At 38.5% G+C, this 206483-nt stretch overlaps 2 protein-coding genes and 1 non-coding gene across 8 annotated transcripts in view; all 3 read right to left on the bottom strand.

The window, feature by feature from the left end:
• The window catches only part of TSEN2 (tRNA splicing endonuclease subunit 2), a 44029-nt gene extending 31582 nt beyond the window's left edge, over positions 1–12447 (bottom strand). Inside the window, exons 1-4 of the mRNA XM_037051752.1 lie at positions 12351–12447; positions 7535–7777; positions 6937–7138; positions 5182–5263 (exon numbers count right to left, since the gene is read on the bottom strand). Of these exons, the coding sequence (XP_036907647.1) occupies positions 5182–5263; positions 6937–7125 (271 nt within the window). The 5' untranslated portion in view covers positions 7126–7138; positions 7535–7777; positions 12351–12447. The remainder of the gene's footprint in view (positions 1–5181; positions 5264–6936; positions 7139–7534; positions 7778–12350) is intronic.
• Positions 12448–59374: 46927 nt separating this feature from the next.
• PPARG (peroxisome proliferator activated receptor gamma) lies at positions 59375–205232 on the bottom strand. 6 transcript variants are annotated; one of them, XM_037050824.1, is made up of 8 exons: positions 205037–205232; positions 175411–175484; positions 111778–112005; positions 110233–110402; positions 99751–99889; positions 86423–86622; positions 76599–77049; positions 59386–59879 (listed from the first exon to the last, which is right to left on the bottom strand). In XM_037050824.1, exons 3-8 carry the CDS (start codon positions 111995–111997, stop codon positions 59632–59634), a joined length of 1428 nt encoding a protein of 475 aa, XP_036906719.1. In that variant the 5' UTR covers positions 111998–112005; positions 175411–175484; positions 205037–205232; the 3' UTR covers positions 59386–59631. The 6 variants fall into 6 exon arrangements, with proteins under 6 accessions (XP_036906745.1, XP_036906701.1, XP_036906736.1 ...); XM_037050816.1 differs by lacking the exon at positions 205037–205232 and adding an exon at positions 204055–204129; XM_037050830.1 differs by lacking the exon at positions 205037–205232 and adding an exon at positions 200335–200377.
• LOC118991011 (small nucleolar RNA SNORA71) lies at positions 61941–62063 on the bottom strand. Its single transcript, XR_005067332.1, has one exon. It is a non-coding gene; the product is annotated as a small nucleolar RNA SNORA71 (small nucleolar RNA).
• Positions 205233–206483: the final 1251 nt, after the last annotated feature.

Below are 206483 nucleotides of genomic sequence, written 5' to 3'. Positions count from 1 at the left end.
TCCCTTTAGCATTTCATATAATAAGGGCTTGGTGATGATGAACTCCTTGAACTTGACCTTGTCTGAGAAGCACTTTATCTGTCCTTCCATTCTAAATGAAAGTTTTGCTGGATAAAGCAATCTTGGCTGTAGGTCTTTGGATTTCATGACTTGGAATACTTCTTTCCAGCCCCTTCTTGCCTGTAAGGTCTCTTTTGAGAAATCTGCTGACAGTCTGATGGGAACTCCTTTGTAGGTGACTGTCCCCTGATCTCTTGGTGCTTCTAGGATTCTCTCCTTCATTTTACTCTTGGCTAATGTAATTATGATGTGCCTTGGTGTGTTCCTTCTTGGGTCCAACTTCTTTGGGATTCTCTGAGCTTCCTGGATTTCCTGGAAGTCTATTTCCTTTGCCAGACTGGGGAAGTTCTCCTTTATTATTTGTTGAAATATGTTTTCCACTTGTGGCTGTTTCTTTCCCCCTTCTGGTACCCCTATAATTCGGATGTTGGAACGTTTAAAGATGTCCTGGAGGTTCCTAAGCCTCTCCTCATTTTTTTGAATTCTTGTTTCTTTATCCTTTTCTGGTTGGATGTTTTGTTCTTCCTTCTGGTCCACTCCATTGATTTGAGTCCCAGTTTTCTTTCCATCACTATTGGTTTCCTGTGCATTTTCCTTCATTTCAATTAGTTTAGCCTTCATATGTTCCTCTAATTTGTGACTATAATCAACCAGTTCTGAGAGCACCATGATCACCAGCATTTTGAACTGTGCATCTGAGAGGGTCGCTATTTTTTGGTTGCTTAGAGTTGAAGCTAGTTTTTGAAGAATTTCCTAAAGCGGACATTTGGGATTTACTTCTTTAGGGCAGCCCATGACCTTAATTTGTTTCCTTGTCATAAATTCATTTCCTTCAAATTTCTATCACCATTTAAAACTTAGCTACTACATAGACAGAAAGAGATTAATAATTATTGAGATTATTACACTATTTGAAAACTTTTGACTTTTTTTTTGGTCAAATATTAGTAACTGCCAAAGCTGACGGGTAGAGGCATAGCCATTGTTATTCACTCTACTTTTTGCCCCCTCTCCTTTTAAAAGGATTATTATGAAAACATTTTAAAATAGAAAAAAGTAAAGAGAATAGCATAATAAATGCCTATGTTCCCATCATTCAACTTTAACAATGAACTCATGGCCAACCTTGTTTCATCTGTTTTTCTGCCTATTCTGATGACCTCTAGATTATTTTGAAAGAGATCTCTCATATCTTACCATTTCACCTTGAAATAGTTTAGTATGTATTTCTATAAAGACTCTTTTGTAAAAAAAATAACCAAAATACCATTATTACACTTTTAAAGATTAATATTAATTATTTGCAGCATCCAAAATCTATGCATTGTCTCACAGCTTTTTCCTGTTTTGGAAAGTCTGACTCAAAATCCACATACGGACCTACACTGCAATTGTTGATTCTAATATATAGGTTTCTTCCCTGCTATGATTTTTTGGGAAATTCTTTTGTTGCAGAAACGGATCCCCTGTCCTACAGTACTCCCCCCACCTGGATGACCGCACCCCACCTTGTGCTGTTAACACAGTGCTACTCCAAGGTGGTCATGGGCTTAATGGTTCAGGAAGAGAAAACTGTCTCAGCACACTGCTTAGTTCAGCTCCCTTGTTTTCACAGCCAGATTTTCATGGAGAAGGAAGCTGCAAGTGATTAGTAAAGAGCAGTAGCTAAATGGAATGGAATCTATTTCCATTCTGGTGCAAAGGTCTGATGTTCCTGCATTTCAGTACTTGGAGCAGCACAGGCTCAACACATTCCTCTCTTCCCTGCGTCTCCTGGGAACTGGTGGAACTAGAGGCTCGATCAGATCCGGTTCAATCTGGGGGGAAGCCTACTTCATAGGTAGTGCATGTGTTTTCATTAGAAGACACAGAATGACTTGTTGGGTCTATGTCATCAGCACCATTGCTGATCAATGCCTCAATTAAATGGCAATATTCTAATCCTGTTACTTCTTTGTTTATTAGTGGTATTCTTCAATAAAGAGAAATCCCTCCTTATTTGGTTACCCCAAGAACCAGTTCACATATGCCAGGTTTCAAAATGATGAATCCTCCACAGGTGAACAATAAATTCTTCTGGCACAAACTAAAAGATTCAAGCGCTTGGGGGGTATTATTAGGAATGAATTTTAAAATAAATTGTAATATTCTTACTGATGCTCAAGTGTTTCCACAGCCTGTTTTGAAACATGTCTAGTAGTTTTTGATAGTTTCCTTGCTTCCCGGTGTACAAGCTGTTTCATGTAAAAAATCCTAGCTGCTGTCAACCACACCATCATAATTCCTCATTTGCTTAATCATATAATATTCATATAAAAGTCTCAGAATAACAACTCTATCGCCCATAAAAAATCACTGAAAGCAATATAAAGATTATTTTGTAGCCCTTTCTTTAGAGTGTATGGCAGGTTGACTGCCCCGATTCTCCAGGTCTCCCATCTGCCAAACCCGCTGACTCTGAGCCAGTGAAACATGAGCAAACATGATGCAAGCAGAATCCTGGAAAGCACTGGCGCCCTGGGGCTTGCTCCTGACCCTCCACCATAACCATGAGAACATGCCTGGGCTAGCTGATGGTGGATGACACACAGGGTGCCCCCATCCTTCCTCCCAGTTGAGGCCATCCTAGACCAGCTGACAGCCAACTGACAGACCACCAGACACCAGTGAGTCTGGCTAAATCCATGATTGGACTGGGCCCATTAGACAGCTGACCCATGATTCGCCAGACAGATGAGCACATCCAGCCAAGATCAGCAGACCTACCCAGCAAACCTGTAGCCTTGAAGCAACCTGGTTGCTATCAAAAGCCACTGAAATTTGGGGTGGTTTGTTAAATACCACTGTGGTATGAGATAACTGACACAAAGTCTATTTCATTAGAATCAAACAATCAAATATCACATTTTGAAGTCATTCAAAAGTTTCCCCCTTGTGGCTCTACATTTTAAAACTGACTTTGTTTTGTAACCATGCAATATAATTCCAAAGTTCCAAAGTCAAATCTATGAAGTCTCACCTCTCTTTCCACCCTTCCCCCATAGACATTAAAAAATTATCCTTCCTTATATTTCAAAAATATATTTATATCCCCCCATTTAGATAAACCATAGCACACTATGCAGACTTTCTTTTACCTTGTTTTCTTCACTTAAAAATATATCCCAGTATCCCCCATGCCCAGCTGCATAGTACTGCATTATTTGAATGCACTATAGTTTATTCCACTGGTCCCCTCCTTGTAGTCTTTTAATATTAGAAATAGTGTTGTAATGAATAATAGCCTTATGCTAGTTATTTCCCCATTTTGCCACTATATCTTTAAGATAAATTTCTTTTGTTGTTGTTACTGTTTTTTTTTTAAATTTATTTATTTACTTTTAGAAAGAGAGGAAGGGAAGGAGAGAGGGAGAGAAACATTAATGTGTGGTTGCTTTTCATGCACCCCCAACTGGGAACCTGGCCCACAACCCAGGCATGTGCCCTGACTGGGAATCGAACCGGCGACCCTTTGGTTCACTGGCTGGCACTCAATTTTAAGATAAATTTCTAGAAGTGGAATTACTAGAGTAAGAGTAAATGCATATCCTGGGACAAGTGGATATCCACAGGCAAAACAATGAAGCTGGCCCCTTACTTTATATCATATACAAAAATTAACTCAAAATTGATCAAAGACCTAAATGTATCAGCGAAACTATAAAACTCTCAGAAGAAAACAGAGGGGGAAATCTGCCTGAACTTGGATTTGGCAATGGTTTCCTAAGTATGATACCAAAAGAACAAGCAACAACAAAAAAAAACAGATAATCTGGACTTCATTAAAATGAAAAATTTTCACTGTTTCACATTCATTGAATGGCTATCATCAAAAGCAAAAACAGATAATAACAAGTGCTGGTGAGGAAGTGGAGAAACTGGAAGTCCTGTGCACTGCTGATGGGAATGTAAAATGGTACGAGTACTGTGAAAAACAGTTTGGTAGTTCCTCAAAAAATTAAAAAAGAATTATCATATGACCCAGCAAGTCTACTCCTAGGGTATGTGTGTGTGTGTGTGTGTATGTATATATATACATACATACATATATATATGTGAGAAATGTCCATACGTCCACAAAAAACTTGTACACTAATGTTCATAGCAGCATTATTCATAACAGCCCCAAAGTGGAACCAACCCAAATGTCCATCTTTAGATGAACAGAAAAACAAAACATGGAATATCCATACAATGGATATTATTCGGGCTAAAGTTCTGATATGGACAAATGTTTAAAACACAGAAGTGAAAGACACAAAAGTCTTTACAATGGGTGTTTCCACTTACATGAAATACTTAGAATGGGCAAATTCACAGACATGAAGACATGTTAAGGTTACCGGGATTCAGGAGGAGAGAACGGGGAAGGGTGGGGGGAGTGAACACACGTACAATTTGCTAGATGCTAAACTCTTCTCTGGAGCGGTTGCACTGCCTGTGCTCCCATCAGAAACGCATGAAAGCGTCTCTGAGGGCCTCGCCAATGCGCAAACTTCTGGATTTTTGCCAATCTGATTGCTGAAATGATATCTCAGTACAGTTTTAATTTGTTTCTTTTACAATAAAATGTTTTTAAAATCCTTTCTAATTATGTTTTAACCTGCTGATACTGGTTATGTATTACCACAAAACTTCCCTAGAGAAATGTACTAGGTTAAAAGATTTATAAATTAAAGAAAAGCGGAGCAGCAAGTCAGAACTACATATATTACTATGTTTTAACAAGCACATCCATGTCAGTTATTGTTGCAAATTCTAATTCTAGACATAAAACTCATTTTGCATACAGATGAGTAGGTACCTAACTATCGGTGCCTTCCACATGAACAGTACTCTTCCAGGCAATGCTTAACAGAAAAGACTGAATAACAATTTTGATAATTTTAGAACTTAGATAAAACACATTTTTCACCCATTATAAGAACCCTTTCACCTTCAGTAGAATGATCCTATTTTTAGCAGTAAAACTATCAGTGTGCATCTCCTCCACTAGAATTTTACTACATAAGCTGAAGTGGAAGATCAAACATAAAAGAAAATAATTATCTGCCAAAAGAACTGAATGATGCATAAATTTACCTTTGTATTTAGCAACCAGCTTAGGATCTGAAATTGTGAAGTTTGGACGGCTTCTAGACAGGATTCCTTTTCCAAAATAACCCTTCCATGAAGAGAGAAAACAAAATTAGGGCACCTTTAGTTATCAATTTTTTAGCTGAAGGAGAATAGCTATTTGTCTTAACAAGAGATTCATTACATCTTCCCTCTGATTATCCAGCCATTACTAAAGAAGGTCTCAGCCAGCGAGTTGTTAGTACACCTCCTTTGTCTCGTACCTCATGAGTTCGGTCTAGGACTCACATACTGCAGGCAACAGGGCGGGCAGGGGCAGGGATTCTTCTTCAGGAGCCGTGTGTCTCAAAGCAGGAATCAAAGCTACCTGGTACAGAAAGCCTCTTGGCTTCTGTACGCAGAACTGAAGTACTCCTTTCCTTCCTGATGATTCCAAAAACAAAGTAGATTTCCCCCCTCCCATTTCTTAATTTAAGCCCATAGAAAATGGAGAGAATAATAAAATGAACACCTTTTATCCTTACCAAGATTTAACAATCAGAATAATGTGCATAGCACTTTTATACATTTTTTAATTTTTTAAAACTTATTTTTAGAGAAAGGGTAAGGGAGGAAGAGAGAGTGACATTGATGTGAGAAACATCGATCGGCTTCCCTTTGTACCCACCCCAACAGGGGATGAACCCACGACCCAGGCATGTGCCCTGACCAAGAACTGAACCAGTGATCTTTCACTTTGGGGGATGATGCTCCAACCAACTGAGCCACACTGATTACGGTACATACACTTTATAAAGCCTCTTGTTTAATGTTATATATTGCAAAGGTGGAGAGATTATCCTTGGCCTAGACCCCCATCTCACCAGGGTCAATGCCACCCACTGTATCCCACTTTGGGAAGGTGGTTATAACTTACATATTTTATAGAAATGTCTAGAGAAGACACATTTGTAGAGACAGAGAGTGGACCGGTGGTGCCTCAGGCTGAAGGCAGCAGCCGAGATGAAGTGTGATGGGCACAAGGGAACTCTCTGTGCTGATGGGAGGGCTCTGAAATGGGTGGTTGCACAGCTCTATGAATTTACTACAATCACTGAATTTACACATACAATGGGTAAATTTTATGGCTGCAAATTATACCTCAATAAAGCTGTTTATTAAAAAGTGCCCCAGTGATGAACTGGTTAAGGGATGGGGCCAGGGGTGGGAAAACAAGCTACCAATTTCAACTCAAACCTATTATCAATGTAAAAGAGCAAAAATGAGGATTTACACTTGTCTAAGAAGAGGTTCCCAAATAGGAAGAAAGCAGATAAAGAGCCAGAGTACCTGCTGAGGCCGAATCTGATTTGTCCACGAGTCAGAACAATATGCTACGCCGTGGTTATTTCTGGGGATGAAATGGGAGTGAAGTGGGGAATTTTAACTTTTTAACCCTTAATTTAATTTCTGTAAGTTGCTTGATTTTTTTTGTCTTACAATAAACATGCATCACTTTTATCACTGAAAGACAAGAAAGTTCAATGTTACTGACCCTACTTCATTGTTGAAATGTGGGTCCAGAATGAGGGACCCATGTATCATCATCCTCATGATACATGGTTTCAGGGCACCTGAGTCGAATGGTAGTGTTCCAACACTCGACCAAACAGCAAGAGAAGAGTATGAGTCACTTATAGTTTTGGGAGTGGATGGGGAGAAGAAAAGGTAGCTGGCTCCAGGCTACAGGGAAGTAGCCCTGCCAGGGCCTCCTGTACTTACTTTCCCATACAGCTCCTCAATGTCTTCTGCGTTCTTCACAATGACATTGTTGTTTATCATTTCGGCGCGGAACATTTTGAAGTCTTTCTTAGGTCCACAGTTCTGACCAAAAGGGATTGGAAGTGGAGACTCATAATTCTCATACACTCTTCTTTTCCTCTTTGGGGCATGGAAAACTGCTTCCGCCATTTTTCAACTGCAACTATTCTTTAAAGAGTATAATGAAGAGAAAGAAACAGTCAGTCAATGACTACACTGATCAAAAATGTGAGTACATTATACCTAGGCTCAGAATACTCTGTGGTCTGTGGGAAAAACAAAATATTTATAAAGCAGTGAACTAAAAGACACCGTCATGAGAATTTTTTAAAAGAAGTGCAAATCTCATTCACCTAGCATATCTCAATCAGTTCCCACAACAGTGCCCAAGAAGTGGCATTATTTCTCACTAGAGTTGACAAGACTGAGGCCTAGTGACATGCCCCAAAAGTCACAATGCTTTGCAAAAGTCTCCTGATAGCAAGCACAAGAGGATTTCTGCCTATTAGGATTACTCCCATTCTTTCACTCAGCCAATAGACTTTTATCGTGGACCTACCAGAGGCTCCTAGTGTCAGAGGTGCTGGGGATGGCAATCATCTTCCAATTTTTTAGGTAAGCTGATGAATAACAATGGCAATAGCAGTTCCCAGTTAAGGGTCTTTTATGTACTCTAAATGCAAGTGGCTAAGAGAAGGAACTCTGGAGCCAGAGTGCCAGGTCAGGGATCGGCTTCACTGCTTCCTAGCTGTGTGACTGCAGGTAAAGGTTATTTAATCTTCCTGTGCTGTGGTTTCCTCATCTGCAAAATATGGATAAAAATAAACTCTATCTTATAGTTAAGACCCATAAAATGCTCAGAAGAGTATGTGGTTCACACTGAGCACGATACATGTATTCACTCTGAGTATTGTTATGGGGTGAGCACTACTAACATCCTCGTACAGAAAGGAAACAGATTCAGGTTTGAAAGATTATGTAAAAGACTCCAGAAAGCAGGGCACTGGACCATCCCAGGTCTGCTGATTGCCAGAGCTCTTCCTGCTGGGCTGTGCAGCAAGCAGAGGTAGCACCCATCCCCTTTTGTTTGAAGGCTCACTCTTTCTCAAGGTTAGAAGCTAAAGGGTTACAGAGAATTGTGGAACTACTTACGGTGCACCCAACACTAGGAGGGAGTAAAGGAAGCTGAAGTCAGTACCTCTCCCTTCCAGGCCTTATTCTCAGCCCAAGGAGACAAAACAAGCACCTAATGCACAACAGGCTGCAATTCAATAATGGCTAAAGGAAGGAAGTAAAGTTGAGTGTATTGTGTGATAAAGACATAGAGCTGTGGTAGATGCATTTAACTTAGGAAAACTCAACCATACGCAAGGGGAAAAAAATGTAAACAGTGCAAGAAATTGGAACAGCCACTTTAACCGACAAGCAGACACCCTAAAAAAGGGAGGCTTGTATCTGCTGCTCTCTTAGTCCTGGGTCTGGATTCGATTTAAGCTGTGAACATATCTGGTGCTTAAAAATACAGGGGAGCTGTATCACACATATTTAAACTACATGGCTCCAAACTCTCACAAAGAAAGAAATAGGACTCATTATTGAGGTGCTTCCTGCATTCAGAACCAGCACCCCAATGGGCAATTGATGTAACCAAGCCTGTTACAACCAACGAAGGTGGCCAAAGCTAAGAAAGAAAGGTGAGTGGTTTTAAAGGCTCATGGCCGTAAAAAAACAACAACAATTAAACACTTTGTCCAATGTGTGATGTCTTTATCAACTCTCTCAAGGAGGCTGAGAAATTAAACGATGAAACAAACAAACAAACAAGAACAGACCAAGGAGAGTTAGAGAAATTGATAAATCAGTGACAAAGATAACTATGAAAAATAAGAATCAGCGCATTGGACCTTCGTAGAATTGCCAAAGTATTCCAAGCAGATTTTTGGAATCTAGACTTTCTAAGATCCCTCACTGCAACCACACACTGAGCACGACAGTACACACTACACACACTGAACAGCATTCATGAGAAAAGGGCGTATGCAGCGTGTTAATGGTCAGTTAAGAGGTTTTCTTCCAATAGCATTTTAACTGGGTTTTCACTTGCTGACCTATCCCTCAACCCAAGCCAACTACTGCATTTACTTTTTGGTTGTAAAAACAGCAATTTTTTCTAAAGCTTAAATAATACAGTGTTGACTTTTTTTGAGGCAGGACATTGATCTTCAGTGAAGACCTTTCTAGGGATTTCCAAGAACAGTTCAGATTTTTATGAAATTTTCACTTTTATAACTTAACTTCTGGTTAGTGTTTGATTTGTATATACTACATTGGAATTTTTTATTTTTTAAATTTTTAAAAAGATTTTGTTTATTTACTTTTTAGAGAGAGGAGAAGGGAGGGAGAACGAGAGGGAGAGAAACATCAATGTGTAGTTGCCTCCCACACACCCCCAACCCAGACCTGGCCGCAACCCAGGCCTGTGCCCTGACTGGGACTGAACCGACAACACTCTGGTTCCCAGGCCAGCACTCAACCCACTGAGCTGCACCAGTCAGGGCTGAAATTGTTTTTTAAAAGAAAATATTGAATGACTAACTTCAAGAACTTCCAATTCAATTCTCTCAAACAAGCAAAACTGAAAAGTTATGCTTCAATTTGCCTGGTTTGTTCAGGATTTTCCCTTTCAGATTGCTCGTGAACTCTGAAAAAAGCAATACTGAGCTACGACACTTGATAGGAAGAATGCTGTATGTGTGACAGGTTTCTTGCTACAAAAAAAAAATCCCCCAGTTTCTCACAAAGCCTCCAAATCCATGATCCAGATGTCATCTCTGCCCACGTGACAGCATGCACATCAAGAATCTGGCTCATAGTAGGCCTTCCATACATACAGAGATGCCATCATCATCGTGTGACTGTCACAACCCACTTAAGTGCTCTGAGCCCAGCTTCTTCATCTTCAACTTGATCAGGACTGGAAAGTAATCTGGAAGTTACTGTAGTGTTAACTACAGAATAACTATATGATCCAGCAATTCCACTTCCTGGTATAGAAACAAAAAGAGTAAAAACATGTTCACACCAAAGTCTGTATGTATGGGAATATTTACAGTAGTATTATTCATATAAGCCAAAAGATGAAAACCACCCAAAATGTCCATCAACAGATGAATGGGTCAACCAAATGTGGGATATGCACATAGTGGAATATTATTAGCAAATATAAAAGAAGGAAGTACAGATACATTCTACAACGTGCATGATGAACCATGACAGTACCATGTTAAAAGAAGCCAGTCACAAAAGACCACATGCTATATGTGTAAGACCATAATATGAAATATCCAGAATAAGTAAATCCACAAAGTTGATTAGCAATTGCAGGCACTGGGGGAGGGGAGAAATATTGGAGTGACTGCTACTAGGTATGGGGTTTATTTTGAGGATGATGAAAATGTTTAAAGTCAGACTGCAGTGATGGTGATGGTTGGGTAACTCTGAAAATACTAAAATCACTGACACATTTTACAAAGGTGAATTTTATAGTATGTGAATGATCTCTCAAGAAAGCTGTTATTTCTCAATAAAACTGTTATACTCAATAGGACAAACCAGATCACCTCTAGTTTTGTAGTTTTGTGGAAGAGCTGCCTTGTGCTGAACTTGGGAGGCAAAGAACAGGAGAAAGAATTGAATTTGCAACTCTCCAAATCTGCAATACACGTTTAGGAAATGCTTCTTTAGTGCCATGATAAAAGAAGGCATGATGGAAGATGTGGGATGTGAGTTAAATGAGAAGAATCAACCGTGATTGGTAGGCACATGCTGGCACTGACTGTGCTGCATTCTACACAGGTGGGTACTACTGTCCTGATTTCAAGGACCAAAAAACCCAGACTTGGAGCAAGTCATTTGCCCAAAGTCCCATTATTAGAGAAGACACGAGGTTAGTAATACAGGGAGACAGGCATGGTTAAGACTGGCCTAAAAGAGGACCCCCGTCTGAAGCATACACAGATGTACAGGAAGGACTGAGTCAGTCGTCAGGAAGTTTGAGATGTGAAGATTGGTTTACACTTGGAGCCCGTGCAGATTATGACAACTGAAAAGAGATTAAGAAAAGTAATTTGGGGTGGCATAGAACAGTGGCTCTCAAGCTTGGCTGCCCTTAGAATCATCAGGGAAAATTAAAACTCCTAATTCCCTGGCCTTACCTGCAATTCTATCATAAATTCTGGGGTGGGGCCAAGAATGTCAACATGTATCCAAAGTTGCCAACCACTGGTTATAGGATGGCACATTCAAACACACTTAATCCCAACAGCTCCCTGAGGTAAATTCTATTACTATTCCCATTGTACAGATGAGGAAAGGGACTCAGAGGAGCCGAGTCCCTGTAAGCGGTTGACACTCTTCTCTTCCCAAATCTGGGCATTCCTGATACCAGAGGCCCGCAGTGTTAAATATATTTAGGTTTCTATTAAAAGTAGGGCTTGTTCTTTATTTTTTCCCTTGAGCAGTTAAGCTAACGCCTTTTAGGTGCTCAAAATGTTTATTCCAAACAAAACAAAGCAAAACCAAAAGGGAGGCGGGAAGTAGCTACATTTAATTTTCCAATTCCCTGGGTCCACCTTGCCTTAACAATCCTGGTTAAAATTTCCCACACAGCCAAGGTCACCTCCCAATTGAAAAAAACGTTTGAAATTCCAATTGCTTACTCCTGGGCCAGTGCAGACAGGGATAAAAGGCAATCCTGCCCCCAGGGAGCTGTCAAGTTAGAACCTAGGACTATGAAGTATAAACAAACAATAAACCTTTGAAGGCTGTAGTGAGGGTTAAATGTGTAATTGTGCGAAGGCGCAAGGTACTGGGTCTACCACGGGGAAGTGCTAGCCAGACGGTAGTTGCAACTGCAATGAATGATGGTATACAACTCGAAAAGTGTTCCGGGCCCAACAAATTCCTAACTGTCTTAACTTATCCTTTTGCTGGTTCCCTTGAGTGCCCGCCAACCCCCAGCAACCCAACTAGCGGCTGAGGTTCCTCTCGGGCAGAGAGGGGTCGCAGGAAACCCGCCATCCAGCGGCTCTCGGACGCGGTGTCAATGAAAAAACTACGAAGGGCCACAGGTGCACCGAGAAAGAGGCGAGGAGTTAATTCCGGCAGAACCCGGAAGCCTAGCTCCTCCCCCCGGCTCCGTCCGGTCCCGCAGTGAAACCCGAGGGAAGTCTCTCCGCTCTTTTCACTCTCGCTCTGGAGGGCTTCCGGAGAGGGTCTGTCTCTTCCGGTGGTGAAACCTCGCCCTTGCCCAGCACTCTGGAGGGACCGCGCACAGCGCCCGGGCACGAGGCGCACCGCTAGCCTTGGTACCTTACCTTCATCGAGCCCACGCGCTCGCCGTTACCCCGACAACGCCTGCGGGGGCGGGGCAGGGGTTGGGGAGGAGACCCGCTGCCGTCAAGTACAGCCGTCGCAAAGCCGGACGAATGCGCAGCCGCAGATCCCAAGGGCACACCCACCGGGTGTTCTCGGAGAACGCCTGCGCACAGCCGGAAAAGGAGAGGGGTTTCTTTTGAGCGTGCAGCTCACCCCTAGTGAAGTGTGAGGCAGAGGCAGCACGTCCTCTTTGTTGAGCGCGGCACGTTTTGTGGAGAGGCAGCTGTACGGCTGCTTGTTTAATTCTCACGACAGTCGCGCATGACCCATTTTTTAGATGAGATCCTAAGTTACTTGTTCAATGACACATGGCAAGAAGGTAGTGGAGCTGCAACTTGAGTCCAGGTCTAAATAAAGGCCTGGAGTTCTCACCCCTAGAGAGATGGGATGCTTGAAGCTACCGGCCTTTGTTACACGATCCCGGCCCTGACGCTGAACTCCGCTTACTCAATGCATATGTGTAAACTGCAGCATTCGGGCTGTAAGGAAGCTCCCTCTCGCAGATGGCTGCCTAAAAGTCACTGAGCACTGGTTGCCATGTGCAGTGTAAAGGACGACAGATCGGGAGTCAGACCTGCATTTGAATCTTCACTTCCTCAGTGTGATGAGTGACCAAACCATTCTGAGCTTCAATTCCCTCATTTGAAAAATGGGTCGTCAGGACTATATGGGATAAGCGAAACTACATTGGGAAGTGTAAGTTTCTTCCCACCTGTTTTTTTTTTTTTAAAGGAGGACTGGTAGGGAGTCCAATACATCCTTCTCAAATATGAAGCCCAGGGTCCCCAGCGCACACACCACGCATGCTGGGCAGTTGGGGACAGTAGGTGACAGGGTGAGGCTAAGTGTGACTTTTTTAAAAAAGGTTTTATGTACTTACTTAACGAGGGGAAGGGAGGGAGAAAGAGAGGAGCGAAGCATCAATTGGTTGCCTCTCACAGGCCCCAACAGGGGCCTAGCAGGCATGTGCCCTGATCGGGAAATCAAACTGGGACTTTTTTGCTTTGCAGGATTACGCTCAACCAACTGAGCGGCGCCTTCGCAGCTCAGTGTGACTGTCTTTGAAATCTGGACCTTTCCTAAATTTATCATCTCCAGGCCATGGAACACCCTGTTGCCTTTGCCCAGAACATCCTTCCCGACTCTGCAGCAGTAATTCCTGGTCACCCTTTAGTTCTCATTTCAGATATCTCTTCCTCCGGGAGACTTTGTCTTGCCTCCCCAGGCTGGCTTGGTGACTTTCCTCTGTGTTTCCTGTTTCCTGGTCCTTCTTAATGACACTGTGAGCTCTTGGTAGAAAGAGCTCAAGACACCATGGACCTTAACTGCACAGCTAAGGAGTTCAGACTTTGAGAGACAAAAATCAGAATAGCTTCCTGTTGGAGTGTTGCAAAAAAGAACCTCAGCAAGATTCAGAGAAGAGTGGTATGAGATGGTTTGGGCAGGGAAGAAGGAGCTGTGGGAAGGCTGTAATATTGTACCAGAATATGCCATTTTAGGAAATACTGGTTTTAGAATTAGAGGGTTTTAAAATGAAAGGCAACTCATAGGTTGTCCACTTCAACTTCCTTATTTAACTGATAAGAAAAAAGGTTCAGAGGCACTGTGAGTTGCCAGAGGTAGCCAAGCAAGGCAGAGGGTTGCTGATACTAGAGACAATCCCCTGAAGCTCAGCACAGTGCTCCATCCTCGGGGGCTTGGGATTCCAGATTCCCCGTAATGGGAATCTCGGTAGTGTCATCTGGAGCCCTGCCTCCACAGAAGGTCCAGAATACGTTACTGAGTAAGATATTCTTCCCCCCAAATTTTCTCTCGATGTATATTTTAAACCCTTTGTTGTGGACTTTTTCAAACATGCATATAGTAGAGAGAATTATCTAATAAATCATCACTTCCACAATCTTCAGCCTTTGGTATCTTGCTTCTTTTACACTGTCCATACACACGCCTTTATCTCCCACTGCTGGAGTATTTTTAAGTGAACTCAGACATCATATAATTTCATTCAAAATATTTCAGTATGTATCTCTAATATTTACATTTTATTACACACATATATATGTATGTACTTTATTTTACCACGTTGAATGTACTTCCATGTATAATGCACACCCATGTTTTTGGCCCAAACTTTCAGGAAAAATATCTTTCATTTTAATTTTTTAATTCAATGGTTTTATTTATTTATATTTAGAAACAAAACCAATTATAGTATACCAGGGTACTATTTTGCATATGGATATTGCCACTGCCTTCTCGAGTTTTAACATATAAGCATACATGAATTAAAAATATTTATAGATATGGAATTAGTACTACCCATGTATAATGCGCATCCTTATTTTTCCCTCAAAAATTTGGGCAAAAAAGTGCACATTATACATGGCAAAATACTATACATATAAAAAGAGAATGTGTGTACATACACAATTTTTATTATCCCACAAGTTCTATAGAATCACTGTAACACTGAATCAGTGATTACTGAACTGTTGTCCCTAGGGGAATACAGGGTCAGTTTCCTGCTAGTCTCTGGACACAATATTTTCATCAACCAATGAATATATAACCTTATTTTGTGTGTGTTTCTGTTTAAAGATACTTTGTTTAGTATCTATTGTTGATTCAATGACACTGAACTCGTGACCAGCATTGCTGTCACACACGCCTAAAGGAAGCTGTTCTAATGCGGTGTATTGTCTCTAAGACACAGCACAGCTTCTGGCCCAGGAGCACTGGACAGCACTCAGCACTCTGCTTGGCATCCATTTGAAGCAACCAAATCACGAAAATCACCAGAAAGCACAAAAATGTGAAAAATGTGGCACTAAAGAGACTGATAAAAGGCACACTTGTTTATGGTACGAGAGCTGAAACAAGAATACAGAGTATCGCCTGTTTACTTCGGCTGAGAAGGTGCATATTGGGAGAAATGCATTTCACTCCAAACTGTGCCTGTGCATGTCTGTGAATGACCATGCACTTGGAGTATTGATTTTGGCTTAGCAAATAAAATTTAGCCAGTAGGTGAGTTTGCAAATGAAGATTCCGCCAATAATGAGGACTGACTCTGTGTGTGTGTGTATCCCCATATCTTTAGTATGTCTAACAAATGAACAAGAATATCATTTATATGTGAAATGTTACACAGAATCTCCATGACAACCATAAGGCATTAATGTGTGCTGGCCACATTTCATCCTATCTTATTAATTCTTTCCACAGCCCTGTGAGATAGATGTTCTCACCTCTATTTCCCAGTGGAGGTTCCCTCGTCACCGAAGTTCTCAGAGCTAGGAAGCAGTGGAGGCCAGATGAGGACCCAGAGCCAGGGACTATGGGGCTTGCATTTATTTTAATCCATCATTCAGGATATGGGAGGTAAATGCATTGACAAAACAGCTTTAAATATGGAAATACAAAATTGTGGCAGGTGTTGTGGGAGGTCAGGGGAGGCTGGGATGGGTTGAAGGACAGAGGAGGCTTCCTGGAAGAGGTGGCCTTCGAGCTGAGCCTGAAAGGAGGGTTTGTATCAGGAGAGTGGAGAGGCAGAAGAATGGTGGGGTCTGGGACACAGGGCCGGTCCATGTGCCAGGCAGGTTTGGACTTTGAGGTTCCGGGGCGGGGAGGGGCTGGGCCAAGTTGGGTCTGGCGGGGCAGGAGGTGGAAGCTGACGATAAGGTACGATAGGCAGGGCGGGTCCCGGCTGTGCGTTCCCTGAAATTCCAGGCTTGGCCTTTGGACTTCACCCTGTAGACAATGGGGAGCCACCCAGCGTTTCTGAGTAGATCAGGGAGGCCGCAGCTGCCACCCCATTGTTCCCCGCCCCCCCCCGCCCCCAGAGTGGGCCGAACCCTGCAATATTTCAGCAAGTCCACTAGATGGAGATATTCTAGCAAATTTAAACGACCAGGCCTCTTCCGAACAGCTTTCTGGCGAGGAAAACAGACCAGGGACCTCCCAAAGCCTCTGCGCATACTTACTCGTTTACTCAAAGCATCCACATCATAAAATGCAGGGGCTGTGAAACCAAAATCAAATTAGGGACGTAGTTCAGCTTTATTCTGCTGATGAACCTCAGATAATTTCACAGTTTCGAAGGAGAAAGGGTTCTGGGTGAGCAGGAAGGGCAGACAGTTTTAACAAGTGCCCCACACACATTATCTAGCATCTCAACCTCACTACAGCCCTTCAAAGTGGGTGCGGTTTTCCCACCTTACAGGCGAGGAAACTGAGATGCAGAGGGCTACTTTTGCTGAGCTGACGCCAGGTGAAAGAGTTGATACCATCCGGTAAGAGGTGGGCTGGGCAAGTCCCCAAGGCATTGTTTTGCTGGGCCCAGGGTCCCTTTTGCAAAGGGTTGGGCACTGACTTTAGGTCCTACTTGGGTTGCTAGGAAAACCTGTAGCGTGAATGATGAGAGCTACTGGACTCCTACCATTTTCACAATTTCAGGTGCTTTATAGAAATAGTCTCACTTAATTCTTTCATAACCCAGTGAGTAGGGGAATATCACACACCTATTTTACAAGTAAAAAAACCACACACAATATATTTAAAGAGGCGAAATGACTCGCCCATGGTCATACAGGAAATAAGCACCAGAGGGGTGTGGAACTCAGGTATACCTACTTCTGCTCAATGACTAACAATAAAACACATTTGACTTCTGGGTAAATTTCCTAGAGAAATTTGTGCATAGATGCCTGAAGAGACACATTTTTTAAAATGACATTTTTTTAAAATCAGAGAATGATGGTTTGTAATTAAAAAAGGAAAGAAAGGAAGGAAGGAAGGAAGGAAGGAAGAAAATGACCTAAATGACTGTTCCTAGAGGAATGAACATATAAAATGTGTTATAAAAGTTCATAGGGTGGAATACTATGCAACTTAAATTAAAAGGAATAAACTAGCTTTTATATAAATACCAACATGGATAGATTTAAAAAACAATGTTGCTGATAAAGGCAAGATGCAGAACAATATGAATACTTTGTACTCTTTATATAAATTTAAATACACTCAAGACAATATTAAACTATACAGTATGTATAGGTAAGTTAAACTAAAACTAACAGGAAGGCTAAGTACCAAATTCATTAGTTATCTGTGGGACTTTGATAGTAGATAAGGGGACTTTAGCTTTATGTCTCATTTCTTAAAAAAAAAAACAAACCAAAACACCTAGGAGCAAATACTAGAGTGGTGGTATAGATGATTGTTCAATTACTTATTGTATGTCTTTATCTGTTTTAATTTTCACACAAGATACTTTGGGCCAACAAGTAAGTGCAAAGATAGAAAACTACAAAAACCTAAATAATGTTCTGATTTGAAGTAGGGTTTTCCAGTGCTCTGGGATGGCCGGAAGGGAGCACAGAGCTTATTGCTGGGGGGGCACAGACCTAGACTGTCCTTGGTGGGAATGTGGCTGGTGGGATCCAACTCCTGGATCCCACAAAAGCAAAAGCTCCCACCACCTGTGACTGTCCTCCCCTCCAGGGAGAAGCAAGTGCCGGGGAGGTTGTGGGAACCCCATGAGGAGGACGGGACAGGCTCCGGAGGAGGTGCAGGGGCTCCTATGGCTGCATGTGGCCACGCCCTCTGTCTTCTCTTCCTCCCTCCCGTTCCCTCATCATTTTCTCTGAACTCGTGGTCACATAAGAACATTTAATGTGTTTCCTTGAGAGGCCACACCCGGTTCCAGCACAAGGTGCTCCCACTGGAAACTAAAGGCAATTCTCATTTTGCTCATCTCCCCCGGCAGAGGTGACAAGCGTGGAAAGTCACGGGTGCTGCCATTCTTTGCAAACTACCAATCATCACAAAGAAATAGAGAGAAATAAAGTCTTACTGCTTTTCCCCTTTCCCTTTATATTTGTCATATTAGACAAAAATATGATTGATATATATAGAGCCCAGCGCTTTCCTTTTATTGACTCATTTCCTCACTCATTTATTGCATATAACAGCTCTATTAGTAAATAGATTTATTCTCCCTAATTTAAAAATGAGGAAAGTGAGTCACAGAAGTTGCATAGTTGACCCAAGCTCACCCAGCTAAGAAGTGACGGAAGTGGAATTTAAACCGAGACCTGCCTGGCGGAAGGGCCTTATAGTGTAGTATGTTTTATAATCTCATATCTTATCCTAAAAAGTAGGTACAGAGAACCTTTTGTGTTTTGTTTCTCTCTCTCGTAAAAATCTTCTTTGTTCCAAGTTGTTTTTGTCTTTTGTGTGACCCCCACAGGTGCCCACCACTGAGCTTAGGACCATAATTTCCTGGGTGGTGGAGACACTCTTTGTTTTGCTTACTAAAGAGAGAGGAGAAGAGGCCAACACAGCCCAAACCTGGCTTTCCTGCTTGCCTGGGTACGTCCACCTCAGATGTCAAAAGGTCTGAATTCCAGGCAAACCAGGAATAATGCCCCAGTCATCAAATTTGAAACCAAAATTCAGCAAAGACGTGTATTTGCTGCCAGAAAGCAAATAGTTTTTTCTTTTCTTTCTCATTTTTTTTCGCCCAAACAAAACATCCTCTTATGAAACATGTCCAATTTGCAATATTTACTTTCCCTTTATTTAATAACAGGAAAGGGTTTGCTGGACTTTTGTTGATTTTTGCATTTCTTATTAAAATTCTTAAGGGGGTTTTGGGGGAACTTAATCAGCAAAAAAAGAGGAGAAAAAATCTCATCTGCATTCCACAGGCCTTATTAATGGAGGAAACTTGCTGTTTGCTTAAGAGCATTTTCTGATGGGAGAGGCAATCATCACGTGTTCCGGAGCCTTCCTCTGACTCTCTCTTTCTTTTTTTTTTTTGAGTGTGCTTCCTTCTCAGCTGTCTCCAGAGCTCCAGATTTCTTGTTCCAAACTTTCTACCCAAGAAGGTTGAGCTGGGGCTTATGCCACACTGCCAGGCTGGGAGGGATGCTAACATTTATGGAACGTCTCAGTGCGGGTTTCTGCACCCATGATCTCACTTCACCCCAAGTTAGTCCTCCTGGCAGCCTTCCTGTGGCCAATGAGGACAAAGAGGCTTAGAGGGATGAGGTCCCTTGTTCAAGCTCCCTTTCTTTGTAGCTTATGTTCCTTGGGGTTAAAAGGAAAGGATTTCTAGAATTCATGAAGTCCTCTATGACAGCAACTCTCTGAGACAATCTCCAATAGTTACCACTCAGGAAAGTAAAGCGACTTGCTGATTGTCACACAGCTGGAGGGTTGTTGAGCTGGGATCTAAGCTCCACCTCTCACATCCGGGTTCATTTCACATCACCACACCACCTCTTTGGGGCAAGAGTGGCATAAACGATTCTTGTAATGAAATACACCTCTTCCTCCAATTTCAAACCTCTCTCCCTAAGAGGTCTTGGGCTTCCCTTCCTTGGTTCCAGAAGTAGACTGCCAATAACTTCAAGGACTTTGTTTTGTACTTTCATGCTACCAGAAATGTTTATATACTTTATATAATAATTATTATAATGTTTACTTCTAGAATAGTGCCTTGCACAGCGTAAGTCTTAATAAATAGCATCACAGAGAGACATGTTCCAATGCTCTCTTTCTACAAAGAAGGGAACTGAGGTCTAGAAAGAATAAGAAATTTGCCCAAGGCCCCAGAGGGCCAGAGACAGAGTCCAGATCTCCAGTTCTCTCTGCCTGGTGCTTCCTCATGAGCAATGCTATGACAGTGACCTTGCTGTTCACCCAGCCCCTACTACATGTGACACTGTGCTGGATGGAAGTTAAGACACCCAGACAAGCCAAACATGATACTTGACGTCAAGGTTCTCAGGGGCCAGCAGAGGCGGAGGCTTGGGAAAGTTACGCTCTCACAAATGTGGTAAATGCTACAGTTAAGGGTTTCAAGGAGGGAGGGGCTCAGGAAAGACTTAAGCGAGGAGTGGACATTCGAGCTCCGTCTTAAAGAATAAGGAGGAATTGGCTAAGTCAGGGCGGGCATCCAGGCAGAAGGCTCTGCTTGAGCAAAGGCCCACAGGTGTGAACACGCATGACACACTCAGGAGCCATCCAGCAGTCTTCTGGGGAAGAGAAGCAAGCCCAGAAAGGAACATCGCTTACTGTGAAGGGTCTGGTTGTCTTTAGGAATTTTAATTTTATCCCATGGATGGTGGGGACACAGGAGGGCTGAAGGAGGGGAGTGACTTGGTCAGATATGGTTTAGGAAGGTCACTCTGGAGGCCTGGAGTCAAGCGGATCAAGGGCTGAGGGCCACCAAGAAGGAGGCCGAGGCTGCCTCGTGTTCAGGCCAGAGAGAAGCACCTAAAATCCTCTTTCTCATCTGGTCCTTCAATGAAATCTTTCCTGTCCTTGCTGGTCCTGGCACCCTCCCTGACCGCACACCTACTGGGATCCATTCTTCCTGATTCCTTTAGCGCTCATCCTTTGGCTATGCCATCCACACCTTCCTCTTCATTCTCTAAGTCCTCAAGGAGTTAAGAAGAAAGACAGCCTTGAGTGATCAAGCATACAAAGCAGGGGGAACCCTAAATTAATGTAGTAATGTTTCTGAAGAAAGGACGCATCCATCTAAAGAGGGGTCAAGTAGCCGGTGCAGCAGAGAAAAGAGGAAGGGGGAGGATGCGCTGGCCAAGGGTTCCGTGATCCCAGCGGTAGGTCTAGCTTATCCTGATGCCGTTAAACCCTGGAAGCCCCAAATCAACCCCTCCCTTCTCTCATTCTGTGCTCGTCAAGCACTGTTCTGATTAGAATTTGGCCTCCCCTGGGGCGTGCCTACAGGGAGCTGGTGTGTTGGCTGGAGGACACGTGTATCCGGTCCCTTTGGCAGTTATCTTTCTCGTTGTAAATTAGTAAATTGGGAACAGACAGTTCGCAGAAGCAATACAAATGACTAATAAGCACATGAAAAAATGTTCATCCTCACCAGTAGTCAAAGAAATGTAAATTCAAACCAAAACCGAGATTGTTTTCTACATATTAAACTAGAAAGAATTTCTCTTTTTAAAGTTAATACATATTGCTGAGAAAGGGGGGTGCAAGAGGCACCCTCAGGTCCTGCTGATGGAAACAATGCTACCTGCTGCAGCGGGCACCGCTCCGTCCCATCGTGCATGTTCTTTCAACTCCTGTGAACAGATCCACATGATCTCATCAGCCTGGAAGGAATGGCTGGAAGGGGCCTCTTCATGAGTTTGTTCACCAAATGTTTACTGGGCACCAATCCTATGCCAGGATTACTGGGTATCATGCAGGGTAGGAGTCACATAAAAATCTCATCCCTGATGTGCGGTAGTCTCAGACTGAGAGAGGCTGGCAGCTAGTTCTGGAGGGCTGGAAAAGGAGGAGATGGAAGGGAAGGGGAGGGGGAGAAGAATCTGCTAAACTTCACGTCTCCTTCACAACCCACTTCTCCCTTTAGTTCCAGGTTCCATCAAACCGAGGCTCTTGATGGAACACCAAAAATTTCCTAGGGCTGAGGTCTCCACTGTGTCCACTCTCAGAGAGAGTCCCATTGAAGCGGTCTGGGATGGGTCTAGCCAAAGTATTTTTTTTAAAGTATCCTAGGCATTTCAAATGTGCAGCCTGGGTTGAGAACCACTGAGAAAATGGGAAATAAATGTATACAGGTCATAGTTAAGAGCACAGGCTTTAGACTTCTGCCAAGATGGAGGCGTAGGTGGAAACACTGTGCCTTCTCCCACAACCAAGTTTGAATACAACAAAGGTTTAGTAAACAAAGACGCAGCCAAAGAACAGAAAATTGAACTATACGTAAGTCCAACAACAACAAACTGTTCAACCGGACCGGTAAGAGGGGTGGAGCCAGCAGCGGAGCGGGGTCGGGCAGGAAGGATCCCCCGATTCAGGCGTGCAGGCAGCTGGAGTAGCACTGCGGACCCAGTGAGGTTGCGGGACAGGCTGACCGCGGTCACACATTTGTGCGCAGATAAACCAGCAGAGGAGTAAGCAGTGAGACGGACCGCGCAGGCCCCTGTGGTGGGAGGCAGCAGAAGGCGGCAGAGGGGACCGGCGTTGCTTTCCTTTGACCCCGCCCCCACATACAGCGTCACAACCCAGCAACTGAGTTGCCCCGCCCTGGTGAACACCTAGGGCTCTGCTCCTCACACATAACAGGCACCAACAGTCCAAAATATGGCTCAAGAAGAACTCAAAGCCCCAGAGCTGATAACTCTAAGCAAAAAATAGCGAACCTCTCAGATGCACAGTTCAAAATACTGGTGATCATGATGCTCACAGAACTGGTTGATTATAGTCACAAATTAGAGGAACATATGAAGGCTAAACTAATTGAAATGAAGGGAAATGCACAGGAAACCAATAGTGATGGAAAGGAAACTGGGACTCAAATCAATGGAGTGGACCAGAATGAAGAACAAAACATCCAACCAGAAAAGAATGAAGAAACAAGAGTTCAAAAAAAATGAGGAGAGGCTTAGGAACATCCAGGACATCTTTAAACGTTCCAGCATCTGAATTATAGGGGTACCAGAAGGGGGAAAGAAACAACTACGAGTGGAAAACATATTTCAACAAATAATAAAGGAGAACTTCCCCAGTCTGGCAAAGGAGATAGACTTCCAGGAAATCCAGGAAGCTCAGAGAGTCCCAAAGAAGTTGGACCCAAGAAGGAACACACCAAGGCACATCATAATTACATTAGCCAAGATTAAAATGAAGGAGAGAATCCTAGTAGCAGCAAGAGATCAGGGGACAGTCACCTACAAAGGAGTACCCATCAGACTGTCAGCAGATTTCTCAAAAGAGCCCTTCCAGGCAAGAAGGGGCTGGAAAGAAGTATTCCAAGTCATGAAATCCAAAGACCTACAGCCAAGATTGCTTTATCCAGCAAAACTTTCATTTAGAATGGAAGGACAGATAAAGTGCTTCCCAGATAAGATCAATTCAAGGAGTTCATCATCACCAAGCCCTTATTATATGAAATGTTAAAGGGACTTATATAAGAAAAAGAAGATGAAAAACATGAACAGTGAAAGGACAGCAAACTCACAGTTATTAACAACCACACCTAAAACAAAAGCAAACCAAGAGGACAGCTAGATCAGGAGTAGAACCATAGAAATGAAGAACACATGGAGGGTTAGCAACAGGGGAGTGGGAAGAGGAGAAGGGGGGAGAAGGTACAGAAAATAGCATAGGCTGTAGGTAGAAAATAGATGAGGGGAGGGCAAGAATAGTAGGGGAAATATAGAATCTAAAGAACTTGAGACACATGGTCATAAACTAAAGGGGGGAATGGTGCGGGAGGGGGTGTGCAGGGGAGTGAGGGGGGAAATAGAACAACTGTAATGGTATAATCAATAAAATATATATAGATATATAAAAAATAAAAGAAAAATAAGAAAAAACAATCTAAAAAAAAGAGCACAGGCTTTAGCCCCAGTTCAAAGGCCAGTCACACTGTCTAGGGGTCACCTCTGGCAAGATACTTCCCCACACTGAGCCTTGGTTCTCATCTTTGTAAAACAGATCTCAAATATCTGCCCACGTGGCAGTGAGGATTAAATGAGGGAATGCATGCCCAGCACTTGCCAGTACTTGATGGTATTCACAGTTATGACTGTTATTGATCAGCCAGATACCACCCTATGTGACGTCTAGGAGGAACCAGGGACACTGGACCCCCACGGTTTCTAAAAACTGCACAGGAGAAAAACTCCCAAGTGAAACAGTTCTAACTGTTTACTTATTTTTTTCTATGAATTGGGAGATGATCCCCATGGCTTTATTTGAGCTCCAGGAATTCTCGTCCCACCTGGTGGTGCAGATGGGAAAAATAATGTGTGATTATAGCCCAAGAAGCAAATGTAGAAAGGGATAGAGCTGAAGAGCATCAGGACTGAGCTGATATTTCAATGTCCAGATTTACTGGCCTCACTTCTGTGAAGACAGCAACCTAGAATATGGGCCCTCAGACCTATTTCTGCCAGATGCCACCACTACTAGCTGTGTGACCATGGCGAGAGACTTCACCTCTCTGAACCCGAGTTTCCTAATCTCTGCCATGGGAATAATACTGGTTCCTGCCCAACTGGCTTTGGGGGAGGATGAAATGGGTTAATGCCAGTGAAGATCTGAGCCCCAGGATCTGGCCTACAATAAGGCCTCCATGAATGGCCACCATATGGCCGCCTCCCCAGGCAGGAACGGCCCTTCTCACAACAGTTTGATTGCCTCGTGGCATTTACCGCCACACATGGGGTTTGGGGGTGTAATTGCTTATGTGTGTGTCTCATTCAGGGACTGGCCTGAGTTACCCATTTCCTTCAGCTCCATGGCTCACTGCTGTACGCAGCCACTGCTCAGGGAATGAATGTGTGTGGAACTGAACTGACCCCTCTTCCTTCCCTGATAAGGAACCGAGGCTCACAGAGGGGCGATGACAGGGCAGCCGAGGTCATGCGCTGGGCGCACTGTACTGAGGACACTGACTGAGATAGGACTCTCCAAGGGGGCCCACACATGGGTAGAGGAGCTGGGGCCTTCCTGGGCAGTGAATTTTAATGGGGGAGATGGAGGAAAAGGCAAATGTAGACACCCAGGGGGGACTCCCACCAGAGGAGGGTGAGACACCACTTTGCAGGTGGCCGGAGGACCAGGGTGAGCAAGGGGAGGGGGAGGGGGTAAGAGAGTAAAATTCACCATATTACGGGTAGGATGACTCATCTGTGCCAACAAGCTGGTGAGACAAAGAGAAACTCTGGTACAGGAAGATCAGATGGGATAACACTTTTGAAAGTTCTTTGAAAACGGTAAATGAACCTTTGAGCAGGGGCTCTGGCTTCAAACAGACCTCGATTTAAAGTCCACTTCTGGAACTTGCCTGTGACCTTGGGCAAGTGGCTTAACCGCTTGGAGCTTTGGTTTGCTCATCTGAATGGAGCGGTCACTCTGACGATTAAATACCACAGTGTGGATAATGTGCGTGGCACAGAGCACGTGGCCGTCCACGAGAGCCTCAGTGATGGTGAGGAAGAAGTTCAGAGGGAGGAAGTCCCTCCTCACTGTTTTCCTGTTCAATTCCTACCCATCGTTCAGCCTGGCCTGATTTCCCACGCTTTCGACATCTTATCTAAGCCTTTCCCACAGCACTTATCAGACGAGGCCTGGCACCTATTGCTACTTAACAAGCATGCCTTATCACCCCCAGTGGCCTTGGTCTTACTCATCTGTGCCCACTGTACCCTTGACCCTCCCCAGAGAGGTGTCACTGAATATGTGTGGACTGGCCAGAAGGCAGAACAGCAGCTGGGTGGTAGCTGTCTTGTTCTTGATACCAGAAAAGAGTATGCCGAATGCACTAATGAAGTAGAGAGGAGAAAGGGAATTTGCAACTGCACTGAAAAAAATTTTACAGACTTCTTTTGATTGGTACAATTTAATTCATATATATATATATTTATTAGCACACTTCCCTGTTTGTTTTGTCTTCAGGTTGTGATACTAATTAAATAAATGAGAACTTCCCATATCACTCACAGGATGATAAGTCCACCTGGAATGTTTGTTAAAGAGCTGGGCAGGGAAAGTTGGCCCACCCGTAGAAAGACCTATAGCTAGCCATCATGAAGGACCAAAACAGATAAAAAGAAAAAGTGTCTACTCCCAGAGATTTGTGAATTTGAGAGCTTGCACTTATATGTCCTGTGTGACATGATGCCCCCAAGGCACAGGCTGGTCATCGCTAAAAGGAAAGAAGTGGAGCTAACTTTGCAAGGACATCAAGGGATCTGATGAAATGCGTGCAGAGCCTCACAGTGATGCCAGCTACTCTGCCTATTTACTACCTGGCAATGGCACACACTTATATTTGGACTTAGTATGTACAGCTTGAAATGAGTTGTACCTAACAAAAGGACCTGTAGCTATCTCTAAGGGCAAGCCCAATCAAGATTTTGATTCTGAGTCTACTAAATGGAAAGCAGAGTAGAAGTCACAGAGGGGTAATTGTCAAAGAAGAATGAGGCAGGGTGGGGTCTCAGGGAAGCTAAATGCTTGCCTGTCAGAGTTTTCTTTAATAAGAGAGTTCAAAAACTACTTCGAATAGGCAAGTAAACCTATACTTTGTCTGCTGTTAGTGACCCCCCAAAAATAACCGACCAAGAAATAAAATCACTCATTTTCTAAATATTCATTGGGCCGAGAAGACTTTCCTTTCTTCCTTCTCTTCCTCTTTCCCTCCCACCCTCTCTCTCCATGGGCAGTCCACTTTCTGCCTGGTAATTTTCCAATCCAACTCTTCAGGGAAAACACCCATGGTGTTTCTCTCTCCTCACCTGTCACAGGGTAAACACCCAGCTCCTGTGCTCCTGCTCTGCAGCCAATGTAGCTGGCCTCAGAGTCACAGGCTAAAGAGCCCAGTTCTGGCTCTCACCCTCAGGCAAGCCCCGTGTCCTCTCCCTGCTCTGCTTTCTCCAGGTGCAGGTTCGGTAGGAGCATGTGACACTCCAGGCCCCTCGGCTACGCCACTGTGAACCCACGAGGCCACCCGTGGCTCTGTAGCCTGACTGACTGGAGTTCCAATCCCTGCTCCACCACTTGGAGCTGGTGAGCCTTGAGCAAAGCACGTACCTACCACTGGGTATACTGGGGTAATACCGGAATGTTCCCTTTTGGGTCATGGTGGGGTTTAAACGAGATGCTACACCCTAAGGTTGATGTTTGGGCCAGCACAGAGGAAGCACTCCACAAATGTCCTCTGCTGCTGCTCTTACACAAAAGAGGGTACCATGGCACGTCAGACCAGTCTCACGCTAATGCGGGGTCCCATCCCAGACTCCACTCTCTGTCAGTTCGGAAATGTGGCAGCCCTACTCACCAGTCCTGTGGCATCTTACGTATACCACTCATGAAAGCAGGAAGTACAGTGGCTTCTAAAGGAGCTCATTCCAGGTCAGGCCCATGTTCCACCCTCTGGGCTTTCAGGGGTCCTCCACCTTGCTGCAAGGGTGGACCTGCGAAGCCATGTGGGTTGTGTAAATGGGTAAACCCTGAGTGCCTAGCAGGACTGGAGAGCACATGCCCAGCCTACAGGCAGAGACCAAACAATGTTTTCAAACAGGCCAAGCCAAACAAGACTGCACAGCCCACCTCAATCTGCAGGTCTAATCAAGAGATTCCTGTGTGCCGTGCTGCGTGCAGAGGGCTTGGGCCTTCGTCCTCACCACCATTATGTGTGTATGTGTGTGTAACAGCTTCATTAGATTACAGTTCACATACCACACAAGCCACCCTTTTAAAGTGTACAACTGAGTGTGCAGCCATCACTACAAGCAATTTTAGAATATTTTTGGCACCCCCAAAAGAAACTCCCTACCCTTTAGTACTTACTCCTCACTCTCCTCTCGCTCCAGCTCCTGGCATTTACCTTCTGTCTTTATGATTTGCCTATTCTGGACATTTCACATATATGAAATCTTACAATATGTGGTCTTTTGTTACTCCCTTCTTTCATTTTCCATAATGTTTTTAAGATTCATCCCTGTTATGACATTCATCAGTACTTCCTTCCTTTTTTATCGCCAACTAACAATTTGTTGCACAGATAGATGGCATTTTGTTGACTCATTCATCTGTTGATGGGCATTTTGGTTGTTTCCAGTTTTTGGCTTACATGAGTAATGCTGCTCTGAACATTCGCGTACAAATCTTTGTGTAGATATATGTTTTCATTTCATTTTTGAAAGTACCTGGGGAGGGGTGGCTGGGTCGTATGGTAAAGCACATATTTAACTTTCTAATAAGCCACCAAAGTGTTTTCTCAGGTGTGTATGGTATTGCTTGGCATTCCCATCAGAAGTGTATGAGTGGTCTAGTCGCTCTACACCCTCACCGACATCTGCTATGGTCAGTGTTTTTTGTTGTAGTTGTTCTGATAGAGGAATAAAACTGTCTAGTAGTTTTAATTTGTATTTCCCTGTCCTCATTCTGAACCACCACAGTCAGCTGCCTGGCCCTGCACAAGACACAGGATGAGGAAGGGACGGTGCCGGCCTTTGAGGGGTCCCCAGTTGGCATCAAGGGCCCCAGTGACTGCATTAACCTCTGCTTCAAAGGTTGTCTCTATTGATTCCTCCAAATGAGCAGAAAAGAGTAGATGTCTGTAGTAGAAAGTCTGCAAAATCAGAACAAGAAAGAGTGTTTGGGTGGGTAGGACAGGGAGCTGGGCAGCAGCAGAGCGGAGAGCTGACTTAGCCGCTTGCAGGTCGGCTGCCGTTGTTTTTTCAGCACAGTGGACTCTCCTGGCTACTGGTCTTTTATTTCCTTTAATTAGCCTTCCCCACTAACGGCGACAGGTCTTGACTTCTGGGAAGGGTTCCAGACGACTCTGCCTGACAGACACACATCCCAAGGAGTTCTTCATTCCCTAGGGTTGAAACGCATCCTATTTCTCATCCTTGGGGCTGACTTAGAGGCTGGCAAGACAGAGGTACTTCTTCTGGGGCTTTGACTTTTCATTCCCTGCTTCACCTTCAAGAAGTTTATTATTATTATATTTTAAAGATTTCATTAATTTACTTTTAGAGAAAGGAGAAGGGAGGGAGTAAGAGAGAGAAAGAAACATTGATCAGTTGCCTCTTGCATGTGCCCCAACAGGGTATCAGGCCTGCAACCCAGGCATGTGTCCTGACCAGGAATTCAATCTGCGACCCTTTGCTTTGCAGAATGACATCCAACCAACTGAGCCACACCAGTCAGGGCAAGAATCTCTATCATCCCAAAAATGCCTCCCTGGGAAGAATTAAACAGTTACACATTAACACCTTTTAAAAATGCAGGCACGCATCAGCTGCCATTAGTGCACTGGCCACTGCAGACCTGTTTGGAGTCTACTTGGTAGAAAAATATGCTACTAAAGCTTCAGGGCAAAGCTGGCTCCATTGCAGGACACTTCTTTGTAAAGCTGGGCACCATCTGCGATTCCTTAAACAGCAACAACCCACACCATCACAATTTGGGAGAGGGCAAATTCCTCAGTGTAGCATGGAAATTTTAAGGGTTCAGAGCAAAATACTCAGAAATCAATTTCTAACCTATTAAGCTCATGGTCTCAAGTGGGAGACAGATCTAGACAAAAGTACACGACAAGATGGCATGAAAGCTCTTTGACAGAGGGGTGGAAAGGGGACCCGGGAAGCACAGAAGAGACAACTGTTTGGAGAATGGTTTGGGGTTGTCTTGACAGAAAAGAGGACATCGAAGTTGGTTAGAAGATGACACAAGGAACAACCCACCAGTCAGAAGAACATGCACACAGCTCCAAGGCAGGTTCAGGAGACTGTGGATCCTTGAGTGAATCTGGAGCACAGGGTGGGTGACAGAAATGGTGACAGGGAAGCTAGTGAGCACAGCAGATGCCAGACCCCAAAGGACCTTGACAACTAAGATAAAGAGGGTGACCTGATCTGGTCTATTGAGAGAACACCCTAATCACTAGTAGGGGAATGGATGGACAGAGCTAGATGGCCCGTGGATGTGTCATGTGCCAACTCTGTGCCAGGGACCTGTGACTGGAAGTCAGCTGACATCACTGTCGGGAAGCTAGGGTTTGCTGTGCCTTGAAGGAGGGGTGTCTTTTGCACCACCGATGACACCTTCCCAGTGGTCAACCAGCTCAATCTTCACAACTAGAAAGGGGGCCCTGTTTCTTTCTCAGCACAGTCCTGGGACACCATGCATCACCTTCATTCCAAGACGGGAAAATGGCCAGGTTGCAACAACTCGAACATTGCAGGCACCATCTCCTGGGTGCCTACCCCTCACAACCCCGTGTCCCAAGCCTGGTTGACAACCCAGCTCCCCTAACAGTTACACCACACCTGCGAAGGCAAGCAGCCAGTGCTAGTTATAGCTCTCGCTTTTCCAGAGGAGGAAATCCAAGCGCAGAGGGGGCGGGGCTTGCCAAAGCTCCCAGGATTAGGAACGGGTAGAGTCAATTCTGTGTGCAGCTTCTCACAAAAGGTCAGGGAGATGAACATTGTGCCTTGTGCTGTTCATGCATTTGCTTACTCTAATTCCTGTTGCTCCCATTTTACAGATGAGGAAACAGAGGCTCCAAACAAGGAGACTATGTGGAGTAAGAGGCCTATCTTATGCCTGGCAGATGCCCCAGCTGCCTTCCCAACTCTGAAAATAGACTTGGATCAAAAATCTTTTTCTACAGGCTTGCTTTGCTAAGCAAGGACTGATGGAGACACAGGCCTCTGGAGACGGTAATACTTTCCTCATTGACATGGCAAATCACTTGCAAAATACCACGGCATTAAGAAGGGTTTTTGCAACAGAGCTCTTGTGACAAGACAAAGAGGCCAGAGTGCTTTGGGACTTGTGCTTTTTAAAAAAAATAATTTTTTCTCTTTTTGACAAATAATTCAGATCCTGGGCAAGCATCAGGCAGCCAGGGCTCATTGCCCTCCCCCACCCTGGGGCAGCACCCACTTCCTCCCGGACCCAGGAGCAAGCTGCCTGCCTGCTATCTCCTGGGCCTCGGCTCTCTGAGCCGCCCCAGGTACCCGGAGTTTGTTTTATGGATGGGTCTGTCGTGAGTCAATATGATAATGTTTCCTGTGAGAACTTTATTTCCCTGCATTGTTTGCAAAGTCTGTGTGTGTGTGTGTCTGAGCACGTACTCCTAATCTCTGTGCCTCGGGTACAGGACCCCCCTGGGGGTGGGGGTAGGGGCCCAAGGGGACCAGACAGGGGTTTTTACCGTTCCCTCTGGTGGCAGAGGGAGGTGGGGTGACTCACATGCTTAGGTCTCTCCTCTAGTCTGTGGTGGGCTGGCTCTCTTGTTCAGGAAAGTCACTTAAACCAGTCATCTCCATCTCAGACAGACTCACTGTGGGCCCAGGTCACATCAGCTGCACCCACCCCAATGGCTACATGCACTCATGGCCCTCCGGGGCCATCTGGAACACTTCCAAATTGTCTCTGTAGGGCAGGAGGAGGCCCTGGCTTTTAGGTCCTGGATTTGCAGATCAGGAAACCCAGAGGTTACATGACTTGTCAAAGCTGGAATGACCAGAGAGGAGACACCTGGTACAACAAGAAAGCAGGGTCTTTGGAGCTAGCCAGTCCTGAGTTCAAACCCCGGGTTTGCCACTTGTCACTGGGCAAGTTGCTTTGTCTGTCTCAGTTGCCTCAACTGCCAAATAGGGTTAATAATACCTCACCGACAAGCTGACAACATTGAACAGAACAAGAATGTGGACCTACAACATGGACCACACAAGAGTTCGTACAGTATTCTTTCTTTCCCTCTTTTCCCTGAAGTACAAGTTGAAGGGGTACTTGGAGCAAGGGGTCTGGGACCAAATGCCCTGGGAGAGGGCCTGGTAGGACCTCAGACCAGCAACATACCTTGTTCAGATGGTTCTCCTCAGACCATTCAGTCAAAGCCTCCTGAGGTTTCCAAAACAGAAAGGAAATGGCCCTGGTGCTGAGAGATGGCTATCAGTATAAGTCAATAGCTTAGCCAAGAGTTTTAAAAGAAGAAGAAAGAAAAAAGAAGAAACTATAAGTTGCCTCAGTTTTCCTTAGCTTCTTAGCCCATTGCTCAATTCTTTTTCTGCCCCCCCTGCCCCCTGTGGCACTCAGGGGTAGTCCCCAATTCGTAGTTCTGAGCTTACCTGCCTTGGTGACACCTCCCTTAATTCTTTCAACTCTCATTTCCACCTTTTGCCGTTATGGAACTTTCCGGTGAACACTGGTTGTTTTAATCTGCCTAGCATTGATCTCCTCTTTCAGAATCAGAACCCACTTTTGGTTTTGAGGCCCCCTTCACTAAAGGCAGTCTTCAGCGACTGTCAATAGAAGTGCCTGACTGTTTTTAGCCAAGCGAGGGCACAGGACCCCACCTATGACACCCAGAGGCCCTTCTCCTAGATCTGAATCTTGAGGGGAATAACACAAGGACAGAAAATACTTAGAGGTGATTCATCCAATAGAGATTTTCTAAACGGAGGAGCCAGGTCTGCTGCCTAGACCCTGGGAGACGTTTTGATCCATGCTTCTCACGGCATGATCTGTGAGCCCTCTGCCCCATATCTTCCCAGTACATTTTGTTTGCCCTAAAGTTACAGTTGCTTTTTTGTTGCTTGCACCTGAAGCATCCTAAGTAATAGCACTGATACCTTGCTTTCTCAACCAGCTTCTCTCACAAGCAGGTGCTAAGCCACTTGTTCATTTACCCATTTATTTATTCATCAAACCCTTACTAAGTACCCACTCTGCCCCAGGTCTGTGCTGGGAGTAGGGAGTTCAGAAATGGGTACACGGTAGCTGCCTGCGAGCAGCCCAAAGTCTGGCATACTGGTATACCCTTGTAAAAAATGTGCAAACCATTCCTTCACTCATTCAGCAAATGTTCAGGCACCCTCTAAGGGCCAGCTGCTGTGCTGGACCTGGGCTGACAGTATAGAGGATGGAATCCCTGTCCATCTATAATCCATAGCAACTGCACAAACCAAGGATAAGAAATGAACTCAGAATTCTGGGAGGTCCGAGTCTGAAGGTCATCTAGCCCATTGGTTTTCAAACAACCTGCTCAGGTCCTGGGGGTGCATATCTATGTTTCATAAAGTGTTCTATAAGTTACAGGTTTATTGAGGTATAATTTATACACCATAAAACACACTCATTCAAAAATGTATAGAAAATATATGCTGTTGGGTAAGCATCACCACAATCCAGTTTTAAAATGTTTCATCACCCTACAAAGTTCTCTTGTGTCCATTTGCAGTCAATCCCTGCTTGAAACATTCTATTAAAAAAGAAAAAAAAAGCAAGTGCAAAATTTAAGAACCAGTGATCTAGTCTAACACTCTTGTTTTACAGATGGGGAGATGAAGGTCTGGAGAGCAAAAAGGGCCACCTGAAGGCATGTCCTGAGCCAGGAGCATTGCTAAGATTTAACTCCAGAGCGGCCCGATTTCAAGGCCCATCTTCTTTCCATTCATGGGAGGCAGGGTAAGTAATGAAGAGCCTAGGAATCATACAGTGTGAGCTCAAATCCTGGCTCCACCATTAATAAGCTGTGTAGCCATGGGCAAGTTGTTTACCCTTTCTGGGCCTCTGTTTCTTTACTAGCAAATGTGGAGAGGAATAATGCCTATCTCAGAGGGTTGGCGTGTGGATTCCATGAGATCATGTCTATAAAGCACTCAGCACACGCAGGACAGGGTGCAGAGTAAGTATTCAGGGAAAGTTGGCTAATTATGGTCATTTCACCACATTGTTGTCTCCCAGTTTGCCCTCAGAAATTTGGAAGTGAAAAAGGCAGTGATTAAACAAAATCAGTCCAGGCCCCCAATGGAAATGCATGTACAGAGGCAGCTTTCTAAGAATGTGGTGCAACATCCCACCCTGGGGCATCATCACCCTGGTTGGCAGATGGAGCAACTGCCGGGAGCTTGCTCAAGCTGCCTCGCCTTGGACGCAGCCGGGAGACACAACGGCTGCTGTTCCTTCCTCCCCAGTTTCAGCATTTCCCAACAAGCCCACAACAGACACATTGCATCAGCATCCAGAGAGCCTGGCTCCCTTCCCCTCCCACCCAGAGGAGCCAGATGTGTGATTCTGGAGGACAGTCGGCCCCGAACCCTGCCCTGCCCCAGCCAGCATTTCTTAGCCACCTATGAAGCATCTGAGCTGCATGGAGATGGGGCAGCACACCCAGGAAGGAAGATGACTTATCACAAGGCCGCTTTATGCTGTTATCTCTGTCAGCCTAAGAAGGAAACTATTAATATCATACTCCTTGACAGTTAAGGAAATCGAAATTCAGAGAAAGGGGGTGTGTACCATGGTAGGGAGTTCCAAAAAACATGCAGGCCCAAGAAAGAGAGGTAGGATTAAGTCCAGGTAATGCTGCTTCTGTGAAGCAGTGTTTCGTGTGTGTGTGTTTTAACACACACACATCAGACATATTTAGACACACATTGGAAAGAGTTCTGGCTTTGAAGCTGAGTAAATACGCTTTGAGCAAGTTACTGAACCTGAGACAGCGTCTGGGGGAAAGCCCTGTCTGATTGGCTGTCACAGAGGTCACAGGTCACGTGTGGAGAACGTGCCCAGCATGGCGTCTAGGGTCTGCGCAGCTCCGGATCGTACGCTTCAAGGATGTATTGGCAGAACAACACCTCAGTCCCACCAAGTTCCAGTCCATATGAGGAAGAGACAAAACCCTGCAGTAATGTAAATTCGATTTCTATGAGGATTAGAATAAATGGGAGAATGAAGGACGGAGGGAGGGAGGGTTCCAGCCTTGAAGGATGAATGGTTTTGACAGCTGGAGAAGGCTGCGTGGTCTTGTGTAGCTGTAAGTCAGGGTGGAGAAAGGGGAGGTGGGAGGTGAGAGAGGAGGTTGGAAAAGCCAGCTGAAGTCAGAATTTAGACTCTTTTTTTAAAAAATAAAGATTTTATTTATTTATCTTTAAAGAAGAAGGGAAGGAGAGAGGGAGAGAAATATCAAAGTATGGTTGCCTCTCATGCATCCCCTGCTGGGAACTGGCCTGCAACCCAGGCATGTGCCCTGACTGGGAATCGAACTGGTTGTTTGGTCCACAGACCTGTGCTCAATTCACTGAGCTACACCAGCCAGGGTAGAATGTGAGACTCTTGACTGGAGATTTCTAACTTTGTCATGTAGGTCAGAAGGAGCCACTGGAGGTATTTGAAGAGGGGACAGTCCCAAACACAGGGGCCTTCATCTGACGGCAGCTACACTGGAGTTAATAGGGGAGGTGGGTCTCCTTTAGGCCCCTTCCGTAGGCTCCCTGACCAAATGGAAGAGCAAACACCAATTGAGTGCCTGCTATGTGTTAGACACCTTTGAATTTAGAAATGACTTAAATGCATTATACTGCTAAGGAGATTTAATAAGGAGATTACTCAGGAGATTTAATAAGGAGAGCAGGTGATAATTTGGGGAGTAAGGAGCACTGCCACACCCTACCACTAAGGAGAGGTCCCAGCCCCAGCCCAGGAAGAAACAGAAGTGCCCCAGGACAGTCAGAGAAACAGTCAAGTTCAACAGGTGGGGGCTGTTTTGTCTAGGAGCAGAAGCCACTCTGTTAGAGTCCCTAATGATGATACTGGCAGTGAGAAAAAGTCACCAAAGGTCTGGACACCCTGTTTGCCAAGGCAGGAAATTGCTCATTGTTATCACTAGAGTGAATGAATATGCAGTGAGCACATATAAAAAAAGTGATAGACAGAGTTCCTTCCTCTGGGTCCCCCTTGGGCTATCTGGGACAGCCTGTATTATGCTCCAGCTAAACCAGATCAATTGGGTAAAGGCACAGGTGGGACTGGGCACTGAAAAGGCCACTCCTCAGCTCTTGAGGCCAGTGGGTTAGCTGTCATGCACTCGTCGTCCCCCTTGCTCACTCACATACTCTGAGGCCCCCACCCCCACCTCTTTACCACCTGGTATCATGTCATGGTTGCACGAGGCTGTTGCCACTAACCAGGAAAGTGGCCACCAGCCTTGGGCTTCACCAGAATCTGGCTGTGGAAGATAATGCTGAAATTCTCCCTGGTTTTCCCCATTGTTCCATAAACACCAGGTTTACCCTTAAGCTCGGGCTAACACTTGTTGCTCTGGCCCTACAGATACATCCTGGGAGGAGCCTCTGTGTTACATTGGTGGCAAAAAGGTCTGGAGATGGATGTGCACTGTCCAACTTCATAACTCTCAGTCAAGAGTCACTCCTGCATAGCCCCAGCTGTTTCTTTCTGGGTACTTCCAAGGTCAGGTGCAGACCTGTCCTCACGGCATTCAAACACCAGCCAAACCCAGCTCATGCAGCAATGGCCCCTGTCACCCCCATCTGGAGACCCCAAGGTCCAGTCCATGATCTTGCAGCCTTAGAAGTTCAAAAGAGGATGAGGCCACCGAAGGCTGGGGCAATCAGGAAAATGAACCCAGACGAGAAGAATAGTTTGAGTAGGAGAGAAAACATTATGAAGAGAAGGAAGGAAAAAGGTTACAGAACAGTGTGTTTGCACTTCTGTTTAGTGCTGGAGTATGCCATTGGCAGGATAATTTGTTGGCATTTTAATTCCTGACTTGTTCTTGCCAATGTAAGAGACTCAAGGAAGAAAGAGAGGTGTCATTGCTTTCCCTCCACATCAGCTTTCTCCCAGAAAGAAGTTACCAGTCTTCCCCCCTAAAGCCTGTGCTCCCAGAGGCGAGGGCACTGGACAGTTCTAGATGAAGAAGGGTTCAAGGGTCAGAGGGAACAAAAGTAGGAAAGAAAGGGTTGTGTCCACTGATTCAGGTTGAGGGGGCTGGGATGTGGCCTGGAGGTGGCTGAGCCACTGGCGGGTGTATTGGCACAAAGGCTCATGGACATAGACAGTGGAGCCATGACCTGCGATCTTGGTTGGCTTGTGGGGGTGCAGTCCCCTGCCCCTGAGTGGCCAGTGAATAGTGCAGAGGCAGCCACGAGAGACTGACAATTAGAGGCCCTTCTTTAGCTTTTCAGATGCCCCCCACCCTGAGGCCATACTCATCTGATTCAGAAAAACAATTTACTTTTAAATTCAAGTGCGGTGGCAATGCCATATTTCATTCTATAGGCATAGAAAAATTGATTAAGAAGAAATGACTTTGGAGCATTTGAAGTGGGCAAAATAACCTCTGGACTGGGCCAAACCAACAAAAAAGGCATCCCGACCACAAGACTGTTGATTATGGACAGTCTTTGTGCAAACAGAGTCTTGCTAAGGAAGAACACCACTTGTCAGCACCAATAGAAATGTCTTTCCTCTATTCATGTAATCATTTCCCTTCCTTTTCTCATAAAAGCCTGTTGCTTTCACCCTGTAATTGGAGCACAATCTCAGCTTCTGTCTGAATGTTCTGCGCCCCTGAACTGCAGTTCTGTGATATCAAATACATGCTTGTGGCCTCTTGAGGTAGAGGAGGAGGAGGGGAAGGAGGAGGTGGGAGAGGAGGAAGAAACCACCACCCAGTGTCCGCAGTGGTGGTGATGAGGGTTTTGTCCTGTGTCATCCAGTTTGTGCTAGGTCCGTAATGAACAGGAATTGTTTTTGTCACAACATTTTTTAAAGGTGATGAAACAGGTTTCCGAACAGCCTTTTGGTTAAAAAATGTATGTAAATGTATGTACGTATCCACTTAGATCAAAAGTTTGGGAGAGATTAATGGCACTTGTCTCTTGGTGGTCAGGTTGCAGGTGATTCTTAATTTCTCATTATAAAATGAAGAATTTCATTCTCTATTGACTATATATTTTTCTATGTTAAAATGAACTGCATAGTCAAGAAAAAGATACATGAAATGTTTTCAAAAGGGGAGGTGGAGAGACACTCTCTTCACCCTCACACCAGTGCTTCCCGGATAAATGAGCAGAGGGAAGGCATTCAGGTGAGGGGTGGCCTAAGCAAAGGCCTGCGGGGATGTGGAGTCCAGCTGGGCCTGAGCTGAGGACAGGCCCCCCGGGAGTCTGTGTTGAGCAATGAGGTTGGGCTGGGCTTGGAGAGAGGGACCGGATTCCAAAGACTGTCCATCAAACCCTCATCTGTCCCCACATTAGCATTACATCATTGGTGAAAGCATCCTTATCTACCCTTGCAAAGTATACAGCCCCAAGGCCTGATAAGTGCAGGGTGGGCCTCTCTTGCACCATTCAATGTGAGTCTGGACTGTGATTCATTCAACGGCCATTTATAGGCCTTGGGATACAAAGATGAATGTGATAGGTTTGATGGAAGGAGCATGTTCTTCTTGAGACAGACCTGGGGTAGAACACCAGTGTCACGTCTTTGTGGCTGTGCAGCTTTAAGTAAACTACTCAACCTCTCTGGCCTTTAGCTCACTTCTCTGTTAGAATATGTGAATGCCACCTACCTTGAAGGGGGTTGTCACCAAGGTTAAATGGGGGTGACATCGTATACAAAATCCCTAGCATGAGGATCAGTACATAATAGATGCTCAGCAGAGGTACTGATCCACTGGCTTTCTCTTGAGTCTCTTGCAATTACCTAATCAGAGCCAGAGGGGAGAGGCAGCTGGACAGAAGAATATTTACTCAACAGCAGACATAATGATGGCAACAATAATGATGATGATCCTACACTTACTAAACATTTATTTTCTGTCTTTCCCTGTGCTCAGGTCATGAACAGCATTTCATTCTCATAATTACCCCAAAGGGATGGTGGTACCATTCCTATTTTTTAAATTTATTTTTCATTGTTTTTTTCCATTACCATTTAGACCCCTTACACCCCCTCCTCCTACCTCACAATCTCCTCACTATTGTCCATGTCCATGAGTCTTTTTTCCTCTTTGATTACCATTCCTATTGTACAGAAAAGAATCTGGAAGATCAAAGAGGCCGAGTAATTTGTACAATGCCACACAGGTAGAAAGTGGCAGAGGTAAACTTGACTCTATTGACCACGAGACTGTATTCTTCTCCAGTCTGATAAATGCCAACATAGAAGTCTGTCGAGTGTTAAAGGAACACAGAAGTGAGAACATGGTGAAGAGGGCCAGAGGAGTCAAGGGCAGATTATCAGAGGTGGTGAAATTTGTGTGGGGCCTTGAGCCACCTGTTGGAGTTTGTCATTCCCTGGGTTGAGGAGAAGCAAAGTAAGACGGTTATTGTACTATCTTAAGGGTTTCCAGGCTCATGTGGACCTCAAGGTTCCTGCTAGTAACCCCCTAGTTCCCCATTCACCTTTCAGAATAGCAGCTTAAATTGTTAGAAAAACAGCCCCTGGAAGGACAAGTGTTTACTAGGTGCTTCCAACATCAGGACCCCAGAGACATGAGCTCCTCAAATTCTCAGTGACCAGCAGCTTGGAGATTCTCAGCCTGTGCTAGGTATGAGGAAATTGAAACTCATACAGGCCAAGGGACTTGCCCGAAGCCACGGAAGTGGCAGATCAGGACTTGAATGCAGGTCTGTCAGGCACCTGGCCCCATGTTTACCCCTGGGCTATACTGCAAATCTGGACGGTTGCTGCAAGAGGTATCCTGCTGTGAACACAAAGAAAAGGCTTCCCACCCAACCAGCATCCTCAGTGCAGACAGCCCGTCTTTAGAATGGAGGTGGCAGTCTTGGGTGGAGGGGTCTGAAAGTCGTATGGGCCTGAGTTCCAATTTCACTTTGGGCACTTAGTAACTCTGCGAACTTTGGGGTCATTTCTCCTCGCTGGGCCTCCATTTCCTCATCTACGAGGGGGAGTGATGATACCTCCCCAGCCTAGAAATACTATGAAAATATGAAATAATGTGTTTTCAGTGCCTGTTCTGTGGCTGTCAATCAATGGCTACCCAAGAAAAGCTTGTTGTGTTTGTATCTAAGGAGCCCAGCATTGTTTATCAGGGCTGCTGACTGGCAAACCCTTGACCCAAACCATTGCATAACACTGGTCTTGATCATATGAGTCTTTGCCCCAGAGCTCAGGTCCCCTGAGTCCCCATGGCCTCATCCTAAGATGTTGAGCCCCATGAGTGTGGCAATAATCATCTCACGTGGCGGCTACCCTACTTGCAGTGGGGAGTGTGGAGACAGCCAAGACCTCAACAGTGTCACCACCATGTGCTCTGTCCCAGAGCGGGCCCACTCTACTTAGGGATTGCTAAACGTGGCCATGTGTCCCTGGCACCATTCAGAAAGCTCATGCCCAGGCTGGAGATAGAAACGGTCTCCAGAGTCTATGCAGGGGCACAGATGTCAGGCCCCACCTTCTCCTCCATTTGTATAGCTTCTACCCTGGAAGACCATGGCCTTAATGGACAATGGTTTTCTCTAACTATCAATTTGGCCTTAAGTGTCAGAGTGGCTGGGGTTCAAATCTAGGTTCCACCAATATTTAACTTTGTGACTATGAGCAGCTTACTTCCCTTCTCTGACACCCAGTTTCCTCATCTGTAAAATGGGGTTTATCATTCCTACGGTTCAGGATTGCTCAGATGAAATGGCATGATAGATGTGAAGGTTCCAGCACAAGGCCTGGCTTAAAGTGGGTGCTGAATACGTGTTAGTTTCCCAGTGACTTTAGGTAACCCCTTGTCTCTCTGGACTTTAGTGTTTCACATCCAAAAGAGAACTGACAGCCTCTCGGGACCCTTCCAGCTCTCACAGCCTCCAGGCTTGACCCAAAATGCAATAACAGTCTTGGGTGATATTAGCCATTGGGCAGGAAATAGGGGAGAATCAGCTCCATGTCACTTGGCCACTCGGCCAGAGGCTCAGAACAAGCCATAGAGAGGCCTAGGGCTTCTTGCCTCTAGCTTCCAAGCAGTAAGGAATGTCCCCTTACAGGATCAGAATAGAGGCTTCGCTGGCTATCTGACTGCTTGAAGGTGACCGGATACTCTCCTGAGCCACTTTTAGCTACTATGCCTACTCAATTTCGGGTTCTCTTGAGCACCAATTTGTACAAGCCTCCCCTATTCAATCTCTATGCTAACTTTCTAAAAATAAGGTAAGTTGTTGGGTGAAGGTGTTGTGGGTCAGGCCTTGCTAGGGCACAGTCAACACTGACCAAACACTAATTGAGTTATCTGGACATGCCAGGCTCTGTATTAACACTTGGCCCCCAGTAATACTAGCCTCCTGGTATTTATGCCCTGGAGTAGTCTCTCCCACAGTACATAGGGCCGACTTGTGGAAACAACAGGGTCTTGTGAAAGTGATGAAATGTGATTTCCCAGACTAGGCCATAAAAAGCACTGTGGATTCTGCCTTGCTCTTTTGAGTCACTCAGTCTGGGGAAGGCCTGCTGCCATGTCATGATGGCACTCAAGCCGGGAGGTCTGTGTAGCAAGGAGCAGGGCCTCCTGTCAATGACCATGTGAGCGGGCCGCCTTGAAAGCACATTCCATGGCTCCAACCAAGTCTTGAGATGCTGCAGCCACAGCTGACATCTTATTTATTTATTTTTAAATCATTTCTTATTTCCAGTTGACATACAATATAATATTCGTTTCGGGTGTACACCCCAAAGATTAGACATTATATAACCTACTAAGTGATCATCCTGACACATCTCGTAACTGTCTCACACCACACTTAGTAATTAGAATATTAGTGACTATATTCCTTATGCTGTACTTTACATCCCTATGACTTTTCTGTAACTATCGATTTGTACTTTTTAATGCCTTTGCTTATTCACCCTCTCCCATCTCTCTCCCATCTGACAACCTCACAATGTTCTCTGTGTCTATGAGCCTGTTTCTGTTCTGCTTGCTTATTTTGTTTTTTAGATTTAATTATTGATAGATATATTACCATTTTATTGTTCACATATTTGAACAATAAAATGGTATTTATTACCATTTTATTGTTCACATATTTGATCTCTTCTTCTTCCTCTTCTTCTTAAAGAAGACTCTTTAACATTTCATATAATACTGGTTTGGTGAAGATGAACTGCTTTAGCTTGTCTGGGAAGCTCTTTATCTGCCCTTTGATTCTAAATGATAGCTTTGCTGGGTAGAGCAATCTTGGTTGTAGGTCCTTGCTTTTACCACTTTGAAGATTTCTTGCCAATCTCTTCTAGCCTGCAGAGTTTCTTTTGAGAAATCAGCTGACAGTCTTATGGGGGCTCCCATGTAGGTAACTGCTTTTCTCTTGATACTTTTAAGATTCTTTGTCTTTAACCTTTTGCATTTTAATTATGATTATGTCTTGGTGTGGGCCTCTTTGGGTTTGTCTAGTTTGGGCTTCTCCGCACATTCTGGACTTGTATGTCTATTTTCTTCACCAGGTTATAGAAGGTTTCTGTCATCACTTATTTAAATAAGTTTTCAATTTCTTGCTCTCTCTCTTCTCCTATTGGCACCCCCTTGATGCAAACAAATGTTGGTACACTTGAGGATCCTTACAATATCCTTATTTTTTTGGATTCTTTCTTCTTTTTGATACTCTCATTGGGTGTCTTTTGCTTCCTTATACACCAAATTGCTGATTTGATTCTTGGCTTCCTCTACCCTACTGTTGATTTCCCTTTAAGTTATTCTTTATTTTAGTTAGTGTATCCTTGATTTCTGACTGGTCCTTTTTATAGTTTCCATGTCCTTTTTTATGCTGTTGAAGTTCTCACTAAGTTCATTCAGCATCCTTATAACTAGTGTTTTGAACTCTGTATCTAGTAGATTGCTTGTTTCCATTTTGTTCAGTTCTTTTTCTGGAGTTTTCTTTTGTTCTTTTAGCTGGGGCATGTTTCTTTGTCTCTTCATTTTGGCAGCCTCCCTATGTTTGTGTTTATGTATTGGGTAAAGCTAATGGTAGAGCAGCCTAATGTAGTGGGTGACCTGTAGGGTCCATTGGCATAGACTTCCTGTTCACCTGAGCTTGGCATTCCAGGTGTGCCCCTGCATGCCCCTATGTGGGCTGTGTATACCCTTCTGCTGTAGTTGAGGCTTGATTGCTGTTGGCATGTCAATGGGAGGGATTTATTCCCAGGCCGATAAGCTACAAGGACTGACTGCAACCACTGACTCTGACCACTGTGGGGGATCAGCTGTGCAGGAGTAGGACTCACTTCAGCGGAGCTCTTGTGCTCACTGGGTCTGCCTCTTGAGTGTGTCACTTGTGGAGGTGTTTGGGTGGTACTTCAATGTGGTCTGAAGCTGTCTACCAGATGTGATGTCTCTGGGGCATCTGGGAGGTACAGGCCAAAGTCAGCCACCGCTTGTGTTCTGCCTGGCATGAGCTACCAAGAGGTCTGCAGATGGCTGCTATATGCACTAGGCTTGGAGGTACCCAGGTGAGGCCAAGGTGTGAACCAAGGCTAACTACCACTAACTCCAGGCCTGGGGCCACTTAGTGAGGGAAAGTGGGGCACTCTGAGGCTAGGTGCTGCTTTTTTCAGAGATTTTAGGAAAATCTGAAGCATAACCCAAGACAGGTATAGAAAAGCCATTGGAAACAGCTTAGGTAAACCTGCAAGTTAGTGAGGTGGAGTCTCAGGGAATCACCAGGGCAGGGCAAACAGTGATAGCCAGGTTGATGGAGACTCAGATATGGTACTGCCTGACAGCTCTGTTTAGAGAGGGCTCAGCAAAGGAACAACAGCCTCTGCTAGCACTTCTGTCTTGGAGAAAGCTGCCCCTCTAGCCCTCTCCCTGATGCAGACAATTCAGTTCTTCCCTGGTGCCCTTTGATCTGCTGCCCTAGCATTGCAGCTCAGGGGGAGTGTCTGAGTAAGTTCGTGCTTGGCCCCTCTAAGAGGAACACTTGGGACTCCAGCATCCCTTTGTCTCACTCAGCCACAATCACTGCTGGTTTTCATAGCTAGGAGTTGTGGGGACTTCTTTTCTTGACACTGGGCTGTGGGTCCTGGTGTGGGACTGGGACCCCTCAATCCTCAGGGGGGATCTCTTCAGTCAAGCTATCCCTACCGATATTTACTACCACATGTGGGTATGAGACCAGCCCATTCTTCATCACCACCTCCCCTACCAGTCTCCATATAGCTTCTTCTACATGTCCTTAGATGTAAGACTTCTGTTCAACTAGATTTAAGGCAGTTCTGAATTCTGATTCTTCTGTAGTTTAGTTGTAATTTTGATGTGGTTGTGAGAGGATATGAGTACCATATTTAGCTATACTGCTATTTTGACCAGAAGCCTCATCTGACATCTTGATGCCAGTTCATGAGATACTCATAAGCCAAAACCTTCCAGCTAAGCCATCTCAAAACTTCTGACCAGAAAACACTGCATGAGATAACAAATCATTATCATTGTTTTGGGCCACCAGATTTTGGGATAATTTGTTATGCAGCAGGAGATAACTGATACACTCAGAGTACAAAATGATGTATCAACATAATTAACCACTCATTCCCTCTTCTGAAGGACTCTGGCTTGCTCATGACCCCCAGTGCCTAAAACACATTTCATTCTGCATGGAAGTTTCCCAAATTGTGATTCACTACCTATGTCTTTACTGCCCAGAAGCACCTGGGATGTTTGCATACAGTACCAATTGCTGGGGCCCACAATGACAACGCTGAGATGTTCTCAACAACATTGAGAACACTGCTTGAAATAATTCCCTAGCCCTGGCTGGGTAGCTCAGTTGGCTAGAAAGTTGTCCTGATACATCAAGGTTGCAGGTTTGATTCCCAGTCAGTGCACATAAAAGAATCAACCAATGACTGCAGAAATAAATGAAACAATAAAACGATGCTTGTTTCCCTTTCTCTTCTTTCTCTCTAAAATCAATAAATAAAATTTTTTTTTAAAGAAATAGTGCCCTGACAGAAGTGGCTTAGTGGGTTGGGCATTGTCCTGCAAACTGAAAAGTTGCTGGTTTGATTTCCAGTCAGGGCACATGACTGGAGTTGTGGGCCTGAGTTGTGGGCCAGATCCCTGGTTGGGGGTGTGCAAGAAGCAAGCAATTGATATTTCTCTCATGCACATGGATGTTTCTCTCCCCCTCTTTCTCCCTCCCTTCCCCTCTCTCTAAAGATAAATAAATAAAATCTTAAAAGGAACTAGTTTCTCAGCATGATGATGAAGGGTTCCAACATACTTTCAAGAGTTGCTAAGTTACCAGATGTACCGGCCACCTTCCATTTGCCTCTCTAGGTATACACTCCACCTTTCTCCTCAATGATTTATACCCTGGAGGCTGAACTGAATGGTTTGCTTCAACAAACCATTGGTTTGTTGCTTCAGTCAGCAGGACATATGCAGGAGACCAGAAAGAGAAGGAGAGAAGAATCTGGGGTTCATTCCCCTGCTTCCCTCCCTCTGGGGTCCCCATGAGTTGGCTTTCTCCCTGGATCAAGGCCATCGTTCTTGTCAGGCCGTGTACTTCCCACTGCTCTCTCTCCAGGTATTGGTGACTGCTATTTCTCTTTGTTGCTGTGACTAGCCTTGGGTTCTACCCTATCCCTGTGGTTTCTCTATATCTGGCCCACACTTTTGTAAAATAATCTCTTTATTAAACTCTCTTCAAATTACCCAATCTGAGTGTGCCTGCTGTTTCCTGGTGGGAACCTGACACAATTCTCTATGGCACAGGTGGCAAACACAAGGCCCGTGGGTCGAATCCGGCCCTCCAACTTGTTTTATCTGCCTGGCACCTAGTTTCTATCCAGCAGCAGCGCTGAGCTCCTCGCTTCTAGTTAAGGAGTAGTTACATTTTATCGATCCTAAAATTACATGCAGCCCTTTTTTAAAAAGATTTTATTTATTTATCTTTAGAGGGGAAAGGAAGGAGAGAGGGAGAGAAATATCAATGTATGCTTGCCTCTCGTGAGGCCCTCGCTGGGAACTGGCCTGCAACTCAGGCATGTGCCCTGACTGGGAATCGAACTGCGATCATGTGGTTCACAGGCCTGCAATCAATTCACTGAGCTATGCCAGCCAGGGCCCATTCAGGCTTATGTGGCCCCCATGAAAATGAGTTTGGCAGCCCTGCTCTGTGTGCTCAGTGCCTTATTGCCGATGGAATAAATTATATTCCCCTCATGTGACCGTAGTGGTCACAAAGTATCTGCTCCTCCAGAATCCATTTCCTTTTTCCCTGATTTTTGTTTGGAGATGTTCTCACCTTTCCAACGTGGTGGAGGTAGAGCCCCATCCCCTGCTTCAGGGATGGATGTGTGATGTAGGGAGAAGCCCATTGGCTTTTTGCATTTCTCTAGAAACAGTGATTGGTTAGGTGGTATATAATGTGACTTCGACTGGACCAATCAAGTATGAGGAGGCCCTAGTTTGGGGCTACCTAGACTTCTATTGGGGTCAGAGCTTCATCAGTAGAAGTACAGTGTGGGAAATTGCTCCCTCCCATCTCTGCTGAGTTAAAGATGGTATGCCTTTGGGCAAATGAAAGCAACTTTGAGCTTCACTTTTCTTAAAAAGGGGCATGAGAATTTTATAAGAGCCTCATTGGATTCTTGGAAGACGAAAGAGGAGAACTCATAAGAATTTGGAAGCGATTTTATTAAAACAGCTCTTTCACATTTTACCCAGAGGTCTCTTCTTTCCTAGGATAATTCAGAGGAGCTGGAAATGGAAGAGATTTAAGTGATAGCCTCCTGCTGTGTTTGGAATTGCCCCTCTCTCCACTGAAGGCTTTGTTACCCAAATGGACTGTTTGATCCCAGTTCACAGGCTTCTCAGTTTCCCTGGGGGACTGGCTTTGGGTGCCTCCACTCCACTGGCTCATCTGAGGTGCCCAGGCATGTCTGAATCACACTTCCCCCCGAATCCACATATTTATTACCAAAACTAGATTTTCCCATATTTTCAATAGGCAGGATCTCTGAGAAGAGTGGGAACTGGACCTACAAGGTGTTCTGCTAGGGATGGGCTTTAAGGGCTGGGTTTGGCTGGCTGGAGATTTGGAGCTGGGTGTGGCCCGATTGGTGTCCTTCTGGTCTAATCTGTGAGTCCTTGCTGCAGAGATGCCCGCAGCAACCTCTGCAAACAGCCGTCTGGTTACAGCCAGGCCTGGAGCACCAATGAAGCAGGACAAGGAGACATGAAGGACTTTGCTCCTCAGGTGTCTGAAATACACCCCCATTAGTTTCATTTGTTGGGGTTAAACATTGCTGTATTCAGATTTCCCTTTAAAAAATGCAAATGTTGGAAAAATAAGAGGTCTTTTAGGATCTGAATTGTGTCTCATTTCTCATTATTCTTTCCCATGAGCTCTGTGTTCATTCCCAGTGAATACTTAGTGTTTCCAGAACAAGTCCAAGCTTGGCCATGCCTTTGTGCCCTCACCTCCACCCCTCCTCTTCCTGGAATACCTTTCATCGCTTTCTCCACTGATGGACTCCTATTGGACTTTTAAGATTCATCTTAGTGGTTGTCTCCTCCATCTCTGAGGCTGAGTTAGGGGCTCTCCTTTTTCTATCCATGGCATCCTGGACCAAGTTGCATCATTGCCTATACCACTCTGATAACTGTTGGTTTACTTGTTTGCCTCCCTCAACAGACAGTGCATTTCTTACTTTTTCCTTTTTTATTGATTTGAGAGAGAGAGAAACATTGATTGGTTGTTCCACTTGTTTATGCATTCATTGGTTGATTCTTGTATGTGCCCTGACTAGGGATTGAGCCTGTAACTTTGGCTTATCAGGACAATTCCACAACCAACTGAGCTCCTTGGTTAGGGCGGATAGTGCCTTTCCTTTGGCAGGCTCCGTGACGGGGTCACCCCCAGTGTCCCTAGCACAATTGGTCATTTGTGCTCAGGGCATCCTCACTGACTCTAGGGTGTCCAACTTGTGGGACATAGGCCACGTGCAGCCCGGGATGGCTATGGATGCAGCCTAACACAAAATCGTAAATTTACTTAAAACACTGTACGCTTTTTTTTGTGATTATGTGTTGCAGTGTTATTAATGTGTGGCCCAAGACAACTTTTCTTCTTCCAGTGTGGCCCAGAGATGCCAAAAGGTTGGACCCCCCTGTATGTGTGAATGGCATTGTCCTAACTCTGGCTGCTGTGATTGCTACTCTGGTGTCTGAGTTTGGGCTCCCCGAAGCGGACCCCGAGCAAGGATCTGAGTGTAAGCACTTTATTGGGTGAAGAGGACACCAGCAGGGGAGTGAGAAAGTGAGATCTAGAAGAGAATTCAGCCCCCAAAAGTATGTTCTCAAACTGGTTACCACTGTGGGACACTGGACCTTAATCCCGCCAGAAACTATGGGAATCATAGATGGTACCATAGATGGTACCCTAGCTGAGGACTGAGGGAGCTGTGGAGTTTACCCCATTCCCATCCATCCTTAACTGAGGGCTGTTCCTGGGGGAACATTAAGAGGCTAGCAACTGCCCTGGCTGGTGTAGCTCAGTGGATTGAGCATGGGCCTGCAAACCAGGCGATCGCGGTTCGATTCCCAGTCAGGGCACATGCCTGGGTTGCAGGCCAGTTCCCGGTAGGGGCAAGTTCCCAGCAGGGGATGCATGAGAAGCAACCACACATTAATGTTTCTCTTCCTCTCTCCTTCCCTTCCCCTCTAAAGATAAATAAATAAAATACTTTTTAAAAAAAGAGGCTAGCAACCCAATTAAGCAAAGCAAGGCAGGGGCTGCCAGCAGCCATGTGCACTCATGTGGCAAAGGTGAGGGGTATGGGTGGGACTGCAACAGCCTCCCAAATGGTCTCCCAACCTCCACTCTTTTCCTTTTAATCCTGACTAGGCACTTCTTGAGGGCAGCAACTGTCTTATTCATCTTCATGTTCCTGGCATTCAGCAACAGGGCCTGGCTCAGAAAAGAGGCTTGGTGACTACTGAATGAATGAGTGAGTAAAAAAAATAAGGAATCAAATGGAGTGGCTATGAGGTTAGCAACTTTCTTCCTCCCTGGCGGGGGAGATTAGGGTCTTTCAGTCCCTGAAAGCCAAGAGAACACAGGTAAGTGATAGGGCCAGGGCAGGAGGGATGCAGATGGGCAGTAATTGGGAAGGGGGAGGGTCGCCCTATTGCTTCAAGGCTGGCTGGCCAGGTGGCCATGAAGAAAGGCTCATTTCATGTGTTTTATGGGGTGGAGAGGCTCTGCTACTCATGCCTCAGCGCAGTGGGAATCAGTTTCTGCCCTAGGCCTGTGGGGTTGCGTGACTCCTGGAATGCTGGGCCTAGGGTGTGGAGGTGAGCAAACGCTATTAGCCCTATCGGTGATCTCCCAGAGCAGATATGGAAGTTTGAGGAGGCCCAACCGGCTCTGCCTGACTGTAAGGAGACACGGTTGAGGCGGGTCATGGGGAGGTGGCGGTGATTAAGGGGGGTTGAGTCCCTCAGACTTCCTGCCCAGCAGGTAGAGGCGACTTGGGGACTGAGAGGATGGGATATTAGTCATAATGTAAACCCTCTGTGAACTCATAAAACCCAGGCAGAGAGTTGGCTCGGGAGCCTCCCACAGCTTCAGGGAGAAAAGCTGAGTCCCCGGGGTGGAATTGTGGTGTCCTGGGCTTATCTTCCTAGCCTCAGACTAAAGTGTGGGCTTCAGTCTTGGGTGTACCTGCCCTGGGGCCTGACTCCAGGAGCCAGGTGGATACAACAGCTATAATAATACTAACAGTAACTCAGTGGCCCCGTGATTTCTAGTTTATAGTGTTTGCAAAGCACTTTCTCCTCCGATGATCTCATTTGATCTTCCAAACAGCCTTGCTAAATAAAATATAAAAGTTTAATATAAAATGGCTATCATGTCCATTTTATTGATGAGAAAACCTTGCCCCAAGGTTTCAGGCCCGAAGAAAATGGAGGTGAAAAGGAAGCACACCAAGGGAGTCAGACCAAGAGGGATGAATGTCAACCATAGCCAGCTGTTTCTGGCTCTGGCTGAGGTGCAGGGACACAGGCTGGGGTGAGAGGAGAGGTCTCCTGGGCAGGAAACCGGAGGCAGGAGCCCACAGGAAGAGGACTGTGAGCGAAAGGACTCTGGCCCTGGGCCCCACCTTCTGTCTGGGCCACTGTTTCCTGATAATAAAACTCTTGTTCTAAAGGGAGAGATAGGATCTCGGCAGTGTTCTGTTGAATTACTGGAGAGAATAAAGTCCTATGAAGGAGTTGAAGCAAGACACCCCTCTGAAATGGGGTGTGTGTGTCTGTGTGCGCACAGACTGGACCAAAACATTCACACGGGCCCATTTAGGCAGGTCTCTCACTCCAATTCCTAGAGGCAATAATGAAACGCAAGATGGTCACTGTGTAGGAGAAATGAGTCGACATTTGTCCTTGCCCATGGGAGGCTCTTAAGAGCTGGTAGTTGAATGGAATCCTATTTCTCCAACAGTGTCTAGCATGCGGAGACCACTAAATATTTAGGGAACCAATGGAGACCAGATAAAAATGGGACAGAGGAAGTCAAATCTCCTGTTGACCTTAGTGGGAAAACTGGGACACGTGTTGGAATATCTTTTGGTCGTTCCTTTCCTTTGCCATCCTGTGACTGACCTTCTTCCATCACTCCCACCATAGTCTAACAGACAACTAGACCCCCTGCCTGGATGTCCCACAGATTCCCACCCTTGCTCTTTCTAAGCAGAACTTGTTACAGCCACCCAGTCTTCGTACCTCCCGTCAGGTCCTATCTCCTGTCTGGCTGCCAAAGGGATGACTAGAGTAAATGTATCTGATTTGTCATCTTCTGTGGCTCTCTGCTCCCCCAGGAAAATGTCCAAACCTCTGTTCAAATTAGCATAGGCCCCCACCCTAATTTGATTCCAGCCTTTCTGCTTCCTCCCAAAACCCTCCTGTTCCCATTACACCAAACTCCTCAACCTTCGCAAAATGCCACGTGCCTTTGCGCGTGAGCCCCTTGCCTGGACAATCCTATCTGCCTGGACAACTCTTATAAATCTTCTCTGTCCACCTCAATGTCACTTCCTTGCTGAAGCTTTCCTTTACTCCTGACCTCAGGCAGAGCTAAGCGTCTCCTGTGGGCCCACAGCAACAAAAATGACAGCACTCAGATTGTCGGGGACATTTGAGATCATCTATTTTGATGTTGGATTTTATGTGCAAATTTTGATTGGAAAAATCAGTGTTGTCTTATTTAGCCCTGGTGTGCACAGTCCTCTATCCTGCAAGGACTCACCTTTATCGTAGTAAGAAGACAATAATTAATTCACATTTGCTGAGTCAAAGGACTGTGTGCTTTCATCTTATTTAGCCCTGGTGTGCACAGTCCTCTATCCTGCAAGGACTCACCTTTATCGTAGTAAGAAGACAATAATTAATTCACATTTGCTGAGTCAAAGGACTGTCATACTTCATCTCATTTCTCCTCACCATACCTTACGAGGTAGGTATGAACTTTTCCAATTATAAAAGAGGAAACAGAAATCTAGAGAGGTTAAGTGGCTTTGCCCGAGGTCATACAGCCAAGACGAGGCAGGGTTGGTGCTTTGAACCCGCCTGCCTGCCTCCCGCCCTTCCACTTCCTTCCACTTTTCAGATGGTGTTGGCACTGCCTGCTTATACTCCTTTCTCCTCTAGGAGAATGTGAGTTCCTTGATGGCGTGGGTCATGCCAGGCTTATCTGAATGTCCCTAGAGTTGGGGACAGAGAATGTCAGTGAACATCTGCCGACATTCAGCTCAAATCTCTTCCTCTCCTCCTCTCTCGGGTGGATCCCTGGCCCTTTGGAGGTTCTCTCCTGGGCTCCATTTTGGCCAGATTTACTGTCTCAACCATGCTGGGAGCAGGGTCACGCACTCAATGTTTGATTATTAGCTGTGTGATGTTGGGCAAGTCATTCTTTTCCTGTAGGACACTAGGTCCCGTGCTACTCAGAGTAGGGTATGTGGCCCTACCCCGTGGGTACTTGAAGCCGTAGATAAATAGTAGCATCCTTCGCTGGAGGGTCTTTTTCTTCTTGAAGTTTTGGGATACATAGAAATAAATTAAATCATTTCTAAGTGATATTTTAAACAATTTAAATTAAAAAATATGTATTTTGGGGAGTAAGCTACAAACCTTACATTAACTTTGAGGATAAAACGTGCACAGGCTGCTTTGGGCTACACTCCTCAGGTTTCCAGGGAACATGATGGAAATGAGCGGGAAGTGTGCAGTACGGTTGTACCAGCTCCCAGCTACCGCGGCCACCCCGGCTAGGGGGCCTATGGAGATGTGGAATGCATAAACCCTTCCTCCTTCCTGCCTGGTCCTCTAGGTCTGCTCCTATAGGTAGTGCAAAACAGTGGAAATAACAATGGCTTTGGAGCTAGACAGACCTGAGTTTGAATCCCAGAGTGGACAGTTACCGTTCTGTGACCCAAGACTAAAGATTCTCTGTTTCCTCTCATTTGTATAGGCTTACTGGTACCACCTACTCATCCTGCCCCTGCGGTTCACCCTCCACCTTTCTCTATCCTGCTTGGTGCCCCCATAGGCTGAATCCTATGATTGTGTCAATGGGCTCTTTTTTTCTGGTTTCTCGTAGGATTTGGCCAATGGGAGATCAGAGGGGGAGCTGGGAGGAGAATGAAGATGGGGTATCTCTCGCCCAGTTGCTCTCTGCTGTCTGGAGGATAGCAGTGATGGTATTCCTCAATTCCTTGGGCCGCAGCTCCTGCTGGATAGCTCTCTTCTATGGCTACAGCTCTCGGGGGTTCTGTAATCTTTCATTCCTTTATCTTCACTGTGTAGGGCTGGGAAAGGTTTTCTGCCAGGGCTAGCCTGGGGTGTCTCACCATCCTTTACTGGTTTCCTCCCTGCCACCCGGCCCCAACTTTGTAAATAGTTCCTGCGTTAAACTCTTTCCAATGCTCCCTTTTGAGTGAGCCAGTTATTTCCTGTGGGACCCCATAAACAACCTCACTGGGATTTTGGAAGGACTAAATGGCTGCAGAGCAGTTTATAAATAAAGCTTGTACTTGGTATTTGAAAAGAATAATGGTTATCATTGGGGACTGAGTAGGGAAACCAGGGAGGGCACAGGCAACCCTGGCTAGAATCTTCCCAGAAGGAGGCAGCTCCTAAAACACGTTGTCCTTCACCCACAGCCATTCCCCACCCCAGAGCCCTGGGAGGCCTGGCTGGGGATAAACTTTTTCAGGGAACGGTTCCCGCAGCTGTGGCAGCAGCAGCAGCATCATTGATAACACTCAGGGCTCCTCAGAGGCGCTCCTGGCTGCATCTCATCTGGCAGGCTCAGTAGGCCAGGGAGCCCCAGTGCCTGGCCGCCAGAACACTGACTCAGCACAACACCCCTCTCTCAGCAGTTTGGCTTGGGTGGGAACCAAGCAGCCATCCGATGGCCCCTCCTCTCCTCTTGGAGGCGTTGCCCCCTCTGGCTGGAGCAGGCCCAGGCCCTAATGAGTGCTGGCTGTTGTCCTGTCCAGGCCCAGGCCCATGGAGGGGGAAAAAGCTCTCAGGCAACAGAGAACACAGCCCTCTGATGGTCAGCCAGAGAACCCTGTCTCTCTTCCAGCCTCCCCTAGAGGCTCCCAAGGCCCCACAGTGTCAGAGGTAGAAGAGCAAAACAGAGCCTCTGACTGTGTATATGGGGAAACTGAGGCCCAGAGAAAGTGATTTCCCAAGGACCACAGCAAATCACTCAGAACCCAGGCCGACACTAGACAATTCCTCCCACGCTGGAGTCTCATGGTTTCTCCTCTGGTTGAAGATATTGATCAGCAATGTCTTCAGGTCAGAACGAGCACCTAGCAAATTGTGTCAGGTTGGAGGTACTTGTCTTTAGAAGATTTTAATTGTTTGGGGGCTCTAGGCCTGTCACCTGTTGTATATATGACCTCTCATCCTTACAGCCCTACAGGGTGGGGACTTGTATTTTCGAAAACTAGATGAAGCAGCCGAAGCCCAGAGATAGGAAGCAACTTGCCCGAGGTTGCACATGTCTAGCACATGGCAAGAGCCAAAATTCACACTGAAGTCTCTCATGCCATAAACTTGAGCTCTGACTACCAGGCAACAAGTGTTAGGTTCTTCCAGACACAGTGACACATAGTAGAAAAGAGCCCTAGATGGAGTGGGCCTCAGGAAGACCCAGGTCTAGCCTAGGCTCTGCATCTCCCTTTCTTTTGTTCAACCTTGGGCTAGCTCCTAATGGTGATCAGGCCTGCCCTGCTTCCTTCATGTGATATTCTGAGACATGCAGGGTGTGTCTCATCCCGTTTTACAATTAGGGAAACTGAGACTCATTCTTTTATTCACGATGAATGAATTAGAGGTAATTTGCTGGGGGCCTTCTATATGCCAGGTACTATCTCCCCAGAGATAAAGGTGACTTGCCCAAGGCCACACACCTATAAAGCGGCAGAGCTAAGCCTCAAACTGACAGTAGATGCTCTCAGACATACTTCATGGCCTCTGGTATTGTGGAGAAGTGGCCACAGAATCACAGTTTTCCAACTCTTGCAGAAAGCCAGTTGGATCCTCTCTGAGCCCAGCACATGGCACTGAATAGATCTCAGGAATGACACTCTCCTGGGAACTTTTGGCCTGGAACATATTTATTTACAAAACTCCAGAGGGGATGGAAATAGCCCAATCTACTCCCTACAGACCCAAATTAGCAATTTTCTTATTCTTCATAACCCCTCTGGAAATGTAAACTATGTAATATCTGTCTAAAATTAGGAGCGTTAAGTCACAAGAGAAAAGAAAATGTTTTCTTAGCCTCATCCCCGCATTTGTTCTTAGTCAGAACACAGCAGTTGTCTTTCAAATAATTACTTTCTCCTAATACTTATGGATTGGGGGAAAACACTCTTGAGCGAACATATTTTTACTCTACTGACAAGTGCTGAAATCCAATTCCTTTTCCTGATTTGAACCTACAGGATGTTCAGGTGAAGGTCCAGAAATCTTGAACAGGAAGAGACTGTTGATGGGCCCAGGATGCCTTCTTAAATGAAGGGCACTTTAACAATAATAACGGCAATAATGTTCTTAGTGGGCAGCGCAGATTGACTGGTTAGGATGTGCCAAGAAACTCTGTGAAGTGTTTTACAACCACTATTACATTTAATCCTCATGATAACCTTATAGATTAGGTACTATGATCCCACTTTACATATATAAAGATAATTAAGACTTAAAGAGGTTAAGAGCTTGACCAAAAGCCATATGGTTATAGAACGAGTAGGTGGTACAGTTAGAATTTTAACCCAAATTAGTCTAACTCTAAAGCCCACATTAGGATATTGTCTCTCATAACAGCTGTACCTACTATGTGCCAGACACGGTCCTAAGTAACATATAATCATCTCTCTCTTTTTTAAAGATTTTATTTATTTATTTATCTTTAGAGGGGAAGGAGAGGGAAAGAAACATCAATGTATGGTTGCCTTTTGTGCGGCCCCTGCTGGAAGTTGGCCTGCAGGGAACCTGCCTGCAACCCAGGCATGTGCCCTGACTGGGAATCGAACCGTGATCCTCTAGTTCGCAGGCCCACGCTCAATCCACTGAGCTACACCAGCCAGGGCCTAATCATCTCTTGATCGTCACAATAATCCTTTCCAGGATTTTGTTCCGTTCTTTCCTTTGCTCCCCAGTGCAGATTACTCAGACTAGCTTCTAGTCTGTGACACACTTCGAGATTTTCTCGCTAGACTCCCAGTTCCCCTGGTGGCAGTGCCAATGATGAGAAGAGCACGTGTGTCATACAGCACCTTTGCATAAATTAATCCTAGTAGACTTCGAGGACCTTGGGCATGTTCCTTAACTTCTCTGACCCTCAGGGTTCTCATCTGTCATTTGAATTGACTCCTTTGAGCTCTAATTTTCTAGAATTTTATGGTAACTGCAGGGACTGTCTGGAAATGGGTATAGGATGGGCAAGTTTTCATTTATAGGGTTAGAAATGACCTTGCCATGAAGGCAAAAGACCTTTGCAAGTTAGGGGGATGTGAGGCCCTGGCTCCTAGGAGCAGCTGGAAATGGACAGCAAGTGGGGATGCGGGGAGGGGGAGCCAGGGTTCGTCAGCCAGCCCAAAGACTGAAACCTGATTGAAGAGAACGAGGTGAGTCACAACCCGAGTGCAGGAAAAAGCACGAGATATGTGTGACCCCAGGGGCAGAGCTGGGCCTACAAGATGTAAATCACCTGGGGGCTGAGAAAGGAGAGAGCTTCCTGTCCCTTTAGGTACTTGTTCAGGGGCTGAACAGCCACTGGAAGCCATGTAGAGGAGACCTGACTGTTTTCGAGAGCTGACTTTCCAAAATGCAAATTTGATCCTGTCCCTCTTCTGGCTGACAACATCTACTAGATCCCAACTGCTTGTGAATACTGTCCAAGGTAGCTTCTTACCGTGGAGAATGAGGCTTGTCATAATTTGCTGCTGGCCTGGTTACATTACTTTTCACTCCCTAGCTACAGCAGCCATACCTAACTTCTTGCTGTTTTTTCAACACAGTATGCATTGTTACACTTCTGTGTCTACCCACAGCCCCTGTGATTCCCTTTTCCTATCTTCAGGCAGTTCATCACTTGGGTCGAGTTGTAATCATGCGTCTGATTTCATCAACACTGTGATGAGGGCAGAGCTTGGCCACACTCATTGTTGTATGGTTGCGGACTTGACTAGAGTACGAATTAAGTATACATTTGATCAGTGAAGTAGGATTAGATGACATCTGGTGGTCTTTTAAACTCTTAAGATCCTGCTATTTCATTTTATTTCAATAAGCATTAACTGGAAGGCCTAATGTGGACAATCACACGGTGAGGGTTGGGGATACACAGATAATGATAGTGATAATAATGTGGACAGAGACAATAGGAGCCAGGGCCAAAGACCAGGGTGAGGTGAGGAAAGAGGAAAATAGGAAGGTGGTCTCTTTGTCCCATAACCCCGAACTCTCCCAGGGAGTGTGTGGGAAAAGAGGGGGGAAAGATAAAGCAATGGGGTTCTTCCTCTCAGGATTTAGAACCAAAACTGGCTTCCTTCAGGAGTCCCCTCATCCTCTCCATATCCTCAATAGGTATTTCCAAGGGAAGAGGTATGCAGGAGCCAATTTCCAACTCCCCACATCCTGACTTGCTTTATAAGCACCAAACAGTAGTAAATTATCAACCAAGTCAAGGCCTGCCCCCCAAAAGGATCTGCCTTTGGTAGCCTCCAGGGAGCTGAGAAAAAGCCATTCAAATTCATTGGCAACTAAGTAGGCCTACTACAGAAGCCTAATTTCCTCCCCACCCCTTTTTCCTCTGTGGAATTGCTGTACCTGTCCCTCTGGTTTCTGCCCCAGAGCTTATAACTGAGAATCTGCCCAGTGACACCAGCTAGTGCTTCCTGACTCTCGGGTACTCACTCCTCAGCGAAAGTTAAAAAAAAGGCAGAAACTCAGGTCAGGCCAGTTTTTGATTGTGGCAAGAGAAACAGGGTGTGCAGATGGGGTTTCTCTCATATGTACCCCGCTGTCCCTGTGCTCTGAGCACAGGATGGAGATGGGAGAGGAGCCAAGTCATATGCAAGGGTGGTGCTGGGAGTGGGGTTCTCATGGGAGCCTCGAAACCTTTTTTTTTTGACTCTTGACTAGTTACTTTTCTATTTTGTTGACACAAATCTGAAAATGTGTTTGTGTGCAGAGAAAGTACTATGAATAACTGATGATATAGTTGTTGGTTAACTTGTGAATCATCCTAGGGGAAACAGAGGAAGGAGCAGGAGCTCTGGAGGCTGTATATGATTTGTCATAAAATATTTAGCAAATGATTGTCCAAACCACAGGGAAAAAGTCGGAGAGATGGGAATTTAAAAGCTGCCAGATTTAAAAAGCTATTTAATGCTTATCATCAGTGCCAAAGCGCTGAGAACGTTCCCCTCTGGCAGCCACAGCTCCGAGAATGTGAAAAGGGTTTGGATGGGCCATGGAGCGCTGGTGGGAACTGCGAAGGGATGGACAGCGTGCTGAAAGGCTTTTTGTTTGGGGAAACTTGTAAACAGGGGATCACCTTGTCTACTGCCTGCCTGTTCTTTCTTCTTCAAGATCTCTTGGATGATAAACTGTCCACATAAAACAGTAGTGAAGCCTCTAGTCAGTCGTGTGACTGCTTCAAAATATCCCCATGCTTGGCCTCAGTGAAGGAAAGGAAAAATAGCCGTGTGATTAACTGAATTTGTCACATTTCTTCCTAATGTTTTTGTGTCACTCAGACAATGGCTGCATTCGCTGGTCCCAAAATGATATAGTTGTATCTGTTGTTTTATTAAAGGTTTGAGCTCAGAAGTTTTCTCTCCTAAAGTGTTAGGAAACCCACATTTCTAGGACTGCTGTCAGGACTCACTTCTGTAGCCTGACTCTTTGGAAATCCGTTTATTTTGGGCTAAAAGATGCAAAGGTATTTCCTGATATTTTTGCTCGAGAGCCTCAAATGAAGTTACATTCTCCTGAGTTAATACATAAGGAAAGATAAACCAAGGAAGAACCAGTGGGGAATAATTTAGGTCAGTGGAGTAATCATCCTGGCAGAGGCCTCAGGGTAGTATGAGTACATGGGTAGGCAATGCTAGTGAATGTGGTGGCTTCAGTCAAAGAATCTTACTAATTGTGCCAAGAAGGTCCCTGCTTTTAGGGAACATATAACCTACTTGCTGGGGAGATATGCATTACCTAAACAATATGGGTAACTAACCTTTGAGACTAGAAAAGAAAGAGATCTCTGGGCAAGGTGGTCCCAAGGAGTATAGGAATAATTCTATGTTCATTAGAACCACAGCATGGTTCTTCTCCCTTATTCATGTTTTATTTTGGTTTGGTTTCTTCTTCATCTCGTCCCTGCTGGTTTGCTTTCTTAGAATGCTTTCTCTCCCGATCTCTATCTATCCCAAATACAACACGTCTTTTGAGGCCCTCTTCAATGAATTTAGAGTCACTCTTGACTATTCCAATCTTCATTACTCTTCACTTCCTTTGAACTCTTACAGTTCTTAGAGTTTGAACCATTCATTTGGCAGATGATTGTGCATTATAATCTGTTTTTATGAAAGATCAATCTTTTCTCCCGAACTCAATTGTAAGTTCTTTTTGGTAGGTGCCAAATTTTAAACCCTTCTGTGTTACTCACAGTTTCTAATAGTTCATAACTTGCCAATAGGTATTTATGTATGCTTTGGTATCCTGTTAGTAGGCTGCTCTTGGTGAGTGAAAATCTTGGTTGGGATTGTGGAAGAAGACTGGATTCTTGACAGGCCTAAGGATATGCTCCAAATTAACACATCCAGGTTAAGAAACACATGCTCTGGGCAGTTTTTTGGCCCTGAAGTTCCCCTTCCCTTCTTAGGTGTGACTGTTAAAACAGAGGGAGAGTTCGAAAAAGTTGTAATTTGAGTAAAAAATTAATTTACTGAGAGTGAAAGCTGATTGGAAATTCCATTCACATTTAAAAAATGCATAAGAAAGAAGAAAGAAAAATAAAGGAAAGAAGAAAGGAAAAGAGGGAGGGAACGAGGGAGGAAAGGAAGAAAGAGGTTATAAGATTGAGAAGAAAATGAAAGGAAAAAGCCAGGATTGTAGGGAGGTGGGGAACACATCAGACTCTGTCTTCAAACACATCCACCAATTTCTTAATGTGGTAATTTTTAATATTAAAAGTAAATTGTAAATGTATCTTTATAAACAATATGCATAAAATAGATCTATTATTCTAAAATCTTTTCTTTTTAAAATGCTTTTTCACAGTAAATTTTTTAGATGTCAGATCTTCCCTTAAAATAATAGTGCAATTGGAAGAAGGGAAACATTGTCAGTGAATTAGGACTTCTCTGCTAATACAAGTCCTTGTATATTTCCTGTAGGAGTGGGTGAAGACTCATGTCTGTCTCTGTTTTCTTTATTACTTGCAATAGCTGCACATGTTCTGTTACAATTTGTCTGAGGTCTGTCATTTTCTGGAGCAGCTTGGCAAAGAGCTGAGAGGACTCAGGATGGTTCAGCTTGAGCTGGAGCTCCAAGGCTTGCAGCAAGTTGTCTTGTATGTCCTCAATGGGCTTCACATTCAGCAAACCTGGACGATCTGGGGGAGCAGAACAACAAGAGGTTCAGTTACAAAATTCTCTGGCCCCACATCTGAGACATATTTAGCTAAATACTCACCCATCTTTTCATTGGTTTGTTTTGCTTTTGTTCTAAAATAAAGTGGGAAGAGAGGCTAAGTAGACAGTGGGCAAGAGCTGCATACAGAAAGATGGAATGAAACCAAGACTATCAGAGCCCTTTCCGGGGGCATTCTTTCCCTGGCCGGGCCGCTATCTGTGTAATCAGTAGACATAACATGGTTGCAAGGAAACCTCCTCTCCAGAGTGAGGACTCTTTTGCTTCTTTCTATTCACTCAGGAATCTCATTTGCAACTTTTGCTCCTTCCTGATGGGTCTATATTTTGTAACTTCTACATTCTTTTTCACCACAGCTTTAAATATGCTTCTAAAACAAGCTTTGTTTTCTCTTTTGCTTAATATTGCATATATATTTTCAAAGAGACCAGACATAGTTTTTAAATACAGGTACAGTTTGGAAGGACAGACCATCCCAGATTTTAACAAAAGTTTCTTCTGAGGTAATTTTCACTTTCTTCTTTATACTTTTCTTCTATGAATTTTTAAAAGGTGAGCTTAAATTACTTTTACATTTGTTATGTTTTTCTTCATGTAGATCTTGTTAAATGTATCCTTAAATATATCTTTACTTTCGTTCTCTATTTTATAATATTCTATGCTTCTTTTTGTTTTATTTTCTAATAAATACATGCTATTTAGAAAATTATTAAATTTAGTATATTAAATCTGTTTCAATTTTCTGAACTCTTGTCAATTCAAATAGTTTTTATCCTGTATTTTTTTCTCTTTTGGATAGACAAAAATGAGATCTGTAAATAATGGTAGTTTTATGCATTCCTTCTTTTCTAGTGTTTACAATTCTCATTTCTTTTTCTTGCCATAGTGCATTGGCTGATACCTTGAATATGCTATTAAGTAACAGTAGTGGTAGGAGGCATTCTTGTTTTATTCCTAACCTTGAAGAGAATGCTTCTAATGGTTCACCACAAGAATGATATTTACTATAGATTATAACATTTTACCCCTGGCTTTCCAAGAGTTTTACATTAATTTTAGTCAGGAATGTTGTTGGATTTCATTAGATGCTTTTTAATGTTTTCATTCTAAAGAAATGATCATAATAATCAAGTATGGTGAAACATATTAATGGATTTCCTTATATTGTTATACTCATTTACTAATAATATATTTTAAATTTAAAGTTTGTAGGTTAGATTGGTCCAGAGTCTTCTTTTTTGTGCCATTCTTTGTGTGTTGTGGTAATAAATGTTAACTGGTCTCATAGACTTAGTTGATAAGCTTTTTTTCTCTGTTGCTATGCAGTAAGATCTGTTCCTTGAAGGTTTCTTGGAATTTGTTGGCAGAACTGTCTGAGCCTGGTGGTAAATTTTTGAGTACCTTCAATTTTTCTTCATATATATTTTAGTCTCTTCAGGCTTTGTACTACTTATAAGTAGAATTTTAGTAATTTATAACAGAGTAAAGTTGTACATGATATTCTCTTGAAATCTGAAATCTCTTATTATTTTTATTTAACTGAATGCTTTTTGTGTATTTTCTTGTTTAAAAATCCAATTTGCCAAAAGCTTGTCTTTTGTTATCTTTTTTAAAAATACAGCTTTTGGTTTTATTAATCAACTGTTTTTAAAAAATTTAAAAAAGAATCCTCACCTGAACACATAATTTTTATTGCTTTTAGAGATACAGGAAGGGAAATAGAGAAACATCAATGTGAGGGAGAAGTATCAATTGATTGCCTCTCATGTGCACCAGAGCAGATACTGTATGTGCCCTGACTCGGAATCAAACCGATGAACCTTTGGTTACAGGATGACACTCTAACCAACTGAGCCACACCAGCCAGGGCTGACGAACTTTGTTTTTTAAAATGGTATTTTGTTTTCATTTTCAAATAATTCATTCTGTTACATTTTTGAGGTTTATTGTATTTCTCTTTTTTCTAGTTTCTTTCTTTCTTTTCTTCTTCTCTTCCCTCCCCCCCCTTTTTTTTTTGCTAGCGTGTGACGACTCCAGAATTTTGGAAGGGACAGCTGGATCCTTCAAACATGGGGAAAATGCTTTCTCTCTCTGTGCTATTAATGACTAGGGCACAGGCAGCCCACAATCACTTCTGGATACAGAAGTCTAGTTTCTTGAATTAAATGCTTAATTCATTTAGTTTTAGTATTTCTTGTTTTTTGACAAATGCATTTAAAGATCTAAAATTTCCTCTCAGTGTCACTCTGGTCTCACTCCACAGGCTTTCTTAAATGGTACTCTCATCGTTCTTTTCCAAATTGTCTGCTTCACAATTTTGATTTCATTTTTGACATGAGTTATATAGAATCATTATTTTAAATTTCCAAGTGGAAAGTTTGGGTGTTTGTTTTTGTCTTCTAATTTCTAAGTTTTATTTTCTAATGTCTAAGTTTGTTGCATTGTAGTTAGAATATAAAGTTTTCCCATGAAGCTCACCAGTGGGGTGCTGGGTTTATGTTTAACATTTAGGACACTCACTCGATACCTGGTACTGATTCCAAATTTTAGCTCTTGAAGGCTCTTCACCCTCTTTTTCTAATTTTAACACTTCTTCCCTTGACTGTAAATTAGAACACTGTGTAAGAGTTTTTATTTACCTTTTAATATCCTTCATCCTCTAGCCTCAGTTTCTGTAATTATCTGTTTGCTCCAACCATATTAAGCCATTTCCATACCAAGTCCCCCAATTCCTGTGTTCTCTCACGACTGTGCTTAGGCAAATTCTGTTCCTCTTATCTAAAATAGTCTTACCTTCCCTTCATCCATCTTATCCATTTCAACCTATTCTTCAAAATATAGCTCATGTCATTATGTCCTGGCAGCCTTCCTTGACAACATCCCTTTCTCTCACTTATTCTTCCAATCCCCTTTCTGTGGATCTTGTAACACCCTATGAATACTTCAATCACTATTGTGCTAGTAGATTACAGTAGATTATTGATTACATTTATTTTCCAAAGAGTGTACTAAGTGCCTTATACACAATGTATCATTTAATCTTGAGGTCAGTGCTTTATGGAGGGGAAAACAAAGATTTAGAGAAAAGAGTTAAATCTTGCTCAAGACCTGCCACTTGCTAGTAAATGGCAGAGCTGAAATTTGAACCCAAGTCTGCCTGATTCCAAACGCTCTGCAGTATTCAACTCTTATTTCCTTGTATTGTAAGTACTGATTTTCTTGTTTATGTCCCCTACTAAAGCTGTGTGGTATCAGAGGGCAGAAACTATGTCCTGATCCTCTCTGATCAAGTGGAAACAGAGAAAGCACTCCATTGGCTGAGTTAATGAGTTATAGAAAGTTGTTCTAGCTAAGAGTCCTGGATTGAAAAGTATAATTCTTGTGGTTGATGAACAAGTCTAAAGGCAGGATCACTATACAATGAAGAAATTTCCTTTAAACAGTGTTTTTCTGTATCTAATAAACTACAGCAACCTTTATCCATTGAAGTGAGGCACAAGAGAGCAATATTAGAATGGTCTCAGGGTGGGATTTTTGGAACTGCACACATTCTCTGAAATTAAGTTCCTTTCTGAATTAGAGAAAGTTGCCTTTGGGTTGATTTTCTTCCCCCTAACTTCTCTAACATGTCCTATTGGCTGGAATATATATACTTTTTTCTTTAAATTTCAGCATTTAATTTTGGAATCATTAGCAAAAATCTCAAATTCAGAGAATCAAACAAAATGATTTAGTCCTGGCCTAGAGAATCATGGCCCTGGAGGGGGGTGCCTTTCTCACAGTTGCTATGCAATAGTGAAAACCTCTGACACTTCAAGGGAAATCAGGTCCTGGATCTGTGCGTTTGGTTTAATGATGGCTGATCCTCTCCCTGAACAAATGTTCCAGATTTCAAAGGCCTGCGGCAGTGCAAACGTATGTGCATGGGAAGTGGCAGCACTTTGTGTCCAGACAGGTGTTAAATGTGGCTCCTACAGGGGCTGGGACTGCACAGCCCTAGGTAGACGCACACGGGGGTACCGGCCTCTTACAGCCTTTTCTCCTTCCTTCTGAGCAGCACCGACGGAGTCAAAACTTCTGCTGAAGAGCTTATATTAACCTAGAATGTTTCATTTATCATGGCAGTTCAAACGGCGAAACCCTGAAGTGCAGCTGATCAGGTGTGCTGGAGACATTTGACTTTTGTGCAATAACATGGAACTGGCCCCTCCAGGGGAGGAGAAGGGTCTGGTTTGGATTTTCAATAACCTCTTTGGCAAGTAATTTTTTTAATGATGTGATGGATGAAATTTGGCTGAAATTTTGTGGCCACTGATTTATATTTTCTCCAGTGACAAGTTAGATCATTTACAGATCTATCCCACTGTCCTCACAGAGCCTCAGTCAAGGCAAGGCGGAGTGCAGTAGAGTGGAAAAAGTAGTCTGTTCTACTCCTAGGTCTTCACTAACCAGCTCTGTGACCTTGGGCAAACGAATTAAGTTCACTGTGCCTCAATTTTCTTTTCTGTAAATGAAAAGAATTAAACTAGATAAATGATCTCTAAGACCCTCAATTCAAAAGTTCTAAGCTTTAACTCTTACTTGTAATACCCTTTACAAAGTTTACATAGTTAAACTGGGGAAACAAACTCAGTCTAATTTAAAAAGTGTACTGACAAAGTTTACACATTAAATTTAGAACACTCGGCTTATTTAAAAAGTAAAAAAAGCTTCCTTTGGTCTTAAGCAATCCCTAGGGTCAAAGGACAAAAGGGATTTGTCAGGACTGCTCCCCCACCCTCCACCCTCCAGTCAGCTATTAGGCCTTCTTCTCTGGTCCCCTCTCCTATCTCTCCCCCCTTCCACTCTCCTACTCCCACTCACACCTGTACTGAACTAACGAAGGCATCTCGTAGGTGCCATAAAAATCCGTCTTAACACCCGGAGCAGTCCTGGGTCTTCCCCTTTCCTCTCTACTTCCCACCAGCCCATTGCTTGCTAATACACATGCTGGCATCTTTCCCACCCCTTTCCTTTTCCTCACCAGGCACATGATCTTTACCCTTCTCTCTCCTAACCTCCAAGGACCCCTTCTTTTGTCTCTGTAACTTGTTTCTCAGCCCACTCCTTCTACAGCTCACTTCTACCTCTGTGACTTTCTAAATAAACTTTCTCTTACAAAGAAAAAAAAAGATACTCTTCTTAGGAGGCCAGTCTGAGACCCTCCCCCTGCACCTTGCTGAGGGTTAGAATTAAGTTCTAGAATGGAATCAGGGTCAAGGGACCTTTTACTGGCCTAGGTTGCCTAGAAGGCCTGTTGGGGAAAGTGTGTGTTGATTTACTCCAAGACATAACACTTGAGGAAGCTGGAGTCAATTACTGGTTCCTTACTCCCCAGGCTGCAGAGAATTGGGAAAGAAACCTTTCCGGTCTCCATTCACTCAGTGCTGGAATTGATTAGAGAGCACTGTTGATTATGGGCAAATCTACAAAACTTGCATCTTATCTAGATCTGGTTCCATTAAGTGCAGTGCTTATCTGAAGCCGATTCAAATTCTCTCCACACTCAGAGGTGTCTTAGTTGGGGGACCAGATGACCACAGTGCAGTCTCCTGAAGGAGAGGCAGAAAAACCAATTTGAATGGTTTTGTCTCTGCTCAAGGAGCTGCTGTCCTGGCATTCCCAATCTATCCCCTCTGGCTTTCTGATTGATATTAATAATCTGAAAAGGACTGTGCCCACAGCATTTAGAAATAAGAAGTCTGACAGCTGGGCAGCTGTAAATTTATCCACAGACAGTGAAAGACTATATATAGTTCAGGTGTAGGTGAGAACTGAAGGGGCGGGAAGGCTACTTAGGAAACTTTGTACTTGGTATCTCACCCTTGTATTTCCTCTTCAGTTTCCTTTATTCCATTGCTTCCTAAGTTCACAGATGTGTTAAAAAAACAGTGGATTTGGAAACCGAAGACTTGATTTGAGTCCTGTCTCTCTTCCGCTTAGTTTCCTTGTGATTTTGGACAAGTCTAATTTTCCCAAATTTTGGCTAAATTTTTTAAGACAACAATGGTATTTCTTTAGTGAGGTCATGGTGAGAATGTGTTAGGTAAAGGAACTTTGTAAGATATTACTATTCTCTGTGTTTGTTCAAATAAAGGCAATTTCCATGGGTCAGGAGTGTAAGCAGGGGTGGTGTGGCATCAACACACTTGGGAAATGGAAGGTTTTGGAGCTGTCATGGGTAAGAGCATAAATTCAGGAGAGCAAGAAAGTAGTCCCCGATGCAGACACACGTTTGGGGGTTTGGGCAGGTTCCCATTCTTGTAGCTTAATGCATGTAAGAAAGATAGTTTAAGCACAACAACAAAACAAAGAAGTCCTGGTGCCCAAACTCACTTCCTCCGTAAAAAGATGGTGTTAGAGATTCTTTAGTACTTTTCTGATCTAACAATCAGAATCATGGTGAGCATTAGGCAAAACTGTGAATTCAGTCAAGTTTATCTTTGGGAAACTATGGTATAGCCTATGGCAATTACCTCCCACCATCCCACCTTTCAGAAAAAAATAATGTAAGAAAGTTTCACATATGTTCTTTTCATAGTTAAATATGAATTGGAGCTTGATGGAGGGACAGTGATTTTCAACTTTGGCCACACACTGAAATCATCTGGGGAGATTAAAAACACACCAACTAATTAATACCTGGGTTCCGTCTTTAGTAATTCTGACTTGGCCTCTGGTAGGACCGTCGATATTTCTAAAAGCTCCCAGGCGACTCTAATGTGCAGCCAAGAACAAGTCTACTGCTTTAATGAAAAGCAGTTGGAATCCCAAGCTTAAAACTTATCTGCTAGGTAATCTTGGCCAAGTTCCTTAACCTCTCTGTACCTCAGTTTCCTCATTTAAAAAATGGGGACATAACAGTAATCAAACTTATAGTGTTGGGATGACTAAGTGAGTTCATAGAATAAAAGTGTTCTCAGTGTCTGACACATAGTAAGTTAGCTCTATCTATTTATAATAGTATAACTCACCTCTTTTCCTTTCCTACCTTTTTTTCCTCTCATTTCTCTGGATTTTCCTGGGTCCTCTTATTATCTCTCCTATTCTTTGTCTATTAATTGCTCCCTTCTCCTTAGCCACTCCCTCCAGCCCCTCATATGTTTTCCCCTTTCCACTCCATGGACTGGAGCTTGCTGGGGACCTGGTATCAGAAATCCTAGCAGGACCAGACTAAATCAGAAGGCTGAGCAATGAATAAATGGTTTTAGAAGAAATGTAGTTGACTGCTGCTATCAGGGAAAGGGAACAACAAAACTTAGAGATCTTGTAAATACTTTAAATGCTTTACCAAACAGATAAAGAACATCTGTAATGAGCATATTCCACCTTCAACGCACATAGTCCTGGTAGAGTCCTTCACTCTGAGGTGGGTTAACGTTCCAACATTTCCCTGTTTAAACAATAATTTAACAAATGCCTTCTCCGTGTCCAGATGAGAACCACTCTTCACAACAATACCACATATGATTTGGTTAGGATGGTGGAGGCAGGTAACCACCACCATGAAACCAAGCCCGGGCAATACTTTCTTTCACCTGCCCACTAAGATGCCAATTCCACACCAAGTCCCTTCATCTTAAACGCTCAACTACCGCCTCCAAAAAAAGCCCCCTCTCAAACTACAACACAACACAAAGACATCTAATTACCAGGTGGGTGGCATTTTCCTGTATGCTGTATTCAAAGCGTGTTTCTTTGCTTCATGGTATCCATAGTAAAGTAAGCTTGAGCTCTGCTTTATTTCCAGGTCTTTCAGAATGGGAAAGGGGCTTGAGATTTCAATCCTGCCCTTGGGACCTCCTGTCTTTCCTATCTCCTTTTACTTGTGGGAGTAGGGTTCCCTTGTTCTATCACTGGAGGTCAATGGAGGAATGTAGATATATTCATGCTCCTTCTATATCCAATACTGGGTTTAACCAGGACTGGATGGGTGGGAGGCAGAGGAAAGGCCGGGGCAGAGACAAAGGGAATGATTTCTTCTTTCTCATTGAACTGGACACACTCGTGCTCCCAGGCCGACTACTCTTCCTGGCTTCCGCAACCTCTACAAATGCCAACAGCAAACCAAAAATAAAAAAGGGGGACCCAGTCTCTGCACCATCCCCATGTGTTCTTTCCAATGTCCTTGAGAAGAACCTCAAAACATAGGCATGGTCTGTAACCTCTAAATATAACCCCTCCAAACATAATGTCCCCCCAAACTTAATCGGGGTTCTCGGAGTGTGGAAACCCACCCCACTCCTATTCCCTATCTGCTTCAGGGCCAGGGGGTTGGTGTTCTCTCAGGTTTTCAGGCCCTTCTCCCTTTCTCCATATCTCTTTCCCTTGGGGTTTTGTTCTCAATCCACAAGTAATCTCCTTAAAGTGATAGCTAATAAAAGGATTAGTTGATCTCTCCCTAGGGGTATTTATATTGTAATAAGAATTTTAAGAATGACTATTGGTGGAAATTAGCAATTTGGCAGAATTGAATGGAGATACTACTTTCAATTATATCATAGAAGGGAAAATTAGCATTTGCTGTGTGCTTAACACATCCCAGGCATTGTGCCAAAGACTTCACATAATGTTATTTCATTTACTTAGGACACTGATAAGTAAATTGAGGTGCAGAGAGGTAAATAATTGCTTGAACTCACACATTCAGTTAGTAGTGGAGTAGGGAGTTTCTGGGCTCAGGGCTGTCCATGTGATTCCAACGCACCATTCTGCCTTTCTTCTGGTGTAATTATTTGTGAGCTGGCAAGACCCTTGAAAGGTGCTTCCCCTAGGAGGACGTGACTCCTTCACTACCTGTGTTGGCCTTTCTGTTATGAGTGGCTAGAACGAGTCCGTGGTTTCAATCTTTCTCACTTGCAGATGATCTGTCTGAATGTCTTGGTGAACTGTGCCAGTCTGGAAGGCTGCCTGGGGTCACCCAGAGTTTAAACACACATTGTGAGAACCCAAAATGATAAAGTACTCCAAAAAGCGGCCCACTGACTGACTGACTGAACCTCTTCCAAGACTGCCGGTGTGGTGACAGGAATGACTCAGCAGTTTGGCTTTCAGTCCCATGTCTGTCTCTGGGGTCAAATACAATCCTTTGCTCACTCACTAAAATGATCCCAGCTTACCAGGCCCATGGTGAGGAGGGAATTTTATTTCTGAAGCAATCACAGATAAAGATATTTCTTCATTCTACAAACAGCAAGAGACTGAGTGTATTTGTGCGTATATTTTTAAGTTTCACAGATGTTTCTAGTATATTCCATCTTCTCCATATCCCCCAGCCCAACCCCCAGCTCTCTGGTTTTCAGAATTTGAGTGCCAGTAGAGAACTTATAAATACATTTCACTTCTGTCTAAGCCAAGTCCATGCTGTTATGAAAAGAGTGAACTAATGGGGCATTTCTAGATAACTCAAACTGAGTCACTATTCAAAGCCACACTGGCTATTGGGCAGGGTTTCCCCCCTGGTCACGACAGCGTGGTGGGAGGGGGAGAAGGGGAGAAGGGAAGAGCAGCATAAAATTTACAGACACAAGGTGTCCACTAACTGTTTTTCAATTAATAAGTGAATGCTATTACTCTCTGACATAGTCATGGCCTAGATGGGGGATTTGTAATAACGCTCTTTGACTATCCTGCTTACGGCTTAGTCATATAAGAAATCAAATGTTCTTTTTTATTCTCGATATCATGAAAAGATTCATAAAAATAACTCTCACCAATTAGATACTAGCCTGAGTCTTGTCCAAAAAAGCTATATGGATAAGGGAGCTGAATATTTAACTGGAACAGGAGAATAAAAGAAAGTTGACCCACTATTATTCATAGTATGTTTAATACCTAAATCTTAGACTACTTTGGGTTTTGTCTCCTCCCAGTTAACTAATAAGGATGATAGTAACACAGAAAGAAGATGTGGGGGCCACTGGACCATGCAGAATCAGAGACCCCCTAAACTGGGGTTTCCTCAAGAAAAGTGTAGGCCCACTCAGGCATGTAAACTCTGTGCTGTATATCTATTCCAACTTGTAGAAATAGTTCTGCAGTAGAATAGTTCAAGATTACACATGAGCTGAAAATATCCTCAAGATTTTGAAAGGCAGCTGGGAATGGGGCAGAGTGATGGAATACTCTTAAATCCAGAGTTCCTCAAACTTGGTGCCTGTGGAACATTAGTGTTCTGTGGGCTGGAATGAGGTATTCTGCTCCTACAACTGAACCAGTGTCATTTTCATTGTTTCTAATAGGCAGGAAGGAATTAAGTTACCAGGTGGTACTTTAACAATTTTAAATTTCTCTCATAAGTTTTTCTGCAATCACTTATCACTATTAGAAGCTGGTGTAAGATGGTACCTGATTAAGTGTGTATGTGTTTACTCAGTTATTTAAAGCTTATCGTCAATTTTTGTGGGGGTGCTCTGCAAATAGAGATATTATTTCCAGGGGCCACGCAACCTGAACAAATTTAACACCAGCCTTGAGTGTTATCACTGGGCCGCATTCCTACCCAGAGCCTAGGGTGTAATTTTGTTAGATAGGTTAAAATTGTGTCTCAAGACGGGCTTTGCATATTAGTAAGCAATATCTAGACTATAATCTGGAAATTCTTGATTAAAATATTGGAGGCAATATGAAAATAGATAGTTTTTGATAACTACCAAAGAACTCTAAGACCAAGATAATTAACTGGGATGCTTCCCCACTGAACCACACAAAAGGCAGTAGTAGTTAAAGGCATCAGTTTCTTTTTAAATCCTCACCCGAGGATATGATTTTAGAGAGAGAGGAAGGAAGAGAGAGAAAAACATTGATGTGAGAGAAAAACATCAATCAGCTGCCCCCCACACATAACCCATCTGGGGCTCAAAACCACAACCTAGTCATGTGCCCTGATCAGGAGTTGAACCTGCAGCCTTTTGGTGTACAGAGCGATGCACCAACCACCTGAGCCACCAGCCAGGGCAAAGGCATCAGTTTTAAGTTCAGGGAGGCCTGGATCTGAACCTTGGTCTCACCATTTAGTAGCTTGTGACCTTGGGCAAGTTACTTAATTCCTTTAAACTTCTACTTTCTCCACCTGTTAAAAGGGGGATAATAGACTTTTTAGAGCTGCAGGAAAGATTAAGTAAAGATTACGGATGTATGTAAAGTGCTTAGCATAAATTCTGGCCCACGGTAAAGTTGTCAATAAGTGGTAGTTATTATTAAATTTGATTATTATTATTAATTCAACAAGCATTTATTAAGTACTTATTCTGGGTCAGGGGCTGTGCTTTGATTCTATTCGCATTCCAACAAATTTAAAAGTCTATACCTAAGTCTAAATCTGTATCTATACTTACATATACTGTGTAGTCATGACCAAAGGTGAAAACCAGAACCCAGGTTACTGACATATGGAATTAGCAGCTATCCAAAATTTCACAGGCTATCAATTTTCCCTTGATCTGAAAATGTCTAACTATGAGAACAATTCCCCTTTCTTGTACCCTCTTCTCCCTGCCCACTCGACAGCAGAAACACACATGATCACTCCAAGAACAGCTGTCCAAAATTGCTTCACAGAGAAAGAACATGGCTAGGATTGCTGGAAAAAGAAGCTGCTATATAGGTGGTTTGGACAGCCAAGCCAGACTCAGGAGAGTAGAGGAGGAGGCTGGATGACTTGCCATCTATGGCCATTGTATCAATATTTATAGCCTCTCTGTCATTAGGATGGTGATGGCAACCTGCCTAGAAAAATAGATTGTAAAATCCAGTGAATTTCCTCCCCCATATCTTGGAAGTTTGGGAAGAACTGTAATGAACTCCAAACTGTTTTGAATTAACAAAAAGAGCTTTTTCCTGTTGTAGAGTTCCAGCTGGAACCCTCCTATACTTTTTCTTCACCAAACAGCAAATGCTCAAAGGGGCAAAGTGTCCAATGGAGTGTCCTGGGGCTTGTCAGCTTTATTGAGCTTTCCACTTGGCTTTGGTTGCTGGGTAGGTTTTGGGAGTTTACATGTGTGGCTGGCATGATGCTGTGGCGCCAGCTGTAAACATGCCCTTGCTGGAGGCAGTTTTATTACTCTTGACGCTACCCATCCAGTCAGTGAGAATACAGGCAGCAAGGGAAACTACTACTCATCACAGATACCAAGGAATAAGGTATGGATTATGGGTACATCTATAGCTTAGAGAGTATCATGAAGGGAGCACAGGTTGTGGCCCCCAACCCAAATATGGGGGTTAGCCACAATCCACTAGCCAGGCAGTGGAGGGCAGGGTTTGTGGCAGACGGGGCACATGGAGGTGACAGAACACCTGGGTTTCAGTCCTAGTGGCACTGCTCACTAATTGTTAGATCTTAGGCAAACTGCTTAAGTCTATGACCCTCACTTTTCTTTCTATGAAATGAGAATAAAAATCAGAATTGTCAGGATCTAATGAGAGAGTGCATATGAAATACCACTCAAATGTATACAATGCTTTCCTTTGTTTCTAGAGTGTTGCTGTTCTTTTTAGTCTCATTCTTGCCTCAGGCTCAGAGGAGAAAGAGAGAGAGAGGAGAGAAACTTGACAAGAACTGGGTCATCTTCCTCATAACCATGGTTTGAAAGTTGAGTAAATAGTAGAGATGCTAAGCACCAGGCCAATCTGAGTACCACATCTAATGTTATCAGCAGTTTCCAAGGTTGAAGCTGAGTGACAGTGATCTTACTGTAGCAACTCTAGTTTCCTCAGCAAATACTTGTTGGGTCAAATCAGGTACTTTCATCCAAAAAATCCCCTTTATGTCCTCTGGGGCCTCCCTTTAATCTCCCCCATTCCTTACCGCCGTATTCTTGCATCATGCCCATCTCCCCATTCTTCCTTCAGTCTAGGGTTATAGTGACTTCACCAGAATGCAGTGTTCTGTGATTCTAAAGCTAGCCCAGAATGAAGTCAATGGGTCCCTGTCAAAAGTGCTCCCCACACCTCAAAATCACTAAAACTATTTATAGACATCAGAATAAACTGCAGAGGAGAAAATAATCACTCTTGTTGAGATCAGGTAGGATTAGAAATCTGTTGATTGGACCAAAACCTCTTACTTATGTGAATGTTTTCATTTTCTGGAAAATCCAATAGGAAAACAATGAAAACTAACTGAGAAATTATATGACGCACTCTAATAATCCACTAACTGGGATACTGATCTTACCACCTACAGGGGACTGGGATTATGATCTTCCTGGAATTCCACATTTGGAATTAGAAGGACTTGAGCAGTTCTTTCTCTGACCTGTGCCCAATCAGCTTCTCTGACTAAAGAACAGAATAAAATTCCTGTGTATTAAATAAACATGGGGTCCAATTTATTCATTTTTATCCACTGACTTACTGTAAGTAGACTTCATCTACAAGGGAAAACTTTGATCAGGAAAGGGTTTGACTTTTGTGATATGCTAATAAGTGGGAAATCCTTTTTTTTCAAATAAGTCTAAAATTATTTTCTCATTATAACCACAGATGTAAGATTTTAATAATCTGTGATTGGCTGCTACCTTCAGATTTAATTCACTGTTGTGAGGATTCAGAGAGATCTGCATATTGGTCACTGTGAGATGGTGAAAGGCTAAAGGAACACAATTATACAGCATCTACATTTAAATGGCACCATTTTGAATTTTCAAAGTTAAAGCCTGTCTGAAATATATCTATTGAAACACTGAAACAAACTATTCACAGAACTATTTTTTTGGCTACTAATGAAAAACTTAAAGGCCTAACAAATCACTGATGAAATAATCTACCTTGTGAATAGGGGCAATAATGGCATTTTTCTAGATGAAACCACACTGTTGTCTCGTGTCTCAATGTTGTTTTATGGACAACCACACTGGTTGCCCATAAAACAACATTGCTAGGGCTCAAAAAGCCCAGAGTTATCACGATTGTTTCTTATCTAGATCTTTCCTTGTTAGAAACAAGTCATCTTTGAATGGCTTATTACAAATGCCTCCCTCAGTATCTGTGGTGGGAATATAAAGTGGGAATTTTATGGAAAACAACCTGGCAATGATGTACCAAAAGACTTAAAAATGTTCATAGCCCTTTACCCAGCAATTCCATTTCTGGCCATTTGAAATAAGGAAATAATCTGAAACATAACAGAAATTTACACACAAGAATGTTCACTAGAGCAAAATTTGGAACATATTTTCAGTAATTTTCTATATTTTTTCCATAGGCCTTTATAATAAATTATAAGCAACCTAAACACAAATAGGGAAATAATTTAGTTTGTTATGGTTCTTTATAAAATGAAATATTTTGGAGTCATTAAAAATGGTAGCATAGGCCTTCCACCATGTGAAGACTCAGTGAGAAGGCACTGGCTGTGAAACAGAAAGAAGGCTCGCCCTAAGACACAACCACGTTGGTGCCTTGATCTTGGACATTCAGCCTCCAATACTTTTTTGCAGCCTTCCACAGTTGCCAAAACGACTCAGAGAGATGGTGAGGCCAGAAAACTGAATGCCTTCCACTGCACTTCCACATGTGAGAGCAAACTACTCCATTTTCAAATATCCTCTGTGATCTTCCAAAGTGCTTACCAACTGTTTTAATAACCTTTCCATAGGGCCAATTGAAAAGGAGCACAAAGTTGGGGAGCAGAAAGTAGTACTGGTTGCTGATATTGCACTTTAACCTCATCCCCGCTTACTCCATTCTTTAAAAGAATAATAATTAATAATTTAAAATAGTAGCATATATATATATATAGGCTAATATACACATAGACAATTTTGGGTAGGAAAAAATACTTTGTTAATCCAGTTTTATCTGAGGAAAGAGACCTTTACTTTCCACTTCCACCTTTCTGTATTCTTTGCATTATCTAATGAGCAAGTATTACTTTTACTTTTAAAAATAAATAAAAACTACTAACAAAGACTATGTAATGACATGGGAAAATATTAAGCAAAGAAAGGAATACATACATGGTATATATAGTATGCTTAGGAAAAATCTTAGAAATATATCAAATGTTAATAATTTTATTTCCATTTTCACAAAAAATGCAATATGCCTTAAAGCATTAGCTAGTTAAACAATATTAACTTGTCCCCTAATATGGTTTTTCAAAATTTAATCTTTTCTTCTCAGTGAACCTCAAATAATCCGGAGTCTCATTTTTGTTTGCTGAATTAATCATAGCTCCAATAGGACCAAGGGTTAATTTGTTTAAGAAGTAGATTCAGTCAAGATATTAAAACATGTTGGACAATATATTCTTGTTACACTAAACATAACACCAAAAATGTAATTTTTAAATGAGTTACAACTTGACACTGGACTTAAAGCCCCAAAGTTAACATGTGCCATATTGTTATCTGTTTGTACCCTGGTAAAGGGCAGTGTCAGTACAGACTCGAGCCAGACTGCCTGTGTTTATAATCCTGGCTCCACCTTTTGCTAGCTTTGTGACCCTGGGCAAGAGATGGAATCTTTCAGTATTTTGGTTTCCTTTGCAAAAGGGCACTGGCCTCACTGGGTTATAAGAATTAAATGAATGTGTATGAAGTGCTTAGAACACAGTAAATACTTAATAGGTATTTGCTATTATTATTATTATTGTTACACTATACACCTGATTTCAGAAGCATTCTGCTCTCAAGTAATTGGACAACAAAGGACAATAGAGTGGACTGTGTTCTTTATAATACGCTGCACATTTACCAACAGCTTATACTGTATTTATAGCCCCCCCACCACATATTTTTCACAAACAGAAGATATTCTGTATGTACACAGGAAAAGCTCACCTGAACTCTATTTTAGTAATGAAAACTTGTCATTGAAAACAGTTTTTATAGAGCAAGATGACAGTAAAACTTTCTTCTATTCAAGTTGGAAACATGTGAGAGGCCAATGAAAGTAGCATTTAGTATAAAACTTGGCTTTTGGAGTGGTTAGTTAGATCATGCACTTGCAAGGCCAAAAATACAATGAATTGCTAAGTAACTCAATTTATTTCTCTGCTCTGTGTTATTTGGTTCAGATCGTATTCTTAATCGCAGCCAACCACCTCACAAAGGTACTTTAAGGGAAGCAATCAGAGGAATACACATGAGAGAGTAGGTAGAGGTCAGTCCATGGTATATATATGCCTTGCTTCCTGATATTGGTAAAGCAAAGAAATATCTTACTGATGGTGGGGCAGGAGCATGATTTGACTAAAAACAGTTAGTAATGCTTTCTATATGGCAAGTGAGCATCATCTTAAGCAAAGCTATACGTGCTTTTACTTAAATGGGTATTAGATTAGCCTTCTGGAAAGGAGAGGAAGAAGACAAGGAAAAAGAAAATACGGAGAAAAAAAGGAGAAAAGGGAATTTATCTTCCATGTTTGAATTTGCCTGGCAAAAATGTTATGAGGGTTAAAAAAAAGGGCCTGGATTAGCCACAGCCTTCAACCAGCAAATCTATTATATTTTTTCTTGGTATTTTACATGCGTGGTGACACTTTTGAGGCATTATGCCATTGGCATTTTCTGTATGGAAAGTACAGTGAGTAAAGAGAGAAAAGAAACATTGACTAACACTAGGAAAGTAAAAAAACCTTTCAGCCATTCCACCACCATCCCACCCTCTTTCACAGAAAACCAAAGATGAATCTTACCTCCGCTGAGAATAATGACAGCTATAAATATTGCCAAGTCGCTGTCATCTAATTCCAGTGCATTGAACTTCACAGCAAACTCAAACTTGGGCTCCATAAAGTCACCAAAGGGCTTTCTCAAGCTCTTCAGAAATTCCCTTGTCATGAATCCTTGGCCCTCTGATATGAGAACCCCATCTTTATTCATCAAGGAAGCCAGCATTGTGTAAATGATCTCATGGACGCCATATTTTAGGAGAGTTACTTGGTCATTCAAGTCAAGGTTTACAAAACCAGGAATACTTTTGGCATATTCTGTGATCTCTTGCACAGCTTCCACTGAGCGAAACTGACACCCCTGAAATATGCGGATGGCCACCTCTTTGCTTTGCTCCTGCAAAGGGGTGATGTGTTTGAACTTAATTTTATCTTCTCCCATCATTAAGGAATTCATGTCATAGATAACAAATGGCTGCAAATAAAAAAAGAGGAAAAAGTGGCTGAGTTGGACATTTCTAATTCACAGTAAATAGAATCCCAGTTTCTTTATACACATTTGCTTTAATAGCTAAAATCTTTAAAGAGCCAACACTTAATAGTGACAAAATACTCTTATTTCTTGGTTATTTCTCCTAACTGTCTTCTGGGACTGAAGATATTTTACCAGTTTTGGTCTTCTGTTCCTTCAACTTATCCTGCAACACAACCTAGGACTGGCCAATAGTTTATTTTTTGTTGTTTGAGGAATGTTTGTCATTGATTTAAAAAATGATATAAAATCTATTCTTTATCTTGGTTGTCAATAGAGTATATTTTTAACCTCTTCCAGTAAAAAATCATTTCAGCAACCCAGGGTTGAACAGACCTACTTAAACATAAAGTAAGCTTGCAGTTTGAGATTAAATCTGCTGAGATCTGAAATAGAAACAGTGTGCATGTAAAATACACTTAACTGCAAAAAAATTGGTCTGAAAGCTGATTAGGAATATTGAGCCAAGAAAATGACTATTTCTTTTTTCAATGCTCTGGAAGCAATCTGTTTCAGTAAGAGCAGATGTATAAGGCTGTAGGTAAGTGCTGCAAAAAGTGGCAAAATAAAAAGAGTTTTGAACTTATTTTTCAAAATATCTGTTCTTAGAGGTTAAATAATCAATAGAACACGCGCATTGGTTATTGAGGTTTGCAATAGGCTGCTTTAAAAAGCAAATTGTGTTAGTCATGAAATGATCTCTCTCTTGCATTTTTTTGTACAGAACTAAACAAAGGTTTGTAGCCGTTGTGAAAACTCTCAAGGCTACTCTGGTTCAGAAGGGGCAGTACTTTATGTACACTGGACGCACTGAACTGTATGAGGAATAAAACCCCAATCCTATTCAAATGAGTGTATATATGTGGAAGTACTGGAATAAGAATTGGGGGTACTTGGGTTCTAGCTTTTGTTCTGTGGTTTAACTATGACTTTAGGAAAGTCACGTATCTTTCTTAGGCCTTAAATATCTCAGTTGAGGGGGGTTTATAAATTGGAGGTTACCATCTCTTCTCTTGAGGATATTCTAGTTGCATTTCTCTACACTTTGTGTGGTGTGTGATCGGATACGTGTGAACATGCATGCACACATCACATGCATGTACACTGAACATGGAGTCTCCAATATGCTAAAAATAAGGTTTCTTTTCAGCAGAGATGCCGAGAATTCTCTCCTCATTGGCAAGCAGAAGCAGGTGCCATGAGTGGCAGCAGGAGCCAGTTTCAAGACCCACTGGTTTGGAGATTCTAACTATTAATCTCTACAGGTCTATAATTTTCACCAAACTATTAAGTCTGTTCTACGTAACACTAACACTAAGGACTCTTAGATGCTGAGTAAATTTCCAAGATTGCGTATTATTTCAACACCATTCAGAGAATGGTGAATTTCTGGAGTTATTCCAGAAATTCTAACTTGACTTTTTTTAACCAAAAAAGTCACTTATGTTATTTAGCAAAACAAAAAGGAGGATGGATATTAGGACCAAGAATAAGTTTGCCTGGTGGCTCTAACAAATTCTTCAAGTAAATCAGGAGCAAATAATGCTTACTATGTTTTTGAACATTTTGCTTCTCCCTCCCCACTTCAGGACTGATATTATTAGTGGGAGAGGAATAAAAGGCAGAGTGGCTAGTAAGTTACATCAGTGAAAATGTGCTGAGTTTTCCCAGAATGTCAGATTCTAATCATGAGAAAAAGGTACTTATACAGAGCCTAGAGAAAATGTGGTTTCTGTCCTCCAGAAGTTTTGCAGCTTATTATAGTTTGTGTTAATGAAATACTAGCTTTCTTTTGCTAGGAGAATCTCATGGTATTGATACCTGAAAAGTCTACCCATACATGCATGACTACAAATTACAAGAATATAAAATCATCACCTCTTCATATATGGAAAGACTGTACCTAGAACTACCCACTTCACCTTCTGGTTGAGCTTCTGCTCAACGATTTGGTTTTTTGGCACAGAATATATGCATAAAATTCTTCTACCTCCATGTAAGGAATTTATCTGGAACTATGCCCTGATAAATCACCCTGTGACTCTTTCCCTTGACTTCCCTTGTCCCCTCATATAAAGCCCCAGGTTCCTGTTTTTGACTCTGTGATAGTTGAGCATAGGGCACAAAATCCTGCTAATACTCTCTCCCAATTTAACAACAATGTGACTTTAACCCCTTGGCAATCGATGTTGGTCAGGATTTCCTGGCAGTAAACACTCAAGGACAGAGAAAGGAATCAGCAGCCCCACCATTATGCCAAACCATTCAGTTTTTTTAAAAAATCTTTTCAGCATTTTGAAAAAGTGATGAACTGACAGAAAATTCTGGGTATTGACATGCAAATGAATACCAGGTGGATTTTTTTTGTTTTCCCCAGTCACATATTGTGCTGTTTTCACTGCATATTGGTCTGCACAGATTCTTTCGGCCTCCATGTGGATCTGTCGAACTGCAAGAGTGATCACTAGATATGATCTACCTTCTTTGCCACCAATTCACCAATTCTTATCCAACAGATTGCACACAGTTTACTTGCACATTTCACAATGGGACCTCCCTACCCTGAAAGCTGACCTCTTAAAACTACAGGTGGCACTAGGTCTGTAGAATTTATCTTGAATCATTAATTTAATAGTGCACTTCTGGGAAAATATTACATGTTTCTGTATTTTCTACAAAGCAAAGGGAAGCCTTATATGTTCTATTAGCTTATACAGTATCATTTGATGATCTGCCATTATAAGAGGAGCCATATCATCTTTATATTTGACCTTAATGATCTTACAGTCCTAGTTTGGGGCTAACAATGTATTTATCTTCAGACATCCTATCACACGACTAGATAAACATCTCTCCTTAACAGGAAAGAATGTTTAATTACATCTAGGACATTATCAGGGATAGATCCAGGTTTTGTGGGGCCTAAAATATATACAGTTGTTGAGTACATTTACAACAACTCTTGGGTTCAATAATACAAATTATAAGAACAAAATTGCACAGGTTCTTCCCAGAGCATTCAAAGGGGCTCTGTGCAAGGGAGGGACCCTGAACTTTATGCTGCATTAGCTTTCTGATGAAGCTGTCTTTGGCCATTATGATGCTGGTACTCCACCTATACTGAATAGACCAGAAAAAGGTGAGGATGAAATGAAGAAAATTGTACTTGAACACAGTGTTTTTCCAGAGAAGAAACAGTTCCTGTGAGGGGAAGTTACAGAAAAGTTTTCTTTGAAAAGATACATCAAATGTACTTAATTTTTATATATTTTGATTAAAAAATGGCTCTATATATCAAAGCCAGAATGGGATTAAAGGTATTACTTTATAGATAATTAAGTTTAGTTATAAGTCTATTGCATGCCTCCTATGTAAAACACAGAAGTCCTGGGGAAAGCTGGCTAGTAATGGGGAAACAGAACAATAGTGTTTCATAGTAGCCCAATAATATTAGCATTTTAATATAGGAGCTATAGAAGGGATTATACATGAATGCTCCAAGTTTAGAGCTTCTTGAATAATAAAATAGCAAGCTGAAGGAGATAAGTGAGAAAGTCAACTAATAAAGCACAGATTGTCCCAGTGATTTCTACCATTTGGGAGAACGAAATTAGTGTGGTAGACAACTCTTACCCTCTCACAAACGATTACTTGGTTACGTAAGAGTTAAAAATGGCCTGGAAAACTGCATTCCTCATCTGGTGGGTCTCTCCTTAGTTTTGTTTGTTAGGGTTTTTTTTGTTTTTAGTTTTGTTTTTTTATTTTTTATTTTATTTTTCTGACAAATTAGAGCAAAGGTTAAGGAATGAAATAGAATTCTTAGGGTCCATCTTCTTCATTTTGTTTCCTTCTTTCTCTTTATACTTCTGACTCACTTCAATTCTTTTAGACATACATGGTTCTCCTTGATTAGGTATATTGGGTGTACGTTAATCCGAAATGTGTTGGTTGGGTTTCCTTAACTTGGTTTCTGCCCCTGTTATTCCTATTTTCCTCTTGTTGAGAACCACAGGATTTATAGAACCAAGGGGGTCTTCAGAAATAACCTACATCATCACTCTCTGGTTAGGTACGAATAAATTAAGGCCAAGAGATGTTCCAAAGTCAAATAGCTATTTACGGCAAATGTGAACTAGAACTAGATCTAGATCTCCTGACTCAGGTTTAATTCATTCTCTTTCTATACCTTTCTACATGGCTTTCCCATGTTTTCTTTTTGCAATAAAATGAGTCTTCTGAGAGGAGGTGGGAACTGAAGCCCTTCTCCGCTGGGATCTCGGAGGCAGTGCCTTTTGAACGGTCACATCCTAGAGGTGCTAGTTAAGTGCTGTATGTGATTGAAGTTGAGGTTGAAAGTTTTTAAATGTAATTCCATTTTCCTGCATGATTTAGAGATTTAAGACAAATGAAAACCTAATAGGAAGAATTAGTCACACTCTAATGAACTAGCAGATAAACACAACTCTTTAAAAACCATCAACTGCCGGCCAAAACATTACTCAGCTGGCAAACAAGGGCATTGGCCAACTGAATCTAATTGTGAAAAAGGGAAAAAAATCCAAGTACTTTCCTTCTTAATTATATAGAATATTATCTTTTTAATTTATTGTCTGAAATAATACTATTGGTTCAGATATATTATGTTTTTAGCTATTGCTGACAGTCCTGGCAATAAAGGAATTTATTTTACTAATATTAATATATGAATTAGTAACCTTAGGAGCCCAAGTTCTTTAGTAACCATTGAAACAAAACAGCACTGCTATCCTGCTCCTTTTTTTATAGTGGGGCTCCGGGGTCTCTTTTCTCTACAGATTTGTCTGTTATCTTCCTACTCAGGAGAGCAAATTCTGGCTCACTTAGGCTTTGCCAGAGGTAAAAGGGAAAGGGACAATTTTGTTCAGGATTTAAAAGCACAGATATCTTTCCAATAGTGTGAGTTATTAGATTTGATGGACCCTATACATTTTAAAGTGAGAAAAATGTAAAGAGTACAGACTATTTTCACAGAAGCTTACATGTATATATTGGTATTATTAATCAGTAGTTTCCTGTTTCATACACTACTTAGGAAAACCCTTTTTACAATGGCACTGTTTGCTTTTGTAATTATAAAAACAGTGATACTGCATGTCCCTATCATAAGCAACATGATGGGATGCAAAGTCCAATTCAGTACAAATAACAAGTTTTTATCTTTACTTGCAGAGAGAGTGCAGCCAGGGCTGCACCATCTCTCAGATATGGAGTGAAAAGTTGGCAGGAACACCAAGTTTTTATATTTATTGTTTTATGATAAGCCATGGCATTGGAAATGGTTTTGAATTTTATTTTCATCAACAAACATGAGATCATGTGACAGCGATGCACCCAGTGTGATCATCACATCAGGGTAATCGTCGAACACTGGGAACTTCCAAAGTCCATTCAGTTCTCAAACTGCCTTCGGGAAACACAGCACCCTAGTTCTGGTACATTCACAGTTTCATAGTTCAGTAGGATCTTTTAAAGATGGGTCCTTGGCTGGAACAAACCACTTAAAGGAAAATAGACTGTGGGAGAGTCTGTTCATTCCTATTTTAGGGTAGCTAAGAGGCCCATTGCTCCTAAAATTCTCCTGTGGTCCATGTTCAGTGATTCCATATCCCATCTTTCCCTAGCCCTGAGCCTAAAATTCCCAAGCATTATTTTTTTTAGGCATGAACTAAAAAGGACACCATATTCCAATGATGTAGTTGTTAAAGTTTAAAAGATCAGAGGGGAGCAGGAACATTTAATTTATCTGTCCATTTATCTGTTTTGAAAGGTGCATACAGCACTAGGGAGTAAGATACAGGAGAAAGAAGTTAAGATGGCGAGGGAGAAGCCCTGATTGGTCTGCAGGAAAATGCTGGTGCTGAGCATGAGAGGAAAGATCAGCAGGCATTCCATAAATGAGATGAATAAGCAATGGTTAAATTGAGCAGTAAGATAAATTTAAAGAACGGCTTCTTCAATAAAGTCATTTCCTTTCCAAAGGTTCTTGGTAATTGGTCATCCACGATACTGAGCAGCCTATCCCAGACTTGGCCTAACTAACACTAATGACATCAGTTCATCAGGGTGTATAATGAGACCCAAACTGCTCTATTGCACCAGCCACAGCCACTTTTTCACATCCCCCACCCTCTCAAGAGTCCATATTTCTGCAAAACTTGTTCAATCAATTCAAATCTTAACTTTCATAAGTCTTGGCCAAGAGATAACATAACACCCCTGAGAAAGATGCTATCAAATGAATAACATGACCATGTAAGATAAAAAACAAATCTCTAGTCTCCTCGGAAATCACATTTTAGATTTTTTCCCCTCTCCCATCTTCCTGTCTGAACTATTTCTTTCCACCAGCGCTTAATTTGATTTTTCAAGATAAGGAGAAAAGAGAGAGCCAAACAATTCTATTTCAATTTTGTGTAATCAGTGAATGGGTTATTTTAATTTGGCCCAGTCTGTTTTTCCAGACCCTAACAAGAGGCAATTCTGCCTCTATCCAGATCATTAATGATGTCCAGTTTGGTGAGCCAATATTAGTCTAGTCAGAGGACCTCTGTTGAAAGTCCAGAATTTCAAAGGCATAGGAAATAGTTTATAATTCAATTAAGCAAATACATCCCAAGTAAATATTATGGGGAAAGCACAGTTGTAGTTATTTTAGGGGAAAAATGACAAACATTTGGCCTCTGAACTTGAAAAGCCTATAATCAAGCATTTTGCAGCCCTTTCTCTTAAAATAGCTTAATACCTACTTATCTCATAAAGTGCCTGCAATTATCTTATTTTTAACTGAAAGACTGAGAGCCAAAGAATAAACTGGTGTGAGGTTTTAAAGTGATTTACAGTGGATTGGGCTCTGTGCCCTTCAGTAACACAGCAAAGAGTATGTTGGCCACTGGTGGAGCCAATTTAAATTCTTGACTACTGGGGGAAAACAAAAAAAATTTTTTTTAACTGCCTCCCTCCTATCTTCCAAGTACAATGAAATCAATAGGCTTTCCAGCATGGATTGCAGGTCTTGATTGAGAGATAAAGAAAAGGTGAGAAAGCAGTTCCTGGAAACTAAATGGCCTGAGGGAAGGCTGTGGTGTAAACTGTCTGTTTTAGGGCTCTTTCCCAGGTATTACTCCTTCCCCAGTTCTGGGGCTCTAACCTCCACTTTCCTATCCCACCCTGGCTCTCAAGTTGTTGCAATCTGCCCATTGTTAACCTTTTTTTTAGCCACATCAGTTTAGCTTACTTTTTATTCCTCTACCTTTAAATGAACACAGCTTATTTTCCATAGTCAAATCATCTATGTAGAAGTCTTCATTTGCTTTTGTTTTGTTATGCCCCAATTTTTTGGTCTAACAAACATATAGGCTTAGCTTTACCATATGATTTCTAGTCTGTAAAAGTCTGCAGAAGACAGTCCTGATCACTATAATTCTGGAAGAACAAAACAGCACTAAGTAACTTTTCCGACTGTGAATATACTAGGATAGGAGAACATTCCTAATTTTCAACTAGGATAGTTGAAAATTCCTGCTCTTCTAAAAACTGGTAAAAATAAATCATAACTCAGAATGTTTTCCCAAGGTGAAACTTTCCTAGTGTACAGGGCAACCTGGCTCACGGCTAGCCAGTGGGAAATACTGGCTTTCATGAGGGACTATCATGCTCAGAGTGTACTGAAGCAGTAGTCAGCAGGCCTGCATTACAGTCTTGGTTCTTCCACATGCTGTGTGATCTATGTTTAACCATCAATTTCCTCATCTTTAAAAAGAGGGTAATAATAGGAGCTATAGGATGGGCATATGCCTTGAACATATGAATTTGTAAGATTTTCTGAAATCGTAAAGAACTGGATACAGGCATAATACTGTTAAGGTATCAAAAACCTTTCTTGCCGTCAGAAAGTTCCTTGTACTTCTGGCATTTGGCTCTTTATATAGGAATACACCACAGGAGTTTTCTCTTTCTATTAGCTGATTCTATTCTTATGGGTTAGCTAAAAGGAAAAGATGACATCTTAAGAGCATTATAAAAGTACATTAAAGGGTAATCAAACTTTCCAAAAATATATAACCAAGTAAGGAAAAGTTACACACATATGTCAAGTAATTGCATAGCTTGCCTAGAGGTGTTCATTTGAAAATAAATGATAGCATAAAAGGTCTATCAAGGGCTGGGGTGGTGTCCTCTTAATGTGTTCTGTGGCTTACTACCCTAAGACAGGCTGCAGACATTACAGTGAAAGTCAGAGCCTGCCTGTGCAAACTGAGGTACAGAGATGTGATCCATCTGTTAGCAGACAGCAGAATTGGGGCTAGAAATCAGGTATAATTATATTTTGTTTTAATATGATTCCATGTTGCTTTCTCAGCTTCCTATCAGGGAAGAGTTCTACTTTTTAGAAAACTTGACTCCACACTAATTATAATTATAATTCACTCTGGGTTCTCTAAACAGTGGTAATCATTGAGATTGCAGATGTTTGAGAATCCCCTAGATTTCTCTGGTAGAGTAGCCCAGGTGGCTCCAAGCCTTACAGAAGATAAAATTCACACATGCATCTAAAAGGATGATGCTTTCAGTTACCCAGGAATTATCAACAGAGTGCTACAGGGAGAGAAAGGTGATATAGTATCTGAAATGTATTTTTCTGCCCAATGTGAAACTTCATAAGAGGCATCCCTAGTAGTTCTCCCAAAAGGTAATATAATGAGACTGAATATCTTTTCCAAATCTAGGCCCAGAAAGCAGGGCTGAGTGAATGAATGAATGTACTTGTGACAAGTTACTTTTATGGCAAGAAAAGAAATGGATCCTGAAAGAGGGTGGTGGATGAAGGTGGCTTGGCCATTCATTAAAGTTAAGATGACCTGCATATGTTTATACTATTCTTGAAGAATTTACTGTATTTTGCCATGTATAATGTGCACCCACGTATGACACCCATGGTATGTAATCATTTTACTCATGTATAATGAGTAAAATTGCACATTTTATTTTTCTCTCAAAATTTTGAGCAAAAAAATTGCACATTATGCACAGCAAAATACCAGTAGTAGGAGGACTTGATGGACTTTTTCCCTTTTCAAAATAATGTTTACTTATCCTATCTAAAGACATTTCCTTTCCTGTACTTCAGACTCAGCCTACAATATATAATAGCCAACAGCTGAACAGTACTCTGCATGTGTGTGTGTGTAACATGGTTAATCATTTTCTCAAAGGAAATAACAACAACAACAAAAATAAACCCAGCCACCCCAAATGAAGATGGTAGAAGAGAACTAACTGATTTATCTGTTGTCTTTCCTGTCAAGATGGCCCTCGCCTTTGCTTTGGTCAGCGGGAAGGACTTTATGTATGAGTCATACAAATGTTTTGCCAGGGCCCGGAGGTCAGCAGATTCTGGGTTCAGCTGGTCGATATCACTGGAGATCTCTGCCAGCAGCTTCTCCTTCTCAGCCTGTGGCATCCGCCCAAACCTGATGGCTATAGAGGAAGAGATATGACAGAATGAATCATTGAAATATTGCTGCTCCTAATGCATACTGCTTTCTCATAGCACTAGTAACCATAGACTAAAAGCTCCTTCTCCCTCCACCAATCTCAAGTCCTGGTTTCTATCTATGACTTTGCTCATCTTTTTATTTCACAGCAAACAGCCTATCAGTAAAAATTAAACTGTTCATTTCTTTAATTTGAAAAAGTAATGCATGATCTTGCCAGGAAGGTGAAACCAGTCTTTACTCATCCCTCAAGACCTAATTCAAATGTCATCTTTGTGAGGCTTTCTCTGGTTTCTTCAAGCAGAGTTTATTATTCCCTCCCCAGTATTCCAACAGCCCTTTGGCAAACTTCAATGATAGCAATGTCACACTGTACTTTATTTACTTTACATGTCTATTTGTCCTATTCTAGAACAACAGCTTGAAGGCCAGGGGCAATGTCTTATTCATCTCTGTATCCCCAGCATTTGACATAAAGTCAGGTGCTAAAATGATCAACATATTTCACAAATTAAAGGGAGGAATTGTGCAGAATTCAAAGTTGTACAGACACAGACTTTGTTCTCTGGGAGTCTGTACTATCTGTTTTGCCCCTGTTATAAACAAATATGGATGGCCCTGGCCAGTGTGGCTTAGTTGGTTGAAATGTCATCTGTCAACTGAAGGGTCGCGGGTTCAATCCTGTCAGAGCACATGCCTGGGTTGTGGGTTTGGTACCCAGTTGGGGCACATACGAGAGCCCCAAACATCAATTGGTGATGTTTCTCTTTCACATTAATGTTTCTCTGCCTTTGTTTCCCTACCTTCCCCTCTCTCTAAAATAAATAAAAGTGAAAAAATATGGAAGGTGCTTTCTTTCATATTATTAGGCTAAGAGTACTTTTATATGTAGTGGAGAGAAGCCATAATTATCTCCCTGACTCTCCAGAAGTACAACTTAATGCTGTTTGTCAAAAAGACAACTTCTTTAACATTTGGCTTCCTGTGGGGTAAGGATGAGTGAAAACAGAAGAAAACCAAAGAAAGAAAGGCAAAGAGGAGCAATTAAGAGAGATATTTAAGTCATCCACCTTCATCTACTACTTAATTAATTAATTTTTAAACCAGTTATCATACCCCGTCCCAGGTGCTTCACATACTGTTTTATTTAAAGCTGTAACATTTTGAAAAAATTGAGATTATAATCGACACATAACAATATATTAGTTTCAGGTATACAACATGATTTGGTATTTATATATATTGTGAAATGATCACCAGAATAAGTCTAGTTAACATTCATCACTATCCATAGTTACACACTTTTTTTTTGGTGATGAGAACCTTTAATATCTACTCTCGTAACAACTGTTAAGTGTACAATACAGTATTATTAACTATAGTTACCATGCTGCACCTAACATCCCTAGATCTTATTTATTTCACAACTGGGAAGTTTGTACCTTTGGACCCCCTTCACCCATTTCACTGCCCTGCCTCCCTGCCTCTGCTAACTGCCAATTTGTTCTTTGTATTTATGAATTAGATTTTTTGTTGTAGAGGTTTGTGTAAGTTGTTGTTCCACATATAAGTAAAATCATACAGTATTTGTCTTCCTCTGTCTGACATTATTTCACTCAGCATAATGCCCTCAAGTTTCGTCCATATTGTCACAAATAGTACAATTTCCTTTTTTTATATGGCTGCTTTTATAAATAATGCTGCAACGAACATGGGGGTGAAGATACCTTTTTGAATTTGTTTTTTTGTTTTCTTTAGATAAACGTGTAGAAGTGGAGTTGCTGGATGATATGCAAAATTTTGTTTTGACTAATGATACTTTGGGGCCACACTTTGGAGTCTTTGCACTTTCCTGTAATAAGAACTGGACTCCTTGTATTTTCCCATAATAAGGACATTTGAACATCATATCCAATATTACCCTGTGCATAGCTCTACTATTACACTTATTATATGGTATCATTGTGGTGTGTTTTTATGACAGTCTCCTTCCCTAGACTATAAGCTTCTTGAAGGCAGAAACTGTTGTATTAATTTATATCTCTAGCACTTATTGGTGGTGCTCAGTCAATGATTGTTGAAGATAGGAATGAATAAATGGATGGTACTTTATAATGTTATTATGAATAAATGGATGGTACCTTTAGTAAAATGTTATTATACTAAAGGTAGCATTTCTACCATAGACATAAAAGGACATAAACACACTCCTGAATACTTAGTGAATTTTATTTTGAACTTTTTAAAAAAGAAATTGCATTGCACCCTTCAGCCTCAAATTCTTAAGTTCCTTTCAGTTGACCCTAAGTAAGCTTTGTAACCAACTAATACAAGTATTGTATTGTAGGGGTCTCCTTAGGGACCTCTGAGTTATAAGGGAAGAAATCTTACCTCGCAGTCTTTGGAGAACTTTAAATTAAATTAGCCTGTATCCATTTGGTAAAAATACCCTCTGCATATAACCCCTTCAAGTTGCCATATTTTTTGGTCAAAAATCTTGTCTCTCTACTCCCCTTCCCCCATTCTCTTTCTTTTCAGTTTCACAGGGATGGGCAATGAATGGTTGATGACATTTTTACTGCAGTCTCCCCAACCCTCTGGCATGATCATTCAGTCCCTCAGGATATACCCTCGTTTGTTACTGTATTCTCTTGCATAGCACGGACCAAAATAATTATGTAATGTTTTCTTTTCTCTCCTGCTATATAATCTCCAAAAAGGCAGGAACCTTGCTCACTATTTTATACTCAGCACTTAATGGAATGTCTGGCACTTGTTAAGTCCTTGTATATGTTTTGAAATAAGACAGAAAAGAACCCCCTAGATAGCAGATTTCTTCAAAATCCTCTGTGAAGCCAATCCAATCACTTGCTTCTTTGTACTGCTTATTCCTTTTCATCAGTAGTTCTCAGTTGAGATTAGGCAGAGCATATTAGAATCAATTGTTAACTTCTAAAATCGTGTATCTTTTATAGGAAATTTAGTATGCCATCCCTATACCCAATGAGAAATGTATCAAAAACTTGGGGTGTGGGACAGTTTAGAAAAAGCTTCCTAAATGATGGACTTCTGTTGTATGAATATATTAGCTTATGTATCAAACTAATACTATACCACTGTGTATACTACTGTGTGTGCTCATGTTGGTTATTCTACTAGAACATAAACTATATAAGCACCAGGTTTTCTCATCTTTGCTTCTGGGTGCAACAAAATACACATAGTGGGTATATAATAAAAGCTTGATAAATTAAACTAAAACAACAGCTTGATGAATTAAATGCCAAAATATCAAGTCTGGGAACAGAAAATTAGATATATGTACATTGGGAGGTACGGGAAAGTGATGATGAAAGAAAGCACCCTGTAAAAATCATGGCATATTAAAAGTAGAAGATGCTTTGATTTAAAAGCAAGATGCTTTCTCTTGCTGCTTTTAAGATTCCCTCTTTATCTTTCTTTAACCTTTGGCATTTTAATTATGATGTGTCTTGGTGTGGTCCTCTTTGCATCTCTTTTGTTTGGAACTCTGGGCTTCCTGGGCTTGCATGTCTATTTCCTTCACCAAATTAGGGAAGTTTTCTTTCATTATTTTTGCAAATAAGTTTTCAATTTCTTGCTCTTCCCCTTCTCTTTCTGGCACCCCTATGATTTGGATGTTGGTACGTTTAAAGATGTCCCAGAGGCTCACTAGACTATTCTTGTTTTGTTTTGTTTTTTGGATTCTTTTTTCTTCTTGCAGTTCTGATTGAATGATTTTTTCTTTCTTGTGTTTCAAATTGTTGATTTGATTATAGGCTTCATCTACTCCACTGTTGGTTCCCTGTAGATTTTTCTTTATTTTACTTAGTGTAACCTTCATTTCTGCTTGGGTCTTTTTTATGCCATTGAAGTATCCAGTGAGTTCCTTGAACATCCTTATAAGCAGTGTTTTGACCTCTGCATTTGATAGGTTGCTTATCTCCATTTCATTTAGTTCTTTTTCTGGAGTTTTGTTCTGTTCTTTCGTTTGGGCCATGTTTCTTTGTCTCCTCACTTGGCAGCCTCCCTGTCTTTGTTTCTGTGCATTAAATAGAGCTGCTTTGACTCCCTGTCTTACAAGTGTAGCCTCCTGTAAAAAAGAGCACCTGTAAATTGTATAGGGTGAACGGAATCTTAGGTAATCATCAGGGTGGGGCGACCTGTGTCACAGCTCTGTGGCTCTTTTTGGGGGAGGGCTCAGAGAGGGGACAGTGTTGCTGCCTGGCCTCTGCAGTTTTTCCTGGGAGGAAGCTGTCTCCTGGTACTTGCCCTATTGCCAGTCACTTCAATTTCTCCCTGTATGCCACTGGGAGAAAATATTCTCCCTTTCTACTATTGCCCTGGTGCTGAATCCCTGAAGGGGTAGGGCTACATGAGTCCTAAGTCCTCTGTGGGGCTTTTAAGAGGAGTTTCTTGAGAATCCCGAAGTTTCTTCCACTGTCCCAAACTCCACTGGTTTTTACAGCCAGAAGTTATGGGGACTTACCTTCCTGGCACTGGAACCCCCGGGTTGGGTGGTCTGGTCTTGGGCTGGGACCCCTCACTCCCCAGGTATCCCTACCGATTTTTATCCACCACATGTGAATATGGGACTGCCTGTTCTGCATCTCTGCTCCACTCTATGTCTCTGAGCCTCTCCACCTCTCTGCACTTCTTTGCATGTGTCCACATCTCTTCCCCTCCTACCCGTCTGGATGAATGTGGTTTCTTTAAATATTTTGTTGTTGGACTTCCATACAACTTGATTTTCTGACAATTCTGGGTGATATTTGTTTTGTAGTCTAGTTGTCATTTTTGCTATAGTTGTTCGAGGAGGCAAGGCTTATTTCCCTACACCTCCATTTTGACTGAAGTCAAATCTTACCTTTTGCAACAGCATGGACCGACCTGGAAAGTATTATGCTAAGTGAAATAAGCCAGTCAGAGAAAGACAAGTACCATATGATCTTACTTATATGTGGAATCTAATGAACAAACTGAACTAACAGGCACAACAGAGACAGACTCATAGACACACAGAACAGACAGCTGCCAGAGGGGAGGAGGGCTGGGGCTGCTAGTGAAAAAGGTAAAGGGATTGAGAAAAAAAAACCCCATAGACAGGGAAAACAGTAAGGTGATGACCAGAGGGAAAAAGAGGTGGGGGAAGTAGAAGAGGGTAAAAGAGGGACAAATGGTGATGGAGAGAGTTTTGACTTGGGGTGGGGAACAAAGAACACAATAAACAGGTGATTTATTATAGAATTGTGCATCTGAAGCCTATATAATTTTATTAACCAATGCCACTCCAATAAATTCAGTAAAATTAAACTGAAAAAATAAAATGTTAGTTTTTATAAGTTGAAATTCCTTCCAAAGGCTAAAAACTTATAAACAAATTTTCTGTATCACGAAATGCTCATGCTGCAAATCAGGTTCAATGTACTGTCAGTGTAACTAATTATATAGGTAATTTCAGCATGTTTTACATAGCAGTTTCAACAAAAAGAATGTAAATTATATCTCATTTGGTGTGACTAAATTTGCATAAAACATGGAAATCCGAAAATGTAAATACAAACTTTTATTTGCATGCATTTTTTAAGGGAGAAAAAGCTGATTTTATTTTGTTGCTTTTTAATCCCATTAGTAATGCTAACCTACCTCATGTGAGGTGACGATATAAGGCACAGAAAGTGGTTAGCACAGTGCCTGGCACATAGTAATGCTTAATAAGTACAGCTTTTATTATTTGTGGATAAAGTGGTCTAGAGAAACTGTGGTTGCTGTGGGCTATAGGCCTGTATGGTAGATATGGCACACTAACCTAGATCCTTTCCCACAGGTAAAGAACAAAACCTGAAAACCTAATCCCTCTGTCTATCTACCTGTCTGTCTGTCTACCTAACCATCCATCTATCTATCCAACCATCTGTATCTCTATCTCTTTCTTTAAATTGTTTAGGAAATGGTGTTTTTTAGTGAAGTAATTCTTGAACCTCAGTGAATCTGAGAATCAAGATGAGGAAGGAATTCTCTCTCTCGACTGCTGTTTTCCATAAAACTGAAGTTCAGTTTCCATAAAACTGAAGTTTAGAAATAGAAGATGAAAGTTCTAAACTGGGGACCAGAAATATAAAGGCCGATGTGCTCACATACAAACACATTTTTCCAAATCTTCTAACACTACTGATTAATTTTAAAAGAGAAGGAAAATGCTCCATGTATCACTGAGCGAGAACTTTCAGCCTCTCTGGAAGGCAATGGAATTAACCCTGCACTTGAGTCAGGCTACTTTCTAGTTTCAGCTTGTGAAAAACTCTCTAAGTGGCTTTTCTCCTCTGGTCTTCAATTGCTTTATTTATAAAGAATGAGGGTCTTGGAAAAGAAGATCTCTAAATACCCCTTCCTTCAGTTCTAAATTTAGCTATAAAATTCTACAAATCTCTGTGACGTAGGGCTAGGGAACATGCTATGCTCTCTTTTTTAAAGTACATTTGTCTAGTCTTCGAGTCCCTGAGAAAATGAAAGACATTCTGTCTGTTCTACAGACCTAGCACATGTTACACTGAGCAACTTCCAGGATACTGGCATTCAGTGTCATATTTGGGATAATCACCTACAGAAAATTCATGTAACTTTTAAAAAAAATTGTCAATATCAGAATCACTATGCACCCTACAGGAAGAATAGCTTTGGTAGAGACTTGTTAATTTCTGGTGAAGGCATATTAGCATGCCTTTATGTAATATACTTTTACTGACCTGAATGGAGCTAACTACTAGCATATGACAGATTCAGCATTGTGTGTTAGCACTGATTTCTTGAACACAAAAACTCCAAGCTCATGGAATATTTAGGTATCCTGCTCTTTGAATCTTAGAAACAATTAATGTTCCTTAATGAAATTAATGATGTGTTTGAAAAACACCTAATTGTAGGAACATCAATGATAAGTGCTACTTAATTACAAAGATAAATTAAAACAGGTTTTCATAATAAATCAAAAGAAGATAGAAGAATGAAATAAGTTTTATTAAAAATAGTTTTGTCTTTCAACATCTAAGGGGTGAATTTTTAATGATATCAAGCTTTGGACAATTAGTAAGGTTACATCTCATAATCAGTTTCCCCACTTTTAACATGTTTATTTTGCAAAAGCCTTATCATGTAAATAAGTTTTATACAACACTATTTCTTTTCATGTAGCTTTTGCCAAGTAAGTTATGTTTTTCCACCTCTCTTTCTTGAGGAAAAAAACCCTTGTGCATTTTGAGGTTTTACAGAATTTGGCAATCTAATAACTATAATTTTCTAGGTCCTTTAAAGCAAAACAAGGAGCAGCCTGAACACCAGTATTATTTTTATGCCGGGATAACATTTTTCAAACTATTTTAGAGAACATTTAAACATTTGCCTAGGTTTCTTTCCAAAGTAGAGATAAACAAAACACCACTGCCTCATTTGCTGATTCAATCTGATTTCTTTAAGTCTTATGACATCACTGAATTCATTCAACGAATGCCTATTTGATACAAAACACTGTGCTAGACAGACTGGATGGGGTAGGGGGTGGCCAAGGATAAAAAGAACATGTCTCATAGAAGAGATCCTAAATATATACACAGATTATCCTTTCTCTCATGTACCCCTCTTTACTAGTTCCTTCCTTTTCACCTAAGCAGATGTTTAAGGTTTGTGATCCTAGTGTACCCGCCCCCGCCAACCCCCTTCATGCTATTTTTTCCTCCACCACTGAAGTTACTGGAAGAGTAGGCCTCCCTCTCCACCTGCATTTGTCACTTACTATTTACTTCTTCACCCACTGCCATCTAGCTTTCACCTCATTTAAATTTACCAAAACTCTGCTCTTAGAAGTCCCTCATTCTTTTTTCACAGACAGATCTGGGGGCCTCCTCTAAGCTCTTCTACTTGTGCTCTCCAGCAGTCTCTTAATGCTGCTGATATTCTCCACCTTCTTTTGGTGCTGGTTTGTGCTTTTCTGGTTCTCCTCTTTCTGCATGCTATTTTCCGTACTTCCTTCCTTAACTTGTGTTCTGTTCTTCCTAGTTTGATCTTCTCTCTTACTCACAAGATGTGCCAGTGACTCCTGCCTTCTCTTTACTGAGATCTGGATCCTTATTCTTCACTTCTTCCTAGAGTCCTTTATACACGGATGTTGGCTATCCCATAAGCACTTCAACTACAATATGTAAACGAACTTTTCATTTCCAAACTGTCAAACTTCCAAACTGTCTCCTCGTCCTGTTTTCCTTTTTTGGTTAATTCATTTTATCAGCCAAACTAGACACCTTGAATAGTCTTGACAGTCTCTCTCCCTGCAGACATTTACATTCATTGGTCATTGTTCTGATACTTCTCTCAATTCCATTTCTTCTCACCCATCCCAATGTCTTAGTTCATAACATACTATTGGTGTTCTCATAAATTTCCCTGATTCCTTCCCTGTCCTCAGCTTTACTTATCCTTTTTACTGTTGTCTATAGTAGTTTGGTTTTCGTTAGCAGATATAATCACTATCTTGCTTTATAAGGCACAGAACCTAGAGGGGAGGGGTGAGGAGGATAACGGGGAAAAGAAGGGGAAAGGTAGCCAAGGAACTTGTATAAAGGACCCATGGAAAAAGACAATGGGGGGTGGGGTAGGATTGAGTGTGGGAGGTGGGTGTGGGTGCGGTAGGGGAGAGTGGTGGAGGGGAAAATGGGGACAACTGTAGTTGAACAACGATTAAAAAAAGAAAAAAAGGCACGATGTGATGTTAGAGAAAGGTATGAAACAGGAGAAGAGGGAAAGTGGGGAATTAAGTCTTATGAAAGAGAAGACATTTGAACTGAGCCTTGAATACCAGGTAGTTTGTTTTTTTTTTTTTTAAATAGGGAACTGAAGGACATAGTACACAAAGGCCCACAGGCATTTTCCAGGAAGAGCAAAGAACACAGTTTGTCTGAAATTTACGTGGAAATGAGCAGCAGTGGGATGAAGTGGTGGAGGCTAGACTGTAAGTGATCACGAAGGCCAGGCAGGCTTGAGTAACATACCAGCTATGTGCATTATGACTTTTTACTGTTATATTTTCCTAAAAGTTAACATTTGGGGAATTTTCCTTGATATCACAAAGAAGACTAAAAAAAAAGAGTAACATGTTGAAGTTTAAATTTATTTGCCATCCACGTTTTTCTTTTTTGCAATATACACCAGAGCTTCTGTTTACAATGAAGAAAGGAACTACCTTAAAAATGCTGAGTGCCACAAAAATTTGTGAAACCACTTTTCTGAATTTTTATGAAGCTACTGAGAAATTATTTTTAAGTTGTCAGCCTTTTTTAAAAACTACAAAAACCCATCATTTATATAATAGGACATCCTAATCAGCAAAGCTAAGGTTTCACTAATTTTTATATTTATGAAAAACATAATTTTTATTCAAATGTCAATGACCTAGGGAAAAACCTAGCTGAGTGAACCATAATTAACATAATTCAATTCTTCTCTACATGATTATTTTTTCTGCAGAGCCAACACTTATTATTTTATTATTTACTCCAGACATGAAAAGCATCTCTGAATATGAAATATTGACTAGTCAAAATTCTTAATGACTAAATTATCTCATTAAAAATAAAAGGGTACATTTAAAAATATGATTAATGTCAGAGATTTTGACAGCAGGACTTGAAAACAAAACTGACACTTTAAAAACCTATAAAAACATGTAAGTGCCTATTTGACTGAGGAGGCAACATTAATCTATGAGAGTATTTTTATCAAGATTCTGCGGATACCTGTTTTATTAATTCAAAACATAAAACAAATAGTAGCTGATGTAATAATCCCTTAGTAAGTTAATTCTGGGCAGCCTAGGAAGTCAGCTCTTTATTTCTGCTTTACTTGTCTTTGGAGCCTTCTTCTCAAGATGTCTGGACAGGGTATTGGGCTGACCATGCTTGAGATGACTCAAGAAGACTTTGGAGCAATCAGCAGGATTGGCCCATAGTCTAAAAATGACAGATTATTAAATGACCAAAATCATGGCAATATATGTTTATCTTGATAATTACTGTAAAACAAAAAGTTTCTTATCAAGTACATCAATCCAACAACTGGGTGCTTTTTCTAGCCAATGCTGAAAACAGGTATTTGAGAAACAGTTAGGTTTCTAATTGGAAAAATGCTGAAATCATGTCTTTCTATGATGTTTATAGGCTACACATCACAATCAAAATGTACCATTATGCAATCATCAAATGTATTGCCCTATGCTAGTGAGCAATTGATCAGAACATACAGAAGACATGATTCGAGCATATGAATTATATCTTTATGGTACCAAATCATACAGGTGAAGACTTTTAAATTCAGGTGACTGACAGGTATCAGTTGCCTAAATATGTGGGAAGACTGTGACATTGTCTGTAAGATATGAAATAATTAGTTGAAAATTTACGTGAGGTAGGTTGTTTGACTTACATTGTATCATAGACTTTTCAAAGTTAAAAGAAGTTAGCAACTGCTGATTTCAGTGATTTTCCAACAACATTTTCCAGGGCCTTAGGGTTCCTTGAAGGTTACTTTAGAAGTGTCCTTCAAAGCTGGGAGTGTGTAGCTAACATGGAAGCTAAATGCAGAGAATGGACTACACAGTGACAAGGAATAAAAATAAAAGTAACACAGAAAGAAACAAATTTACTTCGGGGGAATGTTCATTTCTTCTTGTGCATACTGAAAACAGTGAGGTGCTGATTTTGGTATAACGCTAGATGCCTCTTTATTAAGTTGCTGGGTTATTACATTGAGGACCACTCACACAAAACATTAACAAAAAGGCATTTTGTATTAATGGAAATCTCATTATAGTTGGCCTCACATTGCCAAAGCAATTAATTTTAAATAGTTACCATGATCTCCTAGAAAACTTTGTATTTAAAAATGGTTCCTTCATCAGGAAAACAGAGAAAACTAATCAAAATCTAGTCGTTGAGTTCCCTTTCTTATGTGTAGATTAAATGAATGTTTTCTTCTCTCTGCAGCAAACACATTACCATAAAAACCTCTGGGAAGGGATTCTCTTAGTCATGTTTGCACTCCTGTAAGTGTTAAACTGTATAAGCCTTTGATGCCATGATGTTTAATTCCTTTTTTTAAATAGTCACAAGATGTCCAAAGATGACCTTACTCAGTTCATAACAGCTTTCTTTGACTTTTCTGGGAAGAGAAAATTATATCCTCAATACCATAGGTTGGGCTTTAAATGTTATTTGCCTATAAACAATAAGAAATATGAGAAATATTTTACACGAATATGTAGAAGCAACAGGAAATATATTTTACACCGATGTGTGAAGTGACGATTTTTTAAAGGGCAAAAAGTAAATAGCATTAAAAGCAGAACTGGCATGCTTTTCAAGGCAGTCTTACAGATAATGACCTCAAATCAAAGATTTCTTCATAAAGATAAATGACGTTTATTGCAACTTGATTTCATCACCTAATATACAACCCTTGGCATGAAAACATGCCCTGTGTTTTATGAGGTCTGAAATAAAAAGAAAATAGATGATATTAAAGCAGCAAATTATTTTGCAATCAATGACTGCAGTTGCATACTGCTACACAGCAGATGCATTAACTGTTGAGGAAAGTTAGACCAAATTTCCTTCCTGTCTACTACAGCTAATAGATCTATTCATAATACATTCTTGTCTTTGAGGAAATGAACCACTTAATGATAAAAATATAATTTTAAAACTATTTTTAAAGAGTAGGTTATCAACCAATTAGTGATTCCAAAATATCTTGATGATTTCCACTGCGAAAACGAAACATCAGCATAAGGAGCAAAAATTGAATTTTCAAAGATGCTTTGGAGTCCTTATAGATGAAGACCGATGTAAAGATTCCATGGATAGATGGAACAGACTGACAGCTGTCAGAAGGGAAAGGAGAGGGGTACTGATAAAGAAAGGAAGGGATTAGCCAAAGAACATACATACATAACCCATGGACACAGACAACAATGTGGTGATGACCAGAGGGAAGAGGGGGAGGGAGGCGGAGGCGAAGGGTGTGAAAATAGGAACAGTTGTAAAAGTGTAAACAATAAAAATACAGTAAAAAAAGAGAGAGAGAGAGAGTGAGATTATCCTCGTCCCAGATCAGTTTTGAGAGAGATGAAGGCAAAAGAAAGGAAAACCAGGATATCCAATGAAATGAGAGTTTGGATTCAATTTGATCACGTTCACATTTTACATTTCTTGAGCCCATAATGGGTTTTTAAAGAACTGACTAATACTTAAAAAATATAATAATATCATTACATCAAAATTTGTTTTATAATCTAGTTAATCAGTCAGAGCTAAACAGAAATCAAGAACTACTTCTTCAAACAGGCCTATCTTCCAGGACTTTGTTGAGTTAGCTCTACAGTTCATGGAAACATGGGTCTTCTCGGGTCTTCTCCATTCTTCTCATTAGGTCAACACTCCAATTCATAAGCTTGATTTTAGATATGGGTTTAAAGAGTAGAAAGTTTTATTCTCCTATCTTTCTGCAAATACTGAAGTTTTGTGGAACTTTAAAATATTTCTTGACAAGTTTGTATGATGCTCAAAGTCAAGACTACTGCTATAGCTACACTCATCTTTGCATAATAAATAGAAAATATATAAATCTAAATTCTGATAAGCCAACTAAAGTTCCATACCCAGATATCTGCAAAATTATTATATTTAAATTAGAAAGAAACTATTGATATGTAGAAGTAAAGTATAATCTGTTTATTATGCTATTAAAGCAACATAAAATATAATCACAAATATCATTATATTTGTTCTAAAGTACTACAATTATTTCCATCACCTCCCAGATTTTCAAGTCTTTACTCTGATCATGGCACATGCCCAACCACAGAGAGGATTCCTCACTAACAGCTTAAAAGCTCTGACCTAAATGGGAAATGCTTTGTCAGTGTGCAATACTCTGAAATCTGGCATTCTGTGGAATAACTGCATGTTTTCATCAATGGCCTTTATGTCTACTGATCTGGCAGCCATAATGAGAATAATATAATACATGGAGCTAAGCCCTCACTTACCATTATGAGACATCCCCACAGCAAGGCATTTCTGAAACCGACAGTACTGACATTTATTTCTACTTTTTTTGTGGATCCGACAGTTAAGATCACACCTATCATAAATAAGCTTCAATCTGATTGTTCTCCGGAAGAAACCCTGCAAAGAGATAATAAAGAAAGAAGCAAATTATAAGTCTTTGTGATGCATTGAAGCAGCAATGTATGGTTAAAGGAGCACTGGCCTGGATACCAGAAGAGGCAGGTGCTTCACACAGTTCTGGCACTGGTGACTTTAGGCAAGTCACTTAACCTTTCTGGAACTGCATAAGGATTTCCAGTGTCCTGTTTTAGCTCTTAGAAAGTGACCACATCAAACTAATGTCATTCAGTGTATCTTGGCTTTACATTTGGATTTCAGCATGCTCTAAAAAGTACAAATAAAACATCAATTAATCAGTTCAGTATCTCTGCAAACTATTCCAAGAGCATGCCAAGCCCTTATAATTGCACTAAACAGTTTGGCAAAGTTATAATCATTTCATCATAATACATGATCAGGGCCAATAAAAATCCACATGTGGATAACTTTTTGGAATTCTCTGTTGCATAATATCCTGCAGAATTGGTTTCATTTATTTGTGCAGCTGAAAGTGCATGTGTTCCATAATTGTTGTAGCCTATAAACAAAAAGAAATAATAGAAAATAACATGAGCCCTGTCTGGTGTAACTCAGTGGACTGAACACTGGCCTATCAACTGAAGGGTCACCAGTTCAATTCCTGGTCAGGGCACGTGCCTGGGTTGCAGGCCAGGTCCCCAGTTGGTGGCATGCAAGAGGCAACCAATCCATGTTTTTTTTGTTTATTGATGTTTCTCTCCTTTTCTTTTTCTCTCCCTTCCCATCTCTTTGAAAATAAAATCTTTAAAAATAAATAAAAATTAAAAAAAGAAAATAATATGGTAAGTAATAAATAGGTCCTCAGAAAATCAACTGTTATCTCAAAATAGCAAATATGTCAATTTGATGCTAACTGAATACTGCTATATTTATATTTTTTTGGAAAGATCTAAAAAAAATTCTGGAAAAAGTCAGAAATGTTTTCTAAGCCCTGGCTGGTGTAGCTCAGTGGATTGAGCGCGGGCCTGCGAACCAGACGATCGAGGTTCGATTCCCAGTCAGGGCACATGCTTGGGTTGCAGGCCAGTTTCCAGCAGGGGCCAGTTCCCTGCAGGGGATGCACGAGAAGCAACCATACATTGATGTTTCCTTCCTCTCTCCTTCCCTTCCCCTCTAAAGATAAATAAATAAAAATAAAAAAAAAGAAATGTTTTCTAACTCTACTTTTTTGTTCAGAGTACTCATGTTCATTTCTATTGTGTTCATTTTAATGAAACTCAGTTCTCAATTCTTTCAAATTTGTCTCATTCTGTTTGGTACAAAAAGCACTGAACTAGTGTTGATTCTGTCACTGATGTCATTTGACTTTCTCCACATTTCTATCTTGAACCCTAGACAAGTATGTTCTACTGCTTACTTGACATCTTCACTTGGAAATCTAATAGCCATCTTGAACCCAGCATATTCTACATTAAAGTCCTGAACTTACCCCACAAACTTACTTCACCTCAGCTTCTCCATTTCAGTTTATGCAACTCCACCCTCTCATGTGCTCAAGCCAAAATCCTTGAAGTCACCCCTGATTTCTTTGTCTCATGTGGAAAGCTCTTTCTCTAAATATACACTTGCCTGTTTCCTTCACTGCCTTCAAGTTTTTGCTAACCTCAACTTCTCAGTGAAGCTTATCTACCTTACTTAACACTGTGGCCTGTCCTTGCCCCCAGTTTTCCTCTGGAAATATTCATCTCTTTTACTTTGCCCTTGTTTTTCTTTTTTTCTCAATAGATTTAGGACTTTCTAGCATACAATATAATTTACTTACTACATTTGTGTTTATTTTCTTGCCCCTCTCCCAATGCCCAACTAAAACTGTGAGCTCTATGGGGCCAGGGATGGTATCTTCCACGCTTGGATGTAACCCAGGCGCCAACGATAGTTCTCCATTAAAATCTGCTGAATAAACATGTGTCACTTAACTTCCCTACTGGGGCTCACGCATTCTATGTGGAAAGTAAGGAGGCAGTTCCATTTCTGATATTCCGTGATTCTAAACTGTAACTGCCGTCTTACAAGGCCATTGGCATACTCTCTTCCTTTTATTTTCAATATTATTTTATTAATATTAATTACAAACATGTAGAAAACAAATGTATTATAAAATATAACAAGATAATTATCACACATGAGCCTGTTATCCAACCCAAGATTTAAAAGCATGACCAGAATACTTATGTATTCTTCTCTTATTCAACTCCCGCACTTGTGTGCCCTTGGTGGTTATCATTCTGAATTTTGATTTATCATTTCCTTGACTTTTAAGAAAATATAGTTTTATTACACAATATGTAGAACTAAATAATACATTGTTTAGTTATGATTGTTTTGGGGCTTTATTAAATGCTATCATACTTCATGTCTTTTTAAGAAATTTTCATTTAAAAAATTTAGTCTTAGGTTTCTAAAATTTATCTTTTCTTGTGAGAAGCTATGGTTTATTCATTTTCACAATTGTATAATATTCTATTATATGACTGTGCCACAATTTATTAATTTGCTCTCTTATGTTGTATGTTTGAATTCTTACTAACTTTTTCTATTATAAGTAGTGCTTCTATAAATATTTTTTATTTTATAATGCACATATACAAAAGTTCCCCTAGAAGTAGAGCTTCTGGATTATATAACATTTGAATGTTAAGTTTACAAGACAATGCCAAATTGTTTGCCCAAGTGTTTACACCAATTTTTACTCCCACTATTAGCTTATGGAAGTTATATTCTCTCCAACACTTGGTATTGTTAGGCATCTTAATTTTTGACAATGTAGTATGTGTAAAATAGAATCGAATTAGGACCTTAATTTGTATTTCTCTGATTTTTCATTTCCCAGTTTTCCAGTGGATTGTCTTTTCTTAAAATTGAATTTTAGATAATCTTACTATACTCTAGATATGAGTCCATTGTCTGATATAAGTGTTGCAAATATCTTCTCCTGTCTATGGCTCACTATCCTTGAAATTTATTATTTGTCTTTTTTGCTTTTTAACCTATAAACATTTTCATTTCACTCTCAATGTTGAAAGATATAGGGTACTAAAAAAAAGAAAGATATAGCGTACTCAGTTATTTTCTATTTCACTTTGAATTCTATTGTCGTTGTGCTTCCGCTGCTGTTGAGAGGTCTGTTGTCAATCAACTTTGAAGGTGTTTTTGTCTTTTCTCTTGGTTGCTTTTACATACTCTCTTTGTCTTTAGTATTCCGCAATTTTTATTGCAGTGTCTAAACATGAATTTCTTTTTATTCATCTTCTTGGGCATGCTGTTTTTCACATCATAGTTTTACATGTTCATAAGTTTGTACACTCTAACTAAATAAGCATTAGACTTTCTTTTTTTCTTTTAAGATTTTATTTATTTATTTATCTTTAGAGGGGAAGGAGAGGGAGAGAAACATCAATGTATGGTTGCCTTTCGTGTGTCCCCTGCTGGGAGTTGGCCTGCAGGGAACTGGCCTGCAACCCAGGCATGTGCCCTGACTGGGAATCAAACCGCGATTCTCTGGTTCGCAGGCCCGTGCTCAATCCACTGAGCTACACTAGCCAGGGCTAGACTTTCTTATTCTATCCTTTTCTTTTATATTTTCTATCTTCTTGTGATTAAGTACTCTCTAATATTGATTGCAAAAGTCAACATCAAAACAGCCACCAATCAAGATCACAGAAATACATAATTACAGTGGCAAAAATTCATCCACGAGAACAGTTCTGTACATAACTCTTCTATTCATCAGTGAAGAAGACATAGTTTTTTAATATTCAAAAATGTTATTAATCCTTCAAGAGCTAAAAGAGGCTTCAAATTCTAGCAGATTCTGGATAGGACATATTCTTTGAGACACTGTGAGTCTCATTCTCAGCAGTTTCTTTGCATTTATTTTCCAGTTCAGTAACATTCTTTTGCTGTGTGCAGTATGCTATTTCACCCTACCATTGACTTTTTTATTTCAATAATTATATATTTTTTACTTTTAGAAGTTTCACTTGGTTTATTTTCCAAATCTACATGGTTATTCCTGATGGTCTATTGTTGCTTACTGTGATTCTGCCCTCTTTTAAAAAATATAAACAGCTGTCCTATCTGTATCTGCCAATCCAATCCCAATCTCTGCTTTCCCAATATCCCATTGGTAGGGGCTAAGGGGTCTGAATTCAGTTTTGTTCATTTCTGATAAATGTCATTCAAGTCAACTGCTTTCTATGTGCTTACTGATGGTTTATTTTGAACTCATTTCCTGACCTTAAACTATGGGAATCCTACAGAGTCTAAACTAGGAATTCTTTCCTCCAAAAAGAATTTGAAAATGCTTCTGTTGGAAGGCAGGGGTGCCACTGACTTAAGACTATTTCAGATTCCCTTGAGAATTTGGGCCTAATTCAAAGTCTCTTTTCACCGATGGCTCCAAATACTGCTATAGGTACCTGCATTTGAAGCGGTACTGCACTTGAGTACTCCTATGGGCATCTGTTATGAGGGAAACCCAACCCTTCTAAGTGCTTGCAGCTCACAGCTCAAGACCTAGGATTTGTTTGTTTTGTAACTGTTGGTTGTTCGGAGAGTTTTCCCTACCTCATGTGAGATAAGAAATATCTCAAAGAATATGTCCTATGTAGGAAGTCAAAGCCTCCTTAATTACCCAAGGGTTCTGAGGACCTTTGAATATTAAAGATTTTTTTCACTCATTAAAAGAATGCTAATAACTAACATGGAGGACAACTGTTCTCACTGATAAATGTTGGTGGGATACTTCATTTTGATTTTTACCATTGTGATCATATATGTTTTATAATATTCCCTCATTGGTTTTCACTTTTTCAAACTAGTTTTAGTGGTTGAAAATGCTGCTTGGCTAGTTGACAATGAGGCAGGTCCCAGAATACTCAATTTATTTGGCATGGCTGGAGAAGAAGCCTTTTGATAAGAGAATTATGTTAAATTTAACCCTTATGCAAATTTTTGTTTGGACTCATGATGTCTTTCAAAGTATATTATATCTTTTTTGTTATGATTCAGGATCTTTTAATGTTAAAGGATGGATAGTCTTTCTTAATATCATTTACGAACTATACAGCTACATAAACCCTTGAACTGAACAATATATATAGAATCCAGCACACCACTTGGAACTCTGATTTATTCTTTTCCTAAACAATAACTTCATGATAACCAATGGTTTCTTGCCATTTGATGTTTTTAAGAAATCTAGCTGCACAGCAAAGGAAATCACCAACAAAATTAAAAGACAACCCACAGAATGATGGGAGAACATATTCACCAATACATCTGATAAGGGGTTAATATCCAAAATTTATAAAGTACTTACAAAACTCAACACCAAAAAACCAAATAATCCAGTTAAAAATTGGGCAAAGGACCTGAATAGACACTTCTCCAAAGAGGACATACAGATGGCCAACAGACATAACAAAAGATGCTCAATGCTACTAATCATCAGAGAAATGCAAATTAAAACCATAGTGAGATATCATTTCACACCTGTCAGAATGGTTATCAACAATAAATCAAGAAGCAACAAGTGCTGGTGGGGATGTGGAGAAAGGGGAACCCTTTTGCACTGTTGGTGGGAATGCAGACTGGTGCAGCCACTTTGGAAAGCAGTATGGAAATACCTCAAAAAATTAAAAATGGATCTGCTTTGTGACCCAGTGATCTCACTTCTGAGGATATATCTGAAGGAACCCAAAAGACTAATTTGAAAAAACATAAGCACCCCTATGTTCATTGCAGCATTATTTATAATTGCCAAGATATGGAAGGATCCTGAGTGTCCATCAGTAGATGAGTGGATAAAACAACTAAGGGGCATTTACACAATGGAATTCTACTTGGCTGTAAAAAGAGGAATATTTTACCCTTTGCTACAGCATGGATGGACCTGGAGAAACTTATACTAAGTGAAATAAGTCAGTCAGAGAAAGAAAAATACCATATGATTTCACTCATATGTGGAATCTAATGATCAAACTGAACTAACAAGCAAAAGAGTAGATGACAGTTAGTTCAGGGTCCTGGTGGTTAGGGTGTGGAGGGATTGAGCATAAAGAAAAAAAGCACTCATGGACATGGACAGCAATATGGTGATTGCTGGGGTGGGGTGGGGGTTATAAGGGAACTAAATGGTAATAAAAATACAATAAGGATTAAATTTAAAAAATCTAGCAAGGAAGATATAAAGCCATTACTAAGTGTCTTTCTGTAAAATATTTATTGATTTGAAGAATGGCACAGGCTTCTACAAAGTTTTTCATATTACTAATAAAGAAACACTCTTATTATTTCAGAATCCACAAAACAATGTCCAATTTCAACAACTTACTCTCATAATTATCATGAAGTTTGTGAGCTGGTGTGCTGGAGATGTATCAGTCACCAATTCAGTTTTGTGTATAAATCCTAAAGGCTTCATATTTGTCTATGGGAAGGTGAGGTTTGTTTCTTTTGCCTTTAAAAAGTATTTTCTCTTAACTTCTTTTTAATTGCTTGATTTTTAACAAAACTCCATGCATGTGTGTAATGTGATCTAACAATGGTATTGTTAAGTTTACAATGAGATTAAAGCCCTGTGCAGGCTGGCCTGCGTGCATCTCTCCTATAAAACAAATGGCACATAGAAGGTGAATCACTGAGCTACCTTTGGCAGGTGGGAATATACAAAAAACTCTTCCTAGAGTAGTGTTTTATGTAGAAATATAAAAATAGGTTTTACTGGATTGTATGATGAACTGTATTTACTTCTATCTTTAGGTAAATCTATGGTTCTAAAGTAACCTTTCACTAAAGATACAAGAATATGATGAAACCTAATAGAGAAAAAAACAATGGTAAGTGTCCAAATTGTAACCCCCCAAAATTGTCAGCTTTGCAAGCTCTAAGGTATTTATATCTTTCAGTAGCTAAAGGTTGTATTTTACCTAAGTCTGCAATATTAATATACCCAAGAACCTGTCACTATTTTACTTTAATCCAAACCCAAGTTTTTAATTCCTGTTTGAATTTTGGCAAGGGTCACTAATGTAAACTTGTTCCATTGGCATTGTGAAATTGCTTAAGACCTGCTAACAGCTATCTTAAGCAATATAACTATCCTTTTCAATCCATACATTAGTCTGCAGGTTTGTGGTCAACTATATTTTAATCATTGGTATGTATAGCCTATATTCTACTACAAAATGGCAAACATTAAATGGCCAAAGCACCTTCCAGAAAAACATGCAGATGAGTCAAACACATTGACTTTCTTGGCTTATCACTGAGTATTGTTGACAAGCTAAGGAGCTATTTTGATTACTGACAGCCACTGGTCTAATGAAGCTGCACTGTGTGGCAGCAGATTTGTTTAGTTCCAGAGTGGCAAGGAATGAGCATTTACTTCTCCAGCCTCAGTGGCTTATAACAGTGGTTTTCAAACTTTTTGGTCTCAGGACCTCTTACTCTCCTGAGAATTACTGAGGACTGCAAAGAGCATTATTTTATGTAGGCTATCTTTATGGTATTTACCCGAATAGAAGTTAAAACTGAGAAATTTTTATGTGTAAGAACATACAGGCAAATATTTCATTAGCCATCAGAGCTGTCTTGCCATTCCATGCCATGTAGCTTCTAGAACATTCCACTTTATACCCCTGAATGAAAGTGAAAATGGTAAATAAAAACAGAGTATTATTATGAAAATAGTTTCAATCTCATGGGTGCTTTGAAAGTATCTTAGAGACCCCTAGAAGTATCCAGACCACATTTTGAGAACTGTTAACTTGTAAAAGACAAATTATATTATTCCACTAACATTTTGCTTATTCTTATCTTTAAAGTGAGTAGATGTCTATTTTCCCTCCCAAGGTTAGTATAACCTTTATATTTTAGTCTAGGAAGTCTGTAATTTATATTTGGATGACTTGTAAGTTACTGAATGTAAGTATACAATACCCTTAATTTTCATCTATTTTTTTTTCTGTGGTAGGTTAAGAACGCCCCTGTATTTTTCAGGTTTTATTAAGAGTTTACTCCCTGTCTCTGCCGTAGAACCCTTTTTGTTCCCAACTTAAAGGTATAAAGATTTTCTCCTCCCTCTTCTTTCCCTTTTTATTGCTACCTTTCTTCTTTGCTTGCTTTTATCTTCAAAGTTTTTGTGCTTTTGGAACTTAGCCTTTATCACTATAACCAACTACTGACAATATTTCTGTCTGTCAAATTTTAGCTGTTTTCAGAAATGTTAACTCTCTGCAAATGTATGACTAATAGAAACATGGTCAAACTATTTACTTAAACTTCCTAGTTTTCTAAGTGCTGTATCAGCCCATAAAAACAATAATTTATTGTGGAAACTTAACCAATTATACCATTTTTAATTATTTATCAATATAAATTACCAAGATGACCAAAATTGAATGGATTCTTGAGGTATTTCTCAGGATTTATCAACAACTCTCTAAAAAATTGTATAAATCTAATGCAATAAAATGACATCTTTTATTATTCATTGAGATCTTAAATAACTAACTATGCATAATTATTTCATGTAAGACCACAGATATTTTAGTTTGGTTTTAATCACAGAATCAATGGGTTTAAATGTGTTAAATGAAAGCATCCATTGCTGGGCATTTTTCAAGCAGTAATTTTAGAATTTTAGACCTTAGAGATGAGTAAGACCTTGGATAGCTAATCTAACAAAGTTGTTTTACACATATGGTGACTTAAGGGCTAAAGTGTTTATGTGATTGACTAGTGACTTTGGGCAAGTCGCCCGAGTGACTACTGGCTTACCTCTTTTCACTTTATTATGTTGCCTCAGAGTAATAAACTCTTTGAACTGCAAAGATTTTAGAGATCATTTAATTCAACTTATTCAACTATTCAACTTACTCAATTAATTCAACTATTTATTTTTTTTATCCTCATCTGAGGACTTTTTTTTTCATTGCTTTTAGAGAGAGAGAAAGGGAGAGAAGAAGTAAGAGTGAGAAACACTGATTACCTCCCATATGTGCCCAGACCAGGGACTGAACCCACAACTTAGGCCTGTGCCCTGACCAGGAATCAAACCCGCAATTTTTTGGTTATGGGATCGTGTACCAACCAACTGAGCCTCACCAGCTACAGATCAACACCATCATTTTATAGATGTGAAAACTTAGGCAGAATGTGGTTAAAAGTGATATATACAAAAGCATCTTGCACAATATCTGCATGGTAGAAATTCAATAAATATTAATTTCCTTTTTTTGGCCCACAATCTAGTCAGGAAGCAGATATTCTAATGCCTACCTACCAGCTGCTATATACCTTTATTCTTAATAAAAAGCCCAACTGAGGGCTAAATGTGATATATAATATAAGCAGTGTTTATTTTATAAGATACATATTTTATAATTATTTTTATATTTGTAAAATACACAAAATTTATAAATTATATTCATAAAAATTATAAAAACTAAACATTTATTTTATAAGGTAAATATGAATGATTTATTCTAAGCCCTGGAGCATATAACAAAAACTATTCTATTACTATTTTATTCACTTAGTATATTAGAATTAATGATTTTAAAAGACTACATATTAAAATATCAGTAGATTAACATTTTCTTAATACTCAGGCAAAATATTACTAAATGTCTAAACTTTCCAAAATGCCTCTTTTTGAAAAGAAAAAAGGTGAGGAGAAAAAGTATCTCCTTTCAAAAATAGTTATATCTCTTTACCGGTCCATAAGAATAAGAAAATACAACTGGCTTAGGAGTTGTATGAGATAGGTTCTATCTAGTCTTAGCCCTGCCGTTTACTAATGGATGACCACAAGAAAGTCTCATTAATTCATAATTCCTACAGCTGTTAGTGGCCATGAATGAGTTCAAACTTATAGGACTGTTCAAGGCTCAAATGAAGACTGACTATCTATCTATTTATCTATCTATTAAATCTGTTAAACCTTACATGTGTAAAATATTACATGGTACAGTGAAAAAACCCCTGGAAGAATCAGAAAATCTGGGTTCTGGGCCAGTTCATCAGTATCTTGCCTTGATATCTAGATCAAGTCACTTAAAAATAATAAAACTGCAAGTTACAAGGGTTAAATTAGATCAGTGTCTCATAGGTCCAATTTAAAGAACAAAAAGTGAGACAAAGTAATCCTGCTTTTATTAATTTTCTTTGGTTTCAAATACTATATCATCTAAATAATGAGTTTTTTAAATTTTTTGACAATTTTATTTCAATTCCTTGTCATGAGTTTGCAACAGGAAATGAAAAAATAGGTAAATTTTCAACACATTCTTTGAAGAAAGAGAAAAATTATTTTTTACCTTGCATCCTTCACAAGCATGAACTCCATAGTGAAACCCAGAAGCTTTATCTCCACAGACACGGCATTCAATTGCCATGAGGGAGTTGGTAGGCTCTTCATGAGTCTTATTATACAGCTGCGTCTTTTCAGAATAATAAGGTGGGGATGCAGGCTCGACTTTGATTGCACCTATGTATAGAAAAATGTGAGCAGGTCATTATTACAATGCTAAAAAGGCAATAGAGGAAGTACTATAGTATGCTTTAATGCCACACTTTTATTAGTTAAGTGTGGTAGCACCATGGAACATGCAAAGACACAGAAAAAAGTAGGCCTTGTAATCACAGACAAGTCACAACCCCTCTGAGCTTCACCTGAATAAATAAAACAGGTAAGCGAATTAAGCCTGTGGTTCTATGACCCTCCAACACCCTGTAATACTAAAGCTTTAACAGACAACATATAGTATTTGACATAATTAAGGTTATTTTACTACATAATGTGCTGTATTTGGCATTCTCACAATACTAAATTGTGTATTTTAATTTAAATGTTGCATTTTAGAAGTATTTTAAAACTCTTGCAAAAGAAACACAGAAGGAAAACTGCCATGAAAAGGTAACGAAAAGACCAACTTGAAGGTACATGAAAAATAAGAGACCAGGTTACCATCAGTGTTGAGTCAGAAAAAGTGGTTTGTAAAATGATCTTTGACAGAGAGTGAAACAACCTATGGAAAGTAAGCACTACCTTTCCATTGGTTAGGGTCAGAGCTATTATATTTCCGTATTAGGCTTTAACTGAAAACCACACACGTAAATATAACCAAGTTTAGTATTTATCTAAAGAAAACTAGAAATACAGGAAGTTCTTATTGTCAACTAATGGTTACCAATTACATAGCTGGTGGCTTTGGAAAACCAGCATATCAGTACACAAAGAGATAAAAATCAAGGAAATAGCATCATAGAAATTTATTTTATCTTGAAAAGTGCAGTTTAGTTTTTCTTGGTCTGATGTTTCAGTGTGAAGTGAGTTAATTACATGAAGATTTATCAATAGGCTAAATTGTCAAAATTTAAATTTGTGCTTAAACAGTTTTCAGTAAGCTTCTTAAATGGCAGAATTAGAAAACTGGATTATAACTTAGCAATTTATTGTTGATAAGGTAGCAAACTGTTACTTAATAACTTACAAGTGGCCAAAAGAGTTTTAAGTTTGGGTGATGGACTATTACTCAGCCTCAGCTACACCTGGCAATATAATCATGCTGGACAATGCTCCTAAGAAGAAGTAAGAAAAGAAAAACAGGAGAGAGAAAGGAAGAAGGGAAAAAAGGAGAGGATAATCTGGGGTATTTATACATTGTTTTCCTTTCTGGCATATCATAAATACTTAATATTTCCTTGATAAATGGATGACTAAGTGAATGGTAAATAACCTCTCTATATAGTTTTAGTCTCTGGAGGACTTACTCCAGTGTCATTGAGATTAGTCTAATGCTAGCTTAGAAGTGAAAATAAAAGTGAAAATAAACATCTTAAAGTGAAAATAAACATCTTACTTTGGTACTCTTGGAGCTTCAGGTCATACTTATAATCAGCAACCATTGGGTCAGCTCTTGCAAAAGGAATGTCTTCATAGTGTGGAGCAGAAATGCTGGAGAAATCAACGGTGGTGAAGGGCTTGATGTCAAAGGCATGGGAGTGGTCATCCATTACAGAAAGATCCACGGAGCTGATTCCAAAGTTGGTGGGCCAAAATGGCATCTCTGTGTCAACCATGGTAATTTCTGAAATGTAAAAAAGGACAGCTATGAAGTTGGGGCTAGAGGATAGAACAATCTGCTAAAGATATGCAGAAAGGTAACTGAAACAATGTTTGGTAAAGGGATTTCATCTAGGTTATCACAATGACAGAAGAGAACATAACCACCTTTTTAGTGCTGCCCAGATGGTTTTACTAAAAGAAGGAAGCCACCGCTTAACTGGACATCACAGTAGAGAACCCTATAACAGTATCAATGTGTACAGCGCACCAATATGAATGTCCTGCAGACAGCCCAGTTGTCATTATCTTTTATAGAAGATCACCAATCAAGTTTGTTAATAACTTTTAAGAGTATGGAGTTATAGGACAATTCTACTTTCTTGATATTAGATATCCTAAATATTTTTCTCTCTAGGATAAAAAATTTGCTCCTCCATTCATATTTATTAGAAAAGTTGGGATGTGTGTGTATACACATATACACATACATGTATATATGACTGCTCATCATATACACGTGTGTATGTGTGCACACACACATATTTTATCCTCATTCGGGAACATTTTTTCCCATTGCTTTTAGAGAAAGAGGAAGATGGGGAGTGAGAGACAGAGAGGGAGAAACATCACTGTAAGAGAGAAACATCAATTGTTTGCCTTCTTGTACCTTCTGTGGTTACCTTTTATTACACCTCATATACACCTCAATGGGGATCGAACGAAAAACTTGGGTATGTGCCCTGACCAGGAATCAAACCCACGACCTTTTGGTCCATGGGATGATGCTCCAACCAACTGAGCCATGCTGGCCAGGGTGAAAAGTTGGTATATTAAATTAACATAAGGATTTATTATTTAACTGTACTGTAAAACAATTTTTTTCTTAATGTCGCTGGTTAGATTCCCAGTCAGGGCACATGCCTGGATGTGGGCCAGGTCCCAAGCTGGGGGCATGTGAGGTGACTAACACATTGATGTTTCTCTCCCTCTCTTTCTCCCTGCCTTCTCCTTTCTCTAAAAATAAATAAATAAACAATGTTTAAAGAAAATATCTCTTCTGTGCTATGAAAATACCCAAATATGTTTTCTTTGCATACAGCTTTCCTTAAAAAGGAGAAGGTATTACCAACATTGAGAATAGAGAAGTTAGAGTATGTGAAAACATATTTGATTATCAGTGAGGAAATGTTAAAATGAGAATCTAGCTCAGAATTAATTTTAAACCACCCCAAGACAAAAAAGAAATGGAAATAAGAAAACATGTAAAAAAACAAAGGTAAGAACACTGGAATGGAGTCTAAGGCCACAGAATAATTGCTTTATGAATTTCCTGCTTAAGATGATACATGCCACATGCATTTTTCTAAATGTGATTTGTGGGTCACAGTAAGTGAAATGAAACCCTGAGAGATTTTGGTTCTAAGTATTTAATGTGGACCTGTGTGTGACTGAAGCGGATAGACTTTTATGCAATGAGGACCTGTCTGACTTGGTTTACTTGAAAGCAGTTGACTATTAAAGTGGTGCCAAAAGCACAGTCACAGTATATTAAATGTTATCTCTTTGGTTAAAAATACTAATAGGCATGGGAATTTGAGATTGTGGACACTGAAGGCAAAAAAATGAATTGCTCATAAATTCTAGGGCACCTGAGGTCATATGTTTATCTGTCTTTTTTTGTAATTAATATCCACATCTCCTAGCAAAGGAGATGGTAAGTGTTCATTAAACATTTATTAAATGCTAAATGAATTGATGAAATTTTAGTGTGATGCAGGGAAGGGAGAAAGCAAACTAGTATTTATTGACTACCTCCCAGACTGAAGACACACTCTACTCTAAGATATTAACACCACTTTAGAGATAAGGAGGCTGGGACTAGAGAAGTAGAGACTTGCCCAGGGTCCAACAGCTACTAAGTAGAGACAAACTCAAGACTGATCCAGAAACTGTGTTCTCTCACTGATAAAAATGTTTTATGGAGGAAGGGCTGTTCTCCTATGGGTATCTGGGAATGGGTCTCTTGTATTTTCTCAGCAAGCAGAGAACTAAGGAATTTACTCCCAAAGGCTGATTTTTGCATGAGGGTAAAGATTCCAGTTGTGGTCTTCATAAGGAAAACAAAGTTCCTTGAACACACAAATAAGGAGACTATTTGTGAATAGGAGACTAGTCCTATGAATGTGCTTCAGTAGTTCCAAGAGGACTCATTAGTCACCATTTGAGTTCAGATGGCTGAATATCTACATAAGTAAGTACCCAAACAACCTTAAGTTATCTGTGTTACAGTGTAAATACTACACACCAAAAAGAGGAATGTGCATTGGTGATAGCTTGAAGGTCATATGGGTCTCAATGACAGGCAGAAAATAGTTTGTGTTCTCAATGACAGGAGCACACAGTGAACTGAATTCTTTGTCTCAAAATACATCTAAACCTGTGCAACCCAGATCACTCCATTTACTTTGCCCATCTCCTCAGCAGGTTTATTTTACATTTTTCTAGGTATAAATTACTTTCATGTCAAAATATACCTCTCGTGTTTCAATTGTAATATCCATAAAAGTTGGTTACCAACTATGTGTCACTGTGCTTATTGTAAACAAAATAAAGTTTCACTAAGTGACTTAAAGGTAGTGTATATGCCTCTGTATGAAGACTGGGAAATGAAAATAAGGATGCAAAAATATCTGTGTTGCAAGAAAAATTGATTGTTCATCACTTTACTGGTTTAATTTTGTTCTGCTTCACTTTTAACATGACTTCAATGACTGTCAACTAAAGCCATACTTCTTTTTTTTAAGATTTTATTTATTTATCTTTAGAGTGGAAGGGAAGGAGAGAGGAAGAGAAATATCAATGTATGGTTGCCTCTCATGCATCCCCTGCTGGGAACTGGCCTGCAACCCAGGCATGTGCCCTGACTGGGAATCGAACCGTGATCTTTTGGTTCGCAGGCCTGTGCTCAATCAACTGAGCTACATCAGCCAGGGCAAAGTCATGCTTCTTAATACAAAAATCATATCCTTACAGGCCATCAATTTCATTGACATTGTGGGGGAAATTTTAATGTTAAAATAGTCATTTATGTGTAAATGAATAGAATAAATTCATGTGATTTTAAAGATATAATATGAAACTCCTAAAATTATACTTGTAGTATATTTAATGGACAAAAAGATATGATTTTAAAAAAATAATAGACTTTATTTTTTTAAGTGGTTTTAGGTTTACATAAAAATTGAGCTGTAAGTACAGAGCTCCCATATAGCCTTTCCCCTTTCTCCCACGCCTTAGAAACACACAATTTCCTCTATTATTAACTTGGATTTCCCCTAGTATTAACACTTACATTAGTGTGGCACACTTGCTACAAATTGATGAACCAGTATTAATACATAATTATTAACTAAAGTCCATCGTTTACATTAGGGTTTACTTTTTGTGCTGTACATTCTATGGGATTTGATAAAGGTATAATGCCATGCACCCACTACTACAAGTATCATACAGAAGAGCTTCATTGCCCTAAACATTCTCTGTGCTCCACCTATTCATCCCTGGCCCCAAGAATGCTATGTTTTTGCCATATTCTTGTATTAAGAGCACACTGGTGGGAAAGCAGAAGAAGCTCTGAGCTACACAGAAAATTAAACTACCCTGGCTTGGCATTTGAGTCTCTCCCTGGCACATCCCTTACTTGCTTTGCCCACTAGTGATCTTTTCCACTATTGATCCCAATCCTCACTCCCATTCTTGGTGTAGTCTGTGCCTAGGTATATCCTCTTCTGACCAGGTTAAATATACTCTACATTTTCTAGTCTGTTCATCTTTGTTCATACTGAGGCTGCTCTATCTTCTTCTCATCCCTCATTTTTACACATCACAATCCCATGAGTCTTTCCCACAGCAGTGGGAAATCCTACAATAGTTCAAATGCTACTTCCTCCATGAAACCTTCCATTAGTTCTCCAACTTAAAAATACTCTCCATTCCCTATGTTCCCACAACATTTTGTACTTCTCTCTTAACTCTAATATAATTATTCGGATAAAATATCTCTGCCATTCAACTTCAAGTACTAGAGCAAAAGGACAGACAATGTCTTATTATTTTGTTTTCCCTTTAGTACTTATGCACAGTTGTTTATTTAATGCTTGCCAACTGAATGATATTTTATAGAGAAGGGTAGAATAAGTATCTATTTTTCTATGAAAAATGAAAAAATAAAGATACTTTCTCAATGGTTTAGTTTTGCTAAGACTTAATAAGCTCCACAGAAAAGATGGTGATATTCTATATCATAAATAAAATCCAATTTAAGCTATAGCCCCTCCCCTTAACAACTGTATACTCAGTTTTTATATTTTGATAATTGCAGAAGGAAGATTAGGATCCTACAAAATTTTTTATTCCCATGTAGAAAAGACAAAGTAAGGAAGAAAAACAGCTCGTCTCTTCATCTCTATGATAACATATTATTCAAATACACATTTTCCCTTCACCCTTTACCTTCTTCCTATCCTCTTATTCTAGGACATGTTGACCTAAACAGGCCAAGACTTCATGGACCATGTTTACTGGAAGGCACAGTGATTCTCTAGACATTTTACTTTATTTTGTCTTGAAGATGGGTCCAGGGAGCCTGCTTCTAATTTTTTCTCTAGAAAACATAAGCTACTGTTTCTGCCAAGCTGTAAGTCGAGTAGGTGCTTTTTGTTCTTCTGTGCAACTACCCATGAAAGAACAAATGAACCAAATATTAGCATGAACAACAGCTCTTCTCAGGAAAAAGTAGTAGAGTCTTAACTTTCCAGCTGGGTGACAGGAGTGTGCTGCATTAAGGTATATCTATCCATTTTACAACCTTTAGTGTTTTTCTATTAGGCAGACATCTCTAGGCAGACATTGTGAGGAAGGACATGAATATGTGCTCTTTATCTTAGACCTTCAAACTTGGGTTTAAACTCTATTATAGTCAGTAAGCAGACTTTGCACAACATTTGTACAATGTACTTCAAACAAAAATACAACCAATAGGAAAAATAAAGTAACTTCTTTAATCTTTCTTTTTGAAGATTTTTAAAATTTATTTTAGACAGAGGGGAAGGGAGGAAGAAAGAGAGGGAGAGAAACATTAAAGTGGATTGAGCTCTCAGGTACCAGCTACTGGGGACCTGACTTGCCTGTAAACCAGGTATGTGCCCTGACTGGGAATCGAACCAGTAACCCTTTGGTTGGCAGATCAGCGTTCAATCCACTGAGCCACACCAGCCAGGGCTCTAATCTTATAGGCATCATTATTTGAGAGTATGAAAGTGGGTCAGAAATGATATTAAATCATTAAACCAAGCACTGGAACTACACAATTTACCTTTGAGGTTTTATGTGACCCCCTATGAAGAGAAAATTTTTATTAGAATATTGGGGGAAATGCTGCATGTCCTTAAAAATTACATTAGCTAATATTAATAGAACCCTAAATCTTTGTTAAGTATTGTGCCAAATACAACATTTTGATTATCCCATTTAATCTTCACATTCCTATGAGGCAGGTACACTTATAATTCTCCTCAAAGAAGAGGAAACTGAGGCAAAGACATGGAAGTAAGCAATTTGTTTAAGAACACAGAGTTACACAGTATTAGAGCTGGATTATTTACCCAGAGGGCCTAAAACTCCATAGGCTGCACACTTAACTTTCTAAACTGAATGCCTTCAATATGCTGGGTATAGGAGACTGGGATATACTATGAAGAATAATTCTCAAATGAAAGCTTCACTTAAAAATGTGTTAAACTGTGCAATAAAAGTATGTGCCAGCAAAATGCCTTTCATAGATTCTCTAAAACTTAGTGGTTTTCTTGGAAGTGACCTTAAAGAGACAATAAATAATTTTTCAATATTTTCTTTGTTTCAGTTTAGTATCATAGTGTGCATAAATATAGTTCAAACTCATTTATCCAGCCTCTCCTTATTCATTCATGCAAATCATTTTGCAGTGTAAATTGACCTGAAAATTTTCTAATTCTTTCCCTATTGTAATAGCTAATACCCAGAGACAAAAATCATCCTGAAATATTAGAGTAGAAAAGGTCTTTTTGAGATAATCTCAGTTCCTCATATAACAGATGAAGAAAAATGAGGCAAAGTGATTTGCCCATGAGCACCCTGTAGGATAGAGGCTGACTAAATAAGAGTCCAGGTTTTGTTGCCCACTTAGCATTCTCTGCACTGCATTATGAAGTTGTTAAAGCATCTAGCATAGAGCCAGACATTGAATAAGTTCTCAATAAATATGATCATTGTAGTAGTTGTCATGTTTGTAGATATTAATAACCAAAGTACTAGAATCATGTAAAAGGTGGGCTAACAGCCTCCAATGCTACCACTAGGGGACAGGAAGAGGAAGAAACACCAGCACAGTCCTATTGTTCAAACAAGACTACGCCTAAAACAGATGTCCTGTTTTAAAGACCTCTGGAAAAGGAACATACACAGCTTCTCTTGGTTACTTATTCCATTGCTTAATTGCTCTTTTGTAGCCAGGAAAGTCTACGTCTTATCTGGCGTTTCCCCAACTGTGTTATACATATGTTAATGATGTTCCTTTTTAAATAATTAAAAAGAAAACATACTGGTGGTCAAATAAATTTAGGAAATGTTACTCAAGTAAAGTTAAATAGGTTTAGTATGGGACCTCTTAGACTAACAATTCATGAGAAAATACAAGAAAGGGAAGGGTACAATATGCAATATTTGAGAAGTTTAACATTTGGTGGGATATAGTTTATGAAATAATCATCTAACCTATGTTTCAGTTAGTAACTTTTTTATTTCCTAAATATAAAGGATGATAGCTATCATCCTTTGCATATTTGCCCTTTACCATATGTACTTGAAAAGCATTATTAAATTGTCCTTCAGGTTTTCTTTTACTTTAGAGGGCAAGGATTTATGTTGGTTAAAACAACACAATCCAAGAGAAGAAAGATTTTCATACTTAAACTACAAAGAAAGTAATCACTATAAAGACTAATGCTCTTTTTATAGAGTCTATCTGAAAAGTCTCCAGACAGGGAAAAGTCCCATAGAATGGACCAGGAATCAGAAAGACTTTGGTCCACTTTGCCCCCTCCTTCGGCAACAAGTGTTGGAGAGGTTGTGGAGAAAAGGGAACCCTAGTGCACTGTTGGTGGGGATGCAAACTGGTGCAGTCACTGTGGAAAACAGTATGAAATTTCCTCAGAAAACTAAAAATGGAACTGCCTTTTGACCTGGCAATTCCACTGCTGGGATTATACCCTAACAACCCTGAAACACCAATTCAAAAGAACCTATGCACCCCGATGTTCATAGCAGCACAATTTACAATAGCCAAGTGCTGTAAGCAATCTAAGTGCCCATCAGTAAATGAGTACATTTACACAATAGAATTTTATGCAGCAGAGAGAAAGAAGGAGCTCCTGCCCTTTGTGACAGCATGGATGGAACTGGAGAGCATTATGCTAAGTGAAATAAGCCAGGTGGTAAAAGACAAATACCATATGATCTCACCTATAAGTGGAACCTCACCAACCAAACAAGCAGGCAAAATATAACCAGAAATATTGGAATTAAGAATAAACTGACAGTAACTAGAGGAGATGTGGGAGGGGATAATGGGGGAAGTAGGAAAAGGGTTTTCAAGAACAAGTATAAAGGACATATGGACAAAACTAAAGGGGGGTAAAATCAAGGGTGGGAAGTCGGGGTGGCTGGGGTGAAGGGGAGTGGTGGGGAGAAAATGGAGACAACTGTATTTGAACAACAATAAAAAAGTTTTTAAAAAATGACATTGCTCAACAGCAACACTGGCAGCTAAAAATCAATATGATACTGTTTTCAAAACTCAAAGAAAATAATTATTTCCAACTCAGAGCTTATATTCAGCCAAACCATCACTAAGTACACTGAGGGGGGTGGACTGGGATGGGAGTAAAAGACAGAAAACTGTACTTGAACAACAATTAAATAAACAATTTTTAAAAAAGAGTGGAATAAGACATTTCAGAAATATAAGGCCTTAAAAGAAAGTTACTGTCTATGTGCTCTTTCCCAGAGCTCTACACAAGAAAAAAAAGAAAAATATGTATCTAGGAAACAAGGGATCTAAACCCAGGAGAGAGGTGAAAGGAAGTACCGGGATAATAGATAACAGCAAACTAGAGAGAGTAGAGCAGGGGGATGAAGAAAGCCATGCTGGCTCACATGAGAAATTGGAATGTCTGATACATTTGACCACTTTGAGAATTTTTATTACTGTCAGAGAATTTGTGAATAAACTAGAGATATGTGGAAATTTTGTGAATAAACTAGAGTATGTAGAAAAGAAATAACAAAAATGAGCCATTACTAAGAAAAATAAAAAAAATCAATCCCAGAACAAAAAAAGCTATTTAGGATCACAAACAGAATTATAGTATATCCTGCCTGGCTAAACTGTAAGCAGCACTTTCAAAGTTATTATGATGTAAACTTAGATAACTGATTTCACTTAAAATCACAAATAAGTACATTATGAAGATGGAGAAGGGGAACTGTGTTAAGGAAAGTATGTGTAGTGGTAAAGGGCTAAATTTTATCTTTTACAGTAGGGAGTCAGTGAATAATAAATACAATTTTAAATATAGCAGTATAAGCCCTGGCTAGTGTGGCTCAGTGGATTGAATGCAGGCCGGCACACAATCCACTGAGCCACAGGAACCAAAGGGTCACTGGTTCCATTCCCAGTCAGGGCACATGGCTGGGTTATGGGCCAGTTCCCCAGTAGGGGACACAACAAGGGGCAACCACACATTGATGTTTTTGTTCCTCTCTTTCTCCCTCCCTTTCTCTCTCTCTAAAAGTAAATAAATATTTTTTAAAAAAAGCAGTATAAGCATGTATTTTAAGATATAGAGGTAAATACCAGGAGAAATGTCGAAAAGATTTAGAATCCTTGCCTCTGAGGAGGAACTGGGTGTGGGACTGAGGACTGCTATTCTTCATTAAAAGCTTTATATTATCTGACTTTAAAAACTATGTACAAGTATTATTTTGATAAAAGTAAACATTAAGTTAAATATCTTTTAATTACATTTTCTCATGATTTCACCTAATAGAGAAAGTACATATATTTCCTGCATGGTTTTCAGTCCTCTTAAACGGAGTTACCATGCAACAACCTGAAAAAAGTATTAAAAATTTAATGTCATTTCAAGTAAAATAAAGAAAAATCAGAAAATATTTTTGATATTTGACCAATAGATGACTGTCCTCTTGACTGAAGCATTTAAAAAATAAATTCTATCAATTCATTTATTTTCCTTCACTAGTATCATGGATTTTGATTAGTAAAGGAAGAAAAAGACTCTGGATCCCATTAGCAGAAGTACAATTTAATAACAGCTAACAGTACTTAAGCACTTATTATATGACAGGCATTATACCTTAAATCATTACATATGTAACTTATAAATGTATCCATAGAATTTATAAATGTATATGAATATACACAATAGAATTTATATATATAGACAGTCCTATGCAACTATCATTACCACCCAACATATTGAAAAACTTAGAATGAGGTTAAGTATTTGCCCAGTGTCATACAGGTAATATGTATTAGAGCTGATGTTTGAATTCTGTTGTGGTTTCTCTGAATATGCACATTTCTGTATATGCACATTTCTTTATAATAAGCCAAAGGGTCTTATAGCATATTTTCAACTGAGATCAACAAAGGGCATACCATTAATTTTAGAGATCATTCTTAATTTCTCTTGCATGGGCCACATGTTGTTTAGATAGCTTGCCTAATCCAGTCCAAAGATACCAGGAGACAGGAAAGAGGATACGATAATGTCCTCACTCATCCATTTCTTCTGCTTTCTTAGCTGGAGATTCATGTCCTCTTTATCTCTATGGTCAAGCTAGGTTCTTTTGCTAAAACTACCTTCACACATTTCTAAAGAGAGACTTATTGCTAATAAACTAATTAAGATGAAGGCCAAATCTGCTGAACAGTTAATTACTCTGGTTTGGTAGAAATTCCTGCTTTACCTGCTAGCACATGAATAGTGCTTAGGTCAGAATAAAGGAAATGGAATGTTTCCCCCCTCAGCTAGCTCCCTCTTCACATTTTGGTTTGACTTTGCAGTGATAGGCAAATATTAATGGAAGAAAGGAGATTGAGTGGGAAGGAAAAAAAATGAAAAGAATGCTCTAGAAATTTGTAACAAGCCACAAAAGAAGAAACTACCAAAGATCTACCTAGGTACTGTTTCTCTTGGTGTGCCCACCTCTCAAACATTGTAAAGGACCTCCTTCCTACAACCAGGAGAGGATAGAATGGGTGGGTGGTTTTAAATAATGCTTTACTACTGAAGCACCTCAAATAGCCTGAACTTATCATAGAAGGGAAAGGCACTATCTTACTTAGAGTTGTTTAGTCTGGCAAAATGATGTGATACACTATGCTTCTGTTTCTTCTTTTGTTTTCAATTCACTGTGCCAAGCACTCTTAATGAGTAGACAATGGTCTTAAGCTAAATAAACATTGAGAACGAAAGCGTCAAAACAGATGTAGCCAAGTCAGTGGTTATTGGCTGATTTTCAGATTTTAACTAGTGATACTGTGTAGTATCTAAAATAGTACAAAATGTGATATTAAATATCCAGAGGAAACATTTTTATATTTTAGATCGTCCTCCTGAGCTATTATAGCATTATCAAAAATATTCTATGTGGAAGCATTTGATATAATTTGACACTCATGACTTTTTAAAAAACCTCTTAACTGGAAAGAAAAGGGAACTTCATTAATCTGATAAAGAATATCTATAAAAAATGAACAAATGAAATAACGAAAGTAGCCATCATATATGACAGTAAAATACTTAAGCTTTCTTCTTAAGGTCAGTAATAACACTGTCCTAGAATTCCTATATAATGCAACAAGGAGGAAAAGACATCACAATTAATAAGAGAATTTAACAAAGTTGCTGGATAGAAGGCCAATATGTAAAAATCAACTGTATTGCTATAAGCCAGAAACAAATCAAAAATGACATTTAAAAATAATTTTACAATAATATTAAAACATCAAATACCTAGGGACAAATCTAGCAAAATATATGTAATATCTTGCTATTATTGAAAAAAAGAAAGATTATCTAAATATACCATGTTCAGAGACTGAAAGACTCCATACTGGATGCTGTCAATTCTCTCCACATTTCTCTACAGATTCAGAAAAATTCTAATCAAAATCCTAGTATTTTTGTGGAAACTGACATGCTTAATCTAAAATTTCTGTGGAAATTCAAAGACCAAGAATAGACAAGCCAATCTTAAAGAGAAAAACAATCCTGGAGGACTCTACTACCAAACATTTAACCCAATTATAAAGCTACAGTAATTAAGAAAACATATTAGTTCGTGCAAAGAGAAAAAAATAGACCAATGCAATAAAATAGCAAGTACAGAATCAATCAAATATGTATATGGGCACCTGGTTTATAACCAAAATGCCACTTCAGCCTACTGAAAAAAAAGATGATCTTGTCAAAAAATGGAGCAGGTCAATTGGATATACTTATGAAAAAAAATAAGTCAACCTCTACCTTACACCATACTCAAAAATCAATTCCATGTGGACTGCAGATCTAAATTTGAAATATAAAACAAAAGAACTTTTAAAACAAAAAGTAGGAAAACACTTTATCAATCTTGGAGTAGGCAAAGATTTTTTCAACAGGATATAAGAAGCACTGATCGTAAAAATTAGACATATTGGATTATATTAAGATTAAAAACTCATTATTAACAGCATGAGAAAGCCACACAGAGTGGGAGAGAGTGTCTTCATTACATGTTTTTGACAAAGTATGCTTTAGAACTCATGCCATATATAAAATGGGCAAAAGATTTGAAATGATACTTCACAAAAAAGGGTAGACAAAGTGTACAACAAATTATTTTAAAAGGTGTTTGACTTTTTAGTTATCAGAGAAAGAAAAATAAAAATTATAATATACCACCATACACAGCTGTTTGTATCTTGTAATTGGCTAGAGATGTTGTTGTATTGATAGCAAAGAGATTTTTTGTAAGTAGCAAAGATTTCTATGCAATGTGGTGGCTAAATGAAATGTGATCAAATGAATGGCTAAAATGAAGAACCATTTTGGTCAAGATGGTGAAGTAGATATATGCTGTACTCACCATACGCCAATGACCACATCAAAATTACAACTAAATTACTGAACAATCAATGTGCATAACCATCTGAAGACTTGCTGAACAAAAGTCCTATGGCTAAGGATATAAAGAAGCCATGTTGAGACTGGTAGGAGAGGTGGAGATGAGAAGCAGTCTGGCCCCACATCCACTTATGATGGTTGAGAATTTAGAGGGATATCTCAGATGTAGAGGTACCCCTGAGGAACAAGTGGTGTCAGCCTCCTACCAGGCTCCCTGGCCCAGAAAACCAGTGCCAGGAAGAGGAGTCCACATAATATCTGGCTGTGAAAATCAACACAGATTCTGTCCAAGACAGAAGGCTGCTAAAAATCTAGGCATCCCTTTAAAAAGACCACACACAAACTCTCACAGGTACTCAGCCTGGGTTCTGGTGAAAGGATAGTAACTAGGGGGTTGCCAGAGACTAACAGGGAGAAACTGAGTTTTGTGGCTTTAGGGCGAGGAGTGGAGGGAAGGCTGCCATTGTCCATGTGTTGAACCATCCTCCAACATAGACAAACCTGAATCTACATTAGCCTGGGGAACTTCAGTAGCTGACCCCTTGAGTCCTGATGATTCCTTGAGACCCTGCCCCACCCAACTCATGTATCATTGAGGCTCTTTCTAGCAGCAGCCAGCCTAGGCCCATGTTACAGTCTTCCTTTAAAAACTCTTGAGAAACTCTGATCAAGCTCACAGACACAGATGCACAGGTAGAAACTGAACAGCTCCACAAACGGCACTCCCAAAGGGTAGTCTCAGCAGGCACCAGACCCTGCTGGGGCAAACCCCACCTCATGGGGTCAGCCCCTACACAGTAGGTTGTACACTGAGGTCATGCCAATCCACACAGCTGGTTAGCCTGAGGGTCATTCCCACCAACTGACATGCCAACCAAAATCAGTGCTCAACAACAAGAGGATACACACAACCCACACAAGAGACACTCCTGGAGCACCCAGCTCAAGTGGCCAGGGAGACTGTGTGCCACTGGGCTCCACAGGACATCTACTACATAAAGCCACCCTGCCAAGACTGGGAGACATAGACGATCTACCTAATATATAGAAACGAACACATAAAAAGGCAGCCAAAATGTAGGAGAGAAAGAAACACGTCCCAAATGAAAAAAATGAGAAATTTCCAGAAAAAGAAAGAAATTAAATGGAGGCAAGCAATCTACCAGATACAAAGTTCATAATAATGGTTATAAGAATGCTCAGGGAACTTAGTGAGAACTTCAACAAAGAGATAGCAAGCATAAAAAGAGCACAGAAAGAACCAGTCAGAAATGAATAATATAATATCTGAAATGAAGAATACACTAGAAGGGATCAACAGAAGATCAGATGAAGCAGAGGACTGAATCAGCAATTTGGAAAACAAGGTAGCAGAAAATACCTACTTGAAATACCAAAAAGAAAAAAAAATAAATGAGGATAGTTTAAGGAACCTTTGGGACAATATTAAGTGTAGTAACATCCTCATCATAGGGTTACCAGAAGGAGAATAGAGCAAGGGACTGAGAACCTATTTGAAGAAATAATAACTGAAAGCTTCCCAGGCCAGGTGAAGTAAAGACACACAATTCCAGGAAACACAGACAGTCTCAAACAAGATAAACCCAAAGAGGCTCACACTAAGACACATCGTAATTAAAATGGCAAAGGTTAGAGACAAAGAGAGAATCTTAAAAGCATCAAGAGAAAAACAGTTACATACAAAGGAGCTCCCATAAGATTGTCAACTGATTTCTCAACAGAAACTTTTCAGGCCAGAAAGGACAAATGAAAAGCAAAGGCTTTGGGAAAAAAATACAATAAAGATTAAATCTAAATAGATAGATAGATAGACAGATACTTTTTAAGAAAGAAAGAAAAGCAAGGGCCTACAACCAAGATTATTCTACCTGGCAAAAAAAAATGAAAGACAGCCCTGGCTGGGTGGCCCTGTTTATTGGAGTACTGTCCTATGCACCAAAAGGCTGCAGGTTCTATCCCTGGTCAGAGCACATACCTAGGTTGTTGGTTTGATCCCCAGTTGAGGCATGTAAGGGAAGCAACCCATTGATGTTTTTCTCTCACATCGATGTTTCTTTCTCTCCCTCTCTCTCTCTTTCTCAAATTAATAGAAAAAACATATCTTTGCTTGAGGGTTTAAAAAAAAAAGCTTCCAAGACAAGAAAAAGCTAAATGAGTTCATCACCACCAAACCAGTACTACAAGAAATGTTAAAGTGACTTCCTTTTATATATACACACACATATATATATGTATGTATATATATATGTGTGCATGTATAGATGTATATATATGTGTGGGTGAGTATATATATATATATATATATATATATATATATAATTTATTGAATTTAATAAACTGGTCCACAAAATCATACAGGTTTCGAGTGTACAACTCAATCTGCACACTGCATTGTGTGCCTACCACCCTCTTTTGGTCCCTATTTCTCCCCTACTTTGCCCCTGTCCACCCATGCTCCCAACCCCTTTCCCTTTGGCTATCACCACACTGTTGTCTACGTCTATGTATCATGTATGTCTGTTTTTGTTAGTCTCTTCAGCTTCTTTCATTCAGTCTCCCATCCTCCTCTCCTCACTGACAGCTGTCAGTATGTTCCATATATCCATGCCTCTGTTTCCATTTTGTTCACCAGCTTATTTTGATCATTAGATTCCACACGTAAGTGAGATTATATGATATTTATCTTTCTCTGACTGGCTTATTTCACTTAGCATAATAATCTCCCAGTCTATCCATACTGTTGCAAAAGGTAAGACTTCCAACTTTTTTATAGCCCTGTAGTATTCCATTTTGTAAATGTACCTTAGCTTTTTCATTTACTCATTTACTGATGAATACTTGATCTGTTTCTAGAACTTGGCCAATGTAAATAACACTGCAATGAACATAAAGGTGCATATATTCTTTCAAATTAGTGATTCCAGTTTCTTAGGATATACTCCCAGAAATGGGGATGGTGGGTCAAAAGGCAGTTCCACTTTTAATTTTTTGAGGAAACTCCATGCTGTTTTCTACGGTGGCTACAGCATTCTGCATTACTACCAATGGTACATGAGGCTTCCATTTTTTTCTTTTCTTTCTTTTTTATTGAATTTATTGGGTTGACACAGGTTAACAAAATTATACGGGTTTCAGGTGCACAATTCTGTAACATACCATCTGCACAATGTGTTGTGTGTTTACCACCCCAGGTAAAGTGACTCTTTTAAGATGAAAATAAAAACATAGATTTAAATAATAAAAATGTCAATAACTACATACCTATAAACAATCAGAATAAATGTACATTGATTAAATATTCCAATAAAAAAATAGGGTAGCTGAATGAATAAGAAAACAAGATCCATACATATTCCGATTACAGGAGACCCATTTCAGATTAAAGACATATTCAGACTGACAGTAAAGGGATGGAAAAAGATATTTCATGCAAATGGAAAAAAGAAAAGCTGGGATAGCAGTATTTATATCAGAAAAATAGACTTCAAAACAGAAGCTATCTTAAAAGAAAAGAAGGTCATTACATAATGATATAGAAAGCATATCCTTATGGATAGGGAGAATTAAATCATTAAAATAGCCATACTATGCAAAGCAATGTACAGATTCCATGCAATCCCTATCAAGATACCAATGGAATTTTTCACAGAACTAGAACAAATAATCTTAAAACTTATATGGAATACCAAAAAACCTTGGATAAGCCATAACAATGTTGAGAAAGAAGAACAAAGTTGGAGGTATGCTGCTACCTGGTTATCAAACTACATTACAAAGCTATACTAATTAAAACACCATGGTACTGGCATAAACATAGATGCATAGGTCAATAGAACAGAATAAGGAGCTCAGGAATAAACCCATGCCTACATGGTCAATTAATGTACGAAAAACTGGACAAGAACATAAGTGATCCATTCAACAAACAGTGTTGGGAAAATCGAACAGTTGCATCCTAAAAAAAAAGAAAAGGAAAGAAACTAGATCACTTTCTTACATCATATATAAGAACAAACTCAAAAAATGGATTAAGGACTTAATGGTAAAACTTAATGGAGTTTACTAGAATATAGGCAGTAAACTCTTTGACATGCTCTTATTAGTATTTTTTCCCAATATATCTGCTTGGGCAAGGGAAACAAACAAATAAACAAAGGGGACTACGTCAAACTAAAAAGGTTTTGCACAGCAAAGAAAGCCATCACTAAAATGAAAAGACATCTCATTGAATGGGAGAAGATATTTGATAATGATACATTAAATAAGGGGCCAATATCCAAAATTTATGTCATATAACTCATCAGCCAAAATAAAAAATTCAATCAAAAATGGGCAGAAGATGTGAATAGACATTTCTCCAAAGAGTTTATACAGATGGTCAATAGAAATATGAAAAGATATTCAACATAACTAACTATTAGAGAAATATTTGCAAATTAAAACCACAATAAGATATCACATCACAACTATCAGAATGGCTATCATCAATAAATCGACAAACAACAAATTTGACAAAATGGGAACCTTTGTGCGTTGTTGGTGGGATTGCAGATTGGTGTAGCGATTGTGAAAAACAGTAGGGAGGTTCCACAAAAAATTAAAAATATAACTACTTCATGACCCAGCAATTCCACTTCTGAGTATATATTTGAAGAAACCCCAAACACTAATTCAATGAGATATATACACTCCATGTTCATTGCAGCATTATGTACAATGGCTATGATATGGAAGAAACCCATGTGTAGATCTACAATGAATGGATAAAGATGTGGTACAGTTATGCAATGGAATATAGTTGGCCATAAAAGAGAATGAGATCTTATCACCTGTGAATGAACCTAGAGGGTATTATGCTAAATAAAATAAGTTAGACCAAGAAAGACCAATACCACATGATTTCACTTATTCATGGAATCTAAAGAAGAAAATAAATGAACAAACAAAAGAAACAAAATGTTAGATACAGAAAACAAACTGAGGGTTGCTAGATGGGAGAAGGACTGAGGAGCCAGATAAAAAAGGTTGAAAGGATTTGAAAGTACAAATTAGTAGTTGCTACATAGTCACAAGGATGTAAAATACAGTATAAGGAATATAGGCAGTAATACTGTAATAACTGCGAATGGGGAATCAGTTTGTAAATTATCGTCTAATCATTATGCTGTATACCTGAAAATGACATAAAATAACACTGAATGTCAACTGTAATTGAAAAAATAAATTAAAGGACTATAACCTTAGTACAGAAAATTGAAAAAATAAAAATAGGAAAAAATTACCATTTTCACACCAAGAGAAAAAGAAAAGATGGGAAATGCCATAGCAACTGGAATATTCAGATGGTTCTGGTGTAAGTGGCAGTTTGTACAACCATACTCAAAAGTGTTTGGTAATATCTCTTAAAGCTGAACATACCTCATGGCCCAAGTATATATGTAACAGGAATGTGTACACTTATACACTGAAAGACTTATGCAAGAATATTCTTAGTGGTGATATTTGCAATTCTGGAATCCACCTGAATGCCCACCAACAGTTGGATAAATAAATTCATACAATAAAATACTATATGGTAATGAGAATGAAGTAGTTATATTCAATAATCTGATTAATCAAACAAACAAATGCTGAGCAAAAGAATCCAAGCACAAAAGTATAAACAATGTATGATTCTGTTCACGTAAAACTCAAAAGCAGGTAAAATTAATCTATGGGTTAGAAATTAGAATAGTCAGGGGTCTACTGGAGTGCTGATGTTCTGTTTCTTTATCTGGGTGCAAATTACACAGGTATGTTCATTTGCAAAAATGATTTACATGCTTTTCTCTATACATTATAACATACTTTAATTAAAAGGTTAAATAGAGCCCTGGTCAGTGTGGCTCACTTGGTTGGAGCATTGTCATGTAGACCAAAGGGTCATAGGTTTGATTCCTGGTCAGGGCACATACCTGCATAAGTTCAGCCCCTAATTAGGATACGTGTGAGGGGTGACCAATTAATGTTTCTCTCTCACATAGATATTTCTTCCCCTCTTTTTCTCCCTCTCTTCTCCCCTTTATAAAGTCAATGAGCATATCCTCAGATGAGGATAAAAAGATATTTTTTAAAGATTAACTAGGAGATACTCCATAAGTGTTCTAGGAGTGGGGGGTTGTAGAAGAAAACATGCAGATCAACCAGATAAGCCAATAAAAAGTCACCAACTTGTGTTAAAAGGATTGTTATAATTTCTACGGCATTCATTTAAGAATTTTCCTCTTCAGATGTTATAAAACAGTATTAACATTAGTATTAATAAACTACCTATTTTTCTAACTTACTTCCTTATACAACAAAGGCTAAATGCATACTCAACCAAGATCCTCAAATCAGTGTATACAGGGCAGGTAAAATTTCAAAGGATATACATTTTATCCTGAAGAGTGAGTATGCAAAGTTATGTTTTTGCTTTAGATATGTTTGACTTATATGTAAGATCTATTCTGTTTACAAATGCCCTGTGTGTTTTTTAATAGTGCAGGAAATCTTTTTCCAAATGCTAATGCCTACATCAGCAGTCCTGTGTTTGGGAGTTTAATGTATTTGGATCAGTGAGTTAATCTTTTGAGACATTCCATTTAAATGAAATAGTAGGTAAACCCAAGCTACCAATTTTATGCTACTTATTTAACTCTTCTTAGTATCAACAGCATATTTTGTAAACCTTGCTTCTTAGAACAATTATCATTATATTTTATAATGGTGTTTCTCTTTCCTAAAAGCTTTCCTTGTTTCACTGTTCTTTGGCATTTTTATTTCTCAATATCTTAATCTCAGTATATGCTTACTCAGTAATATAAAATCATAACCATCTCAAATCAAGATAACCAGTTACCTAATAGTATGTTCAAGGTATTTTTCAGGCCTTACAAAAAATACACTATAATGTAGTTCTTGATCTTTAGAAGCCTACCAAGATAAAAGATGTTTAATAACCAAAGGAAGTATAGAGATCAAACTAGTAGTAATAGAAACAATAAGTGCTCTACAAATGGAGGGGAGAAAGAGACTAATGTGAAATAATTGGGAATAACTTCATGGTAGAGATGGCTTTTGAATTATGAGAGCCCGAGTGGGATGATTAGGATTTGATCATTGATAAAGATGTATAGAAAAGATACTTGTCTCTATCATTCAGCATGCCCCTTATATTATCTGAGTTTGCTTAAGTGGTAATAATTAAATGAATATAATATGAAAGATGATCAGATTTTATATAGGACATACACTTGCAAGTTGAATTGGTTTCTACTGGGTCGATTGTTCATATCTTGTAATTGGCTAGAGATGTGGCTGTATCAATGGCAAAGATTTCTATACAACTCTGGCCACAATTATGTCAAGCTTACACTTTTGGTTCTTATTAGCATCATATTTTAATCAACTAAGCAAACTTGCCTAGACATCTATATAACAGGTCTACAATTTAAAAAACTAAAATAAAGGCAGGAGTTTATATAAAGTATAAAACAACAGTAAAATAACATCCAATAATCTTGCATTAAAAATATTTGATTGCTGCCCGGGCTGGTGTAATTCAGTGGATTGAGCGTGGGCCTTCGAACCACATGATCGTGGTTCGATTCCCAGTCAGGGCACATGCCTGGGTTGCAGGCCAGTTCCCGGCAGGGGACACACCAGAGGCAACCATACATTGCTATTTCTCTCCTTCTCTCCTTCCCTTCCCCTCTATAGATAAATAAATAAAATCTTTAAAAAATATTTGATTGCTAATGCAAAGCAAAAACATAAAAACAACAAATACTTTATTTTTTCCAAAAAAAGTGACTTAAGTTAAAGAAGTAAGGGGAGTCATTGTGTTCACATGTATGGGACACATACTAGAATGTTAGAATTCTTGTTATTAAATTTTGCCACTGGCTCTTTGCTAAAATAAGAAATCAAACATGTCATTTCTTCTGGAACTATGATTGATAATATGTAACTATCCAGTACTATCCAAATGCTTAGAAAAATGCTAAAGATTATAAGAGAATAAGCAATTAGTCTGACTTAATTAACCATGGTAATAGAAAACTTTTGATAGCACAAATAATGAAAATCTATATTATATCAAAGTGGTAACTTCCATTTTAAGGGCCAGAAGACAAAATTAACATTTGTTGGACACATTACATATCAGGCATTGTTCTAAGTACTGTGTATGCTGTACATTACAGAGCCAAATAAGTTACTCCTCTTAGCACTGATCACAAATTAGTCTCTTGGGAGTTTAAATGAATACTGGAAGTTTCAAAAAGTAGGCAGACTTGCAGAAGCCAGACATTTGGATAATTCACAAACTTAAGTCACTCAAATTAATATTTAAAGATACTCAGCTAATGATATTCAAACCAATGAGAGGATACGGTGCAAATAACTGTAAGTAATAGGTAATTCAAAATATATTTGTACTTGTTTTTTCCATATGTAATATTGTTGGCTTGTTTATATTAGCACTGGTTTTAGAACAGTATTTAGTGTACACTAAACTTTGGTTTGTATGTGTTAAATATATTCCAGTGCTTGATCTCAGGAGCTTCCAGGGTAAAGCAGGAGATCAGTTTGGTATTAGTAAGTCATCAAGAACTCATTAGATACTTCTTATGGGTTAGATCAGTGATTTTTCAACTGGTGTGCCACAAGAATTTTTAAAACATGCAATACCTGACTACTAAGTCAGGGGCACTGACCTCTTTTCCCTTAAATTGTCAAATAAAAAAAAATGACAGCAACCAACAAAACAATAACCATCTGGTGTGAACGAATCAAAATTGTATCTATACTTTTTGTCAGATTGGCAAAATAAATATTTTTTGGTGTGCCACAGAATTTCAGTAGTTAGTTTACGTGTGCCATGAGATGACAAAGGTTGAAAATCACTGTGTTGATTGTTGATATTTGTAAAACAAAGAAGAGAATAAAACATGGGTTTTATCCCCAGTGACTGGGTAATTTGGCCCAGGGAATACAGAAAACAGAAAATAATGTCAGGCAGTCTCCAGGTAAAGGCTAAATAGTGTGATACAGACCAAAAAAGGTTAGAGGATTTTATTCTTTCATTTTAATAAGAATTAATGAGCCCTGCTATTCATAGAGCATATTCTAGGCATTTGGTGTATATACCAGTGGGGGACCAAAGACAAAGATCTCGGCCTTTGTGGGGTTAATATGCTAGTGGTGTAAAGTGGACACTAAACAATAAATGCAAAAAAATTATATGGTATGTTAGAAGATGAATACTTTAGAAATAAGAAAGTGTAGAGCAGGGGTAGGGGAAGGGCATTGGGGGTGAGTAGATAATTTGGCACTGAGGGGAGGTGGTCAAGGTAGTCCTCCCTAGAAGGTATGATCTGAGCAAAGATTAGGAGGAGCTGAGTCAGCTAAGATGCCAGAGGGAAGGAAAGCATTAAGGCAAGAGCATGCATGGAATGTTGGAGGAACAGAAAGGAGGCCAGTGTGGGGGGAACAGAGTGAGTAAAGGGCAGATAGAAGAGGGGACAGAGAGGTGACTGGGTGGGGTGGAACTGTAGGGCAGGTTGGGCTTTTGTTATTAGTGAAGTGAGGAGCCACTGTAGGGTTTTGAGCAGAGTGACAGATCTGATTTACTTTTTAAAATAATCCCTCTAGATGATGGGCTGAGACTAGGCTATTGGGAGGTAAGGGCAGAGGCAAGAAAATCTGTTGAAAGACTGAGATAGCAATCCAGGCAAGGGCTGGCAGCCTGGATCAGAGTGGTGGCAGTGGAGGGAGGAGAGAAGACATATTCTTAACATATTTTCAGTTTAGAGGAGAGGGGCAACATTAACAGTAATATATCAGAGAAAGCTTCATGGCATAGATGTTACTTGAACCTTCCCTTGAAGGACAAGGAGGATTTGAAAAGGTGGAAGAATTAGGAAGGGCATTCCAAGCTATGATAGGTTTTGGTGGCCATAGTGAATATGACTTATACATAGGACAATGAGGTTAGTCCTATTAGAGTAAGGAGACCAATCTCATGGGTTTGTAGGGGAGATACCTAAAGTGGAACCAAATTATAAAGAGCTTTGGAAGCCAGGCAAAAGTGTTTAGACTTCACAATGTTCACTATAGTAGATGCTCAATGCTTACTAGAAGACTGGTAATAAAGACTGATTTTTAGAACCATTTAGCTGAGTTTCTCATTTAGAAGGTCAGCTAAAAAACTGTACAGAAATCCTGGAATAAGGTAATGAGGGATAATTCACATGTAGGTAATTGACAGTTGACTGCTTTAAATTTATTTTATAAAGCAAACCATTCATCACTGTGGGAACTTCAATCTTGTATTGCCAATTTCTTATTTAAATAAGGGATTATTTAATAAAATAAATAAATAAAAATAACAGGGGTCTAAAAAACTGTGCACTCAAACAGCCAAAAGAGGGTAAGCTGGTAGAGTTTTATAGAAACTTAGTTCCATTCAGATAAGTCTGACTCATTCTTTATCATATATTTTCACAAATATTCAACATTAGCAGATGCACAGGAGGCATTTGCTGAATAGCTTTCTAATGTCTAATTTAAGGGTATTCAAAGGAACCTAAAGTAATAGAAACTTTGTCAGTTTGTTGATCTAATACAATGAAGAAATTTGCTTTGCTCAGATTTCCTCTGATGCAAAGAATATGTACCTTACAAAGAGCTATAATGATTTTAGAATTTCTTCAAGGTGATCTTATTCAAATTATAAGTGAGAATACTGACAAACATAGTAATCTATGACAACTTTTATACTTTCAGAAGTATAAAAATTGTTTTTCATTTAACGACTCATGTTTTATACCTCAACAGTTTAAATGGATAATTGCTGTCAGGTAGCTTTCAAGACAGATGAGTTGTATTCCTTAGAAATTTATGGAAAAATAAATTTTTTTAAAATGCTGTGTTTTACTTGGAAGCATCTAATATAAATGACATTTGTTTTGAGTGATTCCTATAATTCATAATTTGAAGGAAGTACAGGAGAAAACAGTTTTTGAAAACATAGTAAGGAAATTCTCAGAGTCTAGAAATTTACTAAATATACTAAGTCTTGGTTATCAGAAAAGAGATTTGGACAGTTAAATCAGAAATAAATAATAAAATCAGAGCCACACTAAAGGAAAAAATTAATATGGACAATAGCAGAAGTATTTTTTAAATTTTTATTTAATTTATTTTTAGAGAGAGGAGAGAGAGAGAAAAAGAAAAGGAGAGAAACATCGACATATGAGAGAAACATTAACTGGTTGTCTTTTGCACGCACCCAACTGAGGACCTGGTCTGCAACCCAGGCATGTGCCCTGACTGGGAACCAAACCAGTGATCTTTCAGTTCATAGGCAGCTGATGCTCAATCCACTGAGCCATATCAGCTGGGGCCATAACAGTGAATTCTTTAAAAAGGCCCTGAATTATTATGACATGTTAGATTATGAAGTTAAGAGGTATGTCAATAACCTTAATTTTCAGCATATAGAAAACATTATAATCTAAGACAGTTTTTCAGTGTCTCTGAGAAGAATATATGTAATCATCACTCTCACTGAGGTCCAAAAAGTGATTTCGACTTTTGGAAATTCAACCTTTTCATGGACAAATGTTAATGAAAGCGGGAGGTAATTCTCCCACTTAAAATAATCAGACATAAAGATGCTTTCTCTAAGTTTGGTCATTTCCTTATTAACACTTCACCAGAAGCCATGCAGAAACTTCATCTCACTCAAAACTGCCACTAATGTGGCATAAAGAATTCTAAAGTTCTCCCCCATCCCCATAATCCTTAAAATACTTCAAATTTAGGCATTTAGGAAAATTATATGTCTTCCATTCTATCCACAAGTGATTAATACTACAAGGCCAAAAAATACACTCTATATTGGGTTTCAGATGTACTTTCACAAATATTGTGTCATTTAATCCTCACAATAACCCTGTGTTTTCTGTTAATATATGCAGAAACAGAGGGCAGAGAAGATAAGTGACTTAATCAAACTCACAGAGAAAGTATGTGGCCAAGACAAGATTGGTGGTTACATCCTCTGATACTACATTGGACCCTTCAAACTTCTGGAAAGGTGAAAAACTTTGGTCAATTACCTAACTGGTTCCAAGTATACAGTTGCCTGGAAGCACATGGACACAGTTTAAATATCCCTCAATAAAAATGACGGGTAATCAATCACTTATTCCTATCTCAGGAGAGACTCTTGTTTCAAGAATCATCTATTGCAGCATTTGTCATGTCTCTAAGGCATATTTCCATTGCTCAATCAGCTCCAAAGGACAAGCATGTCATCATCTTTCAATGCTCTGGTGCAACAACTTAAAATTAGAGAATTCACACAGGACTAAGTCTGGCACTGAAAGTAGGAGGCATATTCAGCTTGAATTTGTGGAAGCTTCCCTTCAATCTTGCCAATTTTTACTAGTGGAAATGATTTCAGAGCCAGCATGGGGTTACTTGAGGTTGCTTGAGAAGCTCATGATGAAGACAGAAAAGAGAATAAGATAAAGTGGGTCACAATGATCATGGAGCCCAGAAAAAAGTGGAAAAGCCCTCTTTGGGCAGAGTGGCTACATAGAGTTTTTAATCTTATGAATATGACCAATGTAGCTGGACATCTAGATCATTCACACTCAATAAGCTACTTTTTAGCCAATAGCAACACCCATCTACTTGCAGCAACCCCCAATTCTTCCTTGCCTATGATGAGGAAGAAGGAGCACCAAAATTACTATATCTAGGCCAATTACCTAATCTCTACAGTGTTTCATCTCTGCCAGACTCAAATAGCTAATGATGATCACATTCTCAATTTATTTTTAAGTTTGTCCATTTTGGCAAAGGTAGAGTAAGTATTTCGTGAATATCTATAAAATACAATACACGTTAACCACAGATCTTCGACTTTTAGAACCTCATATTTTAACAGAAAACAACACTTACGAATAAGAAATAATCAGATACCATGTAAGATAAGAGTTAAATTATTGGTACAACATATAATTTCTTAATTGGTAATAACTCTGTTCTGTACCATGTCAATTAGGAAGAAAAGTATTTCTTCCTAATTTGAGGGGGTTTGAAACTCAAAAAAATTAAATCCAGGGTAATTTCAAGGCATAAAACTAGAGATTAGTACAGAATGAAAACTAACCTGAATCACACAGCTCTCCCTCACCATAACAGTACTTGTAACCCAGTTAACCTAAACATTTGTTGCACTGCCCTGTGAACACATTCTTTGCAAACTGGCACAACTATCAAATTTTGACACAAGAATTATTTCACACTATTGCTGGAACATTCTGCCTTGATGCTAGCTAAATGAGTAACTGGAGAAAGATAACCATAATTTTTATGGCTTGCAGAAAAAGAGAACAGACCTTTTTTTATCATATAATGAAATTAAATTCCTTTTTAAGAGGCTTAGATGATAGAAATATACATTGAGTCAAATCATCATAATAAAATAAAACATAATTTCAGGGAATATTTTAAATTAATTTTTTTTAAGCAAGAGTTAAAAAAATTTAATTACTTTATTGTTGTTCAATTATAGTTGTCTGCATTTTCTCCCCACTGCTCCCCTCCACACCAGCCAAACCCACCTTGCATCCACCCTCCCCCTTGGTTTTGTCCATGTGTCCTTTATAGCAGTTCCTGTAAAAATTACCTTTAATGTGTTTAAACTTCAGGCTTCCAGAAAAATTAAAATGTTAAAATGTAAAGCCATCATTTCAAGAATTAAGTGACTTAACTTTAATGTTTTAGCACCAATATTGTAAAATATGAATCACACTACTTAACACAATCTATTTTTAGCATCCAGGAGAAGAAAAAATAAAATAGAAATATAGAAATACAAAACAGTTTAAAACAGAAAAAAGCTGTGCTAAGAAAGTCCAGTAGAAGGAGCTGTAAAAGGAAGAACTCTAATGCTGTATACCCAAAACTAATATAACAATGAGTGTCAACTGTAATTGAAAAAATTAAAATTAGAAAGCATTAAAAAAGGAGAAAGAACTGACATTTGCAACAGCAAAGAAAGAAATGTTGAAAATCATATATCTGTTTAAATCATAGCTATGTATGAGAAAAAGTAGTAATTAGTCATTTGTTTAGCATGCAATAGGCATTTAGGTACCTCATTTTCTTTATGTGTAAATGAGATGCTAAGAATAGATATTCTCCAAGGTCCCCACTACTCTGCAATGCATTAGGTACTATGCTAGGTATCCTAAGAAATATAAAGAAGTATTTAAGTTGATTAACTTGGTCGTACACTCTGGAAGCTTGCAATTCTTTGGTAGCAATTAAAATGTACACACAAATATCTAGATATTAAAGTGGAACAAAAACATGCTGAGACAGCTTTAAGAGAAATAAAAATGCTGCAGGAGGAATAAAAACTGCTGTGAGAGGTAGCTAATATATAAGACTAAAAGGATAAAAAGTGACTCTTCATGTATTCTAAAGAGACCTTAAGTAATTTTGCCAAACACATATAAATCCAGGAAATAAAAATAAATAGGTCTTTATGTAAATCTACCTTTAATGCTTAAACTTCAAGAAATGGGAGTCATGCACAGAGATAAAATATGAATTAGTTTAGGTTTGTTTTTAAAGTTCTTATATGCTTATAAGTGAACCCAATAGCAGTAAACTAAGCATTAAAATACTGTACTACACACATAACAGTACTATAACAAATATAATTTAGAAAACAAACAACAAGAGCAATTTTAGCTTTCTATAAATGCCCGAAGTACCCCAATAGCCACATCTGGAATGAACTTTACCTTGTGAAGTGCTTGCAGACAGTGTATCAGCAAAGGAATCACTTTCTGGGTCAATAAGAGAATCTCCCAGAGTTTCACCCATAACAGCATGGAATAGAAATTACTGTAATTCACGCTGATATTTTGTCTATTTCTTGCAAAAGACCAATCCGTTAAAAGAAAAAGACTTGTGGTAGTAGAACTTGTGAACACACCAATGAGTCAAGACATCAGTTTCCAAATATTTGGGAGAGGTGGGAATAAACGCACAAAGAATCAGGCCTGAGTTGGCTGGCACTCTTCTGTCACAGAGCCAGCTGTGACAAAATGTTGTGTCATAATTTTGTTCACTGCTTTGGCAAGACTTGGTACATTACAAGGAAAATATTGCCACACTGTCTCGCCAATGGCCCACATGTTTAGTGTCTTATGAGGGGTGAGAACTATACAGTATTTAAAACTATCAAAGCAAAAAGATTGTTCAATATTCACAGTTGCTTCTTAAATGGAAAACTGTAAATCTCTGGGTTCTGAAACACCAGATAAATTTATTTGGACAAAGTTTTTTCTTGCTACCCACCCCTGGTCGAATCTCTAATCATATTATCTGAAGAAAAATTTGAATTCAAACATGTGTTCATATTTTTAAATTTGCTATCAGCATTCTACTGAAATGTTATATGCTAAGGTATTTATTCTACTACTTCACAAAGCCCAGAATGATGCTAACTGCTGTCCGAATTCTGTACAATTAAAGAGTTGAGAGAATGAAGGTAGGGGCTGATAGGTTTAGATTTTTTTATATCAGGGTTTTCTTTTTAAAAACTTGATTATTAAGTTTATCCATTAATAGCAGTGCAGCAATGTCACATCAGTTGATGTTTAAATGACAAATGCCATGTCATAATGAAAAAAGTGAAGTTCTCTCTGAGAAGAATAATGCATTACCCGAAAAAAAAAAAAACCAAACAGATACTGATAGGTTGGCAAGGAATGTGGTCAGTTTTGTAATCAGGAAAAAGCCGGCTTCTTGCTCAAGGCCTTTGCCCTTTTTGGCAAGGAGAAACACTAGCTGTGCCACAATTCAATGTGGGAGCTCATCTGCTCTTGTCACATAAGTGGCTTAATAGAATTGCAGTGACTTGTGGATTTAAAAAGATGCCCCACATAGGGCAATATATCAGATGGCAATAATTCTCTGAATTATGCTAATCTCAATATTCCCCAAGTGGAATAAATATATATCTGATTATTCTCCATTGAGTAAGTAGTTGTCTTGCAAGGGTACTAGCAAAAGTTTCCCTGTCAATCACAGAGCAACAGCTTGATGGGAAAATGTTTAGTGGATCTCAATAACACAGAATAAAATGGACAGTTGGACAATTACATCACTATTTTAAGCCCCAAAAGCCTTTATTAGGTCAATCAATTTAAAGATTCAAATGACTGAGATAATTATAGTATTATAAAACAAGCTGTATAGTTGTGTAGAACTATGTTCAATCTGAATTCTCAATAAAGGAGTTTCTCCTTCCCTCTGAGTGCTGGGAAATTTACTTATATTACAGACACAATGACATAATATTTAAAGATGTAATTAAACCTAAGATTCTTGGTTGTCTTTATGATAGGTCAAAATAATGTAAATGATTAAAGTCAAAAGCACTTTTCTTCTTGTTAATAAAACAGAACAAAAATTTAAGCCCCATTCTGCCTCCAAATATCTCTACTCAGTGTCCTAAGATGTGTTTAAGTCTTAATCCTATTAAGTGGCAGTGTCTTACCTACTTCCAGACCATCACCTCATTCTTGTTCTCAGATTCCAAAGTCTCTCCAACTTTTAAAAAATTGCATATTTATTAAAGTGTTCCTAATATTATGCCAGATTATAGTAATGATAAAACTGGCAGAAAGATACCATTTTAGAGTGAGAGGAACTCTTTAGAGTCAAACACCATGTTAATAAAATGAGAAAATTAGGTCCCCAAATGACAAGTAAATTGTCCAGATTAAACAGTGAGGTAGTGACAGGGCTACAACTAGAATCTAGATTTTTAGGCCTCTAATTTTCAGGCTAGTCAACTATTGCCCTTCATCAACTTCTACTCTTAGAAGTGCCTAAATCACCTCTTTTAATAAACCAGGCATAATTTAATAAACCAAAATTACAATTTTGGTAAATATAGAGTCTGGCGCATAGCAGGCACAATAAATGTTTACACTTTTGATAGCATATACAAAGCAAGCAATATAAGAAGCATCCCTAAAGTTACTAAAAATACTTATACAACATGGACTGTTTAATCATGTTAGTTATAATATTTTGTCCTATCACACTATGGCACTAGGTTACTTAAGAAATAATTTGCTCACATGAATATTAAAATGAACAAAATAAATTAAGCCTGTCTCATTTGAATCTAATTATGCATCTATTTAGTCCTTAGATACTAAAAAAAATCACATTTTACTTTACAGCTATGCATGTATCCATTTCTCAAATATTCACTGCACATCTGCTGAGTACCGGGTATTATTATAGGCACAGGAGATAAATACATTAATGAGCCACGGTTCCTATCCTCAATGAGTCCACATTTAACTATATTAACAAAAATTATCCAAATATGTCTAAAAAGAGTGATCCTTTAACTTACTTAACTGAAGGTCAATTAGCATGCATTGATATCAGAAACAATATTTTTGCTTAAAGTTGTTACTGTCAATGGACAATATATGATTGTCAGAAAACTTGAGAGTTTTGACATGCTTGTGACTATATCTTCAAGGCCTTAATGTTCCTCAATGTCCTACTTTTTATTGTATCAAAATCTGAAAGATTATAATAAGATCCTTAAGAGAGCATGCAAGTAAAGTGCATTGTAATGTTAGGTCCTGGAGCTTTAGGTGGTGTCTAAATGCTTGGTATATCAATTTGTTATCAGCACTTTGCATCTGAAAGGTACCTCTATATAGAATTCTATTGCTTTTCACTCCATGGAAAACTCTTAAATGATAGTTTTTGGTAATTTTAAGAGTGAGGAGTGGTAGAAGACCACCTTCCTTATGCACTACCCACAAAAACTGACTCAACTTCTTCTATTGAGGGATATAGGCCTTTGGGCAATGCAGAGGTTGAGAAGAAAGTAATTTCTCTTTGGACTTTGGAGACAATGGTATGTATGTGGTTGTGGGTATAATATGCAACTTAGCAAAAGAAAAATGGGGCTAAGTAGGAATGATTGTATGAGGAAGATGAAAAGTTTATTTAACTCTATCACAGTTTATGATCTTAGAAAATAATAGACAGTATGGTACTTAAGAAGGCTACTCTTTATTAAAAATATATTTAATTTATTATGGTTATCTCAAATTTTCCCCTCTCAGCCCAGTACCGCCTCCTCTCCAGCAATCTTCCCCTCCTTAGTTCATGTCCATGGGTTGTGCATGTAAGTTCTTTGGCTTCTCCATTTCCTATACTATTCTTAACATCCCCCTGTCTATTTTGCACTTACCAAGTGTGCTTCTTAATCCCTGTACCTTTCCCCCCATTTTCCCCTATGTCCTCCTGCTGAAAACCCTCCAGATGATCTCCATATACATGATTCTGTTCCTGTTCTGTTTGTTTGCTTATTTTTTCTAATTCAATTGTTAATAGTTGTGAATTTGTTGACATGTTAATATTCATAGTTTTGATATTCTTTTTCCTAAATATGTCCCTTTGACGTTTCATATAATAAGGGCTTGGTGATGATGAACTCCTTTAGCTTTACCTTATCCTGGAAGCACTTTATCTGCTCTTGCATTCTAAATGATAGCTTTGCTGGATAGAGTAATCTAGGTTGTAGGTCTTTCATCACTTTGAATACTTCTTGCCAGTCCCTTCTAGCCTGCAAAGTTTCTTTTGAAAAATCAGCTGATAGCCCTATGAGAACTCCTTTGTAGGTAACTCTGTGTTTTTCTCTTGCTGCTTTTAAGATTTTCTCCTTATCTTTAACCTTTGGCATTTTAATTATGATGTGTCTTGTTGTGGTCCTCTTTGTGTCCATCTTATTTGGGGCTTTCTGTGCTTCCTGGACTTGTATGTTTATATCCTTCACCAAATTAGGAAAATTTTCTTTCATTATTTTTTCAAGTAAGTTTTCAGTTTTTTGCTCTTCCTTGTCTTCTGGTACCCCTATGATTTGGATGTTGGTATGTTTGGATATGTCTCAGGGGCTTCCTATACTATCCTTATTTTTCTGAATTCTTGTTTCTTCTTGCTCTTCTGGTTGCATGCTTATTACTTCCTTATGCTCCAAATTGTTGATTTGAATCCTGGCTTCCTCCCCTTCACTGTTGGTTCCCTGTACATTTTTCTTTATTTCACTTAGTGTAACTTTCATCTCTTCCTTTATGTTGTTACTGTACTCAGTGAATTCTTTGAGCAACCTGATATTAAGATGCTGTACATCCAAGATGCAGAATTTTGAACTCTCTGCATCTCATAGCTTGATCTTTGTTTTGTTTAGTTTTTTTTCTGGGGTTTTGTTCTGTTCTTTCATTTGGGCCATATCTCTTTGTCTCCACAATTTGGTAGCCTCCCTGTGTTTGTTTCTGTGTATCAGGCAGAATTGCTTTGACTTCCTATCTCTGTAGCATGGTCTATTGTAGAAAAAGTACCTGTAAACTGTGTGGTGTGGAACCTTAGGTAATCACCAGGGCGGGGCAACCCACATCACCACTTTGTGGCTCTGTGTAGGGGGAGGGTTCAGAGAGGGAATAGTGCCACTGCCTGGCTCCTGGAGGTTTACCTGGCAACTGCCCCACTTCCAGTCACTTCACACATTCCTTGTGTGCAAATGGCGCCCTTCTAGCTGTTGCCCTGGTGTTGAATCCCAGAGTGGGTTTTCAAACCTTTTAAGACTCTGCAGGCCCTTTAAACAGAGTCTCCTGAAAATGGACCAGTTTCTTCCACTGCCCCAACCCGTACTAGTTTTTACAGCTAGAATTTATTTTACAGCTAGGATTTATCTTTTGGTGTTAGAACCCTGGGCTGTGTTGCCTGGCCTGGGGCTGGGATCCCTCATTCCCAAGGTGTCCCTCCTGAAGTTTACTCACCACATGTGAATGTGGAACCACCTGTACTGCTGCCTCTCTGTGCCACACAGTATCTCCTCTGCCATTCCCACTCATCTAGATTAATGTGGCTTCTTTAAATCCTTGGTTGTCAGACTTTAATACAGTTAGATTTTCTGACAGTTCTGGATGTTATTTGTTTCGAAGTTTAATTGTAATTCTCTCTGTAGTTACATGAGGAGGCAAAGTGTGTCTACATACACCTCCATCTTGACTGGAAGTCCCCATATTGGGAAGGCTACTCTTCGATATTTAATCTTTCATAGTACTTTATGGAACCTGTCTTTAGCCAGAAGAATATGAATATTATTCAGCCAAATAACAACCCAAATTTTAGTACATTTAGGAAAAAGCAACTAGACCAGCAATTTCCAATCTTTTTCATCTCATGGGACACAAAATAATTACTGAAATTCTGCAGCACACTCCCAAAATTATTTTTTGTTGTTCTGACATAAAAAATAGGTATAATTTTGATTCATTCACATTGTACAGCTATTGTTGTGTTAGCTGTTGTCATTTTTATATTTGACAACCTAAGGAAAAAGAGGTCAGTGACCTGATTAAATAGTCAGGTATTGCACATACTAAAAATTCTTGTAGTGCACCAGTGTGCCCCTTGCAGCACACCAACTGAAGATCACTGAAATAGACTAATAACAGCTAACAATAATGCATAACAAAAAGAGTTCTAAAAATCTACAGTAAATAAAATCATAGTATTGTATCTGCACAGTTTTATTTTAAAAAATTTTATTGTTGTTTAATGTGCCTGTATAAAGTTTTAAAAATATTATTCAGTGTTTAGAATGATTTTCATCAAAGTCTCAAAAAACAGAATATTAAACATTTTTTTGTGTTGCATTACTCTTGAAATCTTGCTTTCTCTGGCTACAGATTAAATTTGAACTTCATCTCTAGATTAAATTTAGACTTTTAAAATTGTTTTCTTTTCCGTTTATGTTAAATGAGCTATGTTTGTATCAATACAGGATAGTGTGTATAATATTTTCTTTTGCTATAACCTCATTTAAAATTTACATTTAATGCTATAAGTGCTAAGAACACTTAAACTAGCTCCTAAAAGGTGAGGAGCTCCTTGAGAGAAAAAAATCTAATACCTCTTTGTATCCCCGGAGACTAGAACAATGTCCCCAGTTGGCATAAAACATGTTTACTGTTTTTGTTGGTGATGAGAATGATGAAAGAACAGTTGCTTGCCACATGTCTCACATGTATCATTCAAGGAGGAGTTCAGAAACCTAATGAACTGACAACAGCATCGATTTTCTTCTTGTTCCAACAAGACATAAATTTCCTGATGGTACTCTCTAGAAATCCAGGTAATTGCTAACAACCAGAATGACTGTCTAAAGCTCACTTCTCCCCCCACCCAAAACTGTTGCTTTTTCCTAGAGCAATTAAAGTTGGCTCAGAACCTCATCTTTTAGTGGTGGCTGCATCAATTCAGGCTAACCTCATAGTCACAGGAGACACAACATGGAAGAAATGATGTTCCAATGGGACACATGCCTTTTAGAAGAAATAATAATAATCCTGTATGCTAATGTAAATTCCATCATGACCACCACAGCAAGCCCAGTATTCTCAGAGGAATAGACAAAGGAAGGCCTCCTTTGAATACATGTCATTTTCTTTTAAAAGGCAAAATCCAACCTTCTTTATTCAAATTGTCATTTGGTTCAGACTTCAAAAAATAACATGTTGTCTATACAAGATAAATATTTTAAACTAACATACCATTTTAATTTAGAAAAAATAACTCAATGAAATGATGTTAACTTGTAGCCAATAGCTCAAGTAGATGTGTAATTGATATTTTAAAAAGTCTTCTAAACATATAGATTTTTAAAAGGTCTTCTAGATGCTGAAGCAGTGTAATATATGGAAAAGCACAATGACAATGGAGCCAGAAAGTCTAGGTTTTAGGTTCCTATCTGGGTTCAGCCACAGACTTGTTGTGTTAACTCTTTGGATTCATATTTCTCATCTTCAGGATGAGAAGAAGGCTTTCTGCAAAATGAATAATCCTTGAGGTCCTTTTAGGTTCTGATGTTGAGATAATTAATAGTATGCCTATAACTAGTTCATTTAGAGTATAATGGAAATTCTGCATATTGTATTCTTATTCATTTTCTAATTTTGGGTTACTATTTCCTTTTTATACTCCACTGCTAACTGGGTGACAGAATGAAAGGCACTTTTATATGAAGAAAAAAAAAAGCACCCCAACTGTAAAGCGAAAGTCTCAAAGAGAAAAACCAACTTAAAACAATCCTCCCCTTCCCCTTTAAAAGGTAACTGGTTTCTCATACCTGAAAAAGAGCCTAACCTGTCTAACCACTTTCTAGGGATCAACCAAACACTTTTCCAATTATCATACTTTTGAACCAAAGACATCCCACCTAAACTATGTTAACTTGTCTTTGCATGCAACATATGAAACTCACCAGTTATTTGGTTTCTAGCTTAATAAAATACCATGAGCTATATTATCAACTGACCCATATTTATGTTGTGGGAAATCCCAAACTTCTAAAACATGTATCTTCTTCACTGTTCAGATATTATCAATTAATTTTTCAAGATCAGTTACATGAAGGTTCCCTAGGTAACACGTCCTATCACTGGTGAACCACACTAGGAATCCACAAAGATCCTGAAGCAAGTTTAGAGCCACAAAGTTACATGCAGGTTTACTTCATGTAAAATAAACAATTTACTGGTTTTGTGATTGAGATCACAGACTCACCAAACTTAATACCAGGAGATTAACACATTAAAACTCTTAATTTTTCATATAAGAAAAAAAGGTTCCAGAGAAATTAAATGGTTTGTTCAAGGTATTACCAAGATAATTAATAGCAGACTTTGAGGTAGAAATCAGGTTTACTAACTTACAGTCCAAAGCTGCAAACTGTGCTTTATCTCATTAAAATGGTGCAATAAAATGTTCAGATACATTGTTTTAATCAATTCTTCTTAATGCCAACAATCATGTTAGAAGTCTCAGCATGAAAGTATTTGTACTATATGATTCACTTAATGTAGATGAATCACCCATGAGAATGCCAGAGTTCACCACAGAGTTTAGAGACAGTGCTCTCTACAAAGAGAATGCTCAATAACAACTTAGTATTTAAAATTTGGTAATATCTGAACCAGCAGTTTAGGAACTCATTTTGCTAACAACTGTCCTTTTGCCTCATTCATAGATTCTTCATGAGTCATCCTAATATTTTGGAGTTCTTTTCTATTGACACGGTTCCTTGTTCTTAATGCTAGGTGAAAATTTACACTGAGGTAATAATACACTAATTTTTGAAAAGTACTTTAGAGCTGTACAGTGTTTTATCTCATCTGAAATTCACAATGGCACTGAGAAGTGATTCAAAGCAAAGCAAAAATAAATAAACAAACAAATAAAAGTATTGAATAGGGCTTCAGTGTGGAATCTGGTAATGCTTTTTGGCCATGAAGTTATACTTTATTTCCTGTGAAATCTCTAATTGCTATTATGAGTAAGATGGGTCTACTTCTGCTAAGAACTATGAACTTTTAAAATTCAGACTTGCTTTGAAGATTTCACGCTCTACTTGTATGAAATACAACTATTTCTTCACAAAGCACTTATGTTCATGAAACATACTTAACAGCAATAGAGGTATTAGTTGTTGACATTTTTATTATTATACTGATTAAGTTGTCATATGTGAGATATAAATTTTTGTTGATAAGAATTCATAATATTGTAATTGAAACCCTACTCTGTTTCAGGCACTGATTTACTTAAATCATCTTAAATTCTCACAACTATTCTTTTAGATGACAAAACAGAGGTTCTGAAGGATAAAGTGATATGCCCAAACTAAAAATTCTTGTAAGTGACAGAGTTGGAATTCAAACACAATTCTGCTTGACTCTTTATACCAATTTACTAAGGACAAATAGACAAAGCTTTACAGTGAAAACCATTACCAGATGATTTTTGAAAGACACTGGTTTTTCCTAGTGTTTGTACCTCCTATCCTCAAAGAAAACATTTTTATTTTCCTTGATGGACAGAATAAACTGCTACTTTTCTATATAAAAAGTTTAAAATTTTTAAAAAATAACCTTTTGTTATTATAGAACCAATCCATGTTCATTTTTGAAAATTAAAAAAATACAGACTGGTAAAAATAAAATCATTCTATTTCTATAATAATAGATTATTAACATTGAACTCAGTTTTTATCTAACTAGATCTTTTTCTGGGCATAGGTATGACCATAAGTATATACGTAATGTATACGTACATGCATATCCATACAGTATCTGGGTTGTTTAATAAAAAGGAAATAATGTTCTGAAGTGAATACTACAGTATTCACTTACTGGTGGGTAACAAGATTTTTTTTAGTCAATAGTTTCCATCTTTACATTTTTGTAAACTTGCATTTCAAACAATACCTAGTCCATATTCAAATTTCCCCAGTTGACCCAAAATGTTCTTTGCAGCTGGTTTGTTCCAAACCTGACTCTAATCCATGATGATGAAATGCATTTGGTTATACAGGGTCTGGCAGAAGTAAGTCCTGCTTGAACGTGGTTGGTAGGATAATAATACAGGTGTAATAATTTATAGCTTTAAGTTGAACATTTCACCTAAAATGTCATATGGTGTGCTAGAGCACGATATCATTATGTTATAGAATTACATGCTTATGATTTTGTAATTTAAAAAGGGGGCATTATTTGTGCTGGACCTCTGTACATCCCTTAAGTCTTTTTAAATCTAGCATAGCCATCATCCCACACCCCCGGCCTCCCTTAATTTTAAGGCCACTGACTAATTAAAGAGATTAGTCCAGTTATCCTGCAGAATGTCTCACCTTCTGGATTTGCCTTGTTGTTTTCTTATGGCATCATTTAGCTTGCTCTTCTATCCCTGTTTCCTATAAACTGCATATTATATCTAACGATTTATTAATTGAAGTTAAACATATTTTTCTAGGAACTACTTATTTTTATTCTTTTTACTTTTTAATTGAATTTATTGGGGTGACATTGATTAATAAAATTATATGTTTTCCGTGATACATTATCTGCAAATTGTACTGTGTGTTCACCATCCCAAGTCAAGTCTTCTTCCATCACCATTTATCCTCCTTACCCTCTTCCACCTCCCTCCAGCTCTCTTTCACTCTGGTAATCACCATACCATTTTCTGCGCCTATGAATTTATTTTTTGCTTAATCCCTTCACCTTTTTCATTCAGCCTGTGACCACCTACCCCTCTGACAGCTGTCAGTCTGTTGTCTATCTATGAACCTGTCTCTATTTTGTTTGTTAAGTGATTTTGACTTGAATACAACATAGGTGATGTTCTATATTTCCTATTCCGTAATATGAGGGAGACAGTATGGGACTGACCATTAGTGATGCTAAGATCAATTACTAATTTAGAACGATGATAGTAGATCTCTCCACTGTAGTGTTATTTTTTTTCTTCTTGCAACTAGAAAGTAAATTGTGTGTTTTTACTTTGGCATTATAAAGATGTTTAATTTCATTCACTTAATGTTTTTAAAAATTTTTTATTATTTCTTGACTGGGGATCAAACCCATAAACCTCGGCGTATTGGGAAGATGCTCTAACCAAGCTACCCAGCCGGGGCTTCACCTAGAGGTTTTAACACATTTAATAATCTTCTCCTAAACTAATACTTTGAATTTATGAAATAAAGTTTTCTAATTCTACCACTCTTTCAACCTTTTTTAACTGGCATATTTCTACAAAATATGGCTTTCTTTTGGGAACAAAAGCTATGTGAATACCCTGAAATATAGTTCCTACTGAGAATGAAGAATAAATGTTTAAGTTTTTCTCTGTTATCAAAAAGGTAGATATCTTCAATACCAAACTTTCTTGGTTAGTCATATCTGTTTCTTTTATTTCACTTACATACCTAATTTTCTCTATTTTTTTCAATTATTATTAGAGAATTTTATTCAATTTCACTTCCTTCTGTTATCCTTGGTCCTATGACAGTTCAAGCCAGGACATCTGTCCCCTGGTTCTTCAGGTATCTAATCCCTTTTCTTTTTATTGCACATACAAAGCCACTTGTCAAGTCCTAATGATGTAACTAATGCTTACCTAACAATTTCTATTAACAGCGATTTTTAGTTTTTAGAAGTGGTTATTCCTAAAGTAGACAGGGTAAGTAGAATACAAACTTAACTGGTTCTTCCAAAGTTATGTGTGTGTCAGCATAGCTTTAGGAGGAGAGTCAAAGATTTCTGACAGGCTTGTAGACTAATTAAACCACCTTCCGAACACCTGGTTTCTTTACGGTCCAGAGGTGCTTTTCTTTAGGTATACTAAGCTCTACAAAGTAAGATATTATATATAAATATAAGCTCCATTTTAATAAAGTTTTTATTTTAAACACTCAGAAACATCTTACTGAACACAAAGGGAAGACAGGAAGACTAAAAGCATGAAGAGAGAAAAGAAATAACTTTTTCAGTTCAAAAACATGTGCCCCCCAATAAAATATACAAGTAAAATGGAGTCTTAAGTAAGTCTCCCTTCTACTTATGTTTTTATTTATCTATTGCACAGTCTGATAACAGCTCAAAATGCCTAAAGTCATTCTGGGAAAGTTGACAAGTATCCTACACATTGAAATGAGGTGGGAAGAAGGCCAGATTGCCTAATTGTTACTTGGGAATCTGAGGAGGTGGACAAAATCTTTACAGGGATCCAAAGAGTACAACTTCTTCCTTAGGCAGCAGGAGAAAACAATGGGCCAGATTCTCATTCTGTGTAATTTTATAGGATTCCATTGTTTCTTTCGTGTACTGCCTGAAGGGGAAGTGTATTGTTATCTATGGGAGAGCTTCCATAATAGAGTCACAGGGGATGAGAACATAGCCTCTGGGAGATTAGTGAATGATATGGCATTCAGTCTGGTATGGAACTTTCAGGTAAACATTTGGGGAACCCTGTACCTAAAAGACCTATGCATTAAGGTCAGAAAGTTTTAGTGGCCAAGAGGTTATAAGACAAGCAATACCCCAAATTGATTAAAGAGGCTTTGAAAAGAGCATTTGGAGTGGGCATTGTGAAAGGGTACAGTATTCACAGAAATGTGAAGATGAAATTGTCACATGAAGTCTTAAAGAACATTTAACCTAACCCCCTCTTCATTTACAGATGGGAAATCAAGGAAGAAAGAAGTTAAGTGACTTGCCCAAGGCCTTGCCCAAGATAATACAGAGTTAATGACAAAGTCAAAGCTAGACTCTCTAGTTCCACGAAAACAGTATTTTTTCAACGGGGTCTCCTTATTATGTGGGCGGAATATCTATAGATAGGTATTCTTAGGAAGTCCTAGAAAAAAGCTTAGTAAAAAGCTTTTTACAACTTTATTGAAGTATATTAACATATTGTAAAATTCATTTCAAGTACACAATTCAGTGGATTTTAGTAAATTTACTGAGTTTTACAACTATAAGTATAAATCAGTTTTAGAACATTTTCATCACTCAATAATATCTCTCATGCTGATTTATAACAATTCCAGTTCCCCAACCCCATCCCCAATCCCAGGAAACCACTAATTTGCTTTTACTGGACATTTTGTGTAAACAAAATCATACAACATATGGTTTCTTATATCTGGACTTTCTTTACTTGGCATGTATCAGTAAATTCCTTTTCATTGCTGTATAATCTAGGCTAAGCTATGTATGACTATATCATATTCTGTCTATTGATTCAATAGACGGGCATTTAAATTAGTTATAATTTTTGGTAAAAAGTTTTAAATTCTATGTTGTCAATTTCTTTCATTCTGATGATATAGAAAACTGCAAAATTTAATATCTTAGACTATCTGGATATCTAGATGATTTTGTAACTGAACACTGACAGGCACATTCAGTGCCATAGTTTGTATTCATGATTTCATTCCTGCCCAGTACCACTACTGTAGTTGCTCAGGATTAATGATAGGAGGACAAAGGTAGACTTTTAATATGTAAATGATTCATGTGAATTAGGAAAAAGCCAAATGAGATCAAGCAATGCTACAGGAAGGACTATTTCACAGAGGAACTCGACAAGAGAAAAGTCAAGGGAAAATTTAATCGTATATATGGCATTGAGTTGCACAGGGTATAGAACTTCAAAAAGGGTATACCCTGTGTTACTACAGTGGTTATTTCTATTTTGCATTATTTATTTGAATGTTAAGGGCTTTGCAACTTGTTATTTAATTTGTTTTGGTTGTATATAAGAGCTATAAGCATAAAAAGCTTATAGCTAGTCTTGTGCATATTTAAGTTACATTACAATAAAAATTATGTGAACACTGAGAATCATTAGAAATTTTTTTCCTTAAAAGAAGTCTGTGCTTTACTCAAGTAATACTAAGATCTAGTTATATAAAACAACAGAACTCGACTTATAGATGTTCATTTTATAAATAAATAAAAAAGAGGTGGCATGACGTGCAAAATTATATAACCAGCTGGTGATAGAGCTGTGTCTAAAACACAGGCCCTTTACTGACATGGCTACAAAACATTTATTCCAAGTTGTAGACTGTTAATCTCACCAAACCTTTGGTCATTTCATAAGTAAGACATTTCTACCAAACATGAAGAATGACTACAATCTAAACCTTTAATTTAAGATCTAAGTTCTGGTATTCACTTAATTGGTGTGGAAAAGAGGGAAAAGATGTTTTTAGCTAAACTCAAGAGTCAATAGGCAGAATTGTGAAAGTAGAAAGAAGTGGCAGGCCAGGATTCAACCTTCAGTTCTGCCACTAATCCATTTATGAACTGAAGCAAGTCATAATGGTCTTAATTCCCCATTTTTAAAGTGGAGATAAGGAAAGAAGAGTAGATGCCTTCTAACATTTCTTTCTTAGCTCTTCTTTTCAATGAATTTTAAATGCTAAGGACTCATCTATTACAAACTGTTGTCCCTAATCAGAATCATGTCTAACCTCTCCATTGGTTAATAATATTATTGCTATAATCTGCCCACATGCCCACCCACTCACCTACCTTATTGTTTATTATTTCCTAACATGTAACTTAAGTTCTATTCAAAAGGATACATCTACTAATTCGTGTGTATCTGTGGTATATAGTAGGAGCTCAATAAATGTTGAGTGGATGCATTACTGTGTAAATGAATGTGTATAATCCTATTTTCTGTCATCCACCAAGACTTGTTTCTGGCTTCCTGGTCTTATTTATGCTATAACACTTCATGATATGTTTTTCTTCATTAGTGCAAAGTAAATGGTCTTTGAATGCCAATTCAATAGTTCTTAGCCCAATATCTCATTGTACATTTACACCTAAGTTGTTTCTTACATATTGTTTCATTTCTCCAGATATACATTACGTCTTTTGAAAACAGAAGGGGCATGCCTTTTAGTTCATTTATTTATTCTCCTTAGTACAGCTTTAGGTATTCAAGATTTGATCTATGGTAAATTCTAAACAGACGGTATACTGTCTTTTCAGAGGCCTTCAGGAAAGTACCCTACACCCAACTTAAATATCCACCAAAAGCTCAGCCCTCTTGTTTTATTTCCGGAAGAGGTTTTAAGAAAGGTGGCTGTCATCCTTTGCATATGCCCCTACAAAACCTTAAAGACCATTAATTCAAATACAGTATTCCTCTTCCTTTTGTTACCAGTTGAAGAATTGTTTTTTTCACAATTAGTTCTTTAGACCTGACTCCATTTTTTGTTACTTGAAAGTTCTAACATTACTTCCTTGAGTTGTACATAGAGAGTCTTAGACTGTTGAAGGAGTACAGCGTTCTCATCAAGGCTCTACTACTTACTAATATCTTTGGGTAAGTCATTGCATTTGGGGCTTCTTTTTTCCCATATGTAAAATGGGAAGTAATATCTGTCCTGTCTTACAGAGATATTATTTATGTAGTAAATATGTTACTATATCAAAGAAATTTACACATTTTAAAGTTCCATACAAATATAAAATATTATTTTCTAATTGCTACCAGAACATTAAAAGCATTTTCCTTAAAATTATAATGTGAGAACTTCATTAAATAAGCATTCAAAAATATATATGTGTAACAACATTGAAAGGAACTGTGCTATAGTGGTAATGTTAATTATTTTTGTTTTGATTTACTTATTTATTATTTATTTATTTTTAGAGAGGAGAAGGGAGGGAGAGATGGAGAGAAATATCAATGTGTGGGTTGCCTCTTGCACACCGCTAGTAGGGGACCTGGTTCACTACCCTGCAGACATGTGCCGCAACTGGGATTAGAACCAGCAACCCTTTGGTTCGCAGGCTGGCACTCAATCCACTGAGCCATACCAGCCAGGGCACATTAGTTATTTAAGGATGATGAGATTATAAGTGATTACTTTCTGTTTTTTTCTAAATCTTTTTTCAATAATAGCTATTACTTTTAGATTCTAAAGTTACTTTAAATTAAATAAAGATACTGCAAAAATTGAGTATTAAAAATAGCAGCTATCTAATCTGGAGGATTCTTTAAAAGAGAATCTCAAAATTAAATTCCTAACAACAAACCCTTTATATCAATCCGAAACTACAAGTGAATGGATTAAGCTACCTTGAAAAAAAACCCAGTAATTTCTATTACTACCAACTTGTAGTATGATAGCCCATTAATCTGATGGATCTGGATTGGGCTAGTCTAATGGCAGTTCCTACCATTTATATCCATAGTCATATAAATGAGACTATGTAAGATATGTGACACACAAAATGAAGGTGAAAAAAATTAGAAATAAACTTAGAGCAAATAAAGATCTTAATCTAAAGATAAGATTAAAATTTCTGAGTTGATTATTAAGGTAAACTGCAGAGATGAAAAGCTGAGCTTTTCAAAGAGGAGGAAAGTTATCAAGAACTATTATCTTCCATCTTTTTTTCTCTTAAGTGTTTCTACTAGATATCAGCATCATTTGTCCTCAGAGAGAATCAAGATGTGAAAGACTCACAACATGGAAAACCTCAGACAGGAAGCTTAACGTTAGTATTGCATGAAAGAGACCACAAACTCCTGACCTGGTTATTGCCCTCTGCCCATCCCCACTCCCTAAGAGCAACCAGCATTATTCTGGTGGATCTTGTGATATTCAGAATGTATTCACAAATCAATTTCCAGCTCAGCTCTTATCTGAATTTAGTGAGAATTCTCATCAGTAGTCTTTTGGTTTCACCATGTCTCACCCTAAATATAATTTCCCCTCTTTAATACATTCTCATCATTCCCACTTCTTACCCCTCCTGATTAGTGTCTCTGAGGGATCAAATGAGATGACCACACACTTTCCTACCCAAACTGAGACACCTTTACAAGTCAAAGAGGCAATATTAAAAATTACACTCAGACAACTGGCAAAACCTGAGACTGTAACAGGCAACCAGGACATATAATTAAGCAAACTGAGGAGATTTAAAATTAAGTAAAGTGAGGAGATTTAAGAGAGGAGTGATGTGTCATTATGTTTTGGTTCCTGGCAACCAGAAGCTTGGTCAATGCCGCCAGAGCTTCTTTTCATATTGTCTTCAACTTCTAATCTTCAACTTGTTAGCTCATGAATGTAGGAATCATATTACTACTTGTATTGGAAATCTATAATTAAATACAGTGAATCAAATTTTCTTTGCTTTTCTTCTTTTTTTTAATGTTAAGGTTCACACAGGGCAGCTGTTCTGCAAAGGAGGGTGAGAATTGCAAACATTTTGCCCCAGGCTGTGTTGCATTAAAATTATTACATCTGCCCTGGCTGCTGTGGCTTGGTGGGTTGATCGCTGGTTGGGCACCAGCAAACAGAAAGGCTGCCAGTTCAATTCCCTGCCAGGGCACATGCCTGGGTTGTGGGTCAGATCCCCAATTGGGGGCATGCAAGATGCAACTGATCAATGTTTCTCACGCTCATCTATGTGTCTCAGGCACATTGATACCTCTCTTCTTTTTTCTTCCTCTCTTCCCCTCTCTAAAAAAAAATAAATAAAATCTTAAAGAATTATTACATCTTTCAAGGAGTTCATCATCACCAAGCCCTTATTATATGAAATGTTAAAGGGACTTATCTAAGAAAAACAAGATAAAAAATACGAACAGTGAAAGGACAGCAAACTCACAGTTATTAACAACCACACCTAAAACAAAAGCAAACTAAGAGGACAGCTAGATCGGGAGCAGAAACATAGAAATGGAGATCACATGGAAGGTTAGCAACAGGGGAATGGGAGGAGAAGTGGGGAGAAGGTACAGAGAATAAGTAGCAGAGGTGGTAGGTAGAAAATAGACAGGGGGGAGGGCAGGAATACTATGGGAAATACAGAATCTAAAGTACTTGTGACACATGGACATGAACAAAGGGGGGAATGGTGGGGGAGGGGTGTGCAGGGTGGAGGGGAGTGAAGGGGGGGAACGGGACAACTGTAATGGCATAATCAATAAAATATATTTTTAAAAAAGAATTATTGCATCCGGTCACTTTGCAAGCAACCAGGTGTGAAGTACACACCTGGTTGCTTGCAAACACCTGGATTACATCTCTCATTTTAATATCTTTCAACATAAAAAACAATAACAATAGTCAATATATTTATTTCAAGGCTTCCAAGAGGTGAGAGACATTAGCCACATAGAAACCACACTCTAGAAAGCTAGAGAAAGAAATGAGCCTATTAAAATAATGTTTATAATGATCTAAAAAGCTTTCTTTAATGAAGGCAGTAAAATAAAGATGGTTGCAAATAACCAAAGCACCCAAAGTAGCAAATACTAGAATAATTCAATTCAGTAAATTCTTAACACTAGGAAAAGTCTTATATGAAGCTATTGAAATTATTGTATTTGGGAGTTATTATTAGGATTGCTAAAGTCCCATAAACATGACCTAGCAATAAGGGCCTTGATGATACCAGTTCTAATGTATTCTTTGGAGAGTATACAGAACTTTAATACAGACTAAAAAACATCTCAGTATCAAACTCCTAACAACAAACCTTTTGTATCAATCTGAAACTACAAGTGAATGGATTAAGCTACCTTGAAAAGAAATAAACAGTAATTTCTATTACCCCCAATTTTGTAGTATGATAGGCCCATTAATCTGATGGATCTGGATTAGGCTAGTGTGATGACAGTTCCTACCGTTTATGTCCATAGTCATAAAGAAGACTACAATATGGACATATAAAATGAAGGTGAAAAATTTTGGAAATAAACTTAGAGCAAATAAGGATCTTAAACTGTAAAGAGCTATATGGTAGGGTGACAGAGATGAAAGTAGATTAAATGAACAGTTGGGACAGAAGGGCCTGTTGGAAGAATTCAGGATAGGGCAACTTTTATCACGAAATGTAAAATAAACAGTAACTTTGTACAGTAGTTTAAAGTAATTTGACTTTGGGCAGTGAATGCACAATGCAATTTTATTAACCAATGCTATCTCAATAAATTTAATAAAATTAAAAAATAAAGTTTACAAAGTATTTATATATATATATATATATTATTTATTTAATCTTGAGAGGGAGAAATTATTTCTATTTTACTGAAAACTGAGGCTCAGGGAAACTATGTGACATGACCAAGATCATTTGAACAGGAAGTAAAATCTGAATTTAAAGATGTAACACAAATCAGCAAACATGCTGAAAGAACCCAGTCAAAAAACTCTGCTGTTACAAGACACTATGGGAAACACAGAGAAGTGTAAGACTTCCCTTGAGGAATTTATATCTTGTTGGAAAACAAGATGCAAAGAGGTGAAAAGTAATGACTCATGATTTGAATAAAAATTCCAGCCAACCTATAAAAGACATGTCACAAGGTAGCATCTGGTTAATTGCCAAACAGATGAAAAATGACTTAGTTTCAAAGGACTCTGAAGCGCATATCAAAATGGGACAATATCAAAACAGCCCCATGCAAGAAACAGGATTTCAGCTAGGGTTTATATAATGAACAAGACATAGAGACTACAAGAGCATGGCCTCAGGAAAGACTGACTGTGTATCTATATCACTTTCATATCCATGTTACAGAACCTCAATAACTATTATTGTATGAATAAAGACCACTGTCTGGTTGATTGATGAACTGATTATTGATGGACTGAAAGAACACATGGAGAGGAACTACGGAGCATTTGAGCAAGGGGAATGGGCATAACAAGTTATTGTGCTTTATAGTAGTCTAGTAAGTGACTTATCCAAGATTAGTTATATAGCTACAGAAGTGTCAATGTAGGTCTCCTGACTTGCAGTGAGGTACAGAATTTAGGTCTCCTGACTTTCCAGTGAAAATGGAAAAATATTAGCTTTAAATCTGACATACTTAAGCTAGTATCCCATCATCACCACATACTAGGAGTATATTGAACCCTGTCTTCTATCCAAACTGGAGTAATCTGGAGACCGTTAATCTGTGAAGCCTCTTCCCATTTCTCCATTTACATCAGTAAGTAAACTATGCTTTCCCACCTCAGAGCTTCCACACTTCACTTCCTGTGTCTGTAACATCGTTCTTCTCATAGCTCCCTTAAACTAATTCCTATTCTGTTAGAGTGTCATCGAAAAAATCACTTCCCCAAACCCTCAGACTAGGTTAAATCACCCTGTTCATCACTCTGTACAACTTAAATTAGCCTTCCCTCCTCTCACAGTACTCACCTTAGTTATTACTTATTCATTACTGCTTCCCCCCTACATTATAAACTCAATGAAGACAAGATCCCTGCAAGTATGCCCATAGTAGCACAAAGAACACTGAATAGAGCCTTAGAAGACTTGAATTTTAGTGTTGGTTGATTTTATTGATTTTCTGCATTTGGCAAGTTATTTAAATTCTCTAGGCTTCCTTTGTAAAAGAAGAGGAGTTGAATTTAATCAGAGTTTCTTAAACTTTACTAATGTACAGATCCCTTTTAAAGAGAAAAAACCTTATAGACCTACCAAGGTTAGATCCCTCAGACTCCTCAGAGATCCTGTAACCCCAGGTTGAGAAAATCAATATAAGAAACCACTAAAATGTCCTGGCATTGTGAAATTTGGGCTTTATCATGACCTTTTAGATTATTATTGATATAAAAACATTTTTTTTAAATTCTAGAATTCTCAAAACCTAAAAGTATATTTGTGGATCCCTTAAGAATTTGTGGATCCCAGTTTGAGAAACAGATGGTTTCTTCCAGGTCTAAAATTCCATCATCCTAAAAAGATGGATATTTATTTTTTAGAATACTTCTAATGAATCATAATGATTCATATCATAATGAATCATGGGCTCATTAAACTGAGATTTGGGAGAGAATATAAGGAATTCCACAGCATCAAGACACCCAGAAAAATTATTTCATATGGAGAGAGATATTTATTCTCTGGTACTGATTTTAGCAACAAGATGAAAAGCATTTGACCTTAAGTCAATGTATGTGGCAATGAAACGCTGACAGAAAGCATTCCTTGGGTTCAAATAAAGTGATTCTTTTGATTATATGGGAGAAGTATGTGAGAACAGGAATCAAAAAGTGAGAGAGGAATAATAAAAAGGCAAAAAGCAAACAGCCCAATTAAAAAATAGGCAAAGGACTTGAATAGACATTTCTCTAAGGACACAGATAGAGATGTTCAGTAATGAAAAGATGCTCAACATCATGAGTTATCAGAAAAATCAAATCAAAACCACAATGAGACACCACTTCACACCTACTAGGATGGCTATACTATAATCCCACTTACATGAAGTAACTGGAATAGGCAAATTCATAGACACAGAAAGTAGAACAGAGATAACCACAGGGTAGGTGATCGAGAGTTGGTTAATGGGCACAGAGTTCTCGTTTGGGGTCATAAAAGGGTCTTGGATATATATAGGGCTGATGGTTGCACAACATTTTGAATGTAACTGATGTCACTGAATGCTTAAAAATAGTTAAAATGGTAAATTTTATGTTGCATATATTTTCCAACAATAAAAAAATAAAGATGATACAGCTTGTTTTTTACTGGTTGGGCATCTAAATTGCTAACCTGTTAATAATCTAATAAAGATATAAAAGTTTTAATAGGCAAATCTGTTCTACAATAAGAAATCTCAAGAATTAACAGCAATAAGTCAGTGACTAAACACCTACTCTGTTTATTTTGGAATTATGGAGGTCCCCGTAACTGGCCCATACTCATCAAGCAGCACAACCCTAATTCCACAGTTCAAGTTAATTATTAATCATCCTTAGCGATGAATGTTAAAGGCCTAAAGGATCAATGAAAACAGTGAAGCTACAAATCTAAATATTCTGATTCCTTCTAATTACTTTAATTTATTTCTAGTGGTGGGCATAATAAGTGATTGAATGACTACCAGACTCAAGGACAGAAAAGTCAGAGCACGGTTGTTCTACATAGTAGATTCTAAGAGCAAAACTTAATACTGTCTCTTTCCATTTTTACCTTACAGTACATGGGCTTTGCAAGGGGGACAGAACTTTGCCAATGTCATTTAGATATTTAAGATTTGTTTTTATTTGTTTAATTTGTTTGCGTTGTTTCTCACCTTGATGAAGGATTCTAACAGAAACAAATGGCATTTGTGGCTGAGAAACCTTGGAATTTTAACACCCCTTTTGTGACATGAATATTTGTTTCAAAGGATTTTGCCAAATGTAACTCAAGTGTAGTGTGGAACAATAATTCCCTCCTATACCTCTTCAGACTTTGGGTCTCGGCCTTTTCTCGACAGGGCCAAAAAAAGCATTTATGTCAACTGTCATCTTACATTCTCTGCTGTGGTCCTCATTGGCTTTTGATTTGGGCTCCTGATTCTCTTTAAAAAACACTGCCAGGTTAAGTCGAAAGAAACAATGTCTTTAGTTTTTCTCAGGCTGCTTGGAATTAAACCCCTGACTGGAGAAATGTGACATCTATTCATAATAAATATTCTGTTCTCCTGGCTTCTCTTCACTGGACTTCTTACCAAATGCCCAGAGGCCAGGCTCTCAAATTATCTGAATATAAACAAAATGCTTGTTTCCTGACTGAGACCTCATTTGCCAAGATTCCACTCAGACTACTGATTTATAGGTGGTTCTAACTTTCTAAGTGCAGAAGGATCCTAACAGAGTTATGACACCGCCTATGGTCAGGCAAACAGAACAGCTAAAATAAAATCAACAGCAACCCAAAGAGGAAGAAGCAAATTAGACTAAAACATCCAGTTCCCTTCTCTTTTACCATTCAATCCTTCTCACCCTACCTATCATATTTTAAATTATAAAATAATCTCTTTGACATAACTAGTACAGGTGGGACAAAAGTAAGTTTACAGCTGTGAGTACATGAAACAGTTTATTTTCATATTATTTATTATTGTATTATTTTCCATATGAACAACTGTAAACCAACTTTTGCCCTACCCTGTTTGTACATCATAGTAAATTTGTCACTCTTAAAATAATTCTGTGAAGTGTATATTCTGAAAAAATTGACAAATACTTAAAATTAAACAAACTTTTAAGGGAGAAATTTTAAAAAATCAATCACCTTCCTTCCAGTTCGTATTTTCACAGAATGGCTGACTGCATAACTAACTTGCATCTAACTTGACTCAAAACCCAGGGTAACTGTGTAGCTTCCACTGAACATTCAGCTTTTGGATCTTGATTGTCCCACCTAATATTTTACTTTCTACCCAACAACCAAACAGCCACGTTAAAATCTGCATTTCCATGTATCCCATGTAAACAAACACTCAGGGCAAGGGTTTGACCAACGACCACATGCAAGGTTGAAGCTTGGTAATGAAAAAGAACAAAGACATGGTACTGATGGCCAAATCACTGAAGACAAAGTCAGCTAACAGTGACACGTCAACTTGGGCTCTAATTTCTCACCAGAAAGATAGTGAACCCCCAAATAGCAAGAGTAAAATTGATAATATTCTGGAAAGTAGTATAGAGTATACAAAAACATGTATTTGGAAAAATATTCCTGCAGTTAATTTTCCCATTTAAGAACACTAACCAGAGATGTCTCTGTTGATTTTGTTACAGCTGTAACTTTTCCACTGTGTGAAGCATTAAAGTTACAAATTGGCTTGCTGTTTGAGTTGTCTGGAAAAAGTATATTCTGTATCACTGGACTGCTGTAAATTTAAATCCATTTCCTCTAGTTCTCAGCTCATTTTGGCAGAATACTTCTAACTAAAAGTGTAATAAACTATATTGTCATTCTGCAGGGTTTTTACAACTCCATCTACCACATTTGAGGGGTGCGGGGAGGTAGCAAGAACCCATAAGGAAGTAAATGGTATTATGGTGACATTTTGTAACCTTTAGCTAGCCCAGAGACAACTGAAATCATGTGTTTAAGATGGGAAGTGTTACTAAGTTTGGAATGACTTCTTGTGGCTTTTTTTCTTACACCAGTTTCACTAAAGTTGTTCACAAATAGTTTTCTGGTGTTTTTTTCTAAATCATTTTTCCTCCAAAATATAAAACACAATTTCTTTTTTTAAAGGAAATATTCTTGGTAATATTAGAATTAATAATAGATGGGAAATCAGAATACTATAATTAATTTTTAAGTTACTACAAAAGATATTTTTGAAAAATCCTAAGGTTACCATTAAATGTTCATTAATTTCCCTAGTTTAGTTCCCTTTTTATAAAAAAAATCAACATTGTAACCAATTAAAAAACAATTAAGGTGATCTTAAAAAAAAGGCACTCCATGAAAAGTGACTAACAACACAATTACCATGTCCCTGAACTGTCATGGAAAACACTGAGGGGAGAGATCAGAGAAGAATGGGAAGGGTGTTGTTGGAAGCCTCTTTGTTAGTGACATTTTATTTTGCAATTCAACTTTCAGTCATTTAATACTATTGAGTAGTTATTATGTATTAGGCATTATGCTGGATGCCGAGGACACATCAGAAAATAGGATATAGTCCTTGCTTTCAACAAAGTTCACAGTTAGTAATACCTTCAGACATTTTACTAGTTTTTAACAAGGGGAGGGAAGAAACTTTGTCTTGGAGACTTAAACTCTAAAAACTTCCTTTATATCTCTAATTTTAGTTATTCCTATAAATTCCTTTGATATATAAAGCTGTATGATTGTCATAATCTATAAATGCTTAGAAAATTAAGTATTGGAAGGGTCCTTAAAGAACAATTTGACTAAACTAACCTAATTCATCTAATATATGTGAAAACTAAGACTGGAAGAGGGAAAGTGATTTAAGGTCACTTACCTGCCATGTTTTTATTTTTATGAGCTTTCTCCCAAGTCATTTACAACTTTGGAGGTATCATTGTAACTAGTGCTTTTATAAATCTATGCTTGACTGACATCTTTCTCATTTATCTTCCCTCAATCTCTGCTGGGACAGCCATCACATTCACTTCATTACCCTTTCTTCAAAGCTTAGTGGAAGCAGTCTTTCATTAAAGGGTCTGTCTCTTTTTTTAATGCCTCAACTGAGACCTCACCCCTATAATATTTCCTCCTTTGCCACTGACTTGCAGTCTTCCCTATTTTGAGTCAACTGCTCCAGTAAAACTGTCCTATAAATTACCAGTAGTTTGTCTTCCTCCTTCACTAACAAGATGGAAAACTATCTAGTACCTTCTAAACTCCCCCAAAGAACCATCCCTACCACTACACTTAAGCTGTAACCTTGAACAGTGAACTCCTTGCAACTGTTAGTAGTCTTGCTCCTTTTTTCATTCTTCTTGACTTTTCAATGTCATTTTACAATATTTCGGTAAAAAAAAGTCGCCTAGGGAGTCAGAAGGATCTCAGTTTAAATCCAGATTCTACCTCATACTAGCACTAAGATCTTAGGCAAGTTATTTAACCATGCTAAACTTTATTCAGCTGTAAAATAGGGATAATCACAATTCCCACTTTACAGGGTTACTGTGAGGACTAAATAGGATCATACACATAAAGTTATTAACCATGCCAGTTATACAAGAGGAAAAAGGTGTTGTTTTCCTTTTCCTCTTCTTAAAATTCCTTTCATTTGGCATAATAAGTTATACTACTCTTTCTACCCTCTCATCTTCTTTTCTCTTTAATTGAAATATATTTGACATATAACATTGTATAAATTTAAGGTATACAAGATGTTAATTTGATAAGCTCATATAATGTAATATGATTGCCACTGTAGCAATAATTAGTCCCTCTATCATGTTACATAATTATCATTTCCACCACATGATCCAGAAATTCCACTTCTGGGTATACAACCAAAGGAAATGAAAACAGGATATTGAAGAGATATATGCACTTGCATGTTTACTGAATCACTGTTCTCAATAGCCAAGATGTGGAAACAACCTAGTTGTCCATCGGTGGATGAAATGAAGAAGATGTGGTATATATATATATATGTGTGTGTGTGTGTGTGTGTGTGTGTGTGTGTACATATATACACACATACACAATGGAATATTATTTAGCCATGAGAAGGAAGGAACCCTTCCATGGGAGACAACATGGATGAAACTTGAGCACATCATGCCAAGTGAAATAGAGAAAGTGAAACAGAAAGTCAAGTACTTTATTTAATCTCATTTATATGTGGAATCTGAAAAAGCCAAACTTGTGAAAACAGAGAATACAGTATGGTTACCAGAGATGGGGGGGACAGGACAAATTCTGTTTAAGGGTAAATACAAACTTGCAATAGGTAGTAAATAAGTCCTATAGATCTAATGCACAATACAGTAAATATGGAGAACAATATTATATTATATTCATCAAACTTGCTAAAAGACTAGAACTTAATTATTTCAACCACTAAAAGAAACAACAAAATGTAATGGGAGAAAAATTGTGCAAACTATTTATCAGATAAGGATTTAATATCTTAAAAAAACTCACACAATTCAATAACAACAATAAAAACCCCAAACAATCTACTTAAAAAATGGACAGAGGAACTAAATAGACTTTTTCCCCATGAAAAAATCCAAATGGCCAACAGGTATGTGAAAAACAGCTCAACATCACTAATCATCAGGGAAATGTAAATAAAAATTGCAATGAGATATCACCTAGTGCCTATTAGAATGACTATCATCAAGAAACTGACAGTAACTGGAGAGGAAGGGGGAGAAGGGCAATAGGGGATAATGGTTGGGGGGGCATCAAGAAACATGTAGGAAGGACAAATGGACAATGCGAAAGGGGTGGGAGGCAGGGGTGGGTTGGGCATGGGGGCATGGTGGGCTAAAAATGGAGACAATTGTACTTGAACAATAATAAAAACAAAACAAAACAAAACCCCCAAAATAACAGCAAAAAAAGAAGTGTTGGCAAGGATGTGGGGAAAAAGGGAACCCTTATGTACTGTTGGTGGGAATGTAAATTGGTTCAGCCACCATGAAATAGAGTATGAAGGTTCCTCAAAATACTAAAAATAGATCTACCTTCCTCTTTTAAACTTTACCTTTGTATTGTTTCTTAAGATCTCAGCTTCAATACACCCTTCACTCTATGTTAATGACACCCAAATCAATTACATCTAGTTCTAACTGCTGAAACAAATTAGTTCATCCTCATTATCTTCACATCTCTCTGGGATATTTCTACCGATATATTCCACCTTCATTTCAAACTCATCAAGTCTAAAATCAAACTCATCTTTCTTCTCCCAACACAGAGTCCTTCTTCCATGCTTCTTTTAATACCACTATCTCTCTACACATCGACCAAAAGTTAATTTTTGATTCTTTTCTTTCATCCTCTTTATTTTTTCATTCAGCCACTAAATCTTATATTATCAAAATACCTTTCACTTGTCCCTTCCAAAAAGAGCTGCTTTTATCATACCACTTCCCTACCCGCAAATCTTCAAGTTCTCCAATGCCTCCTAGACAAAGTCCAAGTTCTTCACTATAGTCTTTATATCCAAAGTTAGCCAATTTCCTCTCCCTATGTGAATGTCCCACTAACTCTAGAATAAAACATGCCCATCATTATCTTTCCCAATGATACCTCAGCTTTAAAATTTCCATCTTCTTCCTTCTCATGTACTCATATCCTCACTTTCAGGGTTCAGCTCAGGTGCAACCACCCATGAAACTACTACTGACTATTCCGGCTCTGCATGTGTGTCTTATTCTATAAACTTCTACTACATATTTTTCCTCAGTCACACATTGCCCTGCTCTATTATTTAATTCTTTCATGTGGTGATGTGGTGTGTGCATTGTCCTTATCCTTGAGACAACATTGTGATCAGGAATATCTCATACTTCCATTTTGTCTAGAACAATGCTGGATATATAAAAGTAGCTCACTAAATACATGTTCAATGAAAAACATATACAAATAGGAGCCATAAAAAAATCTCAGTACAAATAACTATTCTAGCCCTTAACTTACAAGCCCTGCTTCAAATCCTACAGAGAGTCGAAAAGCCACGATCAGTCTGGAAACTGAAGATTTGCATCCCTAAATTATGTTACAGAAAAAGTAGTTGATAAGGTACCTATGTGCTTTTATGGATTCATTTACAATATTTGAAAAAAAAAGCCCATGCAAAGGTTAAATCTACAAAATTGTAAACATATTACAACACAGAAATTCTTTTCTTAAAAAAATTCAATTTTGTACCATGCTTTGCAGCTCTAGTTGGTAAATTTTAAAATAATATTGCGGCAAGACTGCTAATAATGCTATGTTTAATTTGTAGAAAAACAGGTATATCTGAATAATTTAATTTCGGTTGCATTATAATTGTATTGCTTGTATAATATGTGCTAGAATTTGTTAAGTATTAGGGATACCCAAAAGATAGACTTTGTTCTCAAGAAGCTCAGTTCATAAAACTATAAAATCGACAACAATAAATGATAATTGGCACATTCCAGTCATGAACCAAATGCTAAGCAGTCTGGTTGGGCTGAACCACAATATTTGTGGTAGCAAAAGGAGGCAATAAGACTGAGGGGATAGGTTGAGGCTGACCACAAACAATGTCTCTAGCGCTCCCTGAAAGAGAGGTGAAATGTAAACATAGTGTTTTAGAAAGATAATTGTGTCAACTTGGAGGACAAAACGAAAATGGTAGACTATTGAGTCAGAGAGACAATCTGTAGTAATTTAAGCGAGGAATACAGAAAATTTTAACTGAAAAAAATCAGTGGAAATAAAAAAGGATGGAAAAACAAATTTATACTAGCACCAATCAGTAGGTTCATATATAAAAGGATATCTTCCCCGACTACTTTGGCACCAGAGAGCAGAAGTATACAAAGAATTTATTCTTAGACTCTTACCTGATATTACTATTACTTTTATTCCAAAGTCTGATGGGTAAAAACAGTTACTCCACAAATTGAGAACAAAAGTGGGCAGCATTTTTCAAAACTTTCAAGTATCACAGAGGGTGAAAGTCAAGTTACTCTACCACATTCCAACCATTATTCATCATAAGTTAGTTACTCTTTAAAAAGGATGTGAACTTAAAGGAAGTTAGTCTATTCTGTAAGACACAGAGGCATTACATTTTAAAAGTGTGATTGCTTCTACTTAGCACTTTCACTGGTGAATATGTAGTGAGATACAGATCTATTTCATTCCATTCTTTCCGTGTTGGCTCATAAAGTAAAATTTAAAAAATGAATTAACATATGAACAAGTATAAAGGACACATGGACAATAACTAAGGGTGGGGGGTGGAAAGGGGAGGGAGGCGGGGAGCATGGGGCGGGGGCGGGCAGGGTTGGGAATATAAGACAGAAACCTGTACTTGAACAAGAATTAAATAAAAAAATTATATTAAAAAATGAATTAACATATACAATGAGAGAGCATAATGCTTTTCCTGAACAAAGATATTACAAAGCTATTGAATAGTTGCAGAGATTCTTTGAACGTAACCATATCACACAGATAAGCATTTAAGCTAATTATTTCATATTTTTTACCATGTGGCACTATGTTATTGTGGGGTCAGAAACTGAAATAATTAAATGCAGAAATATCTAATTAATTTCAACAAATGGCTTATTACAGATTGGATCTCAGTAAGAACCTACCCAGGTATGTTTCTATAGAGCCTTAAATTATTGAAAACACATAATCACTATTAAGAAAATAAATAGCAAGCGCGGGCCTGCGAACCAGACGTTTGCGGTTCGATTCCCAGTCAGGGGACATTCCTGGGTTGTAGGCCAGTTCCCAGCAGGGGCCAGTTCCCAGCAGGGGATGCACGAGAAGCAACCATACATTGATGTTTCTCTTCCTCTCTCCTTCCCTTCCCCTCTAAAGATAAATAAAATAAAATATTAAAAAAAAAAAAAAAAAAAAAAAAAAAAAAAAAAAAAAAAAAAGAAAATAAATAGCAGTAGGTCAAAAAAGCGAAAACCAATTCAGCTCTGCTTTAATTGGTAATAAGAAAGTAGAATCTAAGCAAGAAAGATGTACATTTCTCTAAAGCAATAAATAAATACATAATAAATAAATATTCAAGATATTTCTAATAACATATCCTCAAAAAAAGATTAGTATGTGCTAGGAAACAATCAACCCTGATGGCAAAATGTAATACTTGTGTACTCAACAGCATGGAGCAGCTTCCACTCAAATCCCACCCTCTTAAAGAATGACTTGCATTAGCCGATGAGTGGACCACTGGTAGGGTGTACTGGGACTTTTAGCTTGAGTGGGAAAGAACGAGTTTCTTGTCCTGTCTATTTTCACATCTTCATTTGGAAAACATAAAAATTAAAGGCAACAATTATAGTAACCCTTTAAAGATGTTTAGTAACCTTTTAAAGATATATAAAGATATACAATGTTGTAAAGTTTTTCTAAACCCTTATATATCTTACTTGGTCCTCACAATACATATCTTAACAGATAAGGAAGCTGAGGTCCAGAGTTAGGATAGTGCCAGTTAACAAGAGGAGAGACTATAATCCAGGTGTCCCGACTCCCAAAGCAGCACCTTTCTCTCAAATTACATAGTTAGGGTCCTTCCAAAATATAACTGGAAGTCAGTGTTGGTAAAACACTGAGTATTAAACAACTCTATAGTAAGAAGAAAATTATTTCCATTATTTGTATGTAATTATTATAATACTTCTTGAATAATACTCCCGATATTTCCAGTGAAAGTAACAAAAATATTTTGTAGTTTATGAGTCATGAAGTATTTTTGTGGATTTTCAAAATAGATCGCTAAATAAAATTAGGTCTTGTCAATTGTATTTATACTTCAGTAGTTACTTCTGTAAACAAAAGTGCTCTCAATTTTACGACACTATCTGGAAGGAGTTCAACAACACGTTGTTAATACTCCTACAAAATAATTTTAAAGCTCCATGGGAATTTAGATTTGCAAAGTTATTAGGATGTGACCTTTCCCTTAGATTTCTTATTTTAGGATTGACTTAACATGGTATTTCCCCACTGGGAGCTGTTGTACTTCCTTCGCAGATAAGAAAAATAGCAATCACAAATTATAGTGAGTAAACTTAGGGAAACATATATTTCTGCAATGCTGATGAAACTAAAATCTTAAAATTTATGTATTTAAAGAACCACACTACGTATTCCTTGGGTTTGAGAGGAAAGCCATGTGGCTTGCTAACAAAAGAAAACAAAAGTTATGCCATTATGGTATTTCCCTGAAATTTATTCCTAATTGTTTCTTGTCCCAGCTACTAAGTCTTATGACTTTTAAAGATTATTAAAGAGTTTACGTCACTAAATTTCCTATGTTCTGCCTACTGGGAGTATAAAAGTTTAAAAATATCAAACTTTTAAGAATTTAAGTGACTTTGGATCACAAGATCTGGACTGAAGGACAAGGAATTTATGAGTGTAAAGATAAAAACTAGAATTACACTAAAGAGATCACAGTTGCTTCACATATGTTCTATAATGGCTTCCAATTATTCATCTCTTACTATAGAATACTGTGGTCAAATTTGTGCACATTATTTTTAACACATGAGTTATTAGAAATATCCAAAGAATCAAGGATACTATAGCTAGGACTACAGAGCTCATTATTAGCAGTTTCTTAAAAATGCAAACGAAATTGTGGAAGAGGAGATAATGAAGACACATATTTTTCCTAACTAGTCCAACTAGGTGCCAAAACAGTAATTTTATACAATGTTAGTTAATAAAACATTAAAATTAAGAAATTATGAAAGATTTAAAATATTTTGTTATGAGAATGAAAATGTGGGATATAAATGAAAATTAAGTGATCAGCAATTTTTTTGTATCCTCTCTTATCAGACATACTTGAACATTAGGCTTTATTAAAATTACTACTCTGAGAACACTGCTTTATTTAAATCATTACTCAAGAATCTCAAATAACCAACCTCTTCGTCTACCATGTACTATAGAGTTTAACAAAATGTTAACTCATAATTTCAATATCACAGGAGTTTTTCTTTCAGGCTTGATTTTTAGGAATTAATCCTCTATATTTTATAGTTGTAAATGACACTTTTAAGTAAAGACAGTACCCACTGTGATGAACTTTCACATTTTTCCAGAAAATATTATGTAGTTTGGACATGGCTAAGTTTTAAAATATTGTTTTTGAATCTAAAGAGAATTTAGAAGTCATTTATCACAACCCCTAATTTTGTAGACATTGAGGGTTAGGAATAGCAATGCATTTACTTTCTCAAATATTACAGAGACTTATAAAATATGTGGGTATATATGTGTTCAGAACTGAAAGGCAACTTGTAGAAATTAAAATAGTTTGAATAAGAATGTGAAGATTATAGATAATTTTTGCTTTAAAATGATCCTTATTGTTATTATATTGCTTATTTGATATTTAAAAATACAATATACTGTACCATAGTTAAAAGCTATAATTTCTATTTCATGTTATTAACAGTAACTTAACCCTCAACTGAAAGTTTAGAATGAAAAAAGACAATCACCCATAATCTTTTCCTATTTATTGTAATATATTTAACCACACAATTTTGAGCCTTAACATTTGTACTTATATCTTTATTCTAAAATTAATATTACTCCAAAATATTCAAATCACAAATTTAAAATACTTAATTTAAATAATTTTTAAAAACCTGGTTTGTATTACAATGCTCTAGAAGTTTTATTTTTAAAAATCTGTATTTTCAAATGCAGTATTTGATTTTAACAACTAGCAACATGTGGACGTAAAGGCTGTGAGGCACCCACAGCAGCACAATCTTTGCATTTTATTTAAATTTGTCACAGTGTTAGGAAATAAGCTGCAACTTCCCTGCAATTAAGTAGGTGTTTTTCTAACAACAACAACAAAAAAACCCACCCCAAACCCCATATTTTTCTGACACCTAAACAATCTGTGGAACTCCTCTCCACCCTCATCTCACTATAACGCACACAAAGCCATGGCTGAACAGTAAAACATTTTAATGAATAGAAATCATTTACTTATTTATTTATTTAATTTTTAGCGAGACAGGGAGGGAGGAAGGGAGGGAGAAAGAGAGGGAGAGAAACATCAACGTGTGAGAGAAACAATTACCTCTTGCAATGCCACCAGCGGAACACCTGGCCTGCAACCCAGGCATGTGCCCTGACTGGGAATCAAACCAGTGACCTTTTGGTTCGCAGGCTGATGCTCAATCCACTGAGCCACAACAGCTAGGGCAGAAATTGTTTAAATACATACTTTGGAAATAAGTTTTTGTTCATTTTGCTACTAATATATCCTCAGAGCAATTTGAAATGTCATAAGAATAATTCAAAAATAACAGTTCCTCAAACCCTTTAGATAGAAATTTCTCTTTCAGTGACTTAGCTAGAGTAAATGATTAAAGTGAAATATATGCATGAAGATACTCACTATATGTAACAACATTAGGATAAGTAGTAATTGTATAATAATAAAAAAGTAAAACCACCTAAAAGTGGCTTAGTAAATCGTCTACTAAGATGAACGATTGTGTTGCCATTATGAAAAATTAGAAAACCAGGCAGACTCAAAGGAAGATTTATATGACCTAATAGAGTAAGAAGCAAAAATGCTACTACATATACCATAATTGTCAGTAAGTAAAAAATGTAAACATGCTAACAAGAATTGGAAGGAATTATGCAGAAGTAAGAATAGTAGTGAGTAAGTGTGGTATTTTTATTTCAAAAAAATACTTTCACAAGTTTTTGATAATAAAAATGTCTTAAAACAATTTAATGTAAAATGAAACAAACCCAATGGCCAAAATTCAAAAGCAAAAGTCATTTGTTCTAGTTCTTAATCTTATTTCCAAATGTATCACCTACTTGCCTTTAAGGTTTTAAAAGTAAACATTATCGTGTTCTAATCCTGAAGCCCTGAATTCATATACAGCAGTATAGCTAAGCAGAGTTTATTTACAGAGGGCAGGACTAAACTTTGCATGTAAGCATATACAGAAAATGATAAAGATCATTGTGTCCTATTAGTAATTTACAGAATTGTGATTTGCTCCACCCAGTATGCCTATAATTGAATTCCTCAACCATAAAATCATTGGGACCAAACAAGTTCCAATATCTTTTATCTAAATCCTTTTTTCTCCCTTACCATCAGTTAACATATTTCTTATGGGGCTTTTCTTCTTTTTATAGATTCATTTGTCTTAGTTATAAATTAACTCCACACTCAACTCTCCCAACCAGCTCTACTGTTTCCTGTGGACCAGGTTTCTTTTTACTTGCACAATTTATGACTTAGGGGCCACTTAAACTGCCAGTTGGAAAATGATGTCCAGAGAATCATCTCCAGATTTTAAAAAAAAGATTCCCAAGGATAAGTGCCCACAGGCAGAGACTCACCTCGCAGCGGGACACCCTGGCAAAGCAGTGGGATGTCACTGCTGCACTAACTCTTCATTCCCCTCCACCTCTCTTCCCACTCCAGCCCTGGTAACCACCATTCTACTTTGTTATTTCTTGTTTCACCCCAAATCTGTGAACTAGTGTAATTTACTAAATTGGTTTAACACACAAGAGAGTTACCAGCAAAAAAATTTAGGGAACAATCTGTAATACTTATCAGCATTTCATTTTTCATGCCCTAACACTTAAATTCAGACCAAATACTCATTTTCAGATGCCAAAGTACATATCTGTCTCTTACTTTGTCTTTCAAGAGCTTGGTCTTTTGATTTTAAGTGGCTTTAGATTTTTCTAAACTTAAACTGATTTTCTAAACCAACTTAATGCTACTATCAATTTCTTTTCAGAATAAAAGTTCCCTTAGTACTACTTGTATTCACTGAATTCCCATACATTTTACCTAAAAAAATATGATATTCTCTCATTTTTACTGTTTAAATATAAGACTACTAATTCTACATTCTTCTTCAAATGTTGTCTTGGGTCATGAAGACTGGTTGACCAAGAGATTATTAATAAGATCTAAATACTTTCACAGTTTTGGTTTGAACATTTAAATCAGACATGACTGTCACCAACCAAAAATTTTGTTAAGAGGTAGTTCCAAAGGAGACAGAGCCTTGTGGAATTTTCCTGCTCACGGGTCTTCCAGCAGACCAGAACTGACTGAAGTATTAAATGGAGATAAAACTTGTGGAGGTGAGGATGGCAGTGTGTATGGAAACAATATCCCTGCTTCTCTCTGTTTTAAGATATGCAAACAACCAGAACTGTTTATTTTTAAGGAACTGTTTATTTTTAAATAATCTGAAGCTTACAGAAAAGTTACAAAGATAGTAGGGAAAGTTTCCACGTACTCTTCACCTAGCTTCTTCTCCTGGTGTTACATTACACATTACGACCACAGCACAGTGATCAAACATTACACATTATGATTATAGCACAGTGATCAAACTAATAAATTAACACTGGCACAATACTATAAGCTACTTTACTTAGATTTCACCTTTTTCCCCACTAATGTCCTTTCTCACTTTCAGGATCCGATCTAGGATCCCACACTGCATTTGTTGCCACGTTTCCTTATTCTCCTTCAAATCTTTGGTAGCTCCTTGGTGTGTTTTTTTTAATAGCTTCATTGAGGCCTAAGTGATATATGAAACACTGCACATATTTAATGTACAGTTCTTCTGTCTTTACTTGTCTTTTATGCCCTTGACACTGTTGAAGAATGCTGGTCAGGTATTTTGTAGAATGTCTCTCCCTTTAGGTTTATTTATCTAAGGCTAAGGTTTTCTCACGATTCAACTGTGTTTATGAAATTTTGGAAGAATACCAAAGGCACGATGTGCCCTTTTCAGGACAATTTATCAGGGGGATATGACCTCAATATGTCTTATTACTGCTGATGTTAACCTTCAGCACTTGGTTAAGCTAGCGTCTGCCAAGATTCTCTACTATAAAGATAGTATTTTCCCCTGTGCAATTAATAAATATGTGGGGGAAGATACTTTGAGATTATGTACATATTCTGCTTTTCCTTACACTTTAACCAATTTTAGTATTTATCTTGCCTGCAGCAATTATTACTGTGGTTCTTTAATGGCAATTTTCTATTTCCCTCATTCCTTTTACATTTACTAATTTAAATTATTCTGTAAGGGGCAGTTCTCTTTCCATTTGTTTACTTACTCAGCATTTATTTATATCAGTATGAAATCATGCATGTATATTTTATATGGGGGGTTATAATCTAGTACTACAGTTACCTTCTTTATTGCTCAAATTATCCCAGCTTTGGCCATTGGGAGCCAGAACACAACTATTGCACATTGAAGCTACTTTCGCCCTTATGACCAGGAAGCACAGTTGCATAGCCTACAGGGAAGCAGGCAGGATGTTTTAATTTTTATCCCCATTTAGTTATAAGTACCAGGAACTTAAAATAATATGCTTGTACTTGAGACTTATTTCTAAAGATATGAGTTATTTCTCAACTCCTAGGTCACTTTCCTATCTTTGTTTTGTCTTAGGCAAATAAATTACTGTGTTTTCCCTCAACTGACTAGTAACTTATACAGTAGAAAGTATTCTGATAGTCAAAATAAAAGCTCTTTATGAAATTTTACAGTGCAATATTATGAAAAATTTGCATGTTATTTTAAAAAGATACTTTTAAAAACACTTATTGTAATACATTCTGAGTTTACCTACCATTCAACGGTGACTCTTGTTGGAGAAAATGGCCTTCTCGTATATCTGTGGTTTAGAATTAGCCTTTTTCAAATCTAAACAATAAAAAAGAAAGAAGATTTTTTAATATACATATTCAAAATTCTTAGACAACCATGGTTTCCAAAGTGTATAAGCACAAATAAATTTTTTTTGTTGGATTTCATTCTGAATGTTTGCTTTCCCTGAACTTGGTTTTGTATTTTCTAGAAGTAACCAGTAGGCTACTAACTGTAGAATCTACCCATAGACACATTTATTAGATTGATTTTGCCCACTCTCTGAGTTCTGTCATTGATCATGAGTTAAGGTCCTATCTCATCCATCTTTTACATCATATTAATAATGAAACCTATATTATTGTACAGACATAAGAAAAACTTATTGTAAAAGGATTAATAACCTCAAAAGACAGATGTTTGATACAACTTCTGCACAGCAAAAATAACATTAAGATATAACCTCATTCTAGATGGCACATGTCTGTTAAGCCTAAGGTAAAGTACAGTGATGTGTCATAACTAGTTAGAGACAGTAGATGCAGCATATTCCATGTGAAGCAGATTTTTAAAAGGAAGACCCAGAGAGCACATTATCTAAGTAAAAGTGCCAAAGGTCTCAGGGTATATATCCTTGGCTCTTATGAAGGATTCGGAGATCCTAGAATAGCTGTTCATTCCCTGAAGACAAAACAGCATTTACTGCCAGAAGTCTAATCATCAGGGCCTCGACAGACGCAATATCCAGGCTCAATGTTCTGAACAGTCTAACTTATGAAAAACTCTATTTTTTTAATTCTGCACCTTTCAAACTGAACCTTGCAAAAACTATTCTGTTATCCATGACATAAAAGTAGAATATGAATATTAAATGTCTTCCCATTCTGTATTTCTAATATGAAAACATATAAACTATAGCCAATGTATTTTATTTGATTATTGTTTCTCTGACATTGTTTACTACTTTTGTTTGGAAATGGAAAACCTCTTAATGTACACTCAATATCAGTCATAAAGTAACCATTTGTTTTTAGAATGGGACATATTCTTCTACAGAAAGAGCTAATATGTCAGTGTTTTAGGCCTGTATGTTTTGTTTTCTGTCTGCTGACCTGTATCATAGCAATTTATATATGTACTCTCTGATTTGCTGTCAAAACAAAAGTGGTATCCACACCAAAAATGTTCATTATATATAACATGTATAACACCTGAGAAACAACTTTATAATGGATGACCACTTTGATGTTTTTTTTTACATGTAAGTCAACTATAAAGGGCTTTATATATATGAAAATAATAGGAAAGATGATTAAAAGGAATTTCTGGACGAAATCTCTATTTGAAGAATTAAAAGAACGCTGACTCCAGGTTAAGATTTTTATAATAGCTTTTCTTGACATTTGTCACAATTTCCCTTTGAAATATATGTGAACTAATTAATAAGTAATGAAAATAAGGAAGAAAGTAAAGATTTTTGGAAACTTCTATTTATTCCTAGCTTGTAGCCCTAAGAGTTGAATCAAACAGAAAATTAGCTGGCTTCCACAACTTTCAGAGGCAGACAGAATTCCATCATCTTTCTCAAAACTCTATCTCATGACTAAGATAGGTAATCTCTTCCTGTATTCATTCAGCATTGCACTGTACCATAGAAGATATAGTTTCCATGCATACATTTTATTTACATATTTTATATATAATATATATTTCTAATCCTCATCTGAGGATATAGTTTATTGATTTTTCTTAGAGAAAGAGAGAGAGGAAGGGGGCGGACAGAGAGTGAGAGACAGACAGACAGACAGAAAGAGAAAGAGAGAAAAATATCCACATGAAACACTGTCTGGCTGCCTCCCACACATACCCTGACTGGGGATGGAACCTACAACCTTTTGTTGTACAGGATGACACTCTAACCAACTGAGTCACCTGGCCAGGGCAGACATATTTTACTTTATAAATAAATATACCATAAATTTATTTATTATATTAATCTTAAATAAAATTGCATGTGTTGATGATAACTTATATTCAAGTACCTGGTTGATGATATATTAATAGATTATATTAATATTTATTATATTCATTTTGTAGGTATACTAAAATACTATTAAATTATATTATAAAATGTAGTATTTATTTTAACAGAGGACAGGAACAAGATCCATTCTGTACCTTTCAAATTTCTTTTTTTCCCATTTTTTATTTAATTATTTTTCAAGTACAGTTTTCTGTCTATTACTCCCATTCCCTCCCATCCCCCACAATCCCCCCTCCCTCCCATTTCCACACTTCTCAGTTGTTGTCCATGTATCCTTTATATATGTTCCTTTAAATCCCTCCCCTATTTCCCCTGAAATTCCCTCCCCTCTCCCCTCTGGTCACTGTCAGCCTGTTCTCTATTTCAGTGTCTTTGGTTATATTTTGCTTGCTTGTTTGTTTTGTTGTTTAGCTTCCTGTTAAAGGTGAGATCATATGGTATTTGTCCTTCAACACCTGGCTTATTTCACCCAGCATAATGCTTTCCAATTCCATCCATGATGTTGCAAAAGGTAGGAGCTCCTTCTTTCTTTCTGCAGCATAAAATTCCATTGTGTATATGTACCATAGTTTTTTGATCCATTCATTTACTGACGGGCACCTAGGTCGCTTCCAACTCTTGGCTATTGTAAATTGTGCTGCTATGAACATTGGGGTGCACATGTTCTTTGGGATTGGTGTTTTAGGGTTCTTAGGATACAATCCTAGCAGTGGAATTGCTAGGTCAAAAGGCAAGTCCAATTTTAGTTTTCTGGGAAAATTCCATACTGTTTTCCATAATGGTTGTACCAGTCTGCAATCCCACCAACAGTGGACCAGAGTCCCCTTTTCCCCACACCTCTCCAACATTTGTTGTTTATTGCTTTATGATAGCCATTCTCACCGGTGTAAAGTGGTATCTCATTGTAGTTTTAATTTGCATCTCTCTGATAGCAAGCGATATTGAGCATCTTTTCATGTGTTTCTGGATCCTCTGTATGTCCTCCTTGGAGAAGTGTCTGTTCAAGTCCTTTGCCAATTTTTTAACTGGGTTGCTCATCTTCTTTGAGTGGAGTCGAGTGAGTTCTTTATATATTTTGGAGATTAAACCTTTGTCTGAGGTATCATTGGCAAATATGTTTTCCCATACAGTTGGTTGTCTTTTTATTTTAATGCTATTTTCTTTAGCTGTGCAGAAGCTTTTTATTTTGATGAGATCCCATTTGTTTGTTCTTTCCTTTATATTCCTTGCTCTAGGGGACATATCAGTAAAAATGTTGCTGCGTGAAATATCTGATATTTTCCTGCCAATGTTCTCCTCTAGGACTTTAATGGTGTCACGGCTTATATTTAAGTCTTTTATCCACCTTGAATTTATTTTGGTGTATCAAATTTCAAGGATTATAGTTTTTTCATGTTCTCCATCTGGTCAGTTAAATTCAGATTGGTTTATATTTAGATTATAAATCCTCCTGCTCATATAAGAGAATAAGGTTGTGAAGATCCTCACATTTCAACAGAACACATATTAGATAGGGGCTGTTCATATCTACTCTTCCAACTTTTTTATATCTCAATAGAATTTTTACCAGAATCTAAGCAGATAATAATGCAGCAAAAGGGCAATTTCTCAGACTAATTTGTACAAAATGGCATAAATGGTAACACCTGATGTAAGAAATAAAAACAAATTAACAATGGAAACAACTGAAAACTTATCAAAGAATTACCTCTCCCAAAAGCTCTGAGCCTAGATAATTTTATAATTTTGTTTCAAATTTTCAAGGAAGAGATAATTTTCTTGCTATATAAACCGTTTCTGAGTAGGAAAAAATATAGTGACCAAATTAATTTTCAAAAGTAGCATAATACTGATATTAAAAATTCATAAGGACAAAGAGAAAAATACCAACCCCATGTATTAATATTAAGTTAAAATTATAAATAAAATGCTAATCAACAATTTAACAGTATACTAAAAGAATAAACCACCATAATCCAGTTAGATTTACCTCAGAAAGGCAAAGACGATTTAATATTAGAGAGTCTGTTAAAATAATAGGTCAGAGCACTAGGGCAAACTTCAAAAGAAAACATATGACTACCTCAAAAATGAAAAATAACCCTCAAAATTCAACATACAGTCTTGATAATATTTCTTTAAAAAAAAACAAGACTTTAATAACATGAATATTTATTTCAAACTTAATTGTGAAATACTAAAGCAGCATTTCCCCAAGTGTGTTCTTTTCTTTTTCCCCCAGAAATACAAGTTCTTTATTTTAAAAAAAACACACACACAATAGTAATGGAAGGCTTTACTATTCTTTCAGAATTTTGACAAATCAATTTAGCAAAAAGTAAAGACACAGCATTTGAATAATACAAGGAACTTAAAGACAACATTCATTTCTTATGTGATAGAACATTTACAAAAGAAAAAATATTTAGCCCTGACTGTTGTGTCTCAGTGGGTTGGGCACTGACCCCCAAGCCAAAGTGTCTCTAGTTTGATTCTTGGCCACGGCACATGCCTGGGTTATGGGGCCAGTTGGGGGCCTGCAAGAGGCAACTGATCAATGTTCCTCTCCCTTTCTTTCTCCCTTCCTCCCCCTCTCTCTAAAAATAAATAAATAAAATCTTTGAAAAAAACAAATAACAAAAAAACCAATTATTTACCAGCCACTGAAATATCCTTAATAAATTCCCCAAAGCATTTTTGGTCATAATCAAATAACTTTCGGGAAACTTATAAAAATACCAAAATACAAAATCATAGAAATCAGAACTCCTAACTCACTCCCAGATCAAAAAGGCAATTATGAGTTACCTAGAAAGTAATAAAAATTACACTTAGATAGGACCTGTATTCATGTAATTTGTAGTTTTAAATACTTCTAATTTTTATAAGAGGACTGAAAATAAGTGAACTGCATGATTCAATTTAAGAAAATTAACACTATAAACCAAGAAAAAGTAGGAAGAGGAATGTAATACAAATGAGAGATTAAAATAAATGAAAAAAATACTTGAAAGGATAAGTTTTATTTAAAACATCAAACAAGCCAACACTCAGCAAGTCTAATTAAGAAAGATCAAACAAAATTGCTTATTGGGAATGCAATAGATATTACAGACACACAAACACACACAAAAAGGAAAAGACTGAAAAAATTAGGTGGTGTGCAAATCCATAGCAACCAAATTGAAAATCTAAAAGAAATGGGTAACTTCCCAGTACATTTTGGACTTCTATGAGACCCTACCATAATGTAAAAATAGGGTCCAAATATTTCAGTCTTCTAAAAACTGCAGGGCTGCATTATTGCAAAATTACTGAAAACCAGTATTTTTTTCATCTTCCCATGACTAAACATCAAGCTGGTACACCCAAGCCCGAGAGGTGGCACTGCTCATCTTTAGGCAGACACCTGTTCTGCTTCTTTTTTTAAAGTATGTTTTATTGATTATGCTATTAGAATTGTCCCATTTTTTCTCCACTTTATTCCCCTCTGCCCTGCACCCCCTTCCCATCAGCATCTCCCCACCTCAGTTCATATGAATGGGTCATACATATAAGTTCTTTGGCTTCTCCATTTCATATACTATTATTAACATCCTCCTGTCTATTTTGTACCTACCTTTTATGCTTCTTATTTCCTGCTCTACCTCTGCTCCCCAATGATAACCCTCCACCTGATCTCTACTTTTGTGATTCGGTTCCTGTTCTAGTTGTTTGCTTAGTTTGGTTTATTTTTGTTTTTTGGGTTCAGTTGTTGATAGTTGTGAGGTTATTGTCATTTTACTGTTCATAGTTTTTTTCTTAGATAAGTCCCTTTAACATTTCATATAACAAGGACTTGGTGGTGGTGAACTCCTTGAACTTGACCTTATCTGGGAAGCACTTTATCTGCCCTTCCATTCTAAATGATAGCTTTGCTGGATGGAATAATCTTGTATGTAGCTCCTTGCCTTTCATGACTTGGCATTCATCTTTCCAGTCTCTTCTTGCCTGCAAGGTTTCTTTTGAGAGATCAGCTGTCTGTCTTATGGGAACTCCTTTGTACATAACTCTCTCCTTTTTTCTTGCTGCTTTTAAGATTCTTTCCTTCTCTTTAATCTTGGGTAATTTAATTATGATGTGTCTTGGTGTGTTCTTCCTTGAGTCCAATTTCTTTGGGACTCTCTGAGCTTCTTGGACTTCCCAGAAGTCTATGGTACTCCACCAGATTGGGGAAGTTCTCCTTCATTATTTGTTCAAATAAATTTTCCATTTCTTGCTCTTCCTCTTCTCCTTCTGGCACCCTTATAATTCAAATGTTGGAATGTTTAAAGTTGTCTAGAGGTTCCTAAGTCTCTCCTCATTTTTTTTTAATTCTGTTTCTTCATTCTGTTCCAGTTGAATGTTTATTTCTTCCTTCTGTTCCAAATCGTTGATTTGAGTCCTGGTTTCCTTCCCTTCACTGTTGGTTCCCTATATATTTTCCTTTATCTCACTTTACATAGCCTTCACTTCTTCCTCTATTTTGCATCCATACTCAATCATATCTGTGGGCACCCTGATTACCAGTGTTTTGAACTGTGCATCTGATAGGTTGTCTTTTCCTCATCACTTACGGTCTTTTTCTGGAGTTTTGATCTGTTCTTTCATTTAGGCCATATTTCTTTGTCTTGGCAGGCCTGTTACATTATAAGGGGTGGAGCCTTAGGTTTCACCAGAGCAGGGCAACACACACTGCTGTGTTGTGGCACTGTGGACCAGAGGTCAAGAAAGGAACAATGTTGCTTGCTTAGCTCTCACCCAGCTTTCAGTCACTTGCCCCATTATCCACAAGCAAATTGGGCCCTTCTGGTGCTGATTCCCAGGTGGGTGGGTTTCTGTACATTCTAGGACCCGTGGGTCTCTCCAATGAACTCTCCTGTGAGGCTGGGAGTTTCTCCCACTGCCACAACCCCAACGGGTTTTTATAGCCAGAGTTTTGAGGCTTTAGTTTTCTGTGCTGGAACCCTGGGTTGTGTTGTCTATCTCGCTCCCCAGTTGTTCCTCCTGGCTTATCTGCACATGAATGTGGGACTGACCAGTCCACCAGCCACCACCTCACCCAGCCCAGTCTGTCACCTTGCTGTCAGTCCTCTCCACCCTGGCTACCTGTCTCCACCCCTACCAGTCTGGATGAATGTTTCTTCTTTGACTCCTTGGCTGTCAGACTTCCATACAGTTCTATTTCCTGGCAGTTCTGGTTGTTTTCGGTTTTTAAATTTGTTGTTGTCCTTCTTTTGGTTGTGTGAGGAAACAAAGCATATCTACCCATGTCTCCATCTTGGTTGGAAATTCCTCCAAATGTGTTCTATATAGATAACTAGTTCCTTACAATTTTCCATAAAATACATTTGCATATGTTGTTCATTTTAGAGATTAATAAAGTACATTAACATTGTTTTAGTCTGTAAGTCTTAATTTTTTAAAAACAGAATCAAAAGTAACAATCTGCTTAACTGTTTCACTCACTACTTCTCAAACTTATTTGAACATTTGTTTCTTCACTTTCCATCACTCCACTCCTCAACACACTTTACTGTGATTTGTTACCTATCTACTGAAACTCAAGCAAAAGTAAGAAATTATCTCCTTGCAAAAGCATTTAGACTTTTCTTGATTTTCATTCTATTTATCCAATAATGCACCTGTAAATATTTAATAATGGCTCTCCTTGTAGGAAGAAATCTTCTGATTTGTAGTGTTTGCCAACATCTGTGGTATAAATACTCCCACCATGACTGATTCAGGTTACCAATGTGATGTCACTGAGATCAGAGTAGGGAAGAGTTGGTGCAGTAGTAGCACACAACAGTACATAGTATTTCCAGCATATAGATACAACCAACATGAACACCACAACAGTGTTAAATAATTGGGAGTGATGCCCTTATTAAATTGCGAGTATATATAATTTGATTTTTAATTATGGCTGTGGATAACAATCAGCTCACAAAAAGCCTGAAACTTTCACAATTCACTTCCACAAGCCAGTCTGAGCTGGCTGCAGCACACCACTGTCTCTGCTTCTGAGCATCTGACATTTCAGCCATCTTCTGAAAGTTGTTAAGACTATCATTTCCTCCCTGCACTTCCCAGAGACCAGTTTCTCTGAATTCTTATCCAATAACAGGACTACTATTTTTGTCTCTTTTCTTGGTACCTCTTCTTTCTGAGACCTTCAATTTCATGTGTCCTACAAGTTCCACCTTGGCCTCACTTTCACTCATAAACACATCTACTTGATAGTAGATCGATCTCAAATCTTCATTTCTAATCACAACTCTTCTATCAAGTGTTCTTATTCTGTATTTCCAACTTTCTTTTAAACACCCCTATCTGAAGTTCTTCTGGAACCTCAAACTCAACATCATCCAAACTGGCTTCTCCCTCTGAAGAAGTAAAGAAGCACAATTCAACACTTAATTGTAACATTCCTTGTTCCTTGCAAGATTAAAAAAATTCTGTCCTCTATTCCAGTCTTTCAAAATATATTAAAGATTGCTCTTATAACCACAAGCAATCATTCCTTTACCTTCTCCCCCCCCACATATTTTCCTCTTCCCTTCGATTTTTTCACACTATACTCTCCAAAGTGTCTCCTTCATCAAAAGCCCTCCCAACTAAATACTTTCTCCATTCCCAACCCAGTAATTTCATAACCTCTCTCTCTTCAGCATTTTATTATGAAATCAACTTAAATCTCCTCCAGCTTTTCATATCCAGTCCCTTTCTACTCATTCTCCAATACTAGATCAACTTTATCAAGGGTAGGGGTGTAGGGTATTGTACTGTAAAATGAAAATTCTCTTTGGTAAAGTAGGAGAGAGTAAAAGTATATGAATATTTACAAATGACAAATTTTTATCCCATCAAACTAAATACATGGATCTTCCACTGCCCTCACCTCCCAAAAATTGCTGATTGCAATTTTACAGGCCAGACTCATAAATGGGCCAATTACAGACTTCCCTATATTTTTACAATGGTCATACAACATTTGCTATTAAGCTGACCTTTGTATCCTGGCATGACAAAATAAAATGCCTTTATTTACTTTAAGAGTAATTTAAGAGAAGGCCTGCGAACCAGACGATCGCAGTTCGATTCCCAGTCAGGGCACATGCCTGGGTTGCAGGCTGGTTCCCTGCAGGCCAACTTCCAGCAGGGGACACAGGAAAGGCAACCATACATTGATGTTTCTCTCCCTCTCTCCTTCCCCTCTAAAGATAAATAAATAAAAAAATTTTTTAAAAAGTTTAAAAAAAAAGAGTAATTTAAGAGAGACAGAAAAATAGAAATAAAGAATCTCCTAACAGTGGTTGGTTTTGTCTGTGTCTATGAGGGTTTTTTAATTGTATTTTTTCTATTACCATTTATCCCCCTTATACATTCTTCTACCTCCACTCACTCTCCTACCCATCTCCTGCAACAGTGGTTTTAAGTGATGGTGGAGTTAGTGAATATAAATTGAAGATTTGGTGATCTAATTTATCTTCTCAAAAGTAACAAAAATAAATACTTTCAAGGTGCTCACTATTTACATGACACATAAACTGATTGCAGTGAACCAGAATAACTAACAGTTTAAATCTAATCCATGATTACACCTGAATATGGTTATTCTTGTGTAGATCTAACTGTTAAGTGTGGAATGGTGGGGGTGGTGTAGACATATTCTCTGGCAAGTTAAATACTGGAAAATTAGATTCTTGTTATTAAAGAGTGCAAGACCGGGTACTAGGTTCAGGTTTCTTGGGTTCAAATCCTAGTTCTATCACTTGGAGTTTATTTTTCTCTCACTGTACTTGCTTCTTCATCTGCAAAATAGAGATTATAGTATATGATTACTAGAAGAATCATATGATTCTAGTATATGATTACTAGACTACATGATTACTAGAAGAATAAAATGATATATTGTATGTAATATGCTTAAAATAGACCCTGATACAGAATAAGTGTTCAATAAATATTAACTATGACTATAATAGCTAAATTAATTCAAGGAGGCTTGAGATCATTAAAAGAGTCATTTAGAAGGATAGTTAAATGGCTTTTTGCTACAACTAAAGCATAGACTGAATGAAAGGAAAGCATTCTCTAAGCATGAAATCGTATGGTTACGATTTATGGTTATAAACCCATCATAAACTAAGTTATCCTCATGATTAATGTTACCCTAAAAAGTCATGATAACTATTTAGGATTAGCAAGTAGAATGTGCTTGAAGATTTGAAATAAGAGGCAAAAATTATTTTTTGAGCATCTGATATTTGTTAGCAATGTTCTAGGCACTGGAAATAAAGAATGAACAAACTGGCCAAATATTCCAGCTCTTGTGTAACTGCATATATAAATATTTAATTAGATGCTAAAGGATATGATATGTTTGCTGTCTGAGAAAATATATAGAAATTAAGGTGGTTAAAGACAAATAAGAGTTATTTTTTAAGTATATTTTATTGATTATGCTATTACGGTTGTCCCATTTTCCCTTCACTCTCCTCCACCCTGCAAACTCTCTCCCACCCACATTATCCCCTTTAGTTCATGTCCATGTGTCATACTTATAAGTTCTTTAGCTTCTACATTTCCCATACTATTCTTACCCTCCCCCTGTCCATTTTCTACCTACCATCTATGCTACTTATTCTCTGTACCTTTTCCCCCTCTCTCCTCCTCTCACTGCCCTGTTGCTAACTCTCCATGTGATCTCCATTTCTGTGGTTCTGTTCTTGTTCTAGTTGTTTGCTTAGTTTGTTTTTCTTTTTGTTTTAGGTGTGGTTGTTAATAGTTGTGAGTTTGTTGTCTCTTTACTGTTCATATTTTTTATCTTCTTTTTTTTAGGTAAGTCCCTTTAACATTCCATATAATAAGAGCTTGGTGGTGATGAACTCCTTTAACTTGACCTTGTTTGAGAAGCACTTTATCTGCCCTTTCATTCTAAATGAAAGCTTTGTTGGATAGAGCAATCTTGGATGGAGGTCTTTGGATTTCATGACTTGGAATACTTCTTTCCAGCCCCTTCTTGCCTATAAGGTCTCTTTTGAGAAATCACTGCCAGTCTGATGGGAACTCCTTTGTTGGTAACTGTCTCCTTATCTCTTGCTGCTTCTAGGATCCTTTCATTTTAATCTTGGGTAATGTAATCATGATGTGCTTTGGTGTGGGCTTCCTTGGGTCTAACTTCTTTGGGACTCTCTGAGCTTCCTGGACTTCCTGGAAGTCTATTTCCTTTGCCAGATTGGGGAAGTTCTCCTTTATTATTTGTTCAAATAAATTTTCAATTTGTCACTCTTCCTCTTCCCCTTCTGGCATCCTTCTGTTTCAGATGTTGGAACATTTAAGGCTGTCCCAGAAGTTCCTAAGCCTCTCCTCATTTTTTGAATTCTTGTACCTTCACTCTGTTCCAGTTGGATGTTTATTTCTTTCATTTCAAATCGTTGATTTAAGTCCCAGTTTCCTTTCCTTCACTGTTGGTTCCCTGTATAGTTTCCTTTATTTCACTTAGCATAGCCTTCATTTCTCCCTCTAATTTGTGACCACATTCAACCAATTTTGTGAGCATCCTGATTACCAGTGTTTTGAACTGTGCATCTGATAAGTTCACTATGTCTCTGTCGCTTAGTTGTATTTTTTTCTGGAGCTCTGATCTGTTCTTTTGTTTGGGGCTTTTTTTTTTTTTTGTCTAGATGTGCTCATTGTGTAGGGGCGGAGCCTGGGTGGGTCAACATAGTCACTGTGCTGTGATGTTGTGTGGGGGAGGGGTCTTAGAAGGAACAGTGGCATTTGCTCCTCTCTGCCAGATTTCAGTCACTTCTGCTGCTTCCCCCAAGTAAAATGGGCCCTTCTGGTGCTGATTCCTGTGTGAGTGGGTTTGTGTATGTTCTAGGACCTTATGGGTCTCTCCAATGAACTCTCCTGTGAGGCTGGGAGTCTCTCCCGGCAGCTCAACCCCCTGAGGTGTTTTCAATTGGTATTTTGAGGCTTTATTTCCCCTCACACTGGAACCTTGAATTGTGCGGTCTGTCTCACTCCCCAGTTTCGCCTGGTTTATCTGTGGGTGAATATGAGACCACCTGGTTTGCCAGCCACCTTGTACACCGTGCCCCTCCACAATCCACCACCTTGCTGGGCCCTCCCGCTGACATCTTGTGTGCCAGGGGTCCGCCAGCCACCACTTTTTTTGCCACGATCCCTCTCTTCCCAGCCTCCCAACTCCACCCCTCCTACCTGTCTGGATGAATGTGTCTACTTTAACTCCTCGGTTGTCGACCTTCCATACAGTTCAATTTTCTGTCAGTACTGGTTGTTTTTTTGTTTCTAAATTTTTATTGTCCTTATTTTGGTTGTATGAAGAGGCACAGTGTCTACCTATGCCTCCATCTTGGCCAGAAGTACAATTAAGAGTTATTTCAGCAAGCCACTATGCTTTACCAGGATTCATGAATTAAGGTCTATTGACTACCTTCTCCTAATTTGATGATTGATGATTCAATAATTTTTTTAAAAAATCAATCAAAATTCATTTACAAGTTATAATTGCTTTTATTTAGTCTCAGGAAGAGCAGCATAAACAATTTATTTATGTTAAGTTCAGAATAAAAACATCCCTATGTAATACACAGTGACTATAATTGATAACATTATATTGTATAACTTCAATTTGCTAAGAGAATAGAACATAAATGTTCTCACCAAAAAAAGAAAGAAGAGATAAATATGTGAGGTGATGGGTATATTAATTGACTAGATAGAGGGAATCTTTTCACAATATGTACATACATCAAATCACCATAATACATACTTCGAATATCTTAAAATTTTATATGTCAGTTGTATCTCACCAAAGAAAACAAATCTCTACTTTCATCATTTGATTAGCAGATAAAAATACACTTCACTTTTATACTATAGTTAGAGGCCTTATCAAAAAGAGACATGCTAGGAATTGGGAAACAAAAATGAAGACAGTCATCACAGGGAGAGAAACAAAAACAGAAAAAGTAAAAAGAGGACTTAAATATGGGAGACAACAGGAATGAAAAAAAGGTAGGAAAGGAACAGAGTAAGAACTAGAGCTAGAGCAAAATAAAGCGGTATAGGAAAGGAAGGAGAGAAAAAGACGAAGATAGAAAGGAGACGCTCAGAAATTCAGATTAGTTAGAGTTAATCACTTTTGATATTTAAGCTAATCTGTTCACTTTGGATATAAGCATCAGAAAGAGTCATTAGTACTTTAAATATTGTGCAAACATTAATAAGCCACCAAAATTATTTAGCCAAAAAGTTATATGCAATTGGTAATTACACATATATGCTACTCTCAGGAAACTATCTTTGTTTTTCTCTAAATTCACATTTTCCCTACTTCTGTGTCTCTGCTCATACTATTTTTCTATTTGAAAGGCTTACAATAGCCAAGTGCTGGAAGCAACCGAAGTGCCCATAAGTAAATGCATGGATCAAAAAACTGTGGTACAGCCCTGACTTGTGTAGCTCAGTGGATTGAGCTCGGGCCTGTGAACCACACGATTGTGGTTCGATTCCCAGTCAGGGCATATGCCTGGGTTGCAGGCCAGTTCCCTGCAGGGGACTCACGAGACACAACCATACATTGATATTTCTCTCCTTCTCTCCTTCTTTCCTTCCCTTCCCCTCTAAGGATAAATAAATAAAATCTTTTTAAAAATGTGGTACATTTACACAATGGAATACTGTGCAGCAGAAAGAAAGAAGGAGCTCCTACCCTTTGCAACAGCATGGATGAAACTGGAGAGTGTTATGATTAGTAAAATAAGCCAGGTGGTAAAAGACAAATACCATATGATCTCACCTATAAGTGGAACCTAAACAACAAAACAGACAAGCGAGCAAAATATAATCAGAGACACTGAAATAAAGAATAAACTGACAGTAACCAGAAGGGACAGGGGACAGGGATAACAGGGAAAAGAAAGGGAAGGATCATCAAGGAACATGTATGAAGTTCATGCCCCATGAACAAAGCTGAAGGGGGTAGGATCCAGGGTGGAGGTTGGGAGGGTGGGGCAGGGGAAAGCGGTGGTGGGAAAATGGAGACAACTGTACTTGAACAACAATTTAAAAAATTTTTAAATAAAAAACAATAAAAAAGAAAGGCTTTATTCACCACCACCCCACATTCAGTGAACAATATTCAATAAGTATTTATTATTAAGTACCTATTATATACTAGGCACTGTTCAAGGCACAATTCAGAATTTTACATATATTCTAATAAAAGTATAAGGTATTTTAATAAATACATAATAAAAGTGGGCTATTTTAACAAAATATTTTACTAGACTTAAAGTGAAATGAATTTTCTTCTTTAGCTAAGCTTTTTCTTCACCTGATAACATAAGCACTAAAATAATCCTTAAGAAAATAATGTACTTTATTTAAGAATTCCCCCAAAATACAGTGAGGATATCACTTCTATAGGAGTTTAAATTCTCTAGATCCTCTGAAGTGCAATTAATCTGTGATAATTCTACTTGCTGAATGTTGACAACAACAGTTTGAGGCTTGTAATAACTAAGTGAAATAAGTTGAATAATAAGAGTTACTTGAACTTTCACTAACATCAAAATGGAATCACCAAAAGGTTCCCAAAATGAGTAGTTATGCCTGGTCTTGATCAACCATGACATTACAGGAGCAAGAACAAATGATTTAAACATCAGCAATGTGACTGCCTGTGATTTATGTAACTCACTTCTGCAGAAATTTGCATTACTTGTGAAAAATGTCACACAGAAGAGGAACTTCCTACAAATATTAAAATTGGAAATAAATGATGGTCAAAAAGGCATTAAAGATAGTACTCTCTTTTAAAAAAAACTGAGGAACTGTATAGATATGTTTAAAATAGAATTTGCATTAAATTTAGGGAAATGTAATTACAAGTATGGATGAAAACAGCCAGGCACTTAGTATGCCCTGGTGCTCCAATACAGGTAATTATAAAATATGTTCTACTAAGTTAATGTTATAGGATAGAGAATCACAGCACCTTCAAGTTGGGAGAGACCTTGTAAGTCACCAAGTTTGTTTCTCCTACCAAAACAAGATTTCTTACAGATGGTCAGACTGGCATAAATATGTCTACTGATGAAGCACTTACTTTCCCACTGTTGGACAACTGTAGTTACTTGAATTCTTTCCTTATACTGAGCTGAAGTATGCCTCCTTTTAATATCTAGCAATCCTTTGGTAAGAGACTACCTATAACACAGGAAGCTCTGAGAGGGAAAGGACTAGTTTGTCTTGCATACTGCTATCATCCCAGGCCAGCACAATATGTATTAATAGCACACACTAAGCGTGCCATAAAAATAAGTAAATGGCTGATGACTGCCCTACATGACTCAGTCACTAAGTTCAGTCAATCTGTCCTTCAGGACAGTAGTCCTCCAACTGAGATGAAGACTTTTTTTTCTTTTCTTTTTTCCCTCCTTTTCTTTTCAATACATTGTGCATACTTTTATAATGCAAAATAATGTGCTGAATATCCTTAAAGTATAAAAGTTTTTAAACACTTATCCTCAAATCTGTACTTATCTTGTGTCAAGTCAGCAACTACGAGTTTGTGAGCAACACCAGTCCATACACCACAGTTGGAGTATCACTCACTGCTTTAGAACATTTTTCATATTTCCCTTTCTTCATTCCTACAGGCCCTCCTCATGTTATGTCCAGATTTTGCAATAGCCTCCTATAATTGTTTTCCTTGTACACTACCGCTTGATTCATCTTCTGACTAAATCATCTCACTCCTCAAGACCTGGACTCTCTCCACTCCTTAATAAGATAAAATCCACACTACTTTGCTTGCATTCTAGACCCTTTCTCATCTCACCTAAAATCTACATCTCCAACCATATTTCTAACTAGCCCACATACATGTATTCTCCACGTTTAATGGATTGATCTCTGCAAAGTCTCCCCCCACTCAAATCCATGCTCATTCACTAGTCCAGGCTTTGTTTTCTTATACTGGATATTCTTTTCCCCTTCTCTTAAAGCTATCTCAAGGCCTGAATTTTTTTTTTTAGGTAAAATTCACAGAACATAAAATTCACTATTTTACAGCATACAAGTTAGTGTCATTTAGTATATTCTTAAAAGCTGTACAACCATCACCTCTGTCTAATTTCAAAACATTTTAATCACCTCAAAAGGAAATCCAGTATCCATTAAGCAGGCAGTCACTCCTCCTCCCCCTGCCCCAGACCCTGTTAACCATTAGTTTGCTTTTTATCTCTTTTGATTTACCAATTCCAGATATTTCATATTAATAGAAATGTACTTTGATTACCTTCTTTTCTCTATATACTTTTTAGTTTTTTTAAATAAGGTTACTCTGACAATCCATGAACTTTTGAGGTCAAGTTCAACTCCCCCCCTTCTCTGCAAGGCTTTTCCTGGGTACACATACTCTCCATGTCACACTGACCTTGCCATTCTCTGACTTTTTCTAGCACTTGGTTTTTTTTTTCCTTACTTATTTTAGTCCTTAATCATACACTGCTTTGAATTGTTGGTTACAACAATTAACTTTACCTCTTTTGGATTTATATAGATTGTAAACTTTTAGTTCTAGGAGCTTTGGTGTCTCCTTTTGTGCCTACAACCTATTTATTAGAATATATGTGTACAATATACAGTGGGTGGCCATATATGAATGAATAATAAGTTAAGGGAACTGATGTCTGGATCATCAATGAGAACTTCCAAGCTGTGTCAGTTTTTTATCCCTCCTTCTGTCATCCTCTATTCTCCCAACCACTTTGCTTCTCTCTCTGGGTATTGTGTCTATTGTGTCTTCTTTGCTCCAGCACAGCAATTTTCAACCTTTTTCATCTCGTGGCACACACAAACTAACTACTAAAATGCATCAGCACACCTAAAAATATTTTTTGTTGATCTGACAAAAATAGTTATGATTTTGAGTGATTTACAAAAAAAATAATAACACTACTTACCTACCCTTTTTTTGTGCCAAAGTGAATTTTTAAAACTATCAGGTGCCTATGCTTGTATATAAGGATTTCTGGTACTAAGAATTAACCAATCAGACACTACCTTATTATGAAACATGACCAATAAGATGCAACTGTATTTTATGACCTATATATTATGGTTCAAGACAGGGCATTTACACTAGATGGCTTCTGTTGTGTTGGCTGTTGTTGTTCTTTGTGTTGTTTTGGTTTTTTACTTGACAATCTAAGAGAAAAGGGTCAGTGCCCCTGACTAGTCAGGTACTGCATGTTTTAAAAATTCAGTCAGCACACCAGTCTGCCCTGACACATTGGTTGAAAAATCACTGCCCTAGCAGGATATGAACAGGTGTGGCTGCAGGAGGATAATGGCAGGGTGCCCAAGGGTGTAGAGGGTGCAAACTCCCTGTATTGATCTTTGTTAATAGACTCCTACCTCCGTTCTACATCCACAGATGAAGGCCTACTAAATGTGGGTGTTCAGAGATGTCAGAGGGCCACATTAAAGATTTGTTTATTTGCCTTGCTTTCATATATAAATCAGTCTCTTTGGTATTTTTCACTTGAAGTTGCTCATAAACCCATATTTATCTCATAAAAGGATATTCTGTTAAATAATTGTGATGACTATACTTGTGATTCATATTTGAAATAGCTGACCAATGAAAATTTTTGCATATGATAAGCTAATTAATAGGCCAAAACTTAATAATGTTTTATCTAACACTTAGCAAAAAGTTTGAAAGGGAACTAGTTTTATTTGATGCATAAGTAATAAGTCTAAATAACATTTCATATTGTACATTACTGTGAACTTTTTGCCAGCAGTAATACTTAACAGCATTTGTAACAGTTGCCATTGGAAGCCTCAAAACAAGAATGTAAAAAGAGTTCTCTGGCCCTTAGGCCATTTAAAACCTGTTCTTCTGACCAGAACTAAAAGACGTAACACAAAATGCTGAAGTCTATAATTAACAATTTTTCCCTTTCATATCCCATTTTGCCACTTTAGAAGAGCAAACAGGAAATGTCTTCTGGCATTAATTTCATATTATTATGTATCATAAAAATGATCCATAAAATAGAAATTAACATTTCAAAGAGTAATTTAGGGAATTTCTTTAAAAATGTGAAGAACAGTAGCACTGAGAATTTCTTACAAGTGATATTGAAAAAGCAAAAGTTGTCCTCAAAATCAAATAAAATTTAAAAGTACTTATAATACACCCAGTCCCTTATATTATAGACTGTGAATTAGGGAAGGTATGCAATGCATTACAACAGTCGTTCCTATCCATTAGGAATGAACAATTCTGCCAGGTATATAAAACTTGTACATAAATATAAGACATGACAGTAAATAACATGTGTAATAACCATATTAGATTACATTTCACAGTAAATCTGCCTTCTGTTTTATTTCAGTTAAAAATAAAATAAAATAAAATCCTATTTCTGAATTCAAAAGCTGGTGGCCAGGCCAAATATTTCATATACATGTCGTATGACAAAAGTAATCAACCTGACATTTAAAAACTTTGAGTATGCATCATAAAAACAAATTAATTGTGTGTGTATTATGCTCTGTTAGGATCAAAGGGCATTCCAGAAAGCAAAGTGGAATACACAGCATGAATCATGTTAATGGCCAAAGAAACACTCATGTCAACATGTGGGGCTCAGTCACTCAGTATTTTACTTTTACTGAGCTGTAGTTATTTGCCTACCTAGTGCTAGATGCCAGTTCACCTACCCAGCATTATGTAGTCTCAACGCTGAAAAGCATCTCTTACTACCTTTAAGGCTGTGTTTCCAGGTGGGCAGATACTGTTTCCCATATAAGGATATCTAGTGCTAAGAAATGAGTGGTCATTCAATAAATGTACATGGAGTTTATTGAACAAATTGTGGTGAAATTTATAAAACTTGAAAGTTTTGGTTACATTTGCCCTGAGCTGTATACTAATATTCCATGTCACTCTATATATGAAAAGCAATTCTATTTAATGTCATATAAATTCCTTCAAATTTTATTTTACTTATCTTTTTCCCCCAAAAGTTTCATGCTCAGAATATACTCTAAGTAGTCAAAATATTTTTTGTCAATTTAAAAACAGAATTGAAATGGTAGTTAGATAATCTGACTGTAAATATAGAAGCTGGAAATAGCTGTAAAGTTAATTTGACCAAAGGAGGGTTATTTGAAATAGGATCTTGGTCTCCTTCTACTCAAATATTATATTCTAAATATGGAGAAGTTCTTAATGGGATATTAAAGGAAACCAGCTAGCTTTATTTCCCAGAGAAAAAAGAATTTTTAAACTATTTGAATGGGATAGGACCAGTTAATTTTGTTTTAAACTTTTGTTTGTGCAAATAATTTCTTATAAATAAAATTATGAACTAAATTGACTTGGATTGTTCACCACTTAAATACATAGTGGATACATTCCTACTTCCTTTGTTAATAACTTTATTACAAAGAGAAAAATAAAATAATATAGTAAATAAATTATATATAATATATAATACATAATACATACATATAACCAAAAGTAAGAAGTAATAATGACATCTAGGAAGTATATTCAAGGACACAGTTTTTCCCCTATGGCACACCTAACTTAAAAATAGCCACTGACTGGTTGTTAGCCTAGCAATGCTGCCTAGACACAAGACACGGGCCTGACTCTGGCCTCCTCTTAGTCACCATCTTTCCCACTAATGTTCTTGTTCAATCTAGATAACAATAATAATAAACTCCAGGAGAGATGGAATTTGTCTGTCTTCTTCTTTGCTTTATCCTCCTTCTCTAAAACAACTTTTGGCACAAGGTATGAGCTTAATAAATATTTGTTGAATAATAAAACTTCATTAAAAAGGATCTTCTCAGATTTGCTCTTTAAGGTATAATTAACACAAGTTTGTGTCACCCACAAACAAATTCTAAGAGCTATAAACTGAATTTTGTTAGTTTGGGTTTGCCTTGGGCTATATTAAGAATTAAATAGGAAATGGGGAAGGCAGAAAGAAGAGAGAATGGTTAGTATCCCTGGTAAGAAATTTCTAAAAAGCTTTTAGAACTTTGTTTTCATTTAGGGGAAGTTTATTCTAAAGTCATCAGGCTGATAGGAGTTGTTTTTTAAAAAAAGTCCCAAATAAAGGGACGAGAAAAATCTAATCTGTGATCTGGGTCAGAGGCAAAATCACTTAATTGTCCCTTTGAAATTTCTAAAACAATGCAACAGAAAAGAGGAAAAGTTAATTAATTCAAAGGCTATTTCTGTGTGTGTTATATACATGTGTACATGTATACACATTTATATACATATAGATAAATCTTTTACAGTGTTCACTCAGAGGTCTGACTAAATTTGAGGAAACCTCTACTCACTTGCTAATTTAAATCTTTTTATTTTTAAAAATTATCAAGAATTATATCAAGGTTTCATAATGACCATCTGCAATCAGAGTTTACCTTCACACGCTTCTGCATCAGCTCTTTATGTTTGCGAGTTCAGTGTTACATAGAGTTAGAAAATCAAGTAACTATTATGAGGTTATTTAATTTTAGAAAAAAATCCTGAAAATAATACAAAATAATATGGGATGTCAACTGTAATTGAAAAAATTTTAAATAAATTAAAAAAAAGAAAATTTCAAACTCCTAACAGGTAATACAGCAACTTCTTTTATAAAATAATAATTTTAAAGAAAAAACATAGTGTACATTCTTTTCTTTAAAAAAAATTAAATGGGGTGGCTTTATAAAAATAACCAGGAAAACTGTTTTTAGAAAGCTCTGTTTGTCACTATATGCTAAAGATGTAAGAGAATACAGGCCCAAAGAAATCAACAAAATCAAACCTTATAAATGGCTAAACAAAACTAAGAGGGTATAACAGAGATGGGATTATTTTCCCTCCCAAATAGAAGCTGGTATAGCAAAGAGTAAGGGAACCCAATTAGTGAAATAAAATTATGAAATAAAATTGGGTATTACAGAAAAAAATTCATGTAGTGTCTTATATTATCTTCAATGGCTTTAAAAAATAAAGTAGCTAAAGGATCGTAATGTTTAATCTACTCTTTACCTTGATTTCTACTGATCATATACACACTAAAAAAAGGCTATGAATGTATGTTTTTAATTACAGAAGTAATTTTATACTACTACCTAAACTTTGAAAAACAGAAAAATTTACAAACAACCTAAAAAGCTCTCCTTAACCTTACTATTTTAATATAGTTGTTGTGACATTTGTATATTCCCTTCCAGATGTTTTCATGTACATATGTTTATATAAAGTTAAAGTCATTAGGGCACATATATCTTTAATGCTACTTTTTATAACTTCGTATTTTTCAGATTTGCTATAGTTTTCTAAATTGTCATTGATAATTGTATAACATTTCACCTAGTGATTACACAATCATTTACTTAACCGTCCCCTTGCTGTTGAATATTCAAGTTACTTCCAAATAATGGTTCCTATAGCAATGATTTTATGAGTTTTTGTGTAAATGGCTTTCCTCATATCCTCCTTCTCTTTTGAAAAAGTACCAGAAGTTGGGGTGTAGCATCAGCGTATGTGATATATTGTCCAATGTGCTTTCTACACAGCCTAAACTAAATCAGAGACATCAGAGATATGTCAAAGTACAAGTTTCTTGAATTCCAGAATAATATAATTTTATAATTAAAAAAAAACTATTGACAATCACTAGGAAGGGTATATTTTGTACTAATATTAAACGGAAATTAAGGTTTACAAATCCATTATAAAGTCTATTTAATGTGAATCCTCTAGGGGTGAACCATCCTCTGTGATCTCACACAATCCAGTCTTTGAAGCTGTACTCTTTGAACTTGGAGACTCAGGATCCTAGCAACTATTCTAAGGTGAGAAGAACCAGTGACAGACTAAGAAGTGATCCGTCTAGCTTTTTTTTTCCTCTTTAAACTTTGTTTTAAGGGGGTCTCAAAATTCTATGACAGATTTTTGGTCAAGTTGTTTCCATTAAAAAGTACATTTAAAAAATTATAACTTAAAAACTGCTACACAGTCTTGACACAAGCATATTGACAATTAACACTGACCTTATTGAAATAATAAAATGTCCGACCAATAAAGGTAATGTCACAGGATGATCCCAAGAGATCCCACCACTAGGCAGAATATGGCAAAGAACTTAGCACTCAGGGTAAGGCCTACTAAAAATTATTCAAACTAAGTGAATTAACCAATGGGCTCTGGGCTATCAGACTAAATGCAGGAATCACCTTGGGTGAGGAGTTCTGAAACAATATACATGAAAATTCGCTGGAGAGCTTGTTAAAATACATCCCCACAGTTTCTGATTCAGTAGGTCTGGGATGGGGCCCAAGAATTTTCATTTCTACTAAACTTTCAGATAATCCTGATACTGGTGGTCTAAGAACCACACTTTACAAAACACTGCCTTAGATTATTTCTGTGTTGTTATTAAAATATTTTTAGGTGCTTATACATGCTATATGCTAAAGATAGAGAAATAAAACCCAGTCAATACCTGTTTCAAGAAACTCGTCATCTATATTTTTGTAGACATTGTACTACTCAAGTCCCTAAAGGCTAACAATTTAGACTTTGTTGAAAACAAAATTTAAAAATATATTATATGCCTTTAAATAAAGCCAGGTTGCTTCTAATTAGTTCCAAATGCTTTAAGAAAACATGTAGTAATCCTACATTGGCAAATGCCTGGGTATTTTCTTCAGTCTTCTGGATTTTAGTGACACATGCAAATAATTTGTTAAATTATCGTCTTCATTTATATATACACTGTTCATATGTTTTCTCTTTCATAAACTCCATCCACTACATAAAACAAGAGAAAGAACTTATATACTTTTCTATATGCCATCAAAAACTTATTTACATAAGTAATTTTCAACTGACAGAGAAGAACAACATTTAGTAAGGTAAGGCTTTGAGATTCTATGCTTTAGATTCAAACTTCAGCAATCCTGTGGAAAAGCAAGTGACTGGTAAGTAACACCTAACTGTTAAACACTACGTATTAGCTGATTCACAAAATTGATGAACTTGCTTTTGAGGTAGCTACTAAGCTTCTATTCCTAATAGAGATGTGTTGGCTTGCCATAACTTGTTTTGGTAAAAAACAAAAAATAAAACATGTATGATATTTTATGATCTGTAGATTTCCTAAAGCATTAAGCATTATTTATACTTCTTCAGTGTACTATTTTTCTGATAAGACTGAAGGATTCCTCTCACTTCAATTTATTAGAAAATTACTTAAAAAATCTGGAAGAAGTAACTTATGAAAAGATTAGATCATCTAACACTGCAGACAAAATAAGACACAGTGAGAGGTAATATTCAAATATTTGATTATATTAACCAATGGCTAACTCATAATCTTAATTTTGATATTTCCTAGGTAAATGGAGGTTGGGAAACAACAATTTGTCTTCTTTGAAGGAAAAAATAGTTCAAGAAAGAATTACAACTTGTTTTGATTTTTAAGAGGAAAATAAAAGCATGTATGGGAGAATAAATCCTTTCTATCACTATTTCAAATGGCTATTTCATTTTTTTTTTTCATGAAGGCTGGTTTATGGAGAAACTGGAACATGAATCACTTTGATTTTATTTTTCCTTCTACTGATCTCCTTCAAGTGTGTTTTGTATCTGTTTAAAGGCCTCTTTTTCAGATAGCATGGCAACTAGGAACTAACATCTCAAATTTTTGCTGATGATGATTTAAAGAATTAACTTTGATAAAAATATTAGTATTTTGAAAATGAACTCCAAACTTTCAAATGACAAAAGAGAGTTTCAGAGATGGAATGACAGCCAGTCGGGTGAGGTCAAGGTTAAGGGGTTTATTCTAGCATTTCATCATTGCACTCTGGTGATCTGACATGTATGTTTCCACAATGCCTCACTATAAAGGAAAATGTATTCCTTAAACATACAAGATAAGAGTATTTTCTTTCTATTCACTTTCCCAGAGGAACTTATAGAGCCAGAGAGAATAAGGGTTAAGTGGCAACTTTACAATGTAGAGCTATTCTAAAATTCTATAATGTCATCAAAGACTTAGTAAATTCTTAGAAACCAACCTCATATTTTAGGCCTATGCACAGTAACTATGCCATCTGCTGACTGTAGGAGTTGAGCATACAGAAATCTCTTACACTCCTACTCAGGGTATTTCCCTATTTTTCTACCTCCCTCATATCTACTGTCTTCTTATCTGTGGTAAACTGTGAAGGACTTTCCCCCCCAGGTTTATATACTAATCTGAACTCTTCTCAGAAGGTCATCAAATTTGTCTCCATAAATCTTAATCATATAATTCTCCTAGAAGAGTCCACAAATTAAAGTGTTTTTAATCAGTTAAAACCAGCAATTTTATTTTCTAAAATTAATGTAGTGAAATAAAAATGTTTTCTAATCAGATACTGAATCCAAATGAATTAAACTATTATTACATGATCTAGTTTAAATCCTGACTAGTTTAAATTCCAACATAAATTGATTAAGATCTCTATTTTAATCAATTTATGTTGCATGAAGCGATGCTTCATTTCTTTCCTTTACTTCTGAGAAATCCCAGTAGGAAAAGGAAACTCATTGCACCCTGTCCCAAAAGAGATTTTCAAGTTGAAAATGGCCTCATTACTGGAATAGAAGGTAAAGCAACGACTCTGAGAAAGCTCAAACTATACTGTTTAGAGAGTGGAAGTTAATGCCACTCTCCACTTCCCACCCCCAAAGGGGAAGCCACAGACAAATGGAACACTTACCTACAGGCACTGGCCTAAGCCTTTCTTTGTCCTATGCTTCCCCTGCCTTTTAGCTATGTCTCTACTTGGGCTTTGTAGCTTTATATTCCAGGAGCATAGTGGGGGTCAGGCCTGGAACCAAGTCCCTTACTTTCTTGCATAGGAGACATTTCACAATGAAGTGTATTACTTAACAATTCATAAGGAGAATTTAAAATTTATTATTTGGATGATGCCCAGTTAATTATATACTTTTCCAATTACTCCCTACTAGTAAATTGGTGGGTTATTAGGAGGCATTTTCACTCTTCAAGCCACTGAAAGCCTATTTGTTTTATTATACCTTGTTAGAAAGAGACCCAGTTTTTACAATAAGCACAAGTCATTTAGTTCTTTAGGCTACAACACTAAACTGCCTTTTGAGCTGAAGGATTATAGCACTCATTACACAATAGACTTGCTCTTGGGTAATATGCAATACATTCAGAGTATGCACCATAAATATATGTAAAGAATAAAACTTTATTTTCAAAAAGCACAAAATGCGCCTTCTAGGTGCACTAGACATAGAGGAGTGACACTCGGGGATCCACACTGTGTCTACTATGGGACTCACAAAGATAATATCAATAAAACAAAAATAATTATTAGGCCAATTTTTTATCCAAAGTAATCAGGGTATGACGACACTTTAAAATTGAGTAATGATGGAATATTTCCAGAAACATTTTATAAATTGACAACCTCTCAGCAAGCATTATCTTCAATTCATTCTTAACAATAATCTCAAAATCAGTACTAGGGTGAACTATTAACATCTGTAAAAGAGTTATTTAGCTGTAACACAGATAACTATGAAGGTTCTCTTTAAAAATATCAGCTCAATTAATTTGGGGCCAACATTATATCACTTACTATACACAGGCTTGCTGATAAAATCTTAAAATCACACCAAAAAAAGCATGGTACAAAAACTGCAATGCGTTTTCCACTCCACAGATGAGAAAATAGAGAATTAGGGTAAGTGACTTGCCCCGCTATAATAATTGAAATGGTTAAAAATGTAGACAGTCGTATTCTGAATTAAAAGTTCATTATTAGGCTATTGATTTCCATTGATTGTTGAAAAAAGTATTAAGTATAAAATATAAATATAAGTAAATTAAGTATTAAGTAAAAAGTATAAGATTATTTAAACCTGGTTTTTAAAATAAAAAAGAATTTAAACATATACTATTACTGGCGATACATTTTCTTTTCTTAATATCTGCAAGAGTTTTCCCCAAAATATGGCCTATTGTATTGGTGCCAATTTTTTCCAAGAACCTAAATAAGTATTTTAGGTAAATTATTATTAAAACCTGATGATTTTATTAAATAAGCCTTAAAACATATGTCATATAACTCTTCCAAATCTACCTCTGTATTGTGATAAAATACAAAGAGTTAATAAGAAAGCCTCAGGAAGATTACAAATAATCTTCAATTTAACATTTTTTAAAATCTAGAATGCTATGAAACTAGCTGAAATACGATATACTGGGTCTATCTATGCTTATAACATGGCTATTCACAGATGTTATTTTATTTTTGTGGAGTCAAATTAGATCAGTTTTGAAGGGACTTTGTAAACATTTTAAATCACTGCTCTTTTTGTTGGTTTTCGGCCTTATGAGGGAGAAAAGAGAGAAAAGAAATAGCTCAAGAGGTCAACTACCTTAATGTGGAGATGTGCTAGTAAAAAGAATAAGAAAAGCAAGTTAGAAATTTGGTTTAACAATTTTTAATGTGGAAGTCATATATTTACACTTACAGACTAGCAACTTAAGTTTTCTTGATTATTGATTTTAAAAAATCCTATTCAACTAATATTTATTTAGTGAAATTCTGTGAGATCAAAAACTTGTTCCAGTACATTTGCCACACCTCATGATATATTTCCAAATTCAAATGACAGTGAATTCAACAGAATACCCACAAATTAGAATGACTAACATTTTCTGTCCTATCCATTGGGCATATGTAGACCTTATAAAAGAAGCATAAGTATGGGCCAGGATATATAAAACATTTTCAAAGTATTATTTTAACATTTTTTCCCACTTTATGAAAGTTTCCTGTTATTAACAACCATTTCACAATTTGAAAACCAAATAAAATGTATTATTAATACTTCCACATGTTTTCACAGCAGTGCCTTTTACACCACTGTCACACACATAATTATCTTGATAATTAAAATTAGCGGCAAACATCATTATTGTCAGAGATTTACAGAAGGGAGATAAGTGTTTACAGTTATATTACTTACTAATTTAAATCAATTAGCCATGAGCAATAATGCATTTCTAATGCATATTCCTAAAGTCACAATTTTTCTCCCGTATAAATTTTAATACATCGGGATAATATAATTTTAATGCCACAGGGACTTTGAAATTTACATTGTGATTTTCAAAAAATTACCATTTATTATTTTTAAATGTAGTTCCAAAATATACAAAGAAATGAACATTAAGAAAACTAGTCTCTTCAAAGAAAATTGTGTATTTAATTATTTAAAATACCAATCACAGTTTTAATTTAAAAGAAATTATATTATTTTAAAAGTAAAAGAATGAAATAAAACAGTGTCCCAAAAAATTAGCCTGGAATTCTGCAAACCTTCATACTTCACTGATGCCGTGATTTTATAGTAGTTATTGTAAAAGCTAGAAACAAACAAATAAAAAATTAAATCATGAGGTTTTATTCCTTCCAGTGAGTTGCAAAAGACTATGTAGTCACTAGTTGATTTTAAGGTCTTTAAATTTAAAATAATCATCAGCAAGTGAATATCAAATATCATCTAATTTAAATAAAGGAGAAAAATTATGTGAAGTATAACATATGACAAAAATGGATGGTTTATAAGAAACTTCAATTTTGGGCTAACTAAACATTAGTTTAAAATTTTTGTACATTTAATAATACTACAGAATGCATTAACTTTAGAGTGAATTTGATTGAAAATAGACAACACAAAAATTGTTTTAAAATCTGAACAGGATCTTTTGAAATATCACTCCAAATGCTAACTGGCAGCATCTATGACTGTTTTCTATAAAACTTTAATTGGAGTGGAAGGTATTTCCTTAAGGGAGAAGCCACAGTGAATATCTACGTCAGTCTCCATCCTAGAAGGATTTTCTAAATCATTTAGCACCACCAGGTTGGTTCTGCTTTCAGTCAGGGATTGATCACTTAGCTATAGACAGGAAGAGTACCACAGAACACCTCAGATCTGTCGAAAATCTGACCAGGTCCTCAATAACCCCCGTTGCAACTTGTCTCACGAATGATAAAAGCACTTGACCTTAAAAATAATGTACTTTAAAATAGAGTTTCTCCAGCAATAGGTTTCACACAACTCAGTTCATCATCTTGCCTGGTTTTGTTTTCAGATGATAATTCACATAAATTAATTTTACAGTTTGTCCCCAAGCTTAAAAGGAAAAGAAGAAAAACTTCAGCTCCTTCATCACAGAATACTATTTTCTACTCTATTCTCTTGAAATAATTGACACTATTTCCCCAACTATATCCTCGGATTCCAGTGAATTAGATTTTCACGGCAAAACAAAACAAAGAAAACTAATAATATAATAATGATATTATATGATCACCATCTTCGTCATCTTGCAAACTTTGGTACACCAACAACACATTTCAGCAAAACGCAGTTACCGTGAGCCAACTCACCTAAGCACTGGGACTTAGAAGGATTTAGAAATGCAGCCTTCTGATTCACCAGCAGAGGTAAAGGCCCCTTCTTTACCTAACTGACCTTATATAAAAGCAGCAGATAGGTTACTCCCAGTTTCTGCCTCCTTACCTTAGGCTCCGCCCCAAATAACAAGGCATAAAGTACCACGGCTACACACCACCTTGCACCCCCTACAGAGGGACCATGAGTTCTGTTAAGCACTCTGCCTCTGCCTGTCTCAGGCTACAAAGAGCCTGTGGGCACGAGTGGGAACCCTCAAAACCCTAACGCTCCCTATCCAAACACGGGGTGTGGGGGGCCGCACCCTCCATCCCAGACTACCCTGGGGACTCCGGCCCACACCCCAGGCCCCCACTAGGTTCAGAGCCAGCAGAGCGCTTAGGCACCGGGGCTGGGTGACCCCAAGGGCAACCCTAGCTTAACTGTCACTATGACCACACAGCGATCGCCGCCTGGGTACTGCGGACCCAGCAGGAGGACTCCACGGCCGCCGGGTCGTCACGCAGGGGATCCCGAGTTTCTGCTCCAAAGTTTCCCTGCAGCCGCTCCCGGACGCCTGCGCGCCTCAGCGGGGAGCTCGGAGGTCCCAGGTTCTCCCGGACCCCCACCGAGGGCAGAGCGGGAGGCACGCGCTCCTCTCCCGGGGCTGGACCGCTGCTCACGGGAGCGCCGCGGGTGCAGCCCGTGCCCTCCTCCGCTTCGTTTGCTCGCGCTCCTGCCAGAATTCAGGGCGCGACCCTCAGTCTGAAACCTGTCAGTCCCCGTCCCCGCGGACCACCACCCTTTACTAGCGACCACTGAGTCCGTCCGGGTCCCCTCTGAGACCGAGCCTTCGTCCCGGGTCTCCTCAGCCCTCGCCAACCTTCGGCCCCGACCCTCTTAGGTCCCGGACCCTTCAGTGCGTCCCCTCCCTCCACGTCCGCTGACCTGGCGGCCGCGCGGCACCCGAACTCTGACCTGCGGCGGTGGCGGCGTGGCGCCCCGCTCCGGTGTCCCGGAGGCTGACCGAGCGCCCCGGGCGGCGACTCTCCGCGGGCTCTGGCTCCGGCTCCGAGTACAGTCGGCCCCGCCTGCCAGCGGCCAAGCGTGGCCGGAGGGGGTGTGGGGACGCGGGGCGGCGGTCTCGCGGACGCACAGGAGAGAAAGGAGCTGCCGCGGCGCTGGTGCGGAGCGCACAGTAGGGCCCTTCGCCGCCGGGGCTGCCTTTTCTGAGCGCCTACTCTGTGCCAGGCCCTATTTGTTCCTCACAACCACCACTGGGAGGCGGCCCGGAATAGTGCGAACCACAGAAAGATGCCCGGGTCAGGTCACTGTAGAGCCCTCGCGGAGTGCCGTTCAGGAGCCCACCAGCCGTCTCAGACCAGGGTGTTTCTCCCTTCTCAAAGAAGTCTGCGAGATTCCCCCTTCTGCCCGCCCCCATTCTTCCTTTCAGTGACATTCTTTACCCGAAGATACTAAAGCATACATAGAATCACCTGGTTTTTATCTGATATCCCAGTGGTGCGCGCACTTTCAGCGACCCCCACCCCCCATTATGCATTTATAATTCACACCGGTAATCCTTAGTCACTTCACGGTGACACAGTTTTAGTTTTAATCATTGAAGTCATTTCTAAAACTCATTAACAGAATTGTTTTAATTCTTTAACAGTGTTTCTTACACATGGAGGGGGGGGTGAGTCGTGGGGGTGGGAATCTCAAGTTTTCAAGTTTGAGAAACCGCTTTGAGGCGTGCTGCCTCGTAAAAATGTACAGGGTAGATTGTGGGCCGATTCTTCTCCCATTCCCTCCGTCAGGACCCGTCCAGAGAGATTGACAGATTCCCGATCAGAAAGCCTACGGTCATACCTTTAACAGGGACCTAAATAACAAAAAAAAAAAAGCAAGCAGAATATAAAGACACTGAAATAGAGAACAGGCAGACAGGGACCAGAGGGGAGAGGGGAGGGAATTTCCGGAAAAGGGGAAGGATTCACAGGAATAAGTATAAAGGACAATGGACAAAAACTAACAAGGGTGGAAATGGGAGGGAGGTGAGGAGCGCTGGTGGGGGGGGCGGCGGGGGGGGGGAGGAGAGCTGGAATGGGAGTAAAAGACAGAAAACTGTACCTGAACAATAATTAAATAAAGAAAAAATTGTACGCAAAAGTGCACATTATACATGGCAAGAAAAGAAAAGAAAAGAAAAGAAAAGAAAAGAAAAGAAAAGAAAAGAAAAGAAAAGAAAAGAAAAGAAAAGAAAAGAAAAGAAAAAGCCTGTGGTCTTCTGCTCTTAAGGCCTTTCTTTGCAGCCTTCTAGTCTTATTTACTGAACATCCTGTTGTAGGCCTGGCCCTCCTTGGGGAGGCAAAGATGAGTCCCTGGTTTTAAGAAGCTTATCAATTACTTGCCCATGATACTCTTC

The sequence above is a fragment of the Sturnira hondurensis genome, unplaced genomic scaffold, assembly GCF_014824575.4.
Source record: "Sturnira hondurensis isolate 20B ecotype Veracruz unplaced genomic scaffold, ASM1482457v3 Scaffold0000867, whole genome shotgun sequence".
Lineage (NCBI taxonomy): Eukaryota > Metazoa > Chordata > Mammalia > Chiroptera > Phyllostomidae > Sturnira > Sturnira hondurensis.
This window is presented reverse-complemented; position numbering and strand designations above follow the sequence as displayed.

Excerpts from the sequence above, each read along its gene's own strand:
- PPARG (XM_037050806.1), bottom strand. The coding sequence starts at position 139,225 with ATGGGTGAAACTCTGGGAGATTCTCTTATTGACCCAGAAAGTGATTCC. Across the intron at positions 86,623-99,750 it reads TGTGGGGATGTCTCATAATG|CCATCAGGTTTGGGCGGATG; the intron begins GTAAGTGAGGGC and ends CTTCCTCTATAG. Across the intron at positions 59,880-76,598 it reads TGTCATTATTCTCAGCGGAG|ATCGTCCAGGTTTGCTGAAT; the intron begins GTAAGATTCATC and ends CTGCTCCCCCAG.